The sequence below is a fragment of the Dunckerocampus dactyliophorus genome, chromosome 1, assembly GCF_027744805.1.
Source record: "Dunckerocampus dactyliophorus isolate RoL2022-P2 chromosome 1, RoL_Ddac_1.1, whole genome shotgun sequence".
Classification (NCBI taxonomy): Eukaryota; Metazoa; Chordata; class Actinopteri; order Syngnathiformes; family Syngnathidae; genus Dunckerocampus; species Dunckerocampus dactyliophorus.
Window position 1 is genome coordinate 24,965,274 of NC_072819.1, and position 250,814 is coordinate 25,216,087.

The 250,814-nt window shown below is 40.3% G+C and overlaps 9 protein-coding genes across 20 annotated transcripts; 5 read left to right on the forward strand and 4 right to left on the reverse strand.

Moving 5' to 3' along the window:
• Positions 1 to 3,843: 3,843 nt before the first annotated feature.
• Positions 3,844 to 13,573, reverse strand: hspb7 (heat shock protein family, member 7 (cardiovascular)). The gene is made up of 3 exons (XM_054784965.1): positions 13,241 to 13,573; positions 5,011 to 5,135; positions 3,844 to 4,440 (listed from the first exon to the last, which is right to left on the reverse strand). Exons 1-3 carry the CDS (start codon positions 13,398 to 13,400, stop codon positions 4,261 to 4,263), a joined length of 465 nt encoding a protein of 154 aa, XP_054640940.1. The 5' UTR covers positions 13,401 to 13,573; the 3' UTR covers positions 3,844 to 4,260.
• A 16,308-nt stretch (positions 13,574 to 29,881) lies between these two features.
• Positions 29,882 to 56,257, forward strand: clcnk (chloride channel K). Its single transcript, XM_054771589.1, has 19 exons — positions 29,882 to 30,032; positions 35,815 to 35,946; positions 38,963 to 39,091; positions 40,197 to 40,336; positions 40,417 to 40,494; positions 41,071 to 41,146; positions 41,357 to 41,482; positions 45,458 to 45,542; positions 45,762 to 45,863; positions 47,038 to 47,122; positions 47,223 to 47,381; positions 47,875 to 47,944; positions 49,804 to 49,905; positions 51,576 to 51,792; positions 51,875 to 52,008; positions 53,432 to 53,505; positions 55,287 to 55,367; positions 55,621 to 55,707; positions 55,809 to 56,257. Exons 1-19 carry the CDS (start codon positions 29,882 to 29,884, stop codon positions 55,845 to 55,847), a joined length of 2,067 nt encoding a protein of 688 aa, XP_054627564.1. The 3' UTR covers positions 55,848 to 56,257.
• Positions 56,258 to 63,731: 7,474 nt separating this feature from the next.
• On the reverse strand, positions 63,732 to 87,876 carry fam131c (family with sequence similarity 131 member C). 3 transcript variants are annotated; one of them, XM_054799763.1, is made up of 7 exons: positions 87,803 to 87,876; positions 81,861 to 81,937; positions 78,760 to 78,815; positions 75,381 to 75,465; positions 69,523 to 69,756; positions 67,840 to 67,929; positions 63,732 to 65,589 (listed from the first exon to the last, which is right to left on the reverse strand). In XM_054799763.1, exons 2-7 carry the CDS (start codon positions 81,889 to 81,891, stop codon positions 65,303 to 65,305), a joined length of 783 nt encoding a protein of 260 aa, XP_054655738.1. In that variant the 5' UTR covers positions 81,892 to 81,937; positions 87,803 to 87,876; the 3' UTR covers positions 63,732 to 65,302. The 3 variants fall into 3 exon arrangements, with proteins under 3 accessions (XP_054655738.1, XP_054655740.1, XP_054655739.1); XM_054799765.1 differs by lacking the exon at positions 87,803 to 87,876 and adding an exon at positions 78,891 to 79,056 and having other exon boundaries at positions 81,861 to 85,735; XM_054799764.1 differs by lacking the exon at positions 87,803 to 87,876 and having other exon boundaries at positions 63,732 to 65,586; positions 81,861 to 85,735.
• An 8,847-nt stretch (positions 87,877 to 96,723) lies between these two features.
• On the forward strand, positions 96,724 to 106,207 carry zbtb17 (zinc finger and BTB domain containing 17). 3 transcript variants are annotated; one of them, XM_054797709.1, is made up of 15 exons: positions 96,724 to 96,874; positions 98,115 to 98,357; positions 98,433 to 98,609; positions 100,135 to 100,473; positions 100,582 to 100,671; positions 100,811 to 101,058; positions 101,192 to 101,334; positions 101,638 to 101,938; positions 102,042 to 102,129; positions 102,483 to 102,599; positions 102,688 to 102,808; positions 102,915 to 103,045; positions 103,125 to 103,385; positions 103,562 to 103,651; positions 104,371 to 106,207. In XM_054797709.1, exons 2-15 carry the CDS (start codon positions 98,153 to 98,155, stop codon positions 104,769 to 104,771), a joined length of 2,712 nt encoding a protein of 903 aa, XP_054653684.1. In that variant the 5' UTR covers positions 96,724 to 96,874; positions 98,115 to 98,152; the 3' UTR covers positions 104,772 to 106,207. The 3 variants fall into 3 exon arrangements, with proteins under 3 accessions (XP_054653684.1, XP_054653694.1, XP_054653675.1); XM_054797719.1 differs by having other exon boundaries at positions 96,724 to 97,021; positions 100,814 to 101,058; positions 104,371 to 106,206; XM_054797700.1 differs by having other exon boundaries at positions 96,725 to 97,021; positions 104,371 to 106,205.
• Positions 106,208 to 109,414: 3,207 nt separating this feature from the next.
• On the forward strand, positions 109,415 to 117,354 carry ddost (dolichyl-diphosphooligosaccharide--protein glycosyltransferase subunit (non-catalytic)). The gene is made up of 11 exons (XM_054783629.1): positions 109,415 to 109,682; positions 110,674 to 110,784; positions 110,871 to 110,957; positions 111,027 to 111,130; positions 111,224 to 111,318; positions 112,457 to 112,550; positions 112,676 to 112,824; positions 115,022 to 115,169; positions 115,244 to 115,364; positions 115,464 to 115,570; positions 116,832 to 117,354. Exons 1-11 carry the CDS (start codon positions 109,451 to 109,453, stop codon positions 116,979 to 116,981), a joined length of 1,398 nt encoding a protein of 465 aa, XP_054639604.1. The 5' UTR covers positions 109,415 to 109,450; the 3' UTR covers positions 116,982 to 117,354.
• Positions 117,355 to 117,674: 320 nt separating this feature from the next.
• On the forward strand, positions 117,675 to 133,340 carry plekhm2 (pleckstrin homology domain containing, family M (with RUN domain) member 2). Of its 5 annotated transcripts, none has more exons than XM_054783583.1 (20): positions 117,675 to 118,164; positions 120,030 to 120,136; positions 120,250 to 120,359; positions 120,440 to 120,539; positions 122,120 to 122,207; positions 122,284 to 122,458; positions 122,889 to 122,948; positions 125,128 to 125,404; positions 125,476 to 126,261; positions 126,328 to 126,397; positions 126,595 to 126,685; positions 126,920 to 126,984; positions 127,318 to 127,406; positions 127,563 to 127,695; positions 127,872 to 128,062; positions 129,910 to 129,975; positions 130,056 to 130,215; positions 130,306 to 130,485; positions 130,666 to 130,782; positions 132,675 to 133,340. In XM_054783583.1, exons 1-20 carry the CDS (start codon positions 118,105 to 118,107, stop codon positions 132,810 to 132,812), a joined length of 3,063 nt encoding a protein of 1,020 aa, XP_054639558.1. In that variant the 5' UTR covers positions 117,675 to 118,104; the 3' UTR covers positions 132,813 to 133,340. The 5 variants fall into 5 exon arrangements, with proteins under 5 accessions (XP_054639558.1, XP_054639568.1, XP_054639576.1 ...); XM_054783593.1 differs by having other exon boundaries at positions 125,131 to 125,404; XM_054783601.1 differs by lacking the exon at positions 122,889 to 122,948.
• A 6,672-nt stretch (positions 133,341 to 140,012) lies between these two features.
• On the forward strand, positions 140,013 to 183,662 carry arhgef19 (Rho guanine nucleotide exchange factor (GEF) 19). 3 transcript variants are annotated; one of them, XM_054795797.1, is made up of 16 exons: positions 140,013 to 140,299; positions 162,699 to 163,392; positions 163,469 to 163,945; positions 165,971 to 166,100; positions 166,197 to 166,282; positions 166,361 to 166,617; positions 166,698 to 166,858; positions 166,954 to 167,106; positions 169,085 to 169,214; positions 169,316 to 169,390; positions 169,465 to 169,554; positions 169,617 to 169,780; positions 174,718 to 174,876; positions 174,956 to 175,035; positions 175,108 to 175,212; positions 180,629 to 183,662. In XM_054795797.1, exons 2-16 carry the CDS (start codon positions 162,720 to 162,722, stop codon positions 180,784 to 180,786), a joined length of 2,898 nt encoding a protein of 965 aa, XP_054651772.1. In that variant the 5' UTR covers positions 140,013 to 140,299; positions 162,699 to 162,719; the 3' UTR covers positions 180,787 to 183,662. The 3 variants fall into 3 exon arrangements, with proteins under 3 accessions (XP_054651772.1, XP_054651782.1, XP_054651792.1); XM_054795807.1 differs by having other exon boundaries at positions 169,638 to 169,780; XM_054795817.1 differs by having other exon boundaries at positions 163,496 to 163,945.
• Positions 182,867 to 191,916, reverse strand: LOC129192156 (rho guanine nucleotide exchange factor 7). Of its 2 annotated transcripts, none has more exons than XM_054795828.1 (11): positions 191,389 to 191,916; positions 188,839 to 188,941; positions 188,233 to 188,379; positions 188,064 to 188,150; positions 187,897 to 187,984; positions 186,173 to 186,309; positions 185,953 to 186,099; positions 185,752 to 185,838; positions 184,778 to 184,853; positions 184,612 to 184,688; positions 182,867 to 183,974 (listed from the first exon to the last, which is right to left on the reverse strand). In XM_054795828.1, exons 1-11 carry the CDS (start codon positions 191,481 to 191,483, stop codon positions 183,867 to 183,869), a joined length of 1,152 nt encoding a protein of 383 aa, XP_054651803.1. In that variant the 5' UTR covers positions 191,484 to 191,916; the 3' UTR covers positions 182,867 to 183,866. The 2 variants fall into 2 exon arrangements, 1 of the variants encoding a protein (XP_054651803.1); XR_008573364.1 differs by having other exon boundaries at positions 183,907 to 183,974; positions 184,778 to 184,848.
• Positions 191,917 to 194,823: 2,907 nt separating this feature from the next.
• On the reverse strand, positions 194,824 to 240,948 carry ttll10 (tubulin tyrosine ligase-like family, member 10). Its single transcript, XM_054794091.1, has 12 exons — positions 240,675 to 240,948; positions 205,278 to 205,492; positions 205,013 to 205,160; positions 204,654 to 204,772; positions 204,434 to 204,554; positions 200,505 to 200,590; positions 197,459 to 197,645; positions 197,201 to 197,372; positions 196,922 to 197,062; positions 196,160 to 196,395; positions 194,964 to 195,080; positions 194,824 to 194,903 (listed from the first exon to the last, which is right to left on the reverse strand). Exons 1-11 carry the CDS (start codon positions 240,773 to 240,775, stop codon positions 195,059 to 195,061), a joined length of 1,548 nt encoding a protein of 515 aa, XP_054650066.1. The 5' UTR covers positions 240,776 to 240,948; the 3' UTR covers positions 194,824 to 194,903; positions 194,964 to 195,058.
• Between the last annotated feature and the right edge of the window lie 9,866 nt (positions 240,949 to 250,814).

Genomic DNA, 250,814 nt, shown 5'->3' on the forward strand with positions numbered 1-250,814 from the left:
CAGATGGATAGATATCAATTCATCTCAGTTAAGTTATGTGTTAACAGGGCAGGTAATCGCTTTTTCACACAGAGCCATGGTTTGGATTTTTAATAATTAAAAGTTTCATTTAAAAACTGCATTTTGTGTTCAGTTGTGTTGTCAATGACTAATATTTAAATTGGTTTCAATAGGATATGAAACATTTAAGTGTGACACACAGGCAAAAAAATAAGAAATCAGGAAGATAGCAAACACTTTTTCATACCACTGTATACATATATTGAAAATAGCCCTGTAAGAAATACATAGTAAAGTTGATAAAAAAAAAAAGATTCATATCATTAAACAGTTCATGGAGAAGATTAGACATATCATCCAAAAAGAAATGGTTAGAGCTCTCATTTAAACCATACAAACTTTTGTGATCCTACCTTTTAAAAGCATTGGAATCGAGAATCATTAGGAACCAGGATCAAAACGAGGAATCTGAATCAGAATCATTCAAATTGAAACGATGCCCAACCCAATTCACAGACTTTGCCACATGTCTTCAAATAAATCATTGTTAATGTGAAAAAGCAACACAAAAACTACCCTATCTTTGATTATAAGCTCGGTATGTGAGTCAGCTTACATAGCATAGCTTCCGGTGTACTGTATACCCTCTTCTCACTTTCGTCTTAGCGCCTCCCATTGAGATGGGTCCTTGTTTTGGATGAAAATGTCACAAAATGATAAAAACCTTCTGATCCAACTGAGGACTTGTGAGGTTCTCTAAACTTTTGTATGACATGATGCAGGGTGGCGGTTCATCGTTTGGAATAAATGTGGCATAAAAAGCAAAAAAAAAACGAAATAATGGAATTGATACTTTGATACTCCCAAATGAGGTCTAGTGAGGTATGGTGTGGGCTTGCATGAAGTCATGTAAAGAGGCCTAGTTTTTTTTACAATTTACACAAAAGGGGATGTGGAAAAGTATCCCATTTGCCTTAAGGGGACAGGCAGCGTGCATGTGGAAATTAAATATTGCAGTGTCATCATGGGATTGCAGAGTGGTACCTGGTAGATGACAGCTTGTACTTGTGCGAGGCTTAGAGGTGTATTGACAGAAGTGGTGGTGCGCCTGTCAGATTCCCGTTGATGGAGGGCTTAAATAAGACTAAAGCCTTTTGCCTTGTTAGAATGTGCCATCTTACCCCCATTACACTTATTCAGAAGCAGCCCCAATGAAAATTTTAAAAGTTTGGGTGAGAATTACTACTTGCTCAGGATGCTGTTTGAACCCATCTCAAATCAGTCTTGCAATCAATCTCGAATGCAGTTGGAACACGCTAGGAGTGCTTTTAGAATACGTTTAGAATACTACAATACTTTTAAAATGCAGTCAGAATATTTTGAAAGCACTTCGAACGCTGTATGAGTGCCATTCGATTGTTGCCTGAAGTTTGGTTAGAAGGTGCAGCATCATCAGGAATAGGAGCTGGCGTTTCAGGGGCTTCTTGGGTTGCACATCTCTGCCCTGTCCACGCTGGAGTTCCTCACCTTGGCTCCTTTTCTCCTTGGCGGCATGACATGATGTGAATAAGGCGATCCTTAAATGGTGAGTGACGTTTCAGCGGCAGCTGGCTGCATTTTTATGTGATTATGCATTGTTGGGACACTTGCAACATTTCGACTTTGAAAGATTATGATGGCATTCGAAGTGCATTCCTATTGAATTCTTTTAATATCAAAATATATTCCAGCAGCAATTGAGGTGCATTTGAGCTGCATTCCGGCTAATTCGAGGCACATTTGGGGACATTTTGGCAGGGTTTGAAGTGGCTTACCGTTTCTGTCCTCCCTGATTATGATATGATCAGAATGTTTGGAATGCTGTTGGAATACCGTAAGTATATTTAGAATGCAGTCAGAGTGCACTTAGAATACCTTTCGACTACTGTTCGATATGCATCTCGAAAGTTTTTAGCATGAGCACAACGTTCGGGCCGGCCACAAGAACGGGCCAGAATATTTGGAAAGCACACAGAATGCAATCACAATTTTTAGAATGCACCTGCAATATCTACAAACAAACTAGGAATTTTCATTCCGATGGCATTCCGGCTCTCTGCCTCTAGTGTGATTAGGGTTTTACAGTTTGACCAACCGCTTGCTGCAGTGTTATTCCTTCTCGTGTTCAAGGATCCAAGCAAAGCAGAGCTTAGTGATGAAAATAAAAATTAGGGGTCACTTTACTTATACTTTTCAAAGCAGCCCCCTTGATTATCATAGCTTGACTTCAACAACAAAAAGCTGAAATTTGCTTATACCGATTTTGTTGTTTGTACAGTACTTTTTAGATTGCTATCAACTAAATAATGCACACAATTACAGTAGTTGAGCTGCAATTTTGTCTTTCTACCACAAGAGGTCAGTCTGCATCCAAACAGCTCCACTCAGTTATAACCACTGTCGATTTTATAAAGGTTGAATTTATGTTAAATGCTGTTTTAAACAGTTATAAAAAGTATCCACAACAAACCAAACTGGCATATGCAAAGTTGGGGTGTTTAAATGTAAATAAATAATCTAGTAGAGGAGAATTGCATCACCTTTTTACAGACATTATAATACAATATCGCATAAATGCTGCATTAAAGCATTTTTAACAATGACAAAAAAATGTCACGGTTTATTATCTTATATTATTCTTAAAATAATATAGAAGTATTTTGTGGCCAAAAGTTGAAATGACCCTAATAGTTTATATATTAAATATAACACAGGCAGTAGTGGTTGAGATTATTTAAAACAATACATTTCTTTACAATTATATATGGTATTTTATGGCTGATGTGCAATTAGTTTTATATATACAGATATACAAATGGAAAAAAAATAAGAATTCCATAATTCCATTCAAAAGGTTAAACTTTCATAGATTATGGCTTCAGGGTCCACTATTTAAATAATGGCAAATATTTATTTGTTTATTTTTAGATTTTACATTATTTAGGCTTTCAGCTTATTAAACACACAAAACAGGAATTCAAAAAATTTGAATACTGTGAAGAAATCATCATTTACCTCTCGGTTTTTGCAGAAAAAAGAAAGAAATAAGGATCACATCAAAACAATCAAATATGGTACTTTCAAAACGATATGTCAATCTTCAATACTTGGTTGGGAATCCCTTTGCCTTAATCACTGCCTCGATGCGACGTGGCATTGAAGCAATCAGCCTGTGGCATTGCCTGGGAGTTATGGAAGCCCAGATTTCCTTGATGATTGCTGTCAGCTCTTCTTTGTTGTTGGGTCTGCTGCCCCTCATTTTCCTCTTGAGAATACCCCATAGATTCTCAATGGGGTTCAGATCCGGCGACTTGGTTGGCCAGTCGAGCACTGTGCTGGACGATGAAATCTGTGTTTCCATACAGATCCTCAGCAGACGGAATCATGAAGTCCTCTAAAACATTATGGTAGACTTTTGCGGTGACCTTGGATTTAAGATTTTACCAACACCTGCACCAGACATCGGCCAGCAGTCCAAGGTCCTCTTTTCAGATGAAAGCAAAGTGTGCCTTTCATTCGGGAATCAAGGTCCAAGGGTTTGGAGGAAGACAGTTGAGGAACAGATCCCAAGCTGCTTGCGGTCCAGTGTGAAATATCCACAGTTAGTCATGATTTGGGGTGCAATGTCCGGTGCAGACACTAATGTAATATACAGTATACTTCTCACTAATCAAATACCAGCTCCCCTGCATGCTTATATCATATTTTAGTAGGTCATTTCCATCCCATTAAGGTGGTAATCCATGACCTACAGTAACTAAAAATGCACATATTTAAACCATAATGCATTCAATGACAAACTTGGAAGCTTAATCTTGGAGGCATGAGATGTTTATTCACACAAATGATAATATAATAATACGACAAAGGAAAAATCACTCATTTCAAGTGCATATGTAATTACAATCATGTGTTTGAACGCAAGTAGCATGTGTGTGTGTCTGTGCGTGTGTGTGTTTGTGTGCGTGAGTGTGTCTCCTTGTACACATGTGTGTATGCGTGTCATACATGCACAGTACAAGCCCCCATGGCGTCGTCTTTCATCTATGGCTGCTAATGGAACCACCTCAGAATATCAATGAGCAAAGCGCAAAAGATGTGAGAGTGTCGTCCAGCACAACACAGCCTGGGAGTGTTAAAATGTGTGCACAGCAAATGTAGAGATTGGCATTTAAAATAAACACGAACACACGCATATTTAGTAAGGTTTTTGTAACAAGTTTAGATCTTAATTTCAGTGCGGAAGGTCTGTGTGTGCTCATGTTTGGCAGGGTGTCGCCGCGCCCGGACCGTTAACGTCCCCTCGGTGCCCAGTGATGATGTCACCGAGGTAGGGTCCACATCCTCGGGTAGCTGACACTTATGGGTAAATGTATTCATCACGGAACCATCCTGAGCCAACTGTCAATGAATGTAAAGAACATTCAACATGTCAGACATACAGTACATTCTGCATATGTCACAATAAAAAAAACCCTAACTGATTAACCCAAATATAAGACGACCCTGAATATAAGACAACCCCTCTTTTTTTAAGACCAAATGTATTGTTATTTTATATTACATTTTCAAGATTAATGAAATTACAACTTATTGCAAAAAAAGTGATATATTTGTTAGCTGCTCGAAAGTTGTTTTGAAGTTATCTTAAAATTCACATCATAAATCCATCTCTGTTGTTTGCTGACTTGCTAACAATCTGGCACACTTTTATCCAGTAAGTCTCTGTGTCACAGCCACAGGTCACTGTTGTGTGTGTGTGTCTGTGTGTGTATGTAAGTGACTGGAAGAAAAGATCTGACTTGATTGGGGCGAAGTTGTTTGGCGTCACCTGCTGGTTTGCATGCGTAATCGCTAGACCTCTAATATAAGACAATCCATTTTTTTCAGACAGTAGAATAGACTAGAATAACAAACTATCCTGCTTTTTGTGTCCACAGGATGTTCCAAATCAAATAACAGAAAACTCACCTTTTCTGCACGAACTTCAATTTGGTTGTTGGATGTGGTGACAATGACATCTTCAGGAGAAAAGTCTCGGACGTCCACTGTGAACTGGTACAAATCGCCGAGTGTTTTGATCTTCCCACTTCCACCTGGAAACAGTCAATTGGAGGAAGTTTGTTAGACAACGGGTGAGAATCTTCATGAATACGTCATCTGGACCAGATAATCAAGATGGGGTAGGCTCCAGCTCGGCTTAATAGATGAATGAACGCTCTTTGCTAAAAGTGTAAGGTGATTATTGTTTCCATGTTTGCGTTTCGTGTCAAATGCCACCTGGTAGAATAGCATCAATGACACATTGTTCTTCCCACATAATGACCATCAATTATTCAGCAAAGGACCCCCCCGCTCCCCAGTGAGGCGATTAATGTTCACCTCTTCGTCACCTGCAGTGGCAAATGAGATTTCATGCTCCATGAAGAGGTCAGTGTGTCACAGCTCAGTGTTATTTGACTGAGAAGTTTTCTTTTCAGTTTAGGTAGTCATTTTGTAAGATGTCGTTTGAACAGCGCCAGTTCACGCCTTGTCGTCCTCGATTCTGTTGTTCTATTTCCTTTCTATTGTGCTCATATTCCAACTTGTTAGAATATGTGATTTTCTACGTTCCAGCCACCACACAAGTATTTTGTTCAGCTCATTTAGCAACAGGACATGGTCAAAATATTAGAAACACCTCTCAGTATTATACCATTCAGTTATACAATACTGTAAATACATGTATATGTAAAATGTGCATTATTATATTTGGAAGGTTGATTGTTTGACACAGCTTTTGAAATGGATACTGAAATTTCTTCTGTTTAATTAGTGAAGGTTTATTTATATAGCGCCAATTCACAACAGAAGGTGAATCAGAAAACCACAATAGCCAGCACTTTGGCGATGGAGGTAAGCTTCCCCTAACGACGAAACCTCGAACAGAACCCAGACCCTGTGTGGGGCGGCCATCTACATTGAGGTTAGATAGAAAAAGAGACGGATAGAACAGAATTGAATATAATACAATGGCGTACAAATAATACTAAAACATGACTCTTATTCTTATTCTTATTCTTATTCTTAGGTCCCGAGCACCAGTGATAATGGCACGATGGCCCTTTTGAAACTGCTATGTATATTAGGGCCGGAGCACCAGCGATTGCCCAACGGTGCTTCCATGTCTGACAGGGAGAAGAACAGAGGGCATTTTGCATTTACCCGCAAGCAAAGATCTACCGCTGCCCGGCCTTACTTGATCCATATTTTATCCACCACTTGTGGATGCAGAGCCCACTCCCTGTACAGAGGATTTCCACGGAACAGAAGATCCGCCCCATGTTTCAACACCCTTGGAACAAGTGTTGCTCTGAGGGACAGGAGCCTTGTACTGCTCCATAAGAGGACCTGTTGTGCCAGCCTGTGTAAGCAAAGCGAGCGGGTGCACCCTGGCGACTGATATATGCCACCACAGTCGTGTTGTCTGTTTTGACCAAGACATGCTGGCCTGGTAGCCCCAGAGAAACAGTCCAAAGGTCCAGCGCCTTTATGTGAAACTGGGCTAGTTCCGGGCTCCGAAGTCCGTTAAAAGTTCTGTCCATCAAGGTCCACAGCCTGACAGCGACAGCGTCCGTCGTCATGATTACCATGAACAACACAACAACAATCCCAGCGGGATGGCTTATGCGATGTAGGCGGACCATGACTGTCACCCTGCGAGCAAGGTGACGACAAGGGCACAAACCAGGGGTTGTATTTTGGCTCCACAAGGTCAGATCTTCATCATAAGTGGTACATAAGCATAACACCTTGAAGCTATGCATAGTTCACTTTGTGAATTCATCTCAGCGCCACCAAGTGGCGACAGGAAATGTCAAACACAAACCTACACAAACCAGACGTACATTAACCTTTTCCTCCACGGAGATTTTTCAGATCGACATCAAATTCTGTCCTGCCTCCGTGTGGCTGCTGACTTGCGTGAACCCCGAGGTGCGTGGGTGTTCAAGGGCCCGTTCAAAGCTGCTCGCAGCTTCAATTGTTCTTATTTTTACTAGAGGTAGTAGTTGTAAAAGCATAGAAAAACAGAAAAAATCTTTAATATTCTCTAAACATCATTTATTAGCTAAAACTAATTATATCACACTTAGTCTCATATTTGACATGCTGGTCTTATGATACACGCCTTGGAAGTACAGCTGATAAGCGCCATGTCACAGTGGCCAGCTGATCCCGTAAAATTTCCACTCAACATACCTTAAAAAAGTTTGTATGAACATAAGAAATTGAACATTCGTCTTATGATACATATTGGCCATGTGTCAGCAGTGACGGATGTGTGGACTGTGACAGCTGTGAATGTGACCTCAGTGAACAACTATACAGTACGTGGAAACACTGAGCTCATACACAAATCCGAACAACTGAGTGATATCAGATTGGACGTAACATATGCAGGTTGACCATGTTACATCATGTGTGCGTGTGTGTGTGTGTGTGTGTGTGCATCAGTAGCCGGGCAACCATCTGTTCATGCCATCATCCAGATACTCTGTGTATGAAGTCACACTGCTGGAAGGTTGGAGAGCATTCTCCAGCTCTTGTGTGCATGTCTATTGTAGCGCACCCTGACAACTTCTGTGCAGCTTCCATCTACGGGATACCAATCATAGTTCCCAAAACTATCGTGCTATGCCCCTGACACATGGAGCACACACATTCCTGAGTCCATTTAAAGGGCATATGTCACACATCCATGTGTCTGTGCGCACTCGCTATACACATTGCATACACATATTATTACATACAGTGCCTGAGAAAAGTCTGGTCACTTATCCAAGCTGTAGGAACAATTCACTTTCAGTAGCTCATTTGGACTCCAAAGTTGCTTATATGGAAGGCAAAAGCCTCTAGATTATGTTTATTATAGCAAAAATAAAGTCTTGTATCATTCATTGACATTTATCATTTAATTAGGGCAGAAGGGTCAGATTGTGCTTGGACAAAAGTCGTTTTGCATACCAAAATAATTTATGCTAGAAATGATATTTTCCTTTCAAAAACATGCTACAAAAACAGAACATAAAGTCAGGGTGCCTTGCTAAGAATCATTACTATCGTTTACGACTTCCACAAGCTTGGAGGACTCCATCCATACGTCTCGACAATGACTCAAATAACTAATTGGTAAAATCATCTGGAATGGCAAAGAAAACAGCCTTGCATGACTCCCAGACTTCAAAATTCTTTGGTTTCATCTTCCAAGCCTTCTCCTTCATCTAACCCCAAACTTGCTGAATAATGTTCATGTCTGGTGTTTGGGCCGGCCAATCCTGGAGCATCTTGACCTTCTTCACAATCGGGAACTTTGACGTGGAGAGTGAAGTATCAGAAGGAGCTCCATCTTGCTAAAGAATTCCCTTCTTTTGTGATGTGGAAGGTAATGGGGGGCATGTATTCTTTGATACTCCAGGCTGTTGATGTTACCATCCACTCTGCAGATCTCTTGCCCCACCCCATAGTGATATATATTGGCCAGCCCAGACACCAGACATGAACATAACTGAGCATGTTTGGGGTTAGATGAAGGAGGAGGCTTGGAAGATGAAACCAAAGAAGCTTCATGAAGTCTGGGAGTCATGCAAGACTGCTGTCTTTGCCATTCCGATATGATTTTATCAATTAGTTATTTGAGTCAATGCTTACATGTATTGATGGAGGCCTCCAAGCTCATGGGAGTCATATATTTTATTGACTCTTCATACCAAAGCGTCCTGACTTTATGTTCTGATGTTTTTGTAGCATGTTTGTGTTGTCTAAGAAGTATATAATTTCTACCGTCCATTATTTTGGTGTGCGACAAGACTTTTGTCCAAGCACAATCTGACCTTTCTGTCCCAACTAAATGATAAAACCCAATGAATAATGTAAGACTTTATTTTGCTATAATAAGCATAATCTAGAGGCTTTTGCCTTTCATATAGGCTATTTGTTATTCCAAATGAGAACCTAAAAGTGAAGTTGTTATTTATTGTTCCTACGACATGGATAAGCGACTTTTGAGACTTTTGCCAGGCACCGTGTGTAGGCATTGGAAGACATCAGTGGCTGTGAACAATAACCATTGCAGTATTGGTTAAGTTTGATTACATTTTGTCTAGAAATATCTACTGTATATTCCAAGAAAAATGCATTTGCTTACCATTATCAGCCTTGTTTAAACAATGAGTGGACTAAACAGAAAGACAGACAGAACACAAAGGTACCATATTAAATATTTCACATTCAAAGTTAACTGCTAACAAAATAAAGTAATAAAGTCCAACATACTGATTCTGATTATTGAGAAACTGAAGATAACTCACATTACAATAGCAAGGCTGATGATTACAGACTTGTTAAATATTATGATTAATTATTGATATGCCAATCTCATCCCGGGAACTTCACTTCGTTCCTTTCTTTCCGTTAATGTAGCTCACACAAAGGGTTGGAGGAGAATTAGAGCAGGGAGTTGGCCATTCAAATCTTTCAAAATGTTTTCTGGACTGCGTCGCCCACTGTGTGCTCTCACACAAACATCTTAGCTGCCCTAACAAGCGACCTTTACAAAAACAGATCAATCCATTTTTTTAGTCATTCATAATTTTATCTTTTAGAAAACAGAACAGTGGTCTTTCATTTAATCATTTAATATTTTTCCATACGTGACATTCCATTTTCCATACTTTTACAGACTTGGAAATTAAAAAAATCACATTCCATGCTTTTCCATACTTGTGTAGGAACCCTGTACTGTGTGTAACTGTGTGTAACCCTGTACATGTGTGTAAACCTTGGACATTAAGACCTGTTTTAAAAAGCTTGCAATTTCAGTCTCCAAAAAGCTGTTGTCATAAAAACAAGCGGTAATAACAAGAGTTTTTTCAATGTATCATTTTTAGTTAAAACTATACTTTGTAACCCTTTCAGGCAGTGGCAGGCAGTGCATTTGGTACCTGGGCCTTCTGTGGAGACATAAAGAAAAACTGGAATTTTTAACAATTTTGCCCATCACCCACAATCCTTATGTAAGCCTTGTCTTTCTCTTTTCTGTGCATTCTAAAGATATAAAAAAAGCTAAAAAGAGACAGCTAAGAATGCACGTAATGGGATGCAACTATTCCGCCTATAAAGCCTTCTGAAAAAAACTCCAAAAAGCACCAACAACGCTCCATTTATGTAATGTTACCTGCATATTAACCAAGTTACAGCAACATTGTTATTGTCATTGTTATGCCGAAGAACTACACTTATTGGCAGAGTAACACCTTGTCAGACCACACCGGCTAGCTAGTAGCCGGCTAGCAAGTTAGTTTCACCACACACTCGATCAGAGCACGTCAGTGCTACGCGCACAACGCGTCCGGCCACTAACGAAAGGTACCGCTACATATGGGAGCTGCCGCCACTGCTGCTGTGTGTTTGGTTTTGAGTTTGGAAAAGTTAACGCTAGGTGTAGCGTTCATTTCTATGTTACTATGAGAAATCAATGCGCCCAGGAAAGAAGATTCGGGAATACTTAAAACGACCAAAGTACGGCGAAATACTGTAAGTATTACATGTTATCATGAATGTACCTGTTACTGTACTACATGGTTACAGCATGGATATAATATGATAAAACGGTTTTCGAGGTGTTTTGGCTGCGTAGGCCCCATTATGTGCACTAAAGAACTGCCTCTTTTCATCTGTTTTTATATCTTTAAAACACTCACAGAAAAACCCACAGAAAGATGTGTGTTTATGTCTCACATAAAAATTTTGGATGATGGGCAAAATTTCTAAAAAAGTGCAGTTTTCCTTTAAGCGACCCAATCCACCTCTTAATACCACCACTATCACGTCACAGGGATACACACCATCAATAATTGACAAAAATGCAATATAACAATGTGTGGCGTTACAGAATTAGGGATGAATACCAGGCTGCACGGTGGTTAGCATGTTCGCCTCACAATCAGGAGATTGGGTTCGTATCGCCATTGGAACATCTCTGTGTGGAGTTTGCATGTTCTCCCTGTGCGTGCCTGCGTTTTCTCTGGGTACTCCGGCTTCCTCCCACATTCCAAAAATATGCATGTTAGGTTAATTGGAGACTCAAAATTCTCCACAGGAGTGAATGTGAGTTTGAATGGTTACTGTATATGTTTTTTCTATATGTGCCTTGCGATTGGCTGGCAACCAGTCCAGGATATACCTCACTTCTCGCCCGAAATCATCTGGGACAGGCTCCAGTTTACACTCCAATTTACCCGTGAACCCAATGAGGACAAGCAGTATAGAAAATGGATGGATGGAATCAAGAAACCAAGTTCTCTCTTTATTTTCCAATACATCATCTCTAAACACCACTAACGCCAGACCTCTACACTACAACATCGTCTGGAGCAGTTCAGAATCAATATTTATCTAACAACATGACAAAAAAGCTCACTTATTTATAAAATACAGTGTTAGGGCTGCCAAACATAACACGTTAACACCCGTGTTTAATCTGAAAACCTTAACCCAACGCACTAAGTTTGACCACAATGTCACCCCTGATCCTGTTCCTGTCCCTGTCCGTGCTGCCCCCTCTCCAGCAGCCCACAGCATAGAAGATGGCTGAGGCCACCACAGAGTCATAAAAGGTCCGTGTAAGCCAAAGTTGTGTTTTAGGGAATGCAACGGAGCGTTTTAGGATGCCCATTCACGCTGACTTCGTGTATAAAATAAAGAAGATAGCCACGGCTTGGTGTCAACACACACCGTACTTCAAAATAATCATGTAATACTGGTAATAAAATAAGGGTGTCTTAAAAAATAGCTTACATTAATAAAACAATTGCAGTTGCAACTACATCTTCTTTAACCACAAGCACAGATGAGATCATTTGTTGAGGATTCTGTAGCAATGAAAATTTTGAAAAATACCGGGCAAAATTGTCCAAAGATGTGTTTTGCATTTATTTAACAGCCATTTTATTCACTGAAACACACAAAGGAAAACACACAATCTACGGTGATAAAATAAGTGTCAAAAGAAAAAAAATGGAATTAAAAAAAAATTTTATAATTAAAAATTTTAAATTGAATTTAGGAAAAAATAAAACAAAATTTGGAAAACAATAAGAGGGATTTCTTAGGGCCCTAAGTAAGCAATCAAACTTTTACCTCAAAACAAAATTCAAGCCAATTTTAGTACTTCATCAAGCCCAAGATAAATGTGTGATTAGATAAATAGCTGTTTGAAAGGCAGCCACTCATGGCGGCGCCGGTAAAATAAAAAAAAATAAAAAAAAATCCTCATTGTGATTAATCATGATTAATCACAGAGTAGACATGTGATTAACTTGATTAAATTGTTTTATTCATTGACAACACTATGCCGCATATATACAAACTCACCTATTTGTTCATATAGCACACAGAGAATGTTGTACAACGCCGTGTCTGTCTCCTTTCTTTGTGCAGTAACAGAATAAATTAAGCCTTGTGCCGTTCATGTGATGAGGCGTTCAAGCACACTGCGTAACTCTGAGTGTTAGTCATAGGATTTTAGACGTCAACCAATCACAAGATGGAAAAATGCTGACGTGACTGAACCCCTGCTACTTGGCCTTGTGAGGCGAATCTGAAATCTGATTGGTGAAAGAAACAAGCCCATTACTAATACAGTAGTGTGTATTTATAAGGCCCTGGGCAGGTTACACAGATTACATGGCAACACAGAGAAGTTGAAATCTGCTTGGACAAAAAAATCACAACTGGAAGCAGTGCGGCAAAGAGACACACTACGAAATGAATATAATAGACTGTTGGGGACAAATGAATTCAATTTCATAGAACAAATACTAGAATTTAAGCTGTAAACATAGGTCAGTACTTCTGATAGTGTTGAGGCCAGCAGAAAAGGCCTTGATGGCTCTGACTGCACACCACTGCTGTCAGGTAGCAAACTATTTAAGTCTGAACTAACTGCACCCCCTCTTGATTAAGATCAAATCCCCAAATACTGATAAAAATTAGTCTAAACTTTGGCCATGTTGGTGCTGTTGTTTTTGTGATAGGGCAAAAATCTAGGACGATTTTAACGTAATTGTGGAAAGGACAAGTCATTCATTATCTCTGATCCTGTTCAGGGCCACAGATGACCTCTATCACTCACTACAAATGGTTCATGCAGCACTCCACTTACTGGAAAAGCCCAAGGTGTCTGCCCCAGGCCTCATGAAGGGGCCAAAGTCCTCCGCAAACAGCCCGTGACTCTTCTCCATGTATGGATTACTGGAAGAAGAGGATGACGTCTGATGGAAACTCCGCTCCGATCGGTAGGCAGAAGAGTTGGTCACACTCATGGATGGCTGATGAGTGCTGGGTTGCTGGGTGAGGGAGAGTGAAGGGAGGACAAGGCGAAGGGACTTCTTCCTTCAGTGAATGTGAGCTTTTAGTAGCTTTAAATATAACCAACAGCACACACACACTTTTTCAAAATCTATTCAGTCATTGCTTATTTATGTTAGATGAGGTCAATAACCCACACTTTAAGTCCTCTTATATTCTCTCTTTTTGGCAGCCACTCCCCCCCATGTGCCTTATAAGCAGTGTTGGCCCTTTGCATGGATGGGAGGTGTACACATGTGTGCCAGCTCATTGGGAAAGGCTGATAATGGTCTATTTTTATCACAAGGGAACGCTCAGTGACCAGAAGTTTTCCAACCAGAGAACGTGTGTGCATAGAGACTAGAAGAGGTGGGGGTCCAACATCAATAGTTGCCATTCCTGCCTCACCATCCCTGAAATAGATTACTGCTTGCCGGTGCCTCACCTCGCAATTGTATCTTTTCTGTCTCCTACTTCGTCTTCAGCAGTATTTTAGTCTCTTTTACTGTGAACAAGATTATTGTGGAGCACAAAATTCCAAGGCAATACTATAAGGATTAGGAGACATTATTTTAACAATTGAATAACCACTCTGTATTGAGTACAAAATGTATACTGCATTAGAATGAAACAGTGCTAACTGGTGATTCTGCTGTTTTAATACTGGACTTAAATGATCCACTGCCCAATATTTTTCTGTTTTGCAGCCTCAAAGATTCTCTATTTTGAACAAATAAACCCCCCTGGACACGCAACATTACAAATAAACAATACAGAACTTGTTTTCTCCCTCGGAGCAAGATAAGGTGAGGATTGTCAACTGGAAATGGAAAATGTAAGCACACCACTTAGCTCTGAGGTTAAGTTGTGAGTCAAGCAAAGATGGAAAGAATGTTCTGGAAAACAAAGCTGTCAACGGGAGTCCGGGGATTTAATGGTGACATGCTCTGTGTCTGTTAATATTTTATCTGCTTGGAAGAAACATCTAATCATAATTAGATGTCTACTAATTAATTATATGTCTACTTGATTACATCATATTGATAAAAAAAAAATGTACGTACTGACTTTATTAAAATCTCATATTATACTATTTCTATCATTTTAGATACTAGGGTTGAGCGGGGTACGCTTTTTGGACGAGTATCCGTGACGGATAATGCATTTTTGACGAGTACGAGCATGATACAGCTCGTCATTAGCCGTACTCGTGCTGAAGGAAAATCCTCATTGGGTAACTACTTATGTATTCACTCTTCACGCCATGTGATTGGCCAGTCACACACAGCGACCGACCCTCCCTCGACAGACTTGCTGCAGGCTGCAGCCGGAGATAGCCGTGCCTCACTCACACACATACACACACACACACACACACAGTGGCTTGACTCCAGCTCACATTGCCTGAATTAGTACTCAATTTTCCTCAGCTCACCTCTATTTCGCTATGATATTTAAAGTTAATGGGTAAACTTTGTTTCGTAACGTACGTGGTGCAATTGGCAAGACAGAATTGAAAACGGCTCATCTCTCATTGGTCGCTGCCTCCACTCCAGATGGGTTTTTTTAGGTTTTCCTCAGCTCGCCTCTATTTCAGTTTGTATCCAAAGTTACTTGGCAAGCTTGTTTCGTAACGTACGTGGTGAATTTGACAAGATAGACCTGTAAATGGCTTGTGTTGCTTCGGTCACTGCCTGTGTTTTGTTTTGTGTTTTCCGTCTGCTTGCTTCTAATTTGGCTGGTGATATAAAATTTTTCTCATAGTAATGAACGTGGTGTTTTTGAGAAAAATACAGTGACCAAGGCTGACAGATTATTTCCCGGTTTGCCATCACTGGATGTTTGCATGAATCACCAACTTCACACTCATCATTAAAAATAATTCAATAATAAAGTCTTACAGATCACTTACACACATACACAGTACACATATAGCTGAATAATAAACAATAAATATAAAAGCCTCTGATCAATCCATGTCAATTTCAGACTCAAAATTATGTACCGATTTAAGCCCCACCCATTTCTGGTTAAACCACATCCACTTCCGGTTTATGCCACGCCCACTCCGACTACAGTTACGGATACAGATCATCATCACAGATAGTCGTGTACTAGCTCATTCCTATTAGATACATTAAGTCTCTGAGGTGCATTAGAAGTGTATTGCCCAAAGTCTACCCTTGATGCTGGAATTTACACTTTTGGAGCACGATGATTTCTGTGTGTGTGTGTGTGTGTGTGTGACTTGAAAGGGACAATTTGGATTTTTTGACATGAAGTGGTATGACATCCCCATCAGCAGTGTACTACATCAACGGTGACGTACCCTCACACCCCCCACCCAATTGGTCCAGCGAGCAGTGGGCAGGGATACAGCGAGAGACAAATATAACGCCGAGCGATTTGTGAGGTGAGATTTTTTCGAGTAGGCAATTTTTTATGCAAATGTATTACTCTTTTGAACGCATATCATTTTGAGAAGCCAAACTCCTTACTTAAATGTCCCAGCAACTAAGCGGAACTAACGTTCCTCCAGAACTGGACTTGCTGGACCAATTGGAGGGTAAGTCACTGTTGATGTAGTACACTGCTGATGGGGATGTCATACAAACTTCAAGTCAAAAAATCCAAACTATCCCTTTAAAGCTAATGAGTTGTGTTTGTCCATTCCTGTCAAAAACAGAGGGTGTGTCTCCAAGAAGCACTATTGTGCATTTTACCCACCTTTTACATATACAGGTACAGTCATATATACAGTCACATATACAGTCATCCCTCGCTACGTTGCTGTTCGAATATTGGTCCTTCACTCTACCTCTTCCTTCACTCTGTAATAATGGTTAAAAACATATTTAGAAAGTCATAAACATGTTTTGTATGCTCTAACTACAAAAATATTCAGTATTTAATCCTTTAGCCGCTTTAGTGTTTTTCAGTTTTGACATTACTATTTCAAAAGGTTGTAGCATGAAAATGGTTAGAGATAAAGGTGTGACGTGTGTTGCCCAATTGGATTCTAAGATGCAGAGGCGACAAAAGGTAGGTTTTAGCAGTCCACAGGTGCACAGGACCAACTTGCTAGGCAAACTATAGGACACCGCGGAAAAGGGTGCAAAGAGACTAATCAAGAATAATACACATACTTGACGTACTGCAAACTGACTAGGCTGGACTGGATGGCACGGAGTTTGACCAACAGCTGATTAGCAAAGCGGCGGGAATGATGGCAGCACGTGGCACGGATGACAGAGCTTGGAGTGGGAATCACCGAGTGCCATCCAGTCGCCACAGGTGAGCCTAAAAGCATGCTGATGAAGATGGAGACCAACTGCGCATGTCCAGTAGCTTCGCCCACCTCAAGGAACACACAGGTCTAAATAAGAAACACAAAGGCAGTAAATATAACAAAGAAAAGCACAACATAATAAACTAGTGTGACACCGTACAGCGTGACAAAAGGCATAGTGTAAATGAGAAAAATCATCAGTGTGACTGAAAGTTTTTGATGGGAGTAAATTCACTCATCTAATTTGTATGTTTTGACATCACCAGGCTGAGAATTTGTCAGATACCTCTCATCAAAATGTCTGATCCACTTGTGATACTCTTACTCATACCTCAAGCAAACTCAGCCATCATCATTGTCATTGACAGCAGGATCTTGAACACCACTGCTGCCTCCACCGCTATTATTACCGCGATCATTATATAGATAGATATCAAGTATCTATCTATTAATCTATTATGTCTATGACGAGTCTCATTCATCCAGGTCATTGTATTCTCAGGTCATATTAGCAGTGCATTTTCTGCCGAGGAGTCTCCCGCAGACACTACTGCGTCTGATGCTATTTCCACGTTTTCTTTTACATTCCCCCTAACCCCCTCACCATTAGCGGTGTTTTGACAACCCACCACGTCACCTCCTGCCACCCCGAACACAGTGACGCAAAGCATCGGCTCAGTTATGCTGTTTGTGGACTGTCATGGCGAGCGGACTCGCTGCCACACGCACACGGGGCTTCACAGTCTATAAGGATCAAAATTTTGCATAGAAACACTCCCACAAATGTTGCTCAGATTGAAATCACAGATGTGCACCATTTCCTACATGAGGCACCATATTTGCAGAAATGGCTTGTTAAATTCAGCAATGTCGCTTGTTGCAATTTTGTGACTTAGGGTTAATATTGAATTCTACTTCACAGAAATTCACTTACCGCAGTCGTGTCTGGAGCCAATTAACTGCGATAAATGAGAGGCGACTCATACTGTACAATGTAACTGCACTTGTCCAACGTAATAGATGTCGTATGTCACATTCAACGACGTAACATTAAAGAGTGGGACAGAAGGACAAAAACGTTACAACACTTGAATAACTACGTGAGCTACAGTGCTGACATTACACTCACATGTTACATCATGCTAGGTTAGCCTATTCTCTGAAGACAAACAAAATGATCAAATTTACAGCTCCCATGTCTGTAGCTGACTGACGAATAGTTGGCTCCAGGTTTTATTTTAATATGAGTAGAGAAGCCTGCTTTTTTTACCAAAGGAAGAAGAAGCAGAAATATATAATATATAAATGCTAATAACAGATTTAGAGACTAGACAGGCTGCATGAGTTATAAGAATGAAAAGTGTGGGAGGAATAAACATAAGAGTCATTCTGATCCAGTAATCCAGCCTGTCTCACCAGTGACATTGAATCCCCCGCTGTGAATTTGTTTGTGTACATTCCTAACTGCCCTCCCTACCCCCTCCACACACACACACACACACACACACACACACACACACACACACACACACACACACACAAACACCCTCATATACACACAGATCGTGAGTTTCAGTTGCTACGTGTTACATAATGTTGCAGACAGACAAATAGATCCTATCACCATAGATGGGGAAAGGTTGGAAGGACATCTCGCATCACGCATGGTAATATATTTTATAGTGAGTCATGAATAACAAGTTCTGAAAATTGCATCACTGTATTCATGATATGCACTGACCTTCATAGTGCCTATAAAAAGTCTAATTATTCCTGAAAACATTTATTTGCAAAGAGTATTAAAATGGCTGAAGGTGATACAATGTAACATTGTTGCTCCATCAAAACAAATCCTGAACATTTTTCATTTTTCCTGGACATTTCGTATAAATGTAGATTTTTGTTTCTGACGCAACACACATAGTTTATGTTTTAAACAGTTGGAATTTTTGGAAAATTAAGTTTTAAATTTATAATAATAATAATAAATAACTACGGTGCACTCCGGCCTCAGGCATCTAGGGTGAGGTCTCACGATGGACACAAACAGGGATCGCTACACAACGCCCGGGCATCGTTACATAACGCCCGGGCATCGCTACGCTCTGCTCTTTGGCATCTAGAGCGAGTTCTCATGACACAAACGGGTGACGCTCCAACTCCGCTCTTCGGCATCAAGGGTAAAGCTACTAGCAGCTTTTGGGGCCCGAGCACTAAGGGTTGACGTGTACTTCATCATACCAGGAAATCATCGTCACCACACAAATTATATTGTTGTCAAATTTTGTCGAGACCAAATTAATCACTACTAATGTAATGAAATATATCATGAAAAGGCATGTACACCTTTTCAAGTGTAATATACTTTTATTTTTCATTAGTATTTTTTTACCATTGTGTTTGGAATATCAAGGTGTGTATTACATGACACTATTGTTTGGTAGACCATAACATCAGTGTGAAAACAGTGCCATCGTGTGGCGGAAAGTATGATCCGTCTCAGTAACTGCATGACATCATACACATCACAGCAGGGGCTCGTCTTCATCACACTGATTGATTGAAATCTGACTTGTGGACCTGCTTATAAACATATCAAAGCCACATCGTACGGCACAGCACAAATCTGTTTGCATATTATCATGGGCCATCTGTCTAGGTTCCAATTTGGGCTCATTTGGTCAAAGTCTGTAGGATGAGTTTGTCAGAATACGAGCCCTGATGTGAGGTCGGTTTTAACCCAAATACAGCGGTGTGAAAAAGTGTTTGCCCCCTTCCTGATTTATTTTGCATATTTGTCACTTAAATGTTTCAGATCATCAAACAAATGTAAATATTAGTCAATGACAACACAACTGAACACAAAATGCAGTTTTTAAATGAAACTTTTTATTATTAAGGGAGAAAAAAAAATCCAAACCTACATGGTCCTGTGTGAAAAAGTGATTGCCTCCCCTTTGCCCTCCCTCAGAAAGAAAGTAATTGAGATTTCTCAGTCTGGAAAAGGTTATAAAGCCATTTCTAAAGCTTTGGGGCTGCAGCGAACCAAAGTGAGAGCCATTATCCACAAATGGCGAAAACATGCAACAGTGGTGAACCTTCCCAGGAGTGGCAAGAGCGCAGTGATGACTCATCAAAGAGGTCACAAAGACCCCACAATAACATCCAAAGAACTGCAGATCTCACTTACCTCAGCTAAGGTCAGTGTTGATGACTCCACCATAAGAAAGACACTGGGCAAAAACGGCCTGCATGGCAGAGTTCCAAGACAAAAACCACTGCGGAACAAAAAGAACATTAAGGCCCGTCTCAAATTTTCCAGAAAACATTTTGATGACCCCCAAGACCTTTGGGAAAATACTCTGTGGGCTGACCAGACAAAAATTTTTGGAATGTGTGTGTCCCATTACATTTGGCGTAAAAGTAACACTGCATTTCAGAAAAACAACATCAGTCAAACTTGTCTATAGCGGCCACTAGAGGGAGTCTGCAAAAGTGGCTGCTATAGACAGGTGGCCTCTATAGACAGGTTGGCTTCCAGTTTGAATGTTGACCAGTAGAGGAAAAAAAAGAAAAAAAAAAGGGAAAAAAAATAATAATAATGTTGACCAGTCGAGGGCACTGCGGACTGCTGATAAAAGTTGTACAGCACTACTAGGCTTGTTATTATCATGGTTCATGGTTTTAATCCTGAACATGCATGAGTCAAACAGTAGCACATCACATAGTACAATTCACAATTTTGCATGTCCAAAAAGGAGTAGGAAGAAGCAAAGCTTATTTAATCCTACCCCTCATCAGTTTCCCATCAGTTGCAATACATTTATTCACCTCTTGTTCTTCCAAGTGTACTTTGTAGGTCTACATGACAATGTAGTGCAATCATAGCCAAGGTTTTTAGTAACTAAAAGGAAGCTAGAGGCTTAATAATAACTGATAACTGATAAAATACTTCAGTTAAGTACAACCGAACTCAGTTTTGCTGCCGCATGCATGCTAGCATATGTTTTTTTTTTTTTTATTGTAGCGTCGCTGAGAGTACGTCCTGTTCCCAGCCTACTTTGCGGTAATGTTTTGGTGCAAATGCTCTTAAAGTTACATGTTTGACCAGGAAATAGCAAGCTCAAAAGAAGACGGCTTTTTTATGTGGAACAACTGACAGTTTGTGTAGATCTTGTGAATGATTGTGACTGAGCTAGGACTCAGTAATTAAAGTCTACACACGACGCCTTCATTGATTGAAAAACAAAACTTTTTCGTGCATGAAGCTTCTACTTGAGTTGGTAATTTGGCTGCTATATGCAGTCAGATATTGACCAAGGGAGACAAAATGGGTGGCTGCTGGCTGCGTTGGACAGGTGACTGCTATACACAGGGTCTATAACATGTAAATTTGCTGGGGGGGATTTTTCAGTGGCTGCTATAGGCAGGTGGCCGTTCTATAAAGGTGGCCGCTAAGACAGGTTTGACTAACTATAAAATATGGTGGTAGTGTGATGGTCTGGGTCTGTTTTGCTGCTTCAGGACCTGGAAGACTTGCTGTGATAAATGAAACCATGAATTCTACTGTCTATGAAAAAAAACCTGAAGGAGAATGTCCAGCCATCTATTGGTCACCTCAAGCTGAAATCAACTTGGGTTCTGAAGCAGGACAATGATCCAAAACACACCAGCAAGTCCACCTCTGAATGGCTGAAGAAAAACAAAATGAAGACTTAGGAGTGGCCTAGTCAAAGTCCAGACCTGAATCCTATTGAGATGCTGTTGCATGACCTAAAGAGAGTGGCCAAAAACCTTCCAATGTGGCTGAATTACATTTCACCCACATTCTGCGTACATTAAAATGGTTTGCAAAATGTAATCACCCATATGTCTAGTATCAGTGACTTTCATGTGGCCTCATTTGCTCAAAGTCCGTATTACTAGTTTGTCGAAATACAACCCCTGGTTTTTGCCCAAAATGGACACTTTAAAACAAAATGGCCGACTTCCTGTTTATTTTTTAACATGGGATCTCAAGACTTTTTTGTACATCATTTTATGAGTGATGTCTCCACCAAATTTCATGAAGATCTGTGAAACAGATGGTGGGGGATAATTTTTTCAAATTTTAGAGGGGGCACGAGTCAATTTGGGGTGGTCTTATTTGGGAGCTGCACCATATTGTTCGGACATGGATTCTTACTTCCCATATAGGTTTTCAACCACATGCGACCATCTGCAGTCAAAAAATGATGACACTTTGATGGTTAATGGCGAGTTTTGGCCAGTTTTCCTGCCTTTTCATCTCACCTCCTCAGCAAAGGACCCTGTAATGTCCCTGTTCCTCCCAATTTCTGCACTTTTTTAAGCCAATCATCATATTTCGTATCATATCCTTCCTGCAATGTCTTTCAACAACTTTTCTAAGCACCTTTCGGATCTCACTACCATAACTTCCTTGTTTAAAACTAGATTTCCAAATCTTCTCCGCCATTTTAACATATGCATGGCTCAGATCAAGGGTACCCAAGTGTTACATTTTGAGTAAAATTTCAAACTCGTGGATAGACCTTGGTAATGTTATAAACACAAACTTCAAACATGGCAAAACACACACCCAACATACCAGAGCTCGAGACATCTTCCATTTCCCATAGCAACCCTCCAAAGTTCACTCTTTCTTAAATGTAATGTACATAACTCAGTGTCCACTTTATGCTGTTATCTCTGCATAGATTTGACTTTTGTTAGAAAAGTAACTTATATTTGAGAGAGTATCATAAAGTAAATAAAAACAAGTGACAAATCTAGATCTTGAGTTAAAGCTCTGAAAATATTGTATTGTATTGTACTTTATTTATCCCACAGCAGGGAAATTCACTTGTTACAGCAGCAAGCAAGATACGCAAGTAAATAATATATAGTGACTACAACATGGTTCAGATGGCAAAGAAAAATTGACCTTCAGTCCTTACCATGCCATTGTTGTATCACTACAAACACTACAAATCCCATCAACCGTTCTTACGACTGTAATGACATAAACTTTGACTTATCAACTCCACAATATAAGCTAATCATTGCAGCACTGTGGCAACATGAGCCAGGATTCAGTGAAATGCACTGAGTGAGTGTTTCTTGAATTATCATGCTAAAGACAAAATTACAGTACAAGGCGATCTTTGACCTCCCATGAGGGACACGCCGATCGCTTCCGGGTTAAATACGGAGCAATTTATCAACAAACACGCTAGAATTTATTTGTTTCGGATAAATGTCAACGACATACAGTATAATATGACGGATAAAAGTAAGTAAAATCCGACTAGTAATGATGAATAATTTTGCTCACTTTGCCTGCTTTTTTCGCCGCTTCGTGCCACAGGACACGAACAGCGACCTAAGAGAGGTAAAAACAACGGCTGTCAAAACGAGTTACACTGCTCGATAAACACAAAATTTGTAACTCACCCGACGAAAAAAATCATTTCAAAGTGCATACAGATCTTCTCCAATATATATAAAAATGAAAAAATCTTACCTTAGACTTGACAATGGTTGTTAAACCGCCGATTGCTCGTCGAAATGAATGATGCTGCTTGATGCTGCCGAGGTCGTGACTGAACGTACAGTACATTACGCTAACACAAAATGGCAGACACGACGAAACATTCCCCTGCTGAACCCGTATTTGACGAATAACCGGCGGAAGCACACCAGTTTTGTTTGGCCCAAGAAGGCACTTTTTATTTTCTAATTCAATATTTACTAGCAATACGCAATTTACACTGTGAGCTCGAAGTGTACAAACATTACTGGCGGACACAAAATTTGGGTGTGTTAGACTTTTGTTCAAATAATCTTATTTTACTATTTATACACAAAAAATCACTTTAGTTGCAGAGTTGAGTAATTATTCCTTGAATATATACCATTTTAATCATAATGGGGTTTGTTTTTCCAATGGAATTGTGTTCTTCAAAATTTTCCATCAGGAGGCGGACACGAAGGTTATGTACTTTTCACTAATGATTACACGACAGTTATTTATTATTTATTTTTAGCGCAAAATAAAAACATGAACAGGCTTCATTTATGGTTTGGTAAGCTTCCTCACTCTATAAACGTCAGAGTGATAGGGATAGTACACATTGTTAGAACAACAATTTCAAATACTACTCAAGTGAAGTTGAAGACAGCAAAGGGTACCCTTGATCTGAGCCATGCACACATAGATAATCTCACAAACACACAGGACAGACTTTCCAAAAACTCACACAAGACACGACACAAACAGTAACACAAACACATGAAACAGAGTTTTATCGACGGTGCCTAGGCCCCAGCGGGGATTCCTCGCCTCAAAAACTCAAACAAAACAGACACACCTTCGGTATTACGTATACACCGGAAAGACTTTCCTGACCAAGAGTACGCAATATCCTCTCAGTGGTACGTTCGTATACACCTTTAAGCGGCTTTCGTTACCAAGTAGTACAAAACAACAAAAGTCACAGTCAAGACGGCACTTCTTCGTCTTAACTGAGCGCAAACTGACGGCACAGCTACCTCTTGTAACATCCTAAAATAATTCCTACTGGTACTCTCAATTGTAATGATTGGAATTAAATAAGGCAACATTTGTTAAGAACGTTTTTGGCTTTCTTTTCTCGTCAATTCCAGCAGTCTTCCCCACGAGGGGAGAGGCAGAAATATGAAATTTGCGAAAGAAAGGCATTCTGCTTACCTTTTTATTTTTGGGCCCATTTAAATTCTGGAAGTGTCAAGTGGTCTTAACTGGTTGGAGCCGGTCGATACTACGTGTGCCAAAGATTGTGATAAAGAATAAGATGAAGGTCAAGCAAGTGGAAAAATACAGCGATTAAATACGTCTGCTCTGGTCACGCTATCTAACATGTGTTCTATATGTAACTACTACATCTAACAACATGCACACACATATGCATGTATATATACACGCAGATATGCACACAAACATACCCAGAGATACCTGTACACCAGGGGTGTCAAACTCGTGCCATGGAGGGCCGAGACACTGCAGGTTTTCTTTCCAGCCAGTCACTAAAGCAGGTGATTTTAATGATCAACACCTTCAATTTGAGGGAAGGAGCTCATCAATTAAATCACCTGCTGAAGAAACTGGTTGGAGAGAAAACCTGCAGCGCCTCGGCCCTCCAAGGCACGAGTTTGACACATGTGATCTACCCTTATACATACACACACTCACAGTACATCGTACTTCCCCACATAACTCACTGATTTATTCATGGTATTGTCATGTTGTTATTTTTATTGCGGTGATGGCGATGTCGCCAATAAGAATACTAACAGTTATTGTCAACTTATCATTAGTATGGTTAATATTGTTATTATTACTGTTACCATTAATAAGTATAACTGTCTCCACGCAGTAATAACAATGTGGCTGTTGATATTATTTAGTTATTTCTATTATGGACTTTATGGCTGTCATAGACATTTGCTGATGTATTCCTGTTGTTTGTTTCTGTTACTCTGTTATTGTTGTTGCTGAAGAATATGTTATTTAGCTCGTAGCTTGTAGCTTGTAGTAGGGCATAGAAAGTCATATGTTATTTAGCTTATAGCTTGCAGAAGGCCATATAATTTGATATGTTGTTTGTAGTAGTTTGCAGTTTGCATTAGGGCATAGGTGTTAGGCACAGGTCAAAAACAGGCCAAGCAGTCATATTAAGAGTTGTTTTGTATGGCAAGTAGAAAGTCAGTTGCAGACAGATAAGTAAAGACACATCATATACCGTAGCAACATCTAGCATGGCAAAGAGTCCCCTGTGGTCATAAAAGATAACACCTACAGTATGGGTTGACAGCTGCGAAGCGAGGCGCTTGCAAACAGACAATATAACACCGACACAGAGATGCCATGAAAATCCCCCCATGTCTAGATAAAGTGAGATTTACAAGACGATAACACATGTCGTACGTACCGACCCCAACCGTCGAACATCCTGTTGTTGTGAAAGCTTCCATTGCAGGTTGAGAATCCGTTGACCTAGGTGTGAGACTGCCCAAAGAAGGAGCTGTTGTAATGGGGTAATGTTATCGTGGCCAATGAAGAGGCTCAATTGTTTACCCCACCAGCTCAGGAGCCAATGAGGAGTCAGATCAATGGATGGGCAGTCCGGACGAGGAGCTTAAATGAACCGGAACTAGGGAGAGACAGGGTCTTTCTCCTTGTGAGCGAAGACGCACTTAATGTCTGATTGCTAGAGGAAGTACCTGAGCTCTGTGCCTACATATTTCACATATATTTTGTGAGCCAGTTTTTCAATACATTTTTTATACTTGAAACCAACTAAATTGACTCGACTCCATTATTCTGATCAAACAAACAACTTTGTAGTGGTTACAATTTTCTTCTTTTCTCTCCTTCTCTATCCCCTCCTGCTCAAAATTTGCATAACAATAAACATCAAATAATAAAGTCAAATAAAGTCTCTGTAACAGGAGAAAAGTATCTTACACTTTTCCCTGGCAGAGCAAATCTGTTGATCATGTAAGGGCATCTAGAGCAACACTACTATTTGCCCCATTGCCTGGTAAGGATAAGTAGAATTGCTTATTTAATCTCAAAGGACAATAATGGATCATGGTGGTGCAGCATTAGGGTTAGTTTTTTGTGTGACAGCACAGTGGGGACCTTGAATGTGCAGCTCTAAGTCCACGGGTAGCTATATCTCTTTTTTAGCCACTGCTTTGATGTATCTTCTTACAGGGCCCTCTTCCGCGTCATCTGGGATGCCGAAGATTCGGATGTTATTACTCCTGGATCTTCCCTCAAGGTCTGTTAACTTTTCTTGCATCCGGTTTGCTTGGTCCAGCATTTCTATCATCGCCTCCCCGGTGCCTGCCCTCCACTCTTCAAGCTCTGCTATGCGTTCCAGAGCACCGGCAAGAGTTACCTTCTGTTCATCTAGTTCATTGCAACTTGCTATTAGCTTGCATTCGATATCTTGCTGCAGGGCACCGATTTCTTCCTTCATCTTCTGTTTTAGAGTGGAGAGCTCGTGTCTTTATTTCTTGTTTGAGGTCTTTTATGTCTTTGCTGATGGTCGCAAACCCAGCCCTCCAAGTTTCGTTGTGGTGCTACTCGTCCATTCTCCCTGTGCTGTCCTTGTGTTCGCTAGCTTCACTTTCAGTGTTTCCCCCAGGTTTTGCACAGCTTGGTCCTGCCCCCACCCCCCCGTCAGCAATTTTTAAAAATCCAGTTGCCTTCCTAGGCCTCCAGGCGCATTGGATGACTGTTGCCATGGAATCAAGTTTTAGTATGTTTGTACCTTTCTGTGGTGTACATGTACAGTATGTATGTAAGTGTGACTGATGCTCACAGCTTGCTGATCTCAAATCTCTAAAATAGCGCAGGTGCTAATTGAAAGTGTGAAGAGCAGATGGAGTTGTGGAAAATAAAAAAATTAACCATGTCAACGAGAAGCCAAAAGGCAAGTGTGTATAATAGGGGTCATGAAACCCATAAATCTGTTTAGCCACCCTCCTTAAGGGGGGATAACTTTGATTCTGAGTCAGCCCCTTGTGAGGTCAAACTCCACAAGTAAGAAGTAAGAGTTCAAGGTTAAAGTTAAAGTTACTGGATAAGCTTAGTGGCTTAACTAAACTATTAACATAGTACTTCATACTTAAAAGCATGATGTTTTGAAAGGAGTCTACTTTTATGATCATGATACAAGACTTAATTCTTGAAGCTCATTGTCACATGTATTGCAATAGAACGTTTGTGAATGTACTGTATACATAGAGCAATCACTGACACTAACTAAGCAGCAGGGCTTTTATTGTATATGCTGAAGTAAATGTTCTGGTAATCATTTGCAAAACTTGTCTGTCCTTTTAAAATACATACAAGAGTGTCACAAGATCTTGCGAGATTAAAACATGACAAGATTTCTCTCTCAATCCGATTTTTTTTAAAGTCTTGCCAATCCCATCCGATCGGGTGCCGATCTTTTTAAAAAAAAAATTATAATACGTTTTTGTTACAAACATATACATTTATATATTATTAGACCAACCTTTCTTCAGTTTATTGATCCATTTTAATGCCTGGTATAACTAAAGGTGCATTTGTTTGGACAAATATACTTCTGATCAAAATCTTAAGACCAGTTGAAAAATTGCTAGAATTTGAATTTTTCACATTTGGGTCTTAATGAGGTTTTAAGTAGAGCTACAATATGCAAAAACAAGAAGGGGGAGTGAGACAAAAAGCATTTAGAAAAAGTAATTTATTGAAAACAACAATTAAACTGAAATAGGTTGTTTATCAGCTGATCAAAAGTTTAAGACCATCACTCAAAAAATAACAAAAAACTCTCCAAACCAGAACAAAAATGTTCTCAGTAGGACTCAGTAATGAGTAGCTCCACCGTTCTTGTTAAACACTTCAAAAATTGGTTTGGGCATGCTTTCCAGGAGGCTAGTGGGAACATTGCCCCAAGTGGTGAAGATGGCTTCACGAAGGGCATCAACTGTCTGGAACTGATGGCCATTTTTATAAACTTCCCTTGCCATCCATCCCCAAATGTTCTCTATGGGATTTAAATGAGGGGAACATGCAGGATGGTCCAAAAGAGTGATGTTATTCTCCCTGAAGAAGTCCTTGGTCAAGCGAGCATTGTGAACTGAAGCGTTGTCCTGTTGAAAAACCCAGCTGTTACCACACAGACGAGGGCCCTCAGTGATGAGGGATGCCCACTGCAACATCTGCACGTAAGCAGTCGCAGTTTGACGACCCTGCACCACCTGAAGCTCCAGTGTTCCACTGAATGAAAAAGCACCCCAGATCATGATGGACACCCTCCACTGTGCCGGGTAGAAAACATCTCAGGTGGGATCTCCTTGTCATGCCAGTAACGTTGGAACCCATTTGGACCGTCAAGGTTACATTTTTTCTCATCAGAGAATAAAACTTTTTTCCACCTTTCAATGTCCCATGTTTGATGCTCCCTGGCAAAGTCTAAACGGGCAGTTTTGTGGCGTTGAAGGAGACGAGGTCTTTGAATTCCTTTTTAGTTTTTCAAACCCTTTTCCCGCAGATACCGTCTGATAGTTATTGCGCCGCAGTCGGCACCAGTAAGGGCCTTAATGTGGGTGGAAGACCGCCCTGTGTCTTGATGGACAGCCAATCGGCTCCTTCGGCTCAGCGCAGGTGTGATTGTTTTTAATCTACCACTTGACTTTTTTGTTCCATAATGCTCAGGATCTTTCAAAAAATGTAGAATGACTGATTTACTGCACCCAACCTCAGCAGCAATGGCACGCTGCGAGAGGCCTTGCTTATGCAGCTCGACTATCCGACCACGTTCAAAAAGAGAAAGCTTCTTAGCTTTAGCCATCAGGAGGGCATGACAGTGTGAATGCCTGACAGAAAATGAACACTGATAAACAGCCTATTTCAGTTTAATTGTTGTTTCCAATAAATTACTTTTTCAAAATGCTTTTTGTCTCACTCCCCCTTCTTGTTTTTGCATATTGTAACTCTACTTAAAACCTCATTAAGATCCAAATGTGATTTCGATCAGGAGTGTATACTATTTCACAAATACATATGCACTGAATATACTGTACACCAAGGAGGAAGACGCCTATTAAATAATTTGATTTTGAAATTTGAAAAAAGCATTGATTGTGCGTTAAATTTTTTAATTTATTTTTTGAATAGCTGTCTGTAACTATCCCAGAATTGGTCAGTGACACGCTTTTGAGTTCGGACCCACCACTTGAGAATCACAGATTTACGTCATACATCGTAATGACCACAATCAGGTATTTTTTATGTTCACATTTATAGTCCTGCTGTATTTGAAATTTTTGTACTTTTGAAATTTTTTTATTTTCTTCTTGTCTTTCAATAGATTATTTTCTTCAACAAGGCCATCTGAATGCCATTTAGCAACATTCCTCCAAAGAGTTAATCTTTACTGTTCTTCCAAGTGTGACTACTCAATCAACTCTATGCTAATATTTCCACAGAGGTCACCTGTGCTCCCAAAACAACACCTGCACACAGTAGGAAGGTAAGTAGGTCGGTCTGACGGCCTCTAATATTTTTTCACCAGTGAGCTAGTGCCTGGTTCCAAGCCGAAATCAGAGATTTTTTTTCAGGGTAAAATGAAGCTCCTGGATGAGACTTCGGGGAGAGAAACTGACAGCAGCAGCCACAAACACAAAAGAAGAAATCAAGTGGAGACGATCCATCATATGACGCGCCTCCCTGCTGATCCATGGAAACCACACAGACACTCGAGACTATTTGCCAAAGGTCAGACAGTAGCAGGAAACCATTTCATTCTGATCAATGCTGACTCAGTCAGCACAATATTTATTTCAGAGCTATTTATTTTTTAACCACAAGTTCAACGTACATATATTAACGACTGAAATGTTGACTGAATAGATGATCATTGAGGTCAAGGGCAACATGCTTTATGTTCAAGGAAAAAAATGTTTTCTGCTTCCTTAAATGTTGAACTTCAAAGGTGCTTTTTGCATCCAAACTACCATTTCACTTGTTTGCTATGCTATAAAGATCACATTAATCATTTCTAAGTCCCTTGGAATCTGCAGTTGTTTAGAAATGGCTCCAAATGGCTTTCCCAACTTGTGTAAATCTACAGTTCTCCTTACAGCTTAGAGCTGAGAGAGAGAGAGAGAGAGAGAGAGAGAGAGAGAGAGAGAGAGAGAGAGAGAGAGAGAGAGAGAGAGAGAGAGAGAGAGAGAGAGAGAGAGAGAGAGAGAGAGAGAGAGAGTGAGAGAGAAACAGCTGCAGTGAGTCACAATCACTAACAAGAAGTTAATAGGTCTTGGACTGTCAAGTTAAAAGACATTGTGGAACCTTTCCAACAATTCAAATAAATGGCATTCATTTAGGGGCCTGGTATTAATATGACACTCATGCCAAAGATGGCGGTATATGTGAACTTCTGACCAGAGTTGTATACAGGTATATCACATACATCTCTTAGACTTTAAAGGAAAACTGCACTTTTTTGGAATTTTGCCCAACATCCACAATCTTTATATGACACATGAACACACGTCTCTCTATTTTCTGTGCGTTCTAAAAATATACAAACAGATAAAAGGACACAGCTCATTATTGCACTTAATAGGACACAGGACCGCTAATAAAACACGTACAAAAACCTCAAACAAGGTTTAATGGTTTTATATACATGCTGTGACTATGTAGTAACAGGTACATTCATGCTAACATTAATACTTATTTTGTCGTATTTTGGTCCTTTTAAGCATTACCGGAACTCACTTCATGGGGGCATCGATTTCACATAGCAACATAGAAACGAAATCCTACATCCTACAATCCTATTTTAGTGGTGACTGTCTTTGTTCCTTTAAGTTATCATGTTATTAAATGTAGCTCCCAATTAGGACACGATTCAATTCTAGGTTCAAGTCGTCCTCCAATCACCACCACCTGTCGACTAATTAGCGGCAACTGAGAAGACAGTAAATGCTGTTTGACTGAGAAAACCAGAAATTCTGTTTGATTTCTGATTGCATCCATTTAACTTCAAGCCAGTTGTTACGGTGGTGAGTAAGGTGGACCACAGAATGTGCAGGAGGAGCGAATCACAGTTTTTAATGTTCACACTACTCGGAGGCAGTCATAGGAGACAGAACAAAAGGCGTTGAGGTCCGCAGCTTGCGGAACCCCAGGAAAAAAAGTCACTATGACAAAGAAAAGCTTTACAAAGATGCAGGTAAGGGACAACTGGAAAAAACCCAGCTGTGGAGACGCCGACCAGGGAGCGTAGGCGAGATTATGAGCCGCGAGCAGACTGGGATGTAACACAAAGAACCAGCGTCTCACAGCTGCCCCTACTTAGTCTTAAGTAGGGGATGGACCAATTAGGTGCAGGTGTGTCCAGTTATCCCAGCTTCTGCTGCACGCCCAGCTATGGGAGGGAGAGAAAGAGCGAGAACAGGGCGCAGCAGCAGGTGATCGTAACACTGGTATTTTCTTCAGGTCACTCGGGACAAGGTTGCTACCAATTCAGACTTTTCAAAATATTTCAACATTTAGTGTAATTTCATATTGAAAATGAGTATGAAAATCTAAAATAAATATTGAACATTTAAATGCCCATTCATGCTGGTTTCACATTTTCCATTATTGAATCACTCTGGTGCTACTACACCCTTTCCAGTGAGCTTGTAAAAGTTGTATAGCTCAGCTGGTAGAATGCTTGTTTACTGAATTGTTGGTTCAATTCCAGAGTTGAGCTCAAACTACTCTTACTTTCATTCTACATTTTAGCATATTTCCACAGCATTTCAGTCGAGCTTCATCTTCCGAACGGCTCCTACGTTCATTCTAAATTTTGATTTGATGAATTGATTTGATACCTTTTCAAAGCATTTCAATTTCTCTTCAGCTTTTCAGCATTCAATGTCTACTGACATTGCATCATCTAATTGACCATACATCTGTTTTTACTTGACCTATTTTCACTATGTAAAGACTCGCAGGCAGTTTGAAATCTACACTTTTGCCACAAGGCTTCGAGGCTACTCGAGGAAATATGAAAACTCAGAACTTGACCCTCACACTTCTCCAATAATTGGTGTGTGCGTGCCCACTAACTCACATGAACTGAGTTGCGTGGTGGTGTGAGGGCTTGCAGCTTTAATTGTTATTATTCCCTCGATTTAATCGCATTTTTTAGGGTCCTAACGTGCATGAAAAGTCCCCAAAATTTGCAAGCGCGTCGGGTCTGGTGAAGAATTTTATATTTCAAGGGTCCCAAACACAAACTCCCAAAACTTACTCAGTAGTACCCCTTTAAGTTTTGAAAAAATTAGGACCTGCCACCAGTTTCATGGATCGTCACAAAATTTGCTGGCGACGTCAGTCATGACAGGACGCACGAAAAAGTCTCCAGAACCCATGTTCCAAAAAAAACATGAAGCTGGCTATTTTGGTCTCTGGCGGCAACCAGGGGTTGTATTTTGATGAACTAGTCCTAAGGACTTTGACCAAATGAGCCTAAATAAAAATCACTAGACAGATGGACAATGATAAATTGCGAAGCATTTTAGGCTGGACCATAATATGTGGGAGGGTCATTGCGACAAACTTTGATTCTAACTTGGCTTTGAACTTCAAGCAAAACTTTAAACGTTAATACGTCGGCTCCACAAGGTCAGATCGAGATAGATAGTAGGGATGAGCCGAATACTCTCCGTTACGGATAATGCATTTTTGCCGGTACGACCATGAAACAAGTACAGCTCGTCATTATCCGTAATCGCGATGAAGGAAAATCCTCATTGGGTAACTACTTAGGTATTCACTCTTCACGCACTGTGATTGGCCAGTCAGACACAGTGACCGCCCCTCCCTAGACAAACTCCCTACAAGTCCGAGAGAGGAGTACACGGTGCATTTGACAAGACAAAGTTGAAAACGGCTTGTGTCACGTTGGCCACTGTTTCCACTCTGGATGGGTTTTTTTTAGGTTTTCCTCAGCTCAGCTCGTATCTAAAGTTACTTGGTAAACTGGACTGAATGCGGTGCTTTTGAGAAATCTACAGTGAACAAGGCTGACAGACTATTTCCCTGTTTGCCATCACTGGATGTTTGAATTAATCACCAACTTTACACAGATTCATAAACAATAATTAAATAATAAAGTCTTACAGATCACTTACACACATAAACAGTGCACATATAGCTGATTAATGAACAATAAATATAGCAACTTCAATTCATGTCAAATTCAGACAAAATAATGTACTGATTTAAGCCCCATCCATTTCCAGCTAAACCACGCCCTTTTTAGGTTTATGCCCCACCCACTCCGAGTACAGCTACGGATACAGATAATTTAGATGGGTGAACAGATACAGATAGTGGTGTACTCACTCATCTCTAATAGATAGATAGATACTTTATTCATATCTAAGAGACATTCACATTTCCAGCAGCTCTGCAAAAATGTCATAATAAACCTAATCACTTTATCACAAAATAAAACAACCAAGGCAAGACAGGAGAGATCAGGAAATTAATTAATAAATACGGACATGATCACTTCAAATTTGTAGTGCAATATCCATAGTAAGGTACTAAACCCAGTCCTGTGTGTCTTTTTATCACTCCTCCTCTTGTGACGTACATTAGTCTTCTCGTCCTAGGGAATTTTTCAGACCAACATCAAATCCAGTGTGTAAGACAGACTGGTGATCTTAAATTACGAACCATATGCATGCAAAGCACATGTGGTGGGTGTGGCATGGCGGTGAAGTCTCTGCCTTTGTCATTGACGATCAACGTGTCATAATCTGACTGCAAATGGTCCCATCTGATTGAAAACTTATACAGCAAGAATCCAAGCCTGAGCAATATGGTGCAGCTGCCAAATGAGACCACTTATACATTTTTTTAAAATGAGCCCCCGCCACCCGTTTCACAGAGCTTCACATTGATGGAGACTTCACTCATAAAAGGACACACAAAAATGTCTCAAGAACACAAACAGGAAGTCAGTCAAGTTGATTCAAAGCGGACATTTTGGCCGAAAACCAGTGGTCGTACTTTGTCAAACTCCTCCTATGGATTGAGGCCAGATGAAAAGCACAGATACTAAAATCACAGAGCCCTTGAGACTTGCCAAGCAGCATGAAGCTCAAATGACTCAACTACACAAGGTCAGACTTCTAAAATAATTGGTGCGTATGACATTGATGACACCCTGAAGAGATCCATAAGTCACTTCCTCAATTAGTAGCAGTACCCCCCTGTGGCAACAAGAAGTGACAATAAAACCCATGCTTTATACAAAAGCCCACTCGTCTGAGTTAATTTATTGAATCACTTTCACATACTGTACATACAGAGCACATTAAAGAGACGGTGATGATATGAAGAATGATGTTTCATTACATGTGGTGGGTGCAGCCTGGTGGCGAAGACTGTGCGTCACCATTGACCATCAGACAATCATACTGTAACTTCACTTCATATCATCAGATCCCCTTTAAACTGATATGAGGATTAAGGGTTGGTGTCTGATCATGACTACATGTTGATATTGACTCCAATCGCGCCACCAACTGATGGAAATGTATAACTTGTAACTTTACCTTCTATGTTGTTCAATTGTCCCAAAATGATTTATGGTGGGTTGGGGCAAGGGACAGGACACCTTGCCACCAGTGTTGCCCCCTCCTTGTCGAAAACTATAGCTGTCATATCTCCTTTCCACATAGTCAGATCATCCGGAAATTTTTCTATGGTGGGTTAGGTCACCTTCCAGTCCATGACTGTGTATACATCGACTCAGATGGCGCCCCCCGTTGGATAAATATCATTCATGTCAAAAATTCCGCTTAAGATGACCCAATTTCTTTTTAACTCAGGACACTGGCGTTGAATCCTTCATCCGCATGCCTGCCAACTCGCAAGAACCCCACGTTACGTGGGGGCGAGGGCCAGTTCAACGCTGCTCGCAGCTTTAACTTTTATTTAAGTTATATTTGATATACTGTACCTATGGGCCGCACGGTGGTCTAGTGGTTAGCATGTTGGCCAACACAGTAACAGTCTGGAGATCGAGAAGACCTGGGTTTGATTCTCCCTTGGGCATTTCTGTGTGGAGTTTGCATGTTCTCCCCATGCGTGGGTTTTCTCCGGGTACTCCGGTTTCCTCCCACATTCCAAAAACATGCATGTTAGGTTAATTGGAGACTCCAAATTGTCCATAGGTATGAATGTGAGTGTGAATGGTTGTTTGTCTATATGTGCCCTGCCATTGGCTGGTGACCAGTCCAGGGTGTACCCCGCCTGTTGCCCGAAGTCAGCTGCGATAGGCTCCGGCATGCGCCCGCGACCCTAATGAGGAGAAGCGGTATAGAAAATGGATGGATGGATGGATGATATACCTATACATATTGCTGCATTTTCTATTATTTCAAAGACTAGATTTCATAGTCATGTTTTTTTTAGTCATGTTTTTCTATTGCATTCCTTCTTTATTAAATTAAGTACAAGGCTGTGTAAAGTGGTAATGTTTCTACAGGTTGTCTTTTGAGACTCAGATGTTGCCTGGAGAGAGTGTGTGGGATGGAGTGGTATGGCTATGCTGCACTCGGCATGTTAACTGCCATTCTCAGCTTTGTTATGGACCTGAGTGTAACAAAGCTGCTGACAGGTAGACACACACACAAACACAAGCATACTACAGTATATCATATCAAAGGTTAGTAGGTAGGTGGCACAGAAAATTAAGTCCAATATTGTGTGTATACTGCACTATTTTTAAGCAACATAAGCATCACTGCAAATCTATACTAGTCATCAAAAATTCTGTATTTTGGGTTGAAGTTTAGAAGATATACAGTAGATCCCTGTTGTTTGTGGGGGGTATTTTTTCGAGACCACCCAATTGCGACACCCATAGATATAACTATAAAATGTCCAGATTTGACACTCTAATAAGGCTTGAATTGTGCTGCTGCACTTTGGCTTGCGTCTCTTTCTCCAAACCCCCCTGCTAGCTTGACATGGACATTCTCCTCCGATGTCGGATCAAAATTTGCAATAAAAGAGGCTGTTGTAATTATACAACAATAATTATATGCCTCACACAATTATTAAATGCATTTTAAACTATGAAATGTACAGTCATCTCTTGTTTATCTTGTTTATCTTGTTTAATTGGTTCAGGTTTGACCGCGGTAAATTAATTTCCACACAGTAGGATTCAATATTCATACATTTAATATTTTTTGTAGTTACAGCATAGAAAAGCAGTTCATGACTTTCTATATACTTTTAATAACATTATTCGATATATAGTCACCTCAGGGACACAAGAGATGGCCACGGCTGCTAGCATCAGTAGCATAGCATGGTAGAGAGCCAACTAGTTAGCCTCCAGTGTATTTATTTGAAACTTAAGAAAGGGTTTTGAACAGAGTGGGGAAGGAAGACAAAGTAAGAAGCCGAAAACTTCCACACTGAATGGGAGGAGAACTTCTTTTCACTCAATCATGTACTGTAGGACATCCCATGGTTGACCACATGCAGCGTGACGGTATTCAATGAATTTCATTAAATGAAATGTCATGTCCCAACGCTTTGTGTCATTACTAACACCTCGTGGCCAGAATACTACATATAACTCCTATTTCAAAATGTTTTGACTAGTAACAGGCCATAGTCAACCACAAAACAGCAATCAATAATTAATTATTCTACTACCATAGAATGGGGGAGTGCTATTCGAACCGCGATGTAGCGAGCAACGACTGTATATGTACTCACCACTAATGAATGATAATGAAAGATGATCAATAGATCAACAGATGCCATCGGATTCACGGTCTAGCCTTTGGCTAGCGCTACAACTGCACTTCACCACCTCCACCTCCCTCTAAGGGGCTATACTCACATAAACGTTTTCAGGTCAAAACAGCAGCAGTGCAGCAAAGTATTTTATCGTTTCAGCCTCTCATTCACACGAAAACAGACTGCAATCTGCAAATTTGTGGGGGACGCTGACGTGTGTGTGTTTGTGTGTGTATTCGGGCTGTCAAAAATAGCGTGTTAATGGCGGTAACTAATTTCTTTCATTAATTACGTTAACATTTTTAATGTCATTAACGCATGCGCATAATGTCATGGCACATGACACTTTCTCATTGGCACTAGAGGACAGTGAGATGCATTCACTGACACTCCGAAAAATCACAACAACATCTTTATTACGTGTGTATGTGTGGTCTAAATAAACAAAAAGACAAAGAAAAACAGTAAGTTCATATTTTTATCTCTCACTAATGTAACGCTTACTGCAGAAGCACAATTTGCTGCATTTAAGTATGCTCGGAAATCCCATAAAATGCATACGTGGTGTCTTTGAACGCAATCCTTCATGGCTCATAATAACTGTTAGTGTGATTCAAATGTTTTGTACTATGAAAGAGATGCGTGGAGGGGGTTTTTTTAGCTTGATTTAAATTCTCAGTTCATTTGGAGCTGTTAATACAGTCAAACCTGTCTTAGCGGCCACCTTTATAGAAGGGCCACCTGCCTATAGCAGCCACTGAAAAATCCCCCCCAGCAAATTTACATGTTATAGACCCTGTGTATAGCAGTCACCTGTCCAACGCAGCCAGCAGCCACCCATTTTGTCTCCCTTGGTCAATATCTGACTGCATATAGCAGCCAAATTACCAACTCAAGTAGAAGCTTCATGCACGAAAAAGTTTTGTTTTTCAATCAATGAAGGCGTCGTGTGTAGACTTTAATTACTGAGTCCTAGCTCAGTCACAATCATTCACAAGATCCACACAAACTGTCAGTTGTTCCACATAAAAAAGCCGTCTTCTTTTGAGCTTGCTATTTCCTGGTCAATCATGTAACTTTAAGAGCATTTGCACCAAAACATTACCGCAAAGTAGGCTGGGAACAGGACGTGCTCCCAGCGACGCTACAATAAAAAAAAAAAACATATGCTAGCATGCATGCGGCAGCGGGAGCAAAACTGAGTTTGGTTGTACTTAACTGAAGTATTTTATCAGTTATCAGTTATTATTAAGCCTCTAGCTTCCTTTTAGTAAGTAAAAACCTTGGCTATGATTGCACTACATTGTCATGTAGACCTACAAAGTACACTTGGAAGAACAAGAGGTGAATAAATGTATTGCAACTGATGTGAAACTGATTAGGGGTAGGATTAAATAAGCTTTGCTTCTTCCTACTCCTTTTTGGACATGCAAAATTGTGAATTGTACTATGTGATGTGCTACTGTTTGACTCATGCATGTTCAGGATTAAAACCATGAACCATGATAATAACAAGCCTAGTAGTGTTGTACAACTTTTATCAGCAGTCCGCAGTGCCCTCTACTCTTTTTTTTCCTCTACTGGTCAACATTCAAACTGGACACCAACCTGTCTATAGAGGCCACCTGTCTATAGCGGCCACTTTTGCAGACTCCCTCTAGTGGCCGCTATAGACAAGTTTGACTGTACATACAAATATATATAATTGTGTCCTGTCATTTATCTATCTGTACAAATACAGCAAATATGGGCATATTTCACACATAGTGGCAAATGGTGATTAATCATGAATATATATATATTATTTTTTATTCTTAATTTTTTTTAACTCTTAAACCACCCATTAGCATAATGTTTCTGTGTTTGTTTACTTTAAGTTCACCAGTGGCTTTATACCCAACTGGAGGACAACAATCTGCTGCAGTTCTTCTGCTGGACACTTTACCCAGCATGCCTTTGTGCTCTGTCATCTTCACTCTGTCACAACATCTGCCCCTTCGCTACAGGTTTGTCTGACACTATACATTATATTGTGCCTCTGACGCCAAACTCATGTCCCCACTCTTAATGGCCAAGCGCCATACCTGGGGTGACAGAGCCTTTGGTTTCGCAGCCCCCAACCTCTGGAACTCCCACCCTGCACCCATCCGTAATTACACCTGTCCACCTTTAAGTCTCAAACTTGCTAATAATGTTTAATTCCATTTTTTTGTTTAGTTATTCTAATTTTAACTGTATATGTCTTGTATTCTTCTGTTTTATGGTTTTATGGTATTGATTGCATTGCTTGCTCTATTGTAAAGTTATAAAGTTAAGTTATTATTATTATTATTATTATTATTATTATTATTATTATTATTATTATTATTATCAAAATGGAGAACGGTAGCAAATTCAGATACTGTCAGGATATAGGATATGTTCACCATAGAGGGAAATAACTTGGTGCTAGGTTAGTAGGAGCAGAAGGTTTAGATACTTTTGAAGGAAAACATGACAGTTTAGTAGTAATAAGTTTAGTAGTAATAATGTGGTCCAAAGAGAGGGGAAAATGGCTGAGAGGGTCCTCTTGCGCCTGGTATGGTTCTTGGTTTGGGGTTTCACTTTGTTTTCAATTAGCTTTGCTGTTTACACTTGTGTCAGACAATACTGCAGATTTTGGTATCTATCCGATACCCCAAGTTTACTTTACAGGGAATTACATGAGCCCTTGGTAGTGTAGTGTTTAATATAGCTGACTTTTATAAAGCTGGTGTGGGATCAAGTCCTCCTTTGCTGGGGTTGATTCCAGCCCCTGCTGTGATCCCAAACGGGATAGACAATGAATATGTTTACTGTTGTGGCTCATCTCATCACCTTCACTGTTAGGCATTTTAATTGAGTGCACATAGCTCAGAAAAGCAATTACACACTATCTGCCCACAGCAGTCAGACAGACAGAAGAGGTTGGTAATCACTTGCATATGCTGTTTTGATGGCAAACATATATTTTGAGGGATAGCACTACTATTAGTGTGATAAAAGTGACTCCATTTGCATCCACATTATACATTTCTCAGAAGTCCAGTTTTCACACTTTTATATGTAGTTTTAACTGTCATGTTTCCTCAGGCTCAGGCATACCAGAGGTGAGGACCATGCTGGCTGGCATTGAAATGCCAAATTACTTGTCTCTCACCAACATGTTCACCAAGTTTCTGGGCCTTATTTGTACACTGGCAGCTGGTAGTACTGTTTTCCTGGGTAAAGTGGTGAGACTTTCATACAAAATCTGCAGTTCAGATTTAGTTCTGAAATGGTGTCTAGTATATTTGTTTTTCCTCCATTATAGGGTCCATTTGTGCATCTTTCCACCATGATGGGAGACTTCATCAGCAACCTGTGCTGTCATGTACAAGCCACTAAAGAGGTATTATACTGTGATCCAAGTGTGTTAAAATATTGATGTTCATTTACAACGCCAGATATGGATGAAAAACTATATCATTATATATATTTTCTCCCACAATCAAACGTAATTAATTTATTGATGATGTGTAGTGAGTAAACAATACGAGAAGACACCTGTGCTGTGTTCACAATTTGGTGTACTGCCCCCGAGTGGTCACAAAAATAAATTTTGTTTCTATACAGTGGTGTCCAATTAGGCAAACAAATCATTTATAGGACGTAATGGAGTAAATAACTCTTTTTAAAGCATATTTTACCTTAACCCAAGCTCTTTTGCCATAATAACCAAAACTTAATCCATTTTGTCATTAATGTATAGCAGAAGTTATCATAGCAAGTTTAAAAATATGTACAGTACTAGGTCATATTTGTGTTTTTCACAAGTGCACAGGCACCTCACACTTTGAAAAGCACAGATTTGAATAACACAGTTATATATGGTTTTGGCTTTTAGTGCAGCCAACCAAGAGTTAAGAGAAGGATGCCAGAATGCAAGCCCCAGCCTCATCAGTTCATTGCATTGTATTTTGCATAGAAGAAAGCAAATGGAGACATGTTGGTGGTTGCCGCTGCTGTCGGCGTCGCCAGCTGCTTCGGAGCACCTGTAAGCGGTGAGAAAGAAAATGATTTTGCGTGCATTGTGTCTGTCTTCACACTCCATTTTACTCTTCACAGATGTAATCTTTAGCCTCCTCCGTCACACTCGTGCCGCTCCATTACATTCTCTTTCCTCTGTTCTCAATATCAATATCATCATCAATTGGTTTTCACACATTTACATTCACTATGTTAACCCCCCTTTCATTTTCTATCCCTGTAAGGTGTGCTCTTTAGCTTGGAGGTGATGGCCTCTCACTTTGCCACAGTGAACTACTTGCCGTGTTTCTTCTCAGTGGTCTGCGGGGCATTGACCTTTCGCTTATTCTCTGTGTGGAGTGGAGATGAAGGTAAATGGAAAAGGACATCTCAAGGGCTTCTGAGGGTATATTGATATACCGTATTTAAAGTATATTCTAACAAAAAAGTAAATAGTAAGTAAACTTGATAAGTGGAGTGATTCACAATGCAGACTTTCTTGAAGGCAGTGTGGGGAAGAGACCTCCTCTGTGTCCTTAAGTGTGAATGTTATTGTGAATGTTGTGATTGACTGCTGACGACTCCAGGGTGTACCCCCCCTCTCTCCCGAAGTCAGCTGGGATAGGCTCCAGCATACCTGCAACCCTGAACAGGGTAAGCAGTGGAAAATGGATGGAAGATTCAAGATTCAAGAGTTGTATTGTCATATGCATAGTAAAACAGGCAGTTATACTATGCAATGAAATTCTTATTCTGTTCATTCTCCCAAGAAAAGAAAGAAAACACAAGAAAAAGAATAAGAACATAAGAAACATAAATACCAACATAAGAAACAAATACCGTCATAAGAAACATAAATACCAATATTTTAAGCAACAACAACAACAGAAGAGACATTAATACAGATAAATAATACAAATAAATGAATAAATAAATAAGTGAATAAATAAAAGTGCTATGAGTGTGTGTGTGTGTTGCGTGCGGCGTGTGTGAGTACTTGAGAAGCCTGATGGCCTGTGGGTAAAAGCTGTTCGCCAGTCTTGTGGTCCTGGACTTCAAACTCCTGTAGCGTCTGCCTGACGGTAGGAGTGTGAATAATGAGTGTTGTGGATGTGTGCTGTCCTTGATGAGGTTGTGTGTTCTTCGTAGGACTCTAGTTTTATAAATGTCTTGCAGTGAGGGGAGGGCTGCCCCAACAATGTTCTGTGAGGTCTTGATCACCCCTGGAGTGCCTTCCTATCACGTGTTGTACAGTTACCGTACTAAACAGTGATGGAGGCGGTAAGGACACTTTCGACAATGCATCTGTAGAAGTAACTCAGGATTTTGGTGGACATGCCAAATTTCCTCAGTCTCCTCAGGAAGTACAGTCTCCTTTGGGACTTCTTGATAATTTGTTGGGTGTTGTGAGACCAAGTGAGGTCCTCGCTGATGTGTGTGCCAAGGAACTTGAAGGTTTTCACCCTCTCCACCTCAGTCTCATCAATAAACAGGGGTCTATGCGGCTCCTTTTCCCTTGTTCTTGGGTCGATGATCATCTCTTTAGTTTTATCTGTATTGAGAAGGAGATTGTTATCACGACACCAAGCTATGAGGTCCGCCACCTCTCTTCTGTATGATGTTTCAACACCACCAGTGATCAGTCCGATGACTGTAGTGTCATCCGCAAATTTAATGATGCTGGTGTTGTTCTGGGAGGCCACGCAATCGTAGGTGAAGAGCGTGTCGAGGACTCAGCACACACCCCTGTGGGGTCCCAGTGCTCACAATTCTTGAGCTGGATGTGCAATTGTGGACTCTGACTGACTGGGGCCTGCCTGTTAGAAAGTTAAACACCCAGTTACAGAGGGAGGGTGACAGGCCAAGTGTGAGGAGCTTATTTGTGAGTTTGTGGGAGCTGACTGTTAAAAGCAGAGCTATAGTCTATAAATAGCATTCTGACATATGTGTCCTGGCCCTGTAGGTGAGAAAGGGCTGTGTGGATGGCAGTGTTGACTGCATCATCCGTGGACCGGTTCTGGTGGTATGCAAACTTTAGAGGGTCCACAGTTGCCAAGATGCTCTTTTTGATGTGGGTCATGACTATTCTTTCAAAGCACTTCATAACAATAGGAGAACAATAGGAGTTCATACTATAAAAAGTATGAACGTCAGAACAATTTCTTCAAAATATTTTAGCGGGGTGGTCAATGGAATGAACCGTGCTAACTAACAAATAGATGGAGAAACAAACCACATTTTGTTAACAGTTCTGCCTTGGTGGAGGTTGGCACTCCACTGAATGGCATTCTACTTAGGCTACGTTCACACTGCAGGGTATAATGCCCAATTCAGATTTTTTGTTGAAATCCAATTTTTTTATATGGTTGTTCACATTACCAAAAAAATTGTTAATGTGAACGCAAAGCGTCTGGGAAGTGACGTGCATGTGCAAAAACACGACGTCACAAGCATTTCCGTGTGTTTACAGAAGTAAAGATTGCTGCAGAGGTGTGCGCTCCTTAAAGGAAAACTGCACTTTTTAAAAATTTTGCCCATCATCCACATTGCTTATGTGAAACATGAGCACACGTCTTTCCCTTTTCTGTGCATTCTAAAGAGAGAAAGCAGTTAGCATGAGGGAGCTCACAATGCACGTCATGAGACACACCTATTTCGACTAGAAAGCCCTCCAACAATGTTTTATCGTTTTACATACATGCAGGTACATTCATGATAACATACAATACTTACAGTATTTTGCCGCATTTTTATCATTTTAAACATTATCTGAACTTCTTTTCTGGGTGCGCTGATTTCACATCTAGCGCTTCTTCCGTCAACAACAGCAGCATGTCAAGCACGTGTCTGTTTGCTACTACTAATCATGGCAGAGCCATGCAAGTGCCACCGACGACGACTACTTTTGGAAAAATGAGGATCCAAAACCTTATCTTTTTCAGCCTGAATATACGGAGAATGAGCCATAGGTTTTAGAAGCTGAACCCGCAAGAAGAGAGAGGGAAACATCATAGCAGACCGGCATGACTTGGTGGTGTAAATGTGGAGCTTCCCAAGCCATGCCGACTAACAAACCCTGCAGTGGTAGAAACTTTTTTTCCACCTAGCCAAAATAAACTGGACACTCCAGACCAACTGGACCAGATGGACAACTGTCCATCGAGTAAGTCACCATATTGATTGTGTTACATGGAGCACACGGCACATGATATCACAACACAGTTCATCTAGCTATGTATAAAGAAAACATAGAATGTGGGCTATTACTGTACAGATAATTTGGCTGTTTGTTCGTAGTTGTTCATATGATTGTTCGTGTTTCCTGAAAATTAGTTATTTGTGTAAGCTGCTACAATAACAATGTCACTGTAGCTTGGTTTAAATACAGGTCAGTTATGTAAATAGAACATTGCTTGGGTTTTTTTTAGGGTTTTTTAGGGATTTATAGTCGAAGTAGGTGTGTTACATGCATTGTTAGCTTCCACATGCTAGCTGTTTTTCTTTCTTTAGAACGCGCAGACAAGAGTGCATGTGGTAATGATAATGGTATTGGTTTAATTTATTTGAACATGCATACAAGTTACATTGGAATGCATCACATCGTACAATTCACAGTTCCACATGTCCAAAAGGAGTAGGAAGAGGAAAGCTCATTTAATCCTACTCCTATTTGTTTTACATCAATTGCAAAACGTTTGTTCACTTCCTGTATTCCAAATATACTCTCTTGTAGTTGAATACATCAAAAATGATTGAGATAATGTAATAATGTGATAAATAGCAGAAAAAATAGTAGTCAAGTTTCAAATTTTGTCAGATTTCTTGCCACTTTAATTAACTACAGTAGTACCTCGCATAATATAAACCTCCTTTTACATAAATTCCACTTAACATAAAGAATTTATGTAAAGTTTTTGCATCGTATTACAGAAGAAATTCCATATAACATAAAGCGTCAAGTCTGACTGACTTATAGTCCAGAAAATTACGGCACTTCCTCACACAGTAAGCTACAGTATACAGCTGTTTTATTCTAAATTCAGAATTCTACCACTCTACTACCATTTAACATAGCCAGGCCAAATATACTTTGCCAGTATGCCAGCAAGGAACTTTAAAGGAAGTTTATCTTTATTTGAAAGGCAGGTCAGTTTTCACTGGATGTTTTTGTTCATCAGCAGCTGATCCTTTCTAATGCTCTTCTACCTCAATGCACATAAATCAGTACAGCAAGGTTTAATACATTTTACGAAAGGTATTTATAGAGGAGATGCATTGAACTCAATATGAATATGCATTGAACACCTTACTGTGAGGCATGCATTCATCTTCTTTCATCCCTACAGAGACTCTTGAAGTGTTGTTTAAAATACATTTCCCCTCTGCGTTACCTTTCCTCCCAATGGAGATTCTGCTGTTTGCCCTCCTGGGGTGAGTAGACTTTTAACATCATTTTTAATTACATTCTCCAGTTTGTTGGTGACATTCATATTCAGATCAGGTCATGTGGAAACAATAAGCTGTTGTGCTGTTCTTCCAACTCGCATCATGACTTGTAATGACTTCCATCTGTAGCTGCTCAAGTCTGAAAAAAATAAAAAATAAGCATGCTGTGTTGTAAGTGTGTGTGGGTGTGGGTGATGGAAGCAGGCTGCTGTGCGGAGCTGTGGGCTGCTTGTACCTGTTCCTGCATCGCTGCATGCTGCAGTTCACCACAACAAACCCTGGCTTTTACAAGATGCTAAAAACAGAGTAAGAATAGACATGTTACTGTTGCTTTGTCTATGAGTGTTTTTACCCAGAAAACAGCACAAAAGTTCTGGAAAGGTTCTTATAAATATATCAGCTAAACAATTAGTGTATTTCCACAATCTAAAGAGATCCAATACAATAACTGTATCCAATAATTCCACCCTTTACAAATAGTACAGTACTTTGATGTGTACTGTCAAAAAAGTTCATTAATTAGTTCTAGAAGGTCCGACTATAACTGAAACGGACGTTAACGGAATATAAATTTTCCCATAAGAAATAATGTAAATTTAATTTCAATCTGTTTCATAAAGGCAAAACTGTTAACACAAAACAGGTTTTTAAAGTTTTACATGCAGAAAACAATTTGAAATGCATAGAAATACATAAAGATGATGAATGACAGGGATAAATGAACATTGGTCATTTATTTTACCTTCATTGAAGATGTTATCCTTGACGTGACTGAAAACAGGATTAAATTAAGTGAATTTTAAATACAATCATACTCTTTAAAAAAAAAAAAAAGTTCCATCCATATAATTTGCTTCATGCTTGTTGAAAAGAAGTAACCAACATAACTAACATGCCAACAAGAAAAGATGTTAGCTGCGTGGTGGATGAGTGGTTAGTGTGTTAGCCCCACAATCAGGCAACCTGATTGGGTTCAAATCCCCCCAGGTTGCCTGATTGTCATCCTCTGCATGTTATTAGTGCTCATTGTGTCTCTTGGGAGCAGGTGAATTCAGCTCACACATCTGTGCGGAACTCACACGCTGTGTACTGGCATCCTTCCGTAAGCATAATAGCTTCATTGGAGACTCTGGCAGTTGTAAGAAAATAGAATAATACTCCTACATCTAGAATATGTAATGGCATTTTTGCTTAAATCCAGCCTCATAAAAGCACATTTTATCTTAATTTAAGAATTTTATAAGAGCATTTGGCTCACTTCTTACCTTGTAAGAACAACTTGCTTATTTTAGGACTCATTATATTCTTAAATGTCACAAGAAAAATATTCTAGTTATACGAATTCTAACCCATTGCTTAACCCATTGTTAGAATTTTTTTCTTGAAATAAGCAAAGTTGTCTCATTTTAATATATTTGGGCTTCTTTCAAGTATGGCTGTTTTTGCAGTGTGGTTCATGCACAGGTGAATCTCTCCACAGGAAAGGTCTGTACTCAGCTTTAGTGACCTTCTTTTTGGCATCTCTGACATTTCCTCACTCTGTGGGTCAATACATGGCTTCCAAGGTGGGGCTTCAGTCAAACTACAGCAGATTTATCTATTTATCTTTTTTTGTAAGAATAAGAATGACAGAACATTGCATTGATGTCAGCATCCTTTTCACAGCACACCATGAAGCAGCTGCTCACCTCATTACTAGATGGAAAACAGTGGACGTCTCAATCCCACAACGCCTCTGTCCAACTGAATCCAGAGGCCGTGTTGGAGTGGGGCTCATCTGGGTGTCCTGTCTACCTCTCTCTGGTTGTCTTTCTACTCATGAAGGTATAAACAATACAAATGCCTATTAAGAGCTGAATGCACCTTCTCCCAAGAGACACAATGAGCACTAATAACATGCAGAGGATGACATTTTCATAACACAGTCAGCCAGCTAAAGACTGCTTAACATTTGAGGCAGTAGTGTCTTCTGAAATGTGACAGTTTCAGAGCAAAACTGTCATACTTAATAATTAAAAACAATAATTACAGGATTACAAGAAAAGATTGAAAAGGTAAAAGTATAAATTCATTGTGTGTATTTCCCGAAAAAACTCCATGCACATTCATAAATATGAAATATAACAACAACTACAATGTATAGTATAAATGTATAGTATAATAATTACGAATTTACAATACAATATCCTCATTTTCTACCTAGTAGAAAAGCATTAAAAACACATGATGATGATTGACTCGTGCAATGCAAGCCTGTGCAAGTGAAGGACAGATTAGAGCATCAGTGTATTAGTGTGTGTGTATCTTTGCTTCTCAGCTGTGGATGATGGTGCTTGCCTGCACTCTGCCACTGCCAGCCGGATACGTCATGCCAGTCTTTATCTATGGTGAGTTAGTCCCTGAAATGTCTTTGACTTTGTCTTTTCGACTCCATCCATCCATTTTCTATACCGCTTTGTAGGGGCATGCTGGAGCCTTACCCAGCTGACTTCGGGCGACACCCTGGATTGGTCGCCAGCCAATCGTATTGTATAGACAAACAACCATTCACACTCACATTCATACGTATGGACAATTTAGAGTCACCAATTAACCTAACATTCATGTTTTTGGAATGTGGGAGGAAACCAGAGTACCCGGAGAAACCCCACACACACGGAGAACATGCAAACTCCACACAGAAATGCCCAGGGGAACCCAGGTCTTCCCGATCTCCAGACTGTGACTGTGTGGCCAACATGCTAACCACTAGACCACCGTGCGGCCTATTTTCTACTCATTGATCATTTTATTAACAAACAGAGAACCATGCGGTGAACATTCACACAGGAGCTGCTGTTGGCCTCTCTCTACACTGCTAACCTTCTGCTATCATTCAGCTAACAGTCAACTCTAGCTATCTGACATCACACAGGTCACTTCCCAGGCCATACTTCTTAAAGGCACACACAACAAGTCACAGATACTGTATTACACTTCATAAAGTGTAATTAAAAAAACATGACACTACAAATCACACAACTCCACATAGTGTAGGTGACTGTGCACCCCTATTGCTTAATATAGTCCAGTAAAGGTTTCCACATATCTTCAAAGTCCCCCGAGTAACGTAAGTCAGTTTTTCCAATGTAACAGAGCTTGTCATTTCCTTCATCCATAGACTTATTGATGATACATCCATTTTTTCCCAGAACAGTGCAATCGGTCTCCTGGCCTGCAGGAGTCCAAAGTCAATCAATGTTGATTTATTTAAACAAACCACAAAATCTTTCGGGTAGATCCCCAATACAGTGTATTAACTGTTAATAAGGAAAAGCTCACACTGATTCAAATGTAAAGCAATGTCCAATTTATATTACTACAAATGATATCAAATAAGTCTCCCCACACCCATCACTCGGGACATAGTTTCGCATATAATTGTATAAAGATATATTATATAGCTTTTGCATGTAGTTACTTTATTTTGTTTTTGTATAGTCATGTAAAGTGTAAATGTAGAGTTGTTGCATGCAAACTTTGTGGTTATTTAAATTGTTTTATGTTGATTTATAATTTATTACTATTATCATTATTATTATTTGTTTACAGTATTTTGAGTTTGTGGCAAAGATATTTATATTGTATTTCAGATTTTTGTTATTTGTTATTTGTTAACCGTGTAAATAGGTTGACACGTTATCTTCCAAATTAACGGTAAAACCAATGCCATTCAATTTATTTAGTAAGTGTATGTACAGTAAATTTCAGATGGAGGGGGGCACCATTTAAATATTGCCAAGGGCGCCACTTTGGGTAGGTATGACTCTGATCTCTTGCCACTTTCTTTTGTCTTTTCCAGCCATTTCCGTTTAACAGGAAAAGAACATCACTTCAACTCTGGCTGTAAATTTACAGCATAATATACAATTACAGGATGCCCAGTGGGGATGCATTGTGGTCGTCAATTAACATGCAATTTTATTTTGAGTTCTTGTCGGATTTCCTGTTCCTGTTGGCTGGCTGTATTAAGTCCAGTGAATTCTGCCGAGCAACAAGAGGCCAGGCAAACTTGTGACATGACCAGGAGGAAAAGCAAGCAATTCTGCTGATCTATTTTGCTGTGTCTGCAAAGTAATTAAACATTTAATTTTAGCAGTGAAGTTGAAGAATGAATCATCCATGATTGATGTTAATTGTGCTAACATTGCTCATGAGCTACAGACGGTAATAGAGATTACTAAACTCTAATGATTGTTTTTTTCAGGGGCAGCCATTGGTCGTTTGCTTGCCGAAGGAATTGTCTCCATGTTCTCCACCACAGGCCAAAAGTGGTCTTCTATAAATCCTGGAGGCTACGCACTTGCAGGTAAAACAGCTGATGAAATATTTTCAGTGCTTCTACATGTCAGTTTTGTCTCCACTCATACTCATATTAGGCCATGCAGAGATTTTTATGACGCCAGTCTACTAAAACAGTAGAATAAGATGTCAAATGTCATGACATGGTTATACAGGTGTTTCTGACACTATGCGAAGTCTGCTGTTGTGTTGAAATGCATACACGGGTATTCACACAGCAGCTTCAGACATGTGTCGAATATGAAAGTGTCATCACGTTTCACACAGCAAGCAAGCACGTTTTCTCAACTGTTCTAAATGCAACTTAACACTTACCTAATATGCTGCAGATAGCAGTGACTTCAAAGTAGTTTCATGCTGCAAAAGCTTTGTTCTCCAACTACTTCCCCTCCCACCCACACATTGTCTCTCAGTCAATATAGACATCAATGATGCCTAAATACACATTGTAGTGTAGATACCCCTCATGCAGTTATCGATTTATAACTAGTTAACTTGAATATGATTTTTTTTTTTTAACTGTCACAGTCTCTTGTGTTTTCCATGAAAACATTTCCAACTTTTCAGATGTATATTATGTTATGTCTATGTTTAAAATATAAAGAGTAAAAAGAAAAAAACAGTTGTTTTTTTAGTTGTATTTTCATTCATTTTTATGCTAGTTTTTATGCTTGAAAATGCTTCATTTAGGCCAAAAAATATGTTAAATTTGCTTGAATATGCATACTTTTTTTTTTTTTACTAATCGGCCGTATTCAACTGTGAAACAGCATGATTTATTAATTAATGTATTTGAGAAAAACAGTGAAGCTGCGAAATTCTAACTGCGATGTGGCAAGGGATGACTGTACTGTTATGCTACATGATGTGGAAGAGCCAATCATGAGGTTGCTGTGTTTAATCGTTGATTTAATTTTTATACCACTCCTACAGTAAATTTCCTGAACGGTCGTGTACTAGAACTTTTTGAGATTTCCACGATATCTTTTTAATGTCTCACGTCACAACTTTAGGATTCCCATGTATGACTATTTACCAATTTGTTTTTTAAAAATGTGATTTCTTCAGTTACTTTCTTTAAATACATTTGCATGCATGTCAAGAAACGTTTTTTCATATTGTCATAATGTAAACCTAACATTTTCAAATAAGGCTGTAAAAAGTGAGGGCTTGTGAATACTTTCCAGATTCATGGTATGCGTTTATGAACAGCTATGCTGATATTAATATTCAAAGGTTTAAACTATAAAAATGTTGCATCCTTGCATAATGTTGTGGATTTATTTACATAATTATTAAACATGAAATAGAAAATAGAATAGAAAATAAATAAGGCTTTATTTGTCCCACAAATGAAAAATGTGGGGTTTTGATAGAACAGAAAAGAATAATCCTTTATGAGCAAAGGGGAAAGCAACACATCAGCATAAGTCCCAGTATTAAAAAATCTAAAATCCAAGTGGTAATAATGGATGGCATCAGTACAAAATGAAGAATAAAAAGAAAAAAAGTTATTTCTAACATAAGGAAATGAGTAAGTAGGCAACAGTACATGAAGAAGTAATGTTTATGATAGTGGTTTTGGTTTGCAGCGTGTGTAAACCCAACCAAACTACAATCCTAGTAAAAGGCACTAGTGTAACTTTAGAGTGATACTGTATGTGTTGTTGTGTGTAGGTGCAGCAGCATTCTCTGGGGCTGTGACACACACTGTATCACCAGCTCTCTTGGCTGTGGAGTTAACTGGTCAGTTCAGCCATGTTGTCCCCGCCCTCCTCGCCACTCTCTTAGCCAATGCTGTCGCTCGCTCTGGGAGCCGCCCATCTTTCTATGATGCTGTCTCCATCAGCAAGAGGCTGCCACACCTGCCCTCTCTCATGCTGGCACACCCCAGGTACAGTATGTTTATGTATGTCTTTTTTTTTTTTTTTTTTTACATGTAATCATGGCTGCTTTACAATGTGCGTCTTCTACAGGCTTCTCTCCACACAGGTTGGACACCTTCTGGGCGTGAGGACCGTGCAGCTCCAGAGAGCAGCAAACCCACAGGAGGTCCAACATGTTGTCAACACCAGCACTGAGAGACAAATCCCCGTGGTAGACTCACATGGTGGGCTGATAGAATTCCAGAGTGAATCTCTTGTCATGTGTGCCATGTATTGAAAGTGCCACAGACATTTAATGGTCCTGACAACGAAAAAAACAGGCCTGAAAGTGCACGAATAAGCAGCAGACTACAGTCATCCATCGTGAAGTGAATTTCCGCAAAGTAGAATTTAATAATAATAAATTGAATATTTTCGTAGTTAGATCATAGAAAACCTGTTTAGGACTTTCTAAATATGGGTTTTAACATTATTAGAGCCCTCTAGACAGGAAATAACCCAAGAGTCACTTTTACATTATTATTCTTCATTTACATCACATTACACAGGCTAGGGTATCACTGCTGGGACATGAGACCTAGCATGCAAGCTACCAAGCTAACTAGTTATCCTCTCCAATTTATTTATTCTAAACTTAAGAAAGTGTTTCAAACAGAGTGGGAAGAAGGATAAAAAGCCAAAAACCTACCACTGAGAGGAGAACCTTTTTTTCATTTGATCTCAGCCATGGCATGTCGGCTCTAGTCTGCTGGCTCAGTAGCCAGTCTCCATGCAGTTTGAAAGGTAATGTAATCTAACCTAATTTGTCATAGCATTACTGATGCCTAGTGACCAGAATACACTAGGTCCGACTTGTGAACATTCGGAGATATGAACACAAGCCAACTGGTCTATATTTTCATGTATTTTGCCTTGTAGTAACTCCATATTTATACTGCTACATGCTTGACCAGTAGAGGGCACTGTGACACTGCTAATGGCACCAACAGGAGAGGAAGACAAGAGAGAGAGGACGGCTAAGTTGTAGTTGTATGATACAACACAGCAGAGCTGGTAAATAAAGTTATAAAGAGTTAATAGGCCTGCTTATTGTACACCACCCACAGAACACTACCTCTTTTAGAGGAGTCTAACAACGACGACAATTTGTCCTTTTTTCCTCATTTTATCCTCATTTAATATTACTACTACATCCAAACTCATTTACATACATACACATATATGTATATATGTATACACGTACATGTACTGTAGTACCTATATAATTGGTAAATTACCTTTTGTTCGACTTATGAACAAATGGACTTGCGGTCATCTGAAACCAATTGTCTTCGTAAGTTGGGGATCTAGTGTGCTACATCGAACTTGTCTTTCAATATTTTTTGACTAAAGACCATAGTCAACCATGCAACAGCGATCATTTATGAATTAATTGTTTTTTGAAAAAATGCAAACGAGTGAGGGGGTGATGTTCAAACCGATATATAGCGAGGAAAGACGAAAGAAGACGAAAGAAGAAAAAAAAGCAAAAAAGAGCTGAGTCTTTCAGGAGCAATCACACGTGCAGCCCTCTGTGGAGCTGCACTAACTCTTCACTGTGGCAGTGAAAGAACATTGATTCGCTCTCCTCACCTCTTTCTTTTAAAGAGTCGCCAATTTTGCTGGGCTTTGTTGTGCGATCAGAGCTTCTGACGTTCCTTCATCACTGCAGAACTGCCGAGGTAAAAAGTGCACGCATCAGTTGTCAATATTGTACAGCAAAAAGAGTTACCTCCATTTGATAAGCCCGCATTCAAGCCTAATCCAATCAAATGATGGGTCATCAAAAAAAATAAAAAATAGACATTTTGTGTGGATGCTGAGAGATATGTGGTCAAGCATAAACATCAATGAGCGAAATAAATTAAGCAGTGGTTAATAGATCACAGCATTCCGCACGGTGGCCTAGTGGTTCGCATGTTAGCCACACACTCAGGAGATCTGGAAGATCTGGATTTGTTTCTCCATCTGGGCATCTTCGTGTGGAGTTTGCATGGTTTCCCCATGTGCGCGTGGGTTTTCTCTGGGTACACTAGCTTCCTCCCAGATTCCGAAAATATTCAGGTTAATTGGAGACTCTAAATTGTCCATAGGCTAAATATTTTAAGAATGTATTTATTATTATTTTCTTAGTCATTTTGGTGATTATAAATTAAAAATTAATAAAAAACCCAAATCTTGTAAAATTTGAAAAATTGCCAAAAAGTTGAATATTGTAAATTACTTGTCCATGCTCTAATCAGCAAATGAACTGCAAACACTTCTTTAGACTTTAATAGTTTTCTCACTGAGAATTAAAATCCTGAAATCCAATAACTGTTGCACAATATTCAAATTTATTGTTTTGTGTATATATATTTTTAAATATTGTATATACGTCACACCAATCACAGAAGCAGCTAATCATCTGCTAACGGGATTCTGTTGCTAAGTGAATGTGCATAAATTTACACCAATGTCCCGTTTTGCTGGGTTCTGTGTGAAATTCACAGACAAATTAATGTTGCTACTTATGTTATGGATCTCTATGTGAAAGAGGGATTGCTCATCAATTATTCCCTAACGAAAAATGTAAATATTTTGGGACTGATTTGTTTTTGGGCTGAGGAAAGTAACGCTTACGTGTCCTGACCAAAATGCACATTATGTCCTTTGATTGTTTTTCAGTTTGTTGAGTGATGGTGCTGCTGTTGAGTGCATAAGAATGATACCATTTCCTGCTGCACTAAAGCACAGTCAAACCTGTCTATAGCGGCCACTAAAGGAAGACAGCAAAAGTGGCCGCTATAGGCAGGTAGCCGTTATAGACAGGTTGGCGGCCATTTTGAATGTTGACCAGTAGAGGGCACTGTGGGACTGCGGATAAAAGTTGTAAAGAACTACTACTGTAGGTTAATAAAGCGATTAAAGTGCATCGGCACAACAAGGGGCATTACAGTATTGACCAGTGCACATTGTCTCACACCAGGAAATAAACGGTGTCACTGTCTGCAGCAAGCTTCAAAGAAGACGGCTTTTTTTATGTCGAACAACTGACAGTTTGTGTGGATCTTGTGAATGATTGTGCAGTCTACACACGACGGCTTCATTGCTTAAAAAACAAAACTTTTTCGTGCATGAAGCTTCTGCTTGAGTCAGCATTTTGGCCGCTATATGCGGTCAGATATTGACCAAGGGATACAAAATGGGTGGCCGCTGGCCGCGTTAGACAGGTGACCGCTATACACAGGGTCTATAACACGTAAATTGTCTGCGGGGGATTTTTCAGTGGCCTCTATAGGCAGGTGGCCGTTCTATACAGGTGGCCGCTAAGACAGGTTTGACTGTATTAACATAAATGCTGTTCTACTGGTATTTACACTGTAAGGAAAACACACCGAGAGTGCATTTTTGTTCACACAGTGTTTATTTCGGTCTCAGAATTGATTTTGCCAGAAAATAACATGTTTGTGTCCTCCTTCAGAGTGTGGACCAACATCTAGAGGACATCTGCAGTATTCACTCTGCTGCAGCCCTGTTGTCACCTCACAACACCATCCAAGAAGTAGGAATATATCTTTTAATGACTAACTCAACACTGGAGGCTCATATGTTCTGTTTTACAACTTCTTTTTACACTTTGTGACAGTTAAGAATGTCTTAATATTAACAGTGTTAAACTGCTTTGTGCACTTCTATGAAAGCTAAGAATGTTAAAATGTTACTTAAAATACTATGAATAATAAAGCTTCCACTGCACTGTATTTGAGGAAAGAATCATTTTCGAGTCAGTCAGTCCATAACATTGTATTTTGCAGGCGTACAGCATCCTGAGCCTTGCCGGAGCTCAGACTGTGTTTGTCACCGACAGAGGAAGGCTCCTTGGAGTCATCACATGGGCAGAGGTAACTTGTACACACACACACACACACACTTATCCAGATGGAATCATCAATATTTGAGAAGAGGATGAATGTCAAAAGTCTTTTTCTCTTTTCTCTTCCAGATGAAGAGAATATTAGAAGACTCGGTTAAAGAAATTTAGCACAAGAAATAAACACTTCTTTGATCACTAATAAAGTTAGCTGTTCCTCAGTGCCCTAGCATGAAAATATTTCCTAATAATGGTTATTAGCTGTCTTTAACGCATATTTATCAGTGATTACGCACCTATTGTTCTAATCAACACGATCTCATCCACACGAAAGATATCACATTTACTAAGGAAAGACACATTAAACTTGTGTATGGAACAGGAACAACTCATAAATAACTGATTACTCAATATATCGATTTATATTTCTATGATCTTGCAAGATTTACCTTGAAGGGGCACATCAGTAAAAATCAACTTCCAAGGTAAATAATACATTATATTGATATTTGTATGACAGCAGTCATATTTCCTTTTTAGCACATTTAATTGTAAATACATGGTCATGGTTGCTTGACTTACGGTCCCTCATTATTTAAAAAGTAATGTTCTCATAATACTGCAACTTTATTCTCATTAAAGTTTATCATAATGATAAAACATTTTCAGAAAATGTCATTTTTGTTCCTGTAATATCACAACTGTATTGTTGTAAAATTCTGCCTTTTTTCTTGTAAAACATTGTTTTTAAATAATTGCAATAATATAATTTAATAATATGTATAAATTCTTGTAAAGTAAAAAAATATATATATTTCAACTAATATTTTGTCAAATGTAATTTTTTGTTGTAATATTACTAATATTTCAAAATTTCTTTTGTTTTTACATTACAACAAATAATTTGTAATTTTTTTTTGTTTATTTATTTTTCTAAAAAAAAATCTTGTAATATGACTAAATTCTTCTAAAGTAACATTTTTCTGTTATTACAGATAATGTTGTAAATGTCATGCTACAGAATCAGAGATCAGATCAAGATTCCAACACCATTATGCCACGCTAATTGATAATATATTCAGTAATGATTTTGATAACAGAACAACTAGTGGTCTGCTAATAACAACATCAGTGACCGTCTTCCAGTGTTTACAATTTACAATGAACACTATAAAAAGAGAAAGATAGAAGACAAAAGGATTTTCCAAAGACTACGCACAGAGAAAAGTATAAACGCTCTGCATCCTGGGAGGCAAACAGGGGACACTGGAAGCTGTGGGTGACATGGAACGGGGAGAGGCCAGTGGAAGAGCACACAAGAGTTGTGTGAGGAATACTTCACCCAGGGCAGATAGCGAGACCAAAGAGTCGGATGCTGGTGGCACACACACATTGCAAGGCTGCCTCCGGGTCCTGGTTTGCCCTCTTCGTCTGTCCATTGGATAGCCACGAAACTCCAAATCCCTGGTGTCAGCATGAAGGGACAGCCGCCAGAAGCATTGTGAGAGGAGGAATGCCATACATCTGGCTCCAGGATGGCAATGAGTCCATATCAGAACCTCAGAACAAAGGTTGCGAGGAATGAACAGGTGATCTGGTGCACAGCCGGCAGAAGGATGTGTGTCCCTGCTGACCTCTGCTACTTACCTATCCACCTCCCTTTGGAGTCCAGAACTGGCTAGAATAGTCTCTGGGGAAGAAGCTCCAAATGGAGGTGCAAACATCCTTGAAAGGGTGTTGGGCTTCCCATTGAGTGATCTAGGGGGATAAGTGAGAGCAAAGTCAAATCTGGTGAGGAAGAGAGCCCAATGTGCCTGGCGAGGATTCAGAGCTTGTGCAGAACGGATGTAAGACAGGTTCCTGTGGTCTGTAAAGGTGCGCCCCATTCCAGCCAGTGCCTCCATTCCTGCAAGGCAAGGACGGCGCCCGGTTGCCAATATCATAGTTGCGCTCAGCAGCAGAATGACGTCTGGAGTAGAAGTGGAATTTTTGGTCCATGCTTGAGTACGGCCCTAACCCCTGTGTCGGATGCATCCACCTCAACAAAGAAAGGGAGAGAAGGGTCAGGGTGGACAAGCACAGGAGAAGAGGTAAAACATGTCTTGAAGCTCCAAAAAGTGACATCGACCACAGGGATCCATACAAAGGGAACCTTGGAAGATATAAGCTTATTCAGAGGTTCCGCAGCTTTGCTAGAGTCCCGTATACAGCGACCACTGTCTGGATCTTGGTGGAGTTGGGAAGGAGTAAAAATAAAAATGTCATCAAGATAAAAACGCCCAATCATGTCATGTAGCACAGCATTGATGAGACTTTGGAATGGCAGGGGCGTTGGTAAGACCAAATGGCATGACACTGTACTCAAAGTGCCCTAGTGGACTGTTAAAAGCCACCTTCCATTCATCACAATTAAGGATACGCACCAGGTGGTAGGCATTAAGCAAATCTAATTTGGTAAAGATGACCGCAATGTGAGGAGGAGCGAAGGCTGGGTCAAAAAGAGGAAGAGGGTACTTGTTCCGGACAGTAAACTTGTTAAAGGGGCGAAAATCAATGCAGGGTCGCAAGGAACTTTATTTTTTGTACACTTTGTTCTGCTCCAGCCATCCAAACACCATCCAAGAAGTAGGAACATAATACACTAAGTCCCCTACTAACGAACATCCGACGTGCAAACACTCGTAGATACGAACACAAGCCGACTGGTCTATTTTTTTCATGATTTTTTTCGAAAATTGCCATATTTTGTCATTTAAATTTTTTCTAAATACAAAGGCGCTATTTTTGTATTGCGCGCCATTCCGCCGCTACGAATGGTGGGTAGCAGCATTCCTCTCACGCGATCTTTCTCAGTTCGTCTGCACTTGTCGCTGATAACATCTCGGAGCACGCCGTTTGTACGCCATTCGATACTTTACAGAGACGTTTGTTATCCGTTATCATGGCTGATAAATCGAGTGCAAGTGCTAGTAGTAGTGGCAGGAAACGTCAAGCAATTTCTATGGAAACGAAGGTGGCCATCATCAGGTAGTTGGAGAGTGGCGAGAAAATGGCTAATGTAGCGCGTGCTTATGGAGTGAATCGCTCAACCATAGGAACAATTTACAAAGGCAAGGTTCGAATTATGAAACATGTGAAGACTTCTGTACCAATGGCATCCACTATCATTACAAAGAGGAGTCTAACGACGACGAAGATTTGTCCTTTCTTCAATAATTCCTCCTCCTGCTCCACCACTACCACCAACGACGTATGCTCGACCACTGCTCTTCAAAGGTAAATAACATTTATCATTATGTATTATTATATCATTTTTATTATTGTTTTTTTCATTAATTATCCTTGTTTAATATTACTACTGCATCCAAAGTAATATTTACATACATACACATATACTGTATATGTATACACGTACATGTAGTACCTATATCATTGGTAATATTACCTTTTCCCCAACTTAAGAACGATTCGACTTAAGAACGGTCGTCTGGAACCAATTGTGTTCGTTAGTTGGGGACTTACTGTAGTCTAGTCCATTTTAATGATTAACTCAACACTAGAGGCCCATATGTTCTTTTTTACAACTTCTTTTTACACTTTGTGACAGTTAAGAGGAAGAGTATCTTACACTTTTCCCTGGCAGAGAAAACAAAAACAAAAAAAAGAAAGTTCCTTGCAACCCTGCATTGATTTTCTCCCCTTTAACAACATGATAACACCATGGATTACTGAGTGTTGAAGGGAAGATGTCTTTCAGCATCGTCTCACAAAGGCTGACAGAGTTTCTCTTCAAGAACATCTACATCTACATCGATACAATTAATCACAATATTTTAACAACAAAATTAGAAAGGTATGGAATCAGAGGATTAGTTTTGAATTGGGTTAAAAGTTACCTAGCAAACAGGAAGCAATTTGTAAAGCTAGGAGAATACACATCTCATATTTAAATAACACATGTGGAGTATCCCAGGGGTCAATATTGGGACCAAAACTGTTCAATTTGTATATCAACGACATTTGTAAAGTGACAAAGGACTTAAAGTTGGTATTATTTGCGGATGATACCACTGCCTTTTGTTCTGGGGAAAGCACACAAGAACTAATCAAAAAGGTCAAGGATGAAATGGTCATATATAGAGAACATACAAAGAGAACATACAAACTTCTTTTAAAAAAAAACACAGATATTAAAATTTGCTGATTTAGTCAATTTTCAAATTGGTAAAATAATGCATAAAGTTAACAATAACTTGTTAACCTAAAACAGCATACAGTATTTCTCTATAAGAGAGGAGAAATATGATTTAGAGGAAAATTAAACTTAAACATTTACAGTATATACGAGAACAACGCTGAAAACACACAGCATTTCAGTATACAAAATTAAATTATGGAACAGATTGAGTAAGGAACTAAAACAATGTACCAAGATAAGCAAATTCAAAAAACAATACAAGCAGTTGATGTTTGCTAAATAGGCAGGAGAGTCTTGATTATTATACTTATTGTTCTGTCATGCTTGTTTTATTTTTTATTATTTATTTATTATCACATTGATTATTATATGGAATAATATGACATGGAATAGGAAGTGAATAATATGTACTGCACAAGATGTGGAACGGATTGCGGGTAGGATTAAATAAGCTTTGCTTCTTCCTACTCCTTTTGGACATGTGGAACTGTGACATGATTCATGAGATGTATTCCATTGTAATCTGCATACATGTTCAATTAAAATTAAACCAAGCCAAACCAAACCAAACATCGACCCATCAGTACAGAAGCGAAGGATCCTTGGAGCTCTCGGCTGGAACCCACAGGTGTTTTTACAAAGCTCATCAGAAAGGCCCGCGAAAATAGAGGTGACCTAGTAGTCTTGTGATTGGACATGGACAACACCGACGGGTCCATACCATACAAGCGCTCAACACCTCCTTCATGTTCCCAGTAAGGTAAGATTAAGGACCTGATCTTGGATTACTACAATAATTTTGGGATGAGGATCACTTCTGGGTCAGAAACATTAGACTGGCATCGCATTGAGAAAACATTTAAGTGGCATAGAAGATGGATGGATGGATGGATGGATGGATGGATGGGTGGATGGATGGATGGATGGATGGATGGATAGATGGATGGATAATAACAGGCTGTACCATATCTGTTACTCTTTTCTCTCTTGCCATGAACGTTGTGGTCAGGTCAGCAGAGGTGGAATGCAGAGGGCCCCTGTCCAAGTCAGGTGTACGACAACCCCCTATAAGAGCCTATATGGTGACTTTACCATTACAACAACATCGGCCCCAGGGTGCAGATGGATCCTGCAAGGACTTAAGAGACGCATCACCTGGGCAAGGATGAGTTTTAAGCCCCCCAAGTCAAGGTCCATGGTGCTGAAGAATGGGAAAGTGATGGACTGGTTCTGGTTTTCCATCTTAGGAACTGTCATCCCAGCCATCACCAAGAAACCTGTCAAGAGTTTGGAGAAGCTCTTTGACTCCAGCCTGAAAGACTGCAGCTATCCCGAAGTCCAACGAAAAACTTGGAGCTTGGCTCACAAAGGTTGACAGGTCTGGTCTACCTGGTAGAGTTAAAGCCTGGATCTGCCAGCATTCCATCCTGCCCCGAGTCCTGTGGCCCTTTTTGGTCTATGCCGTCCCAATGCAGTCCCTAGAAAGGAAGATCAGTGGCTTTCTTCAGAAGTGGCTGGGCCTTCCACGTAGTCTCACCAGAGCTGCACTGTATGGAATGAGTAACATCCTCCAGCTGCCCTTCAGTGGCCTCACTGAAGAATTCATGGTGGTACACAGCGAGACACCCTCCTGCCTCCTTTGCAGGGAGAAGACGCTCTTTAGAACATCATCTCAGCTGCTGCCCACAAGCTCTGGCTGATTGTCGCTATCGTTGGCGCCATGACCAGGTGCTTAAATCAGTCTTTGAGAGCTTCACCATAGCCTACACCACTTATCTACACCAGCAAACATCATCATGCTCCAAAGAAGGCAGTCCCCTTTATCAATCCCGGGTGCGCCCACAATTAACAACAGGCCTACTCCACACGGCCTCTGACTGGCAGTTGCAGGTCGACCCGGGAAAATAGCTGAGGTTCCCACAACACATTGCAAAAACAAGTCTCCGACCAGACATGATCATTACCTCTGAGGATTCAAGACATCTGATCATCCTGGAACTTTAGTGTAGCAGATAAGTGACACAATCTTTCAAATAGTGATGCAAGCACCAAAATTGGAATGAATACTCATCAGGGACCATTTTTTTTAAAAAGCCCGTTAGCCACAGAAAATTTCAAGATGTCCACCATTTTACAAACTGGCCGCCACTTTCCAATATGAAAATGTTATTTTCACTATGCAATTTGACAGAATTGTTGGATTTGAATGATGTTAATGTCAAATTAAATGTTTCTGACCCCACACAAGCTGACTTTCTACCTCTAAAGCTTCCTATATGCAGCTATCTATCATTTTCTGCAGAATCTCTGAAGAAAAGGGTGCAGTTAGGTTTTATAAAATGAATTTCGGGTTATAAAAAAGCATTTTACTGCTATTGAATTGAAGGGTGTCTGATGCACCTTTAGGATTTCAAATCAATTGAATAACCCACATTTCTCTATTATCATGTTACTGTGTCATGTTGCTGGATCAGGTGTTTGCCACATCTGCGATAGTATAAGTAATTGACTCATACGTCTAACTTTGTCTATAGGTTGGTCATCCAACGTATTAGTGTGTTGCCTGACTGTGACTGTTAGCTAATCGCCGCCAGAGGGCACCCTATAAAGAGGGGCTGTGTTATCGTCCCCAGTCTCTTGCTCATTGCTGCTGAAGTACGCCCCCTGTCTGATCACCTTGTGCAATCCAGCTCCCCAGGAAATAAACGGTAGGCAGCAGTTGTTTGTATATGACAATTAGAAATCTATGCAGCTATGTTGTGGCCCTTCTGTCGTAGAGTTTAGGGTTGTGTCATTGTCAGCGGGTTGTTGGCTTCAGGCTGTCTCGTTCTCCCGGTGCTGCAGTCGACAGGTATGTGGACCCAGCTGTTTGTGGCGTCCAGGCCTGTTATTGCTTCGTTATGCCTACAGTTTCGCCATTGGTGCATGGTGCCTGATCTCCCCTTTCGCTGCACGGCAACCTTACAGACACGGAGTTGTGTCAGTGTGCTGTTCAAGCGCTCCCCTCCCCTCCACAGGCGTAAACGCTCACGGGGCCCACCTGTACAGTAACGACCGGCCTCTGCAGGTTAACAAAGTGTCATAGCACCATTAAACCATGCATCCCTACCACTCTTAGCAGTGATAGCCTCAAACTTTCTTACATATAAAGCACTACACGGTCAGGCACCAGTATATCTTAAAGAGCTCCTAGAACCCTATCGACCCAGTAGAACACTTCGCTCCCAGAATTTACAATTACTTGCTACTCATAGAATTTGTAAAAGTAGAATGGGAGGTAGAGCCTTTAGAGATCAGGCTCCTCTGTTGTGGAACCATCTCCCCGACACAATCCGGGGGACACCCTCTCTATACTGTATTTAAAAGTAAACTCAAAACTCACCTCTTTGCTAAAGCATAGTTAGAAATGACCACTGATACGCTGACGTGTATGAGAGACACTCCTCTATATTCGGACTGAGACTAAGAATTCTGGCATGATCTTCCATCTATCTCTCCACTCTATTTTTATACCTCAACTCAACCAGTGGAGACAGACAGCTGCCCCACAGAGCCTGGGTTTTGTCCAAGGTTTCTTCCCCAATGGGAGTTTTTCCTTGCCTCCATCGCCAAGTGCTTGCTCATGTAGGGTTTCAGTTGGTTGTCTGTTTTCATTTGTGACCTTCATGTGTAAAGTACCATGAGATAACTGCTGTTGTGATTTGGCGCTATATATGTACTGTAGATGAATTGAATTGAATTGAATGATCCCAGGATACATCACTGAGGATGCGTCCCAGTGCATCCATGAAATGTTTCTTGTATAGTGACAGCAATCACATTAATAAGATTAAGTATCAAATTAGAAGATGCTGAAAACAGACCATGCATTCATGAATTCAGAATAAAGTTGTAATGTATAATATTATGACTGAATTCCTGTAAATTATTACAACTAATTATTCATAATTGTTTGATGCTTAATGCCTGTGTATGTATGTTACCGGCAAACAAAACAATATAAGAACACAACTGGTGAGCGTATGTTACCCTTAGTGGTTTAAAAGAAAAGATTGTAAAAAAAGTCTGTTTTTCACAATTACAAATTAAATTTAATAAAAATTGTTCAGCCCAAATAAGAGGACTGGCGCTCATGGCTGTCACTCACAGCTGTCTCATACATTTCTCTGTTTTTAGCATACTTCTTCATAAAGTCACATTGTGAAGTGTCCCATTTTATACCAACTTAATTACCCAGTGTGAGTCCTCTACCCATAACTGCCTGCTCTTGAAGGTTTTGACACTTGTATTATCTATAAAAATGTAGGCGAATGATGTCAGCTTACTCTATTAAGTGCAAATCTTTCAGCCAACGACTGACAATTACCGCTGACACCAGTGAGTTATCGTTCTCTCCTAAAAAGGCCATTCTGTTGTTGTGCAATAATTCAATGAAGCCATCTCAAATCAGTAGATGGTTCTGCTGGTTTTCTTCCATGATGGACATCATCACACAGCCTTTTGTTGACCTTTTCAGCGACTCATCCGAACACCATTCTTCTATTTGGTGTGGAAACAAAAGGACACAAGAAGATGGTAGAGTGTCACTATGACAGGTAGCAATGACATGTCTGTCCAGTACGTGTTGAAATACACACTGCATGTACGCAGCAGCTCAAATAGATTATTGGCTTTATATCGAAGGCTTCTTCTCTTCTCTCTCAGATCTCAAATGGTGTATGTTGATCTTGCTGGTGATTGAATGCCACAGTGGCAGCCCATGACAATTATTCATTGAGCCAGTGTGAAGGATTAGTGGATGAAAACAACCAGCTCATATCACACAGGTGGTTTTAGTCCAAGATATCTACAACACTTCTGATTGCCTCTAAGTTCAACATACAAGAAAATAGTATGCTATCTGATGTACACTCAATAGAAAAGTTAAATGTAGCTCAGCATCTGCTGTATACATTCACACATATTCTTCAAAGTCTTTTATCTAAAGGCCATTGAAAGAGTTTTGATGGGTTTTTTTAGTCACTGCTGGTGCTAAACCCATCCATCCATCTATTTTTTATTTTCTATGCCGCTTATCCTCACTAAGGTCATATGTCAAAGCCTATCCCAGCTAACTTCGGGCGAGAGGCGGTGTACACCCTGGACTGTTCGCCAGACAATCGCAGGGCACATATAGACAAACAACCATTCACTCTCACATTCATACCTATGGACAATTTAGAGTAACATGTATGTTTTTGGAATGTGGGAGAAAGCCAGAGTACCCAGAGAAAATCCACGCACGCACGCAAACATGAGAACATATAAACTCCACACAGAGATGTGTCTCCAAACGGAGACTCAAACCCAGATCTTCTGACTGTGTGGCCAACATGCTAACCACATTGGTGCTGTACCCAAATCCAGATATTTGGAATGCTAAGCTACTTTAATTATAAAAAACATCATCCTCAGACAAGGAGCTGCTGTCTATGTGTCGTACGGTGGCCTCTGCAGTGACAGTGCATTTGTCCGTTCTGGTAGAAATCCTCTCCTGCTGTCTGATGGACGTTGGACTAATGGACGCCATTGGTGGTGGTGGTGGCTGTGAGGGGGCCACCAGGCCTGTTAGCTGGCTGTTACTGTATGTCTGGGCATGGATGCTGTACAGGTGTTGCGGGACGCCGACGCTTCCACCGTCCAGCAGGAAGTGAGACAAGAAGGGGCTTTGTGCTGCTGAGAAGAGACAGTAAAAGAGACAGGTAAATACTGTATCGACCTGAATATGAGATGACACTGAATATGAGACAAACCCTCTTTTTCAAGACCAGCATTTGGAAAAAACAGTTTGTGATGATGACCCAGCTTCACTGATCACCATTATCTTAAATATAGCAGAATTCATCCTCTGTTGTTTGCTAACTTGCTAACAACTTTCGAGACATTTTTTCAGTTTGCCAGGTCACTCTGGTGTGTGCGAGTGACAGAAAGAAAAGCTCTGGCTTGGGGAGAAATTGTTTGGCGCCACATGCTTTCAATATCAATTTACTTAGAATAGCTCCTTGAGATGCACCATCTCGTTTTCGAGGGAGTCCAAACACAGATACACAAAACATCATAAACATACATAATATACACAATATTACACAACAAACACAAAAACACACTGCTCTACCATTTCCACAGCCCCTACACCACACCCATCACCAGCTCATATACATACACATAATCAATTTCAATACAATGCAGCATCAGGAGCAACAGATACAACAGCAATTTAGAGGTAATAAAACAAATAAAACATGAAAACAATTTTAAAAGCAGGAACATCTGGTTTGTGAGTGGAAAAATAAATTTGATCTTAAAATAAAAAAGAGGTACAGTAATGGACTTTAAAGATAGAGGAAGATTATTCCAATCAGATAGAAGTTCAGGCTTTGAACTTCAATGACCTGCAACCTATTTCTTTTATGCTTTTCATCTTTTCTGAACAATAAATGTTACAATGTTGTATTCTCGTGTTACACAATGCCAACACATCAGATCATTTGGAAGTGAGACGTGAAAGCAATTTTGGATGGCTTTGCACTGTGTTTTACAGAGTTTTTTTTAACACCAAGTTCCACTGAGTCAACACAACCCGGACTTCCTTACATGGGCATGTCCAGGCACATGCTGTAAGCCTTCCCTCCCCCTGCTCTGCTTCGCTCTGCTCTGTTCACCGTGTTAGCATGTATGGCTCCCAGGAAATGTTTATTTGAATGTGATCTAAAGAGGCAAGCATCAGGCAGAAGTGGTTGATTCCCGGCCAGCAAGAGACAAATATGCTCATCTGTCAACGGCACTTCATACGGGACTGTTTTGTGAACATTGGAACATCGCCAAACTGTTGCTGAAGTCCGATGCCTTTCCAACGCTACCTGGTTGAGTTGAAGAGTCAGAAGAGCAAGCTGTAAGTAACACTTTATCTGTGTCCTAACTGTGTTTATTTTGCGTAAGTAATCAGACAAAAGCGGTTGTCTGTGTAGCATTATAGAGCGTGTATACAGCTAGCGGAGGGAGTGTGACCAATGACAGCGTAGTGGGCTCGGCGGGAAGCGTACCTGGAGGAGGGCAGGGGGTGGAGTAAATTACACAAACCATTTGGGCAGGAGGCAGAAAACACTGCAGGAAGAGGTGCAGAGTCTGGAAGATCTAGAAAGCTTTCTGTGTGGTTATCGTGTGTAGCTGCTCTATAGGAGTCCACAACTCAATACAAAGGCCCAGGAATTAGTATAATAGGTCTCCTTTATAGATTTTACAGACTTTGAAAAATGTATTTGTTATATGTCTAAGAGGATATGGAGCTATATACTGAACCAAAAGTTGTTTTAAGTATTGTGGAACATGTAAGTGGATACATTTAGAAAGAAACACGACCCAGTGAAACTGATGGCTAGATTTAGGCTAAGGCCAATTGGGTGCCTTATCAAGCATGCCCAAAGCAATTTTTGAAGTGATTAACAAGAACGGTGGAGCTACTCATTACTGAGTCCTACTGAGAACATTTTTTGCTCTACTTTGGTTTTTTGTTATTTTTTGAGTGATGGTGTTAAAGTTTTGATCAGCTGATTAACAGCATATTTCAGTTTGAATTGTTGTTTTCAATAAATTAATTTTCAAAATGCTTTTTGTCTCACTCCCCCTTCTTGTTTTTGCATATCGTAGCTCTACTTAAAACCTCATTAAGATCCAAATTTGCAAAATGTAAATTCTAGCAATTTTTCAACTGGTCTCAAGTGTGTAGTGAGAGTGTAGTGGCTCAATCAAAATCACAGGATTCTTACTTCTACAAATAATCAGTGACATTTTGAAGAATACTGCTTGAGAATTGTGACCAGCAGAGGATACCTCTGTGGAGACGGCGGACTCTGAACCCAATCAACCATCGTCCCATCACAAAGAAAAGAAACATTTTTGGAAGAAATAATGTGAGTGATGACAAACCATGCAAGCTGGTAGAAGGTTGCTCTAAGCTGTCGTTCATGGACCACACGGTCATAGCAGCCTCAGCCAAGGCAAACTGCTCTGCCACACCTACAAAGAAGGCACACAAACACAGCTGTTGTTTTTCACCAAATCGACTAATCCCACAGGCTATTGATTGTACATGGTTGAACCCAAAAACAACGCACCTCAAAACAAAGCTTACAAGCATTTAAAGGTCCTCTTTTAGGCAAAATGTACCATTTAATGATCTTATAACAATAATATGTGTCCATAGAGCGTCTTTTATTGTTTGTTTTTTTGTCTCTTGAGAGAACGGTTGCTTTTGAGTTGGGAAGGAAAACTTCCTTCCTTGTGGATACCACCCTCCCCGAACTAGATCACACAAGACTGCCTTGTAAAAAAAAAAACCAACAGGCTTCAGTACACATCTTAAAGTAAAGCCTGGAGCTCTGTCAGTCATCTACAGATGTTAGAGCTGTTGATCATTTTGTTTTCTTCAGCAAATAGGCTAACCAAAAATGATGTTGCTGTTAAAATGTCAGCTATATTTGTGTTGCTAAAGTTTTTGTTCTCCTGTCCCGCTCCTTAATGTTACCTTGCTATATGTGATATATGCCATTTATTACATTGGACAAGTGTATAGTTACAGTGTGTATGTTAAAAATTCTGTCTAAATTCCAACATCATTTTGACTAGGACCTGCATATTTTTAAGTCTACTTTTAAGAACGCTTTTAAGCAAGTTTTTTTTTTTTAAAGAAAAGTCAGGCACGGACCAGCTCATCCTGATTACCATAGGTAAACACTAGGGGTATCGTGAGACACTCAGTCACGAGACAAGACGATACACGAGATTGGGTCTATGAGAACAAGATGAGACGTGATTTTAACTTTACTTTTAAGAAAAGTAAAATGACAAACTAGAAAAACTATGACAATATATTGCAATCTACTAATCTAACCACTCGGCCACCGTGTGGCCTGATTTATGACTTTCTTCAAATGTAATGTGTTACGATTCTGTGTCAGTTGCTCTGCTGCCGCCTGTCTGCCTTGTGGTTGCGGTGCACTCCGTCCTGCTGAGGCAGAGACTCCTGGTCACACCTGCAACCAATTACATGCCTGATCCTCTTAAGCATGCCAGCAGCTATTCCCAGTTGCCAGGTTGTACCTCCAGCTTCACCTGCTCACCGCTCAGCTTGGTTCCTGTACTTGTTTCCCTGCTTTCTGGCTTTTAGTGTTCGGGTTGTGAGTTATATTTCCTGCTCGGTATTTCCAGCAGCTTTGTGTATATTCTCTAAGGCTACGTGCTGTCTTCTTGGGTTTTTCCAGCAGTGTTTTCCGTTCCACAGTATTGTTAGATTTTCCCTGTTAGCCTTTTGCTCTCAGAGTTTTTGTTTGTTACCTTTTTGGACTCTGGTATTTGTGCTGTACCTTCTTACTCCCTTGGAGGACTACTTTTGTTCCTACTAAATATTTGTTGTTATCATATGGACTGTTGTTCCTCTGCACTGGTGTTACCAATGTTAATTAGGAGTAGTTGCACACTCAGTTGTGCGTAGGTGCAAACACTCACGCCAAGGAACAAATGTAATAACATTGTTACGACCCTACTGGTGAATCAATCCTAATGTCCAGAGGGATGTTTTTTTGATTAATTCAATTCCCTCCTGTGACTCACCAGCAGCAAAGCGAGCTTCCTTGATCTCATCCGTCATTTGGGAGTAAAATTGTTCGTCTTCCTGCAGCTCGGCGCCCACCGCCCCCCAGCTTCCGCCTCCTCCAGCCTTGCCGCCGCCTCTTCCTCCTACCCCGCCTCCTCCTCCCCAGCCTTTCCACTCAATCAGGTGAGCAACTCTTCCTTGGGCCATGGCTGTCGGCTTGGTGATGTGTTCCTTTATCGTGGCCACCAGACCTAAATAGAAACAGCAGGGTGGAGGAGGAGATGGAGGGATATATCTTGATAAAGTGCCTGGCAGACAAAGGAAATAGGAGTGAATTTGAAGGAAATTCTTGAAAGATGAGTGTTGTAAAGCAGGGGTGGGAAGATGTGCATGTGGTTGACACAACTCTTTGATCTAAATGTGATTTTAAATTGAGAATATGGGTGAAACAGCACCTTAGGCCGGATGGGAGAAAAGGTCCACCTCGTGAATGAACAAGTGTGATGTACAGAATATGAAGCAGAGGCTGAAAGAACTTGATATATTAAAACTAGGGCTGACAAATTAGATTAAAATTTGTAATCGGATCAATAAAATTTTTCTGCTGAATTAATACTGTGTGTATGTGTGTATGTGTATGTATATATGTATATACGTATGTATGTATTTGTGTGTGTATATATGTGTGTGTGTGTGTATATATATATATGTATGTATGTGTGTATACTGTATATGTGTGTATATATATGTAACGGATGCCAGACAGTGAGGTTGTGCAAGTGTACGTTGGTAAACCTCACTCCCTCTGCCTTGAGGGCTGCGCTGAACACGCAGTCAAGGCTTTTGGCCGTGTGGTCAGCGCTCTCGCCTCCCATTCCGAAGGTCCTGTGTTCGAGCCCCAGGCAGTGCGAAACAGTGCGGGTTACATATATATGTGTGTGTGTGTGTGTATGTATATATGTGTATGTATGTATGTATATGTGTGTGTGTGTGTATGTATATATATATATATATATATATATATATATATATATATATATATATATATATTAGTGGTCATAATACTTGAATGGGAAGGCAGTATTTGTGTGCCTGATTATTTATCTCATTGTCTCTGAATATCCTGCATATGTGGTAATGGTTTAATTTATTTTGAACATGCTTATTTTGAACATACAAGTTGCATTGGAATACATCACATATTACAGTTCACAGATCTACATGTCCAAAAAGGAGTAGGAAGAAGCAAAGCTTATTTAATTTTGCCCCCCATCCGTTTCACATCAATTGCAATACATTTGTTCACTTCCTGTATTCCAAAAGGATAATGTAATATAACAATTTGGTAAAACAGAAGTCAAGGTTCTTGTCACCGAAAGTAATTTATATAACAGTCATAATAGATAATAACTGATGAAAGGGTTAATAGTTGACAGAAACATAGCTGGTTGAGTACAGGCAATGTACTCACAAAAGAAAGAAGAGTTAGTTAGCTCAGGACTCTTCTTCCTTTTACTTTGTAAACATCAACTGCTTGTGCTGTTTCTTGAAATATTTGTATGAGCAAAAGAGCACAAAAAAGAAAGTAAATGACATTACCAACTAGGGATGCACCGGATACTCATTATAAACGAGTATCCGTTACGGATAATGCATTTTTGCTGAATACGAGCATGAAACCCTGGAGGAGGGTCATGATGGCGAGCGTCTGGCGGAACAGCCCGAAGAGACGACATGGATCCCCCCCCTCCAATGAGCTCACCACTCACAGGGGGGGGGCAAAGGGGTCTGGTGTAGAGTGAGCTGGGTGGCAGCCGAAGGCGGCAGCCCTTGGTGGTCCGATCCTCGGCTACAGAAGCTAGCTCTTGACTGTGGTTTGCGCTTATGCGCCGAACAGCAGTTCAGAATACCCAGCCTCTTTGGAGTCTCTAGAGCAGACCTGGGCATTTTAAGGGTTGCTTGGAATTAAGAAAATAAAACCTCGTTTCAAATTTTACATAATGTGTGGACTAACACGGCAATGCTTTTACTTTGAAGCCTGTTTATTTATATCAGTGTACGTACATACGTCAAATATTTATTTTCTGAAGCCAGGGGTAAACCCCATGTTTTTAGTTTACGGTGAGCAGATCGCCGTGTTTAAGGAGTACAATTTGAGTCTGAATTATGACACAAAACACGCGGAGAAATACAGAAACTTGACTGAGGCTGAGAGAGGGGGAACATCCGAAGATTTGCTAGCAAAGCTAGCAAAACAACAGAGATATTTTACCAAGCTACACGCAGCCCGGGACGAAGCGACCAAGACCAACTTTGTAATAGCTCACAAAATCGCTAAAAACTGTTGCCATTGTGAGTGCTTGGGTGAGGGTAAGAGGGTGAGTGCTTGGTGGATTCTGCAGCGCTAATATGTCCGGAGTATAAAGAAGCATTTGAGAAAGTCCCGCTGTCCAGGCGAACCCAGACCAGAAGGGTAGAGGACATCGCGGAGAATTTCGAACTTCAACTCAAAAGTGGAGTGGAAAGTTTTTACTTTTTCTCCTGGGCTTTGGATGAGAGCTGCGACACTGCCCAATTACTTGTATTTTTCCGAGGAATAACACGGGACTTGAAGATTACAGAGGAGCTAGCAGCAATGAGACCAGTGAAAGCAACAACAACAGGGAGTGATCTGTTCAAGGAGGTAAACGCATGCATGGACAAGCTTGGACTGAAATGGGACAGACTGGTAGGTGTCACTACTGATGATTGTCTGAATCTAACAGGAAAGTCAGACTTTTGAAACAGATTCAAGATAAAGTGACAGAACTCTCTTTCATGAGAAAGTTGCAGTTTCTTTCAAGTCAACTTGAGAACAACGCTCTCACTCACATGCAAACCCTAAAAGAAGTCAAACTATCAGCTGGTCACCTCTGCGGGTACTCATCCATGTTAGGAGAACTGCACCGTGAGTTTTCAAGGCATTGAGGATGAAATGCACCTGATTTCCTCTCCCTATGCATGCACTGTGTACAGGTATAATGCACCCAGTGATGTACAACTGGAGCTCATTGACCTGCAGTCTGATACAGTACTGACAGAGCACTTTAAGTCTGCATCACTGCTGGAGTTCTATTCATCTCTCAAGGAGGAGAACTTTCCAAACATAAGGAAACATGCTCAGAAGACGTTGGTTCTTTTTGGATCTACCTACATATGTGAACATACATTCTCAGTAATGAATTCACCAAATGCAGGTACAGATCCTCACTCAATGATGATCATCTGTCAGGTGTACTTCGCATCTCTACCTCAGACATTCAACCTGACTTTGATGCACTGGTTAAAGCTCAACAGAGGCTAGATTTCTCTCACTGAACAAAAAGAAACAATCAAATGTGTTCACTTTTACTTTTTTTGCACAGTTTGGCAGTAATATTGTGACATATCTTGTTCATGATATTTGGCAGATTGTGGTGACTTAATAGAAAGTTGGAATCAAAACCCATTTTGGGGTTAATGTGACTGAAAAAGAGTAACAAATGTTTCACATTTACCATTGTTTTGGAGAATTTCACTGAATAAATTAATTTTTGGAAAACAACCTCACTTTCACATTACCTCATAATGACACATACTCTTACCAGCTTGAGTAAACAATGCCATTTACTGGTTTCAAAGTAGAAATAAAATTAATAGCCAGAGTGCAGTACAAACTTTTGGCCCGGCTCGCCACAATATTTTCTGCTTCTCATTTGGCCCCTTGGGAAAAATAATTGCCCACCCCTGCTGTAGAGGGAGTACTGGAGAGTGCTCCCCCACGGGATTGCCTTGTTCTGCTGGAGGACTCAAGGCTCACGTTGGCAGCAACAGTGAGACCTGGAGAGGCGTGATTGGGAGGAACGGCCCCTCTGAGCTGAACCCGAGCGGTGTTTTGTTATTGGACTTCTGTGCTCATCACAGATTGTCGATAGCAAACACTATGTTCAAGCATAAGAGTGTCCACATGTGCACTTGGCACCAGGACACCCTCGGCCGCATCTCAAGGATTTACTTTGTGGTCATATCATCGGACTTGCGGCCATATGTTTTATGTTTTGCCAAATGTTTTAGTATGTTTTTGTGAAGAGAGGAGCGGAGCTATCAACCAATCACCACCTGGTGGTAAGTTGGCTCCGATGGTGGGGGACGATGCTGGTCAGACCTGGAAGATCCAAACGTATTGTGAGGGTCTGCTGGGAACGACTGGCAGAGTCCCTTCTCAGAAGGAGTTTCAACTCCCACCTCCGGGAGACCTTTGACCATGTTCCGAGGGAGACGGCGGACATTGAGTCTGAATGGACCATGTTCCATGCCGCCATTGTCGAGGCAGGTGATTGGAGCTGTGGCCGTAAGGTGGTCGGTGCCTGTCATAGCGGTAATCCCAGAACCCGTTGGTGGACACCAATGATGAGGGATGCCGTCAAGCTGAAGGAGTCCTATCGGGCCCTTTTGGCTCATAGGACTCCGGAAGCAGCTGACAGGTATTGACACGCCAAGCGGTCTGCGTCTCTGGCAGTCGCTGAGGCAAAAACTCAGACATGGGAGGAGTTCGGAGAAGCCATGGAGAACGACTTCTGGACAACTTTGAAGAGGTTCTGAACCACCATCCGGCATCTCAGGAGGGGGAAACAGTGCACAGTCAACACGGTGTATGGTGGTGATGGCGTGCTGCTGACCTGGACTCGAGATGCTGTGGATCGGTGGAGGGAATACTTCAAAGACCTCCTCAATCCCACCGACACTTCTTCCTATGAGGAAGCAGAGCCTGGGGACTCCACAGTGGGATCTCCTATCTCTGGGGCCCCAGTGTGGATGAGATCCGTTCCTTAAGGCTCTGGATGCTGTGGGCGTGTCTTGGTTGACACGACTCACGAGTCTGTGTTCCAACTATCGTGGAATCACACTCCTCAGCCTCCTTGGTAAGGTCTATTCAGGGGTTCTGGAGAGGAGGATGCAACGGATAGTTGAATCTCGGATTCAGGAGGAGCAGTGTGGGTTTTGTCCTGGTCGTGGAACTGTGGACCAGCTCTCCACGCTCAGTAGGGTCCTTGAGGGTGCATGGCAGTTTGCTCAAGCAGTCTACATGTGTTTTGTGGACTTTGAGAAGACATTCAACCGTGTTTCCTGAGGAATTCTGTGGAGAGTATTCAGGAAGTATGGGGTATCGGACCAGCTAATTCAGGCTGTTCGTTCCCTGTATGACCAATGTCAGTGTTTGGTTCGCATTTCCAGCCGCAAGTCAGGTGGTGCATTTCACAAGACAGCTGTATACGGCTCGTGCGTCAGTCACTGCCGGGTTTCTTTTTGCTAGCTTATAATTTGGCTGGTGCGATGAAGTCAGTTGGAAAACTTTGCTTGTGGTACTGAACGCGGTCCTTTTGAGAAAAATACAGTGAAGAAGGCTGAGAGATTATAGATTATTTCCCTCATGCCATCACTGTTTGCATGAATCACCAACTTCATACAGATCATTACAAAAAATAATGAAATAATAAGGTCTTACAGATCACTTACACACATACACACGTAGCTGAATAATAAACAATAAATATAGCAACTTCTGATCAATCCATGTCAATTTCAGACTTAAAATAATGTATAGATTTAAGCCCCACCCATTTCCGGGAAACCAAGCCAACTTTCGCTTTATGCCCTGCCCACTCCGAGTACAGATACGGACAATTTAGATGAGTGAACAGATATAAATGCAGATACAGATAGTAGTGTACTTGCTCATCCCTATTGCCAACCTCCCATGGCTACTAATATAATTGCTATGTTGAGTCACAGTGAAGCACAGCTTGTTGTTGTGTTTTGTGTGTGTGTGTGTGTGCGCGCGCCCATGCAGTCTCACCTAACAGAGAGGAGGTGGCCAGCTCGCCAATTCCATAGTGCTCGCTTTTATCTGCGGCTGTGCCATTTGACGGAGCCTGGCCATCCTGCACAGGTAATAGAAAACACAGCAGTACATCATATGGAGAATGGCATTTTCAGCCCAAGCTAACGTATGATCATTCTCGCAGACCGATTCCTGCGGCAGTTTGTGGGTGTAATTACTTCAATTATTACGGTTACGTGACAGCAAACAAAGTGACCTCACTTAAAATGAGCCAACGAAATCGTTTGTTTACGTGCCGAGAGAATGAGAACCATCCATCCATTTTCTATGCCGCTAAATCCTCGAATGAGAAACATGGCTTGCTCAAAAGTAAGAAAAGTTGATGAAGAAAAGTAAACATTTAAAAGTGAATGGACGGACCAATATATGTTCCTTCTTCTAGAATCTGAATGCTCTGAGACTGTAGCTGCTCAAAAGTGCAAATGTGACGCGACAACTTGACAAAACACACATCGTTCGAGGGGAAGTATCCACCCAAGTCTGATGTGAGAGCGAGGAAAATAAGATCCCAGTATGAAAAATCTACGGGGGTCATAGCACATTCATTTATAGCACAGCAACATGCAAATGAGTCATCACTTAGGATTGTATGGATATTGGTGCAAAACAAAACATCTTTCACTGATGGGAGAGTTGTGAAGGAAGGAGTGCTTTTGCTGCAGAGACCTTACTCAAAGGTAAACAAGAAGAGGAATTGTGTGACAAATTCCGGCAAATCCCAATGTCAGCTACAACAATAACAAAAAAAATGTGAAACTTTAAGAGAATGTGCTGTTGCAGCTTGTCTGTTAAAGACACTTATTACATTGATTTAATAATTTTAATATTATTTTTTCAGAGAAACTGGTGCAGTTTTATTTAACAGAAAAATAAGCATCTTGTGTTCATTCATTGTTTGTAGAGTCAAACTTATTATTTTTGTGAAATTTGGTCCTGTTTTCTTTTAAGTGCAATTTAGGTGCCAAAATAAGTTGTAGGGTGATGTGCAGGGTTTCATTACATGTGATATCCGTATGAGCTAATCTGTTTGATGCAATTTAAGGCAAAATAAGATTCAGACCTTCGCTGTGAAAAAAAATGTCATAAACAGACGTTACTCAATTTTAAATGAAGACCCCTGCTCTAGACAAAAGTACTAGGACATCTAAAGGAAGTGAAAATGTGGAGTTATTATATCTTCTTTTGTTTTTACTTTCTACAGGACTGTGTGTCTGGGATTTTTTAAATTCATGCTGGACCTGAGAGACGGCCTACTGGCTCATGATCTCTGTGGTAGTTCATTCTAAAATGTGTTTGATAAGCTTCTTCCACACCAAACTCATCCAAGCTTGCTTTGTACACTGGGGTACAGTCCTGCTGAAACAGAAAAGGGCCTTGTCTAAAATACTGTATCTTGGCCTAACCCTTTATTGATTAATGAGTTGCCTAAAATACTTGTGTTTCTCCATACAAATCAAGATGCTTCTCTACTTGGAGGTTATGGTTATGGTTTAATTTATTTCAAACATGCAGCTTACATTGAATGCTTCATATAGTTCAGGCAGCATTATCCTCCAATAGTGCTTTCATATCATCCTGTAGAACACTGATATCGCTACATAATGCTGTATTTTCTGCCATAGGTTTTTTTAACCTCCTTGAGAGCAGCGCTTAAGCCAGCATTATCTTCCAACAGTGCCTTGATATCATCCTGTAGAACCCTGACATCCTTGCATAATGCTCTATTTTCTTCCATAGGGTTTTTAGCTTCCTTAAGAGCAGCGCGCAAGCAACATTGTACTATCCGACCGCCAGACTGGCCCTATTTCTGGTTTTAAATCCGTATTTCCAGGGCCAGTATCATTTCGCTTTGTGTTTGACATTGTTGCTAGGCAACCGCTTTGAACTTCAGCGGTTAGCGTAGTCAGGAAAGCACCAAAATAGATCAAATTTCTAGTATCATCAGCAGAGCTTTTGCCATGAACGTCCTTTCGAGTCAACAAGGGAAAGAAAAGTACATTACAGTACTTTATTGGAAGCCAGAACATTACCAAGAAAATAATCAAATTTACTTTTCTCCTTTGGTAATTTTTTTTTTTTTTTTTGAGGTTCTTTTCGAGGTCTTACTTAAAGTAGTGAAATGTATGAATGCAACACATAATTATTGGCAATTAGCTGGGCCAGCCAGGCTGGCACTTTTAATTTGATTTAAAGCACACATACATATGTCAGTCTAATATAAAGAAAACAAACCCATGCTCTCTGAAAGGCAGAAGCATTACACCACCAGGGGTTAACCTATATGGTACATATACAGTATATATTTACAGTATATACTGTATGTGATATTGTCAATATATAATATAGTAATATAGTAATATAGTTAATATTCTTGCGGATTATACTTCACAGATAATGATAACATGACCAGCTACTGTACATCTGAACTGTGCTGTGTTTGCCTTCCAAAATTTCAAGTAATTTGGTCATGAGATGTGGCATGAGATCATGCCATAGTTGAAGAATGTATTGTATATGATACAAATGTTGATGCTTATGGAATAACACCATATACTGTATACCCACAGTGACCACATAAAGCAATCATTCGATCCAATGCAAATTTTGTAAGTTTACCCCTTTCATGAGCAGTCCATAACTTCACTGTATTTTATACAATATTTACAGAATATTTACAAAAAAATCCAGACCAGTCTGTGTCCTGTAGAATCTTGGGTGACAACCTGCTGACCTCAGCCAGAACACTAAAGCTGGGTCGTAGGCAGCACTGCACAACAGTGCCCCAAAACATAGTGCAGGCCAACAAAGGAGTGGCTCAAGAAGAAGCACACTAAGATGCTGGAGTGGCCCGGCCAGTCTCCAGACCTTAATCCCATGGAAAATATGTGGAGGGAACAGAAACTTGGAGTTGCCAAGTGACAACCTCAAAATCTTCAGCATTTGGGGAGTATCTGTAAAGACGAGTGGACCAAAATCCCTCCTTAGATGTGCCTGTGTGACTTCTGCTCTTGCTAACAAAGGTTTCTCCACCAAGTACTAAGCCACGTTTTGCTTGATCAAATACTTATTTCTCTCGATCAAATACAAATTCATTTATAATATTTATTTCATACTTTTTTGTTGATATTCTACCTCAAAATAAATCAGGACATACCAACACAATTATGCAGTGTCCATGTCTTTGTAAGGAGGGCAGGGGATAAAATATTATTATTATTATTATTTATTATTATTTTCCCCACTCTATTGGTGCCTGAGGCCAAAGTGAAGTGTTTTCGACCTAACAACCTAAAACAAAAATGAAAAAGGATGACTTCTTTGATAATTTACTGACCTTGGTGGGGTCTGCAGGGTGACCCTCATGTATCACTGTCATGGGATAGTGGAGCTCTATGGGGAAATCATACACAAGCACTGGTATTAGATTGCTGGTTCTCCAATTCAGCTTGAGTGTGAGCTCAGGACCTTCATAACACAACCGCTTTCTTTCTATTTATTTTCAAGGCCAGGGGTCAAGCGAGGCCCACTTTAGATGAGACGAGAGACCGTTGAATCCTCAAACATCCATGAAACTGGAGCCTCTTGGCATGCATATCTTGGCTTTGGTCCTCGCTGCCAACTTAATTTGCAACTGATGGTGATGAGTCGCAAATGAATGACAAGTGCAAATGGGAATTAACGTTAAAAAGGTCAGTGAACACACACACACGCACACACAGAGGGTTTCCCCTGAGAAGTGGCATCAAGACAATCGGTTGTTGCTATGGCAACGCTACAGCAACAGGAGGCAAGTGATGCCCTTCTATTGACTTAAATCAGAAAACAGCCACAAATACACATATAAATACATGTACATACACCCAATATGAACATTAAATTCATATTCACATATAAGACACCAAAATGTCATATCATATTTATGAATATCTATCTATCCTTTAAATTGATTTTATGTTGCTCTTTAATGCTTTTTTTGTTTTTAGTAAGTACTTTGCACTTGTGCAGTATGTCATTGTGCAGCCAGAACCCAAAGACAAATATCCAATTGATCCATTTTAAATGATATTTACTTTATCATAATCTACCTATCCATTACCACTGTTGCATTTTTATTATATTATTTCATTTTACCTCTCCAGACACATATATTTTCATTTCATCATTATAATGATAAATAATTATCATACAGTGGTGTAAAACGTGTATGCCCCCTTCCTGATTTATTTTTTTGCATGGTTGTCACACTTAAATGTTTCAAATCGTCAAACAAATTTCAATATTAGTCAATGACAACACAACTTAAGACAAGTTTTGAAACTTTTTATTAAGCGGGAAAAAAATACAAACCTGCATGGCCCCCTAAACCTAATAACTGGTTGGGCCGCCCTTAGCAGCAACAACTGCAATCAAACGTTTGCGCTAACTTGCAATGAGTGTCTTACAAGGCTGTGAAGGAATTTTGGCCCACTCATCTTTGCAGAATTGTGGTAACTCGGCCAAAATGGAGGGTGTTCCAGCATGAACCGCCTTTTTAGGGTGCTACATCATCTCAGTAGGATTCAGGTCAGTACTTTGACTAGACCACTCCAAAGTCTTCATTTTCTTTTTCTTCAGTCACTTGCTGGTGTGTTTTGGATCATTGTCCTGCTGCAGAACCCAAGTTGGTTTCAGCTTGAGGTCACGAACAGATGGCTGGACATTCTCCATCAGGATTTTTTGGGAGACAGCACAATTTGTGGTTCCATTTATCACAGTAAGTCTTCTAGGTCCTGAAGCACCAAAACAGCCAAAGACCATCACACTACCACCACCATATATTACTCTTGGTATGATGTTGTTTTCCTGAAATGCTGCGTCACTTCTACGCCAGATGTAATGGGACACACGTCTTCCAATAAGTTCAACTTTTGTCTCGTATTTTCCCAGAGGTCTTGGGGATCATCAAGATGTTTTCTGGCAAAATTGCGATGAGCCTTAATGTTCTTTTTGTTCAGCAGTGGTTTTCATCTTGAAACTCTGCCATGCAGGCCGTTTTTGCCCATGGCTTTCTTATGGTGGAGACATGAACACTGACCTTAACTGAAGCAAGTGAAGCCTGCAGTTTTTAATGTTGTTGTGGGGTCTTTTGTGACCTCTTGGATGAGTCGTCGCTGCACTCTTGGGATAATTTTGGTTGGCCGGCCACTCCTGGGAAGGTTCACCACTGTTCCATGTTTTCACCATTCGTGGATAATGGCTCTCACTGTGGTTCGCTGGAGTCCCAAGCTTTAGAAATGGCTTTAGAACGTTTTCCAGACTGATAGATCTCAATTACTTTCTTTCTCAGGTTGGGGGTGGGGCAACAGGGGGGCAATCACTTTTTCACTCAAGGCCATGTAGGTTTGGATATTTTTTCTTCCTTAATAATAAGTTTCATTTGTGTTCAGATGTGTTGTCATTGACTAATGTTTACATTTGTTTGATGATATGAAAAATTTAAGTGTGACAAACATGCAAAAAAAAAGAAATCAGGAAGGGGGCAAACACCATACCACTGCTCATATACCACTGTATATGAGCTATATGCTACATGGTATGTTATATTGTATACAGTGAAATATTATATGCTTGTTTATATTTCTATTTTAATTTTTTTAGAATATGCTGCAAAACCAAGAGCTGGAAACTTTTTTTTTATTGTGTTGCTGCAAAAAATATGAAGACAAAAATTAAGTAATTAATAATTAATAATACTTATATACAATTTTAGCATTAAATACTTAACACAAATAATAATAAACTAAAATATAATATAACTATAATAAATACTAATTAAATAGTCAAGTAATTGTTCAAACTATATACAGTAATTCAACTCTCAACTCTACTCTCCCACCCTACCATCTTTTTTCTGTTTTACACACACACACACACACACACCTGCTTTCATATCTATTTGCCTGTTATGCGCTCATGTGTGTAAATCTTTTCAGAGTGCATCACAGTTTAATATTGCATGACAGCAAGGAATATGGTTAAATATCTCTCAAAGAAGCAGATCTCATTCATAAGAGAAGGAAGGTCCTGAGTGAGAATGTTGTTTAGTAAACATCAGTCATTTGAGCAGCGTCACAATACAAATAAGATGAGCTTTAGATGGCTTTATCATGTCATGAAGCCATTTGTTGTCCTTTAGGTCGCATCAAAGACTCCCAGCGGTATAATGGGTGAAAATAAGTTTTTGGGATGGATTGCTTCCCACTCATCAATTCCATGATAGATTCAGGTCATGAATGTGCCTGTCAGATTGGATTTGGGGGTGCAGACGTTCCAGCTCTGCATTGGAGATATCAGCGATGCCAATCAGTGTTGCACAGATGACATGATAAGCAGCAGTCAAACTTTTCCAGACACATTCACACATATACAAGGACACGCATGCACCGTGCCACTGACCTTTGTGAGCTTTGCAGAGGCAGCTCCCCATGATCTCTGGAATGCCTGGCGGTTATCTGGTCCCCATAGTCGCGGATCTGGATCACAGAGAGACAGGCAGGAGTTGAAGAAGAAGTCTGTCAGCAGAGAGAGGTGACCAAATGCTGTTAAATGGGGTGGGGGGTAAAGGGGGCGTAATAGTGAAAGCTACATGAGCTGGAGGCTGATCTATTCTCTGTATGACACACACACAGAAAGAGAGAGCGAGAGAGAGGGGGCAGAAAATGAGGAGAAAGTATTAATGCACGTTTGGTGACGTCTCCAACAAATCCCCTCCCCTCTACATCTCTATTGTCCTCCTCCTGCTCACACATGACGGATGAGAAGCTGTGAGATAAAAAAAAAAGTGTGTGTGCAACAACATCTTTTATTTTTTCAGTCTGTGAAAACAACAAAATCATTGTCATGTCAATAGCAACAAGGGTGCTTTTGTTTTGTTTTTAGTGCTGTTTAGTTTAGTTTCAAATGATTACAATTTTTAATCAGATTAATCAAATTTAAAATTAATCATGACTAATCACCATGTCACACTATGTCGGAAATGTGCCCATTTTTACTGTATTTGATTGGAAGAAAGACAAATGACAGAGCAGGATGACATATATTTGTATGTATTAACAGCGCCAAATTAACTGAAAATTTAAATCAAGTTAAGAGTTGGCACACGTCTGAAAATCTATTTACCGAACACTGGTTTCTTTAATAGCAGAATATTTTAATCAGACTTTAACTGTTATTATGAACAATGAGGAGTTGCATTCAAAGACACCACATCATTTAAGTTTAATTCACATGTTTTGAGTGAATTTTCTGGGATGTCCGAGCATACTTAAATGCAGCAAATTGTACTTCCACATTAGGAGTTACAAAGTGAGTGATGCTAATATCCACTTATTGTTTTTCTTTGCATTTCTGTTTATTTAGACCACACATACGCCAATAATAAAGCCGCTGATGTTCAGAGTGTCTGTGAATGCATCTCGCGGTCTGTCTACTGACATTGAGGAAGTGTCATTGCAATGAATGGACTAGAGACGTTTTTGTTTGCAGTTGGAGACACATAGATGGTGTTGGAATTGCACTGCTGTTGATGTGTTCAAGTCACAATGAAGTTATAAAACTGTCAGACTCTGTGTGACTGTGGGGAGCTCCACTGTGCCGCCTCAATCGTCATAACAGACAGCCGTGCCTTGCCATGATACGTATGTGTTAATAACACAAAAAAATAAAAATGAATTAATGAAATAAATTACTTACGTGCCATTTTTGACAGCCATACATATTACCATTTTCTAAGAGGGGAAAAAAGGATAAAGAATGTCTAATGGTAAAGATAATAGTGAGTTTATTTATATAACATGCCTTGTTTTAAATAATGAGAAAAAACACAGTAGTGTTATTGTTGGCGGTGGGACTCAAACAGATGTTATGTTGTGTCTAACTGATTTTAATTGTTGATTACTCATTAGGGGTGTAACGATTCGTTTTAATAACAATTCGTTTCGTATAAACGATTCATGGTTGCCGACATGATTCAGGGACGATATTGGTTCATTCAACGATACAGTCCGAAACGATTCAGTAACTTTAAATCAATTCAGTAACTTTTTAGCCAATAATTAAACCAGTGTGACTGTGAAATAAATACCTGGATACTGGACAGTGCAGGTGAAGTTTCGTAGATTCCCGTAAGGGAATCAGGTATACATTAATTGTGGATATGAAAAAAACAAGTAATCAACAATTAATGGCAAATGCATTCACATTTTATTTGAATCAAGTGCAACCAACACTTCAGGTTGAATTAACAATGAATGAATTAACAGGTTGAATTAAATCAAGTGAAGTATTGAAGTTAGAGCAAATTTGATACCGCAGTGCCCACACCACACTACACATTGCACGTACACACAAATTCCGGTGCAAAACAGATTTTAACAAAATTTAATCTGCAGATATTAGTCAATTCATATCCAACATACCTTTTATCTTCATGAGTTTGAAAGGCTTACGGTTGGACTTAACTTTCGAAGCACTTGTAAGACTTGATGTGGTCCATCAACTTAGGCCAAATCAAACTGTTACACTTGTAACGTTTAACGTCTTTATCATTAAAAGTGCTAAACAAACACACACATTCATATAAAGCCTGCCGTGCTTAAATCCAATGCTTTATTAAATAGTATCGATGCAATCGATTGATTACATTTTAAACTATGTTAGATCGATATATGTCATCCGGAATGGCAATTGCTGAACACAGATCGATGTAGTTGGATAACAGATATATAAAACAATACATCAATGTAGTGGTGAATCGTTACACCCCTATTAATCATGTCTTCAAGCAATTAAGGCAAAATGAAGTGCACTACATGTCTGCAGCCAGCAGAGGTGCTGTTGATTCAGTCTCAACTAGTTTGCTGTCTAAAGAAGTACTGTATATGACATCAGCTGTGGAAAGTTGAGCTACAGCCATGCAGACTTCTGGCCAGTGCTGATTGGCTCAATACACAACTGGCATGGAAATAGAATTCAGTACAATCTAAGAATCCGCAAATCCCTTTGCCACACAAACATATGGCATAAGGGCAGTTTCTTCAGGACTAGATTCAGACGATCATTTGCATTTCCAAAAGGACATTCCTTTGAGGACGATGACATCCATATTTTGGATCGGGAGGACCACAGGTTTGAGAGGTGCCATCTACGTCAAACTTGAAAGGCCCTCTCTGAACAGAGAAGGAGGTTTATGCCATCCCCTATCATCTACTTAAAGTCATGTCTTGACATCTCTGTCACGATTGGTGCACGCCAATAATAGAGTGGATCCCTGTGCAGAGGAACACCGACAAAAAATTAGTAACAAAAATATTTAATAATAACAGAGGGTGTCCACGAGAGAGAAAGTACAACACAAATCAAAACAGAAAACGCTGACAGCAAAAGGCTGACAGGAAAATAACTAGCACTAATACAACAAAAAAACACTGCGGGCAAACCCAAGCAGGAAGCGTACAGCGCAACGTAGCTTAATAGCAGGTCAAGGCAAAAACTCACAGTAAGAATATACAGGGACCAGAAAGCAGGGAAAATGTACAGGAGCCGCACTAAGCGGGAAGCAGGTAACAGGTAATTAGGAGGTACAATCTGGCAAGGAGGTAACGCTGCTGCCTTGCTTAAGAAGGTCCCAAGTAATTGCTTGCAGGTGTGCTCAGGAGCCTCCGCCTCCGCAGAACGGAGTGCACCGCAAGCAGAAGGCAGACAGGCGGCAGCAGAGTGACAGACACAGAGCGTGACAATCTCTCCCCCGAAGATTGTTACTGTACGTTCACGGGCCACACCGACCACCACAACAACAGCCCGTGGTGACCATCCCCAGGGGACACGGCCACCATCGACATATGAGGAGGGGAACTCCACACCTAAAATCTAGAACTGAAGAAGTCTTTTGGATTAAAGGTGAAATGTCTTCAACCAACATGAAGAGTCCAATAAATTTATAAAACATAAATTTAGAGTAGTTACTGAAGAAGCAATGGAGTAATGACTAACTAATGAGTAGTGGTTAGAGTTTGGGTTATGTAGGTTTGTTCCTCATTAACTACTGTAATTTTGTGTACCTTATTGTAAAGTGTTACCCCGATAAGATTTCTTCTATCCCTTTAAAAAATGTTCATTATTTAATCATTAATTTAACCAAAAGTCAATCAAGGAAATCTCTAATTAGAAGATTTTTTTTTCCGAGTGTGTATGTATATAAAGTCTACATTGAGTTATTTTTCAATAAATGAGGTTGTCCAATGGATGCTACATATCACATACAACAATGCAACATTAAGGAGTGGGACAGGAGGACACAAACTTTAGCAGCAGTAGCACAGCTATGTCAGCCACAGGGTTAACATTACAGTCACATTTTAACAGCAACTTCAACAGCAACAGCAACTTCAAACTTACAGTTCGTACGTCTGTAGCTGACAAAGAAAGAGTTGGATGTGTAGCAAAGCCTGACTTTTAACAACGCTGTCCGTTCTGTGAAAGTTATTTTGAATAAATGAAGGTATGACTAGCCTAATGTATAAGAAAAGGGGAAAAAAGAATCATATAGCTGTAATAAATACTGCGCACAGGGGCAAGTCTTCCATCCATCCATTTTCTATGCCGCTTATCCTCATTAGGGTCGCGGGGGTATGCTGGAGCCTGTCCCAGCTAACTTCGGGCAATAGGCGGTGTACATCCTTGACTGGTCGCCAGCCAATCGCAGGGCACATATAGACAAACAACCATTCACACTTATGGATAATTTAAAGTCGCCAATTAACCTAACATGCATGTTTTTGGAATGTGGGAGGAAACCGGAGTACCCGGAGAAAACCCACGGGGAGAACATGCAAACTCCACACAAAAATGCCCAGCGGAGATTTGAACCCAGGTCTTTCCGATCTCCTGGCTGTGACTGTGTGGCCAACATGCTAACCCAGGGGTGGGCAAACTTTGGCTCGGGGGCCACATGCTTTCACAAGCGTTTGAATCCGGCCCGCCAGTTGCTTCCAAAGTATTTAAACCTTTAACATACAAGCTGGCAAGTAGTCAGAGTCAGTCAATCTTAGACAACCTTGTGATGGTTTAAATAGCTTTTCACATACAGCGATCCAAACAACTACCTCGCCCATGGTACCAAACAAACACAAGTCAAAAAATATGTGACACACAATTTAACCTACCCACTACCATGTCTGGGAAGTAAAAAAGGAGGGACGTTCACATATTATTTAATAGTCAATGTTTCAGCGTTCATAGTTCACATTGTGTATCACATCCTTAATTCAGTAGAAAAAAAATGTAAAATTCAATTGTTGTTTTATGTGGTCTGATGTTTGAAGTGCTCCTGAAAAAAGGGACACAAGCACATATAGTAGATTGTATGACACTGTAATTCCAGGTGGACTGTCAGAATTATAAACGTAAAATAACGTGCATGTATCAAATATATAGTCTGGCCCCCGGACAATTTTTTTAACTCAATGCGGCCCGCGAGTCAAAAAGTTTGCCCACCCCTGTGCTAACCACTAGACCACCGTGCGGCCCGAGGCAAGTCCTGTGAAGTAAAATTAAAAAATTACACACATAGACTTCTCACATACAATGTGTTATGTTGGAGATTAAATTCTCCACAACCTCCTAAAGGTCAAAGGACCACTTTGGAAAATTAATTAAGCCAATTTCACCTCCCCTTTGCGTGTTTTTTAATCTCTTATGAGAAGGAAGAAAGACTCACAACAAATTAGTTTTTTCCAAATGTATTGAAGAATAAGTCAGACATAATAATTGAAAAATAAGTCAGACAGGATAGTTTCCGCAGTCTACAGGTACCTGGACCCCGTTTCATTTCACCTGAACCCATCTCCTGGCTGAAAATGAAAGAGCGCTCCCGCTCACCTACTCTGCTAATTATTTAATAAAGCATTGTTTCTATAAACTACTTGTAATCATTCACTTTTCTAACATACACAGCCCCCAGCAACAGCATTCTTGCCTCCAACTATGATGAGAGTCCTGTTCCCATAGCAACCAAGATAATGCTCCTTTTGAAAGCTTCTCATCAAATTAGAGTGATTAGGATTTACATATTAACATGTTAGGCAATAGACTGGAAATGGTGCTGCTGATACACATAAAAACCCTTCAGAGCCAAAAGGTGAACTGAAATAAGATGTATCTTGAAATTAGAAAGAATTATAAATGATAAATAAGACGTTGCAAACTTGACATTAAGAATAGTAATTGGAGAGGACCAACATGGATAGCCAGCAGTTGCGACATGAAATATGTATTTACAAAATTACACAGCAGACGTTATTAGAAAATTACAAATGGCACTGAGAGCACAGATGACGTACCTCACCACCGAAGAATAACAATATGCATTTCTCCTTTCTGTCAAAGGAAATCACTCTGCTGTGTTTTTCTTGAGTCGCACAGCAGCGTGGAGGACTCCTGCAATCCCTTTATAGGCTTTGATGCCACAGGGACATCAACAAGCAGCTTTCACAAGCTTCCAGGGGAGAAAGGATGCAATTGCTTAAAGTGATTTCTTTGCATGTTTTATATTTTTATACATAACAAACCACATTGTCTTTGAGGAGAACTCAAAATGCAATCATACTAGAGCAAGGGTCATCACTATTAGAGCTACTTCTACAAAAACAAAGGAGAGGTGAGCTATTATTTACATTAGCATTATTTACAGTGCTTCATATGGTTTTATTTCAGCACTTTTAATGATAAAGACGTTAAATGTTAATCGGCTTGTCGCTGATGTCATTGTCTTCCGGGTATATGGTGGTCATGGGAGTTGTAGTTGAAATAGTAGTTTTGAAATTTGAAATTTTTAATTTGAATTGAATTTACAATTTTGAAATTGTAATGAAATACAGTTAATTTGCTTCTTCTTCTTTTGGTCAGTTCATTCACTCAGTATTCATATTTAACTCATTTGGCCTTATTTGAAACTCTATTAAGTGGCGAGGGACAGGCTTCTTGAGACGTCATCTGTACTTCTGTGAAGAAGGTGTTGGACGTTTCGCTCCTCATCCGAAGATCTTCGTCAGCAATCTAATAGGTGCTGGTAGCCTAGGCCTTAAATACAGTAAGAGTGGGCGGAATTGGTGTGCCATAGGTGGAGGGCGGAATTGGAGTGCTATAGGAGGAGGGTGTACCATACCCTCCTCCTATAGGACAACTCCTGTACGACTGAGAGCCTACACAGATCTATTGAGTGACATTTATGGGGACTATATGCAAAGCAAGGACGGTACTTATGGTCCAGTAGCAGTGACGCTCAGTGACATCATCACCCAGCGCGACATGTCTAGGTCAAAACACATATGTAGGAATGTTACAGATACAATCCCCGTATGAAGCACCGGTATGAAATATGTTTTGTGACACTTTCTGCCATTTCTGTCGCTGTTAGACATCTTTATACTCTTTGATCAATCTCTTGAGTCTGGCAAAAGCCTTCATTACTCTTGACCAATCAGAAAATTTCTTTAAACAGTCTAGCAATGGGTATTGTTCATTTAACTGTACAGTGTACGTTTGACCTTTGCGGAGTTCAGGATCGGTTTCTTCTATCTCTCCCACCGTTTCCTCTTTGAGTGGAAGATCTTGTTTCCAAAGGAAATCTTATTCGCTAGATTCAATTGGCGACAAACGTGTGAAATCTTTTTGCATCATTACTTATCTATGCCAATACGACTTGTGAATCGGTCCAATAAAATTCCTTCAGATTTTCAATTTACATTTCTCGTTTGACTACATCTGCGTTGTGGATTGAAGTCTAGGGATGGTCATTTGTTTAGTGGGCGTAACTCCTGCTCTACCCATGACGAATGAAAACCTGATCTGTCCTTTGCTTGTTGCTCTGGGGTGTGAACATGCGCCATAAATTTCGAGGCTTGTGTCTGAAAAGTTAAGTAACTCATATTGTACGACATGGATGTCTTGTGAGTAGCTTCGTGGGCTCTTCAGAGCTGCCAACTTGGGCAGGTCTCTCAACCATGCTTCCCACCTTGATAGAATGTGGTCTGGGAGAGCATCGTCCCAATTAACTTTATCTTTATTTGCTTTCCAATTAATATGAACGGAGCAACAAACCTAAGGTGGTCGAAGACTGAAGCGACTGTTGAGAGCACCCCTCTTCTTGTCAATGGGTTGTCTTTGGCTTGGACACTGAATTGGAATTTGTCTGCTTCGATACACCATTGTACTCAGAGTGCACATTTGATATAGGGTTCTCCTAGAGCCACGTCTTGGTCTTTGGTTTGAACTAGTTCTTCTTTGGGAATAGCTGAAAGCACTTCTTTTTTGTTTGTCACAAAGTTGTGCAAATGGCGATTGTTTTGCAAAGATCTCTTGACTCTTGGAGCAGCTGTATGGCTTCGGCTGTTAACGTCACGCTAAGGAGTCCGTCATCGACATAAAAGACTCTTTGAATGAACAGTATTTACAGTTTCTTTGCTGAACTTGTCTCTGCCTTGTGATGCAAGATGTTTGAGTCTGAAGTTACAGCACCAGGGAGATCAAGCTGCCCCAAAAAGGTGCACTTTCATCCTGTACACTGATGGCTCAGAGTTCAAATCGTCTCTGTCCCACCAGAGAAATCTCAGGTAGTCTTGATGTTCCTTGACAACATGGAATTGATGGAACATTCTCTCCACGTTACACATGATGGCGATGGGGCCCTTTCTAAATCTTCATAACACTCCAACAAGTGTGTTGGTAAGATCTGTCCCAGTCAAAAGGTGAACGTTCAGAGATGTTTCTTAGAAGCGGGCTGAGCAATCAAAAACCATAATTTGGTATTTACAATGTTACATCCAGAACTGTATGTAGTGCAATGCTCATGGGTGCAAATAGCAGTGGTTGGTAATATAAATATGGATAAATAATAAAGCAGTACATACATACGTACATAATGGACTGCTTGTGGGAGTGTGTTTTTGTGTGTGGCGGGACGGGGGTTATTAAGTACTCAATAGTTTGACAGCCTGAGGGAAGAAACTGTTTCTGTGTCTGGTTGTTTTGGCGAACAGCACTCTGTATCGCCTACCAGAGGGGAGGAATTGGAACAGTTTGTGGGCGGGGTGTGAGCGGTCCGCAGAGATGTTGCCTGCCCTCTTCTTGGCTCTGGACCAGTACAGTTCCTCTATGGAGGGCAGGCTGGTCCTGATGGTTTTCTCTGCTGCTCCTGAGTCATTGTCTGAGAATGCTTTTCTGAGTTTCACAGAGTAATTCCCCTTTGCAACTGTGATTCCTTTATTTACGGCATTCCTGGCTTGCCTATACATGGTGCGATCCCCCCCCATAAGCGTCCTCCTTGGCTGAATGAAGTTCTCTGAGTTCTGTTTTGAACCATGATTTAGTAGTGTATGTGCAGAATGCTTTTGTCTGTTATTGGAGATGAAATTCTCTACAACCTCCTAAAGGTCGAAGGACCACTTTGGAAAATTAATTAAGCCAATTTCACCTCCCCCTTGCATGTTTTTAATCTCCAGTTATGAGAAGGAAGAAAGACTCACAACAAATTAGATTTTTTCCAAATGTATTGAAGAATAAGTCAGACATAATAATTGAAAATAAGTCAGACAGGATAGTTTCCGCAGTCTACAGGTACCTGGACCCCGTTTCATTTCACCTGAACCCATCTCCTGGCTGAAAATGAAAGAGCGCTCCCGCCCGATTGTCCCACAGTCATTTTTAGACTTGTTTGCTCAAACCGTTGGCGTCAGTCTCTCCAAGGATAACTTTCTCCTGGACGCCAGCAGATGATAGCCGGCTCCCTCGCCGTCCCGATAACACTTAGTGTAGTTGCTGACATAAAGACATAAACATTATTTGCTCCAGCCAGTGTTTCTGTTTTGACTACACTATGGGCCGTACCAGCCTGGTAACCTTGGTGTGTAGAAGCTGTGACCAACAGTATTTCTGTTTAACCTTTGACACACTTAAACAGATGTTCATCTCCTCCGCTAACTATTTAATAAAGCATTATTTCTATAAATTGCTTGTAATCATTCAAGTTTTTAGATTAATTGATTAAACAGTTATATCTACCCTGTACTTATTTTAAGACACTCAACAATAATTCAATCAATAGACATCAATGCAAACAGTTATTCTAAAATCTACTTGTAATAATTATTTACCCACTCAGTAAATGATTTATTTTTATTTTTTTCTACAACTCCCCTATTTGTGGGCCACAGCCTTTTTGGCCCACATTTTTAGGCCACACAAAGATACAAAGAGACATCTTAAAACACAGATATTATTGTTCTCTGAAGCATTTGGTGCCACCGGCACATTGTCCAACGTGGATTTGTGGATGGGGGAATGATGTGTGTGAATTATCACCGCCTTACAGGATTATTGTGCCTCTGTAAGAACGGTGTGGAGCATCTTCAGTCCCTTTCTTGAGCAGCAAAATATCATCTGGAGTGTTTTTTTGGATTAAGGGCGGAGATGAGGGGCTTTTTCCTTGGAGATGAACTGGTGACTTGGCACAGTTGGTGACCTTGCATGTCACATGCAGGAAGTAGATTGTCACCCAATCACCTGGATGCACTGGAACTGGCTCCTTCCCATAGCTAATTGTCAATCTTTCATTTGGGTAACTGTGTGTGATGTAATCTAAATGACGGTAGCTAAAATATTAAACACTACCTGATTTATTCTATACTAACAATTTTGTTGAATAACTGAAGCTCTGAAACATCTAAAATGATAACTGACTGACTCCCTGTAAGTGAACTATTTGAAGAACTATTGTAAATGCACTTTGACATTACTTATTCTATTTTTCCACGCCCTTAGGCTAGAAGAGAAGCATCCAGTTGCTCTGCTACATCCCCAACAGCACTCCTGGTTTATTTAACAACCTTTGCAATTGTAGTTAATTGCAGCTGATCCAATCTACAGCACATTATGGACAGTGAACCACCATAAAAAAACAATCCAAAGCCCGTCCTCACCTGATTACAAGCTTTACGCTCGCCTGGCACACTCCGAGACAACCCCATGGTGTCGATGCAGAACCTGGGACCGTAGCCCAACCAAGGAAGACTCCTCTTCTCTCTGGAAAGGTCCGAAATCCCAGGTCCCATCCTAGCCACCTGCAGGGCTCCACCTCCCCTGGGGAAAAACAGAGGAAGGTTCACTCATACCAGTCCATTTTGCCAGTAAATGTGGGTGTCGCCTGTTCCTCCCACCATACGTCCATTTTGGCCACGTCCTTGGTCACAAACCAGGTGGGGTCATATTTCCCTGAATAACTCACTAAGGTGGTCACATTATGAATTATACTATGCCAAACAACCAATACTGTAACCAGTTGGATCATACCTGGTAAAAAGGAGTACTCTCCTGCAGCAGGAATGAGGCTAAAACCCAATCCAATATGCCAAGAAATTTTGCTAAAGAACCAAAAATATGCCAAAAAAACAAAATATTGACTTCTTGATTTTTAGAGTGCTCTGGGCCAATAGAAATCAGCTGTGGTCTGCAAGCGGCCACAAACCACACTTTGGACACACCTAGTCTGAATCCCCAATCAGGCCAACTTTTGACTTTTCTTTAATGTGTACCCAATTTAATGAAACTTTTAACAGGTGTCATCTTCTTACAAACGACCGGATCTGCCTTTCACATGCAAAACACGCATGATTTTGAATGTGAGAGTAACCCGAAGAGGACACACACGCTCACGTACACATGCTCACACACATACAGACACTTGTTATTTCACTTGTTATTTTATTTTATTTTTTTCTGCACTGTACACACATCCTCACAAAAACTGATGTAAGATGTAAGCTGTTACGGTGTCAGTGAGTTCATTCAGGTTGGTGGCTGCAGCCTCAAAAACACTCCAATCTGTGCAGTCAAAACAAGCCTGCAATTCCTTCTTGGAATCCAATGTCCACTTCTTCACAGTCCTCATCACAGGCTTAGCTGACTTCAGTTTTTGCCCGTAGGTAGGAATGAGATGAATAAGACAGCGGTTGGAGAGTCCCAGGGCTGCACGGGGCACAGACCGATATGCATCCTTTATAACAGTGTAGCAGTGGTCCAGTATGTTACTGCCTCTGGTGGAGCAAGTAACGTGTTGTCTGTATTTTCAGAGTTCATGGTTGAGATGTGCTCTGTTAAAATCCCCCATAATTATAAGCAGGGAGTCAGGGTGTTTCTCCTCCACGTTGGTGGGCTGGTCAGAAAGCTGCAGCAGTGCCATCAGGTGGGATGTAAACATTCCAACAGAGAGTAGAATGGCTTACAGTTTATGAAGAAGCTTTCCAGGTGAGGGCTGCATGTCCTCTTCAACACCGTAACATCATTAGAAGAACATTGATTAATAAAAAAAAACAAACACCACCTCTCTTAAGCTTCCTGCGAGCGCCGGTACACGGTCCGCACGAAGCAACTGGTATCCCTGGAGATGGAGAGTGTTGTCCGGAATGTTGTCAAGTTTCTGTGAAACACAGTGCACGGCAATCGATGAAAGTCCCGGTTGTTGTTGGAAAGAAGCAGCAATTTGCCCATCTTGTTAGCCAGGGAGCAAGCGTTGGCAAGATAAATAGATGAGAGAGCAGAGCGAAAACCTCTTCTCCCCAACCTCACGAGTGCTCTGGCTCACCCTCTCCCTCAGGAAACTCCATGGAGAGCAGCTGCTGCATTGACCAAAATCTTTGCAAACGTCTCCATTTCGGTGAAAACCGGAGAGAAAAGTTTGCCAGACAGCTGGTTAATATTTAAAAGTTGGTCTCTGCTGTAAGTGACTCGTGGAGAGGCATATGAAATTTTAAAAAGTGTAAAAAGCACACACAAGAGAGCGGGTGGCAGAGGCTGCCATCCGAGGCACCATCTTCCAACATGCAGGCATGTTGGATGTCTCTTGTGACATTTTTCATGTGCTCCTTTGGTCGCACTTTTGTTGAAGGATGTCTGGTTTTTAAACATCCAAAACACAGCCTTTCTGTCTGTGCAAACTTAATACGATCTTGAAGTGTCTTTTCTGTGAACTTGAAACATTTATCAAGTGTGACCATTTCTTTTACAGTAAAGGCAGGTTTTGGTATTTGTATGGTATTTGTGTGACCTGAGTTAGTTGAGTGACTTGAGTTTGTTGTTCGCGTTCTTATTTGAATGACTTGGTTGTGAGCCGCACGGTGGTCTAGTGGTTAGCATGTTGGCCACACAGTCACAGTCAAGAGATCGGGAAAACCTGGGTTCGAATCTCCGTTAGGCATTTCTAGCGTGGGTTTTCTCCAGGTACTCCGGTTTCCTCCCACATTCCAAAAACGTGCATGTTAGGTTACTTGGCGAATCTAAATTAGGTATAGGTATGAATGTGAGTGTAAATGGTTGTTTGTCTATATGGGCCCTGCGATTGGCTGGCGACCAGTTCAGGGTGTACCCCGCCTGTCGCCCGAAGTCAGCGGGGCGAAGCGGCATGGAAAATGGATGGATGGACTTGGTTGCGTGAGTGTTTGGGTTTGCTTGTTTCCAAGCCTTTGAGCACTTGAATTGAGGCGGGTTGCCTCAACCTATAGGGTTGCAAGCTAATTCTGCTTCAGTGGATACAAAATGTGTGAAACAATGGTTGTTTGCCATTATTTGTTTGTTTTATTTTCATAGCTGTGCAGTTCCATCTTGTGGTCAACCAATCTGTTTCAGCAAAAGTCACTGACGTTCCAAACAGTCATGGAGAACATCTAATGCCTTTATGGCAGCTTCACAACTTACAAGGAAGTCTGCAAATTCTTTCAGCTCACTTCCATCTTTAGAGCTTATTTTAGGCCAACCATGAAGCTTGTCTCTGAAGCATTTGAATAGATCTCCAAACACCTTTCCAGCACTTTCCAAGCTGAATCATATGCTTCATCTGTGCCTACTAGAAGAAATCTTTCGACTGCTCTTTTTGCAGCTCCTCCAAGATACTTCCTGAGATAGTAAAGTCCCTCGTTCTTGGGAAATGGGGGGGGGGGGGGGGGGGGGGGGGGGGGTGTCGTACATTATAGCGATTAATTTATCTTATTTAGTATGTATTGTGTAAAACTAAGACATGAACAACATCAAATTAAAAGCACAAAATGAATGACGACCCACCATCCAACAGTTCAAGTTCCAGCCAAGTTTTTCCAGAAAGATTATTACATTGCTAGCATGAATTAACTTGAGACAAATGTGCAAATTAGCACTCAAGAAGTCATCAAAACTTACCTTTATGCATTCCCACATAGTATCGGCATTTGAGACCAAATATGAGGTGAAAGAAAAATGGTAAAAATACAGCAGTAGTCTATCTGTGCAGCATGATCGAAAGTTAGCACATGCACAATGGACAATGGAAGTGAGACGGATGTAACAGAGAGAATCCGGTGATTTTTCAAAATAAAACATAAAAAAAATAAAATAATGGAAATTATTTTTTTTTCTGTGCGGCCCAGTACCAAATGACCCACGGCCCGGGGGTTGGGGACCACTGCTTTATGTAACACCTCTGTGACAAAATGAAATACATCTTACACATAAGATTAAACATGATCACAATTTACATTATAATATTATATTAATATAATGAATATGATATATATAAATATATTATAATATTCAACAAAACATTTTTAACGATTGGAACATGTTAATTTATTTTATGCTTAAGCCATTTCAATGACACTTACACATTTGCTCTTTAAAAACAGCAGCACGCTCCCATTACACTGATTTTTATTTCACTGCCCTCTCCCCACATCTGCCCTTCAGTGCACTGACCTGTCCACCTTCAAGACTCATGCCAAAAAACACCTCTTCAAACTGGCTTTTAATGTTTCCATTTTATTCTGTTTAGTTGTTTCTCGTTTTTAAACTCAGTGATTGATGTTTTCTGTATTTGGCTGTATATTTTATTTATAAATTGATTTATAATGCTTTGTTGTAAACTGCCTTTGATTTCCTTGAATAAGAGCTTCTAAATAAAATGTATTATTATATAAACTGATGTGACCAGTCCAGGGTGTACCCCGCCTGTCGCCGGAAGTTCGCTGGGATAGGCTCCAGCATGCCCCCGTGACGCTGAGGAGAAGCGGCATAGAAAATAGATGGATGGGTAACCATATTACTTATTTTATTTACAACAGTATATTAGCCATTTGGTGAAGTAAAAACATGAGGGTGTTGCATTGCATTGCATTGCCATTCTATATAATGTCAATAATAGTGAATGTCCTTAGCTTGGTGATAATGTGGCCTCTAGAACAAATTGGTTGAATAGCCCTGCACTCGTGTGAAGTACCGAGTTTGAGCACCACCGCGCGGTCTAACGTCGGAACCAAAAATGGTTCACACTGCGCATGCTCGAAGAAACACGTCTGACCCGTCCCTAGCAATCGATCAGCGAGAGGAAGATGGCGGTGAGCGAAGTCAACAGCACAGGATCGATCGCCGAAAAACTCGATTGGGGATTTTCTGTCTAACCGAGACAAGCGCTCCGTAACACAACCCAGACCCGCGTTTTGACGTCGCACTGAAGAAGCGACCTTATACACGCGATTCTGTGGGTATGTTCACCTAAAATGAAACAGCTTTCAATGAGTGTAGGTCGAGCTAGCTAAGAAAACAACAGACGAGGTCGGTGTCCGCCATCTTGTCTCCGTACAACGTCCTTGCTAGGCATGCTAAATTAATCCCTGATAGAACAGCAACAAGGATAGAGACATTGCAATCGATTTAGTGTACTGTCAAACTGAAAATGTACAAACTTTACAATTTAAGTTCGCCACCACTAAAAAATTTCATTTGCAGTTCGAAAACATTCTGTACTCATGCTTGATTATACTATACCGGCGTAATTAATCACTGTACGTAATACTTGTGTGTTTAATCACTGGATTAATGTTTTGTGTCATTTGCCAATATACTTAAAATAATTATAGTTTAACTGTTTGTTAAATGATGTCTCTTGTCTGTTGAAACGTAAAGATCAGATACTTTGTACTATCTGTTATTATGCCAAGGCAAAAGTGACCATATTTAGATGACCGAAATCCAGGACACTCGGCCCGGCAATGTGATACCCAAATGATAGTCGAAGATGCCTCATAAATGCAATACATTTAAAGTGTGCCTCCTCTGTATGGATAGAAAATTTGTATATTACAAAATACTATTGACATCCAAAGGCACAAATTCTGATTGGCTTTTCAGAGATTACTCAACATGTTTTATTATGCCTAAAATAATATTTATTTGATCAGTGGTGCAAAATAACTTCTCTTCTGTATTAGAAAAATTGGCCTGTAAGAAAATTTTATCTCTTTTTAAAATTTAACAGAGACTGAAAGCAGGACAACACGGTTCAATACTGAATATTTTTAAAGAAAGTTAAATGTCTGTATAGATTTGGCTTGCATGTTAGGTTAACTGGACACTCTAAATTATCCTTAGGTGTGAATGTGAGTGTGAATTGTTATTTGTGTCTGGTGATTGACTGGCAGCCAATTCAGGGTGGACCCCGCGTCCCCACCCCTCACCACAAAAGTCAGCTGGAATAGGCTCCAGCTCACCTATGACCCTAAAGAAGATATGTGATACGGAGAATGAATGGATTATTAATCAACTGCCTTTTTTTTAAACACTCACCCATCCTCATAGTTACATCCTCGGCCGAAGTCAAAAAGCCTTGAAGGGCAATGGAGTTCCCTTGGCATAGTGGGAAGGTTCTGGAGCAGCTGAACCACCAGCGCAAGCAGGGCCTGCTGTGTGACTGCACCTTTGTTGTGGATGGAGTTGACTTCAAGGCCCACAAATCTGTGCTGGCAGCCTGCAGCGTCTACTTCCGCACCCTCTTCTTAGACCAAAAGGATGTGGTGCATCTCGACATCAGTAATGCTGCAGGTGGACTTTAGCTAGATTTGGAACTATTTAGTTAAATGTCTAGCATGACTTGTGTTATGCTGTTTATCACTGCAGGTTTGGGACAAGTCCTGGAATTCATGTACACAGCCAAGCTGAGTTTGAATCCTGGAAATTTAGAAGATGTGATGGCAGTTGCTAACTTCCTGCAAATGCAAGAGATTATAAACGCTTGCTCCGTGTACCAGTCAGTGGCAAATCCAGCTCCATCCCTTCTCTCACTGGATATTGTAGGTGAGTCCAGTCTTGGTGTATGTTTGCAGAGGACATTGGAAAGCACTCACTCCTTCTGAATTTCAAGGTCCTGTATTGTAATGTTTTTCACCAGTTTTAAATAGGTCTCAAAGGTCCCACAATGGAGTAATGGAAGTGCGTTGTCCAAACTCTATCCTTGATGCTGGAATTTTGACAGTGTAAAAGTGTTTTACGTAAGCCCAACGGGGACACAGCGTTTTGTGTGTCTGTAGCTTTAATGCTAATGAGCTGAATCTGTCAACACCTGTCTCAGAGTGTGTGGCTCCAAGAAGTGCTCTTCTGCACTTTGCCCACTTTTTACATATACAGTGCAGGTGGGGTTTGGAATGAGTTCCGTTCCTACAGCGCATTGTTAGTCAGATTTTTGTGTAAATCAGAACTTATTTTTAAATTAACACTTAAGTCACTCACCCTGTACACAGAACACATGAAGCACATGAAATACAGTAATAAAAACACTAAATACAGGAACTAAATGAAACAGTAATTTAAAAAAGGCAAAACATCCTTACCTTCATTCCTGCGGCTTATTGGGAGGAAGTTGAAGAGGTGTTGATTCTTGTCTTCCTGCCAAAGCAGTGGCAACCTTTCCATCTCAATAATAAGACCACTGCGCTGCTTAGTTATCACTGTCGCTTTCAGAGGAGCGAATCCTTTAACATGCTCAAGGACACAGTAGGGACTGTGTAGTGTGTAGTGTTAAATAGTTTTGTGATTTACGGCTGTCTGAGACCATGAACGTGACAGACTGAGTCCTGAATGTGTGTGTGCGTGCAGAGAGGATCCTTGAGTTTACTAATGTTGTTGCAGCCAACAGTAGCCCGTTTTGTTTTTGTAATAAGGAGATTGTTGGCAGACCACATCCTTGTCCTTACAACGACCGTGTCAACATGGCAATACGATCTTAATCCCTAATGATGGCTGCGTGTGAGCTGAACATACATGTATTCTTCTGTGCGTTGTAAGTACAAGTAGTTCTCCAGCGAGTCTCGTGTTTACGGACCAAAATTAAGTTGTTAATTATTTTATGGGAGCACATTTATAACCACGAAACGTAAGACGGAACAAAAAAAAAACGAGGACTACCTCTACACTGTAACTGACAAATAGTTAGCAAAGCTCCTGGCTTTAGTTTAAGATTTGTAGCAAAGCCTGCTTTTTACAAAGCTGTCGTCTGTAAAGTGGTGGGTCAGCTGGCTAGGTGCGGGTCAGGGGCAGTATCATGTCCATGATGAAAGAGGTTTTTCCTTCATGACATCATGAAAAACACAGAAGTTCAGAAGTACCCATTTGAGCGCCTCTTCTCTCAAAAGTGGAGCAAACAAGTGAGGGAGATGATAGATTTTTCTCACTTTTGATTCTTATAAACAGTCTCTAGGGACACATAATACTTTTATAACATCATTAAAAAGTCAATTATGCATAATAGGGGACCTTTAACTGATAGAACAAATACTGTTCATGTGTTCAAGTCATCCATAATGAAAATTATTTACTTCTGTAGGAGAAAAAACAGGTGACGAACAGTCAAGCGAGAAGCGTGACTGTGACCTGGCAGAAGTGGCATTACAAGCAGAGCATAGTCCTTCCAGAACACCCACGGAAGACAATAATAAGCACACAGAACATCAGGACCTCACCGAAGAAAATGAAGACATTGCTGTTCAAACACAGAAGACTGTTTCTGAGTTGAGCCCCGCCAAAACCCATCCAGGTTGGGCACGACCTGCCAAAACCGCCACTGCTGCTCAAAGGAGGATGCTTGTCAAGGAGGAGGAGGATGGCGCTGCACAGGACGCACCCACAATGCAGGCTGACGCTTCTGATGGAGACTACACACCCTGTAAGTACATGATTAGAGAACGATAGTGTGCTTTGGCAAAAGGAAGGAACATTTATACATCATACATCATATTACAGCAGCTGTATGTTTTTGACAATTGATTTCCAGATAAACCCATCAAGTCAGTCACCACCCCCATTTTTACAAGCTCTCGTGGTAGAAGAATTCGAAAACCTCCCCGAAGAAACTTCCCACCTGGTAAGCAATTGATGTCGTTGGGGTTTTTTTGCCGTACCAATGTCACCTCATCCATTTTGTCATATTCCTTCATGTTTTTACTTTTTTGAATCCCAAATTAGTTGTCAATATTGTTATTTTTCTATTGATGGGCTGAAAGAAGACGACACAGATGATGAAGGAACAAAAAACAAAGTCAAGCAGATGACCGAGTCAACAGAGGAGACCAGACAAGACCAGGAGGATGATTGTGACGATGAGGCAGATGAGGAAGACATGGCAACTGAGGAAGAAACCAATCATCCCATGGATGCGGGCAATGTGAAAGAGGAGAGACCGGTTCACTCTACGGGTTTCACCAACCGATCCGAATCCAAGCCTTACAGCTCAATGACACACAAATGTGAGGTAAGAAGTGTGCAGAATGCAAGGATCATTTTAATTCAGCAATGCAATATTCACCTTTTGTCTATTTTGATACCTTCATTTTAGGCAATTATTCAATAAAAATACAGTATGATTTGTTGTTTTATTTTTGAAGGACTGTGGCAAGAAATTCACACACACTGGGAATTTCAAGAGACATATGCGTATTCACACGGGTGAGAAGCCCTTCACGTGTCGAGACTGCAACAAGGCATTTTCTGACCCGGCGGCTTGTAAAGCTCATGAGAAAACACACAGGTCAGCTGCATTTTGTACAGTATCCTACAAGTACCCCTCACATTACAGCAACCATTTTTATTAAAGTATGTCTTCTCAAGGGACATTACTATAGAAAGTAAATGAGGATGTACTTAAAGTAGTCTGTGTATAGCTTGTATAATAGTGTACATTTACTATCCACTGATAGTGAGTCACTGACACAGCCATTGTCTAAATAGATGGCAACACAAGTGCGTTATTGTATCTACATGAGTGCTGCCTACATGGGGGAGCTGCGGTTCATCAAGGGTAACTAATGTGCCGTAATTTCCCCTCCCCCAGCCCACTGAAGCCATACAGCTGCTTGACGTGTGGAAAGAGCTACCGGCAGATCAGTCTGCTCAACCTGCACCGCAAGCGGCACACTGGAGAGGCGCAGTACAGCTGTGAGGTGTGCGGAAAGCTCTTCACTACGTCGGGGAACCTGAAGCGTCACCGGTTGGTGCACAGTGGTTTGAAACCATACCATTGCGACTACTGTGAAAAGGCCTTCTCCGACCCCACTGCCAAGATGCGACACCTGGAGACACACGACGCCAACAAGGGCAATAAGTGTCCACACTGCGACAAACGTTTCAATCAGGTAATGGTGTCAGTTATGATAGTAGATAGTATGTATAATTTCATTGAAAGATCATCCTTTTAATATGGGATGTCCTAACCCGTTTTGTTGTGGGGTCTGTTAGATCGGAAATCTGAAGGCTCACTTAAAAATCCATATCGCAGATGGGCCCCTGAAGTGCAGAGAATGCGGCAAACAATTTACCACCTCAGGTAGGTTGTGTTTTTACATTTTTCTGACCATGACACAAATGTGCGCAGCCACCTGTTGCTCGGCAGAATTGTACCACAAAGCGCAATAGCAAAAAACATAGCATATTTAAAACTATGATAACAATACACACACACACACGCACACACACACACACACTACATAAATAACAAGACAAGTTTATTGATAGACATGAACTGAAACCCAACTCAACATTGTAGCAAATAGCAAGCTTTTTACACCACAGTGCCATCTGCTGAATCTGATGGTGTACTACAGGACGATTTTTACGCCGCACATATTTTTGTCTGAAGACAGTGAGGCAAACCTTTATGCGTGTTGATGTTTTCCTCAGGAAATCTGAAGCGACACTTACGGGTCCACAGCGGGGAAAAACCATACGTCTGCGTGCACTGCCAAAGAGCTTTCAGTGACCCAGGGGCTCTGCAACGGCATGAACGCATCCACACAGGTAATTTGATGACATTTAAGAACCCCGTCATATACCGTATGACATACTGTATTTCCCCACCTTAGCGACACTGTCTGATGTCTTCCAGGAGAGAAACCTTGTGTCTGTCCCACCTGTGGCAAAGCCTTCACACAGGCCAGCTCCCTCATTGCACACGTCCGCCAGCACACTGGAGAGAAACCCTTTGTGTGTGACCGTTGCGGTAAAAGGTCAGCCTGACAAGAAAGTTTGTAAATCCCATAAGTGTATCATTTTAAAGGGAGGAAAAACATCTTATGGCAAGCTAATAACATGACTTTCTTTCTCCCTTGGCAGATTTGTACAGTCCAGTCAACTGGCCAATCACATTCGCCACCATGACAATGTCCGCCCTCACCAGTGTCAAATGTGTAACAAGGCCTTTGTCAATGTGGGAGACCTTTCAAAGCACATCATCATTCACACCGGTAAGAAGTATGGCAAATGTTTGAATTTTTTTTTTATTTGCTGTTATTCTCCATATACCTTCATCTGACTTCTCTTTAGGGGAGAAACCATTTCTGTGTGATAAATGCGGCAGGGGGTTTAACCGTGTGGACAATCTGCGCTCTCACGTCAAGACCGTGCACCACGGGAAAGCAGGCATGAAGCTGCTGGCTGTAGCTGGCAGCAGCACAGGCGAGGGCGCCGAAGGCTGTGCTGAGGCGTCTACCTCCGACAGCGAGATCAACATAGTAACTGTTAGTGAGGACATTGTCACACTGGCGACGGGAACCCTGGCAGGCAGCGCTGTAGCTCAGCTAACAGGTCAGGGAGATTTCGGGGTGTGATGATGATTATAACTATTGCCTGTCAATCACACTGAGACAACAATTCACACTTAAAGACAATTTAAGGTCTTCAATGAACCTAACAAACTGTACATATTTTTGGACTGTGTGAGCAAGCTGCAGATGTGACCATGTTATGTTGAAATTTTACAGTGGTACCAGTGGATGCATCAGTGTGTGCTGATGAAACAGAAGCTTTGAAAGCAGAAATTACCAAAGCAGTAGAGAAAGTGCAAGAAGCAGGTAAGTGTGCAAAGCTCACTGTAAATGCAAATTTAGAGAATAAATCAACATGCATAACTCAAAAGTCCTTGAAAGTCACTTATATGTGTTTCAACAAAAACAAACAACAATGTAAAGGCCAGTATGATTACATGGCATGACTGTTTTTGAATTCAAAAAAACAAAAACAAAGCTAAAAAACATATTTAAAAAAACATTACCATCTCCATTATCGTGGTCAATAGAGATACACACTTAACATTTCATTGTCAAGGCACCCATACAGATAATCCTTGCTGCATGCCTTGAATGGGAAAAAGCCGTGCTATCTGGTGCATTAATCTGAATCTGATTTAAATTGTAGTAGTGGCAGTATATGGGTAGTAGTCCAACTTTAAATGTTAATAAAAAGGACTGAATTGGTTTATGTTAAGAAAAATGTGGGATCAAAAAATTTCATTTTTAGTGATTTTTAATTTGACATTTTTGTCATAAGTAACAAATGTGTTATCTTTTGTAGCCTTGACATTTTAAGCTAATTTAGCGAGATGACAACTCTAAATTAAAAATATATATATTTTGGTAAATTAATGAATCATTGAACACAGCCAAAATGGCTTAAAAAGAAAAAATGTCATGGTACAAAATGTCTCCAGGATCTATTAAGGATTAAATACAGCACTCAAATCCGCCAAAGTTGTTAAACTATTTCTCACTTTGCACACTACCTCTGTTTCCAGACCCCAACACCCAGATACTTTATGCCTGCGATTCATGTGGTGATAAATTCCTGGATGCTAGTTCGCTAGCTCAGCATGTACGCATCCACACAGCACAGGCCTTGGTCATGTTTCAAGCAGACTCCGACTTCTACCAGTACACCACAGTCACCACAGCTGAGGGTGAGACCGCCACAGCGTGGACACCCAGCACCGAACAGGTCATCCAGGAAGAGGGGCTCATCTTTCATGGCCAAGAGGGAGATGCAGAACAGAGGATTGTGGGCAAGCCACAAGGAGAAGGAGGGGTGAATCATGGGAAGAAGGGTATGGATGGACAAGTTGAAATGCTGGGTGAGATCCAGGCAGGTGAAAAAGTTGAAACTGAGACGGAGCTGATTGTGTGTGAGGTTCAAGTGTAGTCACTTTTAAAAGGTATTTGGACTTGGACTATACTCCAGTGGATGCAATACTTTTAATGGTCCCGAATGATGCCGTGTTAGCTCCATATCATTTCAACATCTTTACATTTAGACCCAAATGAAGCTTTGAAGAAAACTATCCGCATTATTTTCCCCATGGCATTCATTTAATGTATGAAAATGTTTCAAGTATTTTCCTAGAAATTAATTGTTCATATGTTGTATGTATATAATTTTTTTTATTTATTTTGTTCCCCAAAGTCTTAACTTGTCTGTTATAAGTTCAAAAAATCATCAAGTCTGGGGAATAAACAGTAATCACTGCTTGCATATTTCACAGACATTTTTCTTGTTGTGCATTAAAACTAAAATTATCACATTTCGGAGTTGTGTGATAGAAAAAATAGTTTGTACTGGAGAGCACGGTGTACTAGAGGTTAGCATGCCTGCACCACAGTCAAAAGATTCAGGTTTGGCTGTTTGTTGGACATCACTGTGTGGAATTTTTTCCAGGTAGTCTCGCCTCCCCCCAAATCCCCAAAATATGCATGTTAGGTTGATTGGACACCCTAAATCAGGGGTCTTCAGTTAAAACTTAGTAAAGTCCGTTTATGCACATTTTTTCACAGCGAAGAGGCTTATTTTTCTGGAAAATAAAACTGCACTGGTTTCTCAGAATTTTTTAAAATAATTTAATAAGTGTCTCTTTTACAGAAAAACTGTGTGTACAGGTATCTCTTTAGGTATGTACTGTATGTGTGCATGTCTGCATGTATACGTATATACTGTATGTGCATACTGTATGTGTAATTGTGTAATTGTCACTGAGAACGTATGAAAGGAGAGGGACTGCCTCCCACTACCCAGCAAGCCCCACCCCACACAGCCAGGCGTAGCCCCCACCACCAGAGAACCACCAGCCCCACGGGGGCGGCCAAAACCAATGCCGGCCCCCAAAGCCTCCCCCCGGAGAGGCAACCCCGACCAGAAACAGGGCGCCGGCAGGCCGGAGGACAGCCAACTCTCAGGATGGTCTGCCCTAATGATATTTTTTATCTTTATTAATTTTTCACACGTTTTACAAAAAACTGTGACAACAAATTGAGAAAAACAAAGAATAATAATAAAAAATAAGAAAAGACTAATGCCACTACACACATCACACAACTCCACATCTTACTATAGCCCAGGTGACTGTGCACCCCATTGCTTAGAGTAGTCCAGTAAATGTTTCCACATATTTTCAAAGTCCTCTGTCCTTCCTCGAGTAAGTAAGTCAGTTTTTCCAACATGACATAGCTTGTCATTTCCTTTATCCATAGATTTATTGATGGTACATTATTTATTTTCCAGAATAGTGCAATCAGCATCAGGATTCCAAAGTCAATCAAGGTTGATTTATTTAAACAAACCACAAAATCTTTTGGGGTAGATCCCAATATAAAAAGTTTTGCTTGGTGAGGTACATTAATTCCAGTGATTTTAGACATGTCCTGGCCCACTTCCATCCAGTATCTTTGTAATTTAGTACACCCCAAACACAGTGAAAGAGAGTACCTCTTTCGTCTATACATTTAATGCAAGTGTCTGGGATATTAGGAGATCAACTGTTCAACTTTACAGGTGTTATATGAATCCTAATCAACCACTTGTATTGTAATAACCTAATTTTTGTATTGATCGTTTGCTTTTGGGCTTTAAGACATGTTCTGTTCCAATCTTCCTCTGACAAAATCTCCTCAAAATCAGAGTTCCACACCTCTAACTTGTCGGTAGAGGATTCCTCATCATAAGCCACCAAAGCTGATTAAAACAAAGACATTTGACCTTTCCCTCAAGATTTGCAATTGTGAGGTGCTCCAAATGAGAAAGAGCGGGTTGTTGTCATCAAGGGCGTAACTTTGGGTCTATCATTGGGGGAGATAAATATTTGTCTGTTAATTTATTTATTGAATAATTTACCTTTTTAAAAGGAGTCGGGGTAATTTGGCGTGCCTGTATTAGAAATACACTGTGATACTTTTACTGTGGTTAAGCTGTGCCTCTTTGGTCATTTCCTTCTCTTTGGTCACCTGTTCGGCAATCACATTCTGGAACCTTATATAAAAAAAAGCTTAGTTAATGTTCCAATGGTAACAGGCCAATTAAGAATGACAAGTGACGTCAAAGCAGAATTTAAGAAAAAAACATTCAGGTATTTCCCAAAGCTTGTCAAGATTTACGACATAAGGTCGATCTACACTTCTCTCTCCTTCTCTCCCTTCTCTGTCACTGTCACCCGCTGCGTGCTCCCCAACGGCCCTGCTGCAGCAGGAGTCAGGACTGGTATAGAAAGTCACTTGAAGGAGCGTCTGTCATCACCATGGTTACCGCTCCGTGCATTTAACATTTAGAAATGCCTGGTTAAATGTAGCTTCTGTGTAGGCTATCACGTTATTTGATCAGTAAAATACCTTCACGACTGACAAGATATTTGATGTGGAAACAACAACGTTACGATAACAGAAATGTAATTAAACTAGTAACGCCACTACCCAACACTGTGTATTGGAGCAAAGTCAGCAAAACTGACATTGGTCCTACACAGTACATCCCTGACACCCTCTGGCCTCACCTCACAAGACACTGGCAATCGAACAACAAGCTTGCCAACTACAATCATAAATCCTCGCCTAACTTAACAATGCAGGTCTTTACCTCTTTTTGGTCAGGATCTTTTTTTATTAGGTGTTGGTGTCGAGCAACAATGAAAAATTGTTGTCTGATTCTGGGGTGGGGGCTGTGGGGGTGGGGGGAGTTAGCCATTAATCAACAATCAACAATATATTAATGCAAGATCATGTGTATATTTATTAAATCGTAATTATGTGGTTATATTCGGGGGTTATATTGGCTGGATCTGATTTTTGCAGGGGTCATGACCCCGTATCCCCATGCAAATTACGCGCTTGGTTGTCATTGACTAATACGGTACTTAATTTGTTTGATGATCAGGAAGGGGGCAAACACTTTTTCACACCACTGTACTATGTCAGTTTGCGCTCTGACAGCCATCGCCAGCACCTCAATGGTGAGTATAAACAACTTAGGTGATAAGGGGCACCCCTGATGAGTGGACCGTTTCAGAGACATGGCTTTGAAGTATGGTTATTGGTTAACACACTTGCCATTGGACTCATATGTCCAAGTCCATATCTCGGTAGAAGACTGAATAAGTACAGCCATTCTATTCTGTCGAAGGCCTGTCTAGCATCCAGCAACAACACTACTGTGTCTTTAGCTTCACACTTTTTGGGAATTATATTGATGACACGTCTTATATTATGAAATCTGTAGGCAAAAATTGATTTACTGAGTGATTTTATTAAGTAACATGTAGATTTTAGAATAACTGTTTGCATTGATGTTTACTGATGCAACTATTAGTTGAGTGCCTTAATATAAGTACAGTATAAATATAACTGTCCTATGATTAACTGAGCAAGTGATTACAAGTTGTTTATAGAAATAATGCTTTATTAAATAATTAGCTGAGTGGATGAACAACTGTTTAAGTGTGTCAAAGGTTAAACAGAAATAGTGAAGCGCTCACACATAGTGAAGGCCAGCCGGGACCAGCAGCCAGATAGGGAAACATAAACAAGTCAGTAAGCCTTGAGATAGACGGGGAAGAATGTGACGTTATGCTAAATAAGTGTAAACAACTCAGCGACTATCACCTGCTGGCGTCACACAACTTTGTCAAAGAATCCGGGAGAAAGTTATCTTTGGTGAGACTGGCACCAATGTCCTGAGCAAAACAATCATAAAAGAGCAGAAGGGACCATCGATCGGGAGCCGTTTCTCTTCATCCGGAGAGGAGGCGGAAGGCGTCAATGGGAAGAGAAATAGTACAGGGCTGCGAAATATATTCTGTCTGATTTATTCTCAGTACAATTCTTAAACGTAATCTGGTGTGTGAGTCTTCTTTCCTTCTTAGAACTGGAGATTAATGAACACGTAAGGGGAAGTGAAATTGGCTTAATTAATTTTCTAAAGTGGTCCTTTGACATTTAGTAGGTTGTGGAGAATTTCATCTCCAACAAATCTTTGGCATTTCTGTATAAAACTATTATCATTGTTGCGCACCAAATGTGGTATGTACTGTTGTAACCTTTTTGCTAAGTTTGCACAGTATTTTAGCATCACACCCCATCAAACTTTTGGGTTTATATGGAAGCGCTCTGTTGGAGGTTTCCCTGGTTTTAAGATTAGTGTTATCATTGCCAATAGTAATAAGTTTGGAAGAATTCCATTTTGAAATGATTTATTAAACATATTTAATAATGGAGAAACTCAAATGCACCCTTTTCTACATTTCAGTAGGTCGACCATCTGGTCCTGGCACCTTACCACTGTTAGTACTTTGAATTGCATTTGATATTTCGTCAGTGGTTAAATCACAATCCAATTCTCTTTTTTGTTCTGTATTTTAATATTTACACAAAGTAATTATAATATTAGATGAGCAGAAATGTTGACAATTTAACATAGGTATAACAGGCCGGAAGTGGGCCACAACCATGCATTCATTCCATTGGTGGACCTGAAATTAAAGGCGACGCGTTCCTCCTATTGATTGGTTGCTTTACGGGGTTAAAGGTAAACGTTGTACTAAGGCTGACGTCTACTTCCACAGCATGATGGCCGCGTCGATTGCAGTCACACACCGGGCCTCTTTTAGGTTTTCGTTCAAAACACCGGTCAGGACGTTAATTCAAAAGAGATCAAAGCTTTTGGGCAGCAATGTTGTTTTCTTCCTTTCGTTAGCCTGCTTGTTGCATTGTGCTTTGGCCGACGGTAAGACTCTGGTCCTACTGGATAACCTCAACATCAGAGACACCCATTCAATCTTCTTCCGTAGTCTGGCAGGTACAGTAAGCATCAAATATGTCGAATGTCTTTATGTTTTGTTTTCCTTTATTGTATGGAGCGTAAACAACAACGTCTTAGTAGGAATAGATAGCTTTGATGTTGGCTTTATGCTAGGCGGAACTGATGCTAACATTAGCCTCGCATTGTTATGCTCTCTGTCAAACTGTATTCGTTTGCTTTTGAGGTTTAACGAATAGTAACAGTTTTGCAAACATTTCATTTGTGACGTATTGTATTGCCATTAACTGCAGTATATGCTGCTACAGTATGTACCATAAAGTCAAAAACGTCATGTAGCTTTGAAAAGCACCACGGTTATAGACTTGCGGCAAGACTCACTGCATTTAGACTCACTGTGTTGGGTTTGTTTTTGGGAACATCAACATGTAATTGTAGTCAGCTATAGTTTATTTAAGATCAAGTCTGTTAACAATTACAATCGCAGTCCTGTAATTGAAAAACACGTGACGATTGATGTTAATGTTACTAGTCATTTCTCACCAGTGTTTGCAGTTATAAAGTATCTCCCTTATGACACTACAATCTTCTCAAGAGGCAAAACTATAACAATGAATCTTGGATATACTTCAAATTAGGCAGTTACAGCTTGTATTTCAGGAAATATTGTCCACTGAAAATGACAACACACAGCCATTATAGTCTAAATAGCTGGCAACACAAGTGAGTAACAAGGTAACCGAGTCTTCCCAATAGTCAAGCATGTTGGTAGCATCATGATCATGGGCTATACAAGTTCCGGCTGCGGTTCATTGAGGAAAGCATAAATTCCAACAATCTATACTGTTATGACTACTCTTGTGTAATGTGCAAGTTGAATTTCTATACTATTGTCTCTTGAGAAAATATACTGCACAACAAATGGCTGCTGAAATATGAGTGGTGTGCTTTTTTTTTGTTTTTTTTAGCTCCAGTATGTACAACAACATAGTAAATTTTATATGGTTGGTAATCTACATTTAATTTTCAGATCGTGGCTTTGACCTTACATTCAAGACAGCTGATGACCCCTCACTGTCACTCATCAAATATGGCCAGTTCCCGTACAACCATCTGATCATCTTCTCACCATCAGTTGAGGGTACATTTAATGGTCATTCTAATTAAATTGTGATGTTAACTGTTCAAACAATGTTGAAACAACAAACTATATGTGGTGATTTGCAGACTTTGGAGGCAATATAAACGTGGAGACAATTACATCCTTCATTGATGGTGGAGGAAATGTCCTGGTTGCTGCCAGTTCTGAAATTGGTCAGTTCACTTCACCGACTTGCTTTGATATAATAGAAAAGACCATTAATTAATTACTATATTTCTTAGGTGACCCTCTGAGGGAGCTGGGCAGTGAGTGCGGCATTGAGTTTGATGAGGAAAAGACTGCCGTCATCGACCATCACAACTATGATGTGTCTGATCCTGGAGAAGTAAGCAGCTCAGAGCTGTAAAGTCTGCACCAATCCAGTCATACTGTCCTTTTACATCATTATTGATTCACAAGTGGTCATTTTTGTTTCCAGCACACCCTGATTGTTGCTGACCCAGAGAACATGCTGAAAGCTCCCACCATTGTCGGCAAACCCACCAATAAACCAGTTTTGTTTAAAGGCGTTGCGTAAGTAATATTGGATTTTTTTTTTTTTTTTGTAGGAAGAGACACAATTGCATGTCAAATTCATTTTGTACTCATAAAATTTCTTCAGGGTTGGCAGGTCTGTTATTTAAATAATTATCTCCAAATGCCCATAGCAAGTAATACCGTAATCGCTCGTTTATCGCGGTTAATTGGTTCCAGACACGACTGCGATAAGTGAATTTCCATGAAGTAAGATTCAATATTAATAAACTAAATATTTTCAAAGTCAAACCTGTTTGACTTTCTAAATATGATTTTTACCATTATTAGAGCCCTCTGGACATGATATAACACCCCCACAGTTACCTTTACACTCATATTACTTCAAATAGTAGATATAATCAGAGAAAATAAGCCATTTAAGTCATAGATAAGACTTGTGCTCGTGTGTGTTTCAATAAATGTGTTCCGGACGTGTGGACAGGGATATTGGGGATTTAGAGTTGAGTTTTAGCGGGAGTATGGACGCAACTTTAGCACGTGTTAATATTATGGTGAAGATGACTTATGTTTTTATTGTACCATCCATCCATTTTCTATACCGCTTCTTCCTCATCATGCTGGATGGCATGCTGGAGCCTATCCCAGCTTCGGGCACAAGGGTACACCCTGGACTGGTCGCCAGCCAATCGCAGGGCACACATAGACAAACAAACATTCACACTCACATTCATACCTATGGACAATTTAGAGTCTCCAATTAAACCTCACCTGAATGTTTTTGGAATGTGGGAGGAAGCCGGAGCCAACGTGCTAACCACTAGACCACCGTGTGGCCCTTTTATTGTACCTGTTGAGATAAATAAATATAAAATAATGAAAGTCTGGTGTGTGTGTCACTAGTGACACGTAGTGGCCAGTGTAGAGACTACAGTTAATCAGTGTCTTGTATTTGTAGTTCGTTTACAGCATTTTTAAACTTGAAAATACTTAATTTACACCAAGACTACATAACATGTGCTTAAATATCCATTGTTTGTTTTATTAATAATCGGTCTACCATGAAATAGTGATCATTTATTAAGTTTTGAAAATCCGTGATAGACTGAGGGAGCGATGTTCGAACCGTGATGGAGCGAGGGATGACTATATGTAATATAATTGATTGCGCTTCCAGCATGGTGGCTGACCCTGACAACCCTCTGGTCCTGGACATCCTTACTGGCTCATCAACGGCCTACTCCTTTTTTCCTGACAGACCCATTTCTCAGGTAAGTACACTTATCTGCAGTATAATGGCATTCATGCTATTTGTGATGTCCAGAGTGGTTAGTTTTTGTCATGGAGTCAATAAACTGCAATGAATAAAAGATGGATCCTTTTTTTTTTTTTAAAGTACCCCCATGCTGTAGGCAAAAATACTCTGCTGATTGCCGGCATTCAGGCCAGGAACAATGCCAGAGTGGTTTTCAGCGGCTCCCTGGACTTCTTTAGTGATGCCTTCTTCAACTCTGCAGTGCAGAAAGCAGCACCTGGATCTGAAAGGTCAGTTCTGGCTCACCTTATTTTTTTTTGTGGTAGTACAGCTTGACATTGTAGTCATAGCACATTGGTCACATAATTGAAATTTAAAAAAGACTAACAACTGGTTCAGCTCCTACTATTTTAATGAAGATGACTATAACCAAAGTGAAACTTTATGCTACCAGTAAATTTATGGCAGGTTTTATGGTACTGTAATCTGGTTGTTGTATTTAGCAAAAGTAATACACTCTAATGGATGGCTGAACATTGTCACTATAGGTCATGTCATATTCACATATTGTTGTCTGTCTAATCTACACAGATCACTAAATCTGCCATTGATCAGTTGCAGTGAAAGACGCATGAAAACATACCTTTTTAAAGTACACACACCATGTGATTCACTTGATTTTATACAACTCCTGGCAAAAATTAGGGAATCACCAGTCTCGGAGGATGTTCATTCAGTTGTTTAATTTTGTAGAAAAAAAGCAGATCACAGACATGACACAAAACTAAAGTCATTTCAAATGGCAACTTTGAAATCAAGAAAAATCAAGAAAAAAAGATGTGGTAGTCAGTAACAGTTACTTTTTAGACCAATCAGAGGGAAAAAAATATGGAATCACTCAATTCTGAGGAAAAAATTATGGAATCATGAAAAAAACAACAACAAAAGAATACTTCAACACACCACTAGTACTTTGTTGCACCACCTCTGGCTTTTATAACAGCTCGCAGTCTCAGAGGCATGGACTTAATGAGTGACCAACAGTACTCTTCATCAATCTGGCTCCAACTTTCTCTGATTGCTTTTGCCAGATCAGCTTTGCAGGTTGGCGCCTTGTCATGGACCATTTTCTTCAACTTCCACCACAGATTTTCAATTGGATTGAGATCCGGACTATTTGCAGGCCTTGACATTGACCTTATGTGTCTTTCTTCAAGGAATGTTTTCACAGTTTTTGCTCTATGGCAAGATGCATTATCATCCTGAAAAATGATTTCATCATCCCCAAACGCCCTTTCAATTGATGAGATAAGAAAAGTGTCCAAAATTTCAACGTAAACTTGTGCATTTATTGAAGATGTAATGACAGCCATCTCCCCAGTGCCTTTACCTGACATGCAGCCCCATATCATCAATGACTGTGGAAATTTGCATGTTTTCTTCAGGCAGTCGTCTTCATAAATCTCATTGGAACGGCACCAAACAAAAGTTCCAGCATCATCACCTTGCCCAATGCAGATTCGCGATTCATCACTGAATATGACTTTCATCCAGTCATCCACAGTCCACGATTGCTTTTCCTTAGCCCATTGTAACCTTGTTTTTTTCTGTTTAGGTGTTAATGATGGCTTTCGTTTAGCTTTCCTGTATGTAAATCCCATTTCCTTTAGGCGGTTTCTTACAGTTCGGTCACAGACGTTGACTCCAGTTTCCTCCCATTTGTTCCTCATTTGTTTTGCTGTGCATTTTCTGTTTTCAAGACATATTGCTTTAAGTTTTCTGTCTTGACGCTTTGATGTCTTCCTTGATCTACCAGTATGCTTGCCTTTAACAACCTTCCCATGTTGTTTGTACTTGGTCCAGATTTTAGACACAGCTGACTGTGAACAACCAACATCTTTTGCAACATTGCGTGATGATTTAGCTTCTTTAAGAAGTTTGATAATCCTCTCCTTTGTTTCAATTGACATCTCTTGTGTTGGAGCCATGATTCATGTCAGCCTACTTGGTGCAACAGCTCTCCAAGGTGTGATCACTCCTGTTTAACTGCAGACTAACCAGCAGATCTAATCTGATGCAGGTGTTAGTTTTGGGAATGGAAATTTACAGGGTGATTCCATAATTTTTTTTCCTCAGAATTGAGTGATTCTGTAATTTTTTCCCTCTGATTGGTCTAAAAAAGTAACTGTTACTGACTACCACATCTTTTTTTTCTTGATTTCTTTTAGTGTTTCTTAAAGCCAGAAAGTTGCCATTTGAAATGACTTTAGTTTTGTGTCATGTCTGTGATCTGCTTTTTTTCTACAAATTTAAACAACTGAACATCCTCCGAGACTGGTGATTCCATAATTTTTGCCAGGGGTTGTATTTATGAGCCTTTAACCGCCACTTGTCACACGATTATATGAACCTAATCATACTGCGCAGCCTCCAACTGTAAATATCAAGTATTGAGTCCAACTGAGTGCATTTTCTTTGCTCTTCAAGACACGAGCAGACCGGCAACATGGAGCTGGCTGAGGCTCTCTCCCGCTGGGTGTTCAAAGAGGCTGGTGTCCTCAGGGTGGGTGCTGTTACCCATCATCCCGTGGGTGAGACCATCCCTCCTGCAGCTTACACCATCACCGATCTTGTGGTGAGTAAATTGACTAGCTGTAAAGTCCTGAACACATTTGAACTGAGTTAATTAGAAATATACTGGCCATGCAGGAGTACAGCATTGTCATTGAGATGCTTTCTGAGGGCCGCTGGGTTCCTTTCGATGGTGACGACATTCAGCTGGAGTTTGTGCGGATTGACCCCTTCGTCAGGACTTATCTCAAGAGAAACGGTATTGTTAATTAAATGAGTGTATTGTAGCCTAAATTTTACATGCGTCATTATTAGGATTTGAAATTGAATGCACTTTGTTGTTTTGCATTGCTGCAAGGTGGGAAATACAGTGTCCAGTTTAAGCTGCCAGATGTGTACGGAGTCTTCCAGTTCAAGGTGGACTACAATAGACTGGGTTACACACACCTCTACTCCTCCACTCAGGTCAGTCAATCAGGCAAACATACACATACACATACATACAGTGGTGTGAAAAAGTGTTTGCCCCCTTCCTGACTTATTTTGTGCACACTTAAATGTTTAAGATCATCAAAAATTTTAATATTATGCCTCCTCTTAAAATATAACTGAGATTGAGATCTATCGGTCTGGAAAAGGTTATAAAGCCATTTTTAAAGCTTTGGGACTCCGGCAAACCACACAGTGAGAACCATTATCCACAAATGGTGAAAACATGGAACAGTGGTGAACCTTCCCAGAGGGGCTGGCAAACCAAAATTACCCCAAGAGCGCAGCGACAACTCATCCAAGATGTCACAAAAGTCCCCACAACATACAAAGAACTGCGGGGCCATACGTACCTCAGCTAAGGTCAGTGTTCACGACTCCACCATAAGATGCCACTGGACAAAAACGGCCTGCATGGCAGAGTTCCAAGACCAAAACCACTGCTGAACAAAAAGAACATTAAGGCTTGTCTCAATTTTGATGATCCCCAAAACCTTTGGGAATATAATGTGGTCTGGCGAGAAAAGTAACACCGCATTTCAGAAAAAGAACGTCATACCAACAGTAAAATATGGTGGTGGTAGTGTGATGGTCTGGGGCTATATTGCTGCTTCAGGAAGACTTGCTGTGATAAATGGAACAATGAATTCTGCTGTCTACCAAAAATCCTGAGGGAGCAATGTCTGGCCATCTGTTTGTGGCCTCAAGCTGAAACCAACTTGGGTTCTGCAGCAGGACAATGATCCAAAACACACCAGCAAGTCCACCTCTGAATGGCTGAAGAAAAACAAAATGAAGACTTTGGAGTGGCCTAGTCAAAGTTCTGACCTGAATCTTGAGATGCTGTGGCATGACGTTAAAAAGGCAGTTCATGCTGGAAAACGCTCCGATGTGGCTGCGATTCTGCAAAGATGAGTGGGCCAAAATTCCTCCACAGCGTTGTCGGAGACTCATTGCAAGTTATCACAAACACTTGATTGCAGTTGTTGCTGCTAAGGGTGGCCCAACCACATAAGTTTTCCTACTTGGTTGTTGGTTGTTGGCATGTCTCATTCTGATTTTTGCGTTCAAGCTGCAAGTGTGATTAAAAAAAAATAATAATTTTTTAAAATAAGAAAAGTCACTCAGAGGACACCGCATGCCTTATTTGATTGTATCTTGCCTGTCTATTTGCAGTGTTTGTAGGCTGTATAGTGTTCCAAACTCTTGATTCACTACCATTGTTTGTTTACCACAGGTGTCAGTGCGCCCTCTGCAGCACACCCAGTATGAACGCTTCATCCCTTCGGCGTTCCCGTACTATGCCAGCGTCTTCTCCATGATGTCGGGACTCTTTGTCTTCAGCATTGTCTTCTTGCACATGAAAGAGAAGGAGAAGTCTGACTAGATCTGTGGGAGAACAGAAAAACAAATATGATGGAACTTTTGAAAGCAACTTGAAATTGAATGGGGGGGGGCAGTGCAGTTTCCTTTGGGGGCTTGGTATCATGGCACTCAAGTGAGTCTTGACACAAAAATAGTGTGCTGATGTTTTCCTTTTCACTTTATTTGAAAACAATCAGGTCATTGTTTTGTACTTGGTTGGTAAGCCATTTTATAAAATTATGTGACACAAAATATCATCCACCCGTATCAGTTGACCCGTATTTCACCATTATGGTGGTAGCCATGCACTGAATAAAATTGACATCTGCTAATTAGCCTGTAATCTTTTTTTTTAATTATCTTAATAAAAGATTGACATACCAACTGTCAAGTGACATCTGACCAGTAGGGTTTTTTTGTTATATCTGAATGTGACCCATTGAGTTTCTCTGTCACAAATAGTGCCAAGAATAGTGATGCCTTATGAATAATTGACCAAAGGACATGCCCATTGTAGGCACCCGACATTCCAACTTCGCCACAGGTGGCCGATTTTCGTATTATGTTTTGACAAGGTTTTTAAGTAATATTTAGACTATTGCACGTGACAGATTTGACAAGATTTTTAAAAGTAATTGTAGACCATTACACGTCTAAGTAGTGTTATAATTTCGACAAAACATTTTGAAGGCCAAGTCTCGTAGTGACGTATTTCCTGTGACGTATATATTGACTTGAGAGCCGTACCGCATGAAAAGTTGGCAGTAGTTGGCAACCTGTGACAAATGCTTTTAAGGCGAAAAACACACTTCACCTAATTGCAAATAAGTGCTTTGAGCTTAAAGTTTCATTAACGGAAACCTGGTAAAAAAAAAACAAAAAAAAAAACGTTGCGGCTACCAATGGCCGCTAGCTGTGTTGTCTAATGCTGTAAATAACGCAGTATTAGTGTACAGTACTATTGTATGGGTTCACAAAAGTGAATGTAATCATCTGTGAAACTTAGCGTCAGTGTCTATTTGTACATTATCGGTGTTAATGTTGCAAATGTGTGCTAGCTAGCTACCTAAGCTAAGGCGTCATTAGCTTTAGCCAAACTAGCACGGCTCGGGTCAGCTGACAAGTCTTGACTGTAAACAGCAGAGATGGATCAACTCGAAGTCAAGGACCGCATTTTGGAAAACATCTCTTTATCCGTCAAGAAGGTATTTTTACTCTGTTTTCACAATAACGTTGTCACTTTTTTGAAGTCGTTCCGTGGTTTTCAATCGTTGTCCGACAAAGAAGGCAAACTAACACCACTCTTGTGTGTTGTCGTCTGAGAAGGGCTTTAGCCCAGCCACATCCATTTTGCTAACGATTACACTTACTCACTGTAATTAGATACCCATCAGACTTGATATTATGCTCTATGTTCGAGTCTGTTCACTTGTATGGCAACAATGTTTCCTGTTCACATAAACGGCAGCAATGCTTATGACATCAAGCCTCAATATTGTCCCACTGCGGCATATGTGCTAAACACAAATGTCGCATGTATTCATCATGCTTTTTCTAGAAACATCTGCTACTAACTTGAAAAAGCCTAGGACATTTTTATACATTTCTGTTGTGGAATCCTCACAACACGTTGACAACATTGTTATCCAGTTCCTTCATGTTTGTAGTAGTTCCTAAACTGGGCTACATACATTAGGTACACCTTCACAATGAAACAAGCTGTATCAACTGATAAGTTTCATTGACAGCTAAGTGTAAGTGTATGTTCCATTACCCAGTCACATAAAGCAACCCTCGGGTTTTCAAAGTCTGGCCCAGTAAGCCTCCCCTCACAGAGTAAAATATGGTTGGGGCCTCCCCTATACTTGAAAAAAAAGATTTTTCTGGAGCATATTTTGTGGTGTTTTCTGCTCCCTCAAGGCTTTAGTGACGCTCTCACTGTAGCAACTAAAAATGAGTTAACTTTTAAATATAGCTGAGGTTAGCTTAACATTTCCCAACAAGGGTTTTTCTTTATTTTTATTAACCTGCTCAGCTTTCCTGAAGTCTCCGCCTCACTTTGAAAACTCCAGTGTTATATTTTGAGTGTTTTTAAAAATGCACATCACTCAGTTGTTATTTAACCGACCAATGTTGTAATCAAGCTTGAGTGCATGTGCCCTATTTATAACTGTTATCGTTATGCAGTTTAATCACTGCGAAAGTACACATGAAATGGTGCGTCCTCATGTAAATGTGCTGCATGAATTCATTACTTGTGTCATATGAGTGATAAGCAAAGCATATTTTTACGAATCCAGTCCATGAAGGTTTAAAACTTGTGTGGTCCTCAAAGAAACACACTCCACCTTATTGAATCACTGTACAAGCCTGCATAAAAAAGCTTCTGACCTTGGACATCTAATGTAACACAGTTGAATCCAGTAATCACACCTCCACGGTAAAATTGCCACTATTTATCTTTTATTTCTCTGCCAGGCCTTTTCTGCGATCAGTTTAGCATCCACATGTATGTTTGCTTTGCCTTCACTTTGGCCTTCACTAGTGGATTGAGGTCAAATTATCAATTTTCCATCTTTTGTATTATTTTGCTGAACTGGAGGTTTATTGTTCCACAGAAACTTTTGGCAAAAGTGTAAGGCAATCATTTCTAAGACAGATTGTAGCTCATAACACCTCATATTTAAAAAAAAAAAAAAAAAAAAAAAAAAATCAAAATTACCTGGTTTCATGGCTTGTATTCTATTTGTTCCTCTATAATTTGATTTGTTCCTTAGATCTCTGCTTGTCACTACTAAGCATTCCTTGAAATGGCAGCTATCCTTGTTTATAAAAAATCCAATAAAAATAATAAAGACAAGGAGTCTTTAATTCAAAGAACTTAACACGCCTATTTGTGTTAATGTTATCTAATTGCATGAGGTTATGGTCATGAAGTCATGAAGACTTTCTAAGCTATATGTGAATTTCCCAGGTGTAATGCTTCATATCAAAGTTAAAACAGCCATTTTAGAATCTCTGTGGTTTTAAACATGTCATCAGTAAACATGCACAAAAAACCTTTCTACAGTTGCAGAGTTATTTTGCAGCATGTGAAGATGAGACCCCAGCCATCCGAAATCATGACCGTGTTCTACAGAGGCTCTGCGAACACCTTGACCATGCGCTGTTGTATGGGTAAGACAGTTGGCATATTTACTCAAAATGTATCTCCTCCGTAAATGTGTTACAAATTATATGACTTTTGTTTGTACATATGAAGAAGCTGTTGATTGCTTTCTCCATTTCAGGCTTCAGGATATTTCCTCAGGCTACTGGGTTCTAGTCCTTCACTTCACCAGGAGAGAAGCTGTGCGCCAGATAGATGAGCTTCAACACATAGCAACAAACCTCGGACGAAGTGAGTCTTACTTGTTTGGAAAGTAAATGACCATTCACAATTCAATTAGAGTTAGCCTTATTTATTGACATTGCTGCTAGGTCGGGCATGGTTATACCTGGCATTGAGTGAGAGCTCTTTAGAGAGCTACCTGCGGCTTTTCCAAGAGAACCAGGGACTGCTGCAGAAGTATTACTTCAAGTAAGTCCTCTAATGATATAATAGCATGAGAAATGTTTATTTTTGGTACCCTCAGATGCAAGTTACAGTGCATTAAAAAGGTCCCATATTATGCAAAATATATATTTTTTTAATGATACTATAACAGTAATTCCCAAGAGTTCATGTTTATGAGCACCAAACTCTCACTTACTCTACTACTCCACTACTACTCGACTTGCTCCACTTTTGTAAGGAGAGATTTTGAAGTTCTTTGTAAGAAGAAAAGACAAGGAAGGCTTTTCTACATATTGTTTTCACCGCTTCCCGGAGGTCGTTAACTTTCATTCATGCTGCAAGCATTATGTCCTGCCCTCTTCCTGCCCCGAGCATGTAAACTACGCCCCACGTAACACACACACACGCATTAGGTATGTTTGTTGTCAGTGATTTGGCAAAGTTTAGCTACGTGCGTTACAGTAACTATTATTGAATGCATAGCCTATCATAACTAGAAAAGCACCCAGACAGCGTAGACCTCCGACAAGCGCCATAGTTCCCCCCATATTGTGATTCACACCAAAATATTAATCCTGCATTTTTTGGATCAGTCTTTGATATTTTGTAGAACCTGTTGGAAACTTGTCCTGTATTTTTTTTTTCCAAGTGACCATTTTTTGGGAGTTACATGCACAAATGGCGAAAATGGTCCTATCTCGCAATGTTAATCCTTTAAAAAATTTCTGGTTCCAGACGGTGATCCAGATCACCCCTAAAATGTAATCAGTTTTTCCATATCCCATTTCCTGAAAATTTCATCCAAATCCATTCAGAACTTGTCAAGTTATTTTGAACACAAACACAAAGATCAATGCTGGCAAAAACATAATGATGGAGGCAATAACAGCATGACCACACATTGTTGGTTGCTTCTCCGGGACTGCTTTTGTGTATATGCGCATGCACATGCGTCACGGGTATGTACATGTGGGCACGTACGTACCACAACCTTGAGCGACAGGCATGAACGCCAGTCATCTTATTTGGGCCAAACAACAATTTTTATTCAATTTAATTTGTAATTGTGAAAAATGTAGACCTTTTGGTTTTCAATCTGTTCTTTGAAACCACTCATGGTAACATACACTGGCCAGTGGTAATCTTATATTTTTTGGTGTAAAAAAGAATGTAATATGGAGCAAGTTACAAACAGTCCCCTTTAATGTTATGTTGTTATACGTGATATATGGCATCTATTAAGTGCAGAGTTACATTGTGTATGTAAAAAGTGAGTAAAATGCATAATAGCCTATCTTGAGCCACGCACGCTGTCAGAGACGGGTATGAACAAACGCAGCTCATTAGCATTAAACAGCCTGCTCCCAGTAGGACTTACTAAAAGCACTTTTAAACGGCCTAAATTCCAGAATCAAGCATAGATATTGGGAAAATCACTTAGAACACACAATTGTGAGACCTCTGAGATTAATTTAAAATGCACAACAGTTTAAAATGTGACCTTTAAAATGTTGCTCTTGTTATAATTGAAGACACACAGACATTGCAGACAAATCAGCGTTGTCATAAGATCAAAAATGTCTTTGTCGTTCTTTTATTCACAGGAATGCATTGGTGTGCAGTCACGACCACCTCACACTCTTCCTCACACTTGTGGCAGGATTGGAGTTCATTCGATTCGACCTGGAGCTGGTCAGCATCAGTTGCATTGTTTCGTAACACATAGTAACACATCTCTAACCTCACCTGTTTGATGCTGCTGCTCCAGGATGTGCCCTATTTGGACGTGGCCCCTTACATGCCAGACTACTATAAACCACACAACCTGCTGGACTTTGAGGAAAGGCTGCCCAGTTCAGATAGTTTATCCCTGCATTCCTTCACCTCCCTGACCTCCACCAACCTGGAGTGGGATGACAGTGCAATTGCCCCCTCAAGTGAAGGTGAGCTGCGCTGTCCTCTAACTTTATTTGGAACAGTTTTACTTGATGAGCACCTTTGGCCCTTCAGTTTGGCACTCAAGTGTAAGTGTCACTTCTGTACAATTCTTGGTCTTGAAATGACCACTTTACACAACTTGTCATTAAATAGAGGAAAAATGCAGGGGTCTTTGCAGGGGCTTACACTGGAGTGATTTGGAACCAAAGTTTATGATGATGTCAGTTTTAATAGCATGGCTCAGATAAGAGTGCATGATAATTGCAACTGCTGAGCCAGATGAGTTCATCACTGTTTAGTGTTCTTAATGTAGTTTGAGTTTCTACATTTTCCCTTTGATTTTCTTTTGTGGTATACCATAATTTATATTATTTTATCTCATATCACTGCCTCATCACCTCTTTCTAATGTTTAATGTTATTCCTCCTTTTTTAGATTATGATTTTGGTGACATCTTCCCCGTGTTGCAGGCAATGCCAAGTGCAGACTGGGAAGGTGGGACATTAGTTAACGCTCACCTTTGGCATGGTCCTGCTTTCGTTTGTGCTTGATATATGTTGGGTACCTGAAACAGCACTTACTATGTCACGTCATTATCCAAAAAAAAAAAGGCCAACCACAGTAGACAACTTAAGTGGAAGACTTAATGATTAAAGTTAAAGAGCATTAGGAGTGTTTCACAAGTGTAGCTTTGATTTTAATTGCAACAATTCCTTTGTTAAATAATGTACTGTTCACATCTGAAACAACTTTAAATTAAAAATAACTATAGCACTAATAGGGCCACATAGTAGCCTAGTGGTTAGCATGTTGGCTACAAAGTGAGGAGATCTGGGTTCGAACCTCCTTTGGATATGTCTGTATGGCATTTGCATGTTCTGTCCTGTGCGTGTGGGTTTTCTCCGGGTACTCCGGTTTCCTCCCACATTCCAAAAACATGCATGTTAGGTTAATTGGCGGCCAGAAATTGTCCATAGGTATGAATTTGAGTGTGAATGGTTGTTTGTCTATATGTGCCGTGCGATTGGCTGGCAGTCAGTCCAGGGTGTACCCCGCCTCTCGCCCAGAGTCAGAATGAGGATTAAGTGTCACAGATAATGATTGAATGAATGAATACAGCACTAATAGACTAGCATATTATTATTATTATTATTATTATTATTATTATTATCCAGCACATTGTTAAGGTGGCAAGTTTCAGTGTGGGCTGTTTTTTTTTAGGCATGATACTCCATCCTAATGCTCATTTGTCATTTTTTGTTTGGCACAGTGAGACAAGTTTGAACGTCTCTTGTACTCTACTCACCTTGTCCAGTCTGTCTACTTTACCTGTCTTTGTCTTGTACACTTTTTCATGTGTGATATGTGACACTGGCCAAGATTGTGCAATACACTGAAGTGTGAGCGGAGGCAATCATCAACAATAGCTTCCACATCTTTTCCTTATTTTTATATCAACTAATATACAGTACCTTATTTTGCACTCGTTCCCAAATGAGTTACCGCTCAGGGTAAATGAATGCACTCCAGGTGATACTTAAAATGTAGATACAGTATATACTGTGGGGAAAATAAGTATTTGATTCCCTGCTGATTTTATAGATTTCCCCCCTTTGCACGTTACAGTAAAGAAATGTTATGCTATGTTTATTGTTCATATAATATTGATATAATTATCAATAAAGTTTGAAAGAACACCTCTTTATTGTAATCCCAAAAGAGGTCACTTTAAGTTAATATTTTATGTGAAGCACTGCCTTATTGCATTTGATTGGTTGATTTGGTGGTTTATATACATAACATATATTGTTCCAGATGGACAATAAGTTGACCTGTCATCCACTATGGCTACATTCACACTGCAGGGTATGGTGCTCAATTGAGATTTTTTTGTTAAAATCCCATTTTAAATGACATAAGCCTGCGCTCAAACTACAGTATTGATGCTTGAACTAGGCATGTGGCACTGCTGCTTGTGTAACTGCTTGATGTCTTCCTGTTTTGTTTTGTATGTTTTTTCTGTCGATGAACTTCAACAATGATGCAATACCTAACTGTTTATTGGTGTGCAATAGTGATGTAGAAATACACAACGCTTCTGTCATGTGGAGCATGGTAAAATAGAAACATCTCTCTCCACAAACAACTGAATTTTACTTTGTTTTTGTCCCACAGCAAGTCAGTGCCAAAAAGTCTTGTGTATTTCTACGCCTATAAAAGCAAATACAGTGGATCCCTGCATATTCATGGTTCAGCATTGACAACACCGCAAATTTGCATATTTTTGATCCAAAAAGTATTTTTTTTGTGTGTAGATGTTACATTGTGTGTTTCACATGTGTTGTTAATTTTTGGTAGTGAGTGAGGTGATTGATTTGATGACCTCCTGTTGGTTTGTTTTGTGTGAGCATGCATGTGAATGTCAAGCTAATTCATTGCCAATAGACAGCACTTCCTCAAACAAATGTATGTTATGACCAGTAGCACTATAGACGTAGCCCATGCTTGATTACAGTGTCAAAAATAATCATTTTTATGGACGTCTCAATTACTTGCGGGTTTTCACCAATCATGGGTGGTCTGAGAACACAAACCTCGCCAATAGCAGGGATCTACTGTATGTAAGATTTTTTTTGGTCCTAATATAGTGTCTTGGTGTCACGTTCCATGAAAGAAGGAGACCTCACCGACCAGGCCAGCTGCCCAAGGTCCAGTGGCTCCGATCCCTTAACTGTCATCAGCGAAACAGTGGTCTTAACCGCCGGCAATGTCAAGGTGAAGGTTGGCTCTCATCTATCTCCACACAGCCCCACGTCCAGACACAATCCCTTCAATGAGGACTCAGACGCCAACACCTCAGCTGATGTGACACCAGTTCACATCCCGAGCCGTTACATCAACACTACAGGAGATGATACCGAGAGCACCAACAACGAGCTGGAAGTCATTCGGTACAGTACACTCAGTTGTTTGCTCATATTCCATTTATATCCACTTATGTTTGAATCCCTCTTTTTTCCAGGATGGCAAGAAGAAGGAAACCAGGCAAGAAACGACGTGGGAAGAGCTCCACAGATTCCATCAGCAGCATCCACAACTCTTTATCATACGAGCACATAGAAATGGACAATGCCTTCCAGAGCTCAGAGGATGTAGATGCTTTGAACGGCACTGTAATCCACCTTGACTGTGAGACAGAAACAAGGAGGAGCAAGGCCGGAAAAGAGGTGGCGGGGGAGGAACTTGATGATGACGGGGTGGAGGCCCTGCTAAGGCTTCCTGAGATGACAGACACCTCCATGGATTCTGTTGGCCAGCCCCTCCGGGATGTCATGGACAGGCTTAGTGGCGCTCTAGATGGAGAGGAGGTCTGGGACCACCCGAAGTATGAGGAGAATCAAGGAGGTGACCGGGGACCAGAGCCTCCTGCACAGCAGCCCTTTCGAGAAGATTCTGGGGGTGAGCCTCCTGACCCAGCATCCGGAAAGCAGTTCCATCTCACTGTGGCCACAAGCCCAAACCTGCAGTCCTCTTCAGCAACTCAAGAGTTATTCTGCCTTACCCCCAACGGTACAGACTCTGCTCCCACAGGTGGTGGCTACCATGATGCTACAGAGCAAAGCCAGTCACAGACTCTATCAGGTGGCCATGAAGATCAAAAAGAGGCAACAGTGCCAACAGGACAGGAATCCAACATGAAAAAGGGGGGTGAAAAGAGTACAGAAAATTGTAAAATAACTTCTGATGATGCCGAAGTCGAAGAGGAGAAGCTCAGTCCCTCAGAAATTCCTCATCCGGCTGAGTTTAAGTAAGGGATCTTTTTTTTTTTCTGATTGTGAGTGGGTTTCATATATTTACTGTTTGTGTTTTTTAGGGTGGACAATAACCACTTACTACTACTCATGATCCATGTATTCAGAGAGAATGAGGAGCAGCTCTTCAGGGTAATGACCTCATCCTTTTGAACATGTTGTAATGTTTTTTTTGCAATCTTATTAGTAAGTCATCCTCACTTTTTGTATTGCTGGTCGTTTTTATTAGCAGTGTTTATTAACGGCACTTTAATGATTATGTAATGCATTGCCGTTGTATTTGTAGCAGCTATTATGTATGCCATGTATATTGTTTTTTGCCTGTTTAGATGGTGAGGATGAGTACAGGCCATATGGAGGGAGACCTGCAGCCTCTTTACATGCTGCTGACTGACTGTTACATATACCTCCTTAGGAAAGGTCAGTAATAGTCACAATACATCTGTTTTACCCATGGCTGCCAATACTCAAATACTTATAAACTTCCAGGCTTTTTCTGTATAATCACCCCCAATAAAGCTCCCAAAAGCTGTGAATAATACGAAATGTGTGACCACCGTGCTATTCTGGTTGTAAAACAAACATTATGCATATGCTGTTGTGCCTTTGTCTCAGAAGGTCTACACAATTTTCTGGGGTTAAATTTCTCCACAGGTGCTGCAGAGAAGCCGTACACTGTGGAAGATGCTGTTTCATACAATGAGCTTGACTACCTTTCAGTAAGATCTTTGTTCTCTTAGTTAGTTTCATTCCGTTTTTTTAAGCTGACTTTACCCAGTAAAAGCAACTGGTCAAATGAAGATGCAATTCATTTGCATTGTGAAACCCAGTGGCAACACATTTGTAACTTTTGTGCAACCACACAGTCACAGCAGCTGGTCAATTTCAGACTTAAACCGTTAAGTCAAATGGTTATGCATTACTTTTTTTTGTTCAAGTTACCTGTACAGTATACACAGTTTTATGAACTTTACAGGCTGTTAAAGACACCTAGACGTTTCAAAATCAATGAATGAGTTAATGCCATAATGACATCTCATGCAATGTTGTAGGTGGGACTTGATCAACAGACAGTGACGATAGTTTGCACTAATCGAAGAAGGAAGTTCCTGTTGGACACAGCTGATGCCTCTTTGACCTTGTGAGTGTTTTCCTGCAAATGTCTGTCAATTGTCCCCTCATCATTCCTCCAAATGTCTTTTATAATATAGCGTATATATAACACTTGACATTAGTGGCAGAAAGTGGTCGAGTGGTCATCTCCTAACCACCTCATCTCCCACCTCTTTGCTTCCAGATGGCTCTTGTCAGTTCTCAAGTCAGCCATGGTGAAAGGTTGTCGTGAGTCCCCATACCCTTCCATTCTGACTGATGCCACCATGGAAAAACTTGCTCTCACCAAGTTTGTCTCCCAAGAATCTCATTGTGAAGTAAAGACATGCTGTCACCATGGGCCTCTATTTTACTTTTTTTTTTTTAACCCTTAAAGCAGTTGTTAACCAACTGCTTTAAGGAACAACTGCAACTGTTTGACTTGTATGCATGTTCAAGATGAATTAAAACCATGAACCATGAACCATGAACCAGTGTTTCCCTGTACCTGCAGGTTGCTGAAGTTTCCATACATTTATATTCACTGGTCCACTGGGAGGATCCTATGGATGTGATCTTGTCCCCCCAAGGGGACACACCAAATTTTAAATTACCGTCCAGCACAAAGGAAGGGGTGGTGCAGTACAGGGCAGGATCCACATACCTGGGCAAGGAGCTGTGGAAAAGCTGCTACCTCATCCTCAGGTAGGGGCTCATACACAGTGGGGTGAAAAAGTGTTTGCCCCCTTTCTGATTTCTTTTTGGTTTTGCATGTTACACAATTAAATATTTCAGATCATCAAACAAATGTTATTTAATTTCGTCAGTGACAACACAACTGAACACATAATGCAGTTTTTAAATGAAACTTTTTATTATTAAGGGAGAAATTAATACAAACCTAACATGACTGTGTGGAAAAAGTGATTGCCCACTAAACCTAATAACTGGTTGGTCCACCTTTTGGCATCAACAACTGCAATCAAGCATTTGCGATAACTTGCAATGACTCTCTTACAACGCTGTGAAGGAATTTTGGCCAACTCTTTGCAGAATTGTGGTAGCTCAGTCACATTGGAGTGTTTTCCAGCACGAACCGCCTTTTTAAGGTGCCACAGCATCTCAGTAGGATTCAGGTCAGTACTTTGACTAAGCCACTCCAAAGTCTTCATTTTGTTTTTCTTCAGCCATTCAGAGGTGAACTTGCTGGCATGTATTGGATCATTGTCCTGCTGCAGAGCCCAGTTTCAGCTTGAGGTCATGAACAGATGGCCGGACATGCTCTTTCAGGATTTTTTGGTAGACAGCAGAATTCATGGTTCCATTTATCACAGCAAGTCTTCCAGGTCCTGAAGCAGCAAAACAGCCCCAGACCATCATACTACCACCACCATATTTTACTGTTGGTATGATGTTCTTTTTCTGAAATGTGGTGTTACTTTTAAGCCAGATGTAATGGGACACACACACCTTCCAAACCAACTTTTGTCTCGTCAGACCACAGAGTATTTTCCCAAAGGTCCTGGGGTCATCCAGGTGTTTTCTGTCAAAATTTAGACGAGGCTTAATGTTCATTTTGTTCAGCAGTGGTTTTCGTCTTGGAACTTTGCCATGCAGGGTGTTTTTGTCCAGTGGCCTTCTTATGGTGGAGTCATCAACACTGACCTTAACTGAGGCAAGTGAGGCCTGCAGTTCTTTGGATGTTGTTGTGAGTGAGGTCTGTTGTGGCCTCTTGGATAAGTCGTAGCTGCGCTCTTGAGGGTAATTTTGTTTGGCTGGCCAGTCCTAGGAAGGTTCACCACTGTTCCATGTTTTCGCCCAAAGCTTTAGAAATGGCTTTTATAACCTTTTCCGCACTGATAACATCAGATTAGACTAGATTGTACTTGATTTATCCCACAATGGGGAAATCTAAAAGTTACAGCAGCAGAAAGATACAAAAAGCACCATATACCAAATACAGAAAAGATACACAAAATGTACAGAAAAGATAAACAATCTACTCGGAAAAATCTACGGTACTATAAACATAGTAACAATATACAATAATAACAATATCATAGATTACTTTCTTAATTACTTTCTTTCACATTTGTTCCTGAATTTCTTTAGATCTCTGCATGAGGTCTAGATTTTGAGGGTCTTTTGGTCTACTTGACTTTATCAGGCATGCTCATTTAAGTGGTTTCTTGATTGAGAACAGGTGTGGCAGTAATCAGGCCTGGGTGTGGCTGGAGAAATTGAGCTCAGGTGTGATAAACCACCGTTAAGTTATGTTTTAACTTTTCCACACAGGGCCATGCAGGTTTGGACTTTTTTTTCCCTTAATAATAAAAAGTTTCATTAAAAAAAAAACTGCATTTTGTGTTCAGTTGTGTTGTCATTGACAAATACTGTATTTAAATTTGTTTGATGATCTGAAACTTAATTTAAGTGTGACAAACAAAAAGAAAGCTTCTCCTTCCCTGGTTGCTTTGAGTATGCTATTTTATAGGTATACCAGAGGTTCACATTGAACATATAAGATATTGTGGCTTTTTCACTTTTTGTAGCAATGGCATACTGTATCTCTATTCAGAAAGAACTGATGTGACGCCTCTGCTCTCTGTTACAATGGGGTGAGTTTTATGACCTAATGTATATTCTGCATAAACTACTTCACAAGCTAATGTTATGTCCTCTACCAATCTTACATCAGGGGAGAATACTGTGGAGGCTGCCGTCGCTCACACAGCACAGAGCGTCGTCATGCATTTCAAGTCATCCTGACAGAGCGCCCCCCTCTGGAACTCAGTGCCAACAATGAACAGGACATGGCTGACTGGATGCAACTGCTCTGCCAGTCTGTCTCTAAAGGAGTAAAGATCAAACCTAGCTCACATCTTTCAACATGGTGGTCAACACATCAATTAGAATCAATGGATCTAACTGTAATGTTCTCCCCAAAGGTCATTCCTCAAGGTGTGGCTCCCACCCCATGTATACCATGTTGCCTGGTTGTGACGGATAACAAACTGCTGACTTGCCATCAGGACTGCCAGACCAGCTTCTTCCGCTCGCTGGGCAGTGCCAATATCTGTGACATCATGTCCGTCAGTGTGGAGGCCGACATGGAGTACTGTGTCATTGTAGGTGCCTTTTGCTGTTAACTTTGACATCTATGAAGGTGTATGAAATGCTTTCATAGGCAATGCTTCAAACATTTTGCTTTAAAATGTTTCTCCATTAACTGTATACTGAGTTTTACATTTAGGACTTCTACACAATTCCTGCACTGACCCCTTCGACATTCTTTCTCTTTTGAATAGGAGTTTGCAATAGATCGTGATCATTTCCTCCCACCGTGGGTCTTGTACTTCAGTGGATGTGAAGAGCGGGATCGGCTGCTGCAGGTCTTGGACAGCACTTGGAGAAGCATATTCCAGGTAGGAGGAGAGAGTGATGTTATTGACCATTTGTATAATGATTATAAAACCTTGAGGATATCTGTATTACATGTGTTCTGACTGCATTTTGAGTACAACTCAAAGGGTGCCATAAATGGCATGTGATAAGATAAACTCACATGTTAGCATTGATAGCATACTTCCTGGTGGCTATTGTCTCATCAGTCTAATGTTACTGACACGTAGAGACCAGTGTAGAATACTACTCTACTGCCGCTGTTTTTGGTTAAGAAGAGACTCATCATGCACTTCAGTCGCTTTATTAACAAGCAGAGAACCCATGCAGTAAACAGTCACACAGGAGCTGCTGCTCTACACTGCTAACCTGCTGCTAGCACTCAGCTAACAGTCAACTCTACTAGATGACATCACACACATCACTTCCCAGGTCCCACTTCTTAAAGGCACACACAAAAAGTCACAGATACTGTATTACACTTAATATCACATCTTTTGAATGCCTTATGTTTGTATTTTCATTGACTTAGCATTTATTCTCAAATGCTTAATTTAGGCCAGTGATCAGCAACCTTTAGCATTTAAAAGAGCCATTTTGCCCGCTCTTCCAGTAAAAAAAAAAAAAAAAAATGTCTAGAGTTGCAAAACATTACACAGCTTATAATTGTATCCAAATGTAGCCAACTTTAACATAAAAAAGCTCATCAGAGTTACATTTTTGCATATGTGTTTTTGCCTGTGCTGAATTGCCATCAATAACCATTCTGTTGGTCCTGTCCTTGACTATCTTTGCGACGGAGGCATTGTTTCATTTTCTGAATCATTTCTTTATTTTTTTATTTGAAGAATAGATGCGCTGATATTATCTGTGAATGGCTTCCCCCTCCTTACGATCTCATGTGCAGCCCAGTGTTGCCAACTTGCCTACGTATTTTCTCACTAAATCTGGCGACTTTCCAAACTCTCTTGGTGAATTATTTTCCCAAAAGCAACTGGCGACAAATGTAGGGACTGGTATCTGGAGACGTAAAAGTGAAAAAACGTATTGTTGTGCCCCGCCTCACAGCAGTCACAAGTGGGGTGACCCCATCAGCTCCCGCAGCACACTATCCGCCTCTCCCGGAGTCACCACCTCAGCGATTAGCGTTTCACAGGCTCCGAACACATAGCTACATTGTGCTTCTCGTTATATTGCTATGCTCTCGTAAATTCTATAGATTCATTTTACTGTGCAGTAACTTGCTTCTGACTCAACTCCAAACTCGGTCAACTTTCTCTCCAGTGAGACTCACCGCATACACTAACCTACCTCCCCTTCCCTTGCTCATCCAGTCAGCAGTCAGAACGCAGTCTAAATGCATTCACGGACTTGCAGTGAGTCAGATATTTCAAATTCTTTTTGAAAATCCACTTTCCCCTACTTCGGTGTTAAAAAAGATCACAGAGCTCAGCATAGGGAGTCTCAACAAGGAGGGTTAAGAGCCGCATGTGGCTCCTGAGCCGCGGGTTGCCGACCCCTGATTTAGGCCATGAATATGTACAATTTGTTTAAATATGCATTTTTTAAAAGCTAATAGACTATATTCAACCACAAAACAGAGATAATTAATAAATGTATTCATTTTTGAAAAACCGCAATTGAGTGAGGACGTGATGTTTGGACTGTGATGTAGCAAGGGACAACTATATACAGTACCAGTCAACAGTTGAGCACACTATCTCATGGTATTGAATAAGCGCTTGTGCCCAGACGTTTGACTGCTCCTGTATTTGTTGCACCCACGTAATGGCATGTCGATCGGAGAATATTGGAATGAAAATTGTAATTATTATTACATGTAACATCTGCAGTTGTGAAACCTTTCAGCACTGCCCCCTCTGTCCAATTGTTACCTCGATGTCTCTGTCAACAGGTGGCCCTCCCGCAAAGAGAGGTGTCCGAGCCATCAGTACAGAAGCGCTGCAGTGAAGCCCTTGCTTTAATGAAGAGTGCGTGGCAGCGGGCAGACAGTTTGGCTCGAGGCCGAGCGCAGCGTGAGCCTTGGTGCTGACAAACACACATGCACACTATTGTCAGTTATATCACCCTGATGTGTGTTCAGGATATGTGAATGATAGTGTTAACACTGAGAGACTAAAGACGAACAGCAGAGATGACACAGGGCTGTTCCACAGTTGCACTGCTGGAACGTTTGTTGTCTGTAGCAGCACAAATGTCATATCAAGGAAGCTCTGCTGTTGTTTCCTAATGAATGGAGCGAACAGTTGCCTTTTGTGAGTATCCCTCTACAAAAGTAACCTCCAGTCTTGGACAGTGACATGCCACATTATTGTAAATGACACCTTCATAGTGATCTGTTACTAGTGCTTGCTGCACAGAAAAGTGATATTCGAGCACTCAAGACAATTCCAGTCTTCTTGGGCATATTACACTCTTGTTGACCAATATTACCCTTGTTTAGTCACTAATTGCTGCAGACACCTCTGTATGCTTCCCACTTGCACTGTTACATGATGTTTCCTCTCTTGTGCATCTTGCTTTTTACCACGATAGCAGCACGTTCTCCTTTAGCTGTCACTTGTAAATGCTTCCATTCAGCCTGCACATTGTTTTACAGCGGTACAAATGACATGTACTCTTGTATTTGTACTGTAGCGTCCGCTACCATCATATGTTGTGTGTGCATGTGCCTTACGGCTGCTGTCATTGTGAGGCTCAATGTAGACGTTAAGCTTCCTTTGCAGTGACAACGTTGCCTTTGTGTGATAGCCTTGGCTAACTACAATGTTGAAATGAAGCACTGTTTTTCCTTTCCTTTTCAGTAGTTGCCTTACACTGCACAATTGATGGAAACCTCTAAACAATCATTGAGGTCATCAGAAAAACATTTAATTCTTAACGGGCATAAATCAAAACCAATTCATACATTTTCACTTATATTTGCATACTATACATACTGTTTTGTCAAGTGCTTTAAATAGTTCCAAGTGCCACTTGATAGCCTCTGATGCCCTTTTACGAAGAATACTAATCTCAGGTGAAAACGGTACTTTACCTTCAATATTCACCACTTTTTTTCACCCCGTTTTAAAAAGTCCTGCTCTTTTATTTGTATTTTAATTTACATATTCATTGTATGTGCAATGGAGCATGGAGGTATTTTGTATATAAAGAAGACAATGCAAGGAGTAAAAATGTAAAATACTGTATTAAAATGTTTAGTCAGTTGGCGCTTACATGGAATTAATTGGACTCCAGCTCCAGCATACCCCCGCGACCCTAATGAGGATAAGCGGCATAGAAAATGGATGGATGGAAAATGTATTTTCTATCATATGTATGATATATAGTTGGTTTCTCTTAGTGTCCATGTCAGGTATTCATACTCATTTTGAATAAGTTATTGCAATCCATGTAAGCAAAATGTGTAAAAAAAAAAAAAAAAATTGTATCTCTCCAGCAGGTTTCTCAAAGTGTTAAAGATTGCCTTCAAAGAAGTTAGAACATTAACAAAGTTGAATGGCTTTGAGGTTACGATTTGTTTTCGACTGTGATAAATTCTAAAGATATAAATCATGGTAAACATGATCATCCTCCTTGTATGGGAAGTACAGATGTAAATTGGGCTTACCTTGAAAGTTTTAGTCCAAGTTTAAGGTGTGTGTAATTTGCTAAAATGTCATGTAGATAAAGTCAGTGTTGTATGCGACACATTGCTGGCCAATGATTTGTGACATTCTTTCAATGATCCACTGTATAAAAAAAATTAATAATGCAACTTTAGATTTTTCTTCTCCATGTAAAAATCATACAAGTGATATGTGTATTATGTTTTATTGTGTTGTAAATAGAGCACTAATGACACAGAACATACACTCTCACACAGATGTGCATGTCCAGAGGTTTTTTTATACTGTTTATTGTGCTAATGATTGTGGGATAAATAAACTTGTGAAAGAAAAGGCAATGACAGAATAAAGCGGGGGGGGGGAACAGTTGTGCGGTAATACTCTATTGTAAATCCTCAGGTCAAGTAGAACAAAGAGCACACCGTACACCACCATAACAAACATTGATACAACGGATGTGAAACATTTATTACACTAATGTATGAAGCCCAGGTTTTAAAAAAGTATTGAAAAAATATATAACTTAAAGCAATAAACTATACGTTAGTATATCTCAAGTATGCCAACATCATGTGTCGACCGTAGTGAGTTTAAGCGACATAGAAGATGGATGGTTTCCTGCGGCTGCCGCATATCGTTAACAATATGACTCCAAATTCACATTGATGTTCCATATTATTTTCATCTTTCAACAAAATGCTTTTCTTTCGTTTGCTGCATTTTGTGCTGATGCGGTCTCTCTATGGCTCCAAACTACACTTTTTGTCACGCAGTGGCGTGATTGGTGATTTGAACCCCAACATGCAGAGTGGAAAACGCACACACAGGGCCGAAATAAGAGTCTTTAATGACAAAAGGTGGTCTACAAGAGGTAAACAGTCCAACAGAAAAATACCAGAGTCCAAAAACTAAAGACAACCTAAGCCACAAAGTGTAACAAAAAATCAGTGCTAGCCAAACGTGCTGCAGGAGGAAAAAACACACTAGGTGAAACAGAAATCGCTGCCGAAAACGAGGCAGGCACAGCTACAAAAATGCTGGACAATAGAACTACTCACTACTTCACTGTTGGAATGCACGAGGCAAAAAGCACAAGAGTGGGAAGGCAGGATCGGCGCAGGCAGAGTTCGAAGAACAATCTGGCACTGGAGTGCTGCCTTCCAACAGTTTATGAACTGAATGAGTCTAATTGGCTGGAGGTGCGTGTGTCGCTAGCTCCGCCTCAGCAGTGCACTACAAACAAACGACAGCAGGCGGCAGCAGAGCGACAACACAGATCATGATACTTTTTTCAACCAGAAAATTTAAGAATCCCCCTACCAGCTAGCAGGTATTATCAATGTCTATATTTGTCATACTTTCAAGTTAAAACTAATTTATTTAGTTGATTTCATTCAGAAGATTAACATTCACGGCTTTCAGTCACCGCTGTCTGGTATTCATGCAAATGTCCATAGCACGTGCACATATACAAGTATAACAGCAGTCTCAGAGAAGCGACCCGCAAGTTGGAGTCACTGTGTAGCGATACATTCAATGACAGCGGAACTTTTTCAAATCGCTGTTTTTAATGCTCGTGTGTGTTTTGTGGGGCGTGGCTTGCAGCGTTGGATCAGGGAGTAGGCGGAATATACTGTATATTTTTCAACGGTTTGCGACCTCTGCCTAACCAAGGTAGACAGCACCTGGCCGTAGCATGGTTCAGTAAGGGCCTACATGGAAACCAATGATAAAGTACGCAAGAGAAAAAAACAAAATGCCCCTTGCCAATGAAAAGTGACCTACGGTGTCTTAAATGAATATGTATGTCTTTCTCTATGTGGTCTCACACAGAGTCAGTGTACCTGATCTCATCACAGTTTAAGAGGCATTAAAGCTGTCACTTTTGATTCCCATCAATAAATTCCACATTTTTAAGACTTTTGTAGCCTGCAGCTCTGCAAACATGCCGTCTGGTCAGATGACACAAATCAAACAAACTTTGTGCATCATGAAATTGTTAACCTTTTGTGACAGACTGATGTCACTGCAACCAATGCTGTAGATATAAAGCCTCATTGCAGCTGAGTGGGTTATAGTTATAATTACTCTAAGCAGGGCCAGTTCTAAGCTTGCACATATTGGGGGGCACTCAGAAATATGAAGGGGGCATTATGCATACACATCATGTGGCAGCATTTATTATTTTTTTGGATAACAGTGTTCTGTGTTTGAAAAGTATCCTGGGGAACATGGAAGCTGGAAGCTATCCCAGTTGATGTAGGGGATGTCAATCAGAGGGCAATGTATTGCAACAATAGCTATGTCATTACGGTGACGTATGCAATGGCAGTGGAGTCCAGTATCAACTGGTCTATTGCTTGCATTAATAAGTAATAATAATAGAGTGGAATCTCCGTAGTCGTGTTAGTGTTCCATGAGGCTGGACATAATTTCATCAGTTCCATTAACTATACAAGCAATTTTCTTTTCAATGCTAACATTAACAGTGTAAACTCTAAAGTCTAAAAATGTAAAAACAAAATAAATTAACCACTGCTAATTGTATAAGGTAAAGACAAATATACACTCTGTATTAACCTTTAATGATGAATAAAAAAGTTGCACCTCCCCTTTGGCCACTTTTTAACAAACTGACACACAAGTGTAAAAAGAACTTAACAGTAGTAAAGCACTTGATGACAACGTCATGTATTGTTCACTGGACAAAAGTAATAGGACACTGCTGGAAGTCCCCACCTAATTTTAGATGAATGTTCCTTCTTGAAATAAGTGTTCCAAACAAAAAGCTAAATACAAAGGGACAGAGTTAACTCAAAATTTTGCTCAAATTCCAAATCGTTTTAGTTTATACATTAAATGGTTCCATCGTAATTATATTTGTAATGTGTCTAATATTTTGGCCCAACTCTTGCTCTCTGATGTCTATAATTTATTTTCATATCACTCATGTATTAGATGCAGGTGATACATTTTCACAGCTAATAAATAGTTTGAGGAGTGCAAACGGTCTAAGGTGACAGACAGGTGTTGGTTAATGATTTCTCTCTTCCTTTCCCTCCTCCCCTCACTCACTACCACTGTCCATGGCCTTGAGCAACTCCTGACTTTTATCTTCTCCTGTCCTCCACACTTTCTTCACTTCAGCCTCACTTGTTGTCCTTACAGTTTCCTTTTCCTCTTCTCCGTGCTTTGGCCACGTTCACCTCCGCGCTGTTATGACTGACTGATGTGCGTTCCTCAGCCATGGCCCGCAGGAAGAGGGAGTTAGTACATGTCAGCATGCACAGGTATGTACTGTGGACTCCAGCTGGCTGCTGGAAGCCCATAGAGATGCTCACATGATGCACACATGGTGTCACAATACTTCTGAAAAACAGTCATGAGGTAGTCTAAGAATTTTTTTAGTAGTAGTACATGTTCTCAAGATACCACATAATACAAAGAAATTAAATTAGGATATACTGCACCGTTGTCCCTCGCCTCATCATGATTAAATGGCTTATTTCTTCTGATTATATCTACTAGATTGTGTAATACAAATGCAAATGTGACGATATGGGTGTTATTTCATGTCTAAATGGCTCTAATAATGTAAAAAAAAAAAGTATTTAAAAGATCGTAAATAGGTTTTCTATGCCATAACTAAGAAAATATTGCATTTATAAAGAAGAAATCCTACTTCATGGAAATGCACTTATTACATCCATGCCAGGAACCAATTAACCACAATAAACGAGGGATTACTGTACTTTAGAGTAGTCCGTGTACAGCTTATAGATGAATATAGATATAGGCTGAATCCCAAATCCACCCTTTACCCCTTGTCACTAGGTTTTGTGCGTTCACAAGAATCAAGCGGTGTCCCAGCTCTCCTTAAATCAAGGTGTAAGGGGTAAGGTCTAAAAGGTGTACAGCCCTAGAAAGCAAATGAGGTCGGGGACCAGACTTGAAACGAAGGCGTAGGAGGAGCTTCCTCAGATGCAACACCCGCTGACAAGATGGCAGAGCTGAGACCGAAAGAAACATAGAAATGTAAGTAATGAAGCACAATTATTGATTTTTACAGTAATGTCCCTCATGTTTTATTAGATATTCAAATCCTTTGCTACTCCATGTAAATATTCCCCATATCTTTGAATTGTTGGTTGTAGTTAGTTATAACGAACCAACTAACACCAATCGCTAACTTAGTCGGATTTGCTATTACTCTTCCTCCTTTGTGTCCTTTGTGCTACTTAACATCACTACCTTAGCACTCTTCCATTTTTACTTGGTGCCTTACTTACAGTAATTAGTCCTTTGCACCGCTCCCTTTGTTCATTTTTGTACATTGCTGCTCTTTGTGAGTATACTTATTGCCATTAAAGGTGATTTATGCAAGCCAGCCACCACGTCTTCACATCCTGAGGTGACGCTACAACATATAATAGCAAAGCGTGACATAAATGTCACAGTTTGTAAAAATGCATTCCTTTTATTTAAAAAAAAAAGGTAGGCTTTTTAACAATGAAATAATGTACAAATGTATGCACCTTACTTTATGGTAGGAAACATTTATTATGAACAATTTAATTGTCTCATCTGCCTACGTCACAGCCAGAAAGCGGTGAAGGGTGATGACATGACAATCAGGTGGCGTCCCATTCCTGAGTGGTTTCTTCCCCAAGGCCATCAGTTTTAAGGGGTAGGGAAACGACAAGGGGTAAGACGAAGAGGAAGGGTGGAATCGGGATTCAGCATTACTATCCACTGAAAATGAGTCATCAGAACTATTATTATCTGAATGGCTAACAACACAAGTCAATACCAAAATAACTGTCTTGCCTGCAGTCCAACATGAAGTCGTGGCACCATGGTCTGAGGCTGTATGAGTGTTGCTGGCACTCAGGAGCTGCAGTTCACTGAAGGGAAACATCTGTTGTTGCATTGTGAAGCAGAAACTGTGTCTTTAGGAAGTGGCTCAGAAAGCTGAAGGTGTCCAAGTATGTCTCCAGATCTGAACCCAATTGAGGACTTTTGGGCCATCCTAACGCAGAAGGAAGGTGCAGGCGTGGCAAGCTGTCTAACATCCACCAGCTCCACCAGTGATGCCATCATGAAGGTGTGGAAGAGGATTGCGGTAACGTGTGCAGCCCTGGTGAATTCCATGCCCACGAGGATATAGGCAGTGTTACATACCAATGGTATTCACACTTTGGACACAATTTGGACATGTTCTCTGTGAGGTGTGCTCATTTTGCCAGCTATTTAGACAATAATGGCTGTGTGTTGAGTCATTTTTAAGTGTATAGTACATATATATTGCTCTACAAGCTGTACACTGACTAAACTACAGTATATCCATGTTTTATTTCAATAGAATTGTCCTTTCAGCAGATATCATGTAATGAAATGGGTGTCGTCACTTTTGTGAGATACCGTGAGATAGATCAGGTAGACACAGCGTGTATGCAAATGTATGCACCATCTCAGTAAAATATGTCTTTCGTTCCCCATGCAGATGCTGCAGTGAGACACTTCACCCGTTAGAGTTAGAGGGAGGGTGAGAGAGGGGGGAGGAGAAAGAGAAAATGAGAGGACAACAGCAGCAGAAAGTGAGAAAGAGCGAGAGAGGGAGGAGCGAGAAGGACGGAACCTGAGTTAGACAGTCTGATGTGCATAAGTTGCTGGCTGTTTTTCATTCTCTTTTTTGTGTTTCCCAAAGGAGGAGTGGAAGTTGAACGAAAGAGAAGAAGATGCAGAGAGGAGGTGGACAGAAGGTGTGAGGAACACAAGGCGGCAATGGATAACACCGCTCCTCAGCCTGAGCATTCACTGGCGTGGACCTTCACGCTGCTGCTGCTGCTGCTGCTGGTGGTGCTGGTGGTTTCCATCCAGCAGCCACACTAGGCTGCTCACACCTAAGGTATTGAACACATGCACCTGGGACACACTCACTCATCCCACATTTGCACTGCTGTTAATATGCTACACAAATGTCATAGCATTGCATGAGGTCACAGTGCACAGCCTCTATGCGATGTTGCATGAACATGACAACTCAAAGTTGTTGTAAAACTTGTTTGCGGGGGAATTCGAGACACAAAGCAGCATTTTTGGACACTTTAAATCAGTATGTCCTGAAAGATATAAGGTGTACTTACAGTACAGCACTGTGCAAAAGTATTGGGGCACAATGAGATTTTTGTTTTCGAAATGCTGTGATGACCATCTACTATTATTTTCAGTCTTTTTCATAGAATATGACCAGAAAACACACACAAAAAAGTGTTGAGATTAGGGGTGTCCAAAGTGCGGCCCTGGGGGCATTTTCAGTTTGCAGCTGGGTTTTCACTGGCCCTCAGCATATTGTTAAAAAAATAAAATGTATGTATTATTAATGAGATATATTACTAGCTATTACAGTAATTTTCTTTTTCATCTATAAAAAAAACTAAGATGTGGATGTTTTCAGATAAATTAGCATACTAGTACTGTATATTGTCCAACACTGGATTGGCTATAGCATATGTACAAAATGCATCAAAGTGGCCCCCGCATTCAATTTTCTGTATGTGGCCCTTGGTGGAAATAGTTTGAACCCCCCTGGTTTAGAGTGACTTCAGCAGGCACTAATTGTATTTGCCACATAAACACACAGAACCATTAATAAGACTTATAAGACTATTACTTAAAAATATACACAATTGAGGCAAAAAGCAATGTGTCAAATAATGTCAAAACTAGTGTTGGCTTTAAGATGTTAGCACAGCACAGTAGCTAGACATCAGCTGAGGCTTCCCAAGGGACCATTTGCTTTCCTTCAGTAATGTATTCCATGGGAGGAAGAAGTTCTTGCTTGTCGATTTTTGCAGCGGCTGTGCAGAATGGTTGCACCAACGTGATGGTTACAGTGCAAACCAATGAGTTGTTGCTCAGCGGGGCAGGTAAGCGCATGTCTGGGGTATGCTGCATGGGAGCTTGTTAAAAACTGTACATGGCTGAGCGCAGCTCTAATATTTAACAAAGGACACAGCTTATAGGGGAGACATATCGGCTTGTAAAGTAAGGACTTGATGTGGAAATGTGTGTGTATGTTGCAGTACTGTTTGTTTGTTGACACCTCTTCATTACTACAACACAGGCAGCCTAATTAGGTTTTTGGGTAATTAAATTACACTGCAGCCATTGTGACTCATCAGCAGCTCCTTTAAAGTCTGGCCTTTAGAGGGTAAAGTGAGGTGACTGTCTGCCATGCTGATGACTAAATGAGCTGTCATGTCAAACATGTGTGTGTGTGTGTTCATGCATTTGTGTGTGTGGGCTGTCTGGTTCTAATAGCAAATATTGTTGGATTATCTGATTTACTACAATGTAGCTGACCTGAACACACCATCTGGATGAGTACATGGGCATGTTACATTATAGCCATGTCCACACATACACGTTTGTCAAGCATATGCCAAAGTGACAGGTGGTGCTGTAACCCCTCACCATAATGCCACATTCCAGAAAACTATTGGAACTTTCCAAAGAAGAAACTCAAGGCAAATCCATGTCACCAGGAAATCATTAACAATGGCACACACAGAGACACTCTAAAATGCAAAAAAAAAAAAAAGGTACAGTTGTCCCTTGTTGGTTCCAGACCTGCCTACAATAAGTGAATTTCCGAAAATTAGGACTCAATATTAATAAATGCAATATTTGTGTTATTAGAGCATAGAACCCCATTTTGCCTTGGTTGCTTCAAGATGCGATTAATCAACAATCGATTAGTATAAGACACCATATTTACTTATTACACATACAGTGGAACTTCCCAAAGTGGTACAATTGTGATTTTTTTTAAGGAAAATACCGCAATTGCACAAAAGCTCATGTTCAAACGAGTGTCAAGGGAGATGTCAAGAAATCTCATGAGACGTGAGCTCAGTGAGCATCTAGTACTGAAATGGATTATGTATATGAGCTGGTGACCGAAGGTTAGGTTGTGGGGGCTGTGGAAGCGATGAGCGGTGTGTTTTTGTGTTTGTTGTGTATTGTTGTAAAGTATATTTTATGATTTGTTTCTGTATCTGTGTCAGGACCCCCACGAAAATGAGACGCTGCATCTCTAGGGGCTGTCCTAAATACATCAAAATTGAACTGAAGTAGGGTTGTGGCCTGGGGGCCATTTTCAGCCTGCAGCTCATTTTTTGTTGGCCCTCAGTATAGTACACTAATTTGCTTTGTCACCAATAACCCAAAGCTAAACTGGGAATGTTTTGTTCAGATAGCTTAGCATATATGTCCTATATTGGATTGGTGTCAGCATCTTTAAGATTAACTTCGATTTGTTAGGCTTTTGTTGTTGTTTTTGTACAACAGAACGGTACCTGGCAAAAACTCCATCCATCTTCCGCTTATCCGAGATTGAGTTGTGAGGCAGCAGCCTAAGCAGAGAAGCCCAGACTTCTCTCTTCCCGGGGAAACTTTGTCCAGGCATTCCCAGGCCAGTTGAGAGACATAGTCTGTCCGTGTTCTAGGTCTTCCCCGAGGTCTCCTACCGGTCAGACGTGCCCTAAACACCCGAGCAGCACCCTGACCAGATGCCCGAGCCACCTCATCTGGCTCCTCTCAATGCGGAAGAGCAACAATTCTATTCCAAGTTCCTCCCATATGACAGTGCTTCTCACCTTATCTGTAAGGGGAGCCCAGCCACACGGCCAAGGAAACTCATTTCGGCCACTTGTACTTAAACTCCTTTTTTAAAAATTAAACAAATACCCATGGAACAGATAGTGTTTGACTTTGGAAATTCCACTGTACAGTCCCCCCTCCCCCATCACAAGCAAGTGTCTGTCTGGTGATCAGACTGTGTGTTGTGTGTATCTTTTGTGTGTGTGCGTGTGCCCAGTTAATGTTGCATCGGCCTGCAACGCAAACACATACACACACACACACACACACATTGTCTGCCATAATGTCTGCTTTTTCTGACTCTTCTAAGCTAGGCTAAAATGATTACATGTCGATCCATCAGTGGGTCATATTTTTGTTTTTTGTGGCCTAAATACAGTATCAGTGGTCTACATAATGACACTCCTACATACATGTGTCCATTCTACTTGCATTGTTTCACTCCTGCCTCTGCTTCATTTGAGAGAAATGTGTGTGCCAAGTCATGTTGGGAATGTGGAAAAGTGTCTTACCTGTGGAGGGGGAGGAGGTCTGAAATTGGATGTGAACTTGAAACGAAAAAGGACCTCCTACTGTGCATTGAGCTAATGAAAAAGTAATACTTGTGATTGTAAGGAGATAAAGTGAAGTCATTTAAGACAGCAGTGCACACGTTGATATTTATTTTTTGATTGAACCTGCACTGCTGAGAATATTTGGCACATGTCAGCCGGTTAAAGCAGGTGTGCAAATTTTGAGGCCCAAGGTGGTGAGCATCACGCCGCTGACAGCGCACACCTGTCTAACATTTGCATTCATGCGAAAGTAAATGTTTCTTTGCATGAAATGTTTAGTCTCAGTGCACTTTCAAAGCAGGTGTGTTTAGTTTGACCTGACATGACTGGAATTCTTGTGAGTTTTGCGTGTTCTGCCATACTTTGACACTTTTTCGCTAAATGGTCACTTTGTTAGGCACGTTCCATTTTTTTTTTTTAGTCGATCATGTTTCAAAACAGCAAGTGGCCCCCATGGATGGCGTGTTCCTACCTGTTCTGATAATAAAAGGGGTTAGCCCAAACTGCCGGTTCTCACATTAGTAAAGGAGTTGGTTAGGAAAGCAGCAGAAAAAGAAAAAAAAAGCAAAGAAGTGCACGTGAGTTAACAGGAGAAAACCAAGTAGATAACACAACAATTTATTTTGAACCTGAATTAATTGAACTGAATTCCCTACTCAGGTACTGTAATGCTTGTAGTCACATGACATGATGCCTTTAATGGTAAACTGCACTTTTTTTTTTAAATTTTGCCCATCATCCACAATCCTTGTGAGACATGAACACATATGTCTTTCTCTTCTCTGTGCGTTTTCAAGATGTAAAAACACATAAAAAGCGACAGCTCAGTAGTGCACATAATGGAATGCACCTATGCTGTCCACAAGAAAAACCTTCAACAAGGTTTTATGGTTTCATATCCATACTGTGACCATGTAGTAACAGGTACAATAATGGTAACATGTAATACTTACAGTATTTTGTGTATTTCGGCCATTCTAAGCATGACCGGAGCTTCCTTCCTCGGCACATTGATTTCACATTGCAATGTCGTAGAAACAAACGCTTACACGTAGTGTTAAATTTTCCAAACTTGGAAGTAAAACACACAGCAGCAGTGGCGGCATCTTGAATATGTAGCCTTACCTTTTAGTCGCGTTTAAGGCGTTAGGGTTGACACGCTACGGGCGAGTCTGTGGTGAAGTTAGTCGCTAACCGGCTAGTAGCAATGTCACTGTAGCATGGTTAATATGCATGCCACATTATATGTAAATGGAGCCTTGTTACAATAGTAAACAAGGGAAAACTCATGACCTTTCAAGAGCCACAACAAACATACAACCTAGGTAAGCATGACAATTTTAAATACTTACAATTGAGAAATTAACTAAGAGGGAAATAAAACGCAAGATACACAGAAACAGACATGGAATTATTCAAACGGTGATGTGTCCCTACAAATCAAAGTCCATTAAGATAGTGTCCACACTATACCAGAATTTAATGGAGGAAAAGGTAAGCACTCTGTATATTAAACAAAGATGGGAAGGAGAACTAAAGATAAACATCACAGAAGGTGAATGGTTATGTACGATTGTAACTCAAAACTCCCCAACATCCTCTCGTTTCTGGAGGGAACATTTCTGGAAGAATATAATTAGGTTCTTTATTACACCAGAAATTAAACAGAAATACCTTAAAGTTGCTCCTCCTCCCACCACCTTATCGTGGTGGAGGGGTTTGCGTGCCCGAGTGATCCTAGGAGTTATGTTGTATGGGGCTATATGAACCTGGTAAGGTCTCCCAAGGCAAAGAGGTCCCAGGTGACGGTCCAATGACATACAGTACCTTCCATAGAGAAAGAAGAGTTTGAGGACACGAACGCGGTCAGTTCCATCACCTTGGCTGAGGTATCTGGGGTAGTCAAAACGCTACCTAGTGGCAAAGCTCCGGGAGTGGACGAGTTTGAATTCCTCAGGGCTCTGGATGTTGAGGGACTGTCTTGGCTGACACGTCCCTTTAACATTGCATGGAAGTCGGGAACAGTACCTCTGGATTGGCAGACCAGGATGGTGGTCCCCCTTTTCAAGAAGGGTGACCGAAGGGCGTGTTCAAACTATAGGGGGATCACACTCCTCAGCCTCCCTGGGAAAGTCTATTCCAGGGTGCTGGAGAGAAGGGTACGACCGTTAATTGAACCTTGGCTACAGGAGGAGCAATGGGGTTTTCGTCCTGGTCGCGGAACACTGGACCAGCTCTACACCCTTGCAAGGGTACTGGAGGGTACTTGTGAGTTTGCCCCACCGGTTTACATGTGCTTTGTGAACTTGGAAAAGGCATTTGACCGTGTCCCTCACGGTGTCCTGTAGGGTTTGCTCAGGGAGTATGGGATCGGTGGCGCCCTACTACGTGCCATTCGGTCCTTTTACAACCGGAGCAGGAGTCTGGTTCGCATTGCCAGCAGTAAGTCAAGCCTGTTTCCGGTGAACGTTGGCCTCCGCCAAGGCTGCTTTTTGTCTGCGATTCTGTTCATAATTTTCATGGACAGAATTTCTAGGCGCAGCCAAGGCGTCGAGGGAGTCCAGTTTGGTGGCCTTAGAATCTCGTCTCTGCTATTTGCAGTCAATGTGGTCCTGATGGCCTCATTGGGCTGTGACCTTCAGTGTTTACTGGGACGGTTTGCATCTGAGTGTGAAGCTTCTGGGATGAGACTCAGCACCTCCAAATCTGAAGGCATGGTTCTCAGTCAGAGAAGGGTGGATTGCTCCATCCGGGTTGAGAATGAGGTCCTGTCCCAGATGGAGGAGTTCAAGTATCTCGGGGTTTTGTTCACGATTGAGGGAAGGTTGGAGCATGAGGTTGACAGGCGGATTGGTGCTGTGTCTGCAATCATGCGGTCGCTGTACCGGGCCGTCATGGTGAAGAGAGTGCTGAGCCGGAAGGCAAAGCTCTCAATTTACCCGTCGATCTATGTTCTCACATATTGAGAACTGAAGAGGACATACTGTACAGTATGTTGAGAAAAGTGGGCAAAATGGACACTGTTCACTGACAGAAACTAAGGAAAAGACTTGCATATCATACCATGAAAATGACTGTGAAGTTTTGTGGAAATTATGTAATCCAGTGCCCCTTTGTGTGTTTGTGTTTTTGTTCAGGTGTTAAAAAACAGTTGAAAATGGAAAAATAAAGTTAAAAAAAGTAAATGGAGCGTTGTTGCCGCTTTTTGGAGACTTTTTCAGGCGACTTCATAGGAGGAATAAGTATGTCCCACACGTGCAGCAATGAACTGGCTGTTTTTTATCTGTTTTTATAGCTTTAAAATACACAGAAAAAAGAACGATGTATGTGTTCATGTCTCACATAAGGATTGTGGATGATGGGCAAGATCCCTTGTATCTACAACAGATACCCTTCTCATTGGTTTCTGCTAAATGAATAAACTTTTATTCACATCAATATTCATGCAGCCTTTCACTGAGGGAATTAGAGTGGGAGTTATTTTTTTAATCAGTGTTAAAGATACAGTACGTATTTTAAATTCACACCTTAAGCATCCTGATGATGCTACACTGTGGTTGCCATGACGACACCATTCTCACACAATGTAGAGGTCTCTAATATTGGGAGTGGTCCCGCCAGGACACACTTTCATGTTGCGCTAGCTACAGTACTATTCAGAGTTGTGTCCACAGTAAAATGACTGTGTGGCTTCATTACATTCCTTCAGTTTTATCCTAGTTAGCTATTTAACAGATGTTGGCTACTAAGTGAATAATTAATCAATTAATCAATGATATTTATTATAAAAGGTTGATTCTTTTGCAGGGGAGTGTCTTTACTAGGAGTGTCACAAGACAAGAGTTTTCGTTCAGAAAAAAAATCTCTCTCAATAATAAATACATTAATGACACAGTAAATGAATATGAACTCGATCATTTTTCCAACCTCCATCCAGTATACTGCCACGTGCATGCATGTCTGTTTTCATCGTCTCTTGCCTCCAAACAGGCAGGAAGAGGACTTATTCTGCGCATTGGCTCAGCACCTACATGTTTCATAGAACAATGGCGTTCCATAGTACAATGGCATGAACGTACCACCTGGACGTACCAACATATCCACCTGACACAGTTTTCCCATCTGGGAAAACACTTTGAGATGCAGAGCCTCTGTCCCTACAGTCAAAACTCACTAAGATGTTGGATCGGCAAAGTAAATACAAATAAACACCTGACCCCTAATAGACGCCTGGTTCTGCTCATCAGTCCCCCCCCCCCACCACCACCACCACAATATGAGGAAATAAGGTACAGTGGCTTTCAAGTTTACTTACACTGTACAAGTGTAGAGGGAGCCAGTGAGACTTTAAAGGGACTGTACTCGAATTCAAACATACTGCTAGCATTACAGTATATCCCGCCTCTTCCTGCCTTGAGTGCGCCGACGTAACACACGCAAACGCACTAGTTATGTATGTTGTCAGCTGATTTGGCAGAGACAGCAATTTGGCAAAGTTAGGCTATTAACGTTAGCCATCATTGAATGTATGGCCTATTGTAACAAAAACATGACTGCAATTTGTTTATCTCCTGTCTGAGACTGCTTTTGCGTGTGTGTACGCGCCGCGGACATGTAAGTGAATACCAGCTGTGAGTGACAGCCTTGAACACCAGTTCATGCCGCACAAAAATTTTAAATTGACAGTTTTTATGCAGTTTAATCTGTAATTGTGAAAAATATAGACATTCTTTGTACACACTGTTCCACAATTGGCATATATGTATATGCTAGCTGGCGATGGTGTTCTTATATTTTTTTGTTTAAAAATGGTTTTAAGTTCCATAGAATCCCTTTAAATACAAACATTTTTATACGAATATTTTTGGAGTATTTTCATTGAAATTCAAAAGAATGTATTTGTCCATTGGGGTAAAAATACAAATAAAAGAAATGAATTTAATAAAATTACTTTATTTTTCTCAATCCCACTGACATACCTTCCATAGATGGGAAAGCCTATTCCAGGGTGCTGGAGAGAAGGGTACGACCGTTAGTCGAACCTCGGCTACAGGAGGTGCAATGTGGTTTTCGTCCTGGTCGCAGAACACTGGACCAGCTCTACACCCTTGCGAGGGTACTGGGAGGTACTTGGGAGTTTGCCCAACCAGTCTATATGTGCTTTGTGAACTTGGAAAAGGCATTCGACCGTGTCCCTCGCAGTGTACTGTGGGAGGTAATCCGGGAGTACGGGATTGGAGGCACGCCACTACATGCCATTCGGTCCTTATACAACCGGAGCAGGAGCCTGGTTCGTATTGGCAGCAGTAAGTCAAGCCTGTTTCCTGTGAATGTTGGCCTCCGCCAAGGCTGCCCTTTGTCACCGATTCTGTTCATAATTTTCATGGACAGAATTTCTAGGCGCAGCCAAAGCGTCGAGGGAGTCCAATTCGGTGGTCTTAGGATCTCGTCTCTGCTATTTGCAGACGATGTGATCCTGATGGCCTCATCAGGCTGTGACCTACAGCGTTTACTGGGACGGTTTGCATCTGAGTTTGAAACTTCTGGGATGAGACTCAGCACCTCCAAATTTGTGGCCATGATTCTCATTCGGAAAAGGGTGGATTGCTCTCTCTGGGTTGGGAATGTGGTCCTGCCCTAGGTGGAGGAATTCAAGTAACTCAGGGTCTTGTTCACGAATGAGGGAAGGTTGGAGCGTGAGGTTGATAGGCGGATCGGTGCAGCGTCTGCTGTAATGCGGTCGCTGTAATGGACCGTTGTGGTGAAGAGAGAGCTGAGCCGGAAGGCAAAGCTCTCAATTTACCGTTCGATCTATGTTCCCACCCTCACCTATGGTCATGAGCTTTGGGTCGTGACCGAAAGAACGAGATTGCGGATACAAGTGGCTGAAATGAGTTTCCTTCGTAGGGTAGCTGGACTTACCCTAAGAGATAGGGTGAGGAGCTTGGTCATCCGGGCGGAGCTCGGAGTAAATCCGCTGCTCCTTCACATCGAGAGGAGCCAGTTGAGGTGGCTCGGGCATCTAGTCCGGATGCCTCCCCGATGCCTCCCTGGTGAGGTGTTTCGGGCATGCCCAGCCCGGAGAAGGCCCCGGGGCAGACCTAGGACACGCTGGAGGAATTATGTCTCACAGCTAGCTGGCCTTGGTGTCCTCCCGGTGGAGCTGGAGGAGGTGGTCGGGGACCGGGAAGTCTGGGCTTCCCTACTGAGACTGCTGCCCCCGCGACGTGGACCCGGATAAGCGGAGGAAAATGGATTGATGGATGGACAATTACTTTATGTTACATAAGGCAGACTTAACAATGAACAATACTGCACTTTCTCATAAGTTTGTTGACGTGTCTCATTAAAGTGTTTTAAATGTTAACCAGCTCGTGCAATCCTATTGTACACACAAAGCAGCTACAGTATGTTAGGGCCCTGTCACACCTTGACGATTTAGGCAGCGCATGCCTGACGTGATTTTGATGGCATACGTTGAACTGCCGACAGGTTTTTTTTCCAATTTTGGGCGTATACATAGCGTATTCATAACGAGGTCGACATAAACATGACGTATTACTAACTTATAAAGTTTCTCTAACTTATAGACAACTTACATCAACGAATGCGTAGCGTGTTGCTGATGTTCACAATTTATGCCCAATTGCCAACGCCTGTCACACCTTGACGCCAATGTATAAAAAATTTGGCCAATACGCTGGCGTACGTGGAATAAGTTATGGGTAAGTTTTGTATATGTTAACAGCACGCAGAAGCACGCCAGCATGCACTTAATGTTGACGTGATCGATAATGCTTGATTAAAACGTGCATTGTTTCTCTCAGACAAAGCGCAAAAAAATAAAAAAATAAATGTTAGTTCCATTCCCAGTGTCACAGTGTCCTCTACTGGTCAAGCTGCAAACTTACCTGCAAATGCAAGCCTCTATGTCCATCTCCCCTCGCCAAGAAGACAGTTCTGTCTCAAGGTATGTTGACGTATTTTGACTTGTACGTAACTTACAAATATTGTGTGTGAACGAGCGTCAACGATCGCATAACTTATTGCCCGTGGATGCGGGACGTATGAATCATACGTTGACATACGTCGAAAAGTTTTATGCAGGCACAAAATTTTTGGACGACTTAGACATATGCCGGCGTGCTTCCGCGTGCTGTTAACATATACAAAACTTACACATAACTTATTCGACGTACGCCAGCGTATTGGCCAAATTTTTCATACGTTGGCGTAAGCTGGCTAAATCGTCAAGGTGTGACAGGGCCTTTAGGAGGCTGATGATTGTACGATTTTGTGCGACTTACATCAAGGCACCACAATTAAAATCAAGTTAATTCCCTCTAAGACTGTGAAAAGCTCCAGTGTGTGTGGGGGGGTGGGGGAGGTTGTCTGTACTCTTCTTGTGCTGGAAGAAGAGACAGATTTGTAGGAGGGGAAGACGGATGCAGGTCAAAGTTCCAAACTTTTTTGGTGTTTACCTGTGAGATGGTCACCATTTTTCAGGCTATCATAAATGAGAGATTTGTGTTTGTCTGCTGCAAGGAGAGCCTCTGTACATCCTTGCACATTTCACACACACACACACACACACACACACACACACACACAGATTCAGGTGTGCTTTTGTATGTTAGTCAGACAGCACGTCTTAGTGGTGTCTGGGAAAGAAGGTCTTGGACACATTTCCTGAGGCTGTAAGAGTAACAACACCATGTGTAAATATTAAGGTAACCCAGCCTCCTACCCCACCTCCTCTCATAGCCTCTAGGGTCCTCACCTGTCTCACGATTGTAGGAAGGGGCCTAAAACCCGCCTGACCTGAGTTCACTCAGCCATGTTCGTACCAGCGACGACTCTAATCTGACAAAAAATGCATTAACTTGACATCTTGTATATTCAGCGGGATTGCACCTCAAGTCCAGATGCAGGCTTTGTTTTCCTAAACAGAAGCACATTCAAATGCCATGATGTACTTTTGTTTACCTTTTTAATGCCGTGCCAAATAACCGGCATCTTATGTGACCTTATTTTGTCAGTTTAAAATCACGGGAACCATTTTTGGTTACTTAAGTGGGTGGGTGTGACAATGAACCACATTATTTTCAGCTAAAAAGAATATTAGCACAAAAAGAATTAAGTAAATTAGCATATTTGCATGTTTTGTTTTGGTTTACCGTACATAATTTCTCGTAGCCAGTCAGGTAAAAACAGTAATAAATATGAATAATAAAATGTAGAATAATTTATCCGTGTTTTAATCTGTTTTTGTAGTTGTTTTTTTTTTGTTGTTTTTTTTTAGTTTCTAAATATTTAATGCTGTATGTATTTTATTTTATTTCACTTTATTTTATTGTATTTATTTTGCAAAACTGATTTTCATGCCCAAGGGAAATGACCTTTTTTTTTTACTCATTTTTAGCCATGAAAGTATATTTACATTATTGTACTAGTTACGTAAAGATGTTGTCCATGGAAAAATGGCACTTAAAAAACCCACTGAGGACTGATTTTCCACATGTGTGGCTGAATGATGTCATGTCTGCTGTGTGCAGACAATGCTGGGTTCTTGAGTCAACTGCTTGCCAATTAGTGTGCTGATGTGACCAACTTTAAGTGCCATCTCACACACACACACAACTACTCTCACCATACTGTGATGACACTCCAGTCAGTCTGTCGCACACCACACTAACTGACCAACCAAGTGACTCGCTGTGGGTATGGGGGTGGGATGGGACCACCTTGCATATACGGTATGTGTATCTTTAAAAAACAAAGGAGAAACAATAGTCATGTTGTTTCTCTCAGGCTACACTTACAGTTGTAAAGTGTAATTACTTTGCTGTACTGTGTCCTGGCTTGTCCACCAGTATTAAATTAGTATTTTTAGGTTTTATTCACATTTGTGGCCAGGAGTAAGTGATTCAATATTTTAAGGTTTGAAAAAATATTTTTACCTGTTTCTATTGGGGGTGTCACAAAACACAACTCGTCCAACGAGACGAGATTTTAACATACATTTTAAGAAAATTACAATGAAAAAACTAGTGCGTTTTGAAATGTTTATTGTGCCACAAATTGACACTAAACGATATTACTGTCAACATATTTTTAGAAAAATTTAACCACTGATGTTACGATAATATATAATAATATATAATAATAATATATAATATTTTCTTTGATATGTCATCTTTCTCTTTATAAAGCTGAGGAATTGCTGTTTGTAACTTGTACTGTCTAATGTTTGCAGCATTTCTTGAAATGCTGGTTTTTCGACTGTATTAAAGAACAGCATTTCTTTTGCGATGATTTTCTATGACACCAGAAAAAGGAAAGACAGAAGCATCAGTGTCAGTCACAGAGTCAGTGAGTGCAACAGCCGTTCAGTCACTTCCGCTGCTGATGTCAGGGGTCCTTTTGTGGTCTCCTGTCAGTTATGTTCTCTGCACAGATAGGACAAGAATGCAGCATGTCCAAATTTGACCTACTAACAGCCAGTACTTTTCTATGGGCATAGCAATCAGCTGATTATGTGAATGTACTTTATCTTATGTGTTTCTATAATCTACTTGCAATAAATGTTCGTCTGCTCAGCTAACGAGTTAATAAAACAGTATTAACCTACAATTCCCCCTTTGGACCACAGCTAGACATATGCTGAAGAGGATTGCAGTGGGTCTGCTGTGAGTGCAGATACTTTCAATCAATCAGGGTGCCACACATCTAGTTTGGGGATGTGGGTAGGTTGTGTGTGAATTATCACCACCCAGAGGATTATTGTGCCTCTGTAAGAACGGTGTTGGCCATCTTCAGTCCCTTTCTTCGAGCAGCATGATGTCATCTCGAGGGACTCTTTTTGATGAGAGGCTTTTCCCATGGAGATAAGCTAATGACTTGGCACAGTTGGTGACTTGGCACGTCACATGCGGGAAGTAGATGGTCATCAAATCTCTTCCCTACTTGTGGTCACCTGGATGAACTGGAACTGGCTCCTCTTCGAATGCGGCCCTCGCGTTGGCATCATCTCAGCTGGACTGGTCCCTTCTTATAGCTAAGAATATACCTGATGCTAAGCTGATTTGCTGCACCATTTAACAATTGTTCACTGGAAACTACTAAGGCTGAATTCCAATTCTACCCCTTACCCCTCCCCTTACCCCTAGGTTTTGCGTGTTCACGAGAATCAAGTGGTGTCCCAATTCTCCTTAAACCGAGGGGTAAGGGGTAAGTGCTAAGCGGTACATACCCCTTGAAAACAAGTGTGGTCGCTGGCCACACTTGTAACTAAGGGGTAGGCGGAGCTACAACACCCGCTGAGAAGATGGAAGCGCAGAGACTGAAAGAAACACATAAATGAAAGTAATTATGCATAATTATTGAATTTCACAGTAACGTCACTCATGGTTTATTATATATTCAATCATTTGCTACTTCACATAAATATTTGCCACGTTTTTTTAAATTGTTGGTTTTTGCGAGTTGTAACTAGCCGGCTAACATCGATATCAGACTTCACTGCAATCTACTGCATTTAATAAATGATTAGACAATGATTAGATGGCAACCACATTAGCCCGTTCATTGTAAGTTGTATTTTTAAATAAATCGCTCACGAGGGGAATCTACATTACTGAACTGGCGGGTGGATATCCCCCACTCTATACTCCCGAGCTCCGTGGCAGTGCGGAGGCTGCTCGGATGCACCGTTTTCGAATCTAATCATTCAACGCAGCACATCATAGTGAAGTCTCTTTGCTGTGAATTATAGCCACCCTAGTCCATCAACAATTGTCATGGTGAGATATGTTTGTATTCAACACACAGTATGGATGGTCAGGAAGTGAGCTAAATAAAAGATGGCCATATGTGGACAGCAAACCACATTATCAAACTTCTATTTTTTTACCATCACTCTATATTTGTTTTCAGCACACTATTACTATGCTACTTGTTGTTTTGCAAAATATCACAGTTTGTACAAATGTGTGCCTTTTTAGTAAAAAAAAAAAAAAGGTAGTCTGAGGTAGGTAGTCTATATAACTTTGAAATAATGTAGACATGTATGCACCTTACTTTATGAAAGGAACTATTTATTATAAACCATTTAATTATCTCATCTGCCTATGTCACAGCCAGCAAGCGGTGAAGGGTGATGACATAGTGGCTTCTTCCCCTTGGTCCTAGGTTTGAAGGAGTAGGGGAAGGGGCAAGATGAAGGGGAAGGGATAAGGGGTAGAATTGGGATTCAGCCTAAGACTGTGTTTAACTGCAACCTTTAGTATGGCTGACTGTGTGTAATGTAATCTAAATGACATCCAGCCGCCGAGCTGGTCACTAACTGCTGAGCTAAGTTAGCCTCGTCAATATTGCCACCAATTTATTATATTGTTAGCATGCTACTTCAATGTGTTTAGTTCACTGCTGATAGCTGAGATGTTATGTTGCTGTGCATTTGTGGATATGTGTAGGGAGGGGCGGTCGCTGTGTCTGACCAATCACAGAGCATGAAGAGTGAATACACAATGAGGATTTCCTGTCATCACGATGATGGATAATGATGAGCTGTACTCGTTTCATGCTCGTATACGGCAAAAATGCATTATACTTAATGGATACTCGTCTACAACGAGTATCTCGTCTCGTCTACAACGAGTATCCGGCTGATCCCTACCATTTATAATGTATTTATTTAAGTCTTACATTTATTGATTTGGTTTGCACCTAAGCACACGCCCTCCTCCACTGCTCCAACGAAATGTCGATTTGTAATTCTTCTTTCCAGGCCCCCAATTTATTCTGTGTATTATCAGAGGATGCCACTGTCAAAAAACTGTAGAACTCTGAAATTACCCCCTTTCTCACACTATTTTTTATTAGTAACATTTCCAAACGTGAGCACCATTTTGGCTCGATCTGATAAAATTTCGAACTTAAAGATATTTAAAGAAATGTTTTCTATCCAAATTATACTTGGCTGTCAGTTGGTCAAAAAACAACATTATGCTCGATTTTGATAGGTATGGGTCTTTAATCTTTTTAATCCCCTTCTCATACCATGATTTCATAGCACCATCCACCCTCCCGGGTCTAAAGAAATGGTTACCCCATATCAGATTAAGTTGCAAGTGTTCTCATGATTCTGCCGTATATTTTTTAACAGTGTTCCATATTTTGCTCATGTGCTTTAGGATTGGATTCTTAACCGTTTGTTTAAATTTTGAGTACATAAACAGGGAGAGCAGCAACTGCAAACCACAGGATTCAACTGCAGTCCAATGAGGAGGGTCAGATGCCGAAAAATAAAATATTATGGTCCGTAACTGTGCCGCCCAGTAATATAATTTTATATCAGGACATTTTAGACCGCCACGGTCAAAAGGCAGATACAGTAGTGTCAGACGCATTCTAGCCCTCCTTCTATTCCATATAAATTCGATAAGCATTTTTTTAATTTTGGGAAAAAATCCATAGGTGGTGGCAAGGGGATGTTCTGAAACAGAAGGGCCATTCTACTTTATCAAATGCCTTTTTGGCGTCCAAAGACAGGAGTGCCGTGTCCCTTGCTTTGTTATTAAAATGAATAACATTGAATACCTTTTGTACGTTATGAAAGCCCCGTGACCCTATTACAAAGCCGTTCTGGTCTTGGTTGCCAACTTGCGGCAGTGCCTGTTGTAATCGCCTCCCTAGATAATATTTTACATATTATCTTGAGGTCAGAGTTCAGCACGTTTATAGGTTTCATATTTTCACATTTATTCGAGAGTTTACCCGGTTTTGGCAGCAACACAATTAGCCCATTGCTCATCTAAAGTGGTAGATTGCAATCTTGAAACGCTTCCAGGACAGTTTCCCAAATAGGCTTCAATAGTCTGCTTTTAAATGTTTTATAGAAGTGAATAGGAATGCCACCCGGACCAGCTCTTTTCCCTAGTTTCATGTCATCAATAGCTTGTTCAATTTATTTTAAAGTGATTTCCGATTCCAAATGATCCTTGTGTTCGTTTGAGATGTGTGGTATATCCAACCCATCCAGGAACACTTTTAGCTTATTCAGGTCAATATGATTTCCTGTGTTTTCATAGTTTTCATACTACTCTCTAAAGGCGTCATTTATTTCAGTGTTAATACTACTAATAATACTCCTGTTAATATACACATACACATGATTAACTGCCATATTTCTCTCCAGAGATTTTTGTAAAATGTAATACCAAGCACACTCAAACCAAACTTTGTACCACCTTTTGTTTATTATTAACCATTTACTTATCTGAAAAGTCTGTTTTGTTGTGCATATCTTTAGTTCCCTTGAAGTTCTTTCTCCAGCTCCTTGATGAACTGCTGCACCTTGTAGGGGGTCTTGAAGGTGTAGGTCTTCCCTTCCAATGTGACCAACATTCTTGCCGGATGAATGAATACGTGTCGCAGTCCGGGGTTACGCAGCTTCTTGCGCACTGGGTCGAACTGCCGCCGAAGTTGCTGAATTCCTGCGGCCAAATTGGGGTAGAATCGAATTAGTTGCCCCTGAAATTTGATCTCCTCTTTCTCCTGCGCTGCTCTGACGATCTTCATCTTGTCCTCGTAGTTAAGGAACTTCATAATCAGTGTTCTCGGTGTTGATTTGTTTTCCTTTTGTGGTCCAATTCTGTGAGCCCTCTCCAAAATAACAGAAACCTGCAGCTCTGCGTTGCCCAAAACCTCCTGAAGCCACTTCTTCAAAAAGAAGCGCGGTCCCTCCTTCCCTTCAGGGAGGTTGACGAGTCTCAAATTGTTTCGCCTCGAGCGGGATTCCAAAGTTGAAACATTATCTTCCAAAGTTTCGCATCCTGCTTCCAATGCTAGCAGTTTAGCCTGCATGCCTCCGATCGCATCTTTCGCATCCAACACTCAAAGCTCCTCCTGCTCAATTTGCTCCATGCAATCTCCCACATCTTTCTTCAAATCTGCAATTGCTATCAGGATTCCATCAAGTTTGGATGAGGACTCTACTTTCTTGGCATTTATCGCCACCAGCACCGCAGCTGTACCGCGCTCAGGCAATTCACTAGGCTCCGCACCTTCTTTGCTAGTTTCCTCATTAGCCGCCTCTGCTTCATCACGGGCATGATAATGCGTCAACTTGGCTTGCTTGGACGATGTCGCCTCAAGCTTTCCATTTTTGTTCTTCCCCATGTTTTAATGTTAAGTTTTACAACTGGAGTTTACCGAAACTGAGAGTTATTTTAAGGACTTTTGTAATGATGAACGGAGCATTGCGAAGCAGAAGTCGAGTTGAAGACAGATTTACTCAAAACTGCACCAAATTTGACAATTCTAGCATGAAATCAAACCCATTAATCATTATTAATTTGGAAAAAATTTGGTTTTGTACTTTACGGCACCCTTGATTTTTTTTTATTGTTTTTTAGAGTGTTCTGCGGCCAATAAAAAATCAGCTGTAGCTGCAAGTGGCCTCTGAACCTAATTTGACCTACTAATGGCCAGTACTTTTCTATGGGCTTATCAGTCAGCTGATTATGTCAGTGTACTTTATCTTATGTGTTTCTATAATGTATTTGCAATAAATGTTCATCTGCTCAGCTAACGAGTTGATAAAACAGTACACCTACCCAGGGAGGCGTCTGGGAGGCATCCTGACCAGATGCCCAAGCCACCTAATCTGGAGGAGGAGTAGCAGTTCTCCTCCGAGTCTCTCCTGGATGGCAGTGATTCTCACCTTATCTCTAAGGGAGAGCCCAGCCATTTTGTCCGTTTGTACCCGCAATCTTGTCCTTTCGGCCACTACCCAAAGCTCACGACCATAGGTGAGGGTAGGAACGTAAGCTCAACCGGTAAATGGAGAGCTTTGCCTTTTGGCTCAGCTCTCTCTTCACCACAACGGATGTTGTAGAGTGTTGTAGAGTCTGCATCACTGCAGACGCTGCATCAATTCGCCTGTTGATCTGACGTACCTCCAGGTACCTAAACTCCTCCACTTGGGGCAGGATCTCATCCCCCACCCGGATATGGCACTCCATCCTTTTCCGGGCGAGAACCATGAACTCGGACATGCTGATTCTCATCCCGGCCGCTTCACACTGCGAACCGATCCAGTGAGAGTTGAACTTCACGCCTTGATGAAGCCAGCAGGACCACATTATCTGAAAAAAGCAGAGACTCAATCCTTCAGCCAAAAAGCCCTGGCTGTGCCTAGAAATTCTGTCCATAAAAATAATGAACAGAAACGGTGACAAACGGCAGCCCTGGCGGAGTCCAACCTTCACTGGAAACGGGTCCGACTTATTGCTGAGGATCTGATTGGTAGCCGAGGATCGGACCACCAAGGTCCCCGCCTTCGGTTGCCACCCAGCTCACTCTCACCCGACCCTTTTGGCCCCTCCCATGAGTGGTGAGCTCATGGGAGCTCATGTCGTCTCTTCTGGCAGTGCCCGGCCGGGCCCATGGGTGTAGGCCCGGCCACCAGACGCTCGCCATCGTGTCCCTCCTCCAGGCCTGGCTCCAGAGGGGGGCCCTGGTGACCCGCGTCCGGGCAAGGGACAATGTGGTCTAATGGTTTGTTTCATCATAGGAGTCTATTGAGCCACTCCACCCTTGCCACATTGCAATTCCAATCTTGAGACTTCACTGTGTCAAGGTTTTTTGAACATAGTGTGTATTAATAAATCATGTTGGTTCATGGTTGAATGCGCCCTATTAGTGAAAAATGCATATTGAAGCAAATTTTACATATTTTTGTCCTAAATTAAGCATTTTAAGCGTTTTTTTTCATTTTCAACTAAATGAACTAAAACAGAAATACAAGTCATCAAAAGTCAGATTCAAATTGTGAATGTCGTATTCTACATTGGTCACTTGGTATTAGTAATTGTCCAGTCACACAAGTACCAGACTTGATTGCCGGAACAACAGGCTTTTATTGCAGGTTTAAATTGTCTCACAAAAGGCACAATAATAATAACATAATAATCATAAAAACAATAATCATAATAATAACACGGGCTACTGTTGTGGATGTAACCCACAACAAGCTAAAACTCAACTCTGAACCCCTGATGTCACTTCCTGTCCTCCACACATTCGGACCAAATTTACTGCGACACACACAAGCATGTGTTTTATTTATGTCTTATGTCTTTCTCTGATTATATGTACTATATTGTGCAATACTAATGTAAAGGTGACTATTGGGTGTTATTTCATGTCTAGAAGGCTGTAATAATGTTAAAACACGTATTTCAAATGATTGATGACGTCTGACTGTTTTTCTATGCCATAACTACAAAAACATTTAATTTATAACTAATGAATCCTACTTTGCGGAAATTCACTTATCGCGGCCGTGTCTCTAACAAATTAACTGCAATAAACGAGGGAATACTGTACTTTCCACATCTGACAATGCATTTTTGTGAAAGCACGTGACATTTAAACTTGAAATTCCATTAAAACTTGATATCAATACACACAAGTTATTGAAACATGAACAATAAATTACTTCGGGAGTGTTACGTCCTAAGTGACGCATAAGTGTTGTAAAATGACAATGTGCAAAAAATCATGAAATAAATAACCCTAACAAGACTGTGTAATTACGGCTAGTGTACAACAGTGTTTACATACAGTAGGTGTGCACCACTTAACAAGAGAGTAACTGCACAAACTGATGTATTATGCCCATTTTCATTCCTTTCCAACCCTATTAAGCAGATTAAACACAATCACAGCATTACATAAGTCAACTGAGAAATGTCTGCACACGGTAAATTCATCTCTTTAACACCCTCATTCCTCTCTTGACAAGCCAGCCTTTAATTTTGCCATCAAACAACAATGGGCTCTGAATCAGTCAGTAATGGATTTATGCACATACACTACCATAATGCATGTAGACTGCATCAGTACCTCACAGCAGCCAAAGTGAAATTACAGGGCAAAAAAACCTATGGCAGCAGAGTCTTATTATACAGTAAGACCCCTAAATAATAGCCTGCTTGGACAGAGCAAATTACACATCTCAGGAATTGGATTTCTAATGGTGCAATTTGGTAATTGAGAGGAATGTGCAGGTGGAATCAGACAGTTTGTGTGTGTATCCTCCTTAAAAAATATACCTTGTAATATATCCAGTTGAGTATTTGCTGATCATTGCAGTGTCGGTGGCTGATCACGTGCATCCACTTGTATCATTATGCAGCATTATGCATCTTTTGCATGTGTCTATGGCCCAGTGGCTGCACTGTATGAGGTGATGTCTTCACTACAGCACTGCCTCTAACAACATGCACACACACACATACTGTATAAAGACAACCTTTGTCTGGGAACAGGTAACCATTTGTACTACAGTGTGGGTGTGTGCGTGTGCATACAAACATTTGAGAGTGTGTGTTGTAAGTAGAGAGATAAGATCCAACTGATGACGTGTATTTACCAGAACAGGTGTGGCTTCCATGGACAGCACATAAAGAGGAAGTGCGGGTTAATATTATATAGTTATACTGTCAAGGATCATATGCACTTTTATTAAGTATAGCAATACAGTCACATGTTCCTATAGGCGAACTGCACTGACGCCTGATAGATGTGTATGCATCTGAGGTCAAAGGTCATAGTGCATAGGGTGTGCTCTCTTCCTGTCTCTGGCCGTGTATGTATGTGTGCGTACATGTGCACATGTTAAGTACAGGGGCCTTGTGGTGTGTGTGGACAGGTCTTTAATTAAAGCAGGAAGACACAACTTCAGACACGAGCACACATGAGACCAGTTTCGTGTGTGTGCACGTTGCATGTGCACATGCACGTCTAGTGTGGTCTGTGATATTTCCTTCCACGTATCCAGATTATATCACCTCATTAATTGCTGTTTTGTAATGCTCATAATGACCTGCCAGTCCAGTCACAGACGGACATGCACACAAAGTAAACGTGTCTGTCCATTTACATGCAAAGCTCTTGTAAATATCTTCATATTCATATACAAACATAATTTTAACATCTGTCCATCCACATACTCACATCATGTAAAAATCTCTCCATTTACATACTAGTAAAATGTTAAAATCTGCTTCTCCATTCACAAGCACACACCATCAAAATATCTGTCCATTCACACATACTGTAGACACGTATCTTGTTCACATACATATTATGTCTCTCTATTCACATACAATGACAATATTAACATTTGCTTCTCCAGTCACATATATGCTGTCAAAAAATCTGTCCATTCAAGCATAATGTAGACATCTCCACACACAATGTAAATCGTCATGTAAATAAATATCTGTCCATCCATTTAGATACAAACACATTGCTAATGTCTATCTGTCCATTCACATACAGTCAGGGAAAAAATGATTAGACCGCCCTTGTTTCTTCAGTTTATTGATCCATTTTAATGACTGGTACAACCAAAGGTACATTTGTTTGGACAAAAATAATGATGATAACAAATAAATCATAAGAGTTTCATTTAAGAGCTGATATCTAGCAACTTCCATGGTTTTCTTACATGAATAGATATAGCATTGTACTGCCCAAAAATGTAACTCTTATTAGCTTTTTTTGTTGTCATTGTTATATTTGTCCAAACAAAGGTACCTTTAGTTGTATCAGGCATTAAAATGAACAAGAAACTGAAGAAACAAGGGTGGTATAATAATTTTTTCCATGACTGTACATATGCAATATGCGTGTGTGTACGCATCTATCTGTCCATTTGAAAGACAAACCTAATGCTAACATGTCCATCCATTCACATACACACATCATATAAACATGTGTCTGTCTCGGCACATAGGCCTACACACACAATTTAAAAATCGGTCTATACATTTACATAAAGGGATAATGCTGACATCTGTCAGTGCATTCACCTACACAGATCATGTAAACATCTGTCTGAGAGGGAAGAAAATGTCAGAGACCTGGACCATGGGGACCTCCTAGCTGGGTCTGATCATGTTGGTGTGCATGTTCAGGGCTCTGTGTGGAGGTTGGGGGTACCAGGAGTGAACCCAAACAAGATTCAACATTACGTGTTGCCTAAATTCTGATTCTTTCCCTCCTCTGTTCTCTCAGCTCCAGAGTGGTTGAGCAGCCATGCTTCCCAGGGATGGACTCGCCCCTTTTCCTGATTTTCAGCCACACTGCCACGCTTTGCACAGCAGAGGAGAGAGTCCCAGCATGTGGATGCCCGGCCCGGGCAAGTCTGCAGTTGTGACCTCCGAAGCAAAGGACAACGGACCTCTCCTCCACTCGTGTCACCACAAGCATGTTGCTGTGTGTCAGCAGGAGACTTTGACCATCATCGACCTTCAGCAATCAGAACCCACTGAACTAAACGGACACAGCTCTCCAAGGACTGGCATTTTAGACAGCCAATACACTACGTATGCCACACCCCTGAACAGCTTGAGACTCTCACAAAGTGAACTGATTGACTTGCCACAAGGCTGCCACGAAACGGCCAATGAGGATGAAACACTGTTGACTTCAATTTTGGGTGACATTGAAAGCCAAAGTGGTCTGAGGACATCTTTACATGAGCAGACTGAAGGTCCACAAAGTGTCACAACAGTGTACCATTCTCTCCAAACATCTCTTAGTCTCCCTTTGGCTTTCCCGCTGTCCTCCCTCTACACAAACAGAGACTCATGGGACTTTCAGATACCGTGCTCCCCATCTCCACCTGAGGGTCCAGAGTTTCAAAGCCGGGACTCCTACCAACTGCACAGGAGAACATCTCAGGGTTCACTCAAAGAGAAGTCCATCCGTGAGTGTGCCCGTGCTATAATTATTTGACAGATCATCTTCTTCATTGTGTGTGTAAGTCATGTTGATGTCTGCAGGCCGTAAGATGCAGGTTTATTCTCCAGACAGCCTCAGTGATGAGTCTCTCAGCAGCCCCATCCAGGATGCAGACTTCATCTTCCCCGGACCTTTTGCTTCTTTCCTGGAGGAGGACATCGGTGGACAGTCCTCACAAGAGGCTAACACAAGTCCTTCATCTTCAGACGCTTCAGGTCCAGAACTGCAGAACCTTTCTAAGGATGACATCTTAGATCTACCTGCAGAACCGCTGCAGCTGCTAGAGGACTCAGTGCCAGGTGTGGGCGAAGACAGTCTGGATGCATCCATTGCAACCAGGGGTATTTTTCTAACACGCAGGGGAGACCATGAGAGACGTCGCTTCTCAGCCTCAGAGTTGATCTCCAGACTCCAGCTGTCCCAAAGGAAGAACTCCTTTACCTTGAAGCTGGGAAAGTCATTGTCGGCCCGCGTCACCTCCAGGGACCGACAGAGTTCTAGCAGTTGGACCCTAGACAGTGAGTATAAAAGACGTAAACAGTAGACAAGGTCACATGACTAATGAATCATATGAAACAAAAATCTAACTGTTTCAACTTCCCATGACGTCATGTGGCCTTGTTTAGACAGCAAACAAGTTGAGACTACAGCAACAGCACCTCTGCTGGTTGCAGTCCAGTAGTGCACTCGATTTTGCTTCACTTGCTTCAAGACGTGATTAATCAACATCAACAACATAAATTCAATCTATTAATCCCACCTATGAATTGATTTAACCCTTTTCTTCTTACATTTTGCCTTTTTGTTGTTCCTTTTTGTAAATGTATTTTTAGAATGTGTCGTGGGCCAATAAAAAATGAGCTGCGAATCGCAATTTGGACACCATTGGTTTAGCATGTATGCGGTTAGCATTTTCACTGTGTGAAGGAGGATCATTTTCTTTTGACGGCCCCTTAAATTGTACTGGGTTATTTGCAAGTGTGCTGTAGACCAGTGATTCCCAACCAGGGGTATGTGTACGCAAGCAAATTGGAAGGGGTACATTTAATTTCCAAGATACTGTAAGTAAATATTCTCAGTCGTTTCATATTGAGCCAGAAAATACTAGTTTCCCCAGGGAGACAATAACCTGTGGCACAGCTGCACCAAAATCATGAGTGAGGGGGTACGAAAGGGATGACGAAAAGGCTCTGAGCGTACACAAGACAAAAAAGGCTGGGAAACACTGCTGTAGACCAGTGTTTCCTCATCTTTATTGAGCCAAGGCACATACTTAACATTAGAAAAAAATCATGGCACACACCAAACAAAACGTTGTATGAATGGCAAGAGGTGGATACACAATTATTTACCTCCTGCCATCTAATGGAAGAGCATTTCATTGTTCAGGCTCTCGCAATACGTTGCTGGCATAGATAGATGATCAAAGATAAATTACCGTAAATTTCAGTGTATAAGCTGCTACTTTTTTCTTAAACTTTTAACCCTGCGGCTTATACAGCAGGGTATTTATGGCTAAATTCTAATCTTGTGACATCTCCTTTACTTCAGAACTACTACTAATTGTTTAAATACTGTGATGCTCGAGTCAGTGAGGAAATGATAGCTCTTTCTTTGGCAGGAGCCTATCACGAGCTATCAGTGCACTCACAACAAGCTTAACCCTTCAACCCTTCTGAAGTCAGTGGAGGTCAGTCTCTATACCAGTATAACAATATAATAGTCTGACTCCTGGTGTCATCTTTCCAAGCACACTTTACTAACAGCACTAAATTAATTACAGCAACTTAATACTCAAATGGTGTATATGCAAACATGTCCCAATATGACTTTAAAATAAAAAAAACATTTTAAAGTTTTAGTATAATGCCTCTGAGCAACGCATTCATTGGGGCGTTACAATGACGTCAGCTTCCCTCTTTTTGCTTTGGGCTCCAGGTCATATAGCTTCCTCTGGTGGACAGAAGCAGCATTGCAGCGCCATTTTCCATGCTCTCCTCCAATGAAATGGTTTTCTCAAACAAAATGCATTATGGGAACACTTTAAGATGTTGTTTTTTTTTCATATAAACTTGCATTGATAGATTTTTCTATATTGCTGAGGTTTGAGTGTTAGTTGCTGTGTGATGAGTTAATCTTGTTTGTAAGATGAAACCGTGAGTCAGACTGTTATATTGAGTAATGACCTCCTGCAATTTCCAATGGGTTGACAAGCTCATTGTGAGTTTATTCATTGCTCATGAGTGGCTACTGTCAAATAAAGAACTGACTGGTCCTCATGAACTCGTGCACATCACAATATGCCACTTTATGACGTGGGCAAATTTTTGGACCAATTAAGTAAAATTTGATAATTTCCCATGGCACACCTGACGATCTCTCATAAGAACAATTTTCATGTTGTGTTTATTACCACAGATTCACTCACTACAACATATATCAAAAATAGATCTACTGTATATTAAAATATTATGCTTGCTTAAACCTGAATACTCAACACATTTCACTACATTTGCACTATTGTGTTTAACCATGTGTCTTAGATAAGTCCAATTCAAAGCACTTCAGCTCAGGCTCCAGTGATAGTGCCCCACATAGTCCTGTAAGACCTGCACCGCCGCTGGCCAGCAGTGACACTGGAATATCTACACATTGGTGGAGCACCAAACTTGGGTGAATATGGAGAAATAACATATTTAAATATTAATATTTTTTTACCCCTTTACTGTCCAAAGTAACCTAACATTGACTGATGAATAATCTCGACAGAATGCGAAAGAAGTCCATGGAAGAGGAGACGTGCACACCTCCTACAGTTGGGTCTTCCAATCGTTTATCAAGGTTCTTGCCAAGTTGTAAGTTACTTTTCACAGCACTTGTGCACCTGATGTATTTAAAGTGACACTTGAATCAGGTTCACATGTTTCCTGTAGCCATCCTGTACCAAGAATACAGTGATGTAGCCATCAACAGAGAGATCCAGAGGCAACAGGGCAACGAACCAGGCACAGAAGAGGAGGGTCTAAGGGACGCGGGTTCCGATGGAACGCCGTCTCCATCAAATTTGTCTCCGTCCAGTTCCTTTCGTTCCTCGCGAGGTTCCGCTTTTGCCCTGTGGCAGGACATCCCCGATGTCTGCACAAGTGGTCAGCTGGACAACTTCAGTAACGGGGAGAGGAAGTTACAGGAGGTAGCTTCAACATCGCTGACTGGATGTCTTCACCACACAAGCAGGCCTTCATGTCTCATGCGGTGTCCTCCTCCACCCAGGCCAAGTTTGAGCTGGTGACATCTGAGGCCTCATACATCCGCAGCTTGACGATTGTGGTGGATCACTTCATGCTCTCACAGGAGCTCTCGGAATGTCTCGGAGCTCAGGACAAGCAGTGGCTCTTCTCCAAGCTGCCTGAAGTCAAAGATGTCAGTGAGAGGTGAAGTAATGAACTGCTCGTCTGTCTTTGAACACGTCCACCCTCGTCACTTCTTCCCCTCAGGGTGAATCCATCGCTCTTGATGACTTTTGTAGGTTCCTTCAGGACTTGGAGCACAGGCTGGAGGAAGACATCCTGCGTTTTGACGTGTGTGACATTGTATTGGATCACTGTCCGGCTCTACGCAGGGTCTACTTACCTTATGTAACCAACCAGGCTTACCAAGAACAGACATATCAGCGTCTACTGTGAGTAGCTGCAGTGCACTACAGTATAATAAACGCTTTACAAATCTCTAAAACACTGCTACAACCCATTAGTTAACAACAACAATTACATTGTCCTTGCAAATAGTGAATGCATACCTGGCAACCCTACCGTTTAGCTTTCATTAATTACAAAAAAAACACATCTGTAACACATCCTGTTGGCAGTAAAGTCCGAACTTCAAAATAAAAGCACACCAGCAAAATAACACGGTTCACTACGGTAGACAGTTGGGTCTTTCCACCAGCACCTCTCCATATTTTCTCAAATGATAATGAATGTTAAGTAAAATAAAAACTCAGTGAAATATATAAATTGATTAATAGTATTATTAAATAACTGATTTATTACCATATTTTCCAGACTGTAAGTCCCTCCGGAGTATGTTGCACCAGCCAAAAATGCACAATGAAGCGTAAATAAGCAAATATAAGTTGCACTGGACTATAAGTTGCATTTTGGGGGAGAAATGTATTTTATAAAATCAAGAGACCAAGAACAATAAAATAGAGAACAACAGTCTAAATAGACGTCTGTTAACGTAACATGAATAGGTAGTATGTCAACGTAACATATACAGTACTGGTCAAGTTCTGAACACTGTTTTAATGCAGACAGAGAAGGAAGTAAGTACTCCACAACTTGGAACACCTGTAAGAATTAGTTGCACTAACTGCCAAAGCTTGATCAACCTCCATTTCTGTAGAACAGCTTCAAATTGTTGACCCATTTTGTGGTCCCTGAAACAGGCCTTTTTGTATAATTCTGAAATACACAATATTTTTCAGTGTTGGGTAACCTTACCTTTTTTTTTTTTAACTCTGGCACTTTACCACTTACCTTTTGTACCATTTCAAGCTATTCATTGGACTTGAACGACTTGAATTTAAATAAATAACTGGAAAAATTGAATTGTGGTGTTCTAAAACTTTTGACTAATAGTGTAGTCATTCATTCAAGCAACCATTTGTGAACTTGTTCCGCTGGCTGTGGCCATCTAGCTTTTATCTCGTGATTAGCTTTGTTTTCTTCATTGCAGTTAGAGTATCCTCTGCTTTTCGCCAGTCTCTCACAGGTTTCTCGTTCACTTCAAACTTTCTTTCTGCTGCTCGATTACCGTTTTTGGCTGCATATTTCACTACTTGCAGCTTGTAATCTGCAGAATATGATTTTCTTATTGGGGGCATTTGTGGCTGTTGTGTGCATGCCAAAGTAAGGGGGGCGCTGCAGAGGCGCAAAAACCGTATTCGTGTGGACAGGGCCTCAGTTGTTTACATTGTAAATTTTCAGTGGTACAGGAGTGATAGGAAGAGCAGATACTGGCACACAAGTCTAGAGCGCCCTCTCGCGGCTGTCAGTGTGAAAAAAAACATATATATCGCTTATTAGTGCAAGTCGCAGGACCAGCCAAACCATAAAAAAAAGTGTACGGAAAATACGATATACTATATTATATATTCATTTGGATTTATATTTGTTTAATTTATTTTTTAACTCCATGTTTCACCGCTGACTCCCTTGTAAAAACTTATATGCACCCCGCAAAAAAATTATGAAAATGTGGAATAGAATATATATTTTGCTGTTAATGCAAGTGAACAATGTTTGTCTCATGTTGGAGTGGTTGTAGTCACTACTGTTCCCCTCCAGTCCTACAGGTGGCAGTAATACGTGTTTAAAAAGAGATTATCAACCACCAAACAGTTGGAAGACTTGAAGAAATGATTTGTTGTTTTGTGGAATAAGTTCAATATTTTTAACGTAACTACTATCACACACATACAAACTTTAAAGAGAAGATGAAATGCATATAATGTGAATTTTGGTCTACAGTGTAAAGTATGTACAGTATGTTGCTGCTAAGGGTGTCCAGGTGCTGTCTTACAATTGCATGACCTAACCACATCTAAGATATAAAATGGTTTCTTAGTTTTGCCTTTTTTTATCTGCTGCTTTCAGTCAAGAAAGCCCTCGTTTCCCTTCCATCTTGGCTCGTTTGGAGGAGGACGCGGTGTGCCAAAGACTCCCTCTGACCTCATTCCTAATCCTGCCATTCCAGAGGATCACACGGCTTAAAATGCTGGTGGAGGTACACGACACTAATTGAGTTTCAAGCGCGAACATGAAGTGCAACTTCAACTGTGCACCCTCTCTCTCCCGCTAGTGTGAAACATGTCCTTTACTTTGCAGAACATCTTAAAGAGGACTACACCAGGTTCTCGAGATGAAGACACAGCGACAAAGGCTTTCAATGAGCTGAAAAAGGTATTTACTGTCAATCTAAGAAATAATAACAAAATGAATAAGCAGTAATAACTACAGTGACTGTCTGGTCGTAGATGATTAAAGAGTGTAACAGCAGTGTGCAGTCCATGAAGAGAATGGAAGAACTCATCCACCTCAATAAGAAGATTCACTTTGAGGGCAAGGTGACACCACTTTATCAACTGTACGTATTTCTAGTTTACTCACGTATTTCCGTTCTTTCTAGATCTTTCCTCTCATCTCTCAGTCTCGCTGGCTGGTGAAGCACGGTGAGCTCCTGGAGGTGGACACTCAGACCATGAGTATTTCTGGATCCAAGCTCAAGCTGCCCACCAAGCCAGTGTATCTACATCTGTTCAATGACTGCCTGCTGCTGTCCAGGAGGAAAGAGTGAGTCAGCATTCACTTACAGTTTGTCCACAGTTTACATTTACACTGGATCTCTTGTCCAATGTAATAGATGCCATATATCCATGGGCGCCACCATGAATTATTATTATTATTATTTATCTATTTACTGGGGCCCTTGTCAGTCATGGGCCCTTGGAATTGTCCTAACTTTTCCCCCTTTATGGTGCCCCTTCATATATCACATATAACAACGTAACATTAAGAAGTGGGACAGGATAACACAAACGTGACAACACTAGCTATGTGAGCTACAGTGCTAAAATTGCACATTTGAACAGCAACATCATGCTAGATTAGCCCTTTCACTGAAGAAAAACAAAATGATCAAACTTACAGCTTACAGCTGTAACTGACTGATTGATATATTGAAGCCTATTTTTCTTTTTTTAAACAAAGCTGTCCTTTGTTAAGTGGTAGGAGTATAAAGTGTTTGCCCCCTTCCTGATTTCTTTTTTTTATTGCGTATTTATCACACTTAAATGTTTTGATCAAACAAATGTAGTATTAGTAAATGACAACATAACTGAACACAACAGAAAATGCATTTTTTAAATGAAACCTTTTATTATGAAGGGAGAAAAAAATTAAAACCTACATGGCCCTGTGTGAAAAAGTGATTGTCCCCCGTGTTAAAACATAACTGAGATTAATTTAGCTCTATAAGTCTGGAAAAGGTTATAAAGCCATTTCTAAAGCTTTGGGTTCCAAGTTTTTGCCATTTGTGGATAATGGCTCTCATTGTGGTTCGCTGGAGTCCGTGGTGAACCTTCCCAGGAGTGGCCGGCCAACCAAAATTATCCTCAAGAGTGCAGCAACGACTCATCCAAGAGGTCACAAAGACCCCACGACAACATCCAATGAACTGCAGGCTTCACTTGCCTCAGTTGAGGTCAGTGTTGATGACTCTACTATGAGAAAGACACTGGGCAAAAACGGCCTGCATGGTAGATTTCTAAGACGAAAGCGACTGCTGAACAAAAAGAACATTAAGGCTTGTCTCAATTTTGGCCCTATGGAAAATACTTTGTGGTCTGACGAGACAAAAGTTTAACATTTTGGAAGGTGTGTGGCATAAAAGTAACGTTCCATTTCAGAAAAAGAACATCATACCAACAGTAAAATGTGGTGGTGGTAGTGTGATGGTCTGGGGCTGTTGTGCTGCTTCAGGACCTGGAAGACTTGCTGTGATAAAGGGAACCATGAATTCTGCGGTCTACCAAACAACCCTGAAGGAGAATGTCCGGCCTTCTGTTCGTGACCTCAAGCTGAAACCACTTGGGTTCTGCAGCAGGACAATGATCCAAAACACACCAGCAAGTCCACCTCTGAATGGCTGAAGAAAAACAAAATGAAGACTTTGGAGTGGCCTAGTCAAAGTGCTGACCTGAATCCTATTGTGATGCTGTAGCATTACCTTAAAAAGGCGCTTCATGCTTGAAGACCCTCCAATGTGGCTGAATTACAACAATTCTGCAAAGATGAGTGGGCCAAAATTCCTCCACAGCGCTGTAAGAGACTCATTGCAAGTTATCACAAATGCTTGATTGCAGTTGTTGCTGCTAAGGGTGGCCCAACCAGTTATTAGGTTTCGGGGGCAGTCACTTTTTCACACACGGCCCTGAGGGCTTGGATTGTTTTTCTCCCTTAATAATAAAAAGTTTCATTTAAAAACTGCATTTTGTGTTCAATTGTGATGTCATTGACTGATATTTAAATTTGTTTGACGATCTGAAACACAGTGTGACAAACATGCACAAAAATAAGAAAGCAGGAAGGGGGCAAACACTTTCTCATACCACTTTATATGTCCATGAGGAAGAATTTTTTTGCTTCATGATGTCATGAAAACCCAGATCTTCAAAGGTGGAGCAAACAAGTGAGGGAGGTGATAGATTTTGTTCAGACTTCATGCTCCTAAAGAAACTCTAGGGACACATTACTGTTAAGACATCATTAAAAATTCTGTTTTGCATAAAAGGGGACTTCTAAAGTGACAGTAGGAAACAACTGCCTTTGTTTCTTTTGCTTTTTTTGCTGTCAAATTAAAGCCACGAGGTGTCCAGGCTGGTCCACCATTGTTTTTATTTATAGAATAGTAAAAGTAGGTGTGTGCAATTTTATTTCAGAAACATAAATGGGTGGTGATTTTAATCCAGTCCAGTCCACTATACAGTATTTATATACCACATTTTCTAAACACAGTTTCCAAAGTGCTGGACACACTAAAACTAGTAAAAGAATAAATAATTAAAAGTACAAATTAATACAATCAAAGCTCGTAAATGAAATAAAAACACGAACATTTACAACAACTATAAAAACAGTAAATAAAATCAATTTTAAAAAAAGATAAGAAAAATAAATAAAAAACAAGATGAGTAAAACCAAACATGAACTAAAAATATGTAAATAAAAGACACAGAGGACCACACAAGTCACGCCAAGTTAAAAGCCAGAAAATAAAAATGGGTTTTGAGACGAGACTCAAAGCATTCAACTGTGGCGGCATGAGAGTGGAAGGTGATCCACAGCTTGGGGCCAACTACAGAAAAGGCCCAGTCTCCCCTGGTCTTAAGTTTCATCTTAGGCACCACTATTTGGAGCTGGCCTTCGGCCCTCAAAGATGATGCTGGAGTGTAAATTTGGATGAGGTCCACGATGGACCAGTCCATTCAATGCCTTTAAAACAAACAATTAATTCTGAAAAGCAATTTTAAAATGAACAGGCAGCCAGTGCAGAGAGGTGAGATTTTGGGTGATGTGCTCCCTTTTTTTGGTTCCTGTTAAAAGCCGTGCCAGTCCAGACCAGTCTTTTTAAGCAAAAGTTCAACAGCAGCCTTTTTACAAAAGGATGGCACAATACCAGAGGACAGGCTGTTGATGATATTACAAACATAGGCGGCAATAGTTGCCCACAACTCCTTAAAAAAGCGAGGAGGGACTGGGTCAATGGGAGAGGAAGAAGGCTTAAGTCCATCAACTATCTTGGTAATAAAAAACAGCGACACAGGTTGAAACTTTAGCGCACTGTGCCAATGTGGACAAATTAAAAGAAAGGGGTCATATAGTGGCTTGAATAGAATAGAATACAATACCTTTATTGTCATTATACAAGGTACAACGATATCAAAAAGGCTTCTCCTGTTTCAGTACAAACAAGAAGTAATGCAGTAAAAGTGTAAAGCGCAATAAAAAAACAAGCTCGATAAACGTGCAAAACACACTATGAACAACGTATTGCACAATAGTATTGCACAGAGCTACAGTTTCCCTACATTCATTGCCCGGATGAGGAATAGTGAGGTACTTTGTAGGCAGCAGCAGTAACACTGAAAGGAATATCAGCACTTTACATGTGAGAGTTCAGGATGGTGATAGCTGTCGGAAAGAAACTGTTTCTCAGTCTATTTGTCCTTACTTTAGTGCATCTGTAGCGCTTTCCAGATGGCAGCAGCTCAAACAGATGAAAACCGAGATGTGAAGTTTCCTTGATGATGCTCTGAGCTCTGCTGAGACACCGGGAGGAGTGAATATCTGTCAGGGAGGGGAGAGGGCAGCCAATGACCCTCTGTGCTTCTTTCACTGTCCTCTGAAGCCTTACTTTGTCTGCCTCAGTGCAGCTCCCATACCAGGTGGAAATGTAGTATGTGAGCAGGCTCTCGATGGACGAGTGGTAGAAGGCCAGCAGCAGCTTCCTGTCCAGGCTGTTCTTCCTGAGGACTCTCAGGAAGTAAAGACGCTGCTGAGCCTTCTTTATAGCAGCCGAGATGTGGTCTGTCCAGGGGAGTTCATTTGAGATCTGAACTCTCAGGAACCTGAATGTGTGGGCTCTCTCCACGCACTCGCCGTTGATGTAGAGTTCTGTTCCTCCTGAAGTCCACGATGAGCTCCTTTGTCTTTACAGTGTTCAGTGCTAGGTTGTTGTCAGAACACCAGGTTGTAAGCTTCTCCTCTCTGTAGGCTGCCTCGTCTCCCTTTGAGATCAGAATAGATGCAACCTTATTGTTAAAAAAGTGCAAGAAATCTTCATGTCACACACGATATTTCCAGTGTAGTGGACGGAGTGGGGTTTAAAACAGTATCAATTGTTTTAAAAAGAACATGTGGCTCATTAACATGTGTAATACCAATTCAGGGAAGTGTTTTGTTTTCTCAGTTTTCACAACGTTCTGGTAGTTCTTCCATCTGTCTTTGAGGATTTGATAAGAATCTTGCAGACTGTCTTTTTTCCACCTGCGCTCCGCCTTTCTGCATTCACGCCACGCTGTATGTGTGACGTCATTGAGCCACAACTCCTGTTTGGCACTGGGGCGCATGGCTTTTAGAGGGGCTAAACTGTCCAAGACATCAGCATAGGTAGAAGTAAAATAGTTCATTAGCTGGTCAGTGTTTAGAGCAGCATCAGGGGTCGTTTGAGCCTGCGCTGCAGTGGTGAATAGCGTGGCAAAGGCAGCGGCCGTGTGAGGCTTGATTAAAACGGCCAAGGCGTATAGGAGCAGGCAGTTTTGTACTATAGTTTAAATGAAAGTCAAACGTGACCGGACTATGGTCTGAAAATGTTGCATCTCCCACAAGTTGTTATCAACAGGAAGTCCATAAGACAATACGAGGTCTAAAGTGTGTCCGTGCATTTGTGTAGGTCCAGTGACATTCTGTACCAAATTAAAGGCCTCCACCAATTCTCAAAAGTCTTTCACCATAGGTTTAAAAGGGCAATTTTAGCATGTTTATGATCTTTCTGGAAGTCACACAATTGGGAATATGACCACAACTTTCTCTAAAGTTGCATAAATACTTATGTTTGCAATAGCTGGATTATCAACTTTGATTGATTTCAGCATGAAAAAGGACAACACAAACATGTCTCCTCCTGTTGTATTTATGTACAAATGCTTGTGATATTTGGTCTCTTGCAGCACATGGAAGTTCCTGGTGTTTGTGCATGCCAAGATAGGAGAGCTGAAAGTGAAGGATCTGAGTCAGAAGCTGCAGGGCATATCAGGTTTCATCTTCCACCTTCAGCTGTGTGAAGGACAGCATCTCAAACATCAGATCCTGCTCAAATCGCACACTGAGTGCGTCTTCATTTGTTGCTGTCATACATAAAATGAGTGCTTCTGTAGCTTGAATGTTGTAACTTGTTTGTGCACCAAGGAGCGGGAAGCAGCGATGGATCACTGCCATGTTTCCATCAGATCCACTGGAGGACATAGAGCACGCCAGTGAGAATGCTGGTCAGTGCTCAGCTGGATAAACACCATTAACACTTGTAAATCTCTCATTTATGTCTTATGTCGTCCTCTCAGACATATCTCAGGTGCAGTGCATTAGAAGCTATCAGGCCCAGGAACATGATGAGTTAACGCTGGAGAAGGCTGACATTCTTCAAGCCAAGACCATCACAAGTGATGGTAAGTAAACACTTATCCATGGAAATACATCCCATACATACATAAAGTACAGGCCAAAAGTTTGGACACACACACTTTTGTCCTGTACTGTACAAACCCTTGTTAAAATAGAAGGTAAGTTTATGTTAACATTTTTTTAAGAAGATTGAAGAACAAATCTAATAAACACAGTTCTAACAGTAGGAAAATACTGTTCTTTTCCTTTCATGACAGCATTCAGTCTTTTTAAGTCCATCATCATAGCACGTTTTGGCTATACCGGTATATTGTATATTTATTGTCCACTTTTTCTTTCTAAAATGATTAAAATATAACAAATATAAAGACAAGTTCAATAATTAAAACATGCGTGAATTAATTAAAATGATTTATGTCATTGATCAAACTGTCATGACAAATGTACTGTATATATTTTATTACCTTTTAAAATGTTTATTTTTTATTGACATTTCTATTTAATTAATCACATATTTAAGTATTTAATCATATTTACAGTTTATATATTAAATGCCATTTGTAATGATTTAATGGTATTTCTATTAATTGAATTTCATTTTATTTAATGGGAGGGTCCAAAGGGGTTGGGTGCAGAGTGAGCTGGGTGGCAGCCGAAAGCGGGGACCTTGGCAAAGAAGCTAGCTCTTGGCACATGGAATGTCACCTCTCTGGTGGGGAAGGAGCCTGAGCTGGTGCGCAAGGTGGAGAAGTTCCGACTAGGTATACAGTGTTCCCTCGTTTATCGTGGGGGATAGGTTCCCAAAATAGCCCGCAATAAGTGAAATCTGCAAAGTAGACAACTTAATTTTTTTTTTTTAACAATTATTGTATGTTTTAAGACCGTAAAACCCCTCACCATACACTTTGTACACTTTTTAGACATTTTCTCACATTTCACTCTTGTTTAAACACTCAAAAAAGTTCAAACTGTGGACCAGTTCTACACTCTCAGCAGGGTCCTTGAGGGTGCAATAGAGTTTGCCCACCAGTCTACATGTGTTTTGTGGACTTGGAGAAGGCATTCGACTGGGGGTGCCGGACAACCTCATTCAGACTGTTCGTTCCCTGGATGACCGATGTCAGAGTTTGGTTTGCAATGCCGGCAATAAGTCGGACATGTTTCCAGTGAGAGTTGGACTCCGCCAGGGCTGCCCTTTGTCACCGATTCTGTTCATTATTTTTATGGACAGAATTTGTAGGTGCAGCCAGGGCATTGAGGGGTTCCGGTTTGGTGGCTGCAGGACTGGATCTCTGCTTTTTGCTGATGATGTGTCCTGCTGGCTTTATCGAGCCGTAACCTGCAACTCTCACTGGATTGGTTCGCAGCCAAGTGTGAAGACGCCGGGATGAGAATCAGCATCTCCAAGTCCATGGTTCTCGCCACGAAAAGAGTGCCATCTCCGGGTCGGGGATGAGATCCTGCCCCAATCCTTCCCGAGCTCTCAATTTACCGGTCAATCTACGTTCCTACCATCACCTATGGTCATGAGCTTTGGGTAGTGACCGAAAGGACAAGATCGCGGGTACAAGCGGCCGAAATGAGTTTTCTCCATAGGAGGGATGGGCTCTCCCTTAGAGATAAGGTGAGAAGCACTGTCATCCAGGAGAGACTGGGAGTAGAATTGTTAATCCTCCGCATTGAGAGGAGCCAGATGAGGTGGCTTGGGCATCTGGTCAGGATGCCTCCCGGACACCTCCCTGGGGAGGTGTTCAAGGCACGTCCGAGCGGTAGCAGGCCTCGGGGAAGACCCAGGACACATTGGAGAGCGGGGATGAGCTGGACGAAGTGGTCAGGGAGAGGGAAGTCTGGTTAGGCTGCTGCCTCCGCTACCCGACGTCAGATAAGTGGTAGAAGAAAGATCAATGGATAGATTGACATATTTGTTAAATGGCATTGTAATGATTTAATGATATTTCTATCTTTTGAATGGCATTTTTTAATATTTAATTACATTTATTTAATGTAATTTCTAATGACTTAATAATATTTACACAGTATGTAATGCATTTTCAGGTATTTAGTGCTTTTTCTAATTACTTCATTGTATTTTTCTATATTGAATAGCATTTTTCAATATTTAATGCCATATTTATTTAATGGCTTTTTTAATGATTTAATGACACATTTATTTAATGGTATTTCTATTTATTAAATGACATTTTTACGTATTTAATGACATATTTATTTAATAGTATTTGTAATGATTTAATGGTATTTATAACGTAATGTTTTTTATTGATTTAATTGAATTTTGTATGATTTAATGGTATTTTTTATTTATTTCATAGCCATTTTATTTTAAGTCGCTTGAAAAAAACTCCATGGACTGCAACATGAATTTAGTGAATTTCACTCATTAAAGAGGTGGTGAGCGGGACCAGTAAATCTAATTTGAATTTGCCAAAATCTGTAATTTAACCAAACTTTGGGGAAATAGAGCATATTTCTATAGTAGGGAGTTTGTAGGGATGACTCAGGAGCTCAGTGTATCTCTGAGCGCAGTTTAATGATCATCAAAAAAGGGGCAGCCTCAGGTTAATGGCTGTTAACAGCCATTGAGGTAAATTATTTAAGGTGGGGTCTTTTGTTGTTTTCACGATTTCCAGGGGTTAACTTCTTCTGACACTTAAAATTTTGATGCATGAGGTGCATCTGAAACTCAACTTCCTATTACACCTTCATCATAAGTTAAGGCAGGGGTGGACAAAAATTTGGCCCTGGACTTTTTGGTCCAGACAGGCCCACTGCAATCATATGCAGGTACTGTGCCAACTCGCCCCATTGATGTACATACAAACACGCAACACCATTATACTAAACAATTGGGGATTCTCCGATCAATCAGCCGCCAATCATTATTGGTGATGCTGATAAACTCCTTTCAAAACCGATCACAAAATCACGCATCTCGTATTGAGCTTTACACAGGTTACACCAATCAATGCCAGCGTGTCTGATCACTCCCTTACCAAACCTATTGCCATTCGACTATTCTTGCATCTGTTTTTTTTACGCTTTGCCTGTCTGTCACTGGCTGTACTTTACATTGGCTGCAGCTAGCTAGCTAGAGTTATCCGCCTAGCTTCTGGTCTTTGGACTCCAAATGTGACTTTTTTACAACAGTAACATTTTGTTTTTAAAACAAACAAGTAATGCGGTGAGTTTGGAGCTTGTTTTTGTCCCACGGGGAAGTGGATATCATGTTCATGGGGTACGTACTAAGTTTTTCAAGTGTCACTGAACAACTTTACTATCTTGTTGTCATTATACTAATTATGTCTTGTCCTCAACACACTATTTGTGTGTGGTTGTTTACTGAACATAAACACACAGCCTTATGATGGTGATATTATTATCACAGGTGTCTCCTAACTCGCCAGGTGATTTTGAATAGCTTGCAAAGGGTCATAAAATAACTTCATAACCACTTAGAAGTTGAATTCAGACTTTATGCCTTTATATAACTGGAGAATAACTCTGAGTGCGCAGACCTCCGCCAAGCGTCATACTTCCCCCCATATTGTGATTTACACCATAAATATTAGTCCTACATTTATTTTATCTACATATTTAGATTCCTTGACCATAAAACATGCTATTAGCAATTGGATTTATAATGATATCAATATTACTTCAGTAGTTATTCACAAAAATCACATTTTCCATAATGGCAGTTTTCTTCTGCATCGAGCTCCATAGCTTGTGAAGATACAACTAATTTGTTGGCACAATCCAGATGCCACGGTGTCTTGGCTACATATAATGATGTTTGTTGCATGTTTATAGCTTCATTTGTTGTCCTCCTATGATGAAAATTCCAAAGGTCCCCTATTTTTTCATATTCTGGATCATAGTATCTGGAATTATTCCATTATCTGGAGCAGTCTTTGATATTTTGTAGAACCTGTTGGAAACTTGTCCTATATTTTTTTTCCAAGTACACTGACCATTTTTTGTGGAGTTCTATGCACAAATGCCAAAAATGGGCCTATCTCGCAATTTTAAAGAATCCTTTTAAAAAATCCTGGATCACCCCCTAAAATTGAATTCAAATCCATTCAGTAATGTTCAAGTTATTTTGAACACAAACAAACAAACAGATAAAGGCCATAACCTAACCTCCTCAACGGAGGTAATGACAATTGACCACAAAATAGCATAATGACGATGGCTACATTGTGCTTGGTAAATAAAGTAGTGTACAATTTCAATGTTGCCAGTCATAAATAAAGCACAAATAGTTGACAGTTCTAATAGTGATAAAGGTTGGAGACCCCTGCAACCTGGACATTCAATTTATTCTGTTTAAGTTGAGCAGGACAGATTTCTATTTAATAAAGATATTTATTTGTATTATTTTATGCTGTTAATTTTGTTATCTTGAGCTAAAAAAACAACTATTGAGCAGTTTATTTCCCATATTATATTATTCCTATTACCCCAAAACATGAAATTGAGGTTTGTGTCAAATAGTACAAAAAACCTTTCACACAAAAAAAGGCAACAAAAGAAAAAGGCAATCCGCACAGACGTTTATTTTTTAATAATTACCTATTTGCCAGGGGCCCTAACTGAAAAATATGTAAAGCATACATATTGTTTAACTTGTTACATCAATGTCCTTCATGATGCTAACCGAACTGTGGGCATTAAAAAAGGGGCATGTTGACACTTAAACACTTGAACTCCGCAGGTGACATGGTGGGGGTGGGGTGGGTGGTGGTGTAACTCACCACTCCATGTTTGCTATGTATTATGTCAAGTAAAGTTCATAGACAGTTAAGCTAGCGTTCTGAACCATTTATAGTGTTGCCTCGGTTTTCCCCACCAAACACACAGATGCACACTGATGCAAATATTCATGTAAATAAAACCTCCGATATTAAAATCAGTTTAGTTGGCGTGATCCAAGCAGAACAAACGGCCAACTTGTTAGCTTACAGAGTGATCGGAACACGAACTCGTAAAACACCAGCGAGCAAGGCCAAGTGCTCATGAAGTGGCAGCGGGTACGGCCAATCACCTCTTAGCAAGATACAGAAAGAGCCAATCGATGAGCTTGCCGGAGGTCTAAGGGGAAACAGGCTTCAACTCTGTCTTTGCTTTAACTTCAGTGGCCATTTTCCACTAGGTCCTAGAACCTGGCATGTATCAATTTCCTTTTAGTATAGCGAACAGTAAGGCGCAGCAATAAATAAATAAATAAACCGCCGTCCATTTGCCCGTTTTTGGTTGGCCCACCGGGAAAACTCCCAGTACTCCCGATGGCCAATCCACCCCTGAGTTAATGTTTAGTATTTTTACTTCCTGATGTTACCTTCTTTTTACACTTGTATGAAATGTAATAATATTAAAATGTGAGTGCAAAGAATAAATGAATTAAAAATGTCTAAGGAATGTTGCTGTGGTTCCTTCCAGGCTGGGTGGAAGGCATCAGGTTGTCTGATGGGGAACGGGGCTGGTTCCCCAAATCCTACATTGAGGAAATCACCAGTCGCAGCGCACGTCTCCGCAACCTCCGGGAAAACATCCGCATTAAATGTGTCACACAGAAACTGGAAGGCGAGGACGAGTGAAGAGACATTGGGAGTGGTCTCACAATGCACATTTGACATGAACTCAAATAAAAACTACTGCTAATTACGTCAGTCCTGTGGTGGACATGACTCAGGAAGATTGCTGAGTCACTGCCAACATGTATGATATAAAGTACAGGAGACACATTCATGTACAGTACTATAGCTAGGGACGCTCCGATCGATCAGCCATATCGTGTGAAAACACGTTATCGCATTTGCCGATAAACGCCTTTCAAAGCCCATCACAAAAACCGATTGGCGTGCGGAGGCAAATCCTAAATGTCTGCTGTGTCACGTAGGGTTGCCAACAAAATGTTGCGTCTCGTATTGAGCTTGCCACAGGCTTCGCCAATCGATGCCAGCTTGTTTCCACCAGGGCTTCTCAAGTAGTGGGACGGACTGTGGTTTCAGTTCTGAGTTCAGTCTGTACAGTACAGATAAATAAATAGATTTGATCAGTTTCTCAATAGTATTTCAAATTGGGAGGGGGGTGGGCTGGAAAACATTTCTGTCACCAGAGAGGGGCATGACTGGAAATAATTGAGAACCACTGGTTTACACAATTTACCTGTTTGTCACTAGCTGTACTTTATATTGGCAGCAGCTAGCTCGCTAGCTAGCTAGTGTTATCAACATAGCTTCTGGTCTTCAGACACCAAATGCGAATTTTTCAGCATAGTGACATTTTGTTTTTAAAACAAACAAGCAATGCGGTTGGTTCAGACCTCGTTTTTGTCCCACGGAAAGCCAGAAGTGGATATCACGTTCATGGGGTACAGACTAACTTTTAACTAATGAATTGAATTCAGACTTTATGCCTTTTATATAATGACAAATGAGCACAAAAGAGCAATAAGACGATGGCCACACTGTTTGAGTGGCGATCTGCTTGGTAAATAAAGTAGTGTACAATTTATAAATAAACCATAAATAAAACACAAATAGTTAACAGCTCCAATAGGGATGAAAGTTGGAGACCCCTGCAACCTGGACACTCAATTTATTCTGTTTTTCATTGAAAAGGACAGATTTCTGTTTAATAAAGATATTTATTTGTATTATTTTATTCGGTTAATTTTGTTATCTTGAGCTAAAAAATAAGTTTTAAACAGTTTATTTCCCATGTATTCATATTACCCCAAAACATGCATCAAATTGAATTCAGGTTTGTGTCAAATAGTACAAAAATAGTTTCACACAAATAAAGAGAAAAAAAAGAATAGCCCCTCAAACGTTTATTTTTTAATAATTATCTATTTGCCAGGGGCCCTTGGAATTTTCTAACAGCGCCCCTCACCAATACCGCTCACCATAAATACATTGAAAATCTAAAGTTAATCCATGTGATCGGTATCAGTATCGGCCCATCTCACTCATGGATGATCGGCATAAAACCCTGATCGGAGCATTCCTAACTGTAACATGTTTACACTTTGGAGAGCTGATCGCTACATCTAAATATACAGTATATAGAGAATATAATAAATATACTGTATATGAGTTTAAGAGTTCCAATATTTGGACTCTGTCATAAAAGGCATATGCTAGAATTATGTATTTTAAATAGCACAAGTAAATACATCACTCTTGTGGGTTGCCGAAGCCATTTGTTGTATTTCCATTAAAAACGCATCAAGTACTAGATTAGCACTCAAGACTTGTAGGTGGAGCGCCATCTGCTGGCTCTGGTTGGTCACTGCTCCACTCAGCCGCAATGCAAAATGAATTCTTGTATTTGCACCTTTCTTCTGATCCGCACCAAAATGCAATGTAAGTTTTTGCTCAGCTCGTGTGCCACTCCTTTACAATGTTTCGTATTATTTGGTTGTGTAGTTTTTTGCGTAGTACAGCTAAAAGATGACGAGCAAGCTACCATCATTTCAAAGGCTGCAATTAAAATAAATTACAATTAGTATATAAGTACAATAAAAATAAATACAATTCAGAATTCAATTGAAGGCAACACTTTCACTTTCACGGAATGAATGAATGAAAATGAATGGATGAATGACTTTCCATTTGTTCTTTTATTTTAATGCTATTCCACAATTACAGCTTTAAACAAATAAGTCATCAGTGCAGTAAATGTTTAACAATGTACATAATAAAATAAAAATAAATCTATGAGGTTTTATTTAGTAAACGTTGATGCCAGCAATAAAAATGACATATTGTCACATTGTTGTAGCAATTCAGTTGTTGCAAAAAAAAAAACACCATGCATCTCAAAAATATGTATAATGTGGGGTGTTTTGTGTTACTGGTCTAAATTCCAGATCCATGCTTTTCACTGGACAGTGGACAACATTCTGAAGCACTGCGCTATATTGAGACCTTATTGATAGCTCTAAATGGTTGTTGTATTTTTAAAACACTGATTATTAACATTTCAATCCTACATTCTTGTCGGTGGCACATGGAATTTTTTTTGTAATCACTACTTCTTTTTGTAATTTAAAACGTATATTTATACTTCTTCAGCTGTTTTGTTCTCGTTATAAGGATATGCTGAATCTAGTTCAATGACTTTATGCATTAACTATAATTTATGTGAACACTTGTTCAAACTTTTTCAACCGGGTGCCACATACAGAAAAACTGAAGGGTGTGGGAGGACATTTTGTGCATTAAAAATGCTAAAAACAATCTGATGTACTAGGAGGTTAATATATGCTAACCTATCCAACAGAGCAAATTAGTGTACTAAGTAATAATACATCTCATTAATGTTGAAATCATTTTATATGCAGAGGGCCAATAAAACACCAAAAATAGTCCCCATGCCGCACTTTGGACACTTTGCATTACTCAGACAACAGGCTGGAAGTGTGCAGACTACTGTAAACATTTCAACAATGAAATAAACTGGAATATATTCGATTGATCTTGTCTGTGAGCAGTTTATTGTGTTGGAAGCCCACAAAAATGAGATATTAAAAAAGACAATGTTTATGGTGACACAATGTACCAAAGTTGGTTTGAGAAGATGTCATCTCCATGTTTGTGGCATATTCATTGTACCTGCACATAATACACATTTCCCTTCACCTCAGTCTAAACAACACTATGCTGTATCCTCAGCTGCGCCCATTGACGTGTGCTTGTTCTTTTGCTGTGATGCTCTCCTTGCGACTCCTGTGCGGCTTTGTTGTGACGGTTGACACAGCAGCAACGCTTTTGTCTGGCTACAGCACAAAAACACAGGAAGATTTGACATTTTCCATGCAAACCTTTCATTTGACATCTACAAAAAACACTGATTTGTCAGAGAAAAGGGCAAAACAAAATGTAAACGTATAGTTATTTATTTGTGAACACAAGAAGAAGAAACCATGTATAATGTAAGAGTTTAGAAATATTAAAAGGCAGAGCATGGTGTTGATCTCTGACAAGTTAGTGCATGTTGACTGTTTGCCCCATAGACCAATGAGTTAAAATATGCAAGTTAGGTGCACTCTATACTAGGGGTGTCACAAGATCTTGTGTCACATGACCTCACGAGATTAAAACTTGACAAGATTTCTCGTTCAGAAAAACACTGTTTTTCGGCACTAGTGCTGAGATGATGTTTGTTCCATAGAACAACAGCATGAACGGAGTGAGCCCTTTTGTCAGTCATACAGTCTCTTTGTTTTGATGGGTGGGACCTGTAGCATACACACAGAGTGCAGAAGAGTGTAACGTAGTAGAAATTAAATTATGAGTAGATTGCTTGTACTGTCTTGTCTCGTGACACCCCTACTCTACTCTGAATCAGTACTCTGTATTAAATATAAATACAATCACAGTGTTTGTACAACCAGAGATAACAATATTGCACACCTGGCGTAAATGAAAGATCCAGTTGTGATGATCCTCCATGCAGGTACAAGACACCTGCAGAGGCTCCACCAGCTCGCCTACAAGACAACAGTACTGATGAATACTCTAATAGTTTACATGTAAACTTTGTTTGTGTGTACAGTATATTGAATCTAGCTTTGCATACCTCGCAGCTCAAACTCAAGTCGTCCAGGCTGGGCTGATCTCTCTGTGGCTTCGATGCCTCGACGCGGCAGCCTGCCCTATTTTTGGAAAAATATATTACTGTATATACTGTATTTGGGCGACTCAACTACTTCATGAAGAGGACCACGATTTGAAAAATGTAAGTGCCCAAGGACCGGACATGCAATCTCCCATTATTACTTACTTTGTTACAAAGTTAACATATCTACTTCCCCACTGCATTTTCAGTAGCCTAAATGTATAGTTAGAACAATGATCCATTCTCGTGTGGATGTGACTATTTACTGATCCGAAACTGTATGGACGCAATTGTTCCCATGTGGACAGGGCCTTACTTTCTCTTGTGGCTTTTCAGCATTTTTACAACAAAACTACATTTTTTAAATGTCTTTTTAAAGTTTACTAATACCTAACATTCCTACTATTATTACTATTATTATTATTGCTTGATATATTAATTTAGCAACATGATCCACATACGTGCGCAGACACAGGGGGAAAAATATCTTAATTTTATTATGGTTTTTTTTGGTTTGTTTTTTTGTTGGGGGGTTTTTTCTATGTCTTTGAGTATCACGAGAAACACTATATAAGTCCTCAAAAACTATTATTATTATTACTACATTTGTCCATAATGTCACATTATTTTCAGGACAAAACAAAAAAAAATTATGAAATATATTTTTGGGTCAGGAGATCAAGGGTTGGAATGTCCATAAACCACAATATGAGTGTGAATGGTTGTTTGCCTATACGTGCCCTGCGATTGGCTGGCGACCAGTCCAGGGTGTGATTCTACTCCCTTATAGTAAGGCGTGTGCTGTCTATTTGACTTAGGGTTACCAAATATGGTTAATAACTGTATGTGCATGCATCTAAGTTGTCATGAGAACAGACTGCAAGACTGCAAGAGTGTATAAAAAAAGTATATAGCATGTCGAGATGGGTCATGACCTGGTACGTGATATTGAGCAGCTTGTTGTCTACTGACAGCAGCAGCACGTCTTGAGGGAAGAGAACCATAAGTCGTTCTTGAAGACCCTGTGAGAACAAAACCACCACAATCAGACACCTTTTGTGCAAAGTCATATTTTGTCCTAGAATACCCGATGCATGCAGCCATCATTGCTGCTGGAAGACGCTACTATTTCTAACCTGTCTGTGTGTATTGATAATATGGACCACTGACAAGTAGGCTGGTCGTCCCATGTGCTGTATAGGTGAACCCTCCCACTCCCATATTGGAGCATGCATCAAGTACTTCTTCAGCTCCTGTCTTTTCCAGTGCTCATCACAAGGTAACTGCAGAGAGGAATGTGTTAAGAATTAAAGCTTCTTTGTCATATGCACTGATGAACACATGAGCATTCATTACTAGATAGGAGAGAGCACAGTGGGAAGGACTCATGGGCTGCGTCATTGACTTGTATGTCCTGTCTTCTACGTGCTGCATCCATGTCTGCAACTCTGCACCAGTGGAACTTATGAAGACCTTGGGGTCCATCATCCGGCCTGGATAAAACAAGGACCATCATGCATTACCTATATTTTCAAACACTTTATTTCTCACCAAGGGGCAATTCAAGGCACAAAGAGCAGCAGACAGAAGAACAGGACAAGAACAAACAGAACATCAGACAATAAAACAGACACAAAGTTGTACAATTTCAAATTAAAAATTGAAATTAAATGAGGTTTGTGCAATATCTGGACAGGGAGTTGTCAGAGTTCAGAAGCTGGACTGTTGTGGAGACAAATGTTGCCCTCCTCTTTTGTGTTCTGCAGCATGGACATCTTAACCTACAACCCGATGGGTCAAACACAGAGTGTAATGCGTGTGAAGGGTCATGTAGGATCCTGTGAGCAGTGCGAGGTATTTTCTGGTTGCAATATAGGTAAAGGGCTCTAACTGGGTGTCCAGTCATTTTGGAACAAATTCCGGTGATGCTGAGTAAGCATGAAGATTAACTAAATAAACCCAGGAGAAGTTTTTTGTTCACTCCAAACAAACAAAGATTCCTCAAATGAGACTATCTCCGGTGGAACTTCTTGAGGAAGGCTGTCAAATATGGTGCTCAAGTACCTATATTCCTCAACCACCTCCACTGGCTCCCCCCCAATGGTGGTAGTAATGGACTCTGCCAGTTGTCGCTGCTTACTGACAAACGTCACAATCACCTCTTTGCTCTTGGTTGGGTTAGGCTGGAGACAAGCGTCGTCACATACTGTAAATAAAGTCCTGAAGAGCAGAACTATGGTGTCGGTTTGGTGCTGAGAGCAGGGGGGGACTAAGTACCTTTACAAGTGTACTTTGTATTCAGAGTGATTGTATGCCCTCTTTGTTTTTTCCTCAACCAATTTCCAATACTTTAACATAAATTATTATTATTATTTGTTGTTTTTTTTTATAAAACTGAACTGACTAAAACTAGACTAAAACATTTTAAGTTTTCTTCCAGTAAAACTGGACTAAAACTGTCACATATAGAAGTGACTTAAATGTGACTAAAAAAAGGAAGCATTTTCATCCTAAAGACTAAGACGAAAAATAAAATGGCTGTCAAAAACAACACTGACTGGATTATGTGCAATTTACAACTGCCATGTTCTTCAGGTCCTGCCAAGCAGAGCAGAGCAGAGGTTCCCTGGGAAAAGGGGACCACCTTGTTCTTATAATTCAGCTTGGCATATTAACGATTAACCTCCTTCTTCTCCTCCTCCGAACCAGTACATATAGTACAAATAATTTTCTTCTTATTGGGTATCTGCTTCTGTCATTGGCTGGCGACCAGTCCAGGGTGTACCCTGCCTCTCACCCAAAGTCAGCTGGGATAGGCTCCAGCATACCCCCGCGACCCTAATGAGGACAAGCGGCATAGTAGATGGATGGATGGATGGATGGAGTATCTGCTTTAGTTCTTTAGAGACCCAGGATTTATTATTAGGGAATACTGTAATGGTTTTGGTTGGGATAATACTGTTGACACACTGAATTACCTGCCTCATGACCGTCTAATCCCAGCTTTGGAGAAGACAATACTTTTTAGCCGATCCATCATGCCCTAAAAATGTACCAAAAGATCATTTTTGTAGACTTACTGCTGATCTCAAACATGTGAGGTGACTGTGACATGTCACACTCCTTGGAGATGACGCGAAAGGAAAGTCCGGAAAGAGGAAGCAGTCCCTGTAACGCACCCAAAAAATCAAATTTCGGTAGAAATACAACCCACACAGGCTAAGCATTACACACATCACTTTACTACCTCATAAATGAAGTCTTGCCTTGTGTGGTCCAGTGAGAGGATGAGCAGGTGGAAAGAGAATAAAACCAGGAAGTGTTCACACTTCTCCTGTGAGGAGAAATGCAGGTGTTAACAATGTGTCCAGTGTACTTTGTAGTATGTACCATGTAGTAATGTAGTGCCATTTGACCTGAGCGTATTTGCTGTGCAGACACACTAAGGAGGAGTGAATGATCTCTCCGTACATGTGAGCAGGTTGACCCTCCCAGCCTCTGACTGGCTGCTGGGAGAAGATTCTGTGGTGCAGCTCCTCTCTGCTCTTGCCCCACAGCACCCCCTACAGACACAAGTACCGTATCACACCATAGCTCTGCTGAAAATGAGCTTTTTTCATTGGATTGATTTATAAACAAGAATAAATTTAATATAAGAATAAATCACTTAAATTATAAAAACAGAATATGAGCATATTCTGTTTTTTCAAAAGGGTTGTTGGTGTTTACATGGCTGTGCGCAACCAGGTTATTGCTAATATAATATAATATAATTGGGTTATTTGACTGCATGTACTGTAAACGTAGCCAATGAGTTTCCTATTTATTTATTTTTTCCCATCCTCTTGAACTTCCTGTAAAGTTTGAATCACAGTGCAGACTGAGTTGTCATTGAAAATGTACTACTGTGTGTGTGTTTGTGCTGTATATACTGTATTTATGAAATGAGCATGGTCTTAAGTAAAAGTGCTAAGAGTCTTGTTAGGTGACACACGTAAAAACACACACCCACACACACTGACCTGTTGCTCCAGGTGTCGTAGTGACGTGTAACACGATGGCTGCTTGTCGTCTCGGCTGCCCCTCACTGACAGTTGAAGTCTGGTCTCTCCCAAACTCCACAGCCTAACAACACCACACACAAACACACACACATACATTCACCATGTACCGGTCCTTTAAGGGGATGCAAAACAAAAATGTTCCACACAGCGCATCTAATGACTTTGATGCAAAAACATCAAAAAGAAGCAAAGTCCTGCCGTGAGCCCCCTGCAGCCCAGCAACCATCAGACATAATAAGATTACTGTCAGACTAGACACAGAAGCACCTGTTGGCCCCATTTTGGTGGCATATTTTGTCTTTGTGTGTAACGGACATCAAGTGTGGCCCAATTTAGCTACATAAAATGTTGGCTACAAACTGGCAAATAAAACAGTCAGTGAGTTTGATGATAATAACTTCATGTGCATAAACTGCCATTAACAAGAGTCGTTCATTTTTCACTCTGAAGTTAAGGGACATACCAGTGCTTACAATGTAAAAAAAAACGCTTTATCTGACCCAAAATGTTGCTTTTACCCCTGGGTCCATGCTCCAATTCTCCACCAAATCTAGTCGAAATCAGTTACCGTAGTTTTCGATGTATAAGCCGCTAATTTTTCTTCAGAACAGCTCTTATGCACACACCCTCATCATAGAAAACACACAAAGAAATGCAAAGGATGCAGCTTTCAAGTTAGTTGATCAATCTAGCGACTTTTGCTCAAGCGTGCCAGCAGATCAGAACAGCATGGAGCAGTGTCAAAAAATCCACTATCACCAACGGGTTTCGAAGGCTGGACGACTGCGTGAGAGAGATTGACCAAGTGTGTGACGAAGGAATTATGAGACTGTTCAATTCTGACACTGAACATAGATGCACAGGTTTATCAGCACGCCCGCTCCTCCCGTTTAGTCATTTCTCTTTGAAAATGATGAGGTTGCAGTCCAAAAGTCTCTTACTGTGGGCAACGTGGAGTCGTAACTCGGCCATTTTATTCACTAAAGATCGCACATTGGCGAGGAAATTGCTCGGTAAGGAGAATCTGCGCGGTGTTAGCTTCACCTAAGCTCATTTTCCTCCGTGCATTCCTTGTAGACGCTACTTGCAAGCACTTCCGCCCCGGCTGAGTGGTGTGTGTAGACTATGGGACTACTCTGGAGATCTCAGGGACGAGTAGAAGATCAGTGATAATAAAGTACAATACAATATCCAAAAGCTCTTGTCAAGTGTAAGATGTTCAACCAGACCCAATATGGGCAAAATTATAATTACAAAACGGAAAATCTGTAAAAGATGCTGGGTTTCGCTGTGTGTACTCGCCGTCATCTCAATATCGTTCTTTGGGTAAACACACACGTCATTTTCAATTATTTATTAACAAAAATGAAGCTGAATTTGTATGAAAATAGGCTATTTATAACAAAAACATAGACATAACATGTGAAAATGTATACTCAGCAGCAGCCGTGGGTACCCCCATGTAGTCCGAATGGTACAACCTTGATCACATGACATCTTCATATGATTCGACTATGAGATTGATAGTCAAATCAGACTCCTCCAAATCGAATCGTCGACTAGTCAACTATTCTAAGACACCCCTATTTGAAAGTAATACATACGCAATTTGAGCTGAATGCAAAAATTAGTATTTCAAACCATAGTATCATTTTTGAACTATTATATAACTCATTCATATACTTTTATTATAATTTATTAGTATTATGTATATGTAAGATATTTTATTATTTGATTTATCATTTATTTTATTAATTTGTTTGTATTATACTATTATTAGTAGTAAGTGTATTTAATGTTGAGGTCAGTGAGCCAATTTGCATTAAATTATAATTATGTTAACTAATGAATAAATAGACTTTAATTTACACTTTACTTACAATAAACTAAATTGTTAAAGTATTAGCAATGTTATTCATTTTGTGCACATGGTATATTATAATTATTTACATTATTACTATGTATACTAACTGTATATTTTCGATTTAGTAAGTTTGATGACAACAACTCTTTGCACAAAATGATGAATGAAATATTAGTAGAATAAGTAGAAGTTGCATAATTATTCAAATGTGCACCTTCATACTCCACAAACTGTCTTCTAACATGAAATATTATGGATGAGTTTTATGCTAAGCAGTTCTGATTAAACACATAACTGCTTAGCTATAAGCGGTGGCTGTTGCTGGTTAGCCTGTGTTAATCTCCCAAGTCTTAGGAGGAAGGAGGATTTGTGCCATCATATTCAGCATTACAGCCGTCCATGTGTCTGCAATTGTCTTCTAGTAATCTCCTAATCATGTCAGCGCTGCTTCACTGAGCTTCCAAGTTTATGTTTATCTTTTTATACGACACAATGACTTCACATATGGATGGAAGCTGTTGCAAGATGCTTTACACTGAACACAACATGGCAGCAATGATGGCCCAAACCACTAAACTGTACATTTATCTAGCAAATGATGCTCTTGTCTCATTTGGCGGCATGTTCAAGTGTGTCCATCTTACCCTAAATTGTCTCCAGAGAGTTCCAGTAGCTCAATCTCATCAGGGCCCACCTCGTCCACTCCAGTGTGCCTCTGGGTCACACTGCAGCATCCCATCGTGGACAAAGTCCTCTCCTATCCTGTCCTGTCCTCCTGCTCTCAAACTCTCATCCCCACTGTGTGTGTTTGCCACACTCAAACCAGGCACACAACAAACAGACACACACACACACACAAAAGACCCCAAAAGAGGATATTGGGCATAGGAGGAGAGGAGGAGGAGGGGTGGCTACACTAATCTCTAGTTCCCCATTTTTTCTCTGTTTCCACCTAGCCTGGCAGACCAAAGGTGTCAGAAGAGGAATTGAAGTTAAAAATGGTGATACACAGTGTGGTTGTTCCTTCCTTCCTGTCAGCTGTCGCTCAGCTTGGTTTTGAACAACAAAGCTGAAACCAGCGCGTGTCTTAAAAGCAGGCACACTGCTAGTTTGCAAAGATTTCCAAACAGTTCAATACGAGCAGACAACACTAAATGCAGACTGGAGCCTTGTTGTCGCTCTGTCTGGTTAGAATGATTTGTACATCATCACTCCTGTATGCACATGTTTGTCTTTCAACACAAGCTGCGCTTCTTTTAGTTCGTGTGATGTGACGTAAATTGTTGTCCCGATGAAAAAAACGTGCATCAGTGACAGAAAAAGAAAACAATTTGTTTTATCAGTGGCCAGTTTGTAAGTCCAGTAGATGGCGCTCTTTTTACATTCTGTACTTTATAATCAATACTGATCAGTGATAAATTGATGATCCTTATATTTCTGTTTGGGAGTAATTCACATGATGTTGTCCAGCCATATTGGGCATGGCATATGACTCATCTTTTTTATTTTATCTGAGCATTTTTTGATATAATGACTTGCAAATGTGTAATTTATAGCATTAATGTTGGAAAAGCCATAGGATTATTTTATAGAGCATTGTAGTTTAGTAGCCTACAAAAGGGTTTTACCATTTGTTTCAATGATGATATTATATTCATATTTCTTTCAATATATAAAACCCATGAGTGAATTAATAGTAGAAAGGAAACTATATTGAAATGAGGAAAGATTATGTTATTTATATTTTATATTTTATCATATATTTAGCTTTGCTATTTACCAAACCGGAGTACTAAGTGCCTAAAAAAGTACCTGACAATTTTCAAAATATATTTATATTACATTCATATTTTCTAAGTAGTTTTAATTATAATACTGGGCATCTATATTTGTAATATTTTTTTTCCCCAATATATAACAGGTGTAATTCATGGAAGATTAACTAAATGTGGAAAAGACACTGGAGTATTTCAGAGATACTGTTGTTTAGTAGCTTACAAAATGTATTATTTTATATATTTGTTACTGAATATTCATATTCGTTCTAAATATTTAAAAATTATATTATATTCAGAGTTGTCATTTATGATTTTGTTCAATATATTATCCATGTAAGAATAACTAATACACATATAATACAGTATACAATAATTTCAATAGATACTGTTGTTTAGTGGCATTTTATAATATTTAAATTGTATTCATTTTTTATATTGTTACATTATAGTCAATTTAAATCAATTTAATTGTTTTTTTAACAATAACGCCACTGTGTCATGTAAGAATAACTAATAGTCACACACATATTAAAATGGGTTGCATTGCTATGCAATTAGCAGCCTCTATTGCATTGCTCCGCAAGCAGACCCATAACACCAATACCCGTTATTCATTTCACTCCTTTCCACTTGAAGGGGAAAATTTTAATTTAAACTAGTGTCGTAAATAGAAAGATAAATTGACAGTTGTTCTCTACGGAGAACGGAGCGTGAATAAAGTTAGTTACTAAATAAAATCTTGTATGAAACAGCTTAAAGAAAACGATACCATGTGACCTTTTGCTTTAAATTCTTTTTCTGGCATGTTTAAAGACATTTCCCACACAGTGGGCACAAGCCCTCATAAAACAAATGAGAAAAAAAAACTAGTTGGCGGGGGTGTTGCCATGGCATGTGAGGCCAGTGTACTCAAAATAATGCAGCTGTTATATAAGATCAGTTACAGCATGTTGTTGCTTTGAAGGCCCGGTCACACCGCCCGAACTTTGCTGTAGCGTTCCTGGAGCGGTGAAAAAAATTCATCACCGCTCGTAACCGCGCACAAAATGGGAAAAAAAATCGAAAACACAGGCGTTGTCCTAGTGGTGCACTGCTGAAGCCGGCGCTGCTTTTATGTTGGTTTAGCGGTGACGCGAGCATTGATAGAGCGGCGTTCTGCGCATGTGGGCTGGTGTAGAATAAACAAGCCTAGTAGTTCTTTATTACTTTAATCGCCAGCTCTGCTCGGCTGCATCATACAGCTCCACACTCACACTGTTGGTCCCATTCGCAGTCCCACAGTGCCCTCTACTGGTCAACATGTAGCAGTATAATATAATGTGTCTGCAAACACAACACCATGGTAGTACAGTTTTACTGTAACTTTGAGCAAATTCGATAAAACTGAGGTCTGCACTCAACGGCTATTCCAAATGGGCTCCTGGTCCATTTCTCACCGTATTTATAGCCAAATTCTGCCTAGCGGACCCAAGCGTCCACGAACTTGCGTCTAGTGGCGCCAAACTTTGACTAGGCGTTGTTGGAGTGGTGATGAACTTTGCCGTGGCGGAAAATTGCCCGCTCCTCACCGCTCGCAATCAACCATCAGCGGTGGCCGAGCGTATACGGCGTTGCCTTAACGGGGGCCAACTTCTGTTAAACGGTGGTGAACGGTTACGAGCGGTGATTAATTTTTTTCACCGCTCCAGGAACGCTACAGCAAAGTTCGGGCGGTGTGACCGGGCCTTAAACGTTGGTTGGTGTATATTTTTTTACAGTCTCTCTTTCTGCTCCGTGGAATGTCTCTTTGTATCGTCCTCACAATCTCCCTGGTCTTCAGTACACTTGAGAGGAGGGCTGGTTGTTGTTACTGGTAAGTCGGTGACGTGACAGATGTGTATGCCACCGCTATGTGCTGCTTGTTGAACAAGTGTATGCTTCAACACATCTGCACGCTTTGAGGGATGCTGCAAAGTGCGTGTACTCCGTTTGCGCTCCACTCGAGAACAACTGTTTTTGTTTGGAACAGTGTTGCCATCTGTGGCTCCGCCCACAGAGCTGCGTGGTTGGCTCTTTCTAGTGACTTTGTGATTGTTTTCACTGTCTGTGTTGCTTTTCCTGCACGCCAGTGCTGAATCTGAGCTATCGTGTCCATCGTACAAGAGCACAAAGTCCCTCTGACTGGCCAAAGGAAGGATACGCTGCCTGAGACGACACTTGTGGAAGATTTCCAGAGTAACATCTGAAAAGGAGAGCGACAGAAAACTACATATGTGGAAAATGCGTGCGGCACTTTGAATGAACGTACCTAGTGTCTCTACCACAGTGGGCGGTATGACCTCCCTCAGCACCTCACAGTTGACATGGAGAGCTGGATTACAGTTCATCTCCAACAGCCACACCTTGAAATGCACACATGCTTGGTTGCCAAATATGCACACATACATATAAATGTCTCCCACCTTGAATTCCTCATCCACCATGAAGTCACAGCCAATCAGGTCAAAGAATCCTAGTCTGCAGTTCAGCTTGGATTTGACAGCAAAGAAACACTGTCTCATGATCTGCTGCATGCGCCTCTAAACATGACACAAGGGAGGAAGTCATCACTTATTTGGCTTCACTCTCTAACCCTATTTTTCTATGTTCTATTCTATTTGTGTGGTGTTGTTTCTGCCATATAGTGGGATTAAAGTACAGTATTGATGGTGTTGGTATCTACATCCACCTCCTTTGATTGTAGGAAGTTTGCAATGTGTTGCTTTGTTGAAGGAACATCCATTCCATCTGGTTCTCCTCTGTTTTGGTCAGCCCTGTCCTTTGACCTGGGTGTAAATCAGAGCCCTGTGAGGATCATGTTGTTCACTCGTGCGTTCTGCTCCATCTCATCAATTATATTTCTCATTTGCTCAATGATATTTCAATTTGTTTCTTTCTCTTTCTCAAGAGTGGTGCACAAGGCAGCATTATCCTTCACTAGTGCCTTGATATCATCCTGTAGAACGTTGATATCACTACATGATGCTCTGCTTTCTTCCATAGGGTTTTTAGCTTCCTTAAGAGCAGCGCGCAAGGCAGCATTGTCTTCCAATAATGCTGTAATATTGTCCTCCAGAATCTTGATATTATTGCACAATGCTCTGTTTTCTTCCACAGGGTTTTTAACCTCCTTAAGAGCAGCACACATGGTTGTGTCTCTTACAGCGCTGTGGAGGAATTCTGTCCCACTCATTTTTGCAGAATCAGCCACATTGGAGGGTTTTTGAGCATGAAGCGCCTTTTTAAAGTCATACCACAGCATTGCCATATGATTAAGGTCAGGACTTTGACTCGGCCACTCCAACGTCTTCATTTTGTTTTTCTTCAGCCATTCAGAGGTGGACTTGTTGGTGTGTTTTGGATCATTGTCCTGCTGCAGAACCCAAGTTGGTTTCAGCTTGAGGCCACCAACAGATGGCCGGACATTCTCCTTCAGGATTTTTTGGTAGACAGCAGACAGGGGAGAGAGAGACAGGTCAATGCGTCACAACAGTCATCCCTAACGAGCCGCAGCTTGAAGATTTTTTGGGAGGTGCACGTCAATTTAGTTATTTGTGCCTTAATTTTGAGGTAGCAAAGGCAGATTTTGAGCGTTATTAACGTGCAATAACTACCGTACTGTTGTCTGCTCAGGCACATCGCTGTGCTCTGTCTCTCTCTCTCGCTCCCTTTCTTTTTCCCTTTCGCTTGTCGCTGAACGCTTGTTGTTGCTGGACGAGGAGAGCCAGTGTGAGTGGTACCTCCAGCCAGGTTTTGGGGACTGGGCTCCTGGCTGGAGCTTGCGGGTTGCATGTCTGGAGGGCGGAGAGGCGTACGGGCGTGCTCAGTGGTCAAAATGCGTGCCTGCTGGTCACTCTGCGGGATGGGAAGGCACTGATGTAATAATACATTTTGTTTCTAATATTCTCGCAATCAACCGGCAAAGTCCCAAAGATCAACAAGTAGCTTGCGATCAACAGGTTGCTGACCCATGGTTTAGGGTTTCAAATTTGGATTAGGGTTAGGATTTCCAGGAAGGGTTTCAAACTAACGTTACGTTTGAAAGATAGGGATAGTATTTTAAATTAGTGCTTCATTTGTGTAAGTTTCATATTTAAATTACGTTTTATATCTAAGAAAATGTATGATTTGCTAGTAACAAAGTAGGTAACAAACTTTTATACAACACATTTTTAAAAGAAAAATGTCACTAAAAAAGTCACTATTGCTATTTGTAATTCATATTTGAATGCCAAACGTAACAAACACAAGTATACATAATAGGATGATGTGCCCTCAGGCAGAAATGAGCTCACTCTGTCAATTAGCACCAAGCGCAGCAGCAATCACTATCTTACTGCTAATTGGTCCCTGTGAAATACGACACAACAGCGGCACTCACGGTAAAGGGGCCCAGCACCCAGTCCCTTGGTAGACCCTTGGCAGCCTGAAACCTGTCGTTGACGTACACATTGAAGCTCTCCATGGACCACACTGTGTCCTCCTTCACTTGGCTGTACAGAGGGTTCTTCTTTTGCATGTACTACAGGTGAACAGCAGGGGGACCACAAACACATCATGTGGTAAAGGAGTAGATAACAGACACTACACCTAACCCTCTGACAAATGCATACACTTCAGTTACAGCTTGAATTTAAGATCACACTTTATTACGGTGTACCTGATTGGTCAAGTGCACTGAGAGGTTGTTGGAGCTGGGTTCATAGAGGTCACAGGTGAGTCGCACATATCCGTGGTGAAAGAAGACCATGTAAGGTGACGTGCAGGCGATCAGGAGGTAAGAGCGCACATCAAACTTCTTCCCTTTTAAGAGCAGCGGCCTTTGGATGTAGCTGCACGATAAAATGTATCAACATTTAGCTCAGTAGGCACAACATAGTACACACTGCTGATTTAGGAGGTCAGTATGTGTACTCACTGCTGGACAACGTGGGCCTGAGGTTGGCGTAGAAGCGTCTTTGCTTTGACCTGTTGGTCTTCAATGTCCTGCAACTTCACTTTCAAGGCAGCAATGTCCTCCAGGCTCCTCAGCAGAAAGATCCCTCTGCCCTGGTTTAGACCAGTAGGCTTGCAGATCCACATTTGACCGTAGTTGTTGCTCACACCTGACAAACAAACACACAATATCACTCATATACACTATTTACAAGGATGGGATTCTAAAATAGTATCAAATTAGCGATATATTATACAGTAGAGTGCAATAAAACAGGGTAAATGTTGAATTGCCAAGTTGAAATACCATCAAAATAATCATAATAATTAGAGCCATCCACCAGATACCATGCACATATGCCCTCTAGTGGCAGGGAGCAGTATAGGGATCACAGCAAAACGTTCTAATTGGATGATTAGTAAGTGATTTGTACCTAATTCGCCATCCACATTTAACAGTTTGGAACTGATTTGGCCTCAGTAAGTTACAAGCATACCTGAAAAAGCCCCAAATTAAGTTGGAAAGAAGATACACATTTTGAAATACAGTTGAACCTCAGTTAGCATCCGCTCCAGTTAGCATGTTTTTTGGTAAATGACAAAACTGTATGTCACAATTTTGCCTCGGTTTGCAAGCATTCTCCAGTTAGTGTACAATATAGTGCGTCTTGTCGTGTTGTTAGTACACTGCGTGAGTCCAACTGTGTTCTAAATGTATTTTTTTTATCATCCTTCCTTGTTAGCATCCTATTAGTTAGCTATTGCTGTGACGCGAGACTCTTGCGGATGTAAACACCGTGGAACACAACAATGGACGCGCAGTGATACGACGAGAAAGAAAGTAATGCCGATAGGGATGTCATACAACTTAATGTCGAAAAATCTGAATTATCCCTTTAAGGTTTAACTTTGTACCTTTCTACCTTGAGTTATTTCTTGAATTCAATAGCGTTTCTCACCTTCTTTGTGACCTTCTTGCAACTTTCTTTGGCTCGATTTTGGGTTATTGAGGTGAGAGACTATTGAATTCAAGACGTACCTGTAGGCAAAACAAGAAAATGGTGGTGGTTGATCTCACTGCCACATTGTGTCTTTTGGAAAAGTCACAGAATCACTTCAATGAAGGTAAAAGGAACCTTAAATGCTCATTTATCCCTTCCATTCATCATTTATATATATTTATATGCATTTCGATTTGTTTTCTGCATGTAAAACTATTTAAAAATTGTAATATAAATAAATAAATAAATAAATTATTGTAAAATGGTAAAACTATAAGATCTTGTTTTGTGTTAACATTTTTGATTTTCTGGAGGGGGGTAATTAGATTTACATTATTTTTTTATGGAAAAATGTATTTGGTTAACGTCCGACCTTCTGGAACAAATGAATGATGCTAACCCAGGTTCCACTGTACAATAATGGTGCATTTTGCAGCAATAGTGTTTGAAGTGTATGTAAAACTTAATCATCACATTTCACAAAATGAAAATAAAACATAAAAACTAAAAACATCTTACAATCATGAAAAAATTAAATACTTTTTTTCCCACATGACTATGAATGATCCCCGCACGGTGGTCTAGTGGTTAGCATGTTGGCCACACAGTCACAGGCTGGAGATCGGGAAGATCTGGGTTCGAATCTCCGTTGGGCATCTCTGTGTGGAGTTTGCATGTTCTCCCCGTGTGTGCGTGGGTTTTCTCCGGGTCCTCCGGTTTCCTCCCACATCCAAAAACATGCATGTTAGGTTAATTGGTGACTGTAAATTGTCCATAGGTGTGAGTGTGAATGGTTGTTTGTCTATATGTGCCCTGCCATTGGCTGGCGACCAGTCCAAGGTGTACCCCGCCTGTCGTCCGAAGTCATGCCCCCGCAACCCTAATGAGGAGAAGCGGCATAGAAAATGGACTGATGGATGGACTATAAATGACATTCGTGGGCCGCCACGGGTTGTGCTCAAAATGCTTTGGAATGCTAGCATACATGTATATATAGCATATCTGTAACACAGATATCCTCAAAGTTTTATAATCATGACACAAATGGTCAATATCTTACAGCCAATTAGTTGCCATGTCCCACGCAAAGACGTTTTGCGTGATGGCAACCATGTTTTTCAGCTAATCTTGCTCAAATTTTACAGACATGTTCTTGTCAGTCCACTAAAGGTGTGAACCAAATTTTGAGGTGATTCAGCTAAACACCCTAAGTTACAGTGTATGTTTCCTACAGGTGGCAGAAATGTGGGGACTGATGGGGTCAAACTTTGGTGTTTAATAACAGCACCACCACGTGGTGTATTAATCAGAAAGAAATAGCACAGGCAACACAGTAAGGGTGCATTACTCTGCAAATGTTCACCCTTTCGTGTGCGGCGGTTCAGGAGTTACACCATGCGGTGTCTTCATTTTTTCATGACAGAAACAAAGCATAAAAGTTCAGCTTTACTCAACTATGTTGATTTGTTGCTGCATCAGACAATTCCTTGAGCTTGTGCCTGTGCAAAATGTGACGTTTAGTGTTAATATTCATACATTACCATGTAACTGTGTTTTACAGAACAGCAGCAGCCAGTGTTAGCAGTGGCAGTCTGCCTGTGAGTCAGAGAAGTCGTGATCAAGAAGGTACACCACCAATCAGGCCTCTTCCTAATCACTGATGCCAGTGTCAACTTGTGTAAATGTGTGGTTGGGCACTAAAAAACATCAGTTTTTGGCAAAGATGTCACATGGGCATATGCCTCAACCACATCCCCTGTTAACACGTTCAGCCTTTCTCCTTGTGTTTGTGCCTCAGCCCTGCCCTCTGCTGACATCGCTATGGCAACAACATGTTCCCCTGGTGATTTTATCAGGGCCACATGGGCAACGAAGTGCATCATTTTTCCACCTTCATTAAACCATCACCGAGGCATCTGTTGTCTTAACGCCACCATGCACAGACTACTCAATTTTGACTGTTTGATTGAGGAGCCCGCTAACGTAGGATGACAGTGCATTACGGGAAATAATAGATTTTATTTTTACCTTCCTGCTGGGCAAAGAAAGCCTCTCGCTCTTGTTTTAGATCCATACGGAAGGTTGTAGGAATAAACTCCTCAATTTTCAGCCTCCTGTACAGCACATGACAGTGAGAGCATGAGATTTGAGACGAAATGAGAAATTCATAAAAGCTGTAAAACAAAGTAACATTGCAAATAGTGATTCAATTACCATCTAAATGTTTATAACTAAATGTCTACTTTGCCATTCAAACAGCGTGGGGGAAGCAGCGAGGCTGCTATATGCTGTTGCTCAGGTGGCACACTACAAACTCTGCTTAGAGACAAGTGGCCATGTCAATTTATGACTTGGCCAGAAGCCTCAGTATTTCTTTTTCATACAATTACCACTGCCAAAATGTCTAATGATTGAGCTGCAAGGAAACCAGGTAAGTCTGGTTATGTGGTGTACAATACAACATGCAGTATACAGTCATGGAAAAAATTAGAAGACCAGCCTTGTTTCTTCAGTTTCTTCTTCATTTTAATTCAAGAGATTCAAGATTCAAGAGAGTTTTATTGTCATATGCATAGTAAAACAGCAGTTATACTATGCAATGAAAATCTTATTCTGTTCATTCTCCCAAGAAAAGAAAGAAAACACAAGAAAAAGAATAAGAACATAAGAAACATATGTACCAATAAATTAAGCAACAACAACAGAAGAGACATTAATACAGATAAATAATACAAATAAATAAATAAATAAAAGTGCTATGAATGTGTGCGTGTGTTGCGTGCTGCATGTGTGAATGCCTGATACAACTAAAGGTACCTTTGTTTGGACAAATATAACAATGACAACAAAAATAGCTTTACATTGTTAGAAGTGTTGCATTTTTTGGCAGTACAATGCTATAGCGATTCATGTAAGAACTCAAGTGGTTTTGGTTATTTCAAGAAAATGATGTAAGGTGCTAGATATCAGCATTTGTTATCGTTATATTTGTCCAAACAAATGTAACTGTAGTTGTACCAGGCATTAAAATGGATCAATAACCTGAAGGTTGGTTGGTCTAATCATTTTTTCCATGACTGTATAGTGTGAATTTCCCTTCAATACTCATTTTAAAAAAATAAAACTATTACTAATTCCTTAAATAATATTTATTTAAGGAAATTCAAATGAAAAATTACAAAAACTATTTAAACATCAGCCAAAATGTGAGTTAAAGTGTCTTTTTGTTTGTTGAATGAGCATCTTTTAGCTGGAAATGAAACAAAGAAAACAACAACGTAATATTTATTTTTTTAAATGCTACTTGCATCATTTTTTTTTGCATTTTGACATACCCAACATGATTCGCACCCTTTCTCAATACAGGCATGTCTAATGTTCTAAATGTGCGGGGACGCAAATTGTGGATGTTTTGTTGATGTAAACTCCTCAAGTACCTTATTTATTAAATAAATGACATTTATTTATTTAAACTTCAAATGTAAAAAGCCTGTTAGACACAGGGCGCTAACTTTTGAACGTGCTGCAAGCATTGTATCCCGCCCTCTTTCTGCTCCTCAGCATGTAAGCTGTGGCTTAGTTGCAAACAGTACCTTTAATGAAAAGGCATTAAAGTGCAGTTTGAATTTTAGGTAGGGCAAAATAACACACAGTGCGCCAGCACAAGTCAAGTTTAATGATAATTTTAGAAACAATACGTTTTTATGCACAAATTCAAAAATGATTTCAACGAAAAGTGTGTGTAAAGGTTTTCAGTACATGTTGTATCTGGGGAGTTGAATCAGAGCATTTGCACATGGACCTGCAGATGAAAAATGAAACAAGGAGTTAAAAATCAAGCGAGTGCAGTTACTCTGTTTCAGCACTCAGTAGGTAAGTTTAAGAATAATAGGAGGACCATTTCTTCTGTAGACCACCCCTCTCCCTGGGTCAACAGGTCGAATTGAGCATGAAATGCCATTATACTGTACCTGGAAGTTGTCATTGTGGGCGGAATTCCCCCGTGGAACACAACGTGAGCTGCAGAAAGCAGCGAGTCTTTTTAAGGCGAGCTCTTCTACAGCAGAATAGTAGATATTTGCAACTGTGTGTCGGACAGAGGGCACGCTAAGTCCACACTCGATGTCCTTCCCCTCCTGCTAAAGCTTGACCAAGTCGCCCATTAACATTGCACGCACCTTGTGGTGGCGTAGCAAGCAAATAGCACAGATGCGCGGTACATTCACGGACATTGGGTCAATATTAGGGATGTTCCGATCAGGATTTTATGCTGCCGATACCAATGCCGATCATAAAAATTGGTTTAAAAATTGGTAGAAAAATTGGTAATCTACAAATAGATTAAGTGAAAATTTTAAAATTTACTATTTCAGGGGTCACCAACGTTTTTCCTTGTGAGAGCTACTTTTACATAATGAAAATGGCCAAGAGCTACTCATTTCGTAACATTTATTTTCAGAGCTTATTTCAAACCCAAACAAACCAAATACAGTAGTACCTCGCATAACGTAAACCTCCTTTTACGTGAATTCCACTGAACGTAAAGAATTTATGTAAAGTTTTTGCATCGTATTACAGAATAAATTCCATATAACATAAAGCGTCAAGTCAGTGCAAGTCTTTTTTTTTTTCAATCAACTTTATTAATGCCTCAAGTCGGTGCAAGTTCAGACTAACACTTGGTGATGCTTTCTGACGCTTCACGCTCTCATTCGCTGATTATCGGAGCACCGCCTCCACTCTCATCTCATTGGCTGATTACCGGGGCACTTCCTACGCTCTCATCTCATTGGCTGACTTATACAGCATACAGCGCGTACGTGAGTTTGTGTGAGAGACAGGCTTCTCCCTTCAACCTCCTTTCCTCATCGTTGTCGCCCTTAAACTAACTTACTGTATAAACAATTAAGTTAAGTTACAAATAAAAATTTTGTACACAGCATTATCGTGTAGTGCGTGTGCGTTTGTCTGTGAGACCAGCTGACTCTTAGACTCTTTGAGTCGCGTTTTGACTCAGGCTAGTCCTCCTCCTCCTTCCTGCCTCCACTTGCGCTCCTGATCAAGACATCTCGTGAACGGTAGGATTGTTTTTGTTTTTCAGTTTTTTCATTTACAGTAATCTTATTTATTACCTTATTTTATATTGGAATGTTACTCTACTATGTTTATGCTAACGTTTTCTTATATTTTCCCACCATATTTGGTGGACTTTGAATATTTTGAAGTGCCAAAGGGGTAAGTTTGGGAAGATCTTGGAACGGATTAGGCTATTTACATGTATTTTACGCTTCGTATAACATAAAAACCCTAGAACATAAAGGTTCTCAGAACGGATTATTTATGTTGTAAGGGCGTCTACTGTATGCTTGTTTTACCAGAACATGAACAAAATGCTGGTATCCACAACTCATAGTTTGTATTTCAGGATTCATTTCTTTCTAGTGTTCTCACATTATTAACTGAAAACCTGAATGAAAAGCAGGCTTGCAGGTGCCTCATGTGGTAGTGGGGGAATCCTCGGTGCCCGATGATGACCCCTGGGCTATCATATGAAAAAGGAACCATAAAATTAAGACAAAAACATATTTGACTCACTTTTTCAAAATCACTGGTGAAACTTAGAGGATCAGGCGCCTTCTTTAGGGAGACTTTGAATGCAAGAGAAGCTTGATGGCGCTCCAGCAGGACCCCAGGCAGTCGGCAAACCCGGTGTCCTCCACCGCCGCTGACGACCAGCCATCCAGTCCGCGAATCCAACCACTTTTTGGGCTATCCGCCTTAGACTTCTGACTGCCCCACGTTTTGGCTAATTATCGCGAGCCATGAAAACTCACCACACCCTGCCAAGTGCCCATTATTTAACTCTAAATAACTTCTTCCAGTTATTTGCTATGTCATTTCCAGCCAGAAGAAACCCCGTTTAACGTGTTTTTTAAAAATAGCCGCAGGCAGTGGACCTGAGTGCTTGGCCGTGGTTGACTTTGCTGCTGACTCGCTCGTACTCCCTTAGACTGCTGAGCAGGCCGATCTTGGTGGTGAGCACCTTGTTGTTGGGGATCTGATACACCAGTTGTTCACCTGCGAGCAACATGGGTGGGAACAGTCAAAATCCAAAATGTTATCAGAAGAACTGAACAGTTATGCTGACCATTACTCAAATGAAGCCTCTCTCACTACCTTCTCTGAAGTTGAGGTAGTTGGATGGAGATTTGGTCTCACACCACTTGAGTTTGAAGTCATCCCTGTGGTTGTTATAGATCCTCTTCCATCCTCTCTTTTCACAGTAGGTGCTCACTCTAGAGGGCAGAGGAATGTCATCACACTTCGTAGAAGAAGAGCTCACTAAGACATGCTGGATTCAGGGGACAAGAACCTGTCTTTTTGGCCATTTCTTGTCGCTACTAGGTTTTCTGTGACTAATTGTGGAATTTGATGTAGGGGGCTCTTCCATAAAGCAATGCTTGGAGGACTTTGTTGTAGATGGCCCTCTGATCCAACACTTTTGACCACGTAGTGTATCAAGCTACTGTACTCACATCTCTGCACCATTGGCTCCTCCAATGAAGAAGAAAGGCCCAGCACCTCCAAGCTCCTCTTCAGGCTGTCCCATCTCCTTGCCTCTGCAGGAGCACATCCGCGAGCTTCTGGGGATGGACTTATGGAGTCCACCCACCTGCCGTGCACCTGACATTTTCATACAATCACATATGTACAGTGCCTAAAGCAATAAAAGGCTGAAATATCCAAGGGGGGTTAATACTTTTGCAAGGCCCTGTATATTGTGATGTGACACACACATACCCGAGCGTCCGCCCAGCCTCTTCTTGTTAAATCTCCTTTTGCCATACCCAGACTGCATTTCCTTCTTCCGGCCCTTCATCAGTCCGTCTTCTGATATCTGTATGACATCATGAGGAGGAGCTAACAATTCTGACATTTCTTTGTCTTCCTCTTGCTTCTCCAATTCACCGTTTTGGGCCTCATTGCAGGGCTTCATGCTGTCAGATGACATCACCCTGAAGACGAAGAGGGACCTCCATTAACAGCAATGTGTATTTATTAAATACATGCAATAGGAAAAATCATAACCATGTTTTTCAATGTAAAAAAAAAACCTTCAAGATTTAAAATAATCACGACTAATACAGATTTTTTTTAAAATACCTAAACTATAATTCAAGTACCATAGAATTGAAAGAAAATAAACAAATGCGCCTAAAATGGCATTGGTTCTTCCTTAGTGCAAATTGACTGAGTACTTTTTGCCTCATCCTGCTAACAAACATGATGATGATGATGAAAACATATGCTAATGACATTCCTTTGATGCATTTTATGGTCTTTTGTGACTTGTGCTCACGACTCATGACCTGTGCTTTGAGATCTGCTCAGAAGCCATAAAATATGAATATATAACAAATTCTAATAAAAGTGACACGTATACACTGGGTTGTCACTTGCTTGTTAACTGAATCTTCATGCAGTCTTTTCTTCCTTCTTTATACCTTAATTTTCAAATATATTTCTTTAGTTTTTCATATATTGTGTTTTATTTTAGACTTCTTTTTTACAATGCAGGAGCGTGGTGAGTTTCAACTGTATGCATTGCCTTCTTTATTTATTTATTTTACAAATTTTAATGACATACAGTTTACTTGACAGCAACGTTTTCCTTTTGCCTTTCTGGAACACATAACAATAAAATACAATATTCGATCACATTAACCTGGAAAAAAACCCCAGTGCATTAAATGCAAGCCACGTAGTAAAGTGTATGTGCCGAACAACTGCATTTCTTCGCTAGTCTAAAGTGTCCCTTTTGTCATTTTAAAGTAGGCAAATGAGCACACTCATTATCTTGATCAGCAAAGAAAAGCATTTTGGCCCAGAATTGTTTTGTTGTTGGAAACAATAAAGCTTTTTGAAAAGCTTCTACTTTATTATTCTACTTTATTCGGAGAGTTTTCAAGACTAACACCATACCTATGCTTAACATTGCTATATTAAGAATCAAAGTGGATTTACCCGCTTTACTACTCAGTGTTCTCTTCTTCCGCCACGATGTACTCTACATTCAACCTCCAAGACAGCCAGCAAAAAGCACAGACGTGAATCACGCTATCTGACACACTGTGGCTCAGCAACAGTAGTTAGCCCAGTAATGGGAGCCCTAGCAACAGCTGCCACTTGTACGACCTTTCAACAGCAATTATCCTCAAGACAGTCTATTGCACAGCATCTATGTTTGGATTCATTCAATATTAACCAGCAGGAGGCCTCTGTTATGCCAACTGTCTGGTAACAAAGAGCAAGGTGTCAGCCAAAACAGATTTGGAGGAGTACTGTGTCTTGAAACAAAGGGGAAAAGCATGTCTAAATGTATACTTTGTGTGTTTTATCTGCCATCCATCCATCCCTCCACCCATCTATTTTCGATACCGATTGTCCTCATTAGGTAAGGTAAGCTGGAGCCTATCCCGGCTGACTTCAGACGAGAGGTGAGGTACACCCTTGAGTGGTCGCCAGCCAATCAAAGGTCACATACCGTATAGGCAATCAACCATTCACACCGATGGACGATTTAGAATCTCCAGTTAGCCTAACGTGCATATTTTTGGAATGTGGGAGGAAGCTGGAGTACCTGCAGAAGACCCACACACACACGGGAGAGAACAGGCCAACTCCACACAGAGATGTTCAAACGGAAATACGAACCCTTGATCTCCTGAGCGTGCTAACCACAAGTCCGCCGTACAGCCCGCTTTGTTTTAATAACTCAGTTGTTAGCTGGCACTTGTAGCCAAGTGTCACTTCAGTTTGCCTTCATGGTGTGTGTTTCTATCTTCTCCAAGAGAAAAAGCAGAATTTGATGTGAATCTGGATGGCAGAATGTAGACATTTTTCCCATGTTTCTCTGAAAAATAAATAAATCCACCCCCAAGATGGAAGACATGTAGCTTCTTCACCTTCGTTTAGCGGTCCACAACTTTGTACAGTCGTCCCTCGCTGCATCCCGGTTTGAATATCACTCCTTCACTGTGTTGCGTTTTTTCAAAAACCTTGCTTGCTGTTTGGTGGTTGACTATGGCCCATTATTAGTCAAAAGTACTGACATTGACAGACATACCGATACCGATCACATGGATTAACTGTACATTTTTCAATGTATTTATGATGAGTGGTATTGGCCAGGCCTGCCATCACACAATTCCAAGCGCTCCTGGCAAATAAGTAATTATTTAAAAAAAACAATTTTTGTACTAGGGACGCATGGTGGCCTAATGGTTAGCATGTTGGCCACAGTTTTATAGGCAGGAGGTCAGGAAGATTTGAGTTTACATGTGCGGTACTTGGGGTTTCCTCCCACATTCCAAAAACATGCATGTTAGGTTAATTGGTGACTCTAAATTGTCCATAGGTATGAATGTGAGTGTGAATGGTTGTTTGTCTATATGTGCCCTGTTATTGGCTGGCGACCAGTCTAGGGTGTACCCCGCCTCTCGCCCGAAGTGAGCTGGGGTAGGCTCCAGCATACTCCTGCGACTCTAATGAGGATAAGCGGCACAGAAGATGGATGGATGGATTTTTGTACTATTTGACACAAACTTGAATTTAATTTGATGTATGTTTTGTACGAATAAATGCGGTCTGAAAGTCTAAATTCAACAGTTATAGAATTGAAGCAAACATTCTTTGACCCTTCGGTGAGCTACTCAAAATCAGAGTTAGGCGAGATAGGAGACCCCTGTGATAGTATCACCATCATAAGGCTGGACACACTATGTGTTTATGTTCATTAAACAACCACACACAAATAGTGTGTTGAGGACAAGACATGATTAGATTAATGACAACAAGGAAGCAAAATTGTTCAGTGACATTTGAATAAGTTACTACCGTACATACCCCGTTAACGTGATATCCACATGTATTTTTCCCATGGGACAAAAATGAGCTCGCAACTTGCTTGTTTGTTTTAAAAAACAAATATCACTGTGGTAAAAAGTCACATTTGGAGTCCCAAGACCAGAAGCTAGGTGTATAACGCTGGCTAGCGAGCTAGTTATCTGCCGCCAATGTTAGGTACAGCAAGTGACAGCTAGGCAAAGCGTGTAAACAAAGATGCAAGAAAAGTTGAACGCCAATAGGGTTGATAAGGGAGTGATCATACACATCATAGCCTGTGTCAAGCTGTTTAACTGAAGCCAGTCTAGTTTTGATTCACGCTGCAATACAGGACAAAGTGCGTCCCTTGTCGGCTCAATGCGGCTGATGGCAACCTTACGTGACACAGCGCACATGTAGGTGTGCCGATCGGTTTTTGTGATCGGCTTTGAAAGGCGTTTATCGGCATATGCCGATCACGTTTTTTACGAGAATCGCCCGGTATTGACCGGTGACCGATCCATCGGCGCATCCCTCGCCAAAATGATTGAAATACAAGTTATATGTTGTTTTCTGTCCACTAGGCGTCAGTTATGACACAAAACATTGATGAGACATAACATGTTACACCACATCACCTTCACACCGCATGTAGTCAGCCATGGCTTGTCCGACATGATAGAGTGAAAATAAGCTCTCTTCCTATTCTGTGTGGAAGTGGTAAGTTTTGGCTTCTTGCTTTGTCTTTTTTCCCCACTTTGTTTGACACTCTTTCGTAACCTTAGAATACATAAATTGGAGGCTAACTTGCTAGCTCGCTAGCACGGCTGTCTCTCATGTCCCTGCAGTGATCCCATAGCCTACGCATTAGCAATGTGGTGTAAACAAGGAATAATTAAGATTGTAAAGGTGACTGTAGTGGTGTTGTTTCATATCTATATGGCTCTAATAACAGTTTAAAAAAACTTCATAAACAGGTTTTCGATACTCTAACTATGACAATATTCCATTTATTAATATTGAATATTGAATCGTTTGCATTTACTTATTCATTATACAATGTTTCTGTAAGCTTTTACTCCTGCTTTATTCTTTATTCTTTCTTATTTGGAATTATTATTGTTATCATTATTATTTAATCGAGGTATTATTTGTCATCTATTCCATATTAGTGTATTCATTATGCAATGTTTCTGTCAGTGTTTACTCCTGCATTTAATCTACAGTACTACTTTCGCTTTTAACAAACTATCAGTAATGGCTGAGACACGTGGAAGGGATGGGATTAAATAAGCTCTGCTTCTTCCTACTCCTTTTCAGACATGTTGAATTGTGCAAAAATGCAAGTGAGAAATAAACTAAACCATAACCATAAATGACATTAGCCACTAAGATAGTGTTACATAACTTTTGTGGCTTCGGTAAATATAGTGCGATGAGTTAAAGCTATTTTTTGTTTATTGGTTCAATAAGGGATTTTGGGGGGATAAATTCACCTTTCTCTTCAAATGGGATTCTACTTTTGTAGTCGAACATTTTCTGGAAATGATATGCTGCTTTATTTATTTAAATGTGGTAACTCCACTGCTGTATGTGTCCCTATTGCAACATTGTTTTTATTGAGGCTAAATCTATTGGAATACATTGTTTTGAATTACTTCAGAAAGGGCTTCTGTTTGTTCTAAGTTGCCTTACAGTTGGGAGTTACCTGTCACCAGAATAACACAAAATACTGACTTTTCACTGGCTGTTTGCGGCCACATTCAAATGTATTCACAGAGCGACATGACTTCATCACAAACACAAGGAAATACATTGAGACCTGTGTGGCCTATTTGGTAAAAAAAAAAAGAAAAAATGCTCCTAAAGCGGGCCTCCCGCGTTGGTGTTTTAACAGAGATTTGTGTGCAGCCACACCTTCATAAAGATTCGCCATTTGATAGATACGCCATGTTAAAGAGCAGTGCAGGTGGACAAAGAGAGTGGGCTTGGTTTACAACCTCTGCACCTCATGCTACACCATCTGCCAAGACAACACTTGTGTAAACCTATATCTAGTGTTTTCAGCACCTATCTGCTCTCTCCATCTTTTCTTGGCAAGGTACACTCACTGAACACAGCACAGGTACACCTGAACCAACCTCAGTCACAAAGATCATGAATTTAAATGACATTTTTAAATAAATCGGTACAAAAATAATAATGCTCATTTTTATTGTATAGTTCAATGAGGTAATGTGCAAATGTAAATGTAGTCTTGCATGCAATCACCTGCAAAAAGTACTACCGCAATAATAACACAAATACATATTGTACTATGTAACCATTTTATTATTTAACCATTTTCAAAATAATCAAAGACAAATTCAATACTTTAATAAATACCCAAATTTACTTCTGCATCACTATTTATTCTCATTTTATTCTTGTTAATGCATTGCTGGCTAAGGCGTTATTGTATTATCATTGTATTATCATCATCATTATCATGTATCATACAAAGTTCTGTTTACTTGTACGCCCCCTATTTTATTATTTTATTTGTTATTCTATGTATTTCCTATTTATTTAGTTACTATTTATTTTCTCATTTATCTACTTATATTATTATCATCTAATAACTTTTCATGTATGAATTGATATTAGAGAACAAGCTAGCCACAAGTTGAAACTGGACTACAAAACATTTTCATCCAAAAACTGCTAAAGTAGTAGGAAGGATTAAATAATAACTACCCGTAATAGCTGAAAAACAGAGAAAGGGTAGGATTAAATAAATTCTGCTTCTTCGGGCTCATTTTTGCACGTGTTGAATTGTGCAATTGTAAACGTGTTGTACTGTATATAAATTGGTCTGCATGTTGGAAATAAACTATACCGTTACGGTTACCAGAATGTCTACAATCAAATGTTATAAATAAGCCTAAATAATATTTAAACAAATACTGCTTCGACGACAGTGTCAGTGGCAATCTTTCATCAATCAATCATTTGAATTGTGCAGTGTTATACTGTCACCCTCGTTTATCATGGTTAATTGCTTCCAGACCCAACCGTGATAAGTGAATTTCCGTGACGTATGATTCAATATTGATAAATGGTATATTTTCATAGTTAGGGCATAGAATCCCTCTTTATGACTTTCTAAATATTTGTTTCACCATTATTAGAGCCCTCTAGACATGAAGTAGGCTAACGCTCTTATAGTCACCTTTACACTTTTATTGTTCTTTGTTTACAACACATTGCTCAAATGTAACACGCAGGCTACGGGATCACTGCAGGGACACTAGACGGCCGCTGCTTTAAACAATAACAGTAACAAACCGAGCTAACTAGTTAGCTTCAAATGTGTATATTCTAAACTTAAGAAAGGGTTTCAAATGGAGTGGGGACGAAGGACAAAGTAAGAGGCAAAAAACTTGCTAGTGCCACATGCAATGGGAGGAGAACTTTTTTTCATGTCATGTCGGGCATGCCATGGATGACTACATGCAGTGTGAAGGTCATCTAATCTAATGTCATGTCTCATCAATGTAACATTACTCACCCCTAGTGACCAGAATACTACATATAATTTGTCTTTCAATATTTTTGGACGAATAATAGTCCATAGTCAACCACTAAACTGCGATCATTTATGAATTAATTTTGGAAAAACCGTGATCGAGTCAGTGCGCGATGTTCGAACCACAGTGTGGCAAGGGACGACTGTCCTGATCAAAATTTTAAGAATAATTGCAAGAATTTACATTTTAGATTGTTGGATCTTCAGGGAGTTCTAAGTAGAGTTTCAAAATGCAAAAACAACAAATGAGAGTGGGACAAACAAAATCTAAGGAAACAATTTATTGCATACAACCCATCCATCCATCCATCCATCCATCCTTTATGCCGCGTTGTCCTAAGTAGGGTCGCGGGAATGCTGGAGCTTATCCCAGCTGAGATCGGGCAAGCGGCAGGCAAGGCTGTTCATCAGCTGATTAAAAGTTGAAGACCACAGCCTTTAAAAGCCAAAATCTTGGCAAAAGTGTGAATTCAGCATCATTTTCTTTCTCTCAGCTTTCGCTCTTGTTTGAGGGAGAGAAAGAGCTGCACAAACAAGGCCTCTCGCAGCGCGCCATTGCTGCTGAGGCTGGACGCAGTAAGACAGTCATTTGAAACTTCTTAAAAACATCCTGATTATGGAACAATAAAGATTCAAGATTCAAGATTCAAGATTCAAGAGAGTTTTATTGTCATGTGCATAGTAAAACAGCAGTTATACCATGCAATGAAAATCTTATTCTGTTCATTCTCCCAAGAAAAGAAAGAAAACACAAGAAAGAATAAGAACATAAGAAACATAAACACATATACATAAATACCAAGAAATTAAGCAACAACAACAGAAGAGACATTAATACAAGTAAATAATACAAATAAATAAATAAATAAATAAAGTGCTATGAGTGTGTGTTGCGTGTGGCGTGTGTGAGTGCTTCGTTGAGAAGCCTGATGGCCTGTGGGTAAAAGCTGTTTGCCAGCCTTGTGGTCCTGGACTTCAAACTCCTGTAGCGTCTTCCTGACGGTAGGAGTGTGAATAATGAGTGTTGTGGATGTGTGCTGTCCTTGATGAGGTTGTGTGTTCTGCGTAGGACTCTAGATTTATAAATGTCTTGCAGTGAGGGGAGGGCTGCCCCAACAATGTTCTGTGAGGTCTTGATCACCCCTGGAGTGCCTTCCTATCACGTGTTGTACAGTTACCGTACCAAACAGTGATGGAGGCGGTAAGGACACTTTCGATAGTGCATCTGTAGAAGCAACTCAGGATTGTGGTGGACATGCCAAATTTCCTCAGTCTTCTCAGGAAGTACAGTCTCCTTTGGGACTTCTTCAGAATTTGTTGGGTGTTGTGAGACCAGGTGAGGTCCTCGCTGATGTGTGTGCCAAGGAACTTGAAGGTTTTCACCCTCTCCACCTCAGTCTCATCAATAAACAGGGGTCTATGTGGCACCTTTTCCCTTGTTCTTGGGTCGATGATCATCTCTTTAGTTTTATCTGTATTGAGAAGGAGATTGTTATCACGACACCAAGCTATGAGGTCCGCCACCTCTCTTCTGTATGAGTCAAGTGATAGACCCAAAAACTGGCACCTGCCCTGGATGGCTATGTGGAGATGTTTCAGGGGGCAGCCCTCATTAGTGAAGGCCGTCGTCTGGTGGTAATGACTGGGTTTGGAAACAGGACTACGCTGCAGTTCACAATGCCCGCCTGACAAAGGACTTCTTCCAGAGGAACAACCTCACTCTTTTGGACCATCCTGCGTGTTCCCCTGACCTAAAACCAATTGAGTACGTGTGGGGATGGATGGTAAGGGAAGTTTACAAAAAATGGACAGAAATCAAATCAATTCCAGACAGTTCTATCTTCACCACGTGGAGCAACATTCCCACTGGCCTCCTGGAAACACCGGCATCAAGCATTCCAAACCAAAGGTTGAGGTGATTAACAAGAATGGCACAGCTACTCATTATGGAGTCCTTTTTGAATGTTTTCTATTTTATTTTTTGAGCTATGGTCTTCAACTGTTGATCAACTGATGAACATCCCATTTCACTTTCATGGTTGTTTGCAATAAATGGCTTATTCAGTTGTTTTTTTTATCTTACTCCTATTTCTGCATTTTGCATTTTGAAGCTCTGCTTAGATCCTCCTTAAGATTCAACACTGCAAAATGTAAATTCTTGCCATTTTTCAACTGGTCTTAAAATTTTGAACAGGAGTGTACAGTACAGGTATATGCATACATATTCTGTACGTGCATGTTCAATTAAGATTGAAATAATCTATCATAAAACCCCTTTTTCTCATCATATGGTAACGGTAATGGTTTAATTTTATTTTGAACATAGTTACATTGGAATACATCACATACAGAATTACAATAAACAATTCCACATGTCCAAAAAGGAAGAAGGAAGAAGCAAAGCATATTTAATCCTACTCCCTTTCCATTTCACATCAATTGCTAATACATTTGATTGTGCACTTCCTGTATTCAACATGTACCATTTACCAATTTTGAAATAACACAAGAAAATGATAAGGTGTATTACAATAGGAGTTAAGGTTTGTAATGTATAAATAAATGACTGTATGTATCATTCATAATAATATATAATAATAAGTAATGACAAATTAATAGTTTGATGATGAGTGAGTACAGACAATGTAATACTTCAAGTAGTCCTAAGAAATGAAGAATTAAGTAGTAAGTGGAAGAGTGGTTAAACATGCATTGTATGTACACTGTGGTTCAGGATTCTCCCTCCTTGTACTTTGTAAACATCAACTGTTTGCACTGATTCTTGAAATGGCTCATTTTGGTGCATTGTTTGAGTTCTAGGCCGCACGGTGGTCTAGTGGTTAGCACGTTGGCCAACACAGTAACAGCTTGGAGATCGGGAAGACCTGGGTTCGATTCTCCCCTGAGCATTTCTGTGTGGAGTTTGCATGTTCTCCCCGTGTGTACGTGGGTTTTCTCCGGGTACTCGGGTTTCCTCCCACATTCCAAAAATATGCATGTTAGGTTAATTGGCGACTCTAAATTGTCCATAGGTATGAATGTGAGTGTGAATGCTTGTTTGTCTATATGTGCCCTGCGATTGGCTGGCGACCAGTCCAGGGTGTACCCCGCCTGTCGCCCGAAGTCAGCTGGGATAGGCTCCAGCATGCCGCTGTGACCCTAATGAGGAAGAAGCGGTATAGAAAATGGATGGATGGATGGATGTTTGAGTTCTTTACTCAGTCTGTTCCATAATTTATTCCACATACTGATATGCCAAAGGTTAGCGTTGTTCGACCGTAGTGCTTTCAGTTACATTTTTCCCTAAGGTCATATTTCTCCTCGCTTGTTGAGACGAATTGTATTAGGTTTTTGGGTAGCAGGTTATTGTTTGCTTTATGCATAATTTTAGCTGTTTGAAGGTTCAGATCAGTAAATTGACCTTTTTTGTAGTGCAGTTGGTGAGTGAAGTGTACTTTTGTAGTTACCCCATATGGCCACGCAAAAAAAGTGGCAAAACACCAGACGAATTTTGCTTTATTCAGTATTTAAGTATTTCTTCCCAAATGTATTTTCGTTCACCTTGTCAATGTCTATACCGTCTATTTGTGTTTGCGCACAAATGTCCTTTCTGCTATTACCAAATAGCATGATTTTAGTTTTACTTATCTTCAGGGATAATCTGTTTTTATCAAACCATCTTTTTAGTATACTCATTGTATCTGTCATTTTTTTTATTAGCTCTTGCGTGCTTTTTTACACCAAAGAATAAACAATTCTATCAATAAAATAATAATATACATATAAATTGTTTCTGCAACAATAACACAAGTTGTATTCTATATACACAATAATGAAAAAAAATTACAAACATGCCGAAAAAGAAGCTTAACTGATCATCGTATTATACTGAAAGATATTCTCATAATATAACATATAATGTATCATACAGCACCTGTCAAAAGCATGGACACTTCTTCATGCGACTGAATTACAAAGTGTGTCTAAACTTTTAACTGGTGTTGTATAAAATATTCTTATTCATGTGGAATAAGACCTTTATTGTGAGTTGTCAAGTTTTTGTGTGAAAAAAAAGGTGTATATGCGTCGGAGGGCGGAGGCTGACCCATTCCCACGTAATGTCAAGTGCATCAGGAAGTAGTGGCCAATTACAGGATGCAGCCTGCAGCAATGGTGTCCCTACACAACCTGCTATTATTTCCAGGGAGCCACCTTGTCAACGTGTTATATCGTGGAGGGAACGGAGTTAAGTTACCAAGTAAAGAGAGGCGTGTCTCAGTAGGCTCGCTCTCGCTCTCCTGCTATTGAATGATTTCCTTATGCAAGTACAATAGACACAGGACTGGGGGGCGTACAAGGTTGTATTCCCAGGCTCTGACACTGCCCACATCCACTGGTGATAAATGTTAGTATGGAAAAGCCGCCTTACAAGACATCAGATTTCACACTCTTTCTAATGTCAGAACACTTCCAGGGTGTGAACGCCTCAACCTTGTCAGCCATTTGTCCACTGGTTTTAGTTACCTCTGGCAGTCATGCAAATCATGTCATCATTGCATTATGCTCACAGTTCTAAGCATCCTTTAACACTCGAACTCCCAAGGCAGTCATTTTGACTGTTTTCAAAATTTGCAATGTCATAACTTGGTTAAAAAAAAAACCTATGTACCCATAGGACCCTGACTTTTCCTAAATGTGTGTATATTTTATTCTAACATTGTTTTATCATTCAAATTTCAAAACACAAAAGAGTTCTGAGTATTACTACCTCGAATGACCATAGCAGTCAAATTGACTGCCTGCTTTTTACAGGGGGTGTCATATTTCACTATTTGCTACATTTTTCCCGCCCTTTCTCCTGCTCTATTGGCTGTTTGTTTTTTATGCTCTGTGATGCTAAAACCTAGCTGTAGCGTCACTCTAAACCCAAGAGAGACAAAAATGACAAGTAGAAAGAAGGTGACAGCTATGGAGGCTTTAGCCTTGCTTCAGAGAAAATGGTTGCAGTTCGAGTTTGCATGTGTAATTGCAGAGAAGTTATGTTGTGTCAGTTCAATCAAACGCTCAATCACTATAGTTTTCAATTAGTGTCCTGATGTGTTTTTTACCTATTCCACCAAGTTATTTTGAGATCTTTTTAATGATAATCCCAATTATATACAAAGAGTCAAAATGACTGCTATGGTCATTCTGGTAGTTGCAGAATTCTGGTAGACCGAGTGTTAAAGGGCAGGGAAACACATTTGGAAACTTAATGGATCTCATTGTAAGGTAGTACAACCCTGTGATTTATCCCATAAGAACAGGAAAGTACTGATGATTATATTATGATATCATTTTAATCATTTTAAACCGCTCAAAAGAGTAGATCCCTGCTGTTCTTTGGGGTTAATGAGTCCCGGCTAACTGTTGGAGAGAGGATGTTCCTCCGAGCCATGTCAACTTGCCTGTTGTAATTTCAGTAATGACTTACCATCATACAGTATATTCTGCTCACTTTGCTAAAAATGTTGCAAGAAAGTTGGCTGTGGAGGCTAGTGCTGCTGGAGCAACACACATCCAGCACTGATGTCACGTTCTTACTACGTACATGTGCTGTATACTGTACCGTATGCCGTATTACTATGTTGTACATTTGATGCTTTACTATCATGCATTTATAAATTATTACTGGCTTTAGGGTGAATGAGATGTGGTTTCTCTGGAAAAAGCAACCTATTTTCTGATTTAAAAAAAATATATATATATTAAAAAAAGTTAAAATTCGCAAATTTGCGGGGAAGGTGAATGTTGAATCACAAGTATGCAGAGATCCACATTGATGTTTTTCTTTGCATTTCAAATCTAAGAAAATAAATGTGTAATTTAGACACGCATACTAAATGAAAACGTCTTTTACTATAATCTTTTTTAAAATAACTTTTTATTTCTATTTTATTTTTTTTAACTCTTTACCCCTTCAAGTTAAATATTATTTTTTTCTATGATTATTTATATATTTTTTTTCCTTTTGACTGTTTCGATTGTAAAAGTTCTGTAGCACATTTTTACTACCATTTCTTTTGCTTTTTACCTGAAAAAGTCATGTGGTACGTTTTGTTTTACTACTAATATTCACATTATTTAAATCCTGTAATACATTTGGATTAAAAAAAACTATTATTATTATTATTATTATCTATTTTTACTTTTTTAAGTTCAAAATTCATTTGTATACAATTTTTAAGTATTTTTAATGAATATTATTTATATTCCTTTGTATTGTTATCATTTTAAGCACAAAAGTCCTGTAGTATATTGTTTATTATGTTTTTTACGACTCATTTTTGTTTAATAATATACTATCATTTTGTGGTATTATTCAAATTGAAGCCATGTGTTTCAATAATTATATGCCATCATTGTTTTAATTTTTATGTTATGTTGCAGTTGTGGTGTATGTCCTGTATTGACTTGATTAAATGTAATTACTTCCATATTGTACACATCTCCAGCCCCCCTAAGCTCTTTTGTCATGGCTTATTACATTTTGTGCAAAAATGCAACACAAATTATATTGAATTGACTAAATTATGATATAAATCTGGCTTTTAGGTGGGTGGGAGAAAGTCGGTGTTTTGCAAGTCTCAAATAAGTCTCTAGTCTTTAATTCCAAGTCTCGATTCAAGTCTGAAGTGAATGCGTGCAGGTCCAAGTCAAGTCCAAGTCTCAAGCCGAGACAAGACAGTTCAAGTCAAGTCCGAAGTCATAGGCTTGTAATGTTGAAGTCCTTTCGAGTCGTAAGCAATGTTTAGTGTTTACCAAATAAAATGCCATTTTCATTATCACAGTTTTTCAAACTTCTATTAATTCATAATCATGCTGTAGTGGTTGAATGCAGCCTATTATTAGTCAAACCATTTGCATATTTATGCAAATGGTGCGTATAATTCGCCTAAAATAAGCATTTTCAAGCATAGGCATAAAAATGTTATACAAATATAAGGCATATACAGTACACTCGCATTCAATGATGTTGATGAACTGTAGTATTCCACACTGGTCACTAGGTGTCGTCAGTAATGTTACTGTAATGTTTAGTGAGACGTACAAGGATCAGACTTGATGAAAATAGCCCAATATTCATGTATTTTGTCATTTAATACACCAGTACATGTTTTACACTACATCCTATTAAACAATGATATTTACGATGTATTCTATTGTAATCTATTCTAGTCTAATCTATTCATGTCAAAAATCATGACCTTTAACAATATGAAGCTGCACATTATTACATGTGTTGTATTTTTATGATATGTGCTATGCTATAATTTCAAAATACTATATATGAAATGATCCTGGGTAGAATGTTGACACATCCTGGTCACTCGGTGCTCATAGAAATATAATCCAAACTCTTGTTCTTAAACCTGATTGGACGTTAATAAATGCGATGCATTCAATGAGGCAGATTCTGTGGGGAAATGTGTTGTCTTGCTGGAAACGACATAATAACGGTCACGTGAGTAGAATACTTTGAATGGGGACGCATTTTACTCAACACACTCACTGAAAATAAAAAGTATTTTCGAGTCAACGGGCTAAAGTCCGAGTCAGGTCCCGAGTCAGTGATGTCTAAGTCCAAGTCGGGTTGCAAGTCTAAGATGACATTGTCGAGTTGATCTGAAGTCATCAAAACTGTGATGCTGCTTTTACAAAGTTGAGAGGTCATTAACTGGTTATCGCATTGGTCTTGACTTCTTATTAAAAATATTTCCTGAGTGCAACAAATGACAAGATGTGGTATAGCATATCCACAATACAGTACGTGTATACGTGATGTACATGCAACAAGAGGTTTACTTGTGTACTCTCCCTCTCCATCCTCATCCAGTAATCCACAGCAGGAATCTGGTCTGACTGCTCCAAGCAAGCATGCACAGACCAGCTCAGGAATCCTCTGCAGGGTCCTCCAGTCTGGAATGTCATCCAGCCGTGTGACGTCACACATTCAAGGTTTTTAAATATAAAAGCATGTTTGGAAATAAAAAGGATTTGAGAGAGTTATACCTTTTAAACATGTTAAATGGGATGTCGTTCAACCGTAAATTCGTGTATAAACCCTAATTTTTTCATAATTTTGTGTATAAATTTCTGGTCTATAAACCGTGAGAGATTTTATGGTCTAATCTTGTGATATCTCGTACAATTCAGAACAGCAATTTTGCACTTCATGCACACACCCTCATCATGGAAAACACACAAAGAAATAAATGCATATGATGGAGCTTTCAAGCTAAAGGCTAAGAGCTAAAAGATTGCTAGCTAAAAGCTAAAGCAACTTTTGCTCATTTCAGAGAGTGGATTTTGACAGTGTGTAGCAGTGTCAAAAAAATCCACTTTCACCAACGGGTTTTGAAAGACTGGGCTACTGCGTGATGAAGAGGAGATGAGGAGGGCTAATTTGCCTCGAGACGAAAGTGAAACTGAGAGAGAGACTAACAACATGTAAGATGAAGGAATTATGAGGCTGTTCAATTCCAACACGAAGAAAAGGCAGGAGGAGGAAGATGATGAATGACTTTTCTGGTAGGCTACTGTCAAACTAGCTATATTACACGCACTATTTGGCACTGTTTGGAAAAAAACATTTATTTCATTAAAAGTTTTTAAAAATCTTTGTGTAACATCATTTTGTGTACTAAATATCCCATGTTACAACGTGGACACCTGCAGCTTATATACAGGTGCGGCCTATATATGTACAAATGTTTTTTCTCCTTAAATTTAGTGGGTGAGGCTTATATTCCGGTGTGCTCAATCGTCCAGAAGTTACAGTAAATTGCTGCAAATGACGAAATGAATGTGGAAATGTGGTTTGACATTTCAGCTTCTGACCTCACATACATACAGTATAATACATTTTTTTTTCCAAATTGGATAACATGACAGAAATAATTCTTTAAAGAAAAAAAAATCTCAAAATCTTTAAAAATGTAGGTATTTTTTAAAAATCCCCCCCAAAATTTAGGATAACATCAATGTGTGAATTGTCAATATTTTTTTACATTTTTAAATAATATTTTTGGTTGTCTTTTTACATTACATTTTTGACTGCAAAGTGTAGTATATTTTAAAGCATTTTTTCAAATTCTTTTAAATGTAAAAGTCCTGTAATACTTTTTTTGTAAAACTCATTTATTTTTGTTTAACTTTTGACCCTTTTAAATGAAAAAGTAATATATGGTTTTCTCTTATTTTCCTTTTTAATTGTAAATGTTTTAACGTATTTTTATTTCATTGTTATTTTAATTCATTTATATTCTATGTTTTTTACAGTTGTAAAAGTTAACATTGTACATTTTTAATTTATTTTATTATGTATTATTTTTATTTCATTTTTTAATTTTACTTCATTATTATTTTATATTTATTGTAGTTATAAGGTGTTTTACTATTCTAGTGTGAGTGTGTGTGTGTGTGTGTATAAATAAAATAACCTCCTTGACAGAGATAATAAAAGACAAGTAGGAAAATGGTTGAGTTTAATTGCTGTCTGATCCAGCCTTTTTTTTCATCTTAAACTATTCATTTCCTTATAAAGTCAGTGAATGGTAATAGAAAAAAACAGTTTCTCCTCATTCATTCACTGTTGCCTAATGATTTATAAATGGATGATGACATGTCAGAAGATCAGTGCCTGAGGCCTGCTAGCTAAAACGGTGAAAATGTTATAGCACGTTTGTGTTGCAACTGATAAATGAAAGCGTGTATCCAGTTAACTGAAGCCTAATCAAGCCAGCAGCAACGCTGTTGGCTGCAGCGTGTGTGTGTGTGTGTGTGTGTGTGTGTGTGTTCAATGCTTCCTCTTCTGGTGTGCTGTTTTATTCTGTCACTAGAATGTTTGGATTTCAGCGTGCAAAAAGCAGTCAGGTGGTTACCGGCAGTGAGAACACACCTTGTGCGCCACAGTGGGACACAACAATGAGGGCTTCGCTGCTGTGGTGGGGGTGGGACTGCACGGTTTTAAAAAGAAGCTCTGTTCAGCGGTAACCTGACCCACACCTTGACTGGGGCTCGGCATTCCGCTCTCGCTGAGGTTAGCATTGCTGCAAAAAAGGATCAAAGATCGGAACAGACTGTGATTTTAGTGCGGCAAAAAGAAAAAAAACAAAAGAGACATTTAAAGTGAATCCCATTTTATTTACTGGATCTTTTCTTTCATGTTACATTGTGCATTGTGCACGAGAAAAGTCAGAATACATCCTCATGTTAACATACCTGCATAAAACATTTCCAGTCGAGTGGAGTTAAACTTTGACTCAAGTCACATGGAAGAACACCCCTTTAAAATGTATCACTTCTTCCAGCGCAAGGATCATAGTTCCTGAGCCACCACTACAGGTATGCTAATGTGCACTCAGTGGATGCACGAGAGCGACAGAGCGGAAGTAAGACAGCGGAAGGCAATGCCATTTAATGGACGGCATTACCAGACAGTATTAGACTCCATTAATTACATCTAACCATGTCTGGTAAGACGCCTATCAACAGGCTGGAAGTAGGACCTCTGACCTTTCACCTGTGCAGAGAGGAAGGAGAGGACGTGCAGAAGAAACAAGTTGGAATAATGAGAAGTAATAGGATGGTGCTAACACACGCTAATCAAATAAACCGCCTCAACCTCCAGTCTTTGTTCATCACATAAAGAAAGGCAGGAACTCAAGGCAAAAAGTCATTTCATGTTTTTTTTCGGCTTGGCTAATAGAGCTGCATGGGTAAATAAAGGTGCGGCTCAGTGTTTAGTATGAGGGGTAATTCTCCCTCCTTCCACAAACACAAGCATACTGCTCGCTTCACGTCTATTCTATGTGTTGCTTTCCAACTGGAGATAAGCACATGTTCACATGCTTATGGGTACAGTATTTCTATATTTTACACCTAAGCTGAGTTAAGCTAAAATAACCCAGAGGGTGACTTAGCAAGAGGCCTCTATGGATCTCCCTCTCAGGAGAGCTCATATGTCAGTTTCAGAATGTACCACGCAGGTGAGGCTACTGTAGTTGCACCATATCACTGCCACACGACACAAAGACCGGCGCTGTTCAAGGGAGGAAACAAAAAAAGGGCCTTGCATGACCGATGGAACAATCAACGTACTGCTATTCTTTTACGTGGGTGGCGTCAAGAACAGTACCAGGGCCGTTTATACAACACTCCTTATAACCGAAAACTGCTTTAAAGTCTTCAAGTGTTAAGTGTTCATTCAGCCCGGGCACGCACAAGTACGTTATAGTAATGGCGGCACACAGTGATGCCGTAGCGTTTTACTGCCTGGCTATTCATTCACACACACTCACATACGTCCAATGAAAACCATGTTCCTCCACTCTTTACCGTTCCCAAAAAACAGCAACCTACAGGATGAAGAGTAATTCAGCAAAAACAGATATGGCCGATAGTGGAATTAATTTCATCCAAGTCTGGTCTGGTAAATATTACCTTCAATGCACAATAAAAAAAAAAATCATTATTATTATAAACTGGAGATACAGTCATGGAAAAAATGGTTAGACCACCCTTGTTCTTCGGTGTATTGATCCATTTTAATGCCTGGAGTTAAGAGTTATATACGAGTTTATATAAGAGCTGATATCTAGCAACTTCCATTGTTTTCTTGATAATAACCAAAATCACTTAAGTTCTTACATGAATAGGTATTGCATTGTACAAAAAATGTAACTCTTATGAGCTATTTTTGTTGTCATTGTTATGTTTGTCCAAACAAAGGCACCTTTAGTTGTACCAGGCATTAAAATGAACAAGAAACTGAAGAAACAAGGCTGGGAGGCTGGCACGGTTTTTATTAGACAGTGCCCATGTATGTGGTGTTTATTTACAGACTGACACTGCCAACTATTGGTTTGGTTTGTTTTGTTTTGGTTTGTTTTGGTTTAATTTTATTTGAACATGCATGAAGGTTCCAATGGAATACATCTCATGAACCATTTCACAGTTCCACATGTCCAAAAGGAGTAAAGCCTATTTAATCCTACCCCCCACCCCATCTATTGGCCTGGCATGCACACTACGTATTTCTTTTTGAATCATATGTCCAATAAAAAACATGTGAGTTATATTTTGTGAGGTTCTTTGTATTACTATCCACAAAAACTACCAAAATATGTTTATGTTTTATATCAAATAATAAATGCGCAGATACATGTTTTGTTTCTGGACAGCGACGACGTGTTGCCAGTTCATTACAAAGTGACATCGCCAACTACTGGTCTGGCATGCACACTACAGTTTTTTGTGTTTTTATTTTGCCAATGTCTTGTTTCACATCATGTCACTCCAAATTTGGTGTTTTTTAAATTGTTATTCCCCCAAAACTACAAAAAATGTTTCTTTATATTTTGGATGATAAGGAAAAATAAGGCCATTCATGTTTTGGTGTTTTTCGACAGTGACATGTTTTATTACAAAGTGCCGTCGCCAACTACTGGCCTGGCAGGCACATTATAGTTTTTAGTTGTTTTTGCAGGTCAGTGGGAACATGTTTGATTTTTATGTTTCGTTTGTTTTTTTTGCCAGTGTCTTCATTGACGTATCACATAAATTATGTCCTATAAAAACCATGTAAGTCCAAATTTTGTGACTTTTGTCTTCATTTGTATGCTAAAACAAAGTGTTTTCTTGTTCTTGTTTTTGGACAGTGTCAATATACGTTTATATAGCTGTGCATTCACATAACTCATACATTCTGTCCAATAAAAAACATTTAACTCTTCTTCATTTTTATCCCATAAAATAACAAAAATGTGTGTTCCTCGTGTTCGGGATGAAAAGAAAAACACCAAAAATTGTGGCGATACATGCTTTATATTGAAAAACAATATACGCCAATGAAGGCGAATTTAAAAGAATGTTTTGCTGTTGACGTGCACGAGCCAAGTGTTTACTCATCTACAATACATTCATTATAGCGTTTTCAGTTGGTGCTGCATGTCAGCATAAGGAGGTTTTGACAACTTCTCAAAAAGGCAAAGAAAACATTTTGTACTCGGTTGTTGTCGTGTAAACGTGCCGACGTAAAGCTTTTGTATACACAAAAGAAGTCTACAAGCACATTCAGGTTTGTTGTTAAATTTACAGATAGCGCCAACCTTACTAGAGAAACCTGTAGTCACTATGCATTTTTTTTGCATTTGTGTATTTGTGCCAACTACTGCAGGTTGTAGGTCACCCAGAAAACATCGTTACCAGACAGTGTTAGAACAACAGTAGTAGAATCCAGCACTGTCAGGTAAGATGGATCCTGAGAGCCATCTCTCCGGTGTTGGCTGTTATAACACTACTGCGAATGATGCTGCAAACCACTAACATGGATCCTAACGCTATTTCTTGCTGCAAACACATTTTGTCTGCTTGTCGTCGACAGATGACTATCATCATCATTACCAGGCAGTATTAGAAAAAGAGGTGTAGTCCAATGCTGCCTCGTAAGATGGAGATGATCACCCAACGTACACTCCTAAAGCCAATAATGGTTGCCTGGATGGCAGCCTTAATCTTTCCATTAAATAAAAACTGCACCCCATAAACTGTTCGGCACACATTTCTGCTAATTCAAACACCAAAACGGGAATCATTTTTCAAGGAAACGCGCACACATTTAAGGGCCGGTAAATCCACCTCTACACGTTATGTTGTGGTTGAGGGTTTTTTTTAGCATCAACTGGCTGTCACAGAACACTGGGCCACAAAAGTTGTTAATGATTGCCCAAACCTGTTTTGACTAGTCTAAAGCTATGGCACGGCAACTATGGGAGGAAGGGCTGCCTTTTCACACAATACATGGCAGTTACTAATTTCAGACGCAAAATAGTTAGAAGTACGTCAGCCACCGAGAAGCTGGTCATTGTTGTTGCTCAATCACCCGCTCAGGTGCATTGGATTTTTTTAAATATGCCAACTTTGGGTTAAAGTCATTTGACATTTAATGATGAACTACATTTGTTGGGGTGTTTTTCCGTTAGTGGACCTCTGAGGCTGTCGTCTTTGTGTTTGTGGAGTGATGAAAGGCTGATGGAATGTTGCTCGGCTCGACCTGAGCCAGCACCGTGTGTGCAGAAGGTCACTGAAATGGCGCTCTTTTACTGAATGACGTGGGTCCTTCACAGGTGCACAGTGCCAAATGCTCACCCTTGTACTGAATTTGGAAGAAGGCGTTACTCTCTCAGCGGAAAAAAAAGAATACAGTGCTAAAATTGGATTTTCATGACTAATCAATGGGGATTTCCACTAAGATTAGCTTTGTGACAACTACTTACTAGTTGCATTTCCTTAAGTACAGAAAAAGTGTGGTACATGATATTATTGATAAGAGAAAGATGGATTCCTGAGGCAAAGGTAGAGCACAGGGGTGAGAGGGGGTGGGAGGTCAGGGAAAGATAGTGGGGAAGGAAAATGGAGAATGCACCTGTAATCTTACCGTCATGAAAGGCACCCCAAGGAAAGAATGCAATCAAACCAAAGAAAGTGGCAATGATTGGAAGCCGGGTGGGGGGCTGAAAAAGAAAGAGAGGAAAGATCTTGAATTTCCAGCCTGCTGCCTGAGAACACTCCCGTCTTCCTCGCGGTCAGTCAGGCCCCATGAAATGAGAAAGCCAAGCGGACCTGCTCTCCCAGACTTTATTTAGTTAATCATCAGCATTATAAACCAGTGCAGCAGGCCCTCTGAGGACGAAAAGAGGGAGACAGAGAAAAGAAAGGGTGGAAACAAAAGTTTAGAGCAGCAAATTTGAGCTGGTAAAGCTTATAGTACCTGTGGAAGTGGAGCGCCTTTCAAATTAAAGAGTCCGCCCTCATCCATTTACTTCCCTTCGTTTTGTCCTCAATTTGCCCAGATACTTCCTCTTCTTGCTTATTCAAAAAAAGTTTGTCCGATTGTATAAGACAGAGCTCCGCTGGGGGGGGAGTCTTAACCACTCGTGGCTGCCCACGCTTTTAACCTGCTGGAAGTGAGGCGTGATCAGGTAACTCTGCCCCCTGTACTGGAATGTGACTCCACTGTGAAGTGAACAACCTGATAGGTAAACTGGCCTGGCCCTTAATCAATAGTTGCTGGCTTTGTGGAGAAAACAAAGGGAGGGAAACCCAAAACTTTACTTAAGTGTGGACTTTATCCGGGCACCACCTTACTGGGCCTCCACACAACCAAGCATTGCCGTATTTAAAAACCCTGAATGCAAAATATAAGATTTATATGTGTCATGTAGGCACTGGTTACTCCTCCCCCTTTGTTATATTCATATATTCACTTTACTCTGGATAAAATATGTACATATTTATCTACGATTATATATGCTATTCATTTACTGTTTGTTTTTAATTTTTTCAAAAGATGCTAAAATTATTTGTATTATATTATTTAATATTAATATGATTATTTATAATTTATTTATTATTTCCATATATTATTATTTATAATTAAATAATTTAATTATAATTATTAAAATGCAATCCTATGGATTTAACATAAAAGAGATTAGAGATTAGCATAGCATGTAGCATCATGTATTTGTTTGGCGCCCAGCCGCTGAAAACTGCATCTTTAAAAAGCCTAAAATTGCGTTAAGAGCTACAACTACAACAAACAAGTCTAAGCTAACCTAAAAAACCCTTAACCTTAATTTTTAAAGTTCTTCTCTTTGCTTCCTGCCGTGTTGTCCAGCTCATGTGACTTGCAGCTTTTCAGGTGTATGAAAGAAATGAAGAAATGTCGCTCTCCCTATCCACCAATCACAATCCTCCACCTCACTGTGCAGCCTCTGCCGTACAGTGCACTGTACGTGGTCGACATTTTCCCTCCATTTTCTCCAGTTTCCTTCCCCGACACTTCCTCAGTACTCATCTGAATAAATATAACTTAGGAGCACACTAAATAATGTATAACCTATCTGGGAGTGGAAATTCCCCGCTCTATAAAGTCTAACCTTACAGTTTGTCCCAACACACACTCAAATCTTCGAGGCAAAGAAAAGGGATGAGCAGACATTTTAAGTCCGGCACACAGCCACTTCCTTTCTTTTTTTTTTTACACAAAATGTATGAAATAGCCATTGCTACATCCTAGATTTTTTTACAAGCAACAAGATGACCTGAAAAGATAACTAGCGTCACAGTTCGACAGCTTGCAGAGAAAAAGTTGCATAATGAGTTATATAATAATATTGGATCCCCTCGCATGCTAGGCTGATTGTCCTTTGTTATTATGTCATCAGTAAAACCGTCATAAAACCGTTTCATACCGTCATTTGGCTTGATGTCTCCTTGTGTTGAGCGTTAAGCTCTAAGAGAAGTAGTCAGCTTCTGTCTTCATGTCCTTTGACAAGTCTGGCAGTTTGCCTTTACCTGCCCCAACTGGTCTATCCAGTTTAGGAATGATCGTTGGCTTCTATTGTTTCCTCGTCTTTCTTTCTGCTCAAATGGAACTGGAATTTGATACACGTTATTTTTGCTTTCCGTCGAAACTACCGCGCGCGTCCTACATCGGCATACAATTGTGCGACCGTTTCTCCCACACGTCGCCTGATCTTAGCCAACTGACGAATGTCCATAAAGTTTGAACAGCAGCGTCACCGAGCAACAGGTTCTGACTGCAGCTCACCGTCTCAAGAGAGGACAAAGAAGATATGACGTTGGTGAATTTACCCAGCCTTTTCCAGGTGTGGTCACCGAGCTGGAAACCCAATACAAGAGGCATCATTGTTGGGGCTCTTGACGCCTCGTTGGCTAGTCCTTTTCTTTCCTGCTCATGCTGGAGGAGGAAGGAGGAGGAAGATGCCAATCCTTTTCCGGTAGACCTGAGAGGAAGAGCCAAACCCGGAAGAAAAGCGTATCAGGTATCTTCCCGTCGCCGAAAGCAGCAGACCTTTCTTTCCGAGGGTTCTCTTCAGCGGTGTTAAACTGTTAAGCTCCTCAAGAAGACAGAGGCAGAATTTGTAAAGGGCTTGGTTTACATGTAGTCTGACTCCCCCTCCTCCTCTTTCCCCCCCACAGGTATAATTTTCAGGTTGCAGCCAATCTCTTTGGCCCCAGGCGCTTACAGGTGTGTCCCTTGCAATGTCTTCAGCCAATGGCAGCTGAGACGAGACCTTCCCCCACTGGCGCCCTCCGACTCTCACCTCACCGGTTCGCTAACCTAGTACCGCCCCGCCCTCCGCCCCTGTTGGCCCCCAGGTACCTTGTTGTGTTTTTTTTTATGATGTCAGCTCAGGCTTCTGTGGGAACAACCTGCTCTGTTCCAAACACACACAAAAAACGGACATCCCAACTGACAGGCATCCTAAGGGCCATATTTTCTATGAGGTTTCACATGTATAAGCTCAGCTGTATAAGTCCGCCACAACCTGAAATACCTGCCCGTTGCTCTCATGCCCTGCCTCTGCCTCCCTTTGTGTCCACACACCTTTTTTTGTCCCAACAATAACCCCAGTGGGAACAACAGGTGAACAAAGTGCAGGTGAGTAAAACGTGAGAAAGAGATACACGCGCTTTGAGGTCACTTTGAGCACCCAGAGGTGGGGGAGCACCAACAAAAGGTCGGGGGCAGGGGGGCTCTTGGGCCCCCAGGGGCAAACAGGGACCTCATCCAAAACTGACCGAGGCTTGGTTGGATGCTGGGCAAGGTAGCCACTTTCGGTCTTGAGGTGTAATTACCAGGATTATTCTCTCAACAATGAGCACAATACCAGAACCATATCCTGTTTCATCAAGGGGTGTGGTCCAGGTTGCAGCAGGACTATGAAGGTGGAAGCAGGTGATTGCCCGTAAAACAAACAGCTCGAATAGTGACGCAAAACTACAGGACATATTAATCAATCATATGGACATCAAATGAAGCTGATTCATGCTGCCTGCTAACTTTTTATGAGCTACATCATTCCCCAAACAAATGAACAATGAAGAGTCTTGTGTGTTGTATTCAACAAGGCTGATTAATAAACATCAAATCAACTGGAAATGTAGTTTTTAAAAAGTTTTCTACAGAATTATATGTAACCAATAACCTTTTTTCTTCAACCAAGTTGCTCTCTTTAAGGAGAGTGGTTTAGTCATTTGCTTTGCTCCAAAAGGTTTGCTTTGTTTGGGGTTTTTCATTTGCATTGCAAATGAGGACTGGGGGGGGGGGGTGACGCACAGGAGACTGACCTCAACTTATTTGGATACTGATGGCTATCTGACCAGCCGGTCATGCAAGGCAGGATGCAAGCACAGTCCGTCAGCAGGTCAGAAGCAACAAACCCAAATGTAACACAAACACAGAGACCGTGTCCCTCTGCTCGGATTCATCTGTGACCTTAGTGAAAGTTAAGTTCGAAATTTTAAATGATTTTTTTGTATCATTTTATGGGTTCCATCCCTGCATAATATCAAACGGGTGTGACTTCCTGACAGTATTTGTGTATCAAACCTTATCTTATACATAATGTAGAGCAACTTAAAAAATGCTTTGTATTTATTAGTAAAATCAGATGACTGGAAAAAGGTTGGACCTATCTTCACTATCCATTAATTATCTTCAGTATTGAGAGACTAATTCAGCGATTACTGTGACCAAAATGATGAATATTGTCTCAATATTTCCTGAAAATACGCCCGCACTTTGACCATAGTCCTCGTTGTAGGGGCAAACATTTCTCAATCGGTGTCAATTTGCCTTTTGCCATGTTTCATTATAGCAAAATAAACAAGGTAGCACCATTTGTTGTGTAGTCGGGTTAAGAATAGCCAATAATGCTCAATATTGGCTTTTTACCCAATCCCCGATACACCAATATTGTCCGGCACTTCATTACCGATAGCGATATCAACCAATACCGGTATTAGCAGCAGCTCTTCCCTCAGACTAATGGCAGGTCAAAGCTTGTGAAACAAATATATTATGCTTCTTTTACCGTGATGCCACTGGATGCGTTTCACAGGTAAACAGTTTCTACATAATAAGTCAAATACTGCAATACTGTATGCAATACAAGTTAGAGAAAAAGTGCCACATTTAAAATTTCAACATTTTGTCTTATCAAAATAGTGATTAAAAATCATGACCAATATTCAACTGAAATAACATGTTCTCCTACTATCAACAAATAAGCGTTAGTTAGTTAGTTTGAATAAATTCATAAATAAGAACCCAATTAAATAATGCTGGCAGCCTACAATTCAGAAAGCTGCCCATTTCTATGTCGCACAAACACCCATAGAAGAACAAAGCAAAGTGCAAAGTATGAAACTCTGGATGAACACAATCAGTGAATTCATCAACTGTAAGAATAACAGTTGAATAATGAGTAAGAATAACGAGGAAGTGGTCAATCACTGGTTACTGTTGGCTATAACCGCACCAAAACAACCTCAGCAACAAAACTAGCTGTTCCAGCAACAACCAACCGTCCTCCTCAACACGCGCCAACACACACAGAACTCTAAACGCTAGCCATAACTTACGTTGCTACACCTTTATAGGAAGCCGCCTTCGCATAATCAGCACTTTCATTGCAAATTACATATTTACAATCCAAAGACAAAACTTGGAAATAATTACACACCGCAGACATGCTGACCTAGCAAGCTTGTTGCTGTGTAGAGCACATCATCACTTGCCGGCCAATATTATTAATAGCAAAAAAATACATATATATATATATATATATATATATATATACCGATATGAACTGATATCTAATTTTTATGCCAATATCAGCCAACAGATATCCAACATCCTTAGTTAAGAACTTTTGATTGTGCATCAAATTCGCTGCCCACAGTAAATATTTTCTGAAATAGTTTGAAATATCACTGTTTCAGCCCCACTCTCCTCTATTGTTATCATTTTGAGGGATCCATTTCACCCAGGACACTCCCTTTCATTCAAAAGCTCTAACTGGACTTAATGCTCCTGAGGCCTGATCATGAGGCCATGTATGATTATGTATGATGACTTGATGACTTGATGACTTGTGATCTTTTATATTATTTTTCATCAGTACTTTGTGGTTTATGTGTTTTTTGTTTTTAGAACTATTTATTCTAAGTGTGGCACTACAAAGTTGAAAAGGAATTAAAGTATTTGATTGGAGGAGGTTGGATGTGTGCTGATCCTTGTACACTGTACAGGGCAATCCATGAAAATGATCTTGAACAACACTGCTTTTCGTGTGAATACATTCATCTGTCCTAAACTATGTATATCAATCTCTGATGACCTCTGAGCGGCCATTGGCGAGTAGTAGAAACCTTCATGTGGGCTTTCCCAAAGGAGAGGCCTTATTGTTCAATATGCAGGATCTGCCCACTGAAGCCTTTCTGTTGTTTTATCCACCTGTCTCCCTCAGAGGACTGCAGGATAATTACAGAGATTTACATTGTCTTAGTGGAAATGGAGGACTGTGCACAGGTGTGATGTTTAAAAGACCTTCATTACACTGATGAACACGCTAGTCTCCAGACAATCAGTCAGCTGTCTACTCCACAAGCAGGAGAGCAACACTTGTCTACAGAAGACCGTATGAAATATATCACAGGTTGGACATTTTATGAATAACAATATCTGAAAGTGACTTCTGAGCACTGAGCATCATGTCTGATTCCAGAGAATCACCAAGGGAGCGGAGGTAACAAAGCGGTCTAGCAGCCTCGGCCCTGCCCCGACTTGCCTTCTGCCACCAGCATCGTCTAATTGACCCCTAAGGATTTACACACTCTGTGCTGTGTGTGCGTGTGTGTGTGACTGTATGTGTGTGTGAGATGCAGTCCTGTGCTATTATCTCTAGTGGGGTAGTTGCCATAGAACAGAACGGAGTGAAGCATACCAATTATTGCTGCATCTTATTCAACAGCACACCTGTTTGTCTCCAAAAGATGGTTTTGTGGCAAGGTACTATCCATACTGTATTAAAAATAGGCTTGTCAAACAAATTCAAATTCAAATTCATCATTCATGATTTAATGTGGTCCAGGTTGCAGCAGCACTATGAAGGTGGAAGCAGGTGATTGCCCGTATGCCATAAAACAAACTGCTCGAACACTGACGCAAAACTATAAGAGATATTCATCAAACATATGGACTTGATTAATTTATAACCGTTTTCAAATTATTAATCATGATTAATCACCATTTGTAACTATGTCTGAAATATGCCAAGTATTGCTGTATTTTATGAACAGAATGATGGGAATGACAGGACAGGATTATATACAGTTGTCCCTCGCTCCATCGTGGGTCGAACATCGCTACCTCACTCTATCGTGGGTTTTCAAAAATTAATTAATGAATAAATGATTGCTGTTTTGTGACTACGGCTACGTTATTGGTCAAGAAAAAAAAGCATATTTAAGCAAGTGCAAATATTCCTGGCCTAAATTGAGTATTTTCAAGCGTAATAATGCTCTAAATTAACTAAAATACAAATACAGTTTAAGGCAATAAAAGATGTTGATGAACGATAGTCTACACTGGCCACTAGATGTCACTAGTAAAACACACCCGACTTGATTGCCAACAACAGTCTTTTATTATTTTTAGGGCTGTCAAAAATAGCGCGTTAACGGCAGTAACTAATTTACTTCTAGGGCTGTTAAGTGATTATAAATTTTAATCACATTAATCACGGTTTTCAAATTAATTAATCATGATTAATCACAATGTCACACTATGTTACCTTATATTACCTTATCATATTATCGTATTACCTTATCATTTTCCTATGCATTTTTTAAACTAGCAACCTAACACTGCTTTCTTTAATAGCAGAATATTTGAGTCAGACTTGAACTGTGTTGTTAGGAGCAATGAAGAGTTGCGTTCTAAGACACCATGTCATTGAAGTTGAATTCACATTTTGAGTGAATTTTCTGGGATTTCCGTGCACACTTAAATGCAGCAAATTGTACTTCCACATAAGAGTTACAAAATACGTGATAATAATATTCACTTGTTGTTTTTCTTTGTCTTTCTGTTTTTTTAGACCACATATACATGCATAATCAAGATGTTGTGATGTCTGGAGTGTCCTGGGATCACAGATCAGACCAGACTGCTGCATGTTGTCCAAGACTGCCCCCTCAGATACTGTCACGGTGGCCTCAAGGCAATCAATGACACAACAGATGATGCCGGAGCCTGGCTCGGCAGCCTGGACTTACCACTATAACTTGGCATACTGTATGTCCTACGATAAAAAATATGATATTTACATGTAAATGTAAATATCCAATATGTATGGGTATTGTATTGTTATGTACTAATGCCTATTACTGTAGTTGTACTGTATATACTGCGCCTTCTAAGGCTCACGGGCCTCATTCATAACGGTTCCTGATGTTAAAGATGATGTACATGTACATGTCATTGTACATCTATTACCTCACTGTATTGATGAACAGAGGCGTCCACGTCAGCTGCGGTTGCTTTTTCACATTTTCAGCCAGTGAATGTGTTTTTAGGTGGACATCTGGATTTTCTTAAAACTCGTGTAGGTGGACATTTTTTTCAACACAGGAGTGGTGAAAATGTGAGTTCTTGCAAATATCCACGTTCGTGTGGACATAGCCTTAGCTTGTTGGCTTCCCAACGTGAGCGAATGCTCGTAATTAAGGAGAGAAGGGGAGCTTCTGCCACTGCAGCTGGAACTAATTGATGCGTGACAAAAATCAGAAGATTTGACATCGGAGGAGGTGTTTGTGGATGTGGGCTGTATGTCCTCTGAATGAGTCGTGTACAGACAATAAATATAGTACTCTAAACCAACCAATCACAGCCTTAAAGGTCAGTGCCACTGCAGCTTAAGGATTTTTGTGGAGGTGCACGTCACTCTACACGCAGAGACTGAAGGCTCTGTTATGCTCCAGCGTCACGGCAATGGCGTAAGAGACGCCGACTGACTGAACAAGGAAACTAAAACTGGCCAAATGCAACAAAATGTGTACCTAAGACCAGCAAAGCGTACCAAACTAATTGTTGCTGCATAAATACCTATTTTAATTGTTCTACATGGCTAAATTCAACATGATGTATTTAAACAGCAACAAAGATAACGCATGACTTCTTACAGTCACTCAGACAAACCGTCAGCAACCCAGACTCCCGAAGAGCTGCCCGCCCGGCTCAAGTTTCACTCATTCACAGGCGAGACTGCTGCAGTTTGTTAGGGAAATATGTGTAAATGCTGTCCAAAGGTCATCATTCATTGTGCCAAAATATAAACAGCATGACAAGTTTGCCTGCCTCTCGGGCACATTTAGTATTGTAAGGCTTTTAAATGGTTTCTGTGTGTGTGTTCAGTTTGCAGGCATTGTTAAGCGCTCTGATGGTGTACCATCTCCAAACACACCTGCCTGCAAGGCTGGCTCCTCCAAAGGACTTCCCTTTGGTCGCATGTAAATAGCTCACAGCGTAATGTGTTTACTGAAGCACAAGCAACCTACACGTAACAATGACTTGCACAGGGGGTGCAGTAGTAATAGTTGATTCATCCAGTCATAAAATTGTAAATACCATGTCCGTGTCCAAAAAAATAGCAAGTTAAAAACATTTCTATTTGAGGAGTGTAATGTTATGACATAAAATAAATGTTCATGTTTGTCCACTGAACTGTATTGTAATTGCATTTTCTGTATAATCCCAATCCTTTTTAACATTCTTTTGAGTAAATATCGCTGAATTTGCACATTTCCCAATTAAATACATGGCAGAAACCTAATTGAGGCTGCCATGAGCGTCTCTACTCGGCTTAGTGCACCGAGTTGAATCATGACGCCTGCCGGTCTCTCTTTGTCAGCATGTCACCACTAATATAAGATTGCAGAAACATTGATATATATACACCATGACTTTTTACAGCCTTTATAATGTGACATCATCATTATTGCTAATCGGACAATTAAATACATACAAAAATCCTGAGGGGTGGGGGCGTGTGTGAGCCGGAAGGTGCTTGTCACTGCCATTCTTCCATAAAGATGAAAAGCCAGCTGGGTTTTTTGACAGCTACAGAGCAACAAATCAAATGCAATATATTTTTATGTTCTTCTGAATGAATGAATGAATTTGACTTCCAAGGCAGAGGAATATATACCAAGCTCACCAGAACGTGATCAGACTTTTACAGCTAAGTATCAGAGCTTTTCCTGGAGAAAGATAGGGTGCATGTAGTTCATATAGAAATAAAAGGTAAGAACACAAATGTTCTTCAGTTAATAAAAAATAATAATAAATGGGGCTAAGAAATATTTGAAAACAATCATGAGACCATTTTTAACCAAAGTGAATTATTCTCTTTTTCTTGTTATCCTCTTCAGTCAGTGCCTTACCAGCCATGAACCTCACTGTACGTCACTTTGTCACGAGATAATCATAGTTCGGTATGTACCTCGGTTTTATGGTCACAGTTGGGTTCATTTTCGATAAGTAAAAAATCAAAATGCAAAGCATAAAACTGCTTAGCTTTTGTGTTTACAGCTTCAATGCTTTTTCAAATCAAACATGAAAAAACACAAACTGCTGGCAGGTAATCCTCGAATAAATACAATTCTCAAATAAAAATACCAATAATTACAAAAAAAGAGAATATATTATAGTTTACCACATTTTATTTTCAGTAAGTGAAAGTTCCTTATTGCCTGAAGTGCAGCATTAATAGTTCCAGCTTGTAGCCCTGTTCCCGATCTCTGAAGAACAATGCCAGCACTTGCCTGCGTCCGTTTATATATTTCACCAGGAAGGCAAAGTGTGTTTTGTTTTTTAGTTTTTGCTTTTGACAGTAGTTAACATCTTTTCACACTGCACTAGACTCGACGAGCTTCTTTTTACACCCTGCAGGCTGCTGGTCATCCCGCTAGCTGTCAGAGAAGATGTTTCTACAAGCCTCGTCAACATAAACCAAACTGCTTGCCTGTTTTAATTCCAGTACCGATTAACTTGTGTTCGCCTCGCTGCAATTTTTGAGGCTGGGTTGTTATAGTTTCGCTTTTGGGTCTATGGTGAATTCAATGTTCCCTCGAAGCTGCGCGCGTGCGCATTTGCGCACTGCTCTCGCATTCTCAGCGCACAACAAATCCATGCAGTGCACAAAATGCAATCCAACCTGAACTGTAAATGAAATAAACACATAACAAATTATTCTGTACCATTCAGTAATGCAACTGGAACAACAAGCAGTAACAACATGTAACACAATGATGAACAATGTCCTGCAAATGATAAGATCCTGTTTATATGTATTTACTGCCACAGACAATCAGTTCATTAACAGTTAGTTACGTAGACATGCTTCTGTTCTGCAGGTTAGCGTATAGCTAATGCTAGTGCAACATCCACTCACCAAGCCAAAGTAAAACAAGCGTTTCTATTAAGATGGACTGGCTGTCGGAGTATGTGCAAACAGAAGAAGAAGAGGCAAAACTAGGTGAGATTTTTTTCATTTTCTAATGAAAAAAGGCGGTTTTATAAAACATTGTGGACTGAAATTGTGGACTGAATGTGTGGCGGAGCTGTGCAGGTTCTACTGCCGTGCTTTTATTTTATTGACTGGACGGACGTACCGGATACAGGAAGTGTTACACCGAGTTTGTGTTGCTGGAGGGACCAGAAAGTCGGTTGAGGGTTACTTTTAATATTTTTTTATTGAGACAAAAGTAAAAATATAAAAACAAGTATTGCATAAATTTCAAGTACATTTCCAGGATGAAATAATGCCACAACTGGTTGCTTTAAAACAGAAAGTGTAAGCCAAATAAGGAAACAAAAGTATACCTAATTAACAATCTAAATGGCAACCAAGAAAAGAAATGGAAAATGAAATGATAACTAGGAGTTTTGTACAAGATTCAGATGGTTAACTGTATGAGACCATGGCTTGTTGTGTCTGAGGTATTGAAGAAAGAAAGCTACATTGTGGAATGCTAGCTCCTTGCTGTCTATTTAAAAGCAGTCATATACAAAATATGACAGAATGGAAGTTGTCACGTTTCTCAGGTTTTGGACAGGTGCGATACTACAGTGTGCACGTCTGATGCCACTCACAGAGGTCCAAGGAATGCTCAGATAATTTTTGTGTATGCTCAGATGCTTGAAAACCCAAGGGGAACATTGACTGAAAGACCGCTGAACAAAGTGCAAAATCTCAACGCTTGACGAAAAAACATTATCAGTGAAGCATAAAGATAGAAACATGTCAAAATTGCATGCTGTACATTTGACCTGCATTTAAAGGTATTTATAAATTATTACCAACTTAAGGGAATGAGATGTGTTTACTGGGGAAAAAAAGGCCAATATTATGACCAAAAAAGATGATCTATTATTTTTTGGACCAAAAATCTGCAAATTTGCTAAATCATCCATTGTACAGTATTTTCATTTTGTGTTGGGTACAGGGCGATCTCTCTCACATAGTGTGTATCATGGGGTCTGGCTGCAGGGTAACAGCAGGTCCCACTAATGATACAGGATGTGTTTGTGGTTGAATGCTCCCTGTGGATTTCAGGTGAAGACACAGCGAGGAAGTGTACCACTGGGACCAGTTACCAAGGTGGAGCATCACCTGTTCATAGCTTGAAACAGTGCCGAGAGCTAAGATATGTAGCTTTTAGAATTAGCAGTACAAGAAATTGACATTAACACTCACTGATTATACACTCGAAAACATGTACTTTCTTGAACTGTCTCATGCGGATTTGCTGTCAAGTACAAACACTTTGCCATATTAATTTCAAAGAACCACTCAGCAGAAGTTGGAGAACATTACAAACTTTCCCGATAGTAACCTCCATTAATGACATGCTCTGCAACAAAAAGCCCATCGTACCAAATGCATTATTCAAAACACCAATACCACTATTCTAGGTGGTACATCTTTGCATCCACTACATCATCAATGTGGAGATGCTGTAGCCGATGCCAGCACTCACAGTCTTTCTAGATTTACTCTACAGACTCCAGGCAACAAGTAAGATATTTGTGTTTACTGTACAAATCACAAACACGTCTTTCTCCAGCATATAAAACTATCAGACAAGCATTACTTCCCTTTACTATCTCATGGCAATAATTCACTCGTGCTCCATATAAGAACACTGCAGTTAAGTGAAATTTATAGCCAACATAAATCCACCTTCTGCAGCCATGATGATGATCAGAGTGAAAATATACGTCTGAGCTAAGCTGCGAAGTGGGCATGGAGATAGAGAGATGTTTAACACGCCCCTGCTCGTTTCTCAAGGAAATAATAACCCTAAATAACACTCATCCTTACTGGACTGTATGGTGTAATGGTTTAGCTGCAAAAATCTCTCCATCAAGTGATCGATAAATCCATTTTCTGTAGCTTTAATCCTGTCAGGGTCTCTAAGGGAATATTCTATAGGGTTTTATTGAAGAAAAATCACATCCAACAAGAGTTAATGTAGTAATTGTATTCTTAATGAAGCATTGATGAGCTAGCTGCCCTACAGTAGACTTTTAGACACAGGGGAACAGTGGAAGCCCATTTCCACCTGGTCCAGATGCCTCTTGGACACCTTTCTGGTGAGGAGTTCGGGGCATGCCCTGCCGGAAGGAGGCCTGGGGGAGATGTAGGACACACTGGAGGCATTTGTCTCACAAATGGCCAGGGAATACCTCGGTGTCTCCCTGGAACTGGAAAAGGAGGCCCGAGACTGCGAAGTCTGGGCTGAAACTGCTGCCTCTGTGACTCGGACCCGGATAAGCGGAAGGAAATTCATGGATGAAAGCATCTTTTTCAAACCTGCTAAGCTAACATTATCAACAAATATCAAATAAATAGACTTTTAGTTTCTATGGTGAGAAAGTAAACAGATGCTGGAGTGAGCACAAAACTGCAAAATATGTTCCAGAATATTTTTGGGGAGGGGGGTAGTGGAGGCTCCAACTGTATTACATTCTCTGAGAGTAGGCTCACTTTGAAAAACCTCTGTTCCAGAGAGAATCATACGGGTCAGTATACTAGTCAATGATCAGCAGTTTTATTCTTTTGCATGAATCAGGAAGAAATCAAAGTCCACAACCCGAAACATTTTCTGTACCTCTCTGCTTTACAAAGGCGCCTCTTGTGAGAAAGCTACACATTAACACACAAGGAACTTCTCTGAGGTCGGCCCCACACTTTTACAACCAAACACACCCTTCTGGATCTGTCAACATTGCAGTCTCCAGACGGCTGTCTCATAAGCTCACCCTGTCCAGCCAATCAAGTAAATGCATCGAGATGCAACACAACCACACCTGGGCCTATGGGACAGCAGGAGCCATGGAGACCAGCTGTTACTCGGCTGATGCACAAGGAAGCGTTGATGGAGCAGGTAACACTACATGGGAGTGCGAATGTACACACCAGCCAGGACCGACAATGATGGTTTATGGGCAGTGCATTGCAAATGGTGGCGTGTTTACCGACCCTAATCTTTGATCATTGAGGAAGTGCTGTTAAAGTGGCTCTGAATCAACATCCTGTAAGTTAGCCATGCAGGAAGGCTGCAGTTAAAACAGCTCAAGCTCAGCAAATGAACTCACATGTTCTCCTTTTTCCTGCTAAGCCAAGTGCAACTTGTGCCATCGATTTAAGGATAATACGTAGGCTGAGTAGTACCAAAATGAACCTGTAGCATTGCTACAAGCTAAACCACCATGCTTGTTTCCATAGACATGACCAACTCAGCTTTAAACCCAGCTGACCTACCTCTTGATGAAATCACCCAAATCTCTCCTCAGAACATAGAAAGGTATCCTCTTAACTCTTCTCTGAACATGCATAATATCAATGTTGTCCCTGCGGCGCATGCAGAGAGCAGTGAGACAGACTGTATTTAAATGTAAGCTAGAGGGGTGAATAAAAAAACAAGGCAACGATGTTGGCAGCTGTGATGTGTGTTGAGAGGAATGCACCAGTGTTATCACTCACAGAGTTATGCAAGAAGACTGGTGGAAACCTTTGCCTGGTACAGTTGGGCCTCAGCCTCCTTATACACAAGTTAAACACACACTCAACACACACACACTCACACAAAGACGAGCAGGTCTTGGATCTTTCTAATTACCCTCAGTGAATGGGAGGCAGTTGGACACTGAGAGGCGGACCGCCTGGGTTATCACACAACCAACACTCCCCATTCTTACTATTACTTTACTATTTATAGCTTTCATCTACAGTATGGGCTTTTTTTCTCAACAGAGGTCATTGGGTGTACAGGAGGTGTAGTGAGGAGAGGATGTGTTTAAGTGCTTAACTTTGTAGCCTGAGCCAAAATACAAGCTTGGCTTCTACACCTTTGTAGGCGTCCATTGATATAATATCTTGACACTTTAGAGCCAAATAAGCACTCTAGGATGGATATGGATCTGGATGGATATATGGATGGATGGATCTCATTTAAATCTAAACCTGACATAGAGTACCTTGCCACTTCAATGGGAACAACTGCATAATATAATAAAATCCAATACAAGAACTCCATTAAAATTCTACCTATACAACTACAAATGCATAGTAGTAGATGGCCACATTGTGTCCTATCAGGCATCTTCGAACTCTTTATGATACAATATATGGGTATATGGTCGTTTCCCCGCCAAGACGTTTCCCCGTCAAGCATTCGGCCACAAATATGGCAAGATGTTTCCCCGTCAGTATCAAGTCATGTGGCGCTCATGTGTCACTAAATAATACAAATATCAAAATATTACAAATGTCTTTCAATATCCTCCCCAATATAACACAACAATAAAAAATACTACAACAACCACATAGCTTTGCCATTATGTGATTATGAGCATTACTTGTCAATGTAAAGGCAGAATTCTTGGTACAGCACTTTGTATATACTGTACCATACCACCACTATCTTTGTTGTTTTAAATTGTAAGACAGTTAACAGGATTGCACAAAAAATACACAACAGAAAGGACTCATTCAATTTGGTAAGATCTAGATAAATGTAAGGATAAAGGACTTTATTTTCACTGTTTGATTCATTCATCATGTTGAATCACACAGTCACAGTCAGGAGATCGGGAAGACCTGGGTTTGAATCTCCACTCGGGCATCTCTGTGTGGAATTTGCATGTTCTGCCCATGCATGGATTTTCTCCGGGTACTCCGGAGAAAAAAGACTAGGTTAATTGGCGACTCTAAAATTGTCCATAGGTATGAATGTGAGCTACTGTATATGTGTACAGTATATACTGTATGTCTATATGTGCCCTGCGATTGGCTGGCGACCAGTCCAGGGTGTAGGCTCAGGCAACAAGTGGCATAAAAAATGGACGGATGGAACTGTCAACCACCAGAATCATAATGGTACAGCCCGTCATCATCCATCAGTCATCTTCCATGAACCAGGGTGTAGCCAGTTAACAGTTCAGCTTTGGTGGAGGTCAACACTGTGCTAAATTGGTCATGGCCATTACATTGAACACCCAAAAGGTAATTATCAGCAGTGAGTTTTCTGTCTTCAACAAATTCTGTTTTCCGCCGTCACCATCAGCTGCTCAGAAACTTGATGCTGTCTGACACAAACTTCATGTATTCTCTGTTAAACATTTTGTCTCTCACTCGAGGCACCCAAAGCATTCACAGTTTGAAGGCTGCAAGGTATTTAAAAAAACTACGACAACTACTTGCAGCAGCCTCGGGCCGCGAGCTGAATGGACTGATAGTGAGGCAAGGAAGCGCTGTATCGGATGAACGCATGAAAGGAGGAGGTCACTGGTTTGAAGGCTTTTTGTCTTCAAAAGAGACAGCTGTCGACTGCACGAGGCCTCGGTCCATTCATGTGACCACAGGCAGAGACCACGGCAACATACACACACTTCAAATACAGCTGTGTGTGCGTGCATACGTGTGTGTGCGCAAATTGTATGAAATTAATTACATACATCACAATATTTCAAAGTGCACCCTGAGACTTGATGATAGAACGACTATTGCTAGCAATGCTATTGCAGAGACAATTACAGCCCTTTTTAGTCTGACAGTTAAATCTTTCACCTTAGCCCGAGGTCACACGTTTTGTCCTATCTGAGTCATCACTGCAACACATCTTCAGTTGCTATTTGCATGAGAGGCAAATGAAAGTACCCCTGCGACGGGGACTTTGTGTCCACATGCTTCAAACACAGAAAGTCTTTCTGAATCTTGTTTTACGACCTCTATTTGGAGTGGAATTCTGAAGTCTCAGGAATATTTGATGAAAGACGGGTAAAAGATGTGTTTTAGAGAGAGGGGGGGGGAATTGTCTGTTGAAGATCAAACTCCTTTCTCGTAAAGACTGCACTTGTATTTTCCTATGCAAATATCATATGGTAGCAGCTGCAGGAGACAAAGATGTTCTCTTGTGTCACTGGCCTTGTCCTCAGCTTTCTGGTTCAAGTCAAACAAGATGCAAAACCGTCCTGATCTGAAGATGTAGCCAAGAAAACATGTAATTGTCCCATCACACAAACACATTTCCTCTAAAGCCATGTGTTGACATTTGTAACTCATTCAATCCCAGTCGCTTTTCAATGGCCATTTTTAATGATTTTGACAGATTTTTCAAGGCACACAGAATATTGTGTTCTATTGCTATATAAACATGGAACCTACCAAAACAAAGATTAGACTCTCATCGTTCATCAGAAAAAAAAGTTTGTTTCTACCTTTTTCCGTTCTTAAGTAATCAGCTGGAACATAGGTATGTTTCAGGAAAATATCATTTCGCATGGCGCACAATGCGTGACCTTCTGCACGCTACACTCCTCCATGCTCTTCTACTTCCTTCTTGCTGTCGAGTGTGGTTTTACAGGCAAATGATCCATGCCGAGCTCTTATCAAATACACTTCTGCCACTTTGTGGCCGTTTTTATGGCTTAAAACTGCTGCTATTAGTGTGCAGTTGCATCATCACCTCTTTTTGCCTCTCGTGCAAAAAAACATAAAAGGCATATAAATACGTCTTTGGGATTGGCCGTTCAGGTATATAAAAACATATAATACGTCTTTGGTATTAAATGGGTTAATGACATGCTGTGATTAACCGTGATTAATCACAAAGAATTCCCATACATTCTTGGATTATGTGACAAGATTGTGATACAACACAGCATGTAGGAGTTTTTGTTGATAAGTGAAAGCATCAGCAGCTTCTACATGAATAGTGGTGTTCTAGTGTGAGTTGCAACTAAAAACCATGCTTGGCTACTACAGTAATTGCTGCTGTTTTGGTTCTTGCACAGCCATTTTTAAAAGGGTCAAATATGTTCCTAAAAATTGGACAACAAAATAGAATCATGGAACTTTGACATCCTCATTCGTGGTGACATGAATGCTGAGATCAAACGGAACAAGACACATTAAAACAGAGGTGTGTGTCCTCTCAGAGAACTTAAATACGATTGGGTCCTCCCTTACGCCCTGGAAAAACAATTTTCTGGAGCATATTTGTGGTGTTTCTGTTCACTCCAGCGACTGGTTACTCTCGCACTGTAGGAACTACAAATTCATTTGGCCTTTAAACATAACTGAAGTAGCCTCGCAGGTTTACTCATGAATTGTTCAATTCAGTCAAAGTGTTTACTCCAGTATTTTTACATTCATTCTCAATGTCTTTGCTTTACTTTTCTTTATTCTAATGTCTTCACTTATTCTAACTTATATATTTTCTATTTATTCCAATTTGTATTACTTTTGTTAAATTTCACAAAGTTTTATTTTTATCCTTATTTTTAATATTTTTATTCTTCCTTCCAGATCTGTATGGCATCATTTTTTTTTTTATCTTACTTGCTTATTTAGGGATTTAGGATGACCAAAGGTCCCGTTTTCCTGTGGTTGTTTTTTTTTTTTTTTTTTTGGAAAGTGATTAAAATGTTTGTTTTACATTGGGCCATTACATTGACCGGAATTAGGGTTGTATGACGTAATCCCCAAAAAAACAAAAATGAGGATAAAAAGAAATAGTATATAGATATATAGAAGTAATATCTTTATTAATTACATCATTACATTGACAAGTTTGTGTGAGCTACATTTGTTAAAGCTGGATTTGCTAATATACTTGAAATCGTTTTGTATTTTTTAGTTATTCATTTGTCCAGTGAGACTTGAAAAGAGAGCTTTTATTTTCTTTCAGGACGATTTTTCTACTGCAGACAAGACATTATTTCTATTATTATTTAATCCCAGAGATTTTAAAGTAATTTTGCACCACCACTGAAACTTCCATCCATCCATCCATTTTCTATACCACTTCTCCTCATTAGGGTCGTAGGGGCATGCTGGAGCCTATCCAAGCTGACTTCGGGCGACAGGCGGGGTACACCCTGGACTGGTCGCCAGCCAATCGCAGAGCACATATAGACAAACAACCATTCACACTCACATTTATACCTATGGGCAATTTAGAGTCGCCAATTAACCTAGCATGCATGTTTTTGGAATGTGGGAGGAAACCGGAGTACCCGCATGCACAGGGAGAACATGCAAACTCCACACAGAAATGCCCAACGGAGATTCAAAAACAGGTCTTCCCGATCTCCTGACTGTGACTTTGTGGCCAACATGCTAACCACTAGACCACCGTGCAGCCCACCATTGAAACTTGTTAAAGAGATATTACTTTAGGCATAATAAAGCATGTTGCACAACCTCTGAGAAGCCTATCTGAATTAGTGTCTTTGGTTATAGATAGTATTTTGTAATACAACAATTTATCTAGCCATACATAGGAGGCATACTTTAAATGTATTGAAATTATCAGGCATCTTTGAGTAGGCTTGGAGCACTTGGGCAGAGTGTCCTGATTTTTGGTCATCAAAATATGATTTATTTTTTTCGACACCTTCCTTTCTTTTCACACAGGAGGTGAGCAAAAATGTAAATGACAAAATGTAAGCAAATTAAATAGTTTAAGTGTCAACATGTAAAAGACATGTAAAACGAATGTCTAGGTGATTTTGTTACCTTCACAGTCAAAAATAAGCTTGTCTCACATAGCTTATGTTGAAGGCAACCAAAATGTCCATATACGTATACACGTAATGAATGTCCTGAATTTGGGAGGGTTGCCATCTCTGGGATCTGCCTTCATTTATTTTCATGCGTTATTTTGGTATGATCAGATGAGTGAACTACTCTACTCTACTCTATAGTCTGCAAGACTCTGTTCTATTATAGATCAGATTGTACCGTGGTTGGGTATATTATTTCTGGGGAAAAAATGGTGAGAATCAAAAGAATACTGATTAGACTTTACTAGATTATTGTTAATAACAGCCCTTGGACATGTCATTAGTGTGTCATCAAGCTAGCCCAATTAACTAGCATCTCATATAATTGACCCATCTGCTTCACAGAGCCCCTGTGCATATGGGCTGTATTCTCCTATGGAACCCTAATGATCACCTTCTTAACAAATCCTGAGCAACAACAGCAGGCTGACTACAATGAGAGCAGGATGGAGAAGGGCTGGGTGCAATTTGCGGTTTGGAGAGTTAAGTAAGGGTGGGATTTGCCTTCAGGGAGTCAAAATAAGACCCTGGCTCACTTATTGAAGACAGTTTGGTGAACAAAGATAATACAACAATGCTGCTGTAAAGCACACAGACAAGCAACAAGAAAGAAGAGCATGCTGGCATACGGTACCCACCCAGAGAGTTGAGTCAGGGTTGGCTGATATTGCATCAGTGGGAATCCCATCATAGCAACCTGCTGCCTGGGAGGATGGAGAAAACAGGGAGGAAAACAAGATGATGAGACGTTTATCCAAGCAGCATTATCACTAACCACAACATCCTACCAGCCATAGTTACTGTACATTTACATCTGTGGATGGATGGATGGATGGATGGATGGATGGATGGATGGATAGATAGATAGATAGATAGATAGATAGATAGATAGATAGATAGATAGATAGATAGATAGATAGATAGATAGATAGATAGATAGATAGATAGATAGAAAGATTGATCGACAGATAGATAGCACTGCAATGAGCTACAATCTATTTGATCCATTTGTGGCAGTGGTGGGTTGCACATTGACATAATTGTAGAATTTGCGTAATAGGCCATGTCTCATTTGCAAAAAGTGAGTAGAAAACATGAAAAGTTTGTTCTTTGTTGCACAGTTGTCGTTAAGGACCTCTACAGCAAAACACATGTCAGAGATCATTTATATGACACGATCACGCTGTTTTGTCTTAAGTGCTGCAAAAATGCTGGTCAAAGATCGTCTCTATATGACAGAAGTACTCTGCTATTTTTAAATTCTCACTGCAAAAAACGCTGGTCAAAGATCCACTATATCCAGCCATCAGCAAATGGCGGACCTCGGTCTGGATCTGGACCCAGTCATGTCCCTTTACAGACCCGTGACCAATTAAAGTCAATGGGAAATATAATAACATATGATCATGCTTGCAGACCGATCGGTAAACTTGGGAAACAGTTAGGCACCAAAAATAATGTGATTCTGATTGTTTTTGGTGCCTAACTGTTTCCCAAGTATATTAGTGCGTGTGTGAATGTATGAACGAGAGGAATTAACTTAGATTTCTTTGTAGAAAGGCGCTTTATGAAAGTCCATCCATTTACTTGTATTCATTTACAGCGCAGCCTTGACACGTACAATATGGCGGCGAAGTTGACGTATCGCAGCAGTGGACAAACCCACTGGATGCGGCGTCTCTCTCGGTCTACGGCTGACACTAAACCGGCCTTCCGGTGAGGAAAAGTCTGCGTTTTTTAAATTGAATTATTGCTGTATTATATTTGACTGCCAGGATGGAGGATTATGTACCCAACCTCATGAGGAGTTGATCAGACTTTTACAACAAAGTGTCAGAACTTTTCCTGTAGAAGGAGGGTGCATGTACTTCATATACTGCATGGATAAAAAAATAACACAAATGTTTGTCAGTCGATAAAAAAAATATATAATAAATTGAACTAAGAAGTATCTGAAAACAATTTAAAAAATATTTTTAACCAACGTGAATTAGTCATTTTTCTCGTTACCCACTTAATGAGCAACTTGTATGAACATTTTTTTTAAAACCCCAAAGGAGTCAGTGCCTCACCAGTCATGAACTTCACCGCAAGTCACTGTCATGATCTTGAGTCCCCACTTAAGTTACGGTGCACAGAGGAAGGTCCAGATTCCAACTCAGAAGCACCTGGCTGCGAGGTAGATGTGCTAACCACACGCCACACCGTGCTGCCACAGCACAGCTTGTTGTTGTAAAAACAAGTGTTTAGTGATAGTGTACACAAAGCTTCATCATCTTCTTTTGCTGGGTGGTACCTGCTGCTGCATTAAACACAATGAGTCACCACTAAACTTGATTTCTGTGGAAGGTTCACACAAAACAAATAGGAAAACATTACTCTACTAACTAGATATTATCTGATGATGTCATGAAGCGACATCATTCATAGCGCAGCCTGATGTTTGTTGTGTGTAATAGTGATCATTTACATGAGTCTTTGTAGTAGTCCTCTATGATAAGAAAGATGAAGATAATAAATTAGTCTAACTATTTAATAAACTAAAAGAAGCTGGTTATATTACTTTTACTGGGCAAAACATTAGATGAACAAGCTTTTCAAAGATATTTTGGATAGCAAGGATGGAAGAATTAGCTAAAACTAGCAGCTGTTTTAGCATGTCAACAAGAAGAAGATTTTAGAAATAAATTCCACTGGTAGCACTTACTAATATCTTATCTTGTTAATCTTCAAAATCCTTATACTGTGTCTGTTTTCTAGGGGGCTGTGTGCTTTCTTAGAAATGTAAGAATATGTCAATTACTCTTGTTATTCTGACAGTGGTAAGATAACTCGTGGCTGGCTGTCACCTTGTGTTTACAATGCAACCAGTAGCTTTAAATTAATTCCTTATTAAGTCTATATTTCATTCTTTTGTCTGAAGACTAACCAAACACTTTATGAATGACATTAAACATATATGTTGGGTTCTACATAATGATTTCATAATGATTTATTAATTCCATTCACTGTTAGCCTCACCTCCCCTGCTGCGTCAACTTATCATTTACAGCCTGTCTTCCAAAAAATAAAAATGAAAAAATCCATATGGTGTTTTCGTTTGGTATCGATTGTAGTCAGGAAATGCATTTTATTTGATCAAATTGATGTCAGAAAGAAATTGTCAAAAAGTGTCGAATAAGCTAATACAAAACAAAAGTTCACCGGGTTTGACGGCAGAAGAGTCACGAGTGACAAGGCAAGGGCGTCCCCTGTAGGACATATAAGACATTGTTCTTTTTAGCAACCGGTTGAGGAAATAACTAGTCATCGATACCCGGATGTAAAATATTGTTTTTCTGAACGTTCCCTAGTAAGAAAATGTATAAAAGCAATTTTAAAAATCAGTGAAAGACGGTCTTATAAGCGTTGCAAAAGATGAACTATTTATCCTTACCTCGAGATGGCAGGCTTTCATAACATGAGATGATCATTGACACAGAGTGAATAAATAATGTTATGATCAACTTACCTGTAAACTCTACTTTTGCAAAAACGAAAAAAGTATTGTGTGTACTTCTTATGTTGCTTGTGTTGCATTACGTTTTATTATTGTTCTTTTAATGGAACAATTTCCTTCTCCGATACAAACAATAATAACCAGTATTAGAATTTACAGTACTAGTTAGGTATCTTAAGTTATTGAAAAATGTGTTGTGACGTAGCATATGATTTTACTATTTTAAACTGGTGGCACAAATACTTCATTTTTCATCATTTTGCCTAAGCACATAACAATAAAACAGGAATAAATAGTGTTTCCGTTTGCACCACGCATTATGCAACGTACTATATGCACGACACCACGGTGCAGCCTTGTGATTGGTCCAAACGTCCTGGCCCCCTGGAGACGTCACTGCTAAAAATGCTGAGTCATATGTCAAATCCGTCTGAGCCTTAAGACAATTAAGGCCTAAGAGGTGGCAGCTGGCAAAGTAGAGATGTTGCACAGACAACAGCCTGCCTGAACGAGCTGCAAGCAAACGCGGAAGCAGCTTGCTGAAAGAAAAATCAATACAATTCTAATATTAGGGTTTTGTTGCTTTTAGCACAAGGTCGTACATGATTTGCATGACAACAAAACTTTACTTTTATTTTATTTAAACTTAAAAAAAATCACTTCTAATTCAAATTGCCAATGTATGAATACTTGTGGGCTTAACTCAGTTATATATATTTTTGGGTATTTTGTACTTTATAACCACATTCCTTAGAATATTTCTTCGGTATTTCTAGACTAATGTTATGTTTATGAAGTATAGTCAAATTTTATACAAAAAAAATAAAAACGTGGCCATTTAAGGTGACATTAAGTCCTAAGTACAAATAATGCATGGTTGGAAAGAACCACAATGTATGCCACTGGACATTTTCTCATGCGCTCCAGTACCGGAGGGGATCATAGGACTATTAAGGGTGCGTTCACACGCAAGCTTTTCGTGAAATCTATTCTGCTAAATATAGCCGAATATAAAAATAAACCTTTGCATTCAACCCAGCAGATGGCATTTTGGTGTGGAATATTCGTAAAGTCCTTACTTTATGAATACGTTCTTTTCTGCACAGCGTTTGGTCCCATGACAAAATTGCCAGCGTGAACACAAGCAAACTGCACACTTTTTTTGCCCCCAGTACTGAATCACAAGTGTAAATGCAGCCTACGAGCATAATTGCGCTATTTGGTGGAGAGGTTGGGAATTACAGTTTCACAACATCTAAGAAAAAAAAACATAGATTTGTCAATTCATCTTTGGTCTATGAACGCGCGTAATCTATTCAAAAAATAAAGGGAACC

Bases quoted from the DNA above. Each gene is read 5' to 3' on its own strand.
- zbtb17 (XM_054797709.1), top strand. From the start codon at position 98,153: ATGGAGTTCCCTTGGCATAGTGGGAAGGTTCTGGAGCAGCTGAACCAC. The intron at 98,358-98,432 runs GTGGACTTTAGC...TTATCACTGCAG, and splicing joins CGACATCAGTAATGCTGCAG to GTTTGGGACAAGTCCTGGAA. The intron at 100,672-100,810 runs GTAAGCAATTGA...ATGGGCTGAAAG, and splicing joins CCGAAGAAACTTCCCACCTG to AAGACGACACAGATGATGAA.
- clcnk (XM_054771589.1), top strand. From the start codon at position 29,882: ATGAAGCTCCTGGATGAGACTTCGGGGAGAGAAACTGACAGCAGCAGC. The intron at 35,947-38,962 runs GTAGACACACAC...GTTTACTTTAAG, and splicing joins TGTAACAAAGCTGCTGACAG to TTCACCAGTGGCTTTATACC. The intron at 47,945-49,803 runs GTGAGTTAGTCC...TGTTTTTTTCAG, and splicing joins CATGCCAGTCTTTATCTATG to GGGCAGCCATTGGTCGTTTG.
- plekhm2 (XM_054783583.1), top strand. From the start codon at position 118,105: ATGGATCAACTCGAAGTCAAGGACCGCATTTTGGAAAACATCTCTTTA. The intron at 118,165-120,029 runs GTATTTTTACTC...ACCTTTCTACAG, and splicing joins TCTCTTTATCCGTCAAGAAG to TTGCAGAGTTATTTTGCAGC. The intron at 130,783-132,674 runs GTAGGAGGAGAG...CTCTGTCAACAG, and splicing joins CTTGGAGAAGCATATTCCAG to GTGGCCCTCCCGCAAAGAGA.
- fam131c (XM_054799763.1), bottom strand. From the start codon at position 81,891: ATGGGGAGCTGCCTCTGCAAAGCTCACAAAG. The intron at 75,466-78,759 runs GTCAGTAAATTA...TTACCTGTGCAG, and splicing joins ACCCTGCAGACCCCACCAAG to GATGGCCAGGCTCCGTCAAA. The intron at 65,590-67,839 runs GTTTGTCATCAC...GTCTCTTCTCAG, and splicing joins ACCTTCTACCAGCTTGCATG to CAGCACAAAGCCCCTTCTTG.
- ttll10 (XM_054794091.1), bottom strand. From the start codon at position 240,775: ATGCGCCGCAGGGACAACATTGATATTATGCATGTTCAGAGAAGAGTT. The intron at 197,646-200,504 runs GTAAAAATAAAA...TTTGTTTGTCAG, and splicing joins TTTCTTTGCCCAGCAGGAAG to GTGTGAGCAACAACTACGGT. The intron at 197,063-197,200 runs GTACACCGTAAT...GTTCACCTGTAG, and splicing joins CAGTGCACTTGACCAATCAG to TACATGCAAAAGAAGAACCC.
- hspb7 (XM_054784965.1), bottom strand. From the start codon at position 13,400: ATGAGTGTGACCAACTCTTCTGCCTACCGATCGGAGCGGAGTTTCCAT. The intron at 5,136-13,240 runs GTAAGTGGAGTG...GACTGTTTCCAG, and splicing joins AGACACCTTGGGCTTTTCCA to GTGGAAGTGGGAAGATCAAA. The intron at 4,441-5,010 runs GTGAGTTTTCTG...ATTCATTGACAG, and splicing joins TTGAAGTTCGTGCAGAAAAG to TTGGCTCAGGATGGTTCCGT.
- ddost (XM_054783629.1), top strand. From the start codon at position 109,451: ATGATGGCCGCGTCGATTGCAGTCACACACCGGGCCTCTTTTAGGTTT. The intron at 111,319-112,456 runs GTAAGTAATATT...TTGCGCTTCCAG, and splicing joins GTTTTGTTTAAAGGCGTTGC to CATGGTGGCTGACCCTGACA. The intron at 115,365-115,463 runs GTATTGTTAATT...CATTGCTGCAAG, and splicing joins GACTTATCTCAAGAGAAACG to GTGGGAAATACAGTGTCCAG.
- arhgef19 (XM_054795797.1), top strand. From the start codon at position 162,720: ATGCTTCCCAGGGATGGACTCGCCCCTTTTCCTGATTTTCAGCCACAC. The intron at 167,107-169,084 runs GTGAGTAGCTGC...TGCTGCTTTCAG, and splicing joins CAGACATATCAGCGTCTACT to TCAAGAAAGCCCTCGTTTCC. The intron at 169,215-169,315 runs GTACACGACACT...TTTACTTTGCAG, and splicing joins GGCTTAAAATGCTGGTGGAG to AACATCTTAAAGAGGACTAC.
- LOC129192156 (XM_054795828.1), bottom strand. From the start codon at position 191,483: ATGGGATGCTGCAGTGTGACCCAGAGGCACACTGGAGTGGACGAGGTG. The intron at 188,380-188,838 runs GTCAGTGTGTGT...TTGTGTCTGTAG, and splicing joins TACGACACCTGGAGCAACAG to GGGGTGCTGTGGGGCAAGAG. The intron at 184,689-184,777 runs GTATGCAAAGCT...GTTGTCTTGTAG, and splicing joins ACTTGAGTTTGAGCTGCGAG to GCGAGCTGGTGGAGCCTCTG.